This window comes from Anabrus simplex, chromosome 4 (assembly GCF_040414725.1).
Source record: "Anabrus simplex isolate iqAnaSimp1 chromosome 4, ASM4041472v1, whole genome shotgun sequence".
Classification (NCBI taxonomy): domain Eukaryota; kingdom Metazoa; phylum Arthropoda; class Insecta; order Orthoptera; family Tettigoniidae; genus Anabrus; species Anabrus simplex.
The window spans coordinates 320,865,995-321,154,352 of record NC_090268.1 but is presented as its reverse complement, the minus strand read 5'-3'; the positions used below and the strand labels follow the sequence as shown (position 1 = coordinate 321,154,352).

The window sequence follows — 288,358 nt, the reverse complement described above, 5'->3', positions numbered from 1 at the left end:
CAAATGACTGGCCTTGGAGTTATTTTGTATCAATATTGCATAATATAATACAATGCTCTTATCCCTTTTCTCTATGAGGTCGAATGTGAAGTGAGATGAATCTTCGTAGAGAGTCTTTACGACCATATGCCCTTCCTCACGTCGACCTCATCGGAGGAATTAACGAGATGAAATGAGTGACGTGATATGAGTAACTAAAATTAATTATATTTACTTTATATGTAGGCCTAAAAGTCGTGTTCACCAGTTACTGACTTTTTACATTTAGAAATACTGCCTTCCAACGGAAATAGCCAGTATAACTCAAATACATTCATAAGTTTGTTAAAGAGAATGTTTACATGTACAATTTATAGCCTGAAGTCATGTATTCACTGCACGAAATTTGAGGTTATTACATGTTGGAGCCCCCTTTACTTTTTTGGCAAAAAAATGGGGGGAAAAGGGGTCTAATACACAAGTAAATATGGGATGTTTCTAAACTGATACACAACATGAGAATGCAGAAAGTCTTCTAAATTTCCTTGAATTCAGACCTTTTAATACAGATTCGAATGCCTATGTCCATGGTATTTATTTATAAAAACTTCCCTTCACATACTTGAAGGATGCCAAAATGGTCGAAGCATAATGAGACTGTAATTTTTAATTTTGGCTTACAATTATAATCTTGTCGATTACATTATTCTTATAACTCTTATTATTATAACATACAGCAATGATTTCTATGCAATGAAACTAGAAACAATTTAAATAATCCATGCTGCTCTGCAGCATTCGTTATAAATAGGTCAGATAACTCGTCTTGATATGCCTGTCGCAGTCATATTGTTTTGCCTGCTCATTTCAATGGTTTTATGAAGATTAAAGAAGCATGTTATGGTTTGCTGCAATTCGTAGTCAGAATTCATGCATTCTGACATCATCATACCATCTGAATGGAAAATTCTAACTTCCCATGGAGGGAATTAGATATTTTTCACCAATAGAGCATGTCAAAAACATATCAGATGTAAGGCTTTTCAGGTTAATAGAGCAAACGCCTGAAAAGCCTTACATCTGATATGTTTTATCATACCATCTGTTTGGTAAAATTCTATCCATATATTTGCTTTTTTATTCTGCAGTTCTTGATGGAAAGCTTGGTACTGTGTTGTATAAGGCAATGGTATTTTAATCGCAGTTCTTCTATATAGAACGGTTGTCTTGTGAACTCATAGGTTAGTCTCAAAGGAGCGCTTTTAGCCATGCAGAGAACATTTTAAAAATACATGTTCGTTACTCTTTCTAGTTTAGCTAGATTATCCTTTGATAGGTGTTCCCAGATAACGTCTAAAGCGAATGCCATGATGGGATCTGTTTGTACGTAGACTTTTTTCTCTTAGCAGCATGTAAGATATTAGAAACACTCTGCTATCTTGTGTTGAATATACAGTAAAACCTCATTAATTCAAAGTTGTTGGGACTCAAAAATCGGACTTCGAATTACGTGATTTCAAATTAACCGCCAATTCGCAATTCAGAAGTACCAACCCTTGCTGCGTACAAAATATTCTAAGGCCCGTTACTGCATGCAGTTAACCTTGATTCACAGTTTATACCTTTCAAATGCCATGAAAAAAGAACTGTTTCCAAAATGTATCCAAGAAGGTGCATTTACAGTATTCAAATAATGAACTCGGATATCTCACTGGTAAACATAACCTCACGCAACGAAAGAAAGAAAAAAAAGCATGATTCAAAGACGAGGAGAAATCTATGCTGGCTCCCATGTGCAAGTGCTTTATTAATTGGATTACTATACTGTATGCATTTTAGATGCCTTGTATTTACACAGAAAGTACCCAATACCCTTAAAATCGAACTTTCCTTGTACGATTTCCTGCCATGGCACATCTCTTGTACTTCAGAAATGTAAACACTTGCCACGTCAGAAAGTATTCTAAGACCCATTAATATATGCAATCACCTCGATTCACAGTTCAAACCTTTCAAATGCCATGGAAAAATTATTTCCGAAATGTATCCAACAAGGTGCATTTACAATGTTCAAATAATGCACTTTGGATAAATCACTAACAAACATAACCTCACGCAACGAAAGAAAAAAATCGCACAATTCAAAGACAAGGATAAATTATGCCGGTTCCCCTGTGCAAATGCATTATTTTTTGGATTTCTTTACTGTTTGAATTTTTATTATAGATGCTTTGTACTGGCATGCAAAGTGCCCGACGCTCTTAAAACATTGTGGCTTATCAAACTTTCCTATGACGAGGGGATAAAGTATCTCGCTTCCATGTGCATTGCAATGCACTACTATGACCCCCATCCCTCACACTTGTACGATTTCCCGGCTGGCAATTTCTCCTTTAAAACCATAAGACCGTTTGGACTCGCATTAAAATAAAGCAATGCAGTTTCACCGGCAATGACAATATTGTTTGGTGCCTACGAATTTATTATATGAGCCACGTTTTTTCATCAACTGTAGGCATCGCCAGCATTCGCGGATTCTGTTTTCCCGCACACTGCATGTTGCATGATATTGCGGCGTTCCTTAAAAGGTCGAATACAAAAGAATTCCGATTTCATTCAACTTAGCAATCATGAAGCGCACTGTAGACCCACCGAAGTGAGTGTAAGTGCGGAAAGCTACCCCTCCACGTTCCGGAACTTGCGTTCTATTATGACGTGGAGCGGATAAATTTTGAGTTGAAATTACTCTGTAACATACTATTGTTTTAAAATATAACGGCAGTTTCGAATTAAAAGTCTGAATTTCGGTAATGGGGCCGACATTGTACTTCGAATTACGAATTATCCATATTTCCAATTAAACAATTGAAATAACATGCAAAACTGTATCTCATGTTTCCGGGAACGAGAGCTTCTTCGAATTAGGCGGGATTTTGAATTAACCGATTTCGAATTATCGAGGTCTACTGTTTTTGGAAGCTGGGAAAGGTTAGAGAATCAGACAGTATCTAGCAGGGAATAGTATTCTTCCGTGATCACAAGAAGTATATATACTCTCTGGCTTCACAGGCTGCATGCATTGACATTACTAAGGATGAAAATCACATATATCAGTGTATTAATGAAAGTGTTAGTCACTTAGCAACCTGCTAAGTAAAGAATGTATTGCGAGTTAGGATAAGCCTTCGACTACAATTATGGGAGTGATCATTTAATGATTTTATTTTACGATTACTCAAAGTTGCCTGAACTTAGAGACCTATCAACGTCTCATGATTTACCGGCGGGTAATTCCGGAGAGAATAAAACAAAAATGAAGCAAACAGGTCCAGTAGAAAGGATGGACGGATTTACCAAAGCTGTTTCTAGTAAACTCTTTTAATATACAGATGACACTATATAAATATATGATATTCCAATATTTTTTCTTCCTCGTCAGTTCCGGCTTTCAGTTCTCTCCCGAGTTGGGTTATGAATCAAGGATCTTGGTCATTACCTGTCTTTCCACCATTCTTTTCCTGCTTCCAATATTTCTTCTATGTTTCCCCTTCTCTAGAGTCTCCTCCACTGAATCCATACACCTCTCTTGAGGTCTTCTTTGTGTTCTCTTGCCTGTTGTTTTCTCATGGGAGGAGGACAATATGTTGGTGAAATTATGCTTGAGAAAGCAGAAAGGATGGTAAATAAACTCCACTGTCATAAAGCTGCAGGAATAGATTATATTTGACCTGAAATGGTGAAATACAGTGGGAAGGCATAGATAAAATGGATTCATAGAGTAATAAGATTAGTATGGAATGTTAGTAAGGTACCTTCTGATTGAACAAAAGTAATAATTGCACCTATCTATAAGCAAGGTAATAGGAAGGATTGTAACAACCATAGAGGTATTTTATTCAACAGTATACCAGAGGTATTTTATTCAACAGTATACCAGAGGTATTTTATTCAACAGTATACCATGCAAGATGTTCACTGGCGTTTTGGAAGAGAGGGTGCGATTAGTGGTTGAGGGTATATTGGACAAAAACCAGTGTGGTTTCAGACCACATAGAGGCTGTCAGGATCAGATTTTCAGTATGCGCCAATTAATTGAAAAATGCTACAAGAGGAATAGACTATTATGATTCGTACATCTACAGAAGGCATACAAGAGTCATCATCATCATCATCGGTTTGCCCTCCCAGCAAGCCGGGTAGGGTGCATACGATAGAGTACCGCGGGAAAAGATATTCACTCTACTGGTAGACTGCAGGTTTATGGGTAAATTATTAAAAGCAATCAACAGCATTTATGTTCACAATTAGGCTGCAGTGAGAATGAATGGTAGAATGAGTTCTTGTTTCAAGGTACTTACAGGGGTTAGACAAGGCTGTAATATTTTACCTTTGTTGCTCATAGTTTACATGGATCATCTACTGAAAGGTATAAAATTGCAGGGAGAGATTCAGTTAGGTGGAAATGAAATAAGCAATTTGGCCTATGGCAATGATTGGTCCAAGGGCAGATTGTATCCAAAGCCTGTAGTCTAATATCTTGTATCTTGAAAATAGGTGCAATAAGTATGATATAAGTATTTGCCTTTTGAAGACTAAAGTCAGGGTACAAGTATTTAGTATGTGTATTTTCCCAGGATTCGACCCTATATTGCTCAACAGGAGTTTAAGGAATTAAGTCAAAGTAAGTTATTCTCTCAGGAAGATACTATAGTAAGTGAGATTGAATCAAGGTGCAGCAAAGCTAATTCAGTGAATTCGCAGTTGCAATCAACAGTATTCTGTAAGAAGTAAGTCAGCTCCCAGATAAAACTATCTTTAATAATAACGTTACAGTTTTTACGTCCCACTAACTACTTTTACGTTTTTAGAGAAGCCGAGGTGCCAGATTTTTGTCCTGCAGGAGTATACATGGAGCTAACATATTTGAGCACCTCCAAATACCACCGGACTGGGTCAGGATCGAACCTGCCAACTTCTGCTCAGAAAGCCAGTGCCTTAACCGTCTGAGCCAGGCCGGTGGAACTATCTTCACACAAGTCCGTTTTCAGACCAACTTTGCTTTCCTGGAATGGACTCAAGATATCTTATTTATAAGTTAGAAGTAACAGACATGAAAGTAGCAAGAATGATCACTGGTAAAAATAGGAGGGAACAATAACAAGAGGGTACTCGGAATGAGCAGATAAAGACTAATTTAGGATTAAATCCAATTGATAAAGCTGTACGGTGGTGGGGTCAGTTGAGACAAATGTAGGAGGATAGGTTACCTAGGAGAATAACGGACTCGGTCATGGAGAGTAGGAGAAGTAGAAGGAGACCAAGACGACGATGGTTAGACTTAGTTTGTAACAAATTAAAGATAAGAGGTACAGAACTAAATGAGGTCACAGAGCTAGTTACAAATACGAGGATTGTGGCAGTCTTTTAGTTAATTCACACAGGTTTGCAGACTGAATGCTGAAAGGCATAACGGTCTATAACGAGATGTGCAGTATGCATGTATGTTTCTATTCCACTCTGCAGTCTTGGAACTCCAATTCTGTTTCTAATCTATCTTTTCTAGTCTTCCCTACTATACCTCGTAGGAATTTCATCTCAGTTGCCTGAACTCTACTCTCATCTCATGTTGTGTCCAATATGTATATTAAAGTTTATACAGAATAGAAATGTAGAGAAGTTCAAATAATTTTAAAATGATCATATAATCTATTCATTAAAAAAGGAGGAGAAAACAAACCTTCTCTTGAATGACATAGTTCCTGGTAGCACTGCCTCAGTTTTGAAGCCAGAGTACACCTAGTAGCTTCAATGTCAGGATGTGGATGAGGGAGAATGGAGGGTGGTCTTTCATATATCACCACATTGGTTGTAATTTCAAGATCCCAAGGTCCTCTGTAAAGTCATCAAAATAATTTGTAATTCACTGAAATACAATTTAACAGTGGCAAACTTATTTCAATGTATCACACACTTCAGGAAACACAGGTTAAAATAAAGCAAGCACAAATAACCATGTACCTTTACAATAATACTATCAAAATCTGTCAATATCTTCATTTATACGAGGTGATTCAAAAATTACTGGCATGCACTTGATTAGTGTGGCCAGGAATCGCACACCTTGGTAAACAAGTTTCTTTTATGCTTCAAGTTGTGAAGTTTCAAAAAGCTAGACGGAAGTTAATAATGTACTTAAAACCGACCGACCGCTACTGATCTGCATTTAGGGCAGTCGCAAAAGTAGCAGATTCCCTTACTTATATAGTGCAAGATAATTCAACATACAAATATTAGTGAGTCAATGGTGTGACCTGGAATGGTAAACTAAAAGGTAAGTAATCTTTTAGCATTTGTTATACCCGGAAGATCCATACTCACTAGCAAGTACAACGAATAATAAGTTCAATATAGATTCCTCTTTATTAATTAGACAGCGATATTGAAATGAACATTTCACTAGTCATTGTTATACATAGTGTGTACAGAAATAACATGAACCGGTATGTGAGCATTACAGGGTTGGTCATACTGATAATTTGAAAGAGGAATTTGATATCTCATGCCATAGTAATTTTATCAGCTGCTGAAGACAGCCAATCAGATAATTTCACGGGCAAATTCAAAGGGCTTTGTGGGGCGGTGTTGCTAAATCTGCACCCATCTGCTTCAGAGAACCCATCAAAGAACCAACATCGGAAGGCGACATCAACGCTGACTATGCTTACGTTGTAATGTGAGTCCAAGTCTACTGTACGCATGCCACCTGGCTGCTTAACAAACATTTCTATAAATGAACCAAATGCCTAGCAGCTACTGATGCCAAGAAATCATCATCAAACACAAACACAGCAGGGGTTTCAGTCGGTATCACTGTAGCGTACTTGCTATGGTGTGATCCTGTCAGCTAGGAGGTCTGTGTTCAAATCCCTCTCTTGGCAAAATTAATTTATTTGTAGACATGATATTGTATAGGCTTCTGGGCTTGTGCCATGTCAAGAAAATAAGGTGAAATTCTTAACGTTTCGCAGAAAACTGTGCTCTGCATCCTCAGAAGAATTCTCGACTGTCCACGAGAAAGGCTTCTTAAACAATGACACTTTTGAATTTGGAACATCATAATAGAAGTAGAAGTGGAAATGGTACGTTCATTCACCACCAGATGGCCCCTAGGACGTGGCACAACGCTAGCATTCGAAGCGGAAGCTGACCGAACCATCACAATCAGACTAAGCAGATCATTTAACGTATTTGTGTAACGTATGACAGATGTAAGACATAGACATAAGCCTGGAATGAAACATCTGGTGACAAGGAAGGTACAAATTTGGAAAACACAGAGATGAAATAACAATAGTGAAGGGGCAGGGAAGGGAACCACCTACGTAAATTCTTAATGGCTGGCAACCAGGTATTACTTAATTGACAGCCGGTGTCCCTGTTGAAATTGTTAGGATTACTATGTGTTTCCACAGCTTCCTGTATAATCGTGGACCTGTAATGTCTAGTGTGGGTAAGAGCTCGAGCATCTTGGAACATGACATCACGACCCGACGATAGAGCGTGCTCAGCTATCGCCGATTTGTCAGGTTGGTTGACATGAATATTACGTTCACGTTCTTTGATACGGGTACCAATGGACCGGCAAGTATGGCCAACGTATACTTTACCGCACGTACAGGGAATTTCGTATACCCCAAGATATAAAAGTGGGGACAATTTGTCCTTGGTTTTACTCAGACTGTGAGCAATTTTAGTGGCGGTGCCAAACACGGTTTGGAGATAGAGTCGGACGGATGCCTTCCTTTCTTGGATGTTCTAGTAAGAAAGAAACCGGACGGCTCCCTAGAACATACCGTCTATCGTAAGCCTACCCACACAAATCGCTATCTTCATGCAGATTTTCACCACCATCCAGCACAAAAACAAGGCATCCTCACGACACTCGCCAAGAGGGCGAGACAAATTTGTGAGCCATCACATATCCAGATGGAGATGGACACGGTCATAGTCGCGTTTAAGGGTAATGATTTGCAGATTCATAGAGCCCTACATCCCAGAGAAACGACCAAGCAAATCTCACAGAAGGAAGAAGCAAAGGGAACTGCCTACTTGCCTTACATTCACAACACCATAGATCGAATTGCCAAGGTCCTCCGCAAACACAATATAAAAACTGTGTTTGGCACCGCCACTAAAATTGCTCACAGTCTGAGTAAAACCAAGGACAAATTGTCCCCACTTTTACATCCTGGGGTATACGAAATTTCCTGTACGCGCGGTAAAGTATACATCGGCCAAACATGCCGATCCATTGGTACCCATATCAAAGAACATGAACGTAATATTCGTCCCAACCAACCTGACAAATCAGCAATAGCTGAGCACACTCTATCGTCGGGTCATGATGTCATGTTCCAAGATGCTCGAGCTCTTACCCACACTAGACATTACAGGTCCACGATTATACAGGAAGCTGTGAAAATACGTTGTAATCCTAACAATTTCAACAGGGACACCGGCTATCAATTAAGTAATACCTGGTTGCTAGCCATTAAGAATTTACGTAGGTAGTTCCCTTCCCTGCCCCTTCACTATTGTTATTTCATCTCTGCGTTTTCCAAATTCGTACGTTCCTTGTCGCCAGATGTTTCATTCCAGGCTTATGTCTATGTCTTACACCTGTCATATGTTACGCAAACACGTTATGTGAACCGCTTAGTCCGATTGTGATGGTTCGGTCAGCTTCCGCTTCGAACGCTAGCGTTGTGCCACGTTCTAGGAGCTGGTGGTGAATGAATGTACCATTTCCACTTCTACTTCTATTATAACGTTCCAAATTCAAAAGTGTCATTGTTTACGAATCCTTTCTCGTGGACAGTCGAGAATTCTTCTGAGGACGCAGAGCACAGTTTTCTGCGAAACGTTAAGAATTTCACCTTATTTTCTTAACACGGTACAAGCCCAAAAGCCTATACAATATCATGTCTAAAAGTATGGGCCATGAAAGCATTAATGGCAACATTAATTTATTTGTATCTAACAAATTGTTTTCAAGAGACATGTATATAGAATTTGGAGTCAGCAAATCTAGGATTCGGTGCACTGAAGGGGGGAGACTGACTCAGGGGCTACGAAACTAATAGGAATTAAATAATCAGTTCTCTAGAGAATGGTGAAATGAGGCCTTTTTTGACAGAGCCTTCTATATGTCTCTCAGGCATGGTCATCCATCAATATTTCACATCACAGTCAGCAAGATCACATCGACTATCCGTATTCTAATGCCCACCTTTGATAATACATCTCTCAGTCAATGCCATCTATCAATACATCACATCACAGTCTGCATGGCAGCTAGGTAACATAGCATCACACATTCTGTATCACCAATTTTGTGATGCAAATTTTCAGATGACCCCTACCATAAGACATATCTATGTCAAAATAACAAATGGATCATATGTAAAATGTAACTGTATACTATGATGCATTTCTGCATATTTAAAGCAATCTTTAATTCAATGAGTGGTGTTCGTGCTCCCTAATAATATTTACTACGTCGGTGTTCTACCTTAGCTTCTGCCTACTTCGTCGGCCTGCTACTATGTTTATTGCAACTTCTAACTCATCCTATACCGTCTGCTCCGTCTGCTTACCCGGTTGACTAGCAATTGTACTGCTGCTCCTGCTTCTTGGCCTCCCTTCTACCATGTCACGCTTACGTCATGCTCTGTTATTGTATGTTCTCGGCTCTGCTACTCTCGCCTGTAAAAGTCGCCGCTGCCTTGTAACCTGCAGTCAGGCATTGTGTGTTAAATTGTGTGGAGGTAGTAGAAACTGTTTTCATACATTGCTAGACCGTTGCGATCTTTGATTTTAAACTTCAACGTAACTTCTTTAACTGCCATCGTCATGTTGGGTGAACAAAGGTCATTATGCTGTTCTTGATACTTTGATTTAAATTTCCTTTAATTTTGCCCTTCAGGCATCGTCTGCAAATTGGACCTTAGCCCTCTAGTAGGGCAGTTTTCTGTGCTTAATATTATGAGCTACCTTCTTCTGGACTTAATTCAAAATCTTACATGCTTGCACCGCAAAGACTCTTAGCGTGGGCGAAAGTTTTGAGGTTGATTAAGTGAAAGACGGACAGATACGGAACTGTTTAATATGAATTATGTGCGTTTGTTGGAATAACTTTTAAAATTGAAGCGGCCTGATTTTCGCCTTTTCTCAACCTCACCAATTCTGTACGCTTTCTTTTTTCCCATGTCTTTATTAACACTGCTTCCCGTTCCCATTCATTTCCTTTCCTATCCCTCTAATCTTTTGTGATAATTCTTGTGATTTCAATCTTGTAAATGTGGCCTTCGGATTTCATTGCCATGATTACTGGTATTTATCTATTATCCATATTTTTCTGAAAATGAAAATGAAAACCTAAAACCCGTTTTCCAGTCTTAGACCGGGTCAGGAATGTAATGAATGAAACATATATAGCCTAGTATTACAATGGGGTCGCCACTCCCAAGGTGATTATTAATCACTGATAGATGCAATGAAATGATAATGGAGAGTGTTTCTGGAATGAAAGATGACAGGGAAAACCGGAGTACCCGGAGAAAAACCTGTCCCGCCTACGCTTTGTCCAGCACAAATCTCACACGGAGTGACCAGGATTTGAACCACGGTATCCAGTGGTGAGAGGCCGACGCGCTGCTGTCTGAGCCACGGAGGCTCTCCATATTTCTCTAAAGTGTTAAATTGTTATCATTGACCACTTTCTGTGGGTCGATTAAATCTTGTACTATCAAAGAGTCTAGTCATGACCTAATGATTAGATCTCTTATAATCTTGCTATTTATTACCTATGTAAAATAGAAAAGTCTAGTCATGATCAAATGGTCAAGTCTCATAGTCTTCCTTTTGTATTACTGAAGTGATACTGTAAACTCTAGTCATGATCTAAATGATCAAGTTTCTTAAAGATCTCCTTATGTACTTGAAATTCTATTTTTATGTTTGAAACAAAAGTATCGCAAAAACCTGGTGTCAATATTTGTGAGTCTTACGTACTGTAACATTTTTCTTTCTCTTAATCGTCTTACAAATACCTTTTGCATTTTAACTCTGTTGTTATGGACTTTCCTGACCGTCCTAACTCTACCCATTTTTTCCCTTCGTTTACTTTATACGTACCACGCGATACCTTCTGGAAATGGCCCAGCAAAGCTCTGCGCTAACTCTGCCAACTTGTTGAGGTTCAATCTTTAATTATATGCCTCTTACTGTTCCCATTTTTGCCTTGGATGAGTGCTTTACAATACTTATTCTTTTTCGGTTGTAACGTGCTACCGCCATAACCTCTCGATCAATGTTCTACGAGTTTCTGCAAACTTCGTCGCATGTACATCTCCACATACTCTACAATTTTATGCTTCTACAGGACTATACGCTATTATTATTATCTGCTCTGGTTATCAATACTTCTTCCTATCATCAGAATTACCTTACTTTTTGGTCACCTGTCGTTACCCTCCGACATTTCTCGACACACTGACTGCTGTCTTTCTGTCTGCCTCGCACCTACTACGTCATCTGCCACGTCACATGATCTTTCTCGAATGAACTCGTCTTCGCTTCCGGGCGTGTATATATTGGACTGCTTGGCCCGTCTTGGGCAGACTGGCATCATCTTCTGTAAATAGTGTGTGTGTGTGTGTGAGTGTGTGTGTGGAGGGGGCTACCGACTTCGAACGGCTTGCCGTGTGCTGCCATTTTCTTCCCTACCAGCTGATGGAGTTGACTTGAAAAGGGCTTTGGTGAGCTAAACATTTCTTTAAGTAAACTTGTTTAAAAATTCTAACTTGGCCTCTTTTGGCATTCCCGTGATGGCATGCTATGAAAATTTTCAAGGCCTTGTTTCGAGCCTGGCTCCTTGCCACCTTCAAACTTATTGAGATTATTTGTTTTTTAAGTGCTGTAATATTGGTGATGTGGACTGAGCCTGAACATCGTCAAACAGAACTTTCTCAAGCTTAGATGATTCCGGAAAAACATAAATTGGCAGGTTGAACTTTCTCAAACATTACGCAGTCGGAGTTTCCATTCTTTTCTTCCTCACTTATCCTTATTGTGCTGATCTTTCTTTTTACCCTACCCTTTTTTCCTTTATTCGGTGTATATGGTTTTTATATTAGAGCGCCCTGGAGGCGTCTTTGTTTGTTTTTTTAATGTGGCCAAATAATTTTTTGATCTTCATAGTAAAAGTATACTTGTTCCTTCCAAAGTTGATCGGATAATAATAATAATAATTATTATTATAATTATTTGAGGTGATTGTGTGTGTGTGACACCTCCCTTTTCAAAAAAGAAAAATTGAGAAAACTTGTTTTGTGATCTAGTCTCCTTATATGGTTATCACTCACGCTAGGTGGAGTTATCTGAGATAGTGCTCAAAGTAACGATTTTGTAAATATTTTGTCAAACTTTTGTTGGGTTACTCCTTTTTCCAATACTTTTCCTCTTAACGGCGATCCGAGGTATTTGCCTTTGTGATGAATGTCCAGGGGTTTTGCTCGAGCTTATTCTCCTTGTTTAACAAGGTGTGTACTGTGATAAAACTTTTTACCCCAATTCTATTCACACAAAAAAAGGGAGTCTTTATTTTAAAGAGTTTAGAAAATTCTAGTCAAGAAATGTATTATCTGATATATTTATCTGTATAACTATTGGAAAACAAAAAAAAAAGATAGGTCCTGCATGGCAGTTCCTTTTTAATCTCTTTGTGTATTGGTCAATTCAATTCTGCAAAAAAGGGTTAGCTTAATTATCTCTCTTGTACTTTTTTGAGGATCCGTATTCTCCAAGTATGTCAGTGCGTACTGTATTCTCGTAATGGTTGCTGTTCCAATACACTTGGTCACTAAGAATTTCTTTGAAAAGGTGTTGTTCTTTTTTTTTTTTGGGATGTTGGTACCTACTACGGTAAACCTCTCCTATTATCCCCCCCACCTCGCCCCAGTACTGCTTCCAGCCACTCTGCTTTTTCTTGTTTTAGCGTGACCGACTTTGCACTGTTGCCTATGCATAGATATCGTTTTGGCATTTTTTATTTTTTTATTTCTTACAACCGTGATGGAAAGATTTGTTGTGGAGAAAGCTCTCAAGATATCTTAACTATATTGCACAACCTACGTTACATATGGTAGCAGACATTCCTTTCTTCCTCATTCTCATCATATTCTCTTCTTTAAATTGATACAATTTTTTTGTTTCTCCTTAGATCTTTTCGCATTTTGTTTTGGTTGTTCTCGTAACACTATGGCTTGCTTTTCGGATAATTTTCGCTTGGGCGAAGATAGCGATTTATCTCCACCCCCACCCCCATCCAAGATGGCGGTAACTGGGAACGGGCGTGTTTTTGTACCTCCGACATATTACTTTCTTTTCTTAGTCTTTCTTGTGTATAGAAGTGTGTCGTATTGTGATTTCATATCTACAACCATCCCTGAAGCAAGTGAAGTGTCGTGTGATTCAGTACTGCAATGGTGCTTCGCTGAACGGCATTATATTTTCTCTGCTTTGTCCGTCTCTGATCTCTCTGTGCTTCGGCATGCCCCTGTCTCTTCCAGCGAAAGGACGAAAGGTTGCCATGCTTCCTCACGTGCTGTGTTCGCCATCTTACTACTTCTTTCCGGTGACGTTCATTTAAATCCAGGACCGCTTAATGTTTATTATCAGAATACCCAGAGTCTGAAAAACAAATTAACTGACTGTGTACTCAGTGAACCTGAATTTAGTGAGTTTGATATCTTATGTTTCACTGAAACTTGGTTACCTGATTTTGTCTCGGACAGTGAACTTCCATTCTCGTCTAACTTTTCAGTGTTCCGTAAAAACAGGGGTACCGGTAAGCGTGGGGGTGGTGTAATGACTGCAGTAAGTAATAAACTTAAAGCCCGTCACAGGCCCGACCTAGAAACTGAATGCGAGATAACCTGGGTTGAAATTACGATCCCCAGAAGTAATAACTTGTTAGTTGGCTGCTTCTACCGCCCACCCTCCGGTGATATCACAGCATTAGAAAATTGCTTTAATTCAAAGGTTTTGGCTCTAAATAAATCCAACGATATTGTGCTAATCGGTGATTTCAATTCGCACATATCCTGGCAATCTACAACCACTGGAACAGTAACCGACCCTGTGGACTCATTTATTTTGTCTAATTTCATAAACGGTCTCCATCTACATCAGTTCTGCTTAAAACCCACTAGAAATTTGGCAACATTGGACCTCCTCTTCTCTACAGTAACTAGTGTTAGTGTATCTGTTGGCAGAAACATTCTTAGCGCTGACCACGACTCAATCGAGGCTACCCTCAGCCTACCTGCTTGTCAACATAAAGACTTCCCACCCGCTGCGAGGCGAACATTTCCGCTCTGGAGTAAAGTGGACTCGCTAGTCGTCAACCAGGACTTGTCATCCCTCCCTTGGTGCTGGTTATCAGCTGAGCGTGACGTCAATAGTGCGGTTTCCCTGTTTGAGGATTTAATATTTACCACCATTAAACAGCATGTACCTTTCTCCAAACCCAGACCGCACAAATACCCCCCCTGGCTGAGTGCCGAAACTAAATTGCTACTAAAGAACAAAACCCGTGCGTGGTCACTCTGGAAGTCTATCCCCAATTCACACACGTATAATACTTTTAAACACCTCAGGAAAATCTCAAAATCGCATCTTAAAAGTGACTACAATCGGCACATCACTTCTATAGCTGGAAACCTTAAAAACAACCCTAAAAAGTTCTGGACCCTAATTTCGTCACGCAGAAAGTCACCCCGGATACCACTGAATCTTAAACTACATAGTGATGATGTCCCAACTGAATTAAGGTCTCAAAAATTCAATGAGTACTTTCACTCTACCTTTAGCCCTCCTGCACCTATCACAGAACTAGCACAGATCAATAGTGTTTGCAGTTACTCACTGTCACAAATATCAACGACCCCTAACGAAGTACAAAATATTCTCAATAGTCTCCCAACAAACCGCTCCACCGGGCCCAATGATATTAGCCCTATATTCCTCAAAAATACTTCTGCATCTCTCTGTGCACCGTTATCTACAATTTTAAACCTGTGTATGGCTACTGGTACATTCCCCGACAGCTGGAAACAAGCTGATATCACACCTATTTTCAAATCTGGCAACAAATATGATATCTCATCATACCGCCCAATATCTATCGTTCCAATACTATCCTCTGTCCTCGAAAGAATAATCCACTGCCGACTCCTCTTTTTCACACAGCCGTACATATCTGAAGAACAACACGGATTCACTCCCGGAAAATCATGCCTCACTAACCTCACTGTTCTCAATCACCACATCATTTCAGCAATGGAAAATAAATCTCAGTTAGATGCAATCTATATAGATCTGGCCAAGGCATTCGACTCAGTGGATCATGCACTTCTTCTTCATAAGCTCGCTACCAGATTTAATATCCATGGCCCCGTCTTGTCATTGATCACAAGTTTCCTCTCCGGCAGAAAACAAAGAGTGGTACTCCCTGAATCTGCCTCATCATGGTTATCTGTGTTATCAGGAGTATCTCAGGGCAGTATTCTGGGACCCCTACTCTTTGTTCTCTATATTGATGACATAATTTTTTGCACCCGAAATAGTCAGTGTTCCCTCCTCTTGTACGCCGACGACTTGAAAATCCTAAGAGAAGTGTCTACGCCTGATGACTGTGACGAATTACAGACTGTTCTCAATTCGTGTGGTGACTGGTTTAAGAAATGGAATCTTTCTCCCAATTTTAAGAAGTGCAATACAATCTCCTTTTCATTGCTAAAGCAGGGAATGAACACTGCATATACCATCCACGGAAATAAATTGCAATCGGCTTCTCTGGTAAGAGACCTAGGTGTTATAATAGACTGTAAACTAACCTTCTCTGCTCACATTCACTCCATAAAATCCTGTGCTATGCGTACTCTAGGCATTCTTTACAGGTTTACTGAAATTAATGATATTAACGCCTTAAAATTATACTTTGTCTCGTATGTTCTCCCCATTATTGACTTTTGTTCCCCTATTTGGTCCTCATCTGCTATCACAAACATATCTCAACTAAATAGTATTTTTAACTTTTTCACTTTCATTGTTAAGACTCGTAATCCTGTTTTTAAGAACAAAACTAAATCTGACATTATGAACTACCTGGGTATACTTGACCTGAGAAGCCGTTTACAGTTCTCTGATCTATGTTACCTGCACAAAATAATCAATGGCTACACCAAATGTAATTCTCTTCCAGCGTACTTCCCTATACACGTTCCTCCCCGCCCTACACGCAACCGGCGCACCCATCATGTGTCCCATCCGCGCCTAACCTTACAACAACGCTCTATCTTCCACCGTCTCATTACTCTTGGTAATTCACCACCCGATATCGACATATTCACACCTTTCGCATCCTTCAAACAAAAAATTAAAAGATTCCTTTGAAGTCCTCTCCAGGTTTTCACTTTCTTCCGTCCCTCCAACCCTTGACCTTTCTTCTTCCTAATTTCTGAAACCGACACGTGCCAGTTACCGTTGTCATTGTTGTTACATTGTTACTGTTAAAATTTTTAATTATTGTTGCTACTTAATATTGTTGTTTATACCTTTGTTATCTTTTATACTCATTTAAACTTATTATTATTATTAGTGTAAAATGGCCCTCCATAGGCTGCATCTAATAAATAAAATAAATAAATAAATAAATAAATAAATAAATAAATAAATAAATATTATACTCGGTCTTTACCTAAGGTTTCCACTAGTAACTTAATCTCCTTTTCTGATACCCCAACATTATCTTCCCGTGATCATTCTCCCGATTTGCTCACTGATTCATTACCTCAACTTCATTCTATGCCTCCCGATCCACATCTTTACCCCCCTCCCCCTTTATTACCTCAGTACACGTCTGCTGATACCTCTCTCAATGTACAGATCATAAAACAATCTCTCAATCAAGTCCCTAAATTACAATCTCCTGATCCTCGTAGTTTGACCTTGTGGCTCTTTTCTGCACGAAAATTTCTAAATATTGGTTTAGCTTCTTTTCCTCAGTTAATGGGATTACTGTCCCCTAAAACTACCAGTTTTTTTTACTAAATTTTGGGTTGATAATATGTTAAGTTTTTCCAATTGGTACCAACTTCGGAATGCCATACACAACTATTTCTTACCTTACGAAATACGTTGCAAGCTGAGCCTTGAATTTATTCGTAGTCATCAACTTCCCACCGAACCTGCTCACGACTATCTTGATTCGATTACGACCTAGTGATATTTTAAACATTGCTCACTCTGTCAATGACTTAATTTCTATCGTCCAATTCTACGCTACTCCTTCCTTTCGGCAGCTTTTCGATGCCTTAAATCGTCCTACGTCCATGCTTCAGCTTTTTAATTTAGCTCAATCTCATGCCATTCATTCTCTGGGAGATATTTCTTATTGCTCATCTATCCCACCTCCTCTCGATTCTCGTCCTTTACCTTCTACATCCGTTTCTTCTGGTAATACTCCTTCTCCTATTATTTCCTTCCGTTGTAAAGGAAAGGGTCATATATCTTGGAATTGTGCTACTCCCTATTCGGGAAACGTGGCTTACCCGCGTCATTAGACAGTAAGCATAATAATGGTCTTCTGTTGTTCAGTCCCCGTCTACTCTTGTTTCAAATGTTCACTCTTTGCCGTCCGAATTTTCCTCTCAACTTTTTTTGACGGAAAGTTCGTCATTTGTACCTCCTACTTCTCATATTGTCTTGACTATTAATAATGTCCCCTCAGTCGCTCTTCTTGATTCAGGGGCTGCTGTTTCTTTAATCAGTTTATCTTTCTTTGAATCCCTGAAGAAGGTATTTTCTCACCTTCATTTTCTTCCTTCTATTGTCGGTTGTGTTTCGGCTTCTAATCACCCTATTGATGTTCTTGGTCATATTTCTCTCACGGTTAAAATTCAACATTTTTCTTGGCCGTTTACCTTTCTTGTCGTTTCGGAATTATCTTCTCCTCTTATTTTAGGCTATGATTTTTTTTCCCACACTGGTCTTATTTTTGATTCCATAAACTCTACGGTTTCTTTTCATTTTTCTTCAACGGTTATTCCATTAATTAATATTGTTGATTATCCTTCTTCAACTTCATCCATGTCTCACAGTATCAATTCTATTCATTCTGATCAAATTGATTCTTTATTAACTGAATTTTCTGATGTCATTACTCCTGTTCTTGGTACGGTCAAAAATTTCAAGGCTCATATTGACTTAATTGATTCTACTCCTGTTCGTTCATCCTCCTATTTTCTCAGCCCTCCTCACATGAAGATTTTAAATCAATTAATTGATAAATTGCTTCAGAACATAACTATAATTCCTTCTTCTTCTAATTATGCTTCCCCTGCCTTTATTGTCGATAAACCCGATGGATCTTCGAGATTCACCGTAGATTATTGTAAATTAAATGGTCGTATACTCTACGATTCCTATCCTATGCCCAAATTGCAGTCCGCTTTTCAACATTTTTCCAACGCCAAATATTACTCCATTTTTGATCTTAATTCTGCATACAATCAAATTCCCCTAGACGAAATTAGCTCCCGTTACAATGCCTTTATTACTCCTAATGGTCTTTTTCAGTTTCAAAAAGTTCCTTTCGGACTTAATTTAGGTTCTCAAATTATGCAACGCTTTGTTGATTCACTTTTTTCTGACATAAAATATCAATATTTGTTCCCATTTATTGACGATATTTTGATCTATTTCCCTGATCTTTCCACTCACCTACAGCATGTTCGTGAAGTCTTAACGCGTCTTCGTTCCGTGGGTTTAAGAGTTAATCCTTTTAAAGTCTTAATTGCTCAAACTTCGATTAAGTTTTTAGGCAATATTCTCAGTTCTAACGGTGTTGCTGTTGATCCGGATAGGGTTTCTGCCTAGGGTTGCCAGATTTCCGGATGGCAAATAAGGAACAGTCGCTCGATTCCAGATGGCAAATAAGGAACACTTCCATTTACTTGCCATATAGTGCTAAATTAAGACACCATAGCGATAATTAAGAGAAAATGCCAGGGATATATTAACAAGTAAATACCGTTAATAATATAACAGCGTCAACATGAAATATGTAGGTACTTATTTAAAACTAATAGTGCGTTAGTCTTTACATTGAAATTAACATTTCACAAGTACTTGTCGTTTGAAGAAGCAATTTGTAACAGTTTCTTATTCAACAAAACTTTCTTGAGAAATTCCTTACAATTTTCATCATACTTGAAGTACACAAGAAGTTCATTTTTTATTATATCTACTGAGCATCTGTTTCTGCCATCTCTCCATTTTATTGCCATTACTGAAAATACTCTTTCAGTATATGCATTCGATGGAGATTTACTTAAGACAAACGTAAGTACCATCAAAATGTTCTTCAGTTTTTCTGGGCCAATTAAACCACTGATATATATAATGGAGGAGACTACATGCCCGCTAGTACCGCTAGAACACTGCCAGAAGCGCTGTTCTCAACTGTGATCATTGGTCAGGTCAGAATACAGAATATTTTTATCATAACCGCGCACTTTTTTGATACTATACTATTGTCTAAACCATGATATTTTAAAAAAAGGAACATTGGGCGTACGGTTTAAATAGTGCACCGTACGCGGAACAAAATGAGATAAAACCGTATTGTTCCGGGCAAAACCGTACATCTCGCAACCCTATTTCTGCCATCCATAAAGTCCCACCTCCAAAGAACTTAAAGCAGTTACGTTCCTTTCTTGGTATGGTTGGATTTTATGGAAAATATATACCTAATTTTTCCCATATTTCCAAACCTCTTAACTTATTGAAGCGCAAAGGCGTAAAGTTTCACTGGGGTGACTTACAGCAAAATGCCTTTTCCTGTTTAAAAACTAAACTATCACACGCTCCTCTTTTACAAATTCCTGATTTTAACATTATATTTGAGCTTTCTACTGATGCTTCCGATGTCGCCATTGGCGCTGTCTTGCAACAAACTATACAGGGCGAAACCCGCCCTATTGCCTATTATAGTCATTTCCTATCACCTGTGGAACGTAAATATTCCGTTCATGAACGGGAAGCACTTGCTTTAATCCTTTCAATTGAACATTTTTCCGACTATCTCGATCATCGAGAGTTTATCGTGAGCACTGATAACCAAGCACTTTCCTGGTTACTTAATAATGCTCCGAAAATTGGACGTACTGGTCGCTGGTTGCTTCGTTTGTCACGTTTCAAATTCTCTCTGAAATTTATTTCTGGTTTTCAAAATTCGGTCGCTGATGCATTGTCTCGCCTATTTGACGATCATCATCTTGCTGATTCTGAAATACACCACCTTCCACTTGCTATGGTAAATTCTATTTCTTCTCTTACTGATTTTCCTTTGTCCTTTCATTCCTGCCAAGACCATCAAAATCTCGATCCATACTGCCAACAATTGAAAAACGATATTTCTTCTAATGATTATTCTGGGCTTTTTCGCATTGTAAATCAACTCCTTGTCTTTAAACCTACTCCTCGTCTGGTTCTCCCATCCACATTACGCCCCATGATATTTCAATATTTTCATGGGGCCCCTACTGGTGGACATTTTGGAATGGCGAAATCTTATTCTCGCATTGCCTCTCAGTTTTATTGGCCCCAAATGCAAAAGGATGTTTTCTCTTGAGTCCGATCTTGCGACCTGTGCCAAAAGCATAAGCCCCAAAATCATCAACCTTTTGGGACATATGCAGCCTCTCCCTCTACTTACCCGGCCGAGAAATTCTATAGACATTGTCGGTCCTTTGGTCAAATCTTCCAAATCTAACTCCTACATCTTTACTTTATTGGATGGTTTTTCCAAATTTCTTGTTGTACGCCCATTATGTAACATTTCTTCCCATATTATCATTAATTTACTAACTAATCACGTTTTTCCTCTTATAGGTATTCCTAAAATTCTGGTCTCTGATAACGCGTCAATTTTTACTTTCAAAGTTTTTTATAATTCCTGTTTTTCTTATGGTATCAAAAAGGTTTGTACCTCACCCTATCACCCTCAGGCAAATGTTGTTGAACGTTACCACCGGAATCTTAAATCTTTTCTTTCCATTTTTCATTCCCAAGATCAAAAGTCATGGGATACTGAACTCCCTCACTTTTGTTTAGCTTTAAACGCTGCTGTTAATGATTCTACCTCCTTTTCTCCCGCCAAACTCATCTTGGGAAGAGATCTTCATACTCCTTTATCTTTAAACTGGAACTTGCCCTCTTTATTGCTTACCCCTCCTCATTTACTCACTGACTCTCAACTACGGGAAGCTCTTGGTAATTTAAATCACGCCAGGGACCTTTACCGTAAAACATGTAATTCCCATCTTCGTCCGCCTAAGCTCAAGCTTTTTGATCAGGTTTTGTTAAAAAACCATCCCATTAGTTCTACCCAACATCATATTTCGGCTAAGCTTTCCCCTTTATGGATTGGCCCATACCGAATTCTTTCTTTCCCCTCTTTGGTTACTGCTCAGTTGCAGTCTCTCTCCAAACCTCAGGATATTCGGCAGGCCCATTTTTCCGAACTTAAGAAATTTTCCTTCTGAACCTTCTTGCGTATGGAGGGAAAGTTCTTTCATGTTTATTGTCTGATATTTGGATTTACTCTCTGCTTGCTTTGTTTGTTCTGGTCCACATCTCTGAAAATTTATTTTACTGTTTTTGGCTCACCCAGTCCTTTCTTCCCTCCACCCACACACACTTTTGATGTCAGACTCTCCCATGCCCCGTTTTTGTATTGTACTTGCTTTTTATTTTCATGGGAAACTTTCCTGTAATTTTTATATTTGGCCACTTTAAGTCTATTATGCATTGGTCTGGAACGCTTTCCATTGTTCCTACTTCCATTTTCTTTCTTTTTCCCTTTCCCTTCCCCTTTCTTTTCTCTTTCTCTGTTTTCCTTGTTTTGCTTGCTTCTTTGTTTTCCATACTTCTGGTGTTCTTTTTTTTTCTTTCTTCCGGTACTGCGTATCTTCTGGTCGCCGATCATCGATTCCAGTGGAGGAGCTGCTCTTGGACATTGCTGCTGCTACGCCTACATGCTTTCGCCCATCCTTCGGATTCCGCCCGGTGGCAGGAATATGTAACATGCTACTGCCATAACCTCTCGATCGACGTTCTACGAGTTTCTGCAAACTTCGTCGCATGTACATCTCCACATACTCTACAATTTTATGTTTCTACAGGACTATACGCTATTATTATTATCTGCTCTGGTTATCAATATTTCTTCCTATCATCGGAATTACCTTACTTTTTGCTCACCTGTCGTTACCCTCCGACATTTCTCCACACACTGACTGCTGTCTTTCTGTCTGCCTCGCACCTACTACGTCATCTGCCACGTCACATGATCTTTTTCGAATGAACTCGTCTTCGCTTCTGGGCGTGTATATATTGGACTGCTTGGCCCGTCTTGGGCAGACTGGCATCATCTTCTGTAAATAGTGTGTGTGTGTGTGTGTGTGTGTGTGTGTGTGTGTGCGTGCGTGCGTGCGTGCGTGCGTGCGTGCGTGCGTGTGTGTGTGTGTGTGTGTGTGTGTGTGTGTGTGTGTGTGTAGGGGGCTACCGACTTCGAACGGCTTGCCGTGTGCTGCCATTTTCTTCCCTACCAGCTGATGGAGTTGACTTGAAAAGGGCTTTGGTGAGCTAAACATTTCTTTAAGTAAACTTGAAAAATTCTAACTTGGCCTCTTTTGGCATTCCCGTGATGGCATGCTATGAAAATTTTCAAGGCCTTGTTTCGAGCCTGGCTCCTTGCCACCTTCAAACTTATTGAGATTATTTGTTTTTTAAGTGCTGTAATATTGGTGATGTGGACTGAGCCTGAACATCGTCAAACAGAACTTTCTCAAGCTTAGATGATTCCGGAAAAACATAAATTGGCAGGCTGAACTTTCTCAAACATTACGCAGTCGGAGTTTCCATTCTTTTCTTCCTCACTTATCCTTATTGTGCTGATCCTTCTTTTTACCCTACCCTTTTTTCCTTTATTCGGTGTATATGGTTTTTATATTAGAGCGCCCTGGAGGCGTCTTTGTTTGTTTTTTTAATGTGGCCAAATAATTTTTTGATCTTCATAGTAAAAGTATACTTGTTCCTTCCAAAGTTGATCAGATAATAATAATAATAATTATAATTATTTGAGGTGATTGTGTGTGTGTGACACCTCCCTTTTCAAAAAAAAATTGAGAAAACTTGTTTTGTGATCTAGTCCCCTTATATGGTTATCACTCACGCTAGGTGGAGTTATCTGAGATAGTGCTCAAAGTAACGATTTTGTAAATATTTTGTCAAACTTTTGTTGGGTTACTCCTTTTTCCAATACTTTTCCTCTTAACGACGATCCGAGCTATTTGCCTTTGTATCAATGTCCAGGGGTTTTGCTCGGGCTTATTCTCCTTGTTTAACAAGGTGTGTCCTGTGATAAAACTTTTTACCCCAATTCTATTCACACAAAAAAAGGGAGTCTTTCTTTTAAAGAGTTTAGAAAATTCTAGTCAAGAAATGTATTATCTGATATATTTATCTGTATAACTATTGGAAAACAAAAAAAGATAGGTCCTGCATGGCTGTTCCTTTTTAATCTCTTTGTGTATTGGTCAATTCAATTCTGCAAAAAAGGGTTAGCTTAATTATCTTTCTTGTACTTTTTTGAGGATCCGTATTCTCCAAGTATGTCAGTGCGTACTGTATTCTCGTAATGGTTGCTATTCCAATACACTTGGTCACTCTAAGAATTTCTTTGAAAAGGTGTTGTTCTTTTTTTTTTTTTTTTTTGGTTGTTGGTACCTACTACAGTAAACCTCTCCTATTATCCCCCCCTCGCCCCAGTACTGCTTCCAGCCACTCTGCTTTTCCTTGTTTTGGCGTGACCGACTTCGCACTGTTGCCTATGCATAGATATTGTTTTTGCATTTTTTTTTTTTTTGTATATCTTACAACCGTGATGGAAAGATTTGTTGTGGAGAAAGCTCTCAAGATATCTTAATTATATTGCACAACCTACGTTATACGGTAATAATTTACTTTGTGGCCTTTACCATATACGTCTTTAGGTCTAGTAAAGTAAGGATTATTCTGCCCGAAGGCAGGTCCGAACCTCCGCAGAGGTGTTCGTGAGCCGGAGTTTACGTGCGGTAGGGTGGCCAGTTCCTTTCCGCTCCTCCATTCCCTTACCCCCACCAACAGCGCGTGGCAACCCATCCAACTCCTGACCATGCCCAATGTTGCTTAACTTTGGAGATCTCACAGGATTCGGTGTTTCAACACGGCTACAGCCGTTGGCTTTAGGTCTAGTCATTGAACTTTTATTCAATGGATAGTTAGATCCATAATTAATTTAGCATACATATATCATTATCCAAATTGTTAACTATATCGCCATTGTCCAAGTGCATTACCTAGCATACTACCTACCAGAACCCGTTATTCCTCCCCCCCACCACCACCACCACCATTACAAATGGTAGCAGAGCTTGGTTACGATCAGGGGACATCTGGGTTATGGCCCAGCATGCTTCCACTGCACAACTCTGCTAATGTAATTTGCAATACTGCAATGTTGAAATACAAACCAAAATCACGTACACTCGAGTGCACAAAAACTGGCCATCAAGAAAGAGAGTTTTCTTTCAAAAGTTTCATCTCTGAAATGGGATGAACATATTCTGCTGCTGGCAGGATTCCAAGTATCATTTCTTCAGCCAGCAGCTACCCACTGTTATGAATATTCTCATGTTTCAAGAATGTATACAGTTTAATATTTTGTTGATGGCCAATTTTTGTGCACTTGAATGTACATGTACAAACAAGCTATGTGCAGTTAAAGAACAAAATCTTTCACTTCATTTGGTAAACAGTGTCTTAAAAGTGAAAGGCATGCTACACATTGTGTGAAAACTTTCACACTAGGCAACTGTACTTATGTTACAAAGAGCCTCCAGTGTCTTCTCCATCAGTAAATCTTGATGTAATTCCAATTTACAGCACAAATTTTGTAAACACTTAAAACACTAAAAGTTTAATAATCACATTAAATTAAAACACTCAAAGGCTACTACAAAACTATTTCTGGAGCTCCAACAGTCAGTTATCTTCACCTGCTTGGTGTTGCGCTGGAATAAACTTTTCTCGACGGATTCTTTAACCTGGCATAAATATTCGTAGAGTTCAGGCAAATTTTGTTTAGCAGCAAATTTTTGTAGACCCCTTACGTGTGCGAGAGCTTTACTAACGTTAGAGATTTCTGGAGAGTCGTCATCAACTTCTGTCTCCTCTTCCTTGTTACTTTTATCATCATTTTGCCCTGTATTTTCCTCGAGTCTCTCACCAATGATTTCTGTTGCAAAATCAGTGGTTTGATATGGCGACACATCACAATCGTCATTGATGTATTGGGCAGCATCCAAGTCAAAGTTTCCAGGTGAACACATGGATGATATGGACTGCACATTGTCTTCCACTTCGTCCAAGAGTTCATTATCTCCAGTGCTGGGAAGAATATTAGCCTTCTTGAAGCATTTTGTGACAGTTTCTTGCTTTATTTCCTGTACTGCTATGTGGATCCAGTTCACAGCATCCAGCACAGAAATAGATTTTGCCATGTCACTGGCACTAGCTGCCCCCTCTATCTTCGCAGCTACTTCCTGCAGAACTAGTCTCCTGTAGTGACTTTTAAAGGTGTAGATAACACCTTGGTCCATGAGCTGAGTGATACTTGTAGTGTTCGGTGGAAACCATGCCAGTGTTACATTGGATAATTTAATGTGTTAATAGCATGTAGCATTGTCAAGGAACAGCAACACATTACGATTTTCTCTCTTCATTTTGCCATTGAAACTAGTGAGCCATTCCTCCATCAGTGCAGCAGTAATCCACGCCTTTTTGTTTGGTCTCCATATGACTGGAAGATTACGCAGATCTAGGTATATGAAGCACCGTGGCTTAGCTGATTTTCCTATCACCAAAGGTTTTTCAAGTTGTCCTGCCATATACCCGCAAAGAAAAACAGTCAACCGTTCTTTAGAAATTTTGCCGCCTACACATTTTCCCCGCGCAACGAGAGCGACTTTGAAGGAAGTGCTCTATAGAACAAACCCGTTTCATCTCCATTGTAAACTCACAACTAAGTATTTTTTACTTTCCACCTTGTCAATACATTAATTGCTTAAGGCAACTTATTGGTTAAAAGTGGTACATGTTTCGCATATTATTAGCATCTTCAGCCAAATAACATTGTTTAGATGAAAAATTCATATATTGACAAAGGAGCAATGCTTTGAGAGAAAGTGTCCTTAAAATTAGCATAAGAAGATAAAATGACAACATCAAAAACAAAATATTCAAGAGAAAATATATAAAATCTTTCTACAATTGAAAGCAGCAGTCAAGGAAACACTTGTACAATAGTCCATTGAGAATATGTCCTGATGAATATTTTTTTCTTAAAAGTTCATGTAAAATTAAAATAAATAAAAAAAAGAAAGAAACCCATCCAATAATGTTGTCAGATTTTCCTGCCACTCACTAACAACACTAAGGTTAACATCACTTGCTTCCCCACACACCTGATTCCAAACAATATTATGCCTATTTCGAGCCAACCATTGGAAGCCTTGAATTCTGGCTTATTCAATTTTTTGGCAAGTTCAACGGCTTCACTTTGAAGAATAGGTCCAGAAATAGGAATTTTCTTTGAATGCACATTAACAAACCACTCCCACAACAGCTCATTCATTTCTTCATCCCTTGTTAGTTTCTGCTTTCCTTTCATGTCACCATTATTAACCCCCAGCCACTCGCTTATTATGCGATCTTTGTTTTTCAAAGTGTCATAAACCTGTGTTTTACCACAGTGAAACTGTAACATTATATCCCAAACACTTCTTTGTTCTTTTTCCTTCAATTCTATCACTTTGACTTTGTCGCGTTATGACAGCACCATATTTTTATGAGACATTGTGCACAAGAATAACCATATTCACTCAACCACATAGAGGGACTGGAAAACCAGACTGCTCCCCTGTAAACAATGCAATAAAATGGAGATTCTTGCCGCAATTGTCACCCTCAAACAAAGGAAGGTTGTGTTTACCTTCGCGGTCTACTGTTGCGAATTGCTTAAAACTGCACACTGTTTTAACATAAAATTAACTTCAGCGTAGCCTGTTAAAAATGTGAATTCTGTTTTGAAACATAATTTACTTCAGAATAGTCTGTTAAAAATGTGAATTCTGTTTTGAAAACTCATAAACAATTTCCGTTTCCGCACTGACCAGTTTCCGTTTTGTTCAGAAAAAATACCATGTAATACATGATTTTCGTCAGGATCAGGAAAATATTTCGTAATAGACAGGATTCCGTGTTATCCAGTGTCTGATTTGGACAGGTTTCACTGTATTAGTCACCTACAACAACATAATAATAATAACATTATTTCGTGTGGCTATTTCTAGCCGGGTGCAGCCCTTGTAAGGCAAATCCTCCAGTGAGGGTGGGTGACATCTGCCGATAATAGTAATATGGTGGATTTGGCATCAGCATAAATGAGACAGAGGCAAAGTATTTTAAATGTTGTAAGCTTACTTCTTTTTGTGGCTGTTTAACATCGCAGTGTAATAGATATGTATTTGGTGATGCTGGCACTGGAAAGAGTAAGTACCTTAAAGGTAGTGGTCATGCCTCCCTTTAAGTGTAGCCTCCATATTTTCCTGAGTAAAAAATCGAAAACCATAAAAAAATGTAAGTTCTTGAACACTGCTCATCCCAGGAGATAAAATGGCATAAGTTCACAGCAGCAAAATACATAAAGAAAATACATATTTAAAAATGGAAAAATGGAAAATAAAACAATTATACTGAGCGTTTGTAAGAAATTTTAAAAAAAGTTCCAAAATGCTGCATAATTGTGTACAACAAACTAACATATTTTCAATTAAATTATTGTATTTGTATTTAGCCGATTTTTTCAGTATTTCCTATGATCTCAACTGTCACTAATGTATTTCTAGAAATCATATTCCAATTTATAATACAAAATGATAATTAGACATATTTATAATAAACTTCTCTCCATTTTTATAATTTTTAAAAACCAATACGGACATATCAACTACACTACATTCACAGCTTTCAACAAAACTACCAAGAGCTAGAGGGGGACAGAGTGTGCATCTCATTTTACATTTTCCACCACCACTATTTCTCGTTGATCTTATGAATAAAATTAATTAACCTTTAACATTTTTTTCAAAACATATATTTCAACTTACGCTAATATGAACTTCTTAGTAACAGGACTTCCAACCCCATCCTCTGATGCTCTTCTCTTCATTGCAACTGGCCCAGGAGGAGGTCCATTCGGAACAGGAGGTGGACTACAGATCCCTAACGGATCTGTTATTGGATCAAACTGAAAGGGCAAAAACAAAGAGCTGAAACAAATACACAAGCAAATACCATCCAATCAACTGTTTACCAATTGTCTTTGAAATTAACGGTATAGTTCAATGATTTTGGGACATTAAAGATATGTATGTCTCTTCCTATCACATTAAGATGGTTTTACATGACAGATTTTTCATAAGCTCAGTTTCAATTAAGGCTCAATACAGAAATCCTACAATCTCAAAACTAATTACTGATATCTTCTTATCTTATTACTAATTCTTTACAGAGATAAATTTTCAAGATTAATGAAAGGACTGAAATACATGGCGCGGTGGGAGGGAGGCTTAATGTCTGGATCAGAAGATACGAGAGTTGGGGCATAAGTCATGGCAACTATTTTCTTCCTCATATCTGTATGGTGCTATCATACAATGGTCATATATCTTGGAAAGCATGACACTCGTACTACATGGACACAGAACGAAGACAGGTACCATGCACAGAGCAATGGAACTGCAGTAGTGAGTTAGGCTCCAAGCAGAAGGGATGGGACGAGGGAAGAACAGCATGTGTACATCTATCTTAAAGTTCACCAGGGACACAATGCCAAAGAATGTCATAGAGAGCCTGTGGAAACTGTGGAGAATAATGCCCTTCCATTGAGAGATGGACAGCAAAATTTCAGTACGAACGTGAAACAAGCAGTGATGTGTAACGGTCCAGAAAACCTGCTAGTATTCAGACTCATGTCATGCAGTAATTACCCACTGCATGGATGTGGACAGAAGCATTACCTGAATTACAAGCCGAAACAGGGATTGAAAAATGAACCATCCACAGAATTTTATGGAAATATCTTCCGTCTGCTATTTAATCTGTACTCTGAGCAGATCTTCCAAGCTGCTCTTCAAGAAGTGGAAGATGGAGTAAACGTTATCGGTAGGCTGATCAACAATCTGAGGTATGCAGGTGACACTGTCATCTTGGCTGACAGTGCTGAAGGTCTTCAGCATCTGGTAGACTGAACCGTAACAGAAGGGGATAAACTTAGTCTCAAAATGAACACCGACAAGGCCAACGTGATGGCCGTTTCCAGAACATGTAACATGCACATTCGTATGACCATTTATGGGGAACCAGTTGAACAAGTGCAGAAGTTTAAGTGCCTTGGCAGCTGGATTACTGAGGACTTAGACCCATATTTAGAGATCCATGTACAAAGAGAAATGGCTCGTATTAGCTTTCTGAAAATGAGGAATCTATTGTGTGACAGAAGCCCCAGCTTGGAAACACGTCACAACTTCGTAAGATGCTATATATATTCAGTGCTTCTGTACGGCGCGCTGAAACATGAACTCTGACAAGTAACACCATTAAGAGAATAAATGCCTTTGAGATGTGGGTGTTCCAAAGGATGTTACGGATCTCATGGACTGACCACGTCTCCAATGCTACTGTACTCCAACGCATGAGGAGGGAACAAATGTTGATGTGTACAATCAAGAAAAGAAAGACAGCCTACCTTGGGCATATTATGAGGAATGAAAATTACAACCTACTTAAATTGATCATGCAGAGTAAAATTGACTCTTGGCTAAGGAACTTACGGAATTGGACAGGACTAGATTCTAGTAGACTGATGAGGACAGCCAAACATCGTACAGACTTCGCTGTGATTGCGGCCAACTTTCAATAATGGAGAAGGCATTACAAGAAGAAGCAGCGTAAAATTTCATCATGGTGGTTGCCATGTGCACTCCCTGTATGCAGAAGTGGACACATGGTATGCTACGAGCAGGAAGGCAAGCAAATGCTGGAGAGAATATTCGTAGTGACCGTGGATAAATTTTGGGCCAGGGCATATGAACCAGAGCTCAAAGATCAGTCTGCCGAATAACAACATGCAGGATCACCATGAAGACAGAAGTTCCAGCAAAACCTTTCCTCTGTGAAGCTGATGGTCATCGTGGCTTATGTCAGAGGTGTGATTGTGAACAAATTCATTTTAAACGGCACAACAGTGACAGCAACGTACTACAGAACCTTACTTCAAAGCAGAAGAAGAATAAGAAGGTTGCAGTAACAAAGAAGTGTATAAAATATGGATCAGGATTTCAGATACCATACGCAAATGAAGGGTTCAATTCTTTTGACATATTTCTTTCACAATTTGCTTTATGTCGCACCAACACAGATAGGTCTTATGGGAACAACAGGATAGGAAAGGGCTAGGAGTGGGAATGAAGCAGCCATGGACTTCATTAAAATGTACAGCCCCAGCATTTCCCTGGTGTGAAAATAGGAAACTACGGAGAGGTTCAAGCCCACTATCTCCCGGATGCAAGCTCACAGCTGTGCGCCCCAGCATTTCCCTGATGTGAAAATAGGAAACTACGGAGAGGTTCAAGCCCACTATCTCCCGGATGCAAGCTCACAGCTGCGCGCCCCTAACCGCATGACCGGACATATTTCAAGAATGCCCGATGACACACTCGCTAAGAAAAGTTTTAACCACTTCAACAGGCCGTGCCAGAAACAGCAACCAAGAAGAAAGATTGGATGGCTGAAAAGAAAGAAGCTGTAAGCATGAGAATGACGGAATACTGGCGCTAAAGAAAACTGAAATCATGAAGAGTTATTTGTGTGTTCCATAGTTGGCCAAAATCAATTATGATTAACAATAATGTTATTGGCTTTACATCCCACTCTACTTTTACGGTTTTCGGAATTTAGTCCTGCAGGGGTTTTTTTACGTGCCAATAAATTTACCGACACAAGGCCGACGTATTTGAGCACCTTCAAATACCAATGGACCGAACCAGGATAGAACCTGCCAAGTTGCGGCCAGAAGGCCAGCGCCTCAACCGTCTGAGCCAATCAGCCTGGCAAAACAGTTACGCCGTGACATTAGGGATGAACGCCCAAATCTCCTCAATAATGTCATCCTTCTCCACAACAACATACGACCACATGCAGCAGAGGCTCACTGGAGCTGTCTCTATGCAATTTTAACCTCATCCCCAAAGAGAAAGAACTACTGCGTGGGAGATGGTCTGGGACATAAAACAAATTGCCAATGCAGTGATATATGAGATTGTAAAATTCACTAATGGTGAGGCAACTGGTATTCAACATCTTCTGCATTGTTGGCAGCATGTTGGAGTCAATCTAGGGAACTACTCTGAGGGTTTACTTTAAAGATTACTGCACAATCTGAGAATAAACGTTATGAGCACAAGGATATTATAGCTGTCTGTTTTCTTGCTTTATATCCTACACCTGGTAAACCTATTCGGCATTGTTCATACATTCCACAGCACTTTATGCTGCCCACTCCCATCTGAATATTTCCATTTATCTGGTTGTCCCCACATTCGTGTGGGAAAAACCTTGCCCTGACTTATGCCCCATCCCTCATATTCTCTTTAAGTCCCCCAAAGATGATGACAACATTTGCTGTTTAAGAGGAAAATATTGAGGTCATTATCCCTTTCCTAAGAGTTGCATACATGTAACAGCAAAGAAACAACAATGCATGGGTTTTTCTTTTGTTCCTATATTCTGATCAGTCTCAGCTATTAAGTTGCAGAAATATCTTCTAGAAATAATAAGTCATAGTTCATTGATCTTTTTCTTTTCCTACTGCTTTTTCCCCACATCTGTGGGGCCGCGCATGCGAACTGTGTCGCACACGTGGATTTGGCCATGTTTTACGGCCGGACGCCCTTCCTGACGCCAACCCTATGTGGAGGGATGTAATCACTATCACGTGTTTCTGTGGTGGTTGGTAGTGTGGTATGCTGTCTGAATATGAAGAGGAGAGTGTTGGGATGGACACAAACACCCAGTCCCCGAGCCAGAATAATTAATCAGAAGCGATTAAAATCCCCAACCCGGCCGGGAATCGAACCCGGGACCCTCTGAACCGAAGGTCAGTATGCTGACCATTCAGCCAATGAGTCGGACCACAGTTCATTGACATATCTAAGAATTTTACAGCGTTAAAGATATTATAACTACAAATACAGAGGAGTCCAAAAAATGTATACACTTTTCCATACCAGTCATGTATGTAAGCTTTTAAAATCTTAATTGAGTTATGGCAGCAAAATGTAATATTATGGTGTCTCTAAAGAGGGCGACAGTTACTAAGCCATCAGGTGACCATCAAGAGAATCAAACAAAATGATGCATGCACGATCTCAAAACAATGTAAGATAATTTTGAAGAGAGATTTCCAAGTGGAGAACATGTGTGAAATATAATGACGATGGTGATTACTGACAGAGCCACCTACACTCACTCACCACAGAAGTCTGTCAACCACTGTGCATGTGAAATGGGAGTTAGTTGATTAAGTGTATGATGAATTCTGAGAGTGAAATAGAGAGAGTTCAAAAAGTTCACCCTGCGATTGTTACATGCTGTGAGTAAAGATGATCCTGATCAACAAATGTAGTACTGCGAGTATTTTTAAGATATTATATATGAGGACATGGAGTTCATAGAAACAATTGTGTGGTCTGATGAAGCTCGATTTGAATTCAATCAGAAATCATCATTGAGTTTATTGGCCTCAAGAAAATCTGTACATTCATGTGACAATTTATAACAGTCAGACTCTTCAGTCTGCCAAAATTAACCATGATAAAATAAATTAATACACTACCTGAAAGAAAAGAAATATGGTAACAGTATTACACCTGAAAAAATCAATCTAATTAAAATAGAATGACATGTTTGTGACAACTGATGAAGCTCAATTTGAATTAAATCAAAAATCATCATTCTTTTTGAGGGTAGTGTCACTGACTTCAATACGCTCCGTATATCTATTTTACTGGCCATCTGTACACTTCATGCAAATGAGATATTTACTTCCAGCACAAAGTTGGGTCCACGCCAATGACAGGGCAACAGTTTTTCAGACATCTCACAGTATACGCTCGAGTAGAAGACAAAGGAAGACTTCTTTAAAATAAGTTCCAGATTTCAAATTCCTTGAGCACTTAAACAAATAAACATACACACAAGATGTGTTTTTTAAGTAAGGGCCATTTAAAAATAACTACACAACGATAGACGATTTTCAAACACATTTATTCTACACACTTTACTCTATTTTTCAACATATCTGTCTAGTTTTTTCAACACTTATCATACCTTACAACTAAGTTTTGAATACCCTCTTCACAGAAACTTGCCGCCTGCTTCGATAACGTCAGGAAAGGCATTTGAAAGAGTTGTTATTGTGAAGTGTATGTCCTCACGAATTTTCGCTTCATCTGAAGCCACCAAATCGTCTGTGATCAGAGATGGGCGACCGGAGCAGGCCTCATCGTGGACGTCACGTTGTCACGGCCATCTTTGAAGTCTTGTACCCACTTACGTACTTTGCCTTCACTCATAGCATTAGCACTGTACACTTCACAAATCTATCGGTGAATGCCTGCAGTGGACAGGTTCCTTGCCAACAAAAACCGTATCACTGACCGAACCTCGCATTGGGTGGGCGAGTCGATAATCTTAAAACATTTGAGCAGGCACAGAATCGTACAGGTTGGCAACAGAGCTGCAACTGAGCACTATTGTTCCCGAGGCATGCAGGCACACAATTCACGTGCTCGTTGCGATGCACGCGTGAACTACAAGTGTCTACAACAAAATGGCCCTTACTTAAAAAACACGCCTCGTATTTATTTCTAAATATTTAAATATTTAAGTGTGATTTGATATAATCTGATTATGTTTTTATCAGGAACGAAACATGTTATTCTATTTTAATTTTAATGTTTCTTTCTTCAGGTGTAATACTGTTACCATATGTTTTCTCTTTCAGGTAATATATTAATGTATTTACTTAAAATTAGTTTCAGCAGAATGAAGAGCCTAACAGTTATAAATTAACTGAGTTGAAACTGAAAAGAGATGGCTTCAGATACTACAAAAATGAAAAAAATATCATATGACAAAGCGGCCAACTTACCGGGCTTTAAAGCCTGGTGTGAAGTGTCATCGAGGTGATTAATTAGACCATTCCTTTTGGAGGTAGTGTCACTAGCTTCACATATCAATTTTACTCGCCATCTGTGCACTTTATGCAAATGAGACATTTTACTTCCAGCACAAGGGTGTACTATTACATTACCACTGTGAAATGAGAACCTACAGTATATTGATGACAGGTTACCAGAACAGAATGAAGAGGTGATATTGAATTACTACCACATTCAACTAACTTAACATCCTTCGATTACAACCTGTGGGGAAACACTGAAGGATGTGGTGAATTGTCAAAAACCAGCTATGCTGCCTGCACTACAAGAAGAAAACAGTCTATAGAGCAATCCCTATGAAATTTGAAGTGTCTGGATACTAATGGTGGAAATTTTGAGTGCCTAAAGTGATTGCAGCAGTCAAACAAACCTTGAATATCTTGTAAAACAAACTTCATACCGTTATTGTGCATAATGTTGAAGGGTGTACACAATACTTTTTTTTTTGCTAGTTGCTTTACGTCGCACCAACACAGATAGGTCTTATGGCGACGATGGGTCAGGGAAGGGCTAGGAGTGGGAAGGAAGCGGCCGTGGCCTTAATTAAGCTCCAGCCCCAGCATTTGCCTGGTGTGAAAATGGGAAACCACGGAAAACCATTTTCAGGGCTGCCAACAGTGGGGTTCGAACCTACTATCTCCCGAATACTAGATACTGGCCGCACTTAAGCGACTGCAGCTATCGAGCTCGGTGTACACATTACACTGGTCAACAAAGTTTTACTTTATGTTTGTGACTCAGTTCTCTCTATGCATAATTGGTTCCTTTTACCCTAAAATGAAAGAAAATCAATGATACTATATTCCTGATTTTTTATTTTTTTATTTTTACGGTCAGAGCATTGATCATTTAAAATTTTATGCATTTTTCTCGATTGTTTACCATAATTTTATTCTGAATGATCACTAAAATTTCTCTCCAATATAGGATGCCGGATGGATTCCCCCTAAACTAGAAAAGGTGATGTAAAGAATAAATGTTTATAACCATTTTCTTTAATTATGGTTTTTGTAAATGATGTTAATTTTTCCATGAAACCAAGACTTTTACACTATCTTAAAATGTGAATATTACATATTAATTGATTACTACTAATGTACTGTAAACTAGAGGATATTGGACATTTCAAATAATGATCATAGAGTGATAGATCTAACATCTTTTAGTAAAATTCTACACATATTGTACCAGGAAGGCATAGGCCCTGGCACAAACGAGTTATAAATCTTTATTCATGAGCGAACGGCTAAGTTACGACATACGAACAGCTGTGCGAGAGAAGATTCCCGTTCTCACTGCACTGCATGAGGAAGACAGTATGAGTGGAGCATGGTCAAATGACATCAGCACTGCCTGTAGCTTACCTCCCCGTAGAATTCTCTCGAAATCATTTTTAAGCTTCTCAACAACTGTATCAATAAATATGAGACCAACATTAAATTGCAGCCCACATTTTAAAACTATAACCCTGCAAATTTGAGATTAATCCATCCAGTGGTTTTCAAGATATAACAAGTTGAAGTTTGGGAAGTATTATCACCCCTTCGTCACCTGACTCGGGGTGCTGCTCACAGCCGGATATAAATAGGTCAACGAACCGACAGTATAGCCAGTGTACTTTAAACTCTATGATCATGACAGAACAACAGTATGCTCCGTCGCACTCCGTGAAGACGTAGAAGTTACACTTGAACACTTTGAGATTGTGTGAAGACGTCGCAAGTTAAGTTCTACCGCGTCGTGGTGAATGAAATGTTATAAAATTTTCTCCGACTAAATCGTCATTGTATAATATTTAGGAGTGTGTTAACCGAGTGAAGTTACAATAGAAATTGTGAATTGAAGTGTGACTGGGAATTCAAGTGTTTCATTTACCAGTTGACGGTATTGTATACTTTATCATTTTCTCATAATTTCGAACTTTGTCATTGACTGTGACAGTATTCTAAGACATTGTGTGTGATAAACTGAACTTCCAATTTATAACAATTTAAATTATTCTGAGACGCATTTCTCGTATACTAGCACAATTGTGAACTGTGTGCGATACTATTCCACTAACATTCAACAAATAACAGGGCTAAATGTGACTATTTTTTCGCATATTTTCTCGAAATTTCGATTACTACCACGAGAAACTAACTGAATGTTAAGGAATATTAGGTCGTACGGACTCGTGTTATACAAATTCAGTCATAAAATCTTCTTAATCTATGAACATTATTGTTCCAGAGAGTGTTGTAAGAGTGTTATTAATGACATTCTTTTCGAGTGTTTCATGGACTGTGATGATTACTCTACGGTTAAACCTAGGAAATAATCAGTGACTATTATGAACTGTGAGAGTGTTCGATTTTTACCTGATAAACTGTGTGTGTGAAAAACTGTGTTTTCCAGTTTGAAAATGACAGTAGGTCATTACTTCATTAACTTGACTTACGAATCATACTACAGCCTAGACTGTGATATTCTAAGTCACGTATTCAACATTGTAAGACAAAAGTGAGAATACGAACTGGGCATTAAGACTTGTGTCAGTGTATAATACCAATCTTAATGATAATTGAGAGCTCTATAGTCCATTATTTTGTGCCAATTGAACTTTCCGTGTTCCGACATTATCTTTAAAAGAACATCGGACATCTTGGCAAAGTGTTGTGAGATTGTACTGTGTAGAACGTCATTTCCAGCGTGGGATTAACGTGGTTTCTTCGATCATGGTACCCAGCGAGGAACGTCGACGAGGGATAATAACGTGGTGTCTTCATTGAACGGACTTGTCACGCTGCTGGTGCTGAGTTCGAGTCTTGGCTGCACACTGCAGAAAGTTCCAGTCACCAAGCTGCAGGACAGTACTTCTCCAAATCCTTATAAGCAGATTACAGGTGATATAAGTGTTTTTCTTATATTCTGAGTAAGTAATTCCACTTAGACACTAACTGACTTTTAACAAAGCACTCAGTTAATCATAGTGCTCCATCCAACAACCGAAAAGTGCCTCGTGTGAATTTCAGCTTGCTATTTTCCTAATAATTAAGAAGACTTCATGTCTTGCTTTTGAACTGTAAATTCCTCTTTAAAATATTTTATAACTTGAAGTAATGCCACATAGATGAACTATAGGGTTTGCCATAAAGCAAGTGCACTATATTATTTTCTTATAACATCAACTTACAAGGGGGCATTCCCTACTCATCACCACCGATTGCGCTCAAATTTATAGAACATGCGAGCTTGGCTGGAAATGAAAGTACCCAAAGTGGGAACTCCAGATGGCCAAGCGTATAGAAAATAAAAATAAAAATGAAAATGTTGACGCAGCTCTCGCACCGTATAATTCGATGGTTGTGGGCTCAACTTCCCGTGTGGAGAATATTTTTCTCAATTTTTATATTATTCATTTATTTTTATTTATTTTATTTATTTATTTATGTATATGGAAAAGGCATATATGATGTCATTTGTTTAATGCGCACACAATTGTAGAAAATTTGGAGTTGCGAACTTTCCCGTGTTCAAACAGAAATTCTTATTTTTTTCTCCTTTATTGGCTATCTCCCCTCCTTGGGGAATGTGCCATAAACGTGAATAGTCGTTTCGCGGTAGGATTCGTTTCCACCTGACAAGTGAAGGTTCCTCCTGGCAGCTGTACACAAACAATTGATTCCTGGCGCAGATAGAAAAAAGTCTGACAATGAAATCCCAATTTTTTACATTTTCTATGCCTTTTGTGCATAAATAAATAAAATGAATTATTAACCTCATTGCTTAATTGAAAAATTAATAACATAAAAGTTGACAACAAAATCCAGTCTCCACACGGAGAGTCGAACCGCCGACCATCGAATTACCAGGCCCAGCTCTTACCGCTACGCCAACTACTGTTCGGCGTGCGCACAAACGTAAGTGACTTATAAGGTGCGAGAGCCGCGTCAACATTTCCATTTTTATTTTTATTTTCTATACGCTTGGCCATCTGGAGTTCCTACTTTGGGTACTTTCATTTCTAGCCAAGCCCTGCATGTTCTATAAATCTGAGTGAAATCGGTGGTGGCGAGTAGGGAATGCCCCCTTGTTAGATGAAATGTAGGAGTATACAGCAAGTGATCAAATACTTTTTTTTTTTAACTATCAACTTATTCATGGAAGTGTGTGTGTAAATATTTTTTAAAATCTTAGAAAAACTGTAGGTTTGCATCACAAGTAATGGACTTGATTTTCACGCAACCTAGAAATTTGGTTAAATGAAATTCTATGTGCAAAGTGTTATTCTGGTATTTAGATCCATCTAAGAGATCTTAGATGAACTGTAGGGTGTTTACAATCTCATAAAAGTGATATTTATTTTGGACATTTTTTATCAAGTGGATGTCTCAGAATACAACAGCTCCGATATTTTATTTTTGCATTTGGAAAATACTGACTGAAAATTTAATTTTGAGGACTCAACTGCAGGGTGATTTACATCAATATTTTTAATAAATATTGTCAAAAAGATTTTACTATCTCTTATTCGCCCTGCGAAACCATCCATCTCTGTCCCTGCTCCAATAAGTAACCGCACACTACCTGAGATCCTTCTCATGCTCTGGCCCCATAATCATTTCCTGATACAACATGTACTCAAAATATTTAACAACCTTTATCTACAACCTGTGGGAAACCTTGAAGGATGTGGTGGATTGTCAAAAACCAGTAAGGTAGTATTGCAAAAAGAGGAAGATAGAAAAAAATGAGCAAATCCATCAGATCATTTATTTGGAAGATGATCCATTGCTGCTTTGGGCTGAAAAGTAAACGGATTTACATGGCTTCAACTTTTGTTTGCATTCCAGTGGACTCTCATGAAAAAGTCCCCAATTGTAATCTACTATCATACTCTTCAACAACGATCCTTCATAGCGGCACTCCATGTCCATAATTTCTTGCTGGAAGCTTTCTCCTTGTTCCTCCAAGAAATCGCCCACATTGTCCTTAAATGTCTCAAGAATCCAACATGTGCATTTACTCCTTGACCAGGACCTGACAGTCTTGAGCCTCATGGTTCTCAAGAAAGGCTTCTGTCGCGGCAATAAATCTTCTCCAGAATCCTCCTGCTTCATGATCTTTTTTATCTGTGGCCCCACAAAGATATCTGCTTTAACTTTAGCTTCCAACAACTTAGAGAATTTATCTCAAAGTATCTGAAATGGCTCGGATTCTATGTCCAGTCCTTTTACAAATTGTTTCATAAGGCCGAACTTATATGCAGTGGCGGCATTAAAATTTTGGTTGGATCGACCAAAAGCTGCCACTTAACATTCTTGTTGCCGACAGGCCAAATCATTTTCTTGTAATGCTCGTGGTCGGGCTGGCTATCCCGTAAACAAAGATACCATGGATTCTTCATATTGCCTCCTTGCAAACCCATTAGAAACAATATCATCTTAACACACTGACGCGGCCCCAGAGATCTCCGTAGTACTGTGGCCAGCGGTTGTTGACGGCCATTGTTTGTGGCTTGTTGTGCTATCTGTTGGCTATAATTTTATGTCATGGAGTGTAGGGACCGTAGATTTTAGTGCTGATGTAATTTTTTTATTGTACGGTTTTTGTAGCCATGGAAACTTTGTATATATAAGGGTATTCTTACTCGCCGAGAATCATTGTACAAGATGGAGCGCACATTGTTGTATCCACAATGACGCACACAAAATGCTTTCAACTTGTGTACACGGATTTATTTATAATTATTTACAAATTAAATGCACATAACCTTAATCACTCTATCACAAAGAAAACACCTCACTCCGAGAACATCAACAAGCCGCCATTTTAACAATTGCCTATCACAGCACCTGGAGGCTGCAACCTAAAAACACAGTTGAAACAGTTGACTACCGACTGCCTACATCAGCATGTCAGCCAAACCACAACACATGTTCACTAGTGAAACTCCTACTAAACAATAACTCATCCCTACCATTAAGACCACCTATTTATACAGGTGCCTGGGCCAGACTTCTAGAAAGATATGTTACAAAAATACCTTCTCATGAATACTCAAGTGCCTAACAACATGGTTATAATGTACAGAATATTCTCCCATCATCTCATCTGATTTAGAGCCATTCTGGATGTTACAGTGTGTTTCACAATTCTGTAGTGGATTACACATCATATACAGGTAATAATAAATTATATAATATTAATTTACACATATTTACATTAACTGAACTCATATAAATGTCTATATACAGTGCATGTTTCATGACATAACCTCACAAACACAGTGATCATTCGACTATGTAAATAATAATAATAATAATAATAATAATAATAATAATAATAATAATAATAATAATAATAATAATAATAAATGATATAAACACTTCATAGCCACACATTACAAGTATAAAAAAAAATAATTGGAGTAAATGCCATCCCTAGCTGGACATCAGGCTCTCTCCAAGACTTACAACCTTGGCAGTAACTTGGTCGATGTGCAATACAATCGACCCCAAACTACAAGTTTTCAACTGTAAAGCATGGAGGAAAATTCAACTGGAAATAGTACCCCAGGTGGTAACCAATCCACTGTCGCCTTGAGTGAAGCATGCAGGCCTTCGGATTTTGGGGAGCCTGGACCGACATGCTTGGAGGTATCGGAGACTCCTAGAAAAAAGATCAGCCACAAACACCGAAACTTCTTTGCAACCTTCAATACCAACTCCCTCTTGAAGGTTGGTAAACTCACAGACATCCTCTCCCATTATGAAATCATAATCTCAGCAATTCAAGAAACAAGGTTTAGTGATGAACATGCCTTTGAGTCACAAGGTTATAGAATCTTCAAAGGAAAAATTGGCAAACGTGTGATGAAAACTGTTCCACACCCCGGCACAGGATTTATTGCCAGCAAGAAGATTCTAGACTCGGTCATCGACTTCAGCTCTCCAAACAGCCGAGTATCAATGCTTAGCTTTCGAAGCACGAACAAAGTATACACGCTTGTGAACCTACATGTGCCAATCAACCAGGCAAACAAGAAAGACCCAGATGGAACAGATAAATTCTGGGAGGAGCTGGAAGATATCTCAAAAATTTCCGATAAACACACAATCATTTTGCTTGGAGACTTCAATGCTCAAATTGGCAAAGAAAGGAAATTCCAAAACATCATTGGAAACTACCCAGCCCATCGCCGAACCAATCGCAATGGAGAAAGACTTGTAGAACTCTGTAAGGCTTTCAATCTAGTTCTAAAATCGACAGCCTTCAAACATCTGCCAAGGAAGCAAAGACATGGACATCCCCAAATCCAAACCTGGGTGAGTTTCAAATTGATCATGTCGCCATTGCATGGAAAGCAACACAAAAGATTCAAAATGTGAAAGTCCTGAGGAGCGCTAACCTTGATTCGGACCACTATCTCCCCAAGAAAATCAAGCTTCTTCCAAGAAACAACAGAAGAGTCCGGACAAAGAAAAACACTAGATTTGACACCGAAAAGCTGAAAACTGACAGAGAGTTCGCTCATAAACTTGAGTCCTTGGATCCAGAGAACTGGGATCAACTGAAAAACGCCATTGTTAAAACGGCTGAGGAGACGGTCTTTCTAACAAAACTAAAGAAACACCTGTGGTGGACTCATGAATGTGATGAAGCAATAGCCTGGCAAAGATGGAACTCACAGAAGAATCAAGATAGGTATGAGGATTTCCTGGCAGCGAGAAAATATGTAGCAAAGGTCATCTGTGGGGCAAAGCGCTCATTTGACAAGAACCAACTGACACAGATCGAACAGGATTTCAATAAGAACAACACCACGGATTTCTATAGAACGTTCGAACGCAACCTCACAAAATACACCCCTCCAAGTCTACATTTCAGAGACCACAAAGGTAAACTTGCCTACGACGACAAGAACAACTGTCAGATCTTGGCAAAATATTTTGAATCTCTTCTCTTCTCTGTAGGGGTAGCGTGCCTGCCTCTCACCCGGAGGCCCCGGGTTCGATTCCCGGCCAGGTTAGGGATTTTTTTACCTGGACCTGAGGGCTGGTTCGAGGTCCAAACAGCCTACGTGATTAGAATTGAGGAGCTATCTGATGGTGAGATAGCGGCGCAGGTCTAGAAAGCCAAAAATAATGGCCGAGAGGATTCGTCGTACTGACCACACGACACCTCGTAATCTGCAGGCCTTCGGGCTGAGCAGCGGTCGCTTGGTAGGCCAAAGCCCTTCAAGGTTGCAGTGCCATGGGGTTTGGTTTGGTTTCTCAACTGTGAAGAACCAGAATCACAATTTGCCTTTGAAAAAACCACGTGTCCCAACCCAGACTCTTCTCCACCCACAAAAGAGGAAATCAACCAGATCATCAAGTAATTTAAGAACAACAAAGCACCTGGCGAAGATGCAATAATTTCTGAACTCTGGAAAGTTGCAGGTGACAAGGTGATCAACAAACTAACAGAGATCATTCATGAGATCTGGGAAACAGAGAAAATTCCAGGTGACTGGACAACAGCCCTGATAAATCCCTTTCATAAGAAAGGTGACAAAGGAGATGTAAACAACTACCGTGGCATCTCCCTCCTTTCGATAACGTACAAAATTCTTTCGAAAGCTCTTCAGACTCGGGCAGAAGACCAGCTCGATTCACAGTTGGGTGAAAATCAAGGAGGGTTTAGAAAAATTTGACCATGCGCAGAGCAGATCATGAATCTTAAGTCTGTTCTTTCCTATCTGAATCTCAGAAATAAGAAGTTTGTGGTTACCTTCGTTGACTTCAAAAAAGCCTATGATTTTATAGATCGACATACACTCCTCCAAATTCTAAAGGAGATGGGTTTAGACAACAAAACGAGAGCAATTATCCAACAGACTCTAACCAACACAACCTCTAGAGTGAAATTCAGGGGAGAGATTTCGGACATCTTCGAAATCAAGACAGGTGTAAGGCAGGGAGACAGATTATCGCCTCTACTCTTCAACTGTGTAGAGAAAATAATTTGCGAATGGCACAAAGAGATGTCCAAGGAAGAGGTCGGGATAGGACTTCAGATAGGATACAAGAGAACTGGTCTAACGATAGATTGCCTAGCTTTTGCAGATGATCTTGGGATATTCACTGATTCCCTACATACCCTGCAAAACAAATCAACCTACTTAAAACCCAAGCAGCAAAGACTGGCCTCCAGATCTCCATTGAAAAAAAACAGAGTTTATAACGAATATCAAGCCAGCTCCTAGAGAGTTAATTTTAGAACAGGGAAAAATAAAACGAGCAGAAAAGTTTAAATACTTAGGCGAGTGGATAGCACCTAACAACTCTGAGAAACTAGCAATCACATCTAGAATCAACAAGATGGAAGTGGCATACCAACTAACTAGAAAATCTACAACAAAAGATCAGTGTCCATCAAGGCCAAGTTTAGGCATTATTGTTCAGTCATTCGTCCAGAGGCCCTCTATGCAGCAGAATGCCTTGTACTGAACAGTAAGGGTTTAATTGAAAAGTTAGAAGCCAAAGAAAGAAAAATCCTGAGAAAGATCCTAGGACCAATCAGAGAAAATGGCGAGTACAGGAGACGGCTTAACAACGAACTGTACCTGCATGTGGAAAGGATAATGGACACCATTTGGAAACGGAAGATTAATTTTTATGGCCACATTACACGTATGAACTCGCGGAGATTGACCAAACGGATCTTATCCTATTTTGCAAACAAGAAAACCAAGGGACCCTGGTTCACCGAAGTTGAAAAAGACCTTCAAGAAATAGAGATCACACATGAAGACATCCAGGAACGTGTCCCTCTCCAGAAGAAAGTTTGAGCATACCAGTGATTCCAAGAAAAGCCGAAGTTGAAAACAGGCAAGAAGTGGACTGATGAAAGAAAGGAGCCTCACAGAAAGCGAATGCTGGAATACTGGCAAAGAATTAAAGCTCAATCATGCAAACGGTTGAAATAACGTGGCCCACAGCCGGCCGAAACAAATAATAATAATAATAATAATAATAATAATAATAATAATAATAATAATAATAATAATAATAATAATAATAAATCGAGCTCGATACTATTATTATTTACCCATGGGTGAGAGAATATTGTTTTCAAGTTATATCAATTTATCACACTTGCATCAATATCCCCCCCTATAACTTGAAACAATTTCCACACTCAGTCACACTCGTCGACTTTGCCTTGGTTGTAAATTGTATCTTCTTTCTTCCTCGATGTCGCTGGATGTGCTCTCCTCCTCTTGACCAGGTTGTGCCGTGTCGGGGGTCGGGGTTGCCTTGCTGCCAGCCCCTTCCTCGATTATAGTCGATGCGTTCTCCTCCCGATGACCAGAAGATGCTGCGTCATTAGTCGCCTCTCTTCCAGGCTTACTCTGTATGCGCAGCGGTTGAGTGACTCACCGCAACTCTGATGCGTGGACCTTGACAGGAGGGTTGGTCTTTAATAAGTGGACACCATGGTCCAGCTGTTTATCCACCTCAATGGGACCAACCCACTTAGGTGCGAGACCTGCGTGAAATCCTCCAATCTTATTACTGACTGGGTGGTTACGTCACAGTACTTGTTGGCCTGGAACAAAGATCTGGTTCCCTTCGACATCTTGAGCCTTGGCCTGGGTAAGGGATCTCTTCATGGCCAAAGCTTGCATCTCATTGAGGTTCTGCTGCTGCTGCTGCTGCTGCTACCACTCTGCTAGGGAAACGGCTGCATCATCTTGACCAGGAGTGGGTGGGGACGAATCTCCCAATCCCCGGTGCCGTATACCTGTCGACCAAGGAACAGCTCCACTGGGAAATAGCCAGTGACACGGTTGATGCGTCATCGCAGGGCAAAGAGTGACTACGGTATCTGACGGTCCCACAGTCGATGTTCTTTGTCTAGTAGGTGGACCAGTAGCATCCTTTTCAGCTCCTGGTTCCGTCGTTCCGTTGGATTGGCCCTTGGGTTGTTGATAGGGGTGGTCCAGTGCTCCACACTCCATTCTGTCATCATTTGCTGCCACTTCCTCGACGTGAACTGACTCTCATTGTCTGACAGAATGCACGGTGGATAACATAGCGGCTGAATACCTCATCTTGTAGCAAGCTGGTGATGCGTCCCGTCGTGACTTCAGGTATTGAAAAGGCCTCAATCCATCTTGTGAAGAAGTTGGTGATTACTAGGAGTCCTGTTTTACTCTGTGGTGTTCTAGGGTAAGGACCCACCAAGTCCAGGGCTATGACCTCCCACGAGCGTTGTGGCTGTCTTCCACATTGGCTGGAATCTGACTTCCTGTTGCTTGCCTTGGTGTCTTGAGGCGCCTTCCTGTTCCCGGTCCCATCACCCCTTAATCCAGAATGGGCCAACCTAGGTTCTTCGACATCAAGGCTGGGCACTTGTTCTTCAGGTGCCCCACTCTTCCACACTGATAGCACTTCCTAACTGCACTGGTCTCTTCCGTAGCTTTGCTCTTGTGTTCTTCCTTCAGCTGGGCGACAATTCTGCGTAGATCATCAAAGGATACAGATCTGTACGATCTGATGACCAGGCAGGCATCAATTTTTGAAAATGAGACAAAGTCTCTCATAGTGCATTGGCACTGCCGGTGGCACCAAGTAGCATACGCAGTAACCTCCACAGTATGCACTAGCCATGCGTCTTGGTATGCGTGCTATTTACTAACTCATGAGCCCAACTTAACACACTGAGGCGAAACGCTGACAACCAGAAATGAGTTCGCTGGAAAATTTATAATGTCCAATAACGGACCAACTATATCGGTATCTTCTCCTTTTTCAGTGAGATCTTCCCGTAACCGCATTTGGAACGATTTCTTCTTCCCGTTCGTCGGGAGGTTTCTCTTGGCGACTTCGTCTTTGAGCTGTTTCACCAACATATTTTCTAGGATCACTTTCATTTTGAACATTGCGCACTTACTCTCGTATTTATTCATAAATTTTTACGTCCTGTCCCGCGGTCGCCAATGTTGTATCCACAATGACGCACACAAAATGCTGTCAACTTGTGTACACAGATTTATTTACAATTATTTACAAATTAAATGCACATAACCTTAATCACTCTATCACAAAGAAAATACTTCACTCCGAGAACATCAACAAGCCGCCAACTTAACAATTGCCTATCACAGCACCTGGAGGTTGTAACCAAAAAATACAGTTGAAACAGTTTACTACAGACTGCCAACATCGGCATGTCAGTCTAATCACAACACGTGTTCACCAGTGAAACTCCTATTAAACAATAATTCGTCCCTACCATCAAGACCACCTCTCTATATAGGTGCCTGGCCAGGCTTCTACAAAGATACGTTACAAAAATACCTTCTCATAAACTCTTGAGTACAGAATATTCTACTATCATCTCGTCTGATCTAGAGCCAGTCTGGATGTTCCAGTGTGTTTCACAATTCTGTAACGGATTACACAATATATATAGGTAATAGTAAATTATATAATATTAATTTACAGGTATTTACATTAACTGAACTCATATAAATGTCTATAAACAGTGCATATTTCATGACATAACCTCACAAATACTGCGATTATTCGACTACATAAATAATAATAATAATAATAATAATAATAATAATAATAATAATAATAATAATAATAATAATTCAAGCTCGATACTTGCAATTTATTTACCAATGGGTGAGAGAATATTGTTTTCAAGTTATATCAGTTTATCACACTTGCGTCAACATGGCAACATGTGACGACAAAGTATTTCAACACTTATATACAGATTCATTGTTTGATGTGCCACATAGGTGATGAGCCCAGAGAATTTTCTTAGTTTCTCAGCTGACAATAGGTGCCAGGGTAAGAGAATTCTCACTTTTACGCACCCTGTATTCCCTTGATTATTAATGAAAATGTTTGAGAGATTAGGAGTTCCAAACAGTGTAGTCATGGAATATAAATTATTACTGCATCTTTCTTTCTTTAAACCTTCATGTGTTTGACAAAATAAGGTCGGATATTTAGAGCTATTCTCTGCAGCTCTGGTGTAGATGTCAACATGGCGCGGCATATTGAGTTGCTGACGGCTACCGATAACTGTGATTAATTACGTACAGACCAGTTATAATAGGTACCAAGTGACAGTGAATTAGATATTTCTAATGAATAATGACTAACACTAAATGGGGAGTAATTGTAGAGAGAAATCCTTGTATACTTGAATATAATAAGTACACAAAACGCACTAAGAGGGCATTCATACTAACTACACAGTGCTTAGAAAGACTATTAAATGGAGCCACAAACAGTATTGCTATGAAAGGTATCACCCTGTACAGACTACTAAGCAACATAATGTGTATATGTTCCAAGTTTGAGGTCGATATCTTGAATAACTTTCGAGTTACAGTAGATTGAGTGCAGCGGTGTAATTTCTTTCTTGGAGGGTTGAACTATCCGGTCTACATGGGGTAGCAGCCTCCGTTCGGGGCCCGTTGTCAATGTGTTAAAATCGCCGATAACCTCTCGCTTGTGGTTTTTGTACATTAGTTTTTCCAGCAATATCTTTACACTGCCATTCCTTGAGATGAATGGAATATGCAATAGGGCCTGAGGGGTCTCCATTATGCAGTTTAAGTTGCGGGAGGAACCGTCTATGGACAGACACCATAAGGTTGGCTCGTATTCCATTTCTATTTCTTTGAATGACCTTTTCACGTCATGACAGAAACACAAGACTTCTTCTTCGCTGTAGAAGCTCACAAAAGTTGGATCTGCTTCCTCTGCTCAAATGCACACATGGTTTCACCCACCAAATTCAACTCCTTCAGCCTCAAAAACAAAAGTCCTGCGCTTTCAACTTTGATAGATCTAGACATCGCACCAAATCATTTATATCTGTAGATTGAGGAAGTACGGTGTCTTTTCTATTTCCATCAGCCGAAAAATATCTTGTATGCTTACGAGTGTTTCCTGCCTGCTAGAAGTTTCACTTGTTACTGACGTACTGGCATGGCATAACATTGCAATGGGGCACAGGTGCAGACGAAGAAGGCAAACCTGGATAATCTATCCCAGGTTTATGTTTGGTTTTCTTTCCTGCTTTCAGCTTTACCACACAGAAGTAGCAGTCATCGTCATGGCTGCTCAGCTCAATTGAAATCCTAGGAATTCCAAGTATCATAGCTCTCTCCCTGTTCTGTACCACACTAAAACATGCCAAAAGAGATGAAAAAGACAAAATCCTCACTTGTATGACCTCATTCAAAATGCAATATTTTATTTTTTATTTATTCATTTATTGTTTCTTTCATTCATTCATGCATTCATTTATTCAATGGACAAAAACCAAAGGTACTTACTATCCACAGTTGTTTTGCACAAGCCGCAGCAGTAATTTGGAACCCACTGTTTGTCTAAATTCCTCACAGGCATGTTAAAATATAATTGGTAGCTTCACATAAATCATTGTTCGTTTTTTTGTCATGTTTCTTCACCCTCATCTTAATGAATTCACCACAGACAATGCAAGAAGGGTCCAGTGAATGGACGTAATGATCTGCGGGGCATCGTAACAATTCAATGTTCCCCGGATGCCAGACAAATGCGCACTGATCACAAACAACGTGATGTGTAGCTTCTTCCCCCACTAATCAAACTCATGTGATCCCTTTCTTTCTGTCTCCCTCATTCCTTCCACCACTATCTGCCACCTAGCCCAACTACAAAGACCCCTCCCCTGTTGTTCTTGCTGAAACAAAGCTCATGTGATCTAAGAGACTGAAAAATCCAATGCCTTGACCAAAAAAACAAATCAGGACCATTATACCAGTCATTTTATTTAATTTCAAGGTACAAGGAACCAGTAACACATAGAGAGAAACGAGTTACAAAAATCGTGTTGACCAGTGTTGTTTATGTACTTCTCTGTATCTGAATTTGTATGTCATTTAGTTAGTCATTCAAATAAAGAAAAGAAAGAGTTCCACCTACTCGGTACAATTTTATTAATAATGTAAATGCCTAAGACATTATGGTACTAGTTTTGCCCTCAATTGAGGTCATCTTCAGCTCTGAGAAACTATAAAATTGACTAGTCAAAGACATGAATACCCAGTCTAGCCTTAAATACTGTTACAACTTAAAAAGTGAAAAATACAAATATTATGAGAAGTATTTTAATTTGCTGTTAGTATGTTGTTCTTACAGGCATTCTTTATACAAATCACTAATCACTTTTTGAAATGGTCAACTTTGGCAGTCTTTGTGGCCACTCGTCTATGGCGGAACGGAGGACATACAGGGGGAAATCCGCCACTGCTGACAATAAGGAACGCTTTAAACTTCCAATGGTAGGGTGTCTCTTCTTACAGACGATGCCCTCAAGCACTGACCACAGTCGGTAGTACAAAGGATTCAGGTCCGGACTGCTACTGGGCCAATCTTCAGCTGAAATAAAGTCAGGGACATGACGCTAAAGCCACCCTTGAGTTGACCTAGCCTTGTGGGCTGGAGCAGAATCCTGCTGGAAAGTCCAGGGTTAGTTTTGAAACAATGTGCCACTTAAGTTCTTCACAATAGGCTCCAAAACTGTGCTTTCGTACACTCTGGCACTGGTTTTAACACCTTTCTAGCAGAAATGCAGCTGGGTGGTGCCAGAATAACTCACCCCCATCAAACCATCACAGAGGAGAGATGATGGACCCTCTGAACGTTTGGAACCTTTTTATTGGCTTCCCGAGATGATGATGCATAAACCCTGTCGTTTTGCACAATGAAAGATTCTTCGATAGTGAATAAGTTTTCATTGGTGAAGAAGATGTTTCGATGACCATTTTGTGTGTAACGCTGCAGGAGACGTTGATATTGAAGCACTCTCGGCTTCTTTAGGCGCGCATCAGGGTAATGTCCTGTTCGTCGACGATAAGCCTGTAGTCCAAGGTCCTCTGACAGAAGCCTTGACATTGACCTTTTTGAAATGTTCATTACACGGGCTGTGATAACCTGCTTCCGCACTGCATTACTCCGAATATGAGCTGCTACTGCCTTTTTTGCTCCTGGAGTCCTGACAATGCGTGGGCGACCCTCCCTCGGACGATCCTTTACAGTCCCGGTTGCAGTGAATCGCTCAGTGGTCCGGTACACAAACATACGACCGATTTTCAGCTTTTGTAGTGGCTTGAAATTTGTCACTTGGAGATTTTCCAACTTTACGTAATGCTATTACTGCAACACGATTTTCATAATCACCTCATTCCATGTTAAAACCTGGAGCTAGATGCTTCATTTTTCACAGACATTTTAACAATGATTCAAGGTTAATGTGCACACACTGGTAGTTCTTTACCTGCTAAACTGGCTGTACAGTGTGTGTCAAAAGTTTGTAACAGTATTTATGCCTAGACTAGGTATATACAGTAAACGAGTGTTGAAAAGTATGTTCTGCACTAAAAAGACTGAACATTAAAATAAACATTCTTGATTATTATGCAACATCATTTTGAGAAATGTCAAAATTCTGTTCTAGAAACACAAAATATAGGTGTTTTTTTAATACAATCTTGGCTTGTGAATGAAAATAGTTGGCGCAGATTATTATTAAAAAAACTTCCCCCATGAGGAGGCTGCCCCACAAGGACAAAGTATGTCAACTACACAGTATTCTGTCTTCTGGTTACTGGTGAGTTTGCTAGTGTGCCATATAGAAATAACCACCACATACAGTTGAAAAGTACTGTCATAACACAATTTATGGTATTCGACAGTTTTGTGTTTGGTTGAAGTCAAACAACAGGATTAACTATCCACTGGGAATGTCTTGATATAGTTCATTGGAGTACATAAGAAGTGCTGGAGTTGTTTCCAGTGCGGATCAAGTTAAGAAAAGTGTCTGAAAGAAACGACAATGGAGAACAAAATTAGCTACGTTGTTAAAAAATATTGAAAGTTTATGACATAATGTTGATCTGAGACTCACCCCTAATTCTCGAGTCCAATGTGTATTGTCAATTTGGTGACAGAAACCAAAATAACATGTTGTTGAACAGAGGTGGATGAAGGGAAGGAGGGGAGGGCTGGAGGGGTAAGGATTGATTACTGCTAAGGTGGAGCTGAGGGGTGCAGAATGTTAGGAGGTGCTGGAAGGGTAATTGAAATGTATTACAAGAGAGGGGGGTTATGCCTTATAGCTAATCTTTGTTTAACATGGATCGGATAATAATGTCATATAAGATATTAGGTTTCTCGGATCTCATTGAGATTGAAATTAGGATTAGAATATTACTCTAAAGCGATGAAGCAATTTTCCATTATGTTAAGTATCATTCACATGTAGTTCATTCCAGGTGTTGTGAAATGCAAGGCAATACTACAATGCCTAAAGTACAAGCAGCAAGTCATCATTTGCAGAAATATGTTGCAGAATTTAAGGATAATTTTAGTTCTGCTAACTACCTAGGTGAGAAAGTTACACAACACCTAGAGCGCAAGAAGCATATTGCTGCAGTTTTATGCATGATGAAGAAACCACCTCTAATTAGTGATGCATTTCCAGGTTCTTCTGCAGGACCTTTTAAATTTCCAGTTTATTGTCAAGATTTATGCAAGGCATTTGTGTCAGACGACATACCCATGCCTGAGGTAAATAAGGATGTTTCTCTCCAAGTATTCAAATCCTGATACTCCTGGAAGAGTCAACGTTGAGCAAAAAGGTATGTTCAAAAGTATTACCAACAAACTCTACAACAAATTCCCTCAATTTGTGAAAATGAAAAATTCTGGGTTATCTTAGACAAAAATTCAGACTCTACTGGCATGAAAGTTGTAATATTAAAAATCGATGAAGTGACTTTGAAGAAATACAGGGTTATTACAAATTATTGAAGCAATTTCATAAATTCACTGTATCTTCATGAATTGACATATGATCACAAAACTCAAGTCATGTAGAAAAACTCAAAGTTTTGGTCTGCTGAGTCGCACTTCAGATTTCTGCCACGAGAGCATAGCAGCAGTGAGCAGTGCGCAGTGAGACAAGATGGCGACAGAAGCTGAGAAAGCATTTGTTGTGCTTGAAATGCACTCACATCACTCTGTCATAACAGTGCAACGACACTTCAGGATGAAGTACCACAAAGATCCACCAACTGCTAACTCCATTTGGCGACGATATGTGCAATTTAAAGCTTCAGGATGCTTCTGTAAGGGGAAATCAACGGGTCGGCCTGCAGTGACTGAAGAAACAGTTGATCATGTGGGGCAAGTTTCACACGTAGCTCACAGAAGTCGACGGAGAGAGCAAGCAGAGAGCTGAACATACCACAGCCAACCGTTTGGAAAATCTTACAGAAACGACTAAAGCAGGAGCCTTACCGCTTACAATTGCTACAAGCCCTGACTCCCGATGACAAAGTGAAGCGCCCTGAATTTTCGGCGCAGTTGCAACAGTGTATGGAAGAGGATGAGTTTAGTACAAAACTAGTCTTCAGTGATGAAGCAACATTTTTTGTTAAAGGTGCAGTGAACAGACACAATGTGCGAATCTGGGGGGATAGAAAATCTTCACACTATCATGCAGCACATTCAAAATTCACTAAAAGTTAATGTGTTTTGTGCAGTCTCACAGTTTAAAGTGTACAGCCCCTTTTTCTTCTGTGAAAAATCCGTTACAGGACATGCGTATCTGGACATGCTGGAAAATTGGCTCATGCCGCAACTAGAAGACAGCGCGGATTTCATCTTCCAACAGGATGGTGCTCCACCCTATTTCCATGATGATGTTCGTCAATTCTTAAGCAGGAGATTGCCAAACCGATGGATCTGTTGTGGTGGAGCTGATGATCAGCAATTCATGTCATGGCCTGCACGCTCTCCTGACATAACCCCATGCGATTTCTTTGTGTGGAGTTACATGAAAGACTCAGTGTTTACTCCTCCTCTCCCAACAAACCTGCCAGAAATGCGACCTTGCATCAACCGGGCTTTCGATCCATTGATGGGGACATGCTGCGCCGAGTGTGGGACGAACTTGATTATAGGCTTGATATCTGTAGAATAACTGAAGGGGCACATATCGAACATTTTTAAATGTCAACACAAAAAAAACTTTTTGAGTTTTTCTATGTGTGTGCAAAGCCTTGTGACAATATGTCAAATAATGAAGTTATTGTAGCACTTTGGAATCGCTCAAATCATTTGTAATAACCCTGTATTTTCTGCTAACAAGCCAAGAAATGACTACTGTGGACCATGTTAAAGTTGCAAGATTATTTAATGAAGCAATGCAAATTTTTTGTGGCCAGGTAGAAGTTCAACAATTTTTTACAGTTATTGACAGATGCTGCAGCATATATGAAGAAAACAGCTGCAGGTCTTGTTGTTAGTTATCCTAAAATGATCCATATTACATGCATTGTGCATGGTTTACACAAACTATGTGAGGAAATTAGAGTCATATATCCTAATGTGGGGAAAAACATGTTCATTAAATTGCCAAGAAGAATTTACGTGTTCAAGCTAAAAATCCCAATGTACCAATGCCACCCAGCCCAGTAATAATGTGGTGGGGAACTTGGCTCGCTACAGTCCAGTATTATGCAGAAAATGTTGATGGTTTTGCCTCAGTAGCTAATAAAATGGACAGAAACGATGCTACTTCAAAGAAGAATAACAATATTTATTTACCTCTAACCATTTATATGAAGTATGTTTTGTCGTTCAATATTACAGTATTATTTCTATTATTGTCTATATACAGTTATTAAAAGTCAACATTAACTATTTTCATTTCCAAGAATTCCTTTACATCATAAAATGGATTTTCCAACATCCAGTTATACAGTTTTCTTTTAAAATTGTTGATGGACACATCCTGCACAGAAGATGGTAATTTACTAAAACACATTATATTTTACTTTATGTGAGTTATCTGTTTTCATGCGTCTATGTCTTGGGACATCAGTATAACCCTTATTTTGAGTATTGTGTTGATGGATGTTATCCCTGAAGGTACGTTCATTTGGATGTTTTTTTAACATACAATAATGAGATAAAAATACATAGATTGTTACGAATTAGTAGTGTAGAAGAAATCAGTTTTGATATACAACAATTCGTAGAGGACAAGCAATGACGTAGTAATTGATAAAAATTCATTGACAGGCTATCCAAAGAGAAAAAGGCGGGGACCAAAGGGTTGTCAATGGAAGGAATAAGAAGAACAAATATAAAAGCTTAATCAAGACAGTGTATTTTTTCTAGTTGAAAGTTAACATCAAATCACAACTTAGAATTTTGTAATATGATACATTAATGAAACAATCATCATGAATAATGTATATCACAAGAAAATCCCTAGACCAATTACAAACCATAACGTAATTCAAGGTTAGAAACTTCATTATTGGTTTTGTATTGAATTAAGATTACATATAAAATAAAAACAAAGTTTAATCCACCTACTCAACTTTACATAAATTGCGATGTTTACAAAAACATTACAATAAGTTACAAGGTACTAGTTTCGACCCTGTATGGGTCATCATCAGCCTAGCCAAGATACACATGTATATGTCAAAGTCTTAAAACAGAATTACACGGTGGAATTAAATATAAAAGAATGAAATGAATATGTGATGGAATGGTGCACATAAAATGGTGAATCTATGAACTGTTAAAGATGTAATAATGTTAGGTTTATCAGTGACAAATAAAATCTTAGGAATTATGTCACGTATAATTAAAGTATATGAATATTTATCATTCAACTATTGTCAAACTGAATAAAATTAGCTCTGTTGACGAATATTCTAAAATTGCACACTTAAAATCGTAATATGCCGTTGTTAAAGTGAAATCCAAATGCTTGTATTGTGTTCTAGAAGATATAAAGTTCAACATTGGCACAGAGGGAATCTTTCTTACATGATGTCCAATAAATCCACAACAGAGGTTAAATGTTGATAGAACTGTTCGACATTCTTGTAATATAATAAAATCTTGCTATGCTATAAGGAATACTCCCAATTCAAGTCGGAACCAGTAAAAGCCGATGAAGAAAAAATTAGAATTAACGCGAGAAATATTGTGAAAAAATGAGAATGGCGAAGAAAGAAATTAACGAGTACTCACCTTGCGCGCAATGTAAAACAACCTTACTGGTGGAGTGCAACTGACAGAATGAGAGTGGCGTAGAGTAGGAAGGGAGGAGGTTAGTGAAGGGAGGAGCAACCAGAGAATGACGTGCAAAGGGAGGGGCGGGGAAATGGGAAGTGGCTTAAGGCGGGGTCGACGGGAGGGTAAATGACGGTGTTTGTATTGGCGGAAGACCTTTAATTGACTTAAAGAAAGAATTTTGGTCTGCTAACTTGCTTTTTCTGAAATAAGTAATGAATAGATCAAATAAAATATTAGACGTTAGCGTTAAAGTACTGGTCCAAATGTACATCAAAATTCTCGATTATATTAAGTAGGGGGCCGTTATTAGCTATTTCAAGGATATCCATGTCTAGGTCGATGTTCGTAAATTTATGATTTTAATCGACCATTTATTATATTTAACTGCATTGATATGTTCCAAGTGTCTTATATTAAAGCTTCTAACAGTTTGCCCTACATAAGAAATATTAGTGCAGGAGTTGCATTTAAGCCTGTAAATACCTGATTTTGCGTACTTGTTGACTTTATTAATGTGTGATGTGTTATGTAGAATGTGTGTACTGTTGTTATTGGTTTTGAATACTATTTTTATGCCTTTTTTTCTTGAAAATATTAGTGATCTTAAGAATTTCGTTATTGAAAGTGAAATTAGAAAAGGATTCGTATTTAGGTAGTTCTTTTTTACATGTTGTTCTGGGGCGGAATTTATGTTTATTGATAATACTTTCTATGAAGTGGCTACTGAAGCCATTGAATCTTGCTATGCTACGAATAGTATTCAATTCAATGGAGAGATCTTTCTTAGTCATGGGTATATTGAATGCTCGGTGAACTAAGCTGTTATATGTTGCTCTTTTGTGAGGTTGAGGGTGAGCTGAATCTTGACGAATAGTAATTGCGCATTGGGTGGGTTTTCTATAGATTTTATAGGTTAAAGAATCCGGATGTCTAATAATGGTAAGGTCTAGGAAGTTGATCTTTTGATCTGTTTCTGACCCCAGGGTAAATTTGATATGAGAGTCAATGTTATTTAGGCTTGAAGGGTGGTATGGGCATCATCTAATTTCTCATTTATAATTACTAAAACATCATCAACAGACGTAGCCCAGAAAAGAATATTATCAAAATTGTTGTTGATTTTAGTGTTTACAAGGAAGTCCAGATAAATTTCTGCAAGAATACCTGAGGCCGGTGAACCCATTGCCAGACCATTCTGTTGGTAGATAATGCCATTGAACATGAAAAAGTTATTATTTACGACCAATTTAAGTAGCGTAATAAAGTCTTGAATTTCTAGTTTACTCAAATGACTATTTTTGTTCAGGTTATCTTCAATGATGGGAATTAACTTGGAAATTTGGATGCTGGGATACATGTTTATAATGTCAAAAGAATGAAGTGAATAATCAGGTTGCATGCTGAACTTGTTTAGTTTGTCTATTAATTTATATGTGTTTTTAATAGACTTCTTAGATAGAAATTGGTAGTTATTCCTTAAGAACCTTTGGATAAATTGCGATGTTTTGTACAATGGACTCTGTCTAAAATTAAAGATTGGTCGAATGGGAACACCGGGCTTATGTATCTTAGGGAGAGCTCTGGCAGTAGGAAGACCCAGATTCATACTCATAAGCTGACTTTTTTCTTTTTCGGTAAGCAGAAAGGATGTATTTTTTAAAATTTGTTTGAGGAGTCTTTGAACTTTTTGCATAGGGTCATTTTTAGTTATGGAACAAGAACCATCTGTAAAGAAATCCGAAGTTTTACTAATGTATTCCTTTTTATCTATAATTACTGTTGTATTGCCTTTGTCGGTTTTAGTCACAATTAAATCGTTGTCTTTTATTTTCTTATTTAGGACATTTAGAAGTTTCTGATTGGCTAATACTTTCTTCTTACTAGTGTTGTCAGGAAGGTTGGGTGAATTATTATGAGAAAGGATGTTGTTGAGCTTCTTTTTTACCTCAAATCTTAATTCATCTTGTGTATCTGATGGCATTTTTGAGATAGCTAGTTCTGATTCTGTAATCATTTTGACAGTTGAACTAATTGTATTCAAATTGGGCCAGTTGTGTTTGGGTCCCTTGGCTAAAATTACTTGTTCATTTTCACTTAGGGGTGTCTTGGATAAACTGATGATAGGTGGATGGAATTGCTTGCAATCATCCAGCGGTCTGCTAATGTATCTGATTTGATTGTGATACAGTTTAGAGCTCTTTAATTTATTCAGGTTTTTCTCTAAATTATGATGTTTTTTGGCTAAATCTTTAAATAGTTTTTCTTCAGCTAGTTGATAGAAAAGTGTCCAATGCACATTAGATAATAGTTTTGTTGCTGCAAGGCGAGTCTCGTATAATTTGTGATTTAGGAATGATTTTTTCCTCTACAAAAATCTGATTTCGTCTTTCAACCAAATTTTATGTCTTATGTTGAGTTTTGATAGTTTGTGACATAATTCGGTGTTTCTTTTTGTTGTTTCTTAGAAAGTTTGGCGTTAAATCAAACAAAATGCACTGCTTAAGGAAATCAATATCTTTACATATCTTGGCTATTTTTAGTTTAATGCCTACGTGTTGAAAGGCTTTTTGTTTTGCTTGGTTAGCATCATCATTCAAGGTTATAAACTTCATTATTGGTTCCGCATTGAATTCAGATTACATATAAAATAAAAACAAAGTTTAATCCACCTACTCAATACTTTACATAAATTGCGATGTTTACAAAAACATTACTTAAGTTACGAGGAACTAGTTTCGACCCTGAATGGCTCTCCCAAAGATACATAAGGCCGGTGTTCCCATTCGACCAATCTTTAATTTTAGACCGAGTCCATTGTACAAAACATCGCAATTTATCCAAAGGTTCTTAAGGAATAACTACCAATTCCTATCTAAGAAGTCCATTAAAAACACATATAAATTAATAGACAAACTAAACAAGTTCAGCATGAAACCCGATTATTCACTTCATTCTTTTGATATTATAAACATGTACCCCAGCATCCAAATTTCCAAGTTAATTCCCATCATTGAAAACTACCTGAACAAAAATAGTCATTTGAGTAAACTAGAAATTCAAGACTTTATTATGCTACTTAAATTGGTCGTAAATAATAACTTTTTCATGTTCAATAGCATTATCTACCAACAGAACGGTCTGGCAATGGGTTCACCGGCCTCAGGTATTCTTGCAGAAATTTATCTTGACTTCCTTGTAAACACTAAAATCAACAACAATTTTGATAATATTCTTTTCTGGGCTAGGTATGTTGATGATGTTTTAGTAATTATAAATGAGAAATTAGATGACGCCCATACCACCCTTCAAGCCTAAATAACATTGACTCTCATATCAAATTTACCCTGGAATCAGAAACAGATCAAAAGATCAACTTCCTAGACCTTACCATTATTAGACATCCGGATTCTTTAACTTATAAAATCTATAGAAAACCCACCCAATCCGCAGTTACTATTCGTAGAGATTCAGCTCACCCTCAACCTCACAAAAGAGCAACATATAACAGCTTAGTTCACCGAGCATTCAATATACCCATGACTAAGAAAGATCTCTCCATTGAATTGAATACTATTCGTAGCATAGCAAGATTCAATGGCTTCAGTAGCCACTTCATACAAAGTATTATCAATAAACATAAATTCCGTCCCAGAACAACATTTAAAAAAGAACTACCTAAATACGAATCCTCTTCTACTTTCACTTTCAATAACAAAATTCATAAGATCACTAACATTTTCAAGAAAAAAAGGCATAAAAATAGCATTCAAAACCAATAACAACAGTACATACATTCTACATAACACATCACACATTAATAAAGTCAACAAGTACGCAAAATCAGGTATTTACAGGCTTAAATGCAACTCCTGCACTAATATTTCTTATGTAGGGCAAACTGTTAGAAGCTTTAATATAAGACACTTGGAACATATCGATGCAGTTAAATATAATAAATTTTCGGCTATCGGCCAACACATGGTCGATTAAAATCATAAATTTACGAACATCGACCTAGACATGGATATCCTTGAAATAGCTAATAAAGGCCCTCTACTTAATATAATCGAGAATTTTTATATACATTTGGACCAGTACTTTAACGCTAACTACAACTTTAATGAAATAATGGAAAAGTCTAATTTTATTCATCTATTCATTACTTATTTCAGAAAAAGCAAGTTAGCAGACTAAAATTCTTTCTTTAAGTCAATTAAAGGTCCTCCGCCAATACAAACACCGTCATTTACCCTCCCGCCGACCCCGCCTTAAGCCACTTCCCATTTCCCTGCCCCTCCTTTTGCACGTCATTCTCTGGTTGCTCCTCCCTTCCTACTCTACGCCACTCTCATTCTGTCAGTTGCACTCCACCGGTAAGGTTGTTTTACAATGCACGCAAAGTGAGTACTTGTTAATTTCTTTCTTCGCCATTCTCGTTTTTTCACAATATTTCTCGCGTTAATTCTAACTTTTTCTTCATCAGCTTCTACTGGTTTCTACTTGAATTGGGAGTATTCCTTATAGCATAGCAAGATTTTATTATATTACAAGAATGTCGAACAGTTCTATCAACATTTAACCTCTGTTGTGGATTTATTGGACATCATGCAAGAAAGATTCCCTCTGTGCCAATGTTGAACTTTATATCTTCTAGAACACAATACAAGCATTTGGATTTCACTTTAACCCCAGCATTACGATTTTAAGTGTGCAATTTTAGAATATTCGTCAACAGAGCTAATTTTATTCAATTTTACAATAGTTGTATGACAAATATTCATACAGTTTAATTATACGTGACATAATTCCTAAGATGTTATTTGTCACTGATAAACATAACATTGTTACATCTATAACAGTTCATAGATTCACCATTTTATGTGCACCGTTCCATTACATATTCATTTCATTCTTTTATATTTAATTCCACCATGTAATTCTGTTTTAAGACTTTGTCATATACATGTGTATCTTGGCTAGGCTGATGATGATCCATACAGGGTTGAAACTAGTACCTTGTAACTTATTGTAATGTTTTTGTAAACACTGCAATTTATGCAAAGTATTGAGTACGTGGATTAAACTTTGTTTTTATTTTATATGTAACCATAATGTAAGGCAATTCAAACAGACATGGCAAACTGCAAGCCTTGGAGTAACTTAACACAGTTTTTTTTTTAAATGAACAAAAGGAGAAGGAAGGCAGTAGGAAGGGGCCAGCACGGGATCACAACAGTGGGAGTCGCCTGAGCACTTTGAGTTGCGGCGTGCAGGACCTGTTCATGTTAAAAGTTGTTGAGTCCAGGCCACATGTTCAATCATTCACAAACTCTTGAAATTACGATTAACTGAAGTTCATATTTTGAGGGAAGATAACACTCATATCAAACTAAAAAAGAACGGCCATAGCAACGAAGGTAAGTTCAAAATCCATTAGATAAACAATGATGGTGATGATAATAAATAAAGTACTCTGTTGCTCACCCAATGTAAATGAAAATAAATGGAGTTTCCCAGCAAAATACTGGGAACCCCTTAGACAACCCTCCAACCTCACTTGGTATCAGGGCTGGACTCAAGATCGAGTGAGTGGGCCAGGTATTTATACCACCACAAAAAGTTTGAGAAAGAAGCACACAAAACATCGAGAAGCATCAAACAGTGATGCAGCGGGTGACGCAATCCAGTGGTGAGCCAGTATGCAGAGAGCTGTTCAACAGGACGGGCGCAAGGCGAGACGGCAGCGAAGGTACAAGGCCAGTTAGATGAGTGTTAATAGTGGCTAGTAGAGGAAGACAAGTGGAGTTTATGTTGACGGCAGCTGTAACTATGTGAGTGACCGTTACAAGATATATAATTTTTAATATTTTAATCCTGTTAAAAAGGGGACGACAGTGCTCAAAAGAACAAGCTTTACATATTACACGAACAAGCTTCTTCTGTATTAGTAATACATTATGGACATAAGATCAATGTCCCCACAATAGCAGTCCATATGAAATATGGGGCTGGAAGAGTCCGAAATATGCCATTCTCAAATAGTCTGCTGTTACTAATTCCCTCAAGTTCCACATAAGATATGAGACCCGTGATATCTTTTTACAGACATGACTGACATGTACTTCCCAGCTTAATTTGGTATCAATATACTTTCATTGACCTGTCTCAGTCTCATCCTTGGCTTTGAATATTAAAGTGACTGAGGTATGAGCAATGCTAGTAATACCATTCCTTATGCAGCCAGTCCCTGTTATGAATGGTGTGAAAATATTGCTCATAGGGTCGGTTGGTGCTTGCATTTCAGTGGGCTTGGCAGACTGATATGTTAGCAACTTCTAGCTCGGTGAGGAAAGCAACGGGAAACTACATCACTCCTCATTTCCCTAGTGCGCCTCTTCAGTGATGCCTAGGCCATCTATGACAGCTGTTGGCATAACTGTGGAGGATCAAACCAGCCTTCGGGCTGAATACCCAACATACAACATACACATGAATACCCAGTAGCTTAGTGAATGAATTTCTGTATTATTGGACAAGCCTCATAGATGATATTGAGTTTTATTCTCATTGCAGTGTAGTTTATTAGATAAAAACCATTTCATTGCAGTCCTAAGACCTTCTTGTGTAATTTCTTGCAGACTTAATATGTCCTGATTCATGTTAATTAGTGTTGTGTCATCATCTGCATTTGATATAACTGATTGTGATACAACATTTTGTGGTAAGTCATTAACAGCAACATTAAAGAGAGATCCTTGTGAAACACCTGTGATAACATGTCTATTTCTAACTGCTACAAACTGGCATCTGTTACTTAAACATATCTCAATTACATCCGAAGTGGGACTATTTATGCCATAATACTGAAGTTTTCCCAACAAAATGTCATGATTAATAGAGTCTAACGCTTTACCCAAATCACATAAAACTGGAGAAACCATTTTCCTATTGTCAAAGCCTGTTAAAGTTTGAATGACAATTTCCACAACAGCGGAGGTAGTACTTTTACCCTGTTGGAATCCATATTGATTACTAGACAACAGGGCATGAGTTTCAAAGTAGTTACTAAGTTGACTGTAAATAACTGATTCAACTATTTTAGACAATATGGGAACAACTGAGACTGCACGGTAATTTTGGGGAAGATTTCTGTCACCACTTTTGAAGACCGGAATAACTTTAAAAATTTTAAGCATATTTGGGAAAAAAACCAATCTTTAAACACTTACTGATTCTAAACGCTAGTTCACAGATCAACCAATAACAGTCCATACTTTTAGAATTTGATAATTTTGAAGCCGTCTTTATGATTTCATTTGTAATGTCAGCCCAATGGAACGTATGTCCCACTAATTGGTGTGGACCAGGCCCAATGATTGCAGATGTACCTCTTAGATTAACTTTATCGCCTATTTCTTTCACTGTGTTCAAAAGTAATCATTCATAGTATCTGGATCCAGTAATATATCATGTGTATGATTAGGAATATTCTCTTGTGCATTAATATCCCACGCTACATTACATTTGTTGGATGCACTTTCAATGTATGTTTCACAAGTAATTTTTTTTTCAAGTGCAAGTTTAGCTCTGTAAAACTTTTTTTCACCTGAGATATACTTCATACGCATCTTTCTGCACATTCCCTTGCACCAAAGAATTTTTATAAACTCTATACAGAGTCAATATCCTTTCTCTTATTTGGGTCAATTCGTCAGAATACCAGTGAAGTTTCTTATTCCTAACTGTACGCACATTATTGATCTTTGCTATGGAGGAGCAAGAATGCCACAATTCAACATAAGTTTTAAAGAAATTTTCAATAGCAATTTCAGTCTTTGTTTTGTCAGTTTGATTTTCATATAAAAAAATCCAGTTTACTTTCTTCAATCCTTCCCTGAATAAGTTAATGTAATCATCTTTCTGAGTTCTTATCCATGAACTGTCAGGATACCTACTGGTCCTTTTGTCTGTGTAAGGCAAATTCTTCTGGGAAAAAGAAAGTACCAATGGTTCATGATCAGCAAAAGGCCCACCAACGAGCCTGACATTATACAAATTTCTTGAGAAACTGACAATAATGTTATCAATGCACGCATTATTGCGTGTGGGTGTTTTGTTTGTACAGGTTAAATTTAACGATATTAAAAGTTTCAAAAATGTTCTTGACGCCTGTACGTCTGACTTTGCCATTTCTATAATAAAATCACAACAGACAGAATCCTTCAGGAAATGTTAAGTGACACAGTGTTAAATAATGACTTGGCATATTCAGCCCTTATGAAAGTGCTCATTTTATTAAGTCTTGGTAACTTGGAGTGACCAGAGCTTATATTTCACAATTTGACAGGAACTTTGGTGCCGGTGGTCTATTGTCTGCAAGCTAAATTAAGGAAGAAGGGTTGTTACCTGACACGCGCACGACCTTCACGTCCATGCTTCAGAATAGGGGAAAAACAGCAGACAATGGAGTAGGCCAACAGACTACATTTCAGAAGCCCAACACAAAGCTAGAATGTCATACGACATGAGTTTAAAGTAAGCATAGGTGACGCGATGATTTGAACCAATGGAAAGATAGCATAATTTCAATATTGGCAAGACAATGGCAAAACGAGAGATGTGCCCTGAACGAGCATAGGCCAATGGCTGTGGGGGCGAATTAATAAAAGTGACCAGCGTGAGGGTTAACTGTCAATTTTTGTGGGGTTCTTTGAGGAGTGAAGTTGTCTATTCGCAAGGAAAGGAGAAAAGTTTATCCGCTTACCGCATGTGCACAGAGACGAAAAATATGGTATTTGAAAATTATGTTGTGTGCTAGGACAACTTAAGATTCAACTCAAGTGCTCAGACTGAAATACTTCAGTGTATATATATGGAAAAAAAGGATTCCACCTGATCAATACAATTTATTATACTAGTAGTTCTACAGTACCAGTTTCGGCCTATTTGGCCATCATCAGCTGGCTAATGTTGATGTTTTGCATAAGTTACATTACAATATCTGAAGGAGGTTCACATCTTTGATTGGCATATCCAGATATATCTAATGGGACATATAAATTATTATTTATTGCTTGTGTTGCGGTACGTAAATATGAATGACATTGAGGTTTCAGTTGTGATTGTAAAGAACTTAACCTAAACTTAAGAGCTAATCAGGTTGTACAAACACGTAAAACACAATAAAATGTATTTAAAAAATATGTAAAGCACTGATTAATGTTTGTCTTGCATATACCTTCTTCTTTCTTAGTAAAATCTTGTGACTGTGAAATATATCAGTTGATACTAGAGTTCATGAATGATGATATGATATAATGAAGTCTAAAACTTGGCGAGTTTAAATGTACATATCTTGCGTGTGCTTTCTTCTTGTAGTTGTCGTACTGTTAATCGTAGATTTGCGTCGGTTGATACTATGTCTGTAAGCAATGATGAGTTTCTATGATTATTGTAATAAAACACTTGTTGTTAAAAAGTCCACTTTTGCTTCATGGTAGGTAAAATCTTGTTTGTTTAAGTTAGATGCATAAGATGAAGACGTAGTCTTGTTTGGTTAAAATTTTTGACGGCAGTGGTGGTTCCTTTCTTGTCGATATTGTGTCTGGTAATATAGTTATCGGTAAAAGATAAATATGCATGATGAATTGTGGACTGAAGGAATGCCTGAAGACGTGTGTGAATAGAAAGTGTACAGTACTTACTGCTGTTGTTGTGGTTGGGTAGTGCTCTGTTCCAGACCTCATTGCATACTGCTGCGGGTTTGTCTTGGGCTTATGCCGGCTGTGAGCAGGGGTGTGGATGGAGGGGTAGGGGGATTGTTTGTTGTGGAGGCAGAGACGGGGTTGGGAGTGTCACTTGGTGAGTTTTGTGGCACGTGTTGTGCTCTGCTTATTGATTGTTTTGAGGTAGTAGTTTTTTAGGGCAGGAATGACTTTGATGAAAATAATATTTGTCTTTTCTGCAATATAATTTATACTGAAATTGGGATTAGCGTATTGATCCAGAGAAGTTTAAAACTCTTCTGTTATATTGAGCCTTTGGGATTTATGTTTAATATTTTCATCATGTTTTCGATGTTCGTAAAACTGTGTTTATATTCCTCAATGTGTTGGCCTGTTGTTGAGAAATGGTTATGCTTTACTGCGTTTAGATGTTCGTTATACCGGATTATAAAATTTCTGCCTGTACGTCCATTGTGCTTGTTTTACAATCATTGCACTTGATGCGGTAAACTCCTGATTGGTTGTATTTGTTGTTGTTGTTGTTGTTGTTGTTAACAGTTCTAACATTGTGTATGATATTGGAGCTGTTGTGTGTGGTTTTGAATGCTATTCTTAGGTTGAACTTTTGAAAAACATCAGTTACGGGGTATATGTGTGCGTTGTTGAAAGTGAAAGATATGTAATCTTTCTTGGGTTTGTCTATTTTGTTAATTTGGTTTTGGGTTGAGATTTCATTTTGTGTATAATTTTATTGACCATTTCTTTACTGTACCCATTGTGTTTAGCTATGTCGTAGATAAGTTGATTTCATTGTTTAAGTTTAAGTAACAAAATGGTCAATAAAATTATACACAAAATTAAATACCAACCCAAAACCAAATTAACAAAAATACCCATTGTGTTTGGCTATGTCGTATATAAGTTGTATTTCATTGTTTAAATTTAAGTGGAGGCATTGAAATAATTTCGAACATTAGTGATCACTGCTGATCATTGCCTTGAAACCAACCAAGACAACTGCTAAAACAGTCAGTAACAATACAAACAACTGGCCCGGGTACATTCTGTTAGTACTGTAACGTGCATAAGAGAAACACTACTTCTTGGAGCATATTTAACCTGTGTATCGGGATATTATTTCCGTTTAATTATCCATTGTTTGGTATGCCTGTTTACTTGGTGTAATTCTACCATTTCTAATTATTTAAAATGTGTGATATGTAATTGTTGTGTTCTTGATGAGAGCTAGGATTGGCCTCTCAGAAAACTCAATACTGGCGCGCATGCACGGAATGCTCCTTCCTCCACAAGCAAGCTTGACCAGGTGCACACGGCTTGTGTCTGCCATTCAAGATGGATGTGCGTATGTGTGTGTCTATTGGGACATATGCTGTGGTTGGCGAAATGGAGTTTGAAACTCCAGGATAGACTAATGTAGTCAAATGTATTAATATGTTCTCTCTACCCTTTCTTTTTAAATATCTGCGATTCTGGGATCGTGATGTGGCGTTTTTAAAGTTTAAAATTGGCAGTGTGCCGAGCTGGTGAGAATGGAATCATAAATTTGATTAATGTCTTAATTTTCATCCTGGCTGATGTAAGTAATTTCAATTGCTTATATAAACTCTTCTGTTCTACTACCCAGTGGATTAATTTACAAACGTTTTACCTCAAGCTTAACTTGGGCCGTTGCAAGTATGGAATAAAAGGATTTGATGCAGAGTTATTTATGTTCATACAATTCATTTTCATCCATGTTCATTGCAATTATCTATAAAATGGCACACTTTATGAACTGCAAAATAAATATAATATATACATAAATATAATATATACATTCTCCAGACTTTGTAGAGAACTTATCGTTCAAATACTTGCAAATCTGTTCACACCCTGTTTTTTCATACTCAGTGTGGCACATCTGTACAATATCATCAGTTGGATAATTTTTTTTTTTTTTTGCTATTTGCTTTACGTCGCACCGACACAGATAGGTCTTATGGCGACGAAGGCCTAGGAAGTGGAAGGAAGCGGCCGTGGCCTTAAGGTACAGCCCCGGTATTTGCCTGGTGTGAAAATGGGAAACCACGGAAAACCATCTTCAGGGCTGCCGACAGTGAGGCTCGAACCCACTATCTCCCGATTACTGGATACTGGCCGCACTTAAGCGACTGCAGCTATCGAGCTCGGTTGGATATTATTCTTAAATGGGTTTCTCATTTTCAAGATGCAGCAGAACTCCATTTATCCTAACTCCAGTCGACCGGATCACCAAATTTCTGGACTGTTATCAGGAAATTTACCACACTACGAATTACATTACAGTATTTCACATTTTTCTTTAAAAGTGTGTCAATTTCTAATCGATATATATTGCTCACGAAAAACGTATCAAACTTTTGGTCGGCTGTAATATTTTGTGTGCCTTTAGTTTGCAGACGTAGATTATACAGAACCAAAACATGTTAATTTATTTGTACGGAAACCAAAAATGAACAAAAAAATACACATACGTTTACGATTGATTGTCCCAAACGGACACAGTGGTCCAAAACCGAATGTCACTGCACCTGAATGCAACTAAAAACAAACTGAAGCTTACAGTTAACACTTTTCAGTACTCTGTGTTCCCGCCTCTGGCTCGTAGCACAACAGTACACTGGCGTGGTATGCTTCTGATAAGCCTCTGGATTCCATCCTGGGGGATGGCTCCCCATCTTCCAATAATGCTGCCATCAGCCCCTAAAGTGTGCGGGGTTGCTGTGGGCGTTTCTGGATACGCCTACCAAGTTGATCCCACAGATGCTCGATACAATTCAGGTCGGGGATACATGCGGGCTAGTCCATTACTTGAATTCCAGCAACTGCAAAGAAGTCCCTGGTGGCCCACGCAGAATCGGCAGTGGCTCCATCATGCACTAATCTGAAATGTTGCCCAATATTGTATGCGATCGGTAGTACATGGTTCTCCAGAACCTCCTCAATGTAGCGTACAGCTGTCAATCGCCAGGTCACTTTCATGGTTCAAAGAAATTCCTCCCCAAACCATTACTGATCCACCACTGTAAGCGACTGTTTCCTGCACGTTAGAAGGCAAATTTAGTTCTCCTTGACGTCGCCACACGCGAATATGACCATCGGGCCCAGAAAGCTGGAATCTGGATTCATTGGCAAAGAATTCTGGAGTACAGTGTCTGAGCTGACAGCTGACATTCTGTTGTGCAAACTGCAGATGGCATCTTCGGTGATGAGGGGTCAACTACTTTTTAAGGTCTTCGGATACGCCGAGGTGCCGGAATTTAGTCCCACAGGAGTTCTTTTACATGCCAGTAAATCTACCGACACGGGGCTGTCGTATTTGAGCACCTTCAAATACCACCGGACTGAGCCAGGATCGAACCTGCCAAGTTGGGGTTAGAAGGCCAGCGCCTTAACCGTCTGAGCCACTCAGCCCGGCACTGGGCCACTTTAAGCGGTCTCCGGGAAGTGAGCTGATCTTCACCTAGTCTATTGCGGACTGTCTGTGTACTGACAACAGTCCCATGTGCATTAATTAGCTCACCTCGAAGGATCCTGGCTGTAATGCAGCGATTTCGGAGGGCCTGTAAACAAAGAAATCAGTCCTCAGCTGACATTTTTTTTTCAGTTTTCTCCCTGAATCAGGTCACCGTTTGACATTGTGTAGCTCTTGATATTGCTGCCACAACATGCAGAACGCGGCGTTCATCCTTCCTGCAAGAGAGTTACTGCATGCATGACTTTTCTGATGATAAATGCTTTCCCATGTCTTGTGCTCTATCCTGCCTGTGCTGCTTACCAATATGACAGCTTACACAGCAGTGACAGATCATGTCGTACGTCATGAACCCCTCCTGTTTGGGATGCGGTCACAAAAATAACTGCTATGACTGGAGGGTTATCTACTTGGCTTCAATGTTCCACCACATTAACGTTACCAAGAGATAAACAAAACAACCAAGCAGAGTACCATAGATGTGAAACAGCATGTGTGTGCGCTAGTTCATACCAAAGTTGTAATACATTCCTCTTTTTTTTTTTTTTCTTTGTGAGCAGTGTATTTTTATTTAAATTTAAGAATTTCATCTTATATCCGTATTGAACTGAGAACGTAAGAGAGGTAACTTAAAGGGTCCACCTTTTCAATACAAATAAATGTTATAATGGTTAAGTTACAACATGTTTACTACAAATTCAAATCTTTTGACTACCAAGTTCATTGCAGGTTATAAACATTTTCCTTGTCCGTATTGAAGATCTACTTGTGATACAATTCCTTTAGGTTTGCCAATTGCCACCTTTTCAATACAACAAAAATATATTACAAACTTACATATTTATTATGATGTTTACATGGTACATGTTTCACTCCTTTTCGTGAGCATCATCAGCCAAACTATCATTAATCTAAGATTGTGTAAGATTATAAAACAATTCTATTGGTTCAAGATTACTCTTATAAAACTAATTAACAATCTTATAACATTTTAAAAATCATACAACAATAAAATTTCTATCAGACCTTTAAGAATAACCTGAAAGGTTATCAATCCCGGAGTATTTGCTTCAGAGATGCAAATGGTAATATTGGCCTTAACAATGCCGAGAATTGTGGGATTCTGGCAAAACACTTCGAAGACCTGCTGAACTGCCCTGAGCCAAATCATAAATTAGAATTTTCAGAAATTCAGGAAAATCTAGAAGCTGATTCACCTCCAACAGCAGAAGAAATAAAGGAAGCAATAAAAAAATCTTAAAAATAACAAAGCTAGTGGGGAAGACTCCATAACAGCTGAACTTTTAAAATGGGCTGAACCAAAAATTATAGAAGATCTGCAAATAATCTTTGAAGAAATTTGGGAAACAGAAAAGATCCCAGAGGATTGGAAAGTGGCTCTAATACCCCCATAACACAAGAAGGGTAACAAGCAAGATGTCAACAACTACAGAGGTATATCTCTCTTGCCAGTTGCTTACAAGATATTCTCAACAATACTACTAAATAGAGTAAAATCGACACTGGACAGTCAATTGGGTGAATATCAAGGTGGATTTAGAGAAGGAAGATCTTGCTCCGAACAGATTTTCAACCTGAAATTTATAATTCGACACAGATTAATAAACTCCAAAGACATAGTTGTAACATTTATTGACTTTAAAAAAGCTTTTGACTCATCCATGAATTTGGAGTTAAAACTAAATTGGCAAACCTAATTCATGAAACACTTACAGACACTATCTCAAAAGTAAAATTTATGGGTGAAGTATCTCGACCTTTCAAAATAAATACAGGTGTCAGGCAGGGCGATGGTCTATCTCCACTCCTTTTCAATTGTGTCATGGAGAAAATTGTAAGAATTTGGAATGAAAAACTGAGAGAATCTAAAATATTGCCACTCATGCTGGGGAAGAATAACAAAGGTGTTGCAATAAATTGCCTAGCATTTGCAGATGACTTTGCCATACTTTCAGAAAACCTTACAGATGCAGCAATGCAAGTCAATCTCCTTGAAAAGACAGCCAACATGACAGGCTTGAGAATCTCTGCCGAGAAAACAAAATTTTTGACGCATATAAAGAGTGCCCCAAAGTTTTTAGTAACGGATATTGGTAAAATAGAAAAGGTAAAGAAATTCAAATATTTGGGCGAGACAATTCAAGAAAATGGTTTAGAAAAATCTGCTATAGAGGAGAGGATACAAAAGATGGAAAGAGCATACGGTATAACTAAGAATACTTACAACAAAAAGTGCTTATCAAGAAAACTTAAAATAAAGCACTACAACACAGTAGTGAAACCAGAATGCCTTTATGTCTAGCACTGAACTACAAGCTTGATAAATTAGAAATATCAGAAAGAAGAATTATAAGGAAAATATTAGGTCCTCTAAGAATTGCAGAGTTTTGGAAATTAAGAAGTAACAATGAAATTTACCAGAAGGTAGAAAACATATCAGAAACAATAAAAAGGAGGTTGCTATTTCTTGGACACATTTACAGAATGGATGACAATAGACTAACTAAACGAATCTTCAAGTACCTTTGGGAAAAGAAATCAACTACCACCTGGATTCAAGAAGTCAAGAAAGACCTGGAAAGGAACAACATACGAGAAGAAGAATTATTGGAAAGAAAGATTTTTAGGAAGAAAGTCTTACAAATGGAAGGATTCTAAGGGAGGAAGGAAAGGAAAACAGGCACAAAGTGGACTGAAGACAGGAAAAAAGAAACACAGTGAAACAATGAAAGAATACTGGAAGAAAAGGAAAGAACAAGTAAGGAGGAACAATTGAAATTGTAACGTGGTCCTTAGAAGGCCGGAATGCAAGAAAAAGAAAAGAAAGAAAATTATGTCTTAAGTTAACACTTTTTGTTTAAAATCTTCAGTCAAAACATTTTATCGCCGAAACTCATCCGGTGAACATCTTTTAGAATTGTTTAAAAAATAAGAATATAGTAAAAAACTTCGAAATCTGGCTAGTTGTGTTGGTTCCCGTTGCTTAACTTGTATAATTATCATTAAAACTTCATAAGAGTATTGAATATTTTCTGCAGTTGATAATTGTCGTTATGGTCGATAGATTTGTTCTCGTTTCTGGAGTAACGTTTATAAAATGTATTGATATTAATTTATATTATCAATGGGGTAAAATTGTTCGTGAACGAACTTGTTGATAAAACACTTTTTGATATGTGATATTGGATTTTAAATGTTCTCAAACGTTCCATAATGGCTCGTTGGTGTATTTTCCTTTCTGCTTCGTAATTGTTTGGTGTTACTCCTAGCCTCTTGAGAACTACTTATTATCCTGTTTGCACTTCTTGGTGTTCTTAAAATGTATTATTTCTTCATTTATTTAATTAATACTTGTAAATCAGTTGTAATCGTGCAAGCGAAGAGGAAGGTTGTTGAGTGAGTGAGTGCTGACATGGGGATTTCAATAGAATTGTACCGGGCGACGATAGGTTGTTGGCATGGTAGAGTCAGGAATACGAGGCGCAATATGAATGGCAGAACCGGACAGCAGGTGAGTTTGGTTTCAATTTTGATGGCTGCATCAGTGATGGCAGTGTTGTTGGTTATTGGAGGGGTCGAGATGAACCACGGACCTGATCATGAGAATGTGGTTGGTTGGGAAGACATGGAGAAGATAAGGGAATTTAGTAAGGCCCAAACTGAACAAATGAGAGAGCTATTACGTGAGCAATCTAGTGATATACGAGAAATGGTGAAAGAGGAGATAGGAAAAGTGACTGAAAGGGCGGTCCAAAATAATAAAGAAATATCAAGTTTGAGGGATAAGGTGAGGAGAATGGAGGAAGAGGTAAAAGAGTTGAGATGGCAGGAGAAAAAAAGACAAGAGGAAACCCGAAAGAAAAATATTTTTATATATGGGCTACCAGAGAACACTAAAGAAGACCTGGTATTCAAAGTGCTGGAGCTAATTAACGAGAAGATGAAGAGCTGCAGAGAGGCCGATATAGAAGAACTACAGAGAATGGGGAAAACAAAAGGCAAGAGACCAGTGAGAGTGAGATTTGTATCAAACTTACTAGTGAGAAAGATTCTGCATAGTACAAGTCGGTTGAAAGGTGAGAACATATGGGTCAAACAGGAGATGGAAAAAGAAGCCTTCAGGAACCAGAAAATGCTACAGTTTCACCTAGGGAAAGCTAGACGTGAAGGATTAAGGGCCTACATAAGGCGCAATAAATTAGTGGTGGGGGACAGTAACTGGACGAGGACCTGGGGAGTAGAGCAGTTAAAGAATATGTACAATACAGCGAGTACATTGGCCAAGGAGGAAGGTGAACGTATGAGGCAGCTGAGACCAGCAGAATGTGGAGCAGCGAGGGACAATCAGCCAGCGATGCAACAAGGACAGAGAGAGGAAGTAACAGATGCTGAAACAACGATTAGCGAAGGCAGTCCAGGCGACCTTCAGAGGCAGCTGAGTGCAGACTCTCTGAAAGAAGCAACACCGAAACGCAGACGTGTGAGTATCAAGGACTTCTTGCTCAGAAAAGGTAATGCAAATGAGGGTAGCCTTGATAGAGAAGGTGTTAACACTCTAGATGAGAACCCTGAAGATCTAGGTGTAACAAGGATTACGAGGTCCAAGAAGATCAGCCAGAGTGAGGGACAAGGGAGAAAGACATAACTAGAGATAAGAGTAGGGTGTATCAATATTGAAGGCCTTAGGAGTAAGTTACAGAATGAAGCTTTTAAAGAGTTATTACATAGCTTGCATATTCTCGCATGTGTGGAAACCTGGATTCCACCGAAAACTATTATAGAAATAGGAGAGTTCACAGTCTATTATAAGTCAAAAGAGAGACGAACTGAAAGGGGCAGATACCCGGGTGGGATAATGGTGATGGTTAGGGAGGATTTGCAAGCTAGAATAATTCAGATAGAATCAGAAATGGAGGAAATGATGTGGGTCAGAATAAAGATGTATGATGAAAATGAGACAGACTTATGTATTGGTTTTGTCTACAACCCTCCTGAAACCTCGCCATTTGCGAAAAGGGTTTTCTTTGATGAGTTGGCATTAGAAATCCATAGAGTACAAAATATTTTTGAGGATACAGGCATTCTTATAATGGGGGATTTCAATGCGAGGGTTGCAGACCAGAAGCCGGTATACGACAAGGAGACAGAAGCTGTTTATGTAAAAAAGAGAGTGAGCCAGGATAAGGGTTGTAATAAAAAGAGTGAGGGACAAGGGAGAAAGACATAACTAGAGATAAGAGTAGGGTGTATCAATATTGAAGGCCTTAGGAGTAAGTTACAGAATGAAGCTTTTAAAGAGTTATTACATAGCTTGCATATTCTCGCACGTGTGGAAACCTGGATTCCACCGAAAACTATTATAGAAATATCAATATTGAAGGCCTTAGGAGTAAGTTACAGAATGAAGCTAGAGCTATGTGGTACGATAGAATTATATATTTTGAATGGATGGTGGCATGGCGACGAATTAGGGAACCTGGCATACATTATGGAAACAGGGGGTAGTAGCATAGATTTGGCGTTATGCTCCAGGAATGCGTTGCCTGTGATTAAAAGTATGGAGGTTAAGGAAGGGGGTGAGTCACATCATCTCCCAATTATTGTCAGAATAAAAGTTAGAGAGGGTAAGACACCAACAAGCAATATGATAAAATACAAAGAAACGATAGTCACTAAATATAGGTGGAGAGAGGAGCTAAAAAACGAGTTTATGAATTATTATGATGGAGAAATAGGACAGATAGTGAAAGCTGGAATAGATTCAATGATCGAGAGTAACCAAACGAATACAGCAGTTAAAATAATTGAAAATTCTGTAAAGATGGCAGGGAGAAGATGAAGATAAAGGAGGGGCAGAATATAATAGGAAAAGGCTGGTACAATGACGAATGCAGGCATAAAAAAAGTGATGAAAGTATTGAAGGAGTTTCGGAAGCATGGGGGAGAAAACCATAGGATGGGATTCTGTAACGTGAGAAGAGAATATAGGGAATTACTGTATGCAACTAAGTCTGAATGGCAGGAGCAGAGAGTTGTCGAATTAAATAGCAATGCAAAACAGAATGATAGTAGAAAAGTATGGAGTACAATTAAGGGGGTTTGTGGAATACGGAAGCTGCCGCGGCAGACGGTAATAAGTCAGGCTATCTGGGTGGAGCACTATAAGAAACTTTTAGAGACTGAAGATAGGTGGAGACCGAGAGTAAACGATACCGGTATATCGGTAGGGCTAGGGTGTACTGTGCCGGCATTAGATAAGGAAATATCGAAAGAAGAAATAAGGGAGGTACTAGGGAAAGCCAGGAAAGGCAAATCAGGAGCGATTTCGGGTATCACTAACGAATTTTGGAAGCAGCTGGCGCAAAATAAGGATATCCTAGAAAGTATGGCGAAACTATTTAACAAAATATTTGAAGGAGGTGAGTTTCCAAAATCTTGGCAAGAGGGAGTGATCTGCCCAATCTATAAGAAGAAGGGAGATAAAAATAACCCTAACAACTACAGGGGTATAACGTTGCTAGATACATTAAGTAAAATATATACAGGTGTGTTAGCAAAAAGGATAATGAAGTGGGCAGAGGGGGAATCGATTCTGGAGAGGCTGCAAGCAGGTTTTAGAGAAAGGATGAGGACAACAGATAATATTTTTGTAGTGAAAACAATAATAGATAAGTATGTAAAAAAGAAAGGAGGAAAAGTATACATTACTACTATTGATTTGGAGAAAGCATTTGATTCTGTGAGCAGAGGGGCGGTCGTGGCCAAGATGAGAGGGATAGGGGTGTCCCAGAAGATGATAACAGCGGTTGAAAATATATATGCAGAAGTAAGGTGCGCAATAAAAACTAAGGAGGGCGTAGTATTTGGAGAAATATTCTCTAATGTAGGATTAAAACAGGGTTGTAAATTGTCACCAGTACTGTTTCTACTCTTTATAAATGATATCTTTCAATCGAAAGGCTTCGAGGCAGGGGTTATCCAAGTCTTGAGAACCGGGATATTCCGGGCCTCATTTTTGCTGACGACATCCTTCTGCTCACTTTGACACCCAATAGTATGCAAGGTAGTATAAATGTGGTGGTAAATTACTGTCAAGAATGGAACTTAAAAATCAATGTACAGAAAACCAAGGTAATGGTGTGTAAAAAAGGACATAAATTATCAAAGAATGAAAAATGGTGGATGGGCGAGACAAGGTTAGAAGTTGTCAATAAAGTAGAATACTTGGGTATGATTTTAAGTGGAAACAGAAAGTGGTCAGAGCAAATAAAAAGATCAAAGCTAAAAGGCATGAGTGCACTGTCAGCCATTAGCATACTGGAGAAGAAGATGCCCAACACAGACTACAGAGTGCATAAAAATGTTTTTAATGCAGTAGTTAAATCTAGAGTGTTGTACGGAGCGGAAATTTGGGGAGTTGAAGAAAGGGTTGACTCACTTGATACAATTACGAGTAGATTTGGAAAAATAATTATGGGTCTACCCAGCTGTACAGCTAATTGTGGAGTGAGAATGATGTGCAAAGATATAAGTCTGCGAGTGGACATTATTAAAAGGATAATAAAGTATTGGTTGAGAATGAAGTTGCGAGAAGGGGGCGAAATTTTACAGATAGCATATCAACACCAAATGAAACATCAGAACCAAGGATACTGGGTGGATGGGGTACGGAATATTTTAGAAACGATTGGAATGGGATGTTACTGGGAAAAAGAATGTATAGAGAAGTGGAAAATATGTAAAAAAAAATAGTTCTAAGAATTAAGGATATTGAAAAACAAGACATTGATGCACAATGTAGAAGTAAGAGGTCATTAGAAGAATTTTGTAATATATATGGGAGAATGAGAATAAATGTAGAGTTTATAACAAAAAAGAGAATGAGGGGTATAATATGGTGGTTAATGGAGATACATAAAAATTAAGAATATAGAAGGAACAGGGATGAAAATAAATGTTTAATATGCTCTTAAGAGATGGGATGGGCACACCTTATAAAAGATTGCCCTATGACAAAGGAAATACGAGAAAAATTCATAGACGATGAGGATGTAAAGAAAATTGAGAACGAAAATCAGTTGTATACAATTGTAAAGTTATTGAACAGAGAATGGATGCACCCGGATAGAATTGCAAAATTATTTAACATTATTAGGGGAAGGTGGAGCAGGAAATTGAAGGAAGGAAAGGATGTGATACATGTCAGCCAGGAACCGAATTGTGCCTAAGGTAACCTAGACAATATAACTCCGTTGAAGTCTAGAGCCATTAGGTACATAGGCTTAAGGGATAGCATGGAACTACCTCGTTACAGTAGTTCTACTAGTTTTATGTATTGTCGAGTAATAATTTCCGTTTTCTCTTTTTTTCTTAACAGCCTGCAAAGGCAATATTAGCTTTGATAATCTGAAAAGATATCACTATAAATAGATGTTTTGGTTTTTTTTTCTGCCATAATACCATATATGAATGGAAGTCCAACATTCAGTTTATAGTATTCTTTCTCTGTTCAATTTCTATGCACCTGTTTTATATGAACATTCATCGCATGTACCAATTATTAACACTATTCACAATAGTTATTTAAGTTACTCCTTCTAATTTTGTATACGGCATGTATCACAAATTATGAAATTATGAAACGATTACAATAAATAATACCCTCTCCCTAATCTATGATTTTCGAGATTAAGGGAGACGGGTATCTTGAATCTTGAATCTTAATACTTGTAAACACTTGTTCCTTAGCTTTCATCATAATTATTTTTATGTTCAAACCTTGCTTTAAATTTAACAGCATAATTTTTTATTTCTTAGCAAGTTTCCTCTTTAAGACATATTTTTGGTCCCCACAAAAATGCCCTAACCAGTTTTTTCTGTAGAATAATTCAAAGTCTCTAATAAAAATATGCAATACTGTTGAAACCGAGATCTGAGAAGTATAAATGATGATGAAGGATGACAAGAGAGACCGTAAGGACACTGATCTTTTCCAACATACTGTATTGGATCTGCATGCTCTTAATGGTGTCCATCGCACATTTTGTCACACAGCCTCTGCTTCCTACTATCAGTCCCCTCACTGACTCATGAATGACCTTATATTTTCTCACTAAAATAAGTGATGCATGGCTCATAGATGCTCCTTTTATCCTCATCAACCTCTCTAGCCTGCTTTACATGTCCAAAGGTGAATGATGACAATCACTGGAAGCAAAGCAAAACACTTCTTCGAACACTTCCCACTTGAGTTCTCTTAGAGCTTACTCTGTAAAGGTGTAAGTTTTGGAATAATGTCCACTTGTAACAAAAGCCCAGCATTCTCACAGAATAGTCTTATATGAGAATATAACTGACTAACTAACCAAACTAACCCCATGACACGACAGCCCTGATTTAAATTTTCCTATAGTCACAACATTAGTGTTACATCAATATCACTGTAAATCAATTATCAAAAATTGAATTCAGAAGAAGAAACTAGGAAACTAACATTTCTTTCACACTGATTAAGAATATCATTATAAAGATTACAGGCTTCTTCAGTCTGAAAATCCAGTGTTGATGCTCAATAGTCCATCGTTGCGTTACCACTACTTGAACCTTGGGAAGATGTTTCATTCCAACTGATGAGCACACTGGGGCAAAATGTAGGAATTTCATATTGAGAAGCCTGTATTCTTCAACAGATAGCAACATTTGATAGATCTATATATACTGATTTCATTTATCAATCATTTACCTGTGGTTTAAGGAAAGGCATCTCCCACAGTGATTCTCCAGTCAATTTATTCCAAAAATATGGCCTATGTTCTCGTTTACTCCAAAACTTACGCCATCCTTGCTGCAATAATTCTGGTGGCAGATCATGTTCCATAAATCCTCCAGCTGGTATTCCCTAAAAGATTCACCACGGACCATTAAGTTGCAATATCCAAACATATATACGTGCTCCAGAGGTTGAGGGCACTATATGACAAATGCTCAATTTTACAGGAGAGTAAAATAATGTTTTTCAGTCTTTGTTTCACTTGTCAATTTTTGAATGAAAAGACTTCTTTTACATAATAAAATTATTTTTTGGCTTTTTTAACATCCACTTCTCAAATGTTGATTATTTCTTTTATACATTTTAGAAGTTTACTGGACTTTGTGCCTTTTACATCAAATTGCTTAGCACACTTATTATTGCACATAGGGGATAGTATTTTGCACCCCAGAAAAAAAAAGTGCAGAAAATACTATAAATGTATGTCAAAATCGAAATTTTGTAAAAAATGACATAGTGCCATTTACCCACAATGCACAAATATTGAAAACATACATTATGAAAAAATGGATAAGATACAACTCTCAGAATGATTTTAAAAAGTCAAATGAAATTAAATGAAATAGGAAATACAAACTCAACAAATAAATCCCTTTCAGCAATCAAATATACAGATTTTGTCTGATTTTAAATGTGGATACTACTTCAGTTAACTCAATATGCCAGAATATAAGGTATTTTATTTAAAGAGACTGAGTTCTTCAAGTTTCAAGCTCCTATCATTCATAAGAATTATTGCAGATACTTTTACACAGTATTAATGCCCGCTGAACAACATCTCCACTGATAGCCGATTAATACATCAAGACCTTAATAACATAATTGCATACAATTCCAGTACTGATGAACTGTTCACAATGTAGCACTTGTAAAATGCAGTCCAGTTTCTTTACAGAAATAGTTTAGCAGACATGACACGATTAGGGCTATGAGTAGTTCCAGCCTTGGTAGCATTACTTTCTTCACGGATGCTAGTCTGTACTTACTGCAGACAAGGGTGACTGTAACAATGTCTCCAACGGTTGATAGTACGGGGAAGGCTGCTCCATAAGCCCTTTAGAGGCATCACAAAACATATATATATATATATATATATATATATCTCTCTCTCTCTCTCTCTCTCCCCCCCCCCTGACCCCCTGACGGTGATAGGCCAACCCATCTTGGAATTCAGACACATGACAGGCAATGAAAATCTGCGATCCCAGCTTTCGATGTCATCTGAGATCTAATGGAAGAATCTCTTCCCACTGCAAAAGCTAGGTGCCATAAATCTTGAAACAGAACCTTAGAAATAATTGGGACTATTGCAAATAGGCCTAACGGATCATAGATTCTCACGGTAGCCTGCAAGAGCTGTTTTGTTTCAGAGAGTCTTGCAATTCGCAGGTTATATCTCCAGGACTGATGAACAAGCAATCCACTTTGGAGTTCCAATCAATTCCAAGTATTTTGATTTCCAGTTTATTTTCTCTACCTCCTTGTCACCAAATAATGTTTAGCACCTCTAAATTAGTTATCTACTTATACAAGGACATTTTTATAACTCACAGAAGAGAGGTAAGTTCATATTAGATGGTTATAACCATATTATCATATTCTATGCTAGCTGCAAAAGTCATTCATTAAAAGGTAAAGGTGTCAAGAACTGATGCTGCAGTTGGATACTGTTCACAGTGTAGTGTCGCAAGTTCTCAAGCGTAAATGACAAAAGAAACGGGCTATAAGTAAGCCCGAATGGCAGGCGCATAAATCTATAAACTGTAATATCTTTTGTAGGTTACCATCCTAAGTACTCTCCAACCGGACACCATTAATGTTGTATAATTAATGTTGTTTTATTGTATGCCATACAATTAGTAATAATACCAAAGAAATTGTGTCAAATCCACATCAATTTTGTTTAGAGTTAGTAGTAGAAAATGCTTGATGATCGTCATGTCTACTGACTTCTAATACGTACATACAGAACCAAAGCAATATCATGAATATTTCTGGTAACAAGTTGTGACCCATTTCAAAGGCATCATTTAGAGCTGGGCATCCTCGCTCATGAGATAAGGCATTGAATACAATTCTCTATTTAGACAAGTCTCTCATCTGCTTCTTCGCTGCATGGTGGGGCAGGTTAAATACATTTCCGGTAGTTGCATCGTATGGTACTAGTTCTACATTATTCTTGACTATGTAACTAAGCATATGAGTGTGGTATATTTCTCCACAGATTTCATATTCAGTCATCCATCTCTGAAGTGTAGTAAACCATTGCTGTGCTATCAAGAGATTATCAGAAATGACAATGTCCATCTTCCTTGTTCGTGTCGCAATCTGTTCCCTCCTTGCATTCGGTTAGGACTCATGAAACTCTTGTAGGATAGAAGTATCCTTTCCAGTAAGACTTCTAGCTTCGATGTCTCGAATACCATCATTTCCAGATCCCAGAAACGCCACATGGATTTGTCTGATAGGTTGATGTCACTGGTTGAAATATGGTGCGACAATATCTGGTTGACCATTGTTCCTGATCGACTGCCAGCTAAACCCACCTGATGGTGGTGGTGGTGGTGGTGGTGATTTTTGTTTTAAGGGGAAGTACAACTAGGCAATACAACTAGGTAATCATCCTCTCTGAACAAATTAATTGGAAAAGAAATTCAAAATAAAACAAAATTATTTATTCAATGAAGGAATTTGCAAATGAATTGCAAAACAAAAATTACTGTATTAAGCCGAAAAGGTCACTAACGAATCAAAAGGGAACCTAAGTTCCCTACATTCCGTAAGTAACAAAACACTTGAAATTTGCATACCCCTGATTAATCCACTCTCATACATAAAGCCAATCACGAGATCAGCAGTAGTCCTCCAGGGTGGATTTTTATCACAGTCAGAGAGCTTCAGTATGGTGTGTATCCTCCACGAGCATTTATCGCAGCTTGGCACATACGTGACATGCTTCGTATAAGTCGATGGAGGTGGGAGATCCCAGGTGGTAACAGAGGAAATTTGCGAGGATGGTTTGTATTTCCATCATTCGGTTGGAGATGAAAGTCCAGCCTAGAGCAACCATGGAATCACTCCACAGTCTACATTTAGTGATATCAAAATCTCTTGCTTAACAGAAATGCTTCAGAAGACCGATACCCATTACGACGGCCAGTAGTTCTAGTCATTGAAGCACTGCTTTCTTGATTGGAGACAGATTATTCTTGGTGTTGACCAGGAATGTCAGTGGACAATATGATGTACAACGCGGTTCAGTAGGTGCACTCTGAGGCACTGCAGAACATGTGAACATGCAACTGTCTTAGGTGTTCAGCTTGAAAATGGCTACAAGTGATGGAGCTACCATCTCAATGCAATATCATGGGTAGGTATCTCATCCCATTCTATGCCTGTACAACGGATGTCTTGGAAGATAATTTTTCAACCGATAAATGCTGGTGAAAGTAACCTGAGTAGCTAAGGTCTCGAGGTATGCTGTACGACCATTGGAACTCCATCAACCAAATTAACATTCACATACCAGACGTTACAAAACATGTTCCACTGATTTTTTTTAACTGTATATTTGGAGGTATGTGCAGTTCGACATATTAATGTCTACCTTCCCCACGGATACAGATACTATAGTCCAAATGCTTTGTAAGCATCCTTCAGAGTGACCGGCACGGCGTGGTCATATAGGTAGGGTGGGTGCTCTTTTACTTCCTGGTTTGCTATCTCTTAACTCGCTTGTTGACACGTTGCGTTCAGCCATTGCGTACACATCTCATATGCAAAGATTCAGCTGACATTGTCTATGGTCCTGTTACACCGAATAACTATAATATTTTAAGGTCTGCAAGCAGAATATTTTAACTGATCAGGATGCGCACTCAGTTTTGTAAGGTATGAACGCACACTGGGTAAATTTTACCTGACCACTACATCGGTGTAAAACTCCATGTCTACTTCCTCTTAAATGGGATAAGAAAAATGTCACGTCTATTTGTACCTAATCTAATACGTAATACATCATTGGCGGTTCTCCACTATGTTTCACAACAGAGTTGAACAACTAACAAGTCTAATAGCAGAACAACGTACAATTTAAAGTCTATATCATAACAAAATATAAGTTTACATCATTGGCAAAACAAATTAAAGAACTAAAAATGCATATTGAAACTGCCTGAGGAACTAAGAACTTGACCTAGGAACAAGCAAGGAGCCTGTCAATCATTCACCGTAACACACTCTAAAGTAAGCTTAGCATGACAGTAGAGGAAGACTGGGCAGCAGGAGGAATGGGGCAACACGGCTGCCCCCAGGGTTACCACCCAGAAAGTCAAACTAATTTCCCAACATTTCCTGACCAAAATATTGTATTTCTCTGACACAAATTTGGCATTTGCACAATTTTTGACAGCCTTCTCCACCCCCATTAGCTATCCAACACACACCTGTACACAATATTTATTTTACTCAAATAGGAAATACAGCATTTTGAACAGTAAAGTACATACAATTTCATAATGATCTGCCAGATAATAATAAATGTTAATACATTTTATTTTTACATGAATAATAAAAGTATTACTATTAAAATCACTAATGAATACACAATGTTGGTAATAATGTAAAAAAAATGCAGCACAACAAAATTACACACAATTTTTTCTGGTTTCAAGTAGGGGTATTTTATCTTCAATTCTGGCTTCACATTTCTGTGACTGCATTCTTTTAACTTTTTTTTCGTCTTGCAACTTTCTTATTTCATCACTTATTCTTCGTTTGTCAGCTTTTATTTCTGTCCTCTTCTTTGACCTTCAGGTAATCCTGGTATATCTTATGAGCATATCTCACCGATAACAACATTCTATGATTAATTGGTACGCATCTGACACCTCCATAGTACAAAATGGAATCATACACTTGTCTCCGTGCAATAACTGACTCCTCATGCATGTTTTCTACCAACATTGATTTATTTATAGAAAAGCCACTCTCCACTGCAGCATTTCCATGAGACAGTATAAGACAAAACATTATTACTTGCCAAAGTTCAATATACTGTTTGTTTTTTGCTAAAACGTCACCAAAGGAAATGTCCAAACACATACTATCATCAGATATTGAGGTATATTCTTTGAATTTAGTTTCCAACGCTTCCTTTCAATCAATCAATCAATACTGATCTGCATTTAGGGCAGTCGCCCAGGTGGCAGATTCCCTATCTGTTGCTTTCCTAGCCTTTTCCGAAATGATTTCAAAGAAATTGGAAATTTATTGAACATCTCCCTTGGTAAGTTATTCCAATCCCTAACATCCCTTCCTATAAATGAATATTTGCCCCAGTTTGTCCTCTTGAATTCCAACTTTATCTTCATATTGTGATCTTTCCTACTTTTATAAACGCCATTCAAACTTATTCGTCTACTAATGTCATTCCACGCCATCTCTCCGCTGACAGCTCGGAACATACCACTTAGTCGAGCAGCTCTTCTTCTTTCTCTCAATTCTTCCCAACCCAAACATTGCAACATTTTTGTAACGCTACTCTTTTGTCGGAAATCACTCAGAACAAATAGAGCTGCTTTTCTTTGGATTTTTTCCAGTTCTTGAATCAGGTAATCCTGGTGAGGGTCCCATACACTGGAACCATACTCTAGTTGGGGTCTTACCAGAGACTTGTATGCCCTCTCCTTTACATCCTTACTACAACCCCTAAACACCCTCATAACCATGTGCAGAGATCGGTACCCTTTATTTACAATCCCATTTATGTGATTACCCCAATGAAGATCTTTCCTTATATTAACACCTAGATACTTACAATGATCCCCAAAAGGAACTTTCACCCCATCAACGCAGTAATTAAAACTGAGAGGACTTTTCCTATTTGTGAAACTCACAACCTGACTTTTAACCCCGTTTATCAACATACCATTGCCTGCTGTCCATCTCACAACATTTTCGAGGTCACGTTGCAGTTGCTCACAATCCTGTAACTTATTTATCACTCTATAGAGAATAACATCATCCGCAAAAAGCCTTACCTCCGATAACACTGCCCTGAGGAACTCCCCTCTCAACTATTACAGGGTCAGACAAAACTTCACCTACTCTAACTCTCTGAGATCTATTTTCTAGAAATATAGCAACCCATTCAGTCACTCTTTTGTCTAGTCCAATTGCACTCATTTTTGCCAGTAGTCTCCCATGATCCACCCTATCAAATGCTTTAGACAGGTCAATCGTGATACAGTCCATTTGACCTCCAGAATCCAAGATATCTGCTATATCTTGCTGGAATCCTAAAGTTGAGCTTCAGTGGAATAATCCTTCCTAAAACCGAATTGCCTTCTATCGAACCAGTTATTAATTTCACAAACATGTCTAATATAATCAGAAAGAATGCCTTCCCAAAGCTACATACAATGCATGTCAAACTTACTGGCCTGTAATTTTCAGCTTTATGTCTATCACCCTTTCCTTTGTACACAGGGGCTACTATAGCAACTCTCCATTCATCTGGTATAGCTCCTCCGACCAAACAATAATCAAATTAGTACTTCAGATATGGTACTATATCCCAACCCATTGTCTTTAGTATATCCCCAGAAATCTGATCAATTCCAGCCGCTTTTCTAGTTTTCAACTTTTGTATCTTATTGTAAATGTCATTGTTATCATATGTAAATTTTATTACTTCTTTGGCCTTAGTCTCCTCCTCTATCTCGACATTATCCTTGAAACCAACAATCTTTACATACTGCTGACTGAATACTTCTGCCTTTTGAAGATCTTCACATACACACTCCCCTTGTTCATTAATTATTCCTGGAATGTCCTTCTTGGAACCTGTTTCTACCTTAAAATACCTATACATATCCTTCCATTTTTCACTAAAATTTGTATGACTGCCAATTATGCTTGCCATCATGTTATCCTTAGCTGCCTTCTTTGCTAGATTCAATTTTCTAGTAAGTTTCTTCAATTTCTCCTTACTTCCACAGCCATTTCTAACTCTATTTCTTTCCAGTCTGCACCTCCTTCTTAGTCTCTTTATTTCTCTATTATAATAAGGTGGGTCTTTACCATTCCTTACCACCCTTAAAGGTACAAACCTGTTTTCGCATTCTTCAACAATTTCTTTAAACCCATCCCAGAGTCTGTTTACATTTTTATTTACCGTTTTCCACTGATCATAGTTACTTTTTAGAAACTGCCTCATGCCCGCTTTATCAGCCATATGGTACTGCCTAACAGTCCTACTTTTAAGACCTTCCTTTCTATCACATTTATTTTTAACTACCACAAAAACAGCTTCATGATCACTAATACCATCTATTACTTCAGTTTCCCTATAGAGCTCATCTGGTTTTATCAGCACCACATCCAGGATATTTTTCACTCTGGTTGGTTCCATTACTTTCTGAATCAGCTGTCCTTCCCATATTAACTTATTTGCCATTTGTTGGTCATGCTTCCTGTCGTTCGCATTTCCTTCCCAATTTGCATCTGGCAAATTCAGATCTCCCGCTACAATCACATTTCTTTCCATGTCGTTTTCCACATAGCTGACTATCCTATCAAATAATTCTGAATCCGCGTCAGTACTACCCTTTCCCGATCTGTACACTGTTACGCTCTTTGTACTTGATAGTGTCTTTGCTTACTATCAACTTGCTAAAAATAGCGTTGTAATTGAGATTTGCTTTTAAGAGAGTGCCCTTGATCGGGATACTAGACAACAAGATATCAAAGTACTCAGAACTGACAGTACACAACCGCGCAGAGTGCCGAGGAGCGTGCAACATGAGAATATAACACTTCAATACATCGTGTCAACATTACCGTAAACAGTGCAATTTAGAGCTCCATACATGTGCATAAACAAGTTAAAGGGCCGCTACCCAAGAGAATTGCCATGGTAGGTACACGTGAAAACAGAAGTAATAGGGGTAAGGAACTCGTGAAAGAGAATTTTGGAAAACAAGTTTGAAAATAACAAATATATTATACCAATCTCAAAGGGGTAACAAATTATATTTACATCAGAACAAATAGTATGAACCAGCATATGGCGTAATAAAAGCGTTAAGTTTGATTTTAAGACACGTAGGTGATACAAATTTTAATTACATCGTCATAATCGAATTCCTAAGCACCAATCACTACAATCTTTGGACATATGTTCCGACACTTCAATTAGGGGAAAAAGAAAAAGAATGGGGGGAAACCCATAGATTCTGAAATCAGTTTCTTTGCATTATATTACACAATACGCTAGAAGGGAGGTACATCAAATAAAGTTTCAGGCTTGTGCCAGTAGAATACAAAGTTGGTAGTGTCATACACTTGCAAGATAAGCTCACAAATTGATACAATGTTTACAATAGGACATTGTAATGTAACCTCATGCCAAACAATTCTAGAGATTCAGAACTGAAATAAACCAATCTCCAGTTTCAGGGAGTGATCCTTTTGGTAGATTAGAAAAAAAAAAATACAAATTTTAACAAATGATCCCAGAAGGGATTAAAACACACACGGATCGCAGAAGCGATAATAAATTAGAAGCTAACCGATGAACATGCAAATTAAATTAGCAGACCACATCTTTTGAGCAAGCACCATTTTTACGCTAAATTAACAGATAGATGGGATAAGAAAAGAAATAAAGATAGGTAGAAGATAAAGGATAGAATAAGGAAATAAGAAGCGGAGGAATGGAATAGGATAAGGATCAAGCCGCCAAGTCCCCAGCACTAACAGACGCAATGGAAAAGTTCATCTCAGAAGGTAGGAATGTTTATGGACTAGAATTTTAGATCAGCTGTCCAGTACACCATTTTCACCACATTTTAGGAATATAAATGTCCAAAAGGCAGAACACTTGCGCTGCATGAATACTCAGATGTGTCCTGAAGGGACCAAAGTTCAATTTTCGTTACTACGGCGAAGCCCAAGTATAGCAAGGTAGGGCACGTTAAATGATAGAAAGAAACAGTGTCTGCTCACCCTTGACAGAAGTCCAGCACGAAGTTTACAAGTAAAATGGACACGGTCCAGCCGTGTGTAGAGTTCCAGCTCCCACTGTCTTTAACAAGGTTATACCACAACTGACCTGCCGAAAGAACGACACAAGGCCATATATATATGCCAGCGGGGTAGATCGAGAACATACTATAGGCGTGACGTCAGAGTGGATGCGCCATACAGGCGAGCAGTGACAGCAGTAGTACAAGCAGCCGGGAAGCCGACAGTTCGTAACAGCAGACGGAGAAAAGAGCACCAATTCGGAGGGGAGAATTTTTTTACGTAAGGTAAGCACAAACAGCTCGCAACAACACTCCAAATATATCAAGTTGCCTATTATCTTTAGAAATGAGCCTTACACCTAGAATTTCATGTGACTCATCTTTAACTTTTTCGTAGCTTACAAATTCTTCTTTCACCAGAATGAACACTCCCCCTCCCACCATTCCTATCCTATCTCTACCATACACACTCCAGTGCCGTGAGAAAATTTCTGCATCCATTATATCATTTCTCAGCCATGATTCAACTCCTATTACAATATCTGGTAAATATATATCTATTAAATTACTTAATTCTATTCCTTTTTTTACAATACTTCTACAGTTCAACACTAACAATTTTATGTCATCCCTACTTGATTTCCAGTTCCCTGTTCCCTTATCACCACTCCCTAGGCCATCCCGTTTCCCTGAATGTACCTCCCTTCCAAACGAATTTCCTAACTTATATGTACCACTGCGGTTTAAATGAAGGCCATCTGAGCGCAGATCCCTATCTCCTACCCACCCATTAGGATCTAGAAATTTCACTCCCAGTTTCCCACATACCCACTCCATAGTCTCATTTAAATCCCCAATCACCCTCCAGTCAGTATCCCTCCTACACAGTATTCCACTAATAACAATCTCCGCTTTCTTAAACTTCACCCGTGCTGCATTTACCAGATCCCACACATCTCCAACCATGTTGATTCACAACACACAGAAATGTATTGTGCTTTAGCCCTATCGACCACATTTTCAGTTATTCTGTTAGCTTCATGCAACACTTCCAAGACATATTCCATTCGGGTCTGACAAAGACTTGGTTGCTGATATCTGTAGGTTCAAACTCTTAAGACTTTTCACTAATCTATACTTTAAAAGGACTCGTATCCAACAGTTCTGTCACAACTGCCACTAATTTTTTCTGACATTCGTGTTTAAAACCAAGAATTTTTCTCTCTGATAATTTTAGTTTTTTAAGTACCTTTTTCATACTAAATCCAACATCAACTTTACCTACCTCAATTTTGTTGGGTCCTGTAGATCAAGCAAAATCACACTCCTAATATCAATGGCATTTGCCATTTTACTACGCTTGACAAAGCAATTCATCAAACTTCTTAATAGTTCATTCAGATGGGAGTACAAAAGTGAAGCAAGTGGTTTGTTACTTTGAAATCACCTGAGAAAAGGCTCACATTCCAAAGAAATGGTTTTGAAAAATGCTAGTTTGCATTTTATTACAGGATCTTCGATTTGTTCTTGAATATTTTTACAGGACTTACTTTCTGGCAACTTAGCATTTGCAACATATGCCTTGATATAGTGAAATACTTCTACAGCTCGTTCCAGACAATGAACATTTTCAAGCCATCGTACTGTACAATACTTCAGTGGGAACACTGTACTACCAGTCACTGCATTGAGCTGGGCCCGGCGAGCTGGTGAGTCTTTGAATAAATAATACAAGTTACACAGGAATGAGTAAAGCTCCCAATTTACAGTCATTAAACCTGTTTTAAAAACTCTATTGATGACATGCAAATCACACACTCCCAGGTTCAATAACTTTTTCCCATCAGGATTTTCTGTCTCCATTCCACTTCAAGCTTTCTGAGAAAGCTCAAGTTCATGTTGGGCCCATCTATTGAGACCTGCAACAAGTTTTTTTTCTTTGAAAAGGTTGCAGTTCAGGATTAAATTTCTGCAGCAGATCTTGGGCAGTAGCACGACCCAGAAAAACACTGTTCCAATATCTAGAAACCACTTTATGAGTGTTGATATCAAAAATTCTGACAATGAGATCCATTTGTCCTTGTTGTGTTACCTTATTGAGTGACCCATTGAAAGAAACTACACAATCCGCACAAGTTTTCAAATTGTTTGTGAATAACTCACTGAAATATGATGCAATACCATGATTAGTCATATAGGAACACTTACTTTCACCAAAGGTGAATTTTGATGCAACTCCACTATCTGGGAATATAAGTTTGAATGTATTACGTATATCTCCACACGAACCCCTCTTGTATTTACTAGCAACAACTTTTAATGCCCAAAAAATTTCTGCTTCGGCTACTTCATCTTTATTAAAATAAGAAGTAGCACAGTGTGCCAACTCTCCACTTTCTATCCCTGCCTCAATCTTTACTGTTTCTGTTGAACTAACACATGGTTTGACAGTGGCACTATCAAGAGATCCATGTCCAATGTCTACACTTCTTGTTTCTGTTGAACTAGTAGCTACGCTTCTTAATACTGTTGAACTAGCGCTAGGTTTGACAAAAAATTATGACAATCACGGCCGTCTTTACTTAATATTCTGAAGCTGAGTGTGTTTTGGTCCAGTTCTATGTGAATGAATTGCCTGGTGCTCCATACTGCTGAGTTTAAACTTCCTTCTGCATACATTACAGTAGGCTTCAAGTTTATTGTCCTCTACATAACTGAGCCAATCTACAAACTCTGGATTAAGGGTTGAATCCAGCCACTGATAGTTGAACGTTGTTTTTCTTGCCATCTTATCTAATGCATAGGCCTATCTGAAACAAAAGAAAGGCATGTTAACTGTACACAAAAACTTTATCAAAGCACAAATACATTTATCTCAGCAATGTAAAGATATTTTGTTGAGATAAAAATATACTTGTACAGCTTAGAAGGGTGACAGCCACCAAACACTGTTCAGCATTTCAACAAACTCATCTTATTTTAATGCTGCCATAGCCCAAAACATGCACAGTTTTAATTTTTTAAAATAAATTTCAACTTACCTCAACAATTGATCACTTTTCCTTGCTTCAAAGGATTCACAGGTTGCAGTTTGTCATCAGTATGAATTATCTGACACATGTCCGACTCGTTGGCTGAATGGTCAGCATACTGGCCTTCAGTTCAGAGGATCCTGGGTTTGATTCCCGGCCGGGTCAGGGATTTTAACCTTAACTGGTTAATTCCAATGACTCGGGGGCTGGGTGTGTGTGGCGTATTCACCATTAGAATTCATCCTAGGTAGGGCCCTTATCTTCACAGACATGCAGGTCACCTAACAGGCCATATGCCATTATTATTATTATTATTATTATTATTATTATTATTATTATTACCTAACACATAACAAATTTGAGTCAACTTCCCTGGCTTTCCCTGAAAAGTTTGAAATTCCCTGACAATCTCTGACTTCCCCTGACTTTCCATGTTACTGGGAACCCTGAGGCCCCTCTGCTTGCCCCTCAACACATGCAAGGATGATTCCTGTATAGGACACTTACTAAGTATTTAGACTATAACTGTTCTACATTGCAGTTCGAAATGTGATCAGATTTTTTGTATTTCATGCATGACACCATATTCTTCTTTCTGCAGACCTTGACACTGACCTCTACTGAGGCATAAAAACAGTGGTTGGTTGATTTTAGCTTCTCTATTCACTCAGCTATATCACTGACCTTAATACATCTCAAATCGACTACTGGTTTCTCAAGCAAAATGATATCAAGTTAGTGATGAATGCCAAGATAATTTTACCCAGCAGCATTGTTCCTCTACACCGCTTGCTCATTCTAGACCTCACACTTGATCTCTTTCAAAAGAAGAGCTGCTGCATGTCTGGTACTGAACACAATAAGTGGTGGAAGCTTCCTGGATGTAAAAGCAAGTTGGTAAAGGTCCTTGGGATACTTTTTTTTTTTTTTTTTTGGGCTATCTATTCGGGGCGCCGAAAGAAGATCTTTTGCCCCTTCTTTGCACCATATGTTGTAAACCTACGTGTATTTGGAAATGGCGGGAGTGGTTTTCGTTCTACAATGCGATTTTATTTTACGTAAATAAATATCACACGAGAACACGCTCACTTCCTTGTATAAATTACTTTATTTACACTGTACGTCACAACACACAATTATACACAGTAGCAAATGACACAACAACACTCAATAGCGGAGTACCCTGAAGTTGATTCTGACAAGTACAGATATCAACACTGACTCGCGCACTATAACACGCACTCTCTTGAATTCACCGACTCCGCCTCGGAGCCGAACAGTTACTCGCAGTCCATCACTTGCCTGAGTCCTAAGAACTGACTTCACTGACTGACAGCTCGATATATATACTATTCGATCAACCATCTAGAATGATCGACTTCTGGAAGAGTTCTTACAACACTCTAATGGAACACACTCGAAACATCGATCGACCAGCTAGTCGAATGGGTACACGAACCTTCGTTACTATTTACAAATGCACATGGAAATATCTACAACATTCGTAATGTCTCTACATGTATCTGGAGAATAAAACCTTACAGTAAGTTTCCAGAACCATTCATATATACCAAATTATAGTACAATAAGTCTAACATACGAACATTATGGAATTTTCTACCGCTTTCGACTATATGGATTTTGAGGTTAAACTTATACACAATACGTATTTGAGGTTATACAATTTTATACTACATATTTACAGGGAAATCATATATTAATCATATTTAACATTTAATAAAACATAATTTAGCATTTAATAAAATATAATTAAAATATACTGAACATAATAATTGAAGGTTTTACACCAGTTACAATGTCGTACGTACGACATGTTAGGTATTGAATATGAGGAAAGGAACATTAAGGACGACACAAACACCCAGTACCCAAGCCAGGTATATTAATCATTTACAATTAAAAACAACTGACCCAGCCAGGAATCGAACCCGAGGCCGCCAGGTGACAGGCGGACGCGTTGCCCCCTACACCGTGGGGCTGGACCCTTGGGATACTTACCATAGATCTTAAGCAAGATGTAGAGAATATCTCGACTGGCATTGTTGACTATCCATGGTGCTGAAACAGTGGGGAAAACAAACTCTGGGAGGCAATTTATTGAAGAACAAGTCTGGTGGTGGAATGAGGATGTGCACAATGCAATCAAAGCAAAGAAGTAATACAAGACCCTCAAGTCTGCAGCAAAACAAGCAGTTGCAATAGCCAAGACCCAGCACTATGAGGATCTGTAAGAGCAACTGGTGAAGCCAAGGGGAATGAACAAGATATTCCATCTTGCTACACACAGCATCGTTCATACCAAAACATTGGACATGTCATGAATATCAAGGATGCAGGCCACCAAGTCCTCCAAGGTTCCACTACAATTCTTAGTTGATGGAACGGATATTTCTCAAAGAGCAGCAATGAAAAGTTCCTTCACCCACCAGTTCAAAGGTCGGAATGTCCCCCTGGACTGGCTCCAATGATCAGTATGGCAAAGGTGCAACCGGCTACCTGCAAAGTGAAGACCAGCTGCAAAATCCAGAATGTACACAAGTAATTTTCCTAAAATGAATCAGAGAACAGTTTATAACTGGAGGCTACCTAATTGACTGAGTAGTTTAACCCCCTACCAGGGTGGTGTGCAGTAGGTCAAAGTATTACCATTCGACGACAGATGGCAACACCAGTCGAACACTTGCGTGTGACGCACCCTACAGGCAGCAGTAGGTACCACACAATCACACATACTCTTGAGGTTATTTAATTACTACTGTGCATTTGGATAATTCAAAATTCCATTTCAACCATCTGAACATTCATTATTACCATGCCACAGTAAGTGAATAACTGCAGCATATTTCTGAAGAGTTATAAAATATTATCAATACTCATCCGTCGTGATGAGAGCAATCGTTGGCGTTTAATTACGTGTCCTTGTAGGTTTGTGAAAGCAGCTCTTCATTTTATATCCTATTTCTTCCATCAACCTTGATACCTGTGTGATACACAACAATCACGGTACTTTAAACTATGCACGTACTCTCACTCACAGGAATTCCAGGTATCAGCACCAATGTTGGGGCCATGATTTTTTTTTCTTTTGCAAGTTGCTTTACATCGCACCGACACAGATCGGTCTTGTGGCGACGATGGGACAGGAAAGGGCTAGGAGTGGGAAGGAAGCGGCCGTGGCCTTAATTAAGGTACAGCCCCAGCATTTGCCTGGCATGAAAATGGAAAACCACAGAAAACCATCTTCAGGGCTGCCGACAGTGGGATTTGAACCTACTATCTCCCGAATACTGGATACTGGCCGCACTTAAGCGACTGCAGCTATCGAGCTCGGTAGGGAGTGCGATTTAATGCAAGTATGAAGGTAACACCATCTTAAAGTGCAGCCATCTTTTTTATTTATTTTGACCTTTTAACTCTTCACAAAGAGAAATAAAATTAAAGAGAAAAGAAATATATATAGAAAAAAATATATTACAGATGCTCAGCTTCTCTCAGTTCTCCATTAAGCCAATTAAAAATACATTCATAACTAAACTATTCAAGTCACTAAACATGCAAGTTAGATACGTTCAGAACTTACTATAAACTCATAAAAAGAATGATCTTACTACAGCGTATGAGAAGAGAAAAAAAAATCATCTTGAACCAGCTCGAGTTTCCTGGTTGCGGTGAATGAGCGCTCCCCATTTACTTCTGTCGATGGGGATGTCTTCTTCCATACTCTACTGCAAATCCCGGCCTCGTCCAGCTAGATCATTTCCAATGTGATTGATCCATCTCTTCCTTGGCTGACCTCTTGATCTTTTGCTTTCGAGTTCCTTCTCAAACCACACTCCAGCTGTTCTTTGTGGGTCCATTCTTTTGAGATGACCAAACCATTTCAGCCTGGCTTCGACACATTTCGCTAAGGGGTTCTTTCATTTGGACAAGGTGGCTTATCTCGCTATTTCTTATTTGGCCCTCCTTGCTTTCTGAATCATGGTTCTTCCGTACTTCATTTTCACTGCTTGTAGTTTCCTTATATTTCTGTTAATTTCTAGACAGTATGTGGTAAATGGTACAAAGAAGCTTGTGTAAAGTATTAATTTTGATCTTAATGAAACTTGCTTATCCCAAAGAAGTTTTCTCACAACATGATAAAACTGCAGTGGCATGCGGTGAACACATTCGTTACTCCAGCTACTCTCTTTAAAGCCAACATAACTATTTTATAAACTCACTTGATAACTAAGTGGAATATAATAAGCAAACAGATCAGACAATGAATAAGATAATTTAGGTATTAAAGAACTTATGAAATTATAACTCACTTGAATAATATTTTCAATCACATACTCACATGTACTTCCAAATTGGTAATCACGACAGTGAGGACCTATCATAACATAAGCTACAGCAAATTTTAAACATTTTACTTACAGTTTCAGCCGCTGATGCTTCGTAATAGTACAGTCATTGTTTTCACAGAAATATAATGGGACTAAATGATTGTTTTTTAACTTAAAAAACATAACCTAAACTGAATGAGCAAAATTTAGCAGGTATTTTACCATCGCCAAAGTTTTAGTTTCACCTGCTTACTGAGTGTAGGTACAGCAACGACAAACAAGATCAAACGTTCCTCACGACCTATACCACTGTTATATTCATTGAAGAATAACACAGAATTGCAAAAATTTCACCTATAATCCAAGAGAAATGCTACAAACGTTCACAATATACCATCATTACAGGCAAACCCACTTGTACAGAGCAACCAAATATAAACTTTTTGGTTCTTCAAGCTTAGCTCTGTGTTTATGCTGGGCAACCTAATTATTTTTCCTCATGTATCAAAAAAAAATCCTCTACACATGCCATCAATGAATTGGTCCCAAAAAATTCATACATGCCAAAATCCATAAATAAAACAAATACATTTATTACAATTGATTTAATAAAACTTTATTAGCAAGGATATATGCAAGTGGCTACACTATTTTTTCTTGTAGCCTTGGGTTTGTGGCACTGAACAACTTCGAGTGTTAGCTATTACAACTAGCTTATACCCAAGCAGGCTGCTCCCCCCCACCGTAAGGCGCTGTGAATCTCGAGCGACGCCAACAGCTACCATGCCGCCTCCCCAAGAACAGGAGGCTTAAAGCATATACTTCAACCACGTGACTTGAATTTTGCTGGGGTAGCTCTCTCTCACGCAGGCAAAGAAACCCAACTCAATGGAGAGACCTGAACTGCGATAGAATGAACAAATGAGTTATTAAGACAGCTATACTTGCCTTGACTAAGCTGTTTGCAGGTTTTTTAACTTGATAAAAAAACATTCCAAGAAATAAGAAAATGTAAATACAAAATTTTTTGCCCCAGATGCAGTGAGGTAGCTCGTGTTCAGTGCATGCCACTGTAAAACTGTGCTCCATTCTGTACTCTGCTAATGATTTCTGCAGATGGTCAGCTATCTGTTGTTACTACACTGCCAAGATACCAGAACTGATGTTTGATCCATCTAAAGCAGGCTGTTCCAGCCAAACTGCGTACTTGCCGCCTTGCGTTAGTAAGCCTGCAACATACAATACAGCTCTGCTCTGGGGTAAGCTGTGGTCACGGCGCGGTAGATACTGGCGGAGACCTGTGACGGAGAATACTATACAATGGGATTGCATGACTGTGGAGGTGGGAATGTACGAGATATTCATAAAACAAGTTCAAGATACAGAACACAATATGTTAATAGAGTATCAGAGGGTGCACAGTACACTGCGAACACAAGTGCCGATATATCGAGAGTCACTGTATTTGCTGACATGATGCGCATGTTGATTCTCCGAGAATTTTATTTGGTCATGGCCGAGAAAAGTTACTCGCAACAGTATGTGAACCCAAACATAAACATGAACTGTGCTGCATTTTTGTGAAGCCTGGGAAACATTGCTTTGTGCAGTGAACGATACCATCATGACAGATCCAGAGTGTTCTAATATCTGTCTTTTAGTAAGGTAGAACTCTGTAAATCTATTATTTCCAACTGCATTGACGGCGGGTAATCCTCAGAGACAACCGAGAAAGGAGTGCTGAATAATCGCATTTCTTTTTCACAATCATCGAGCTCTTGGAACCTCATTTCAAAATAATGGAGAAGCCTCATGATCTTCCTTAGGTACTTGTCCAAAGAGGTCTCAGAAAGCATGTTTAAAGAACCGAGGTGAGTAAAAAACGATAAATCTCTATTTGAAACCTGCCGCTCAAACAAACTAAGCTTTTTTGTGAACGCTTTGACTTTATCATACATATCTTCGATTAATAGAGATCATTATTTTAAAAACCCCATTGAACTTGAGATAAGATATTTAACACCGAGACACGAAACAAAATTTACACACGTCACTACAACTTTCATAACAGATTCCAGAGTCCAGTTCACTGCGTCTTGGTGAAAAAACAGTAAAGTCACCACGTCCTTCCTGAATTCACATTTAACTTAATTTTTTAACCGAGAGACAGAGGCCTGCTCTCGCCCAAACATTTGCGGTGCGCCATCTCAAGCCACCGAATGGAGTTTTTCCCAAGGTAAGCTTATGTTGTCCACAGATTCACAAACGACCTCAATTATATCTTGACCAATAGCAACGTAATCCAGTGGTACCACATCTAAGAGTTCCTCCATAACTTGCAGTCCCATGTCGACACTGCGCACGAATATAGTTAGCTGACCATAATCAACTACATCCATACGTTCATCAAGTGCAAGCGAGAAGGCCACCATGTTTAGAATTCTACTCTTGAGCTGTTTCTCCAAATCCCCTCCCATGGTGCAAATGAGACAAGAGACTGTATGTTTTGGGAGATAGACCAATTCAAATTTCTGCCTCTCTCCTAGAGTTAAACATTCCTCAACAGCGAGCAAACACAATTTCACAACAGGCCCCACTTGCCATTCATCGTTATGAAGTGAGCGACTTTGTAACTTGCTCGAATTGCTGCCTCATTGGTAGTTTCATTAAATAATTCACCTGGAAAAGAACGTATGAATAATCTGTAACGGTTTATGTCAAACAAGTCTACAGTGATATTTCTTTTTTTAAACGTACCGTTCGTCTTTCTGTATGTCGGCTTTCAGTCTAGCTATGAGCTCCTGCTGTGCATCACCTTCCATCTGTTCATACAGAACTGAACAAAGTGTTGTGAAATAATGCTCTACGTTCCAATTCCTCATTGAATGTAGCATTTTTTGACACATCAGACACTGCGGGAGTCTGTCCTTGTCAGTAAGAGGAACTGTTCTTCCCACGAACTAGGCAACAGGCCTCCCCGGATTGACATACTGACAGAATGTTATGTTGTGATGGGAAACAACACAAAATCATGACTGACAAGAAGCACATGGACTTAGACTATGAACTTCACCCAGTGACGTACTGGGTATCATCCTCCGTCCCCAATCCCCCTCCAGCTGTGCTCCGAACAACACTGCTGTGTACTCGCGTGTACGCATACTCAAGCTCGTGGATTTGGAGCAGCCAGATCTAGAGTGATGTTAGTACGGATGTTCTGACAACTAACAGGCAACACTGCCATTTTGGACTTGCTTATCTCGAGACCAAATTGCTTGAAAATATCATTCCAGTCATTCAGCTTCTATTGTACTTCAGCCTCACTATCAACCCATATCACCACATCATCTGCAAAGTTAAGAGCTTTAAACTCAGAGTTGTTGTTGAGTGTTTAACTCTTTCCATAATTTCATCCATTACAAAAAGTTGTGATAGTATGCTGCCTTGTACACCCTGGCTAGTCTCAAACAACTCCGAATATCCATCCCCTATTTGGACACAACTCTGGCAATGTTCATACAGCATTTTGACTTTATTAATTACAGCACATGATATAGATTATTCTCAAAGCATTCCCAGACTCTTTGTCTCTGTAGACTGTTGTAAACCTTCCCCAATATCTAGGCAAATAAAGATGACATATGTTCCTTTTTCCCAGTCCTTCTCCACGATCATCTTTACAGAAAATATCAAAATGTTCAATTTCAAATTATGAGCCCGACTTACATAAGAGACATAAAAACCTCAATAGAATCAAACATTTTTAAGCTCCGATAAAAGCATGTAAGAATTACTGATACAATCAAAAGTAGCTCTTAATGATGCAAAATATTAGTTTGAGGTAAATGGTTTCCTCCTCAATGAAGACAAAAACTCATACCATAACATTCAGCCCAAAAAATCCAAGTAGATATAGAAAAAATGCTAACCTATTTTTTTATAATGTGCTTTGCGGAGCACCGACACAGATAGGTCTTATGGTGACGATGGGATTGGGAAGACCTAGGAGTAGGAAGGATGTGGCTGTAGTCTCAATTAAGGTACAGCCCCAGCATCTGCCTGGTGTAAAAATGAGAAACCATGGAAAACCATCATCATGGCTGCCGACAATGGGGTTCTAACCCACTATCTCCCGGATGCAAGTTCACAACTGCGCGCCCCTAACTGCTCGGCCAACTCGCCCAGTGCTAACCTACTTAAGCCTAGATGTAAATCTAGATCCAAGATTGACATGGGAGTCCCATATCGAAAACCAGTATGGTACATTATCTAGGGTGTTATATTTGCTCTTTAATTTGAAAACTGCCGTTTTAAACCCATATGCTCATAAAACATACTATGCATTTTTCCTAAGTTCCTTCAGTTAATGTCTAGTGTTATACAGTGTTTGTCTGTCCAACCCTTGTCCTGTTTCTCTATGGGTTAGGGTATTATGTGAGATGAATTTGTTGCAGCAGGTTTTTATGACCGGATGCCCTTCCTGATGTCAACCTCATCAGAGGAGTTAATGAGATGAAATGAATTATGTGATATATGATAGTAGGAAGGGAGAGGGTGAAACCTGGTGCCAGCACATAGCCTACTCCTGTCAAATAGCACCGCCGAGTCACCTCAATGCTTAACGCCCCATCCAACGGACGAATCACCATCAACAGCATCATATGCCCTCACTACATATGAGCAATGTGGAGAGGTTTGAATTTAATCCAGGCTTTTGGTACACAATCTAGTGATTAGAAATAAATTGTATACCACCATGTCCACTTCTTTCTTCGTTATGCCCATTTACAGAACGTATTGAAAGTTGTTAGCTTGATCATGATTTTCCTTTCGTCTTCTCCTCCTAAAATCTCTTCATGAACTCACTATGCAGTTTCTTGCGTTTTTCCGTCCATTGTTTCTCTGTGGTTCTTTTAGCCTTTTCCAAGAATGTGTGCCTTGCAAGCAGAGTACCAAAAGCCTTGCAATTCCTGATGGTGTTTTCTGTGATGTTCATTTCTTTAAGCCAATATTCGATGGTGAAATTTTTTTCGACCAACAGGACTCGAACCAGCTAACTACAGTGTCAGACCTTTTTGACTTCAACGCCTTAACGATCATGGCCACCAGGCGGGCTCTATCTAATGTTGTACAGTAAAAGTTTGCATATCATCAGTGTTTTAAATATCCAAAGGAAGGCTATTTGTATAACGGCAAATGTTCCTCCCAAGACCCATTGTAAATATCTCTCCTTATAGGACTTTCCATTCAAACTATAAATCAATTTATTAACATATAAATTACAGAACTCAAAGTCTCATACCATCTGAGGAATAACTTTTTAATAAAATGTGATGAGAATTTCAAAATCTGCCACTAGAAGCTTTTAAGGAGGCCCTTTGCAAATAGTTGTTGGTCTCCCCATAGTATTCCATTAATGTATGCTTCAAGTCATATTATAATTCATAAATTAGTCCAAAAATATTTGAAAAAGGGGGAGTATTCAAGATAAGAAGCAAAGATAATGATGTACAGATCTCATAGAGGAAGTTCTTGATGAGATTGTGTGCACTGTCAAGAAAATAACTTCTGTGTCTTTCTCAGCAATTTGCTATAGCTCTGTACAAAAGGCCACAAAGTTACTTAAGCTCAAAACCCTGCAAGAGTGCAAGAACTTAGACCTGGTGATGTCTGATGTAGGATCAGATATTTGAATGGATTACACAACATCCATGATGGAGTTATTGAATCCTATCACATTTTGTTTTGTGATGAAGCATATATTTGAAAAGGGGGGATATAAGAATATTTTAATAAGAACAACTATCAACACTGGAGTTCCGAGAAAGCTAATAGGCCTATGCTGCATTAGGAACTTCTTCATGATCAAAAAACTAGGTCTGTGGTTCGCAGTTACTAGTGAAAGAATAATAGGTTCAAGCAGTTGCAGCCATGAAAGCCATGTACGACATCAACAATCTACAGCAGTTATCCTTAAAAACAGCTATGCACCTATTCGACACAAAGATCCTACTAATACTCACCTATGGAATCCACTTGATATGGGAAAGACTAACAAAGAAAGACCTGGCCACCATAGAAGGAGTTAAAGCAAAATTCCTAAAGACCACAATGTGCATCTCAAAATACACGCGTTCCCGCCTAACATACGAACTAGCACAGGAACTCTTCCTTATTGAAGAACTGAGGATAAAACTACCATTGCCATCCACAAAGAATGTAGAAGCACACCTAGTGGAGAGGCGGAAAAGAGAGAAGAAATTCCGCTAGAGTTCTACAGCACAGATGCCATGTTGGATCGAAATTGGCTGAACGCCAACCAGAAGTTAAGACATGTGATAATAAAATAATAAAACTAGCAGTGCACAGGTACCACCATAAAATAAAATAAAAAATGTGAGTGTTCGTTGTGTGATCAGTTCTGTGACATATACAAGATGTAAAAACAATGACAAATCTCTATGCGATTATAACAAAGACTAAAACGGTCAATAAATTTTGTAATGCACATTAGTGCGCTTTTCTAATAATAATTATTTTTGAAGGTACAATTGATGATGATGATACTCGTTGTTTTAAGGGGCCTAACATCGAGGTCATCGGCCCCTGATGGTACGAAATGGGATGAAATGCAATGACAAAATAAAAATATAAATCCTCCACTGACCAGAATTCAAAAAGTGAGGACGAAAAATGAACGGATGAAGTTAAAACAAACAGTGGAGCCGACCCGCAACGCGTCAGTCTCAGGAACTGACGGCGAACAATAGTAATACTGACCAACGGACTGCTTCTAGAGGTCAATACTGAATTGATGATGCTTGCAAGCTAAGGGGGTCATCGGCCTCTCATAATGGTACTTATTGCTTGGAAAGAAGAACCATGGTATTGGACATGGTGCGGTACTAATCAACAGTATCGTAGACTCACGGTATTCCACACATTATGGTACTACTCACAGGTAATGAAATTCGCACAGGTAATACAGACCTATGGTGTTTCACACGTAGCGGCGCCATTTATAGGCAACGCAAACCTATGGTTTTCATCACATACGTGTACTAACCACAGGGACTCGCACTATCCCGTGGTGTTCCTTATGTAGTGGGTACTAATCATAGGCAAGCCAGAACCCTGGTGTCGCTCATATAGTGCTACTAATCACAGGTACCGTAAAAGCCTGACCGCACGGTGCTCCTGATTGCTACTAATCACAAACCTATTTGGTACCTAACATAGTGGTACTACGTGCAAGTAATAACGACCCATGGTGTTCCCCGCGTGGTAGTACTAATCACAAGTAGTTTCATGGTTCTAATCCAATCATCCCTTGGTCGCCCCTTTTAGTCGCCTCTCACGACAGGCAGGGGATACCGTGGGTGTATTATTCGTCTGCCTCCCCCACCCACAGGGGGTGTTTGGTCCGCGAGAGGTATTTTACGCCTGAGTAGCAGGTTCATGGGAAGGTACAATTAATAGTGATAGATAGGTGCCAATAATTTTGCAACCTTTCTTTGAAGAATTTACTACGAGGGAGCAAAGTGACATTTTTCTAGCAGGACTCATGCAGCTGAAGTAATGCTTAACTGCAAGCAACTGACGAAGTATTTGACAGGCAATTAACAGTAACAAAGTCTGGTACACTTGCTCTTCTGATCCAACTGTGACTTATCTCTGGGGTGCCCAGCTCCTTGGCTCAATGGTCAGCGTAGTCACCTTCAGTTCAGAGGGCCCCGGGTTCAATTCCCAGCCAGGTCAGAGATGTTAGCCTTAAGTGGTTAATTCACCTAGCTCGGAGGCTGCACGTTTATACTGTCCCCAACAACCCTGCAACTCACACACCACACCATCCACCATCCACTACAACAACGTGCATTTTACCACAAACGGCAGATGCCCCCCACCCTTTGCGGGGTCTGTCATACAAGGACTGCACCAGGCTAGAAATAGCCACACAAAATTATTATATTATCTCTGGGGTTCATTAAAAGATAACATGTACAGAATAAATCCACACACCTTCGAGGAAATGAAGAAGAGTCATGTATAATTTCATTAGCCAAAGCCCAAAATGCTTGGAACTCGAACAAAAGCAATTCCCAACATCTCCTTGCATGACACAGATGACTACATGTCTTTTTGTGGTATTCAGAAGAAATTAAATTTGCTGCCAACAAAAATATATTGTCATTCAAATGGCCTAGCACTTGCATAATGGATATATTTACTACTTTCACAAAACTAATTTTAAATACAAAACAAATACAATTCTACCATTTATAAAAAACGTATTGGGAAGGCCAACACACCAGTAAGAAATGGGAAGAGATGAAGAGGATAAGATGGGAATGCAAGGGATCGCAACTACATTGTTAAGAAATAAAACAACATAATTTAACTCCCACTTACATGAGGTGTCTGAGGCATCTGAGGGCCCGGAGAAGGATGTGGTATCGTTCCTTCAAGTCCAACTGCAGGAGGCAGTTTAATAGGTGTTGGGACGAGCACAGTCACATTGTCATGATGATGAGAATGGGACAATGGTGCAACTTGGGAAACTGAGTCCCATGCAGATGTTCCTGCAAGATCTTGTGATCCACTAATGTCATTCATCTTGACTTAATTTTAATTTCTGCAGCCAGTCTTGAAATTAATTTATAGCTAAAAGAAGAAACCCTTTGATGCAGCAACAGTCACACTTTAATACAACGTTCAAGCACTACTCTAGATCTAAAACACATTTTACAAAATAGACCTTCTTCACCATGGTAAAAAAAAAAAGTGGTAACTACCTTAAGAAATTTTGACAGACAGGTATGAGGAGATTTAACAGGTATTTGTTCCGAAAAAAATAATATACTGAAGAATTTAAAAGTAAACTAAAAAACCTAATTAATTAAATCCAACCTCATTTTCCACACGCAACACGAACATGTTTCTGTATCTAAGAAGTATTCGTGCTGACCTGTCAACTAGACAGTTTGTTTACAAACTTTCATCACACGCGCACACTTTATATTAAGTTTCTGCTTAAAACACAGATCAAGCATACCTTTATTTTATTTAATATCAGACATAATACTTACTTAAATCTTTCTAATAAATAAAACTTCATTCGAAAACCATACAAAAGGAATTCATTCATGATTTTATGAATTCGACAAAACGCTCCTCACTCCTGACGACGCCATTTGCTCTCAGCTGAAGTAAGTCACGTGACCTTAAATTGTTTGCGGCGTTGGTAAAGTATATAAATATATGTAGAGGCGTATGTCACATAGCTGTAGCCTCGGGTCATTTTAGAATGGGAAAGTGAATAATATATAGGGTATATATATATATATGTGTGTGTGTGTGTGTGTGTGTGTGTGTGTGTGTGTGTGTGTGTATAAGAAATATCTGCCTTAATTTTATAATCACTGAAAAATGAAATTGAAAAAGAATGATATGCAGGTGTTATTGTTAGTGTTTATTTTAAAATTCCATATAAATGCTGATTGCTGGTGTTATTAAGGTAAACACGCACCCAATAGAAAATTTTCCGCTGAGCACGGACGTATTCAGTATTATGCAATGTCCAATATTACAATTGACGGCATTTAAAAATAAACGCGCGACTAGGTGAAGAATAACCAAGAGAATCTTAACTGATGTCCACGGAAGATTGCGATGAACTTCCGCATTAATACCGAAACAATAATTAGAGAATTCTTCCTACAACAGATGCGGCTTCTCAGAAGGTCCAATAGTTCACTGAAATCCCTGGCTCTCAGAAGCCACTTATTTTCATGATTATTATTTTCCTAAGGGTAAAATGAGGAATGGTAATGCTGGTTGTCCGCGTTCTTGACTTAGAGCAGGCACGTCAAGGTCAAGCGCACGCCAGGCGAGCTGCGTGCAGGGTGTCTTTATTCCCGTGCGGGTTCAGTTGGCACACGCTGACTCGAGCGGAGAAATTCGAAGGAGATGCGTTAGGGACACAGAGTATTCCTTCCTCCATTACGAACAAAATGCGCTACCATCACCGATATCATTAATAAGGCATCACAAAATGTTAATTTACCTGAAATAATAAGCACATTATTGATATATACAAAGACAATACCCGTAGGATTGTAGGATATTTAAATACTACAAACATTAAAAGAAGAATCAGATTCTGACATGTTCAAGGTACATATAATTAATAAATTAAGAGTATTCTCTTGACAAAACGAAAGTGATTCAATAACTTTAAAAGCATTCCGGTGGGCACTTGTCTACATAGTACAGTCATTAGGTTCTGAGCCCTGACGCCTGGAGGATAGGCAACCGCCCGACTCTGAGTGTTGCACACGATGCCGCATTACACGGCGTACACCTACACAGAACCATATCCACCCTCAAAATAGTCGCCGTTGGCCGTTATGCACGATTGCAAACGTAAGTATAGCTGCTGGAAGAACCGCTGAAAGGAAACACGTTGGTTCGTCTCCAGTTATTATCCGGTTGAGAAACATCGGATCATCGTTAGCACTACTGATGAGGTCACCACAAATAGTCATGCGATCATCACGTTGGTCTTGCGACAGGATTCGTGGCAAACTTTGCTGGGTAACACGAGGCATTTTGAGGCCATCCGTCAGAATTCCGTGGCAGGTACCATGACTGATTCCTATTGCTGCTGCGACATCGTCTACCGATTGGGAGCGGTTAGCACGCACCAACGTTGCAACTTCTTGGATCTTGCGTTCCGTTCGAACTGTTTGTGGCCGACAATTACGCACATACCGGTCGTCTTCCAAATTGTCCCGTCCTTGCACAAATCGTCGGTAACACCTAAACACAACACTGCGACTCAATGCGTCCTCACCGTAAAATTGCTGCATCCTTTCAAACGTTTCGGCAGCGGTTTTACCTAATTTCTGGCAGAAATTTATGTTTCCTCGTTGCTCAAATTGTGACATGTCAAGGTCCGACGGGCCCATTCAAATCACCGTCACAATAACGACCGTACGTCTGCTTCCAATGCATGCATTCAACTGTCTCTCGCAGGGACGAGAGACTGACTGACATGGTACCATACTACGATGCCACCTATGCGCTATAGTGCACCACAGCGCCATCATGCGGTCAGTCTGGACACCGTAATTTTACTTCTTCTGAAAAAAATTGCTTAAAAGCGACACATTTATGTTCAACGATATCCTGAGCCCTGCTAACGTTTGCTGACAATAAATCGGTCATTGTTAGGCTTGATGGTGCTGACAGACATTATTTTCATTACTGCATTGAGATGTATGCCTGTTAGTCGAGATCGGAATAGAGATCTGTTGATCTTCATCCTGAAAAAAAATTGTTCACGTCTTCAAGTACTTCCAAAGATTGACAGGATTTCTGCCGCAGACTTTCGTAGTTGTGAGAAGCATAATGGGACAGGTGTTCGGTAAAAGTTAATAAATCTCCCTTTCTTTGTACTCTTGATTACGCCGCTCGTCACATATTAACACTATAGTTTCCAGTTGTAAATTCTGGAGTGCGTCTTCTGGTTGAACACTTTTTTTACAAGTTGCTTTACGTTGCACCCACACATATAGGTCTTATGGCGACGATGGGATAGAGAGGGCCTGGGAGTGGAAAGGAAGCGGCCATGGCTTTAATTAAGATACAGCCTCAGCATTTTTCTGGTGTTAAAAAGGGAAACCACGGAAAATCATCTTCAGGGTTACCGACAATGGGATTCGAGCCCTCTATCTCCCGGATGCTAGCTCACAGCTGCGCGCCCCTAACCGCACGGCCAACTCGCCCGGTAGGTTGACAACTAAACGGTACGGAAAAGAGTCACAACTTTCCTTTCACAACATCGAGGTCCTGAAACCGCGAATCCTGTACTGATGTATATGGTATTGCTCATAGTGATACCTAGCATTAAGCTTTTTGCAGACGAATGCCTCTTACATACTAAGCAATGAGCTTCTACTTCATGTTCGCGACTTAGAAAACAGTGCGACCTTTCCGGATCAAATATACCGTAACTTTTCCTCTTTTCACTCACGTATTCCATCATCCTTTTATTTCACGTGGCATGGAGACATCTGGTTTACTCATCACTGCTGTGAGCAAGCATACTGTCAGTTCAACTCACCTCCCTCCGCCTAAAAAGGAGAAGTTCTGCCCGCACGCGTGCGAGATCAATTCTAGGTCGTGCGATGTTTCACCACGGGCATTGTTTAGCACGCCTGGCTTAGAGCATTAAGGAGTGTGCACAACCCGGTTTTTCAATCCAAGGATCGTTTACGGTTCAAACTACCGAGAAAACCAGCAAACACCCTGAAGTAAACCTAAGTTCTAGTACTAAGAGATATAGCGGAGGGGGAATATTTTAAAGAACTCAGAAATCATGGGAGAAATTAGTGCCTAAAATAGTTTCTATATGCTATATCTGTTACAATACTACACCTTCTCACTCTCAAACTATACTCCACTCTATAAACCTACCTGGAAGAAACGGAACTAAAGAGGCGGGCTTCGTCTCTATTTTGTTAAAACTCAAAGGGGAAAGGTGGGGAACGGAGGATGGTGCAGAAATGGTCGACAGATTTCTAACAAAGGAAGCAGACACAGAATTTTCTTCAAATTTCAGTGACATCACCGATATGCTACGAGAAGACCTCGTGCAAATAAAGAAACATTAAAAAACGCCCTTCACTGAAAGCCCTGAAATAAAACCCTGACATCCGCAAATAAGCAATAGGAACGAGATAATAGTTGCTAGAGCTCATCCGGGATGTCGTAATATTTGAGCACCGCCTTGGTTTCGGTCTGCGGAATAGACTGGCCTGTCACAGACAACCCAAGATACCTACGCTGTCTAGCTGGTATCTTCACTGTAGAATACCGAGTTTGCTATTAAAAAATTAAAAACGTTCACCGTGAAAAGTCTGGAGTAGTGTGGTTACTCACTAATTTAATTTAGAATGCAACAATAATCATTCGTCGGACTATGTACTCACACTTAGTACTTACCTAATTACATACACATGCAATTATTGATGACCGCCAGCTACAAATAAATGTAACGATAACAGAATGAGAATCTTGAATATCTCTAGAGTGTGAGGTAATAACCTTACTTTGACAACATGATATATAGATTCTAGGAAAAGGACATTGAATTTTTGTATCCCCAATAAAATTTGAGGTTATCTGATCTACTATTGAAATGAAACAATTAATTGTATTTGATACTAAACAAAATATACTCTTTAAAATTATAATTGAAATTGCAAAACTTGTTGCGATAATATAGATGATAATATAAAATTCTGAAATTACAACTGAAAGAAACTCTAGGCAGTGAATTTGAAATCCTCTTGACCGGACATTTAAAAGTTGTACAAGAAATTTATCCCTCACTGATTCACTTCACAGTACGGTACCTTCAAAAATTTGAAGCTAGTACGACATAATCCTTTGAATTGGTATCAGCTGTAGGTATCTCAAGCTTAATTTGGCGATGTACCCTTTAGTTCCACACACGAGAAAGAGCATGGCTTGAAATTATATTCACACTTCACACACACTCAACATTACAAGTAATTCGCTGATAACTGTTAGTCTGCATTACGATGACTCAATATTCGGCTGTCACCGAACTGACACAAAAGCTCGACCGAACAGATACACGAAACACACACCGAACATATAATCCATTTGGTCACTAACGATTACGTATCCATATCACTGCTCTATCTTCAACTGATGGACTGACCATTTGTGGCTTCACTCTCCATACGACTGACTATCTCACTGTTCGCCATCTGTCTCCTTCCAGTCGACCCCAATGGACCAGCTGCTATAAGATAGAGCACTTTATATAGACATTAGTTGTCACATGGCATAATACCCACGTCAGAATTAAAAACAACAACAAAACAGATATGATGTCACTCCCACCCAGCTACCAAGCGTTACATATAGTGATGAAATAACCTCAGGCAAAGTAGAAACTCCACAATCTAAATGTATACAATGGCAGGACGATGACTCGACAGTTACCGTAACAGTATTGCACTATATGTTGCAATGTTTAAAAGGTAGATTCAAAAATAATAGATCCATATCCGATATTAGGCAGTAATTCTCACTCTACATTATTTTAATGCTAACACACACATATATACACAATAAATTAAATACAATAAAGCAAGCTATAATTAATTAATGCATATCAGTTCAGCCTAAGCCACTGGCGAGTGCAGACGTATTGAGCGGAGGCTCCCTGGAGTGGGAGAAGGGAGTGTAGGTGCTGAGTGCAAGAAGGTAGCGAGGAGCTGACGAACAATGATTGGTGTGGACCAATACAGGGCAATCATAGGAAGATGGCAGGGAAGAAAGAAGAAAGAAGAAGTGAAGACAAAAGGGTGTAAAATAGAAATGGAAACGAAAAGTGAATTACTGCTGTCAGTGGCGGTGATTATGATAATGTTATGGATTGGGGGGGGGGGGCAGAACTGAACCCAGGTCCGACTTCCAGTGAGAATATGAGCCGGGAAGACATGGAAGAAATCAGAAAAGTTGTAAAAGAGGTGGTTGTAGAAGTCTGCCCCTTTGGGCAACTCAAAAATATGATTCAAGAGCAAACGAGGGAGTTTGAAAAAATGAAGAGATGGTTCCGAGAAAGGGCAGAAGACACTGCATCGCAAGTAAGGAAAAATGCCGAAGAAGTTGCAGCATTAAGAGAAAAAATAGGACGATTAGAAGAGGAGATGCTGAAATTGAAAGCAAAAGTGGAACCCAACACTCTAAATCGTAGAAAGAAATGCCTATTTATATATGGCGTGTCTGTGGAGAAGAGGGAGGATAAACTGCTTACAATTTATAAAGTAGTGGATCTAATTCAGGGGAAAATGAAAATCAATTTTAATGAAGTGGGCATAGATGATGTGCAGAGAGTGGGAAGAATTAGAGGCAATGGGTCTATCAAAGTACAACTATTTTCTACGTTGATGGCTGATATTGTGGTCGGCAATGCGGGTAACATACAGAATGAAAAAATATGGATCAAGAGGGACATGGGAACTGAAGCGGTTAGGAACCAAAAAGTTCTTAGAAAACATATGACACGAGTTAGACATCATGGGCTGAGAGCATTCATCAGAGGACAGGGACTAGTGGTGTCAAGCAACAACTGGAGTAGAATCTGGTCTGTGAATGGACTGATGGATCTAGAAATGAAGATAAAACAAGACGAAGAGTCAGAGAGAAGTGTAGCGATCAGCGGGAAAGATAAGCAAGTGAAAAATAGTGATATGGGAGAAGAGGGGGTGGTGGTGGTGATTATTGTTTTAAGAGGAAGTACAACTAAGCAACCATCCTCTATATAACACTAATCAGAGGAAAAAATGGAAGGGATCCAATACTTCGATAAATGAAGATATCGGCCATAGGAAGACAAGGGCCACGAAGGGCGTGGAGATGAAAGACTCCCTAGCCCTCGCAAACCTAATAGCATCGGGTTCGGAAAAGAACAAGAGTTGACTAAGGGAGGTCGGATAGGATAGATGAAAGTGAGGAGCCTGGCACAAGTAAGTGAAAGCAATGCCAGGGCTCAGCTGAGGGTCTCGTGGTCGCTAACCCACGCTCAAAAGTTCAGAGCCCCCGAGGCCCCTTTTAGTCGCCTCTTACGACAGGCAGGGGATACCGTGGGTGTTTCTACCGCCCCCACGCACAGGGGGAGAGAAGAGGGGGAAGGCAGTAATGTTAATACCAAAAGTAACAGTGCACTGTGTGAAGAGAGTCAGGGATAGGTGCCAAGTGAAAATGTGACCATAAACAGTGAGGAGGAAAGGCAGGGAAGTGAAAGCAGTAAAGTAAGGGAAGCGCGGGGTAAAAAAGTAAGGTCAGAGGCAACCTGAGAGAGTCTCGATCTGAGTAGGAGCAAATGGAGAAACAGAAACTTTAGGGATATGTGGGGAGGTAAAAAAGTGATGAGAGTATTGTAACAAGAAGCAAAAACTATAATAAAGACAGTAAGTAAGTTATTAAGGGCATGGTTATCGAGACGCGTGTTTATGAAGTGGAATTGGAGGTAGGTGTCGGTATAGGAAATTTGACGATGATGGTGGTAGTTTTTTTGGTAGGGAGTGAAGTGTGCTTATTTATTAATGAAATGTGTTTATTTATTGCTGAATTGTGGAGATGGAGAAGTGGTGGTATATGTAATGGCAGATTGTAAGTGTTGAGAGGGATGAGAATAGAGAAGTGGTGTTCGTTTGTAAATTTTGGTTTGGCGGTCGTGATGGCAAATTTAATGTGGAATATGGCTTGGTATTGAAATTGGTTAAGCATGGTTGAATATGTATGTAATGAAGGGTGTTTATTTATTGCTGAAATTTGGAGATGGAGAAGGGGTGGTACATGTAATAGCAGAATTCAAGTGTTGAAAGGGATGAGAACTGAGAAGTGGTGTTTGTTTGAGGTGTTGTATGAGGTGGAGTTGAAGTTGTAATTGGTGTGTCTGTATGTGTTTATTTATTGATGAAATTTGGAGATGGAGAACTGGTGGTACATGTAATAGCAGAATTTTAAGTGTGGAAAGGGATGAGCATTGAGAAATGGTGTTTGTTTGAATAATTGTCTTGAGGTGTTTTATGAGGTGGAGTTGAAGTTGTAATTGGTGTGTCCGTATAGTGAACTTGACGGTGATGGTGGTATGTGTTGGTATAATAGGTATAGTGTAATGATGGAAAAGTTGATGTTATTTGCATGTGAATCTGTGTTAGTATGATATAGGAACAAAAGGCGAATGTAAGGTACAAAGAAAATTGGTAAAGTAACTAGTGTATTGTTTGTTGGATTCAGGAGTGAAGCATGGTAATTTTATGTAAATATGTGTTTGGTATGAATTGTGAATTGAATGCTGAGAAAAGTGAATATTTGGTGCAATCTTATGTTATTCGTTGGCGATACATGTTTGGAATGAGCATTGAAATTTAGAATATGAGGCTATAAGGTTGAGAAAAGCGATTAGTTGGTGTAATGATGACGAAATCATGAAAGAAATTGATGGTGGAGGATTGAATAATTAGCGTAATGATAGATGTACATGTTAGATTATATTTGGTGCGTGACATATGTTTGGTATATTATTAGAACAGATATACAATATATAAGAGTATGGTATTAGAGTAAATAGAAGAGTAAGTGTGGTATTAAGTAGAGGTGGATGGAGAAAATTATACAGGCTAATATACCGTGATTTAAGGCAGACTTTGAGACTGATAAAATTCGTTTGTGATGTTATATGGTGGTTGTTATTGAAGAAGTTAGGGGTGTAAGGTGATTGGGGGACATATGAGTGAGCGATTATAGTAAGTAGGGGTATGCGTTTATTGAATTTACTTAGAGTTGCTATTAACTGCAGTATGGAACGCCAAACAGTGTAGTACTTCTGTGCTAATAGTGATAGTACAGCGTAACTGATTAAGCAAGTGGATCAATGTCATTAAGAAAGTTAAATGTTAGAGGACTGTCATGTGTAAACATAAGTCAGCACACTTAGCAGTAACGTGATCTTGCCTGGGTTTGCTAAGAGTGGAATTCTGTTACAGACTAGCATACTCAGGCAGACAAATATGGGGCATGGTTAATGTTGCGTAACCCCATCGGCTGCGCAACATGCTCAAGTCAACCGATTACCAGCATTCGCCACTCATTTTAATTTAATTTAGCACATCTCAGTGGCGCATTTCATTCCATTTTAAATTGTTCTGTTGTATTTATGCCTTTTTTATTTACTATTTTAATTTGCCTGTTTGTACGTTAAGGCCATTGGATCTCCGGTAAGGAGTTAAGCATGGCCAGTTATCAGTATCTGTTGCTCATATTATTGTAGTTTAATCCTGGCTATAGGCTGGACATTATTATTTTTCTCATTCATCAGATCAAATGGGTATTGTATACTGTAGGTCTGGAGAAAATAATAAATATGTACTATATTAATACCTCCCAGAGGTGACGTGTAGGGTATTTTATGGTTAATTAATGCATAGCGAAATCAGATTATAGAATTGAATCAAACAATAACAGTAGTTATAACAACAACAACAACAACAATAATAATAATAATAATAATAATAATAATAATAATAATAATAATAATAATAATACAGATTAATATTTGTAACGGAATTTGAACCGTTACAATTCGCCTCCCTCATAAATAAATCGTAGAACAAAGAATCGATTGATTCATGAACAACTTAATATATAACACTGAAATTAACACTTACAAACACTTTTAAATGAGTATGCAACATTTCTTTAACACATCAATACATTTTATAAAATATGACTTATATGAGAACTTTTCTCGCACATTGTCAAAATAGATGACCGCTAAGTGTCCCGCTCTCTCCTCACAACAGTATAACACTTACTTTTCCATGTACTGGAGTTCAGTGCACCCGTACGACACTCGATTCACACGCAAATTCACAGAAGTTACAGTTTTTTATGCCAATCATCTTACTATTATCTCAACAACTCTCACGTGACGTACTTCTTTAAATTTCTGATGTTAAAAGTACCGGCAATATTCCCTACCTGATCTAGTGAGGAATATGCACAATTCCCGCTACGGTTCACAATCGTGAAGTACCCCTGATACAAAAGAAAGTATTTAGACATACTTCCAGCCTCGGCTGATGAAAGAAATGGAACCCTGGGTACCACCTTGTCGTCCAATTTTGTCCTTCTTGACTTACGTATCTTAATAGATCACTCCTTCCGTCTTCCTTACTACTACCATTAATTACTTTATTAACTTTCTATTTTGCGAACCGGCGAAATTTAGGACCACACCAAAACCACTTCCCTTCCTTCTTATCATCCCTTCTTCCTTCCTGTTTCTCCACAGTGCCACAATCTTTCAGAATGTTGCGCTCTTTTCTATTCAGCCCATCTACACCCTCTGCGCTCTATATTTTCTTCCACAAGAACTTTTATGTTGGAAAGACTTTTCTTGAATTGGTCTCTATCACGACATTCTTCATCTGCAAATCCTAACCTCGTGAGATCTACCGTCATCTGCTTGGCATATCCACCTTGCTCTTCATGCAGTATATTTCAATAAAAATTTGTTTACTAACCTTGCTGGACCCATTTTGACCCAATGTCCATAGAATCGCAACCATATTTTCCTTATTGTTGGTTCCAGGTCTTCTGTTCTTTTGTATATCTCCTTATTTGATTGTAATAGGTAGTTTCCCTCTACCACCCTTGGGCTGTAAATCCTCCTTAATATTCTCCTTTCAATCTTTAGTAGTTTTTCCAGGTTCGTTTGTGCTGCTGTTTCAACCCAAAAAAGATTAACTGGTTTTCCACAGCATCATAATGTCTAAGTTTGTCATTAATGGAAAGATTATTTTTGTTGTAAATGGATCTGGTGGCAGTGTTTAGCCTTTCGAACTTGTCTCTCCTATTTTCCATGGCCTCTTTATCCATCCCGTTGCTGCTGATAATCTCTCTCAGGTCTCCATTGTTCTCTTCACATAATTTCTGTCCATGCCCGTCATCCTGTTTCTGTGAAGAATACTTTTAAACCTGTTTTCTCGTCTATCTCCTGTAGTTCATTTATCTGAGTTATTGCCTCCTGTTCTGTCCCATCGAAGTGCCAAATCGTCAGAAAAGGCCAAAGACTTGAGTTTGACATGTTTATTTCAATACCTATTATAGCACGTGAGTCATTATATTCCACAGTGTTTTCATGACCTTATCAAGAACCACGATGAACAGTGTTGGTGATAAGATGTCACCCTGTCTCGGACCCGTTTTTATCTGGAAGTATTTGCTGATCTCTTCTCGAAATTTCACTTTGGTTATGGTGTTTGTTAGTGTTAACTTAAGTAAGTTGAGTGTTTTTTTATCGATGTCGTATTCTCTCAAAATGTCCATCAATGTGTCTCTATCTATTGAATCGTATGCTTTTTGAAAGTCAGCGAAAGAGTTGAAGATGTTCTTTGGCCGCTCATTGTAATATTTGATTATCATTTTTAGACTCAAGATTTGTTCCTGTCAAGAGCGCCCTCTCCTGGAGCCAACCTGATACTCTCCCAACTTTTGGTCAATTTGCGGTGTCAGTCTGTTCAATAGAAGTTCAGAAAAAATCTTATACGTGAAAGATAAAAGTGATATTTCTCGTTGGTTGTTGACGTCTGTTTTCGGTTCCTTTTTATGTAATGGGTGTATTATACCCTACAAGGCAGAAAACAACAGTGTATTACAGAACTTACCTGTTACCTGTCCGTAAATAACTGCACCAGCCTTGCTGCAACCGGCAGATGAGCATTTTGGGTTCTTGTGACGAGAGTATAATTGGACAAGGATACTACACTATTAATTTTAATTACGAAAATGAGGAACTCAATTGTATTTAACTATTTAATTGACAAGGCATAGTCGATTAAAAAATTTGTCATCACAATACCCTTTGACCATGGATCGCACCCGTAGTGCAAAGATAATTACCGTAAAAGCTTACATTTGTAACTTACAAAGATAAAAATGAGATGACGTTACTGTAATTTACAAAGATAAAATTATGATGATTCGGTGCAGTGGAGAAATTCCGTGAACCAAACCTGTTTCCCTCTTTAGGGAACAACACCATTGGACCTACAAAAATAAAAACATGATGCCAGGATTAGGGACGTTTCGCAGAAATAAAACTAACACTAATGTTCCCTCACATTTTGGGGGAAATATTTACTTATAAACAGCAACTCCGCCTGTTACTAACTCCATGGGGAGTAATATATTTTGGAAACGGAGAATTCACTTCTCCTTTAGCAGCTTACCAATCCCTATTTGCTAACACGGCGGGACCATGCGCTTGGTCTGCCACAGCTAAGCAGTGTCCTGGAGGGGCGTGCCAATCCAGCTGATGAGCCCAAATGGCACGTCTGGGCGAAACTCTGCAAAATGCACACGGCCTAACCACCCAAAAGCTGGTTCTATTCATGTGATTGTAAGATCTGCGGCCGTGAAAGCCATTTTTGATAAAAAAAAAAAGGAATCGTCGTCACAAATTATTCTCGGCCTGAAAAAAAAGAATCCCATACAACACTTGGCTTTCAAAAATGGCCGCGACTTCCCGGAGTGCAGGGTTGGGCCATTGACCTGTAAATCCTCCCCCATCCCACAAAAAATCGTAAACAAGCTGCCAATTACCTGGTGTCTCTGCATTCTGGATACAACATCACAACAGGGCTTTCAATTTCGTCTTCTCTAGACAAACCTATACTTACTTACTTACTTACTTACTTACTTACTTACTTACTTACTTACTTACTTACTTACTTACTTACTTACTTACTTACTCCATGGCTCTACGGTCCTTTAAGGACCTTGGCCTCCTTGACCACAGCTCTCCAGTCGTCCCGGTCTTCAGCACGCCTACGCCACCTCCTGACTCCAAAGGTCCTCAGATCACTCTTCACATCCTCCAGCCATCTCATCCGGGGCGACCTCTCCTTCTCGTGCCCGCAGGGTGTCCTGTTAGTGATTTCCTTGGAAGTCTTCCCTCCTCCATCCGTTGTACATGCCCCAGCCACCCAATTCGTCTCATTTTGACTTATGTCACGAAGTCCGGCTCCTTAAACGATAACCTTATTTCTTCATTTGTTCTGATCCTCCATAAATATCCCTCCCTCAACGGTCCAAATATCTTCCTCAGTATGTTCCTTTCTCACACATTTAATCTCCTCTCTGTGGCCCCAGTCAATACCCATGCCTCACTCCCATATATAAGCACTGGTTTAATTATTGTTTTGTGGAGTCAGTTTTAATTTCCTGCTTAAGTTTTTACTTCTCAGAAGGAGATACAGTGCCCTGTAGGATCTGTTGGCAGCCTTAATTCGATTTACAATATCTGTCTCAACTTTATTTTCTGATGTTATTACTGAGCCAAGATATGTGAAGCTATCTACTGCTTCAAAGGTGTAACCATCCATTTTGAGTTTTTCAGTGTTTCTTCGATTTCTCTCCGTTACCATATATTTAGATTTAGCTCACTTATCTCCAAGCCCAAGGACCCAGCCGCATCTTTCAGCTCCCTCAAGGCAGTGGTAAGTGCCTCGTTACTTCTAGCAGATATCACCACCATCATCTGCATAAACCAAAATTTGGTTCAGTCTATTGTAAATATTACCACCCGGATTAGTAGTTACTGATCTTACAACTTTCTCCAACACTAGATTAAATAACACTGGTGATAAGGGGTCTCCCTGCTTTAGGCCTTCTTCGGTTCTGAAAGATCTTGACAGACTTCCCTGCACTTTTACCTGACTTCTGCTGTTCTCCAGGGTCATCTTAGTCAATTTTATTAACTTCTGTGGGAATTTAAACTCCTTCATTGTTTCCCACAATGTTGATCTCTTAACTTTGTCATATGCTTTTTAAAATCTATAAAAAGATGTCCTAGTCGAACGTTGTATTCATATGCCTTTACCAGAGTCATTATCATGGTGAAAATATGGTCCATTGTCGATCTTCCAGGTCTGAAACCAGCTTGGTACTCCCCTATAATTCTTTCTGCTCTACTACTAACTCTCTTTGTTATGGCTGTAGAGAGGATTTTGTGTACTATACTCAGTAAGGATAATTCTTGCATTGCATGCGTGACCCCTTGTTATGTATAGGACATATATTTGCTAGTGTCCAGTCCTCCGGCATTGTCCCTGTTTCCCATAACTTTTTAATTATCTCATGTATTTTCTTCACCAACACTTCTCCTTCATATTTGACCATTTCTGCCATTATGAGGTCATTCCCTGGGGCTTTACTGCTCTTCAGTTGTTTTATAATTTCTCTTATTTCTTCAATCGATGGTGATCCCGTATCGTCTTCATCCTCATCTCCATTCTCCTAATACCTCTCTTCCCCCTCACACTCATCTCCATATTCACCCTCCTCATCTCTCTATGAAGTTTCCATACGGTCTGATCCTTCTCCTTCTTCATTTATTGGTCTGACAGAAAGTAATGTTTCAAAATGTTTTGCCCATTTTTCTAGAATTCGTTCTTTCCCAACAATGAGTCCATCAGTCTCACCCTTAAGCATATTCACTCTAGGTTGATATCCCTTCTTTACTTGCCCAAACCCATGGACGAATTTTCTACCTTGTTTGTTTCCAAAATTCTTCTGCATTTCATCCACTCTCTCCCTTTCTTCTGTTCTTTTCTTGTTCCTTATCAATGTCTTTGCTATTCTCCGTTTCTCTTTAAAGACTGACATATTATTTCGAGTGGGTCTCTGTAGCATTCTTTGTCGGGCAAGATTTCTCTCTTCCATAACCTTATCCACTTCTTCGTCATACCATTTATTTCTACTCTGTTTCCTTCTCTCTCTCCAAGTACTGCTTGCGCCGTTGTATTTATTGCTAGCTTGGTTTCCTCCCACATTGTGTTGATGTCCACATCTCCGTTTCTGCCCATTTTTAGCTTTCTTTGCAACCGGTCCCTATAATATTCCTCCTCCTTCTCATCCCTTAACAGTTCTACATTATAGATCTTGCTCTGCTCAGCTCTGTCCCTGGGTTTAATTGCCAGTCTTTCTCGGAACTTGATCCTCACCAGTATGTGATCCGAATCACTGTCTGCGCCACGTATGCTTCTCACGTCCATTAATATTGGAGGCATGTCGCGCATCTATCAGCACATGATCTATCTGGTTCTTTGTCAGACCATCCGGTGATATCCATGTCTCTTTATGGATCTTCTTATGGGGAAAACATGTGCTCTTTATCACCAGCTCCTTGCTAAAGGCAAAGTCAACCAATTTCCACCCGTTTTCATTGGATTCTTGGTGTTTTCTGTGATATCCTGCCACTGGGCGGTTTTCTTTCTCTCTGCCTACTTTGGCATTATAATCCCCTAGGACAACTTTAACATCATACTTGGGCAACTTGTCATATACTTGCTGAATGTTTTATAGAACTGTTCTTTCTCTTCCTCTTCGGCATCCTCTGTTGGGGCATGGACACTAATTAGTGATGTGTTGGCAAATCTCCCTCTCAATCTTAACCGACATAGTCTGGGGCTTATTGCTTCATATTCAATCACATTATGAATGACCGATTTCTTGACCATAAACCCTGTTCCTATTCTATTTCCTTCCTCCCCACTATTGAACAAAATATAGTGCTATAGATCTGTCACCTCGATTGTCTTCCATCTTATCTCTTGTAATGCTGCCACATCTATCTGATATTATGTAATTCCTCCTCCAATTTTCTACTAGCTCCGGCCTGAAAGATACTTCTCACATTCCATGTTCCAGTATATGCGTGTCGTTGCCATTTAGCACGCTTTAGTCGTCGTAAGTTTGGGACCGTCCGGTTATCTTGGTTTGGTTTTTGAACAATATGTAGTTTTGTGGTAGTGGAGCTGTTAGCCCCACGTACCAACCCCCAACCTGGAGGACCAGGGTATCACTCTTAGTCTGGACCATCACTTTAGACCTGTCCGGCTTGTGTGGCCCTACCAGGAGCTTATGCTCCTGCCGGCATAGCTCTAAGGATCATTCGAACACGCAAAACACCCGGCAAAATGTATTTTCCTTCGTCAAGGTGGTGATACCATCGGGAGGTGACAAACATATAAGCCATAACATAACTTCTTAGAACAAATAAGGAGCCAATTCTCATTCTACATATCTGGCTCTAATAACTGACCACCTTGGGCCTAATTCATTTCATACAAAGTACTATACCGTACTATTTCTGACAAAATCACGACCGTCTATACTTATGACGTGCCTGGTACTCTCTAGGTCCAAGGCTCAAGTCCATGTTTGGCAGAGTGAAACGGAGTCAAAGATTTTAATGACACTGCATACAACGCGGTTTTATTCCACCAAAATTCAATCAAATAGATACGTGCATATAAATCATACTCAGGCAGCATGCAAACACTACGTTACGCAGATCTATCTATCCTTCCAAATAGAGATAATGATGAACTAATCCAAATGATACTTACTTACAAGAAAATTTTATCCGACAACAGATACTAAACAACCTTAAGTAACACTTGGCACTCTTCTTCCCACCACGTAACAAACCTCACGTCACTACTCGCTACATTAAAAAAATTAAACCTTATAATTTTAGTGATTATAAAACCATCTTAATAAATAGCCTGATGGGCTATTTACATACTTAATTACTACATCTCTGCGTAACGACCGCCAATCCTAACACATGCCTACAAGTATGGTTCACTTATCTGACATTTGGTAACCTCCTTATCCCTCCTTCAGGGTTAGACTGTGCCTTCTTAGCCCATCATTGTAGCGATGTGGTCCTGGGTCGATCCTCTTGCTCCAGACCCCATGGACAGTTCGTTCACGAGGCCGTCTTCTTGAGGGATGGCTAAGTCATGAGGCCGTCTTCTTGAGGTTGTGGTCGGAAGGTCCCGTATTACACGTCTCTTGAAATAGCACAGGTCTTCACTGAAATGAAATGCCTAATTTTTAATAGCACGGCACTGACGGTATTTTTATTTAATTTCAGAGGCATAAATCAGTACTAGCGATCTGCAATGTTAAAAATCATTGTTCCCCTTCAGCTGGTTAACCGCGCACGAATGTATATAGGCAATACACCTGCGATCTGAAATCAGCAACCTAAACGGTCGAACAAATTGTCATTATCTCATGCTCGACTGATTCAGACTCGTAAGTCTAGCGGAAATAACACAGATGGCTTTAGTTTATACTTGCACTTCTTCACTTCGCAATCTATTTGCGTGGTTACCAGTACCGCTTCGTGATGAAGTCTCTGTACGGCTTTGTCTACAGTCGGATAATTAGGCACTCGCGACCGCAATGTAAAGCGTCTAAATACAATCATACGATTGAACAATTACTGCAAAGTTTATGGATCACCGATACGCTGAATATATCTTAGCGCAACTGCATTAAAGTAATCACAGTCTTTGTCCTAAGCAAAGGTTTCTGGCGCAAATACAGACAGACACTCGACACGCACTAGCAGCAATCTCACCGTCGAATGAACAACCTCCCTTCACGTCTCTCTGCTCTTATAGGGAGCAAAAAGCGAAGCGACGCCAGGGAAATGCCCTCGAAACACTCTTGAGTTTGGTATGCAGCCACTAAAGAGTTTCCCACGGTGGTCCGATTATTACGAAGTTATTAATCTTCTTGTTAACGGCGTTAAACATATCATTGGCTTCTTACTATTCTGGAGATAATTTGAGTCATTTTATTATTCTGGAAATCCTTCAGATAGAGAAGATATCATTCGATTCCCGTGATGTGGTGAACCTGAATACTCCCGCTTAAATATTGTTAGGGTGGTACGGTACTTTCCAAAACAAAATTATTATCTACCTTTCCTTCTTCAACATATCTTCAGTTTCACTCATGCATAGCCATACCCTGCGTAGGGAATCACCTCCTAAGTTCCGGCGTTCTATACGGTATCACACCCTTACATTTGGCGTCATGTTGCGCAATATTTCCTCTGCGTTAGATATCGCTTATTAATGAACAGAATGGTTCAGTATTAATGCCACTAGCCAGTTTCCTGGCATTTTTCATTCCTCCAAAAATTCCGGAAAAGTTCTGTCGCATCAGTGATAAAGGCGTCATTGGCAACCTTCTACAGTTCTGCTATTACTCCATCTTCACCAGATGATTTGTTGTGCTTTAGGGAGTTTATTGCTTCCCTTACCTCTTCCTCGTTCGGTGGTTCGGAATCTGGGTTATTGATTGTGCCCTTTTCAATCTCCATTTTTTCCCGTGCCAATTCACAATTAAGAAGGTCTTCAAAGTACTTTGCAAGGATCTCACAGTTATCTTTATTTTTCAAGGCAAGAGTTCCGTCCGTTTTCTTGAAATGCAGGCTCGGTACTATATAGAATTTGATTCAATATTTAAGGCCCTACGGAATAATCTGGTATTGTTTTTCTTGAAATTCTCATCCATTTCTGTGACTTCTGTCCTACGGTGTTCTCTTCTGACACTTCTCAGTGTTTGGTGTGTTTGTATCCTTATGCTTCGTGATTTTTCCAAATTTGTCACAGTTTTATTCTCGTTCCATGTTTTCTACGCCTCAAAAATGTCCTCAATTGCATTTTCGTAATTAGAATATCTTACTTAACATTACTTAGGCCACAATCACACTGTTCTCTTAAATCTACTTTCACTACACAATTATTTATACTACTTGCCTGTTCAAATTCTACCTTCGGACTGTCCACGTGACCTACTTTATCCGATCTGGGAGTTTGAAATACTCTGTCACGATAACGAATCCTGGATACCATTCGTGTTCGGCCTATCGTTATCTCTCTGATAACTCAAACTGACACGCCTCCCATCTTCCGATTGTCTATGGTAACTCTGCAGACCCCTATCACTAATAACAATACTATTAATCCTCTGCTGATCATAATGACTACCCCTCCTCTGATAATTATCGAACATGTTTCCCCTCCCTCTACTCTTCTACTTTTACCAAAGATAATAACTTCTCTCTCACGAACTTGTACACATTCATCCCAAAACTTTTCAACGAACTTCTCTTTAAATTCTCCTAAATTAGACATATTATTCCGATACAATTGAAACCATGTTTTACTTTTATCGATAACAACATTCGACAAGATCTCCGACACGTAATACCATTCAATACTATTATTCCTCTACTTGAATGCAAATCTTTTACAAATTCCATAGGATTGAACTATTTTCCAGAAAACATAGGTAAATATTGGTCGCTACTAAACATCCACTCGCTACTACTATTCCTCTTGCCGTCCAACCTCTAAATTCTTGCCCTAGCAGTCTCTGGCAATTTAAAATTTCTTCCTCCGCTACTCTCTCAGCATTCTATTTCACTATTTCCACTTCTTCTTGTAATATTTCTTCTTTCTCTGTCGCCTCCTGTGATAGCGTTTCCTGTTTGTTCCGTATTTTACTCCCCCCCCCCCCCCAAATTGCTTTCTATCTGTTCGATTCAACTAACATGTTCCCTCGTCTCTTGCCCAACTGCATTGTAAATCTTGACCAATCTTTTCTCGATCACCTCACGAATTTCTTCCCGATTACCAGAAATCCTATTACTTAACGGTACGATATTGTTAATATTCTCTGTACATGTTCCTGTGACTTGTTCAATCTGAGTATGAAGATTTCTCCGATTCAACTTCATTCCACATCCAATTTCAAAGCACTCTTTATTTGACTTATTTACTAACTGAGATGATTGATACGTTACCTGTAATATCTTGGCATCTATTTTACTAATGATCGCACTGTTACTACTACCAATCCGTTATTCCATTTTGCTACTTAACTGTTTACTACTATTTTCGCTACTACTACTATTAATTAATTGTTCCATCTGTTTCTTATTATTTTAATTACTAGTATCCGTCTGTTTCTTATTATTTTCGCTACAAGAATCAGTCTTTTCGCTGATCTCTGTCATTCTGGACATCAGCAAGTCAAGAAGTTCGTTCATCCCCCTGAGACTTGCTTTTGAGTTTCAACGTGCTTCTCAACTTTTGCACTTTCCTGAGTTACCTCAGAACTTTCCATCGTGTCCATCTGCTCCCTATCTCAACCTCACCTTGGATGTCCGTAGAAGTAGTAGCTTCCTCGTCACGTGACATGCTTTTGCCTTCCTTGTCCATCTTTGGTCCAGTAGTAATAGTACGGGATCTCAAATTAATTACCCTCATCAACTCCCTTGTCATGCCTCCAAAATACAAATATGCAACAGAAAATTACACTCCTCACATTTACCGGTTATAATTCCGTTAGCTCAGATGTGCATATTCTTCCCAAAATCAACCTATTGTATGCTATCATTCAGAACAAGTTCTGAATTATTCGAGTCCCTTGTTGCGGTGACACTTTGTGGCTGGGTCACAAATCAATGTAATTATATGTGGATGAGAATCTTCAATATCTGTAGGATGTGAGGTAATAAGCTTACTTTCACAGCATAACATATAGGTTCTAGGAAAACGATACTAAAGTTTGGTTTCCCCATTAAAATTGGAGGCTATCTGATCTACTATTGAAATAGAACAATTAATTGTATTTGGTACTAAACAAAATATATTCTTTAAAATTATAATTGAAATGGCAAGACCTGTTGCGATAATATATATGATAATATAAAATTCTGAAATTACAACTGAAAGAAACTCTAAGCATTAAATTTGAAATCCTTTTTACACATATGCATCAATAACACAATGCTACAACCACATTGACCGCGAAGCCTGTGCGTCTATGACTGCACTATTGCGTCTTCATCATAATTTCATCCTCATCAGGTCGCCTACGGGTGTCAAATCAAAAAGACAAGCACCTGGAGAGCTGAACATGTCCCCGGACAATCCCGGCACTAAAAGCCATAAGCCATTTAATTTCATTTTACGGCGAATGAAGAAATACTGGTATTCACTCCTTCCTTAATTAAACTACTGTAGTGGGCTGGAGCAGGCAGTATAAGAGGATCGAGGTGGCGGTGGGTAAGAACAATAATCACATGAAATGGAAATCGGCAACGTTAAAACATGGACCTGCAGAATCTTAATGTTAGCAACGACTGGAAGTTTTGGAAAACGATCTTTGAAGACTATCTGGTAGCTACTAGAAGTGATCAGTGCAGACAAAGTAAAATTGTCTTTACTAAGGAATATAATCGGCTCTGAAAGTAATTGTTATGTAAAGGTTAAAGAGATGATATAAAATTTGGTAAATGCTTGAATGGTTTAGAGATATCTGATTTTCTGCATCAGCCACCACTGGTGAGCAGTCGTTTGTCCTTAGCGTTTATAATGTCTTCAGTAACCTTCAAAAGTGCTGTCGCGGTACTGTTACCCTTCTTAAATCCAAATTGCAAAGGGTCGAAAAAGAACATTTTGATTTAGGTATTCCTGAACTTGCTCGTATACTAAACGTTCAAGGGCTTTAGAAGGCGCGGGTAGTATGTACACAGGACGACAGTCAGATGGTGGTTGCGGGTCTAAACACTTAGGTACCGGTATAAAATTGGCTGTTTTGCAGACAATAGGGAAAGTTCCGTTTAGTAAACAGTAGTTCAGTACGTGTGTCAGTATAGGCAGGTCAGCTCCTATAATGTTATGTATAAAAGAAATGGGATTATCATCTATACCTGCAGCCTTTGATTTAATCGTGTACAAAGCGTTTTACCCTGATTTTCTGTGACACTATGAAATGTGAATTGTGAAATGGCTGGAGGGGAGGACGGTGAGTAGGTGCAATTAATTGGGGTAGTTGAGTATTTACTTTACTAAAGTAATCGTTCAGTTCGTCAAGTGGAATGTCGGGAGTTGTCTGTCTCTGTTGAAGTTTTCCTATTCCCACAGCTCTAAGTTGGTCCCATGCGCGATTATTTAAGTTCTTAGCTAAATTCCGGAAATATATACATTTTTTAAATTTCTGATTAACTTCTTTGTACGATTTCTTAAGATGCGGTAAGATTCGAAGTCTATGTCATCTAGGGTTTGTTTATAATGTCGAAATAACGAGTGACGGTGGGCCATCATTCTCTTGTCTTCATCATATGTGTATTTCTTTGCTGCATTATTTCTATAAAATGCCACTTCTTTATTGTTTATCACATTACCATTATTATAATACCGGTAACATTACCATATTTTTTCTAAACCAGAATATAACATCTTTACTCAAACTGTTTATTCTTGCATTCATTTCACTTGTTCTCGGAATATATGAAATGTTGCAGTTATGTTGGTCAGGTATTAACAGAGGTAGCCGGGGGGGGGGAGAATTTGTGGTCCAAGGAGTCCAGACACCCAAGGCGTTTTAAAGAATGTTCTTATATTAAGCATTTTATATATAATGTATATTAATATTAGATTCCGGATTTCGACTCATTGGCTGAATGATCAGTGTTGATGCCTTCAGTTCAGATGGTCCCGGGTTCGATTCCCGGCCGGGTCGGGGATTTTAATCGCGTCTGATTAATTCTTCTGGTTCGGGAACTGGGTGTTTTCCCACCACCTTTCCCTTCATATTCAGACAACATTCTACACTACCAACATTTAAAAATTTCAAACTGTACGCTAATACGAGGTGCCGTATGGTCGCTAACTTCGCGCCGTCCAGAAAGCGCCAGTTTAACAACTGCCTCTCACACAAAACTATTCTTTTTAAAATGAACTCACAGTGTTATGCGATATTCCAAATACATATTCATGAGGCATATATGATATGTCTCATTATGCCAAATACTTTAATAAACGAATAACGCACAGCATGCTGTTTTCAGCAAGAAAGTGGATAGTGCTGCCACATACATGGGTTGGTGTGACCAAATCTTCAAAAACATATTGCTATCTGTATGATTCTTGGTGCACTAGCGTGTTGTTTATAATGTATAAGTGTTTGTCACTAAATAATCTTACATTGCAGTTATATTCCAAGAAAAGTCTTATGCGCTGAACAGATTACCCAGCAAGATAATGGCATAAAAACTGATAAGGACGCAAGTGTTAAAAAAGTCATGACTTCGCATCTGTGTTGAGGTTACATTCTATTTCCCTTATATTAAAAATCAATCAAATACTCTACTGAAATGTTAATGAAACGTAAAACTTACACATTACACAGCTCTGGTGAATCCTTCTCCTCATTATTTTTGATTCAGCCGGATGACGTCACAACTTTACCATCGCACCCAGACGACCCAACAAGCATATCGGCCAGACGCCTAGTTGGAAGTCGGCTATAGACAATGTTCACCTGTATTATCCTGGACGTCCACCATTCCATCTCGGAAGAAACCATCCTCTCCGACCTCCGCAAGACGGGAGTGTACAGCGCAACCAGACTCTACGAAGGCTCCGCTCCAGCACCAGAGGTCCTTCTATTTCTCACCTCTCCGACCGACCGTGACCATCTTCTCGCCACTGGTGCCCATATTCGCAGCCGTCTTCATCGCGTGGAACCAACTCCTAGCCAAGTTCTTGAACAATTACCGGACTACTCATCTGATCTTCCTGCATCTGATGCTTCTACATCATCTCCCTACCCCACCCCGCCACAACCATTGTCCTCTCTCTGCATCACTTCTACCGCCACGATCACCACCACCACCACTATTACCACCACCACCACTATTACCACCACCATCTCCTCTGTTCACAACCCCATCACAAACTCTCTCACCACTTCGGTTACTACCCATCCCACCCCTATACTGATAACTACTGTCACCTCCCCTCCCAACCTTATCCCATCAAGCCAACAAGCAGCATCTGAAACTGCCACCGACACGACGCCATCATTATCGCCAGCTTACACCTGCGTCATTCGAGGAGTGGACCCGCACTTATCCACGGATACCATCGTCCAAGCCCTTCGCCAGACCGGAACACCAGTGCGCCGAGCAACCCGGATCTTCAATGCCTCAGGACCTACGCACCTTGTTCGACTTCATCTACCGACTCCGGACACCGCCCAACACCTCATCGACAACGGAATTCATCTCCACGGCCGCCTTCATCAGATTGAACCCTCTCGTTCTTCTCCCCAAACTTCCACCCGACCTCCCACACCTCGTCGCCGTCCCCGGCCAGCTCCACCTTTCCTTCCTCCGAGTCCACACATCTGTTTTACCCGCCTCCACCCGATCTCTCTCCCCCACCACTACCCCTATCAAACCCCCTCCATATCTTACTCACTTCACTGCATCATTTCTCTTGTATCTTCCACAACCTAGCCCATACTTTCACCCCTCTCACACACCCCTCACTAATCCCACAGCCTCTACATTATTCCTTCACCCCACCAAGCTTCCCTACATGTTTATAATGCAGTGCATAATCTTTGAAACATGCCACAACCGAAATTGTAAATCCGTAATACCACTGTTGAAAAAATTTATGTACTTCCTATTGTAAACCCCTTGATATAATACAGCACCTCGCCATCTCCTACACATTCACATCCTTTACCCACCTCCTTCTTCCGTCCCATCTCCCCAACCTGCCCCATCTCTTGGCCAGAGAGAGGGCGACACCCTCTAGGTGGCCAGCCCCACCCCTTCAGGGTGGGGAATGAAAGCATTTGATAGATAGATAGTAAAACCTATAACATTAACAAATATGGAACTCTCAAACTTGAGTGTACACATGATTAAATCGTACCAAAAATATCACAATTGAAAACTTGTGGGCCTGTAGTGTAATGGTTATCGCGGTGGTCTTGACATTGAAAATTGAAAGCCACGAGTTTCGAATACGGTCAGCTTTTTTAACTGTAAAAAATAATAATACTTTTCCTTACTTCCCACTAGCTACTTTTACGTTTTCGGAGACGCCGCGGTACCGGAATTTAGTCCCGCAGGAATTATTTTACGTGCCAGTAAATCTACCTACACGAGGCAGACGTATATTTTTTGCTATTGGCTTTACGTCGCACCGACACAAATAGGTCTTATCGCGACGATGGTATAGGAAAGGCCTAGGAGTTGGAAGGAAGCGGCCGTGGGATTAATTAAGGTACAGCCCTAGCATTTTCCTGGAGTGAAAATGGTAAACCACGGAAAATCATCTTCAGGGCTGCCGACAGTGGGATTCGAACCCACTACCTACCGGATGCAAGCTCAGAGCCATGCGCTGCTAACGGCACGGCCAAATCGCCCGGTCTGCTGATATATTTGAGCACTTCCAAATAACACCGGGCTGATCCATGATCGAACCTGCCAAATTCGGTTCAGAATGCCAGCGCCTCAACCGTCTGAGCCACTCAGCTCGGCCAAGAAAATTATTTTAGTGTATTATTGGCATAGGCTTGAGTACCAGTCCAACTAATTTAATACGTATGTATGGTAATATATTCCTCATGCACAAATATTTGGAAGAGACTTTAGGAAATTCCTTGTCAGAAGCATCGTAGTTCACTCAGGTAACTGCAATATGTATCGTATATACACAGATTATTCATTTCCGTACTCAGAGGTAAAACAGAAAATTCAAAGTACACCAAAAGTGAGTTAGCAGAGTGAGGCGAGTTCCTCTGTAGAGTTCGGGAAGATCGACCGAACCGAAGAAAAGAAGAAGAAGGAGACAAAACAATGAACCAAAACTCACGTTCTTTAATTACAGCTTCTCCTTCCCGAAATCTCAATAAATCATGGTTGTTAAGTTATTTGCCCCCTCTGGCGCTTTGGCTGAATGGTTAGCGCTTCGTGGCCCTTCTCTTTCTTTTGATGGTACCTCCACCCTTCGGAGTGTTGGACCCCTTCAATTTCCCTTTTGATTAGTGTTAATAGAAGATGGTTACCCAGTTGAACTTCCTCCTAAAACAAAAATCACCACCACGGGATTGACAGCGTATTGGCTTTCGGTTCAGAGGGACCTGGTACGATTCTCAACTGAGTCGGAGATTTGAATCGCTTCCGTAATTCCTGTATATCGGGGGCTAAGTTTTGTGTTCGTATTCATACACATCTTCAATTATATACAACACATCACAGGAGAAACAACCGCAGAAACACGCAGTATTGAATATGTATCCCTCCACATAGAGTTGGTGTTACGAAAGGCATCCCGACGCAAAACTAGACTACCGAGCTCGATAGCTGCAGTCGTTTAAGTGCGGCCAGTATCCAGTATTCGGGAGATAGTAGGTTCGAACCCCACTGTCGGCAGCTGTGAAAATGGTTTTCCGTGGTTTCCCATTTTCACACCAGGCAAAAGCTGGGGCTGTACCTTAATTAAGGCCACGACTGCTTCCTACTCCTAGCCCTTTCCTGTCCCATCGTCGCCGTAAGACCTATCTGTGTCGGTGCGACGTAAAACAACTAGCAGTAGCAGCAAAACTAGACTAAGTCCATACAAATTCATTTGACAACTAATTGGGTAAAGGCTAGAAAGTAGAGGAGAGAATAGTTGTTAAATATTCCTCCCAGACGCTGGGTGGATCCTCAAACAAATCCTGCTTTTAATTTTAAAACATAGCGAAATGCACGGCTAACTTATTTCTGGTTTGGAGGTTTATGAAGGAGGCATTTCATACTTTAAAATTTAATTCTTAATTATAGCTGCCTCTGTGGATCAGCAGTAGAGTGTCGGCCTTCGGATCCCAAGATAGCGGGTTCAAACCCGGCAGAGGTAGTCGGATTTTCGAAGGGCGGAAAATAGTTCATTCGAAACTCCATGTCGTACGATGTCGGAATGTTAAAGATCTCTGGTGACACATTTGGTGTTTATCCGACAAAATTCATTAAATCTCAGCCATAGACGCCCAAGAGAGTTTCGGTGTACTTGGTCTGCCATCTAGTGGGGGCCTAGAGTAAAACGGAACGTCGAAATTGACGAGCAGACAGCCAGATGGCGTCAAATTGAAATGTCTGCACACGGTAGCTGAGGCCATACGATTATTAAAAAAACTCTTAATTATTATGATTGTTCAATAATTTTAACAAAATATTTCCAATGGTTGTAGATCAGAGCCATCTACAGTTAAAGCCGGAAGGTACGCTTGGCAACGCTGTATCTATCTGTCAAGCGGTGGCCGAGAGGAAAGGAGGCGTGTCGGATTTTGAATGAGTTCACCCATATTCACTACATTTAGACAAATACTATAGAGACAATACGCGACCCTCGACGAGATATCGAGGGACAGCTATTAGAGCTCTCTCTAGCGGACTGACCTGAGAACTACTGATTCTGTCATAAGAGCACGTGTATTTGTATGTGAAGTTTTTTGTGTCATTTATGCGTTTTCAGTGAGTTGACATAATTAAATAGTAGCGTGTGTCATTCCTTGATATCTCCTCTCAATATGAGGGGAAAGGTATGTGCTGTGTTTGGCTACAGTAACTATGAAGTAGAGAAGAATGCGCGGGCTTTCATCCGTTTCCCTCGGGCCAAGAACATGTGAGTAATATTGTGTTTACATATAATTATATTCTTCATGAATTTGTAGTTCCGTTCTCCCTCCGAAATACATATCTGGTAACATACTTGATCATGAACTTACGTAGAAACAGCATATAACGAGATTCGGCATGAAGCGGACGGGCACATTAATTTCCTGCAGACAGTTACGCGTAGAAGCTTGGGGTCAGATCCATTACCGGCCTTGTTCCTTTACCGTGCTACGGAGCGTTCTATATTGAATTATTGTGTTTTTACAGATATGGCTGCACGTTCCACTTGAGCTCATTTAAATAACATTCAATATCAAGCGCTACGAGTCCTTATAGCAGCACTAAAACTTCTTCCACGAATGCTTTACTGGTGGAAACGGGTGAATTTCCACCGAAGATACGAAGAAGATCTCTTGCTTGTAAGTACCTCCTAAATTTGCTCTGGCACGGTTACTCTTAATTCCAATATTGCAGCTCCTACACGAGTACTACAAACATAATCCTCCGCGAGGTGAACGAACTCCTGGCACGGTCCCTCTTAATTCCAAAATTGCAGCTCCTACACGAGTACTACACACATAATCCTCCGCGAGGTGAACGAAATCCTACCATATATCAAGCATACAAAAATGTTGCGCACACAGAGCGATACGATTTTACGTTTGCCTAAACTTCCCATGTGTTCTGTTCCTTATAATAGCCTACATTTCCAAACCAATATCATATTATCCACTGTGGCAAATATTTTGCCATCAGCACAAAATTCTTTTTGTCGCCCATTTGAGTCAAAGAGGGTAACATTTTCTTTCTCTGATGGAGAGGTAAGCATTTATACTGACGGATCTACGTCCGGGCATGGTGTCGGAGCGGCATTCTTTATTTCCAACTTCAATACCATTGAAACGTTTCATTTACCAAGCAATTTTTCCATACTTTATGCGGAATTGTATGCAATTAGATAAGCTCGATTTAACGTCAAGCAAAATTCTTACAGGCTAGTAACTATATACACGGATGCTAAGAGTGTACTACAAACCTTAACCTTTCAGAAGACCTCTTACAATTGATATCTAAATAAAGTGAAATATTTGTTGTATCAACTTGAACAAACTGGAGTGAACATAACATTAGTGTAAATCCCCGGTCATTCTGGTATTCATGTCAAGGAGCGAGCTGATTCTGCGACTAAGGTAGCGAGTACTCAACTCACTAAACCAATCCTAGTAGCACTTGCTCCCTTTGAATTCCTGTAATCTACGAAAGGCAACGTTTTTTTATCAAATTCAGTGGACAATTCCTCATAAAAGCTGTTATTTTTATGGTTCATGTAGTCGCCAGCATATCACGAATATAATACGTCTCCGTTTCAATCATGCGCTTACTCCGCAGTATAAGTACCGCTTCCATTTTTCTAACCTCCCTTCATGTGTGCGCAGACACTCCACAGGAAAGAGTAAACACATTTTGTTTCAGTGTCCAGAATTTACTTCTTCTCGTTGTCAATTTATGACTCGTTTAGTGAATTTGTCTATTCTTCTTCCTACTAGTGTCTCAGTTTATTATCAGCACTCACTCCTACCTTAATCGATATATTAAAGAAGGTTATTGACGACTCAAAATTACAGTTGTAACGAAAACCTGTTCTTAGATTTGTCTCTATACTATGATACTTATTTCCACTGTGAACTGTGTTCGGTTATACACGTGTGAATAAGTTCAAGAACTATAACTGCGTGTGTGGTACTTATATTATTCAGCACTATTGGATGTTCTACATATCTCCCATTGTAAATACAAGGTAAAAAAGGACTTTCGTTTTAAAGACACGTATTTTTATACACAGATATTAGTGACTGGGGATATTCATAGAACCCAACCCCCTCAATAATAATAATAATAATAATAATAATAATAATAATAATAATAATAATAATAATAAGAGGCGGTCGGTATTGGTATATTGTAAATCCAGTGGCTAAAGTACATTGGTGGGATAACAAATGCCATCATTGATTGTAGTAAGGAAATAACTTTTTAGAATATATCGATGTGATCTTAAGCCAAAAAAGATTTTAATCTTAAAAAGCATACTGCCAAAATGAGGAAAATATTTTAATAATGAACGCAGAGAAGCCTAAAATCTTTTATCTCATCATTAATTATAGCATCCAATTCCAAAGTTATATGTACAGCCATCCGATCATTGACAAACATTAATCATAACTACGGTGCTAAAATTGTTGATACAGACACACTCCAGAAGTTTTATAATCACGTAACACCAGATATGGTATACACAGATTACCAATTAAATAGTCAGGAATGCAGCATTCAATATGGAACATCAATGCAGCCCATCCATTTAAGTGAACTAGATGCTTGCATTAACAAGAAAAAATCCACATAACCTGGACCAGCCTACATAACATATTAAATGATACTTTTATTGTCCTATCCAGCTAAAAAATACTAGTATACTTCTTTAATAGTATACTACTTTCAACCCATCCACATTCTGACTGGAATGATTTTTCTTAATACCCATACAGAGAAATAACAATGATCCTATGAACTACCTACATTATAGAGGAATTGTTCTAGGATCTTGTATTAGAATATTTTTAAACCGAGTTCGATAGCTGCAGTCTCTTAAGTGCGGCCAGTATCTAGTAATCGGGAGATAGTGGATTCGAGCCCCACTGTCGGCAGCCCTGAAGATGGTTATCCGTGGTTTCCCATTTTCACACCAGGCAAATACCGGGGCTGTACCTTAATTAAGGCCACGGCCGCTTCCTTCCAATTTTTTGGCCTTTCCTATCCCATCATTGCCGTAAGACATATCTGTGACGGTGCGACTTAAAGCAAATAGCAAAAAAAAGTATTTTTAAAATTCACTTAATTCATCCCATCTGGTGTCTGGAATACTATGATCTTTTCCCCGAGCACCAATATGCATTCACCAAGGACGAAGTACTTATGATGCTCATAATATTTTTATAACAGATATCCTGCTAGCTAAGTTAAAGAAGCATATAAAGAAGGATATAAAAGGAGCCTATGATAATGTCAATATTGATCTTCTTTTAAGGAAACTCCGTTATAACAAACTTCCCAATACCTTTCTAAACCCAGTGAAACATTTATTAACATATAGAAAATTGATCATCAAAGCGCCATGCCAAACAATTCCTACTAGATTTACTTCTGTAGGTCTCCCTCAGGGCGCCATAGTAAGTGGTTTACTTTTTGCCTTATACTGTATATGCACGACTTAGAACTTATTTTAAGATCAGCTAGTATTATAGAATTTGCTGATGATATCTTTATAAATACTAGCCATGCAAACATAGATGTATGTAGACAAAACATAACGTAGACTTTGCAGGAAGTTAACTCCTGGCTATTGGACAATGGAATCCATCTGTCCACCAATAAATGCTCAGCGATGATTTTTACCCATCACAGAAGCTATAATGAAACTCTTGTTACGATAGACTCCCTCGAAATTCCTATTCGTAACGTACATATTTATTTAGGCTTATTTCTTGATAATAAATTACACTGGAAAAGCGATTACCATAAATTTAAACAAAAACAGTAACTATATCAATATCATTAAATCAGTTGTAATGAGGCAATGGGGAGCTGATCCCATAGTCTCATTATCCTTATATAATGTTACAGTTGGAGGGAGATTAACTACGGAGCGCATAAATTTGACACTTCTTCTAGGACCAGCCTACGACAATTAGATATCCTCACATCCAGTGCCCTCCGCCCTTGTATTGGTGCCCTCAAAACAACAACAAATGCATTATTAGTTGAAGCCGGCAAGCAACCATTAAATACACGGAAATTACTGTTAGCAAAAGCACCTTTAAAAATGTCTATAATACGAAGTGCGATTCTACCCAAACTCCAGCTATTATATGAATATTTGCAAAGACATAACGCGTGTAATATATCATGGCCTGCTCTAGTTACTGCATATGCGCACTTTTTGCAATAACGTAACTCTTATTCAAAGTATAGCACTTCCCCACTTGGCCACTCCCCTTCCCATATCATATTATAAACCAAAGATACCTCCAATATGTTCGTTTAATAATATTCTCAATAAAAATCCTTCTGTCACAGTACCTAATAAACATGTTCGTTTGTCTAGTCTGGGTATTTGTATTGACATTTATACAGGTGGATCAAAAATAGGACTGGGGTAGGGTCGGCCTTTTATATTCCCAATTTCAGCATTTCACAAAATTTCCATTACCCTCGTCTTTGTCAATTTTTACGGAAAATATTTTCGCCATTCGGCAAGCACTTTTGTATATTAAAGTTGCCCACCATTAAAAGGTCACGATCTATACTGACTCGCTAAGCGCACTGCAGTCGCTCATTTCTATCAACACACCCATTAATTGGTATGTTTATAACGTCAAAAAATTATTATATGAGTTAAAACAGAAAGTTCATTATATTACCCTAGATTGGATTTCTGGTCTTACCGGTATTTTAGACAATAAAAAAGCAGACCAACTGGCGGAGTAAGCGGCTTCACGTACAGAAATCGTAATGAATATTGTAACCCCCTTTAAAGGTTTTCTACCCTTAATTAAGCAACACTGCCATCAGCAGTGGAATGATGTTTAGCAATTATCATCCAGAAGAAAAGGAAGATACTGTTATAATGTATAATCCTATATATGCCCTAAACCATGGTATTTCACAGGTGATTAAACAAGAAGACATATAAGAAATATTATACGCTTAAGATTTAATCACGTATTAACTCCACAACATGAACAACGATTTCATCTTCAAGATTCCTCTGCGTGTATATGTGGTGATATTGAGAGAGGCGCAAATAATTTTTAAATGTAAATTATACGAAGTTACCAGTCAAAAATTTATTCATAAATTAATGAAGTTACATATTCATTTACCATCAAGTACCGGTACCGTCAAACGGGGCTACTTGGGACAGTTTTATTTTTTAAATTCCTCTACAACCTAGAAATTAAATGTCACTTTTTCATTTAACATAAACCCCAGTGATTCTATGTTAATGTCCATTTTTATCAATTAATTAATATACGGCTTTTGATTTTACCCAAAACGTACAATTTTCTTACTGTCCCAAGTTACCTTCGAGATGGTGTCGCTAGGGACAGTAAATTAAACTTCATAATACTCTTCTGTTTTGATGCCTCTGTCCCATGTTAAACAATACCTAGGTTATGTGAGACACTACAGTGATAAAGTAAAAGGGATATAATTAATTAATTGTCAAAATAAATGCATTTATCTTCTAATTTATTTATTTATTTCCTAGGATCTTACAGTATATAAACCAAGCAATCCTACAAGGAACACATATTGGTAAAATTAACAAAAAATTAAATTATATCAAAAATTTTGTAAGCGAACTAAAAAAATAGAATAAATTAGGGTAATTAATCATCACCGCGGCAAGGTGACCCCTGACCAGCTCCTATTGGAGATCTGATCGCCATGGCAATACGTTACCAACCAACATATCAAAACAAAATTTAAAGTACAAAATTACAAGACAACTAAAATAAAAACAGTAATTAAGCAATGGCAAAGCAAACAAAATTGAGCTCTGATTTACCAGTAGCTGGCAACTCGGCATAAGTATAAAATTACTTCCGGCAGAAACAGAACAAAACGAATAATATAAGAATCGCACACCGGCATACCATGGAAGGCCAATGGCCTTCCTCATCCTGTGATGTCAGCAAAACCCAGCTGACTGCTTCCTCACTAACCCAGCCTAGCTGACACCAACTCACCTACTGCTCAAACTGCTGAGCAGTGCCTACCTATTCATCAGCATATGCACTGTTCTACTTTAAGTTACCTCTCGTTATTCTTCTTGACCTCAACCTGCAATGTCTTACCAATTAACTACATTTTTACTCTTAGCAAACCGGAGACATTTCCAGGCCGTAATGACCCAAACTCTACATTAAATTACATACTAAATAACTTACTCACATTTACTCAAATACAATTAACAAACACACCCCACTACCTACCTAATTTGGCTTCTTAACGCTACCTCTAACCACTCACAGACAAAATTCCAACCACCTTGTAGCTGCCCTCAAATCCCAATCACCTTGTAGCTGCCCTTCATTCTAACACCAAACTTTATACGTAATCTCATTCATAAACCACCAAATCGTCCCTTTACGAATAACAATACATTTCCAGCATTAACTTGCTTTCTCTTGTACAATTCACAAATACAACTCTAATCACTCCTAGCCCAAACTCCTCTTATCATTTAAATACATCTATCACTCTTAGCAAACCGGAAACTCTTCCAACCCGCAGTGACTCAAACTTCACATTAAATTACACCTTAAATCACTTAATAATAGTCACTGTTACTCACTATGTCCTCATTATCAAACACTCTACCACTTACCCTATTCAGTCTCACATATCACCAAATCAACCCGTTTGAATAGCAATCCAAATACACCAAGTCAATTTACACAAATTACCTAGCTTACTTACTAATACTACTTAACTTTTTACTTCTCGTTACAATGCCGCCATCGCGTTTTCCTTTCTTACCCCATAGTTCCTTTAAACTCATACTTCTCCCTTTATTCAAAGTTCCTCTCACTTCTGCTTCTTCCCTCAAACTATTATTTTGATGATGATGATGGTATTTATTTCAATAATTAATTCCAACGAGCTAAAGGCTCATACAGAGGAACTGTACAATGAATAATATATTCAATGGCGGATCTACAAACTCTGAATACATACAATGATATAATCAGGTGACTTAAACAGTAAAATTAGAGACATCAATACAGAAAATGTAAAAAATAAAAATAAAAATACCATTCTATAGTTACTTAATTATACTAAGATACATAAACTATTTAGTACTACAAGTGAGTAACAATGCAACAGGATTGACAAAGCAGGGCGAGTGTTTTTTTAACATTACATATTTATATTTCACCTATGAAGTATCTGTTCCATAGATTTTCCTTTGCCTTTCGTCTGAAAGTTATTACAGTAGGGGCAGTTTTTTACGTCAGCAGGAAGTTTGTTATATGATTGAATTGCTGAGAATTTACAACTGTTCTTCCCATATTTTGAAGAGTGGATGTGATACAAGTCCAAGTCATCTGCATGTCTAGTTTGATACCTGTGGTTGTCTGAATTGGTTATTAAAGTAGTGTTGTGAAATATTATGTTTTATTTTATTTTATACATTAGTTAGACAGAATTAAGCTCTGTAATTATGCTGAGAGGTGGAATTTTGGTCTGAGTGTATAGGTCTTTTACTGGGGTATATAATGGTAAGTTAAATATGTTCCTTATTTCCCTGTTCTGTATCACCATTAGTTCATTCAGGGAAGACTTTATACAATATGACCAAATTACACATAAGTACTGCAAGTGGCTATGTCCTGGTGAATAATAAATTTGTAGGAGGAGGTGGTTAGGGATTAAATATCTAAGTCTTTTTAGTAATCCAGCAACTGGGGCGGTTTTCTTAGTTATGTGTTCAAGATGGTCATTCCAGGCAGGTTCTCATCAATAATTAATCCAAGATATTTCACTTTATTTACTTTTTATATTTCCGTATCATTTAGGAGTAATTTATCACTATTTGAGTAAAGGATGTTTTTGTTTTGAAATAAGTATGTATTTAGTTTTCTGCAGATTCATTGTCAATTTGTTACACTGGTACCAGTGTAAGAGAGTGAGTAAGTCCTGCTGCATGTTTTCTAAAACTGTGTCCTTACTTTTTCCCGTATAGAAGATATTGGTGTCATCAGCGTATAATGTGATATAGCCATGTAGATGACATGAAGAATTACCATTTCAATAAATGAGAAATAAAATAGGACCTAGTATGGAACCGTGTGGGACACCATAGATTACATTCTTGGCAGAGCTCGGGTAATTATTCACGGTAACAAGTTGTTTTCGTCCTGTTAAGTAATTTCGAAACCAATTCAGCGCAAGGCCACGAATTCCAGCCTTTTCTAATTTTCTTAAAAGAATACTATGATCAACATTATCAAAAGCTTTGGTAAGATCAATGAATAAGCCTGCTGCAATGTTGTTGTGGTTTACGGTGGATTGTAACATTGTAATGAGATCAACAGTAGCTACTTCGGTAATAGACCTCTCCCTGAACCCATATTGCCCCTTATAGAAGAAATTCTTTTTGTTTAGAAAAGCCAAATGTCTTTTCTTCACAACAGTTTCCATAATTTTGGAAACAATTAATAAAATCGAGATTGGCCTATAATCACTTGGATTTAGTCTATTCCCTCCCTTAAACACAGGGATCAATTAAGCTATCGTTAGTTTATTGGGTATTATACATGTAGTCAGGGACTCGTTAATGATCTCTACGAGTAATCCTATTATAGGGTCCTTTGCTTTTTTAATAGTGAGGTAGTAATGTCATCTATTCCGCAGCTATTCATATTTTTAAGGTTAGCTATGATTGACTTTACTTCTGCTACATCCGTTGGGTACAGGTAAAGGTATTCAAGGCTAGTAAATTCACTGAAAGCCACAGTATTATGTTCAGGAATACTTAGAGCTAGTTTTTTTTATTATGAATGATTTCGTTCATTAATTTCCATGTCTGTTTTGGATTGTTATTATGAGATTTGAAAAGGTTTGAGTAGTAGTCATGTTTGAGTCTTCTTGTTAAGTTAGTTATTGTATTTCTACACCTGCGGTATTCTTGTCTCAGAAGCACGTTATTGTTGTGAGTAGGATGTTTGAGTTTTGCATGCAAGCAGTCTCGTCTCTTTATAAGAGTAAGAAGATCATTATTAACCCAAGGTATTTTCCTAGGTTTGTTTATGCCCTTTAATATTGTATTGTATTTATTAGGACAGTTTGTATAATTGTCCTTTTGTCGTATTTGGTTAATGAATGAATCATATAATATATCTATTTGGCAACTGTTCGCTTGATATGTATCTGGCATGTGTAGGTCTACACCATTATTCATGTAGGTATTGCTCGATTCATTCTCCTTACACCTACTAGGTATTGCAGAAATATTAGAGTGAGGAGATGTTAGGTGAGTGTTTTGGTTTGGCCATAGCATGTCAAAAACTAAAATATTTTGGTCACTTAATTCATTATTAATATCTGATACTGTATAGCATAATTCAGAATTATTCACAGATATGTGGCCAATTAAGGTGCTAGCAGAGTCACTTATTCGGGTTGTATATGTTCTATTTCACAGAGCAAAACCATAGCAAGTTAGAAGATTGAGATAATTCCTTTTTAATTGGTCACTGGTTAAAACATCAATATTGAAACCACCTAGGAACAAACACAGCTTGTTAGGACTCTTAGGCTGACTGAGAAATTGTTCGAGAGAACTCAGGAATGGAGTGGCATTATTCCGGTTAAGATTGTATCCAGCAATAATGCTAATGTGATTGCAGCCTTTCCTTTTGAACTGATATCTGTAAATCTCAATTCACAACAAGCTATGATTCAACTCACATTTTGATATCAAGTTTACTTTCCAACTATGCGATATCTAAATACCCACTCCACCTTCCTCTCTACCATCTCTGTGAGCAAATACACAATCATAATTCCTTAGATTATAGAATTTAGCTTCATTGCTAGTTATCCAAACTCCAGACACAACCACAATATCCCACTTCACCAATGAGGTATAACAACAACACAATATCGTCAAGCTTATTTCCGATACTTCTGGTGTTAAGGTACAAAATCCTAACCTCACTAAGTAAATTAACTGAAAATGAACTATGACACGAGTTCACGGTAATATCCAAGGGTTTCTGCTGAATGAAATCGTCCAAACAGTTGAATTTGACTTCATAGCAACCTAGAGGAAGTTTTGAGTATCCTAAGATAATTTAAAGTAGTCCTGTCACTGGTCATTTTGAGGTTGAATAAAGGGGCTGGATGGCATAGACTTGGTAATGTCTTCCCTTTGAAGGCGTTTAATGTCCTCGGTGTTTTGAATGCGGATTGATCGGTGATTCTCCGATTTCCTTACGTAAATTTTGCAATCTTTAGTCCACACAAATTTATAACCATGCCCCTTCAGGTCCCTCGCCAGTTTATGTAGGTATTTATTGGTCGGTGTCAGGTGTTCGTTTATGTAAACAGTTCTAGGGGCAGCCTGAATGCCTACCTCACTTGACGTGATGTTTTCATCTTCTTGGCCGAAAGAACTTGTTTCTTGAGGCGGCTACAACATTTCACAAGGAGAGGTTGTGAGAATTCAGGCTTTCTGGAGGGTAGTCTACGACACGCATCGATATCACGATCGGCCACTTCGACACCGAGTGCTTTACCGAGGCATTTCACTATTGAAAGTGGATTTTCATTCTGAACTTGTGGTAGGCCGTGGATTTCCAAATTATATCTTCGAACATATTGTTGCAATTCTTGGTTTTCTGTCTTTAGTTTTACTACATCTGCTTGTGTTATTTCACGTTCTTTCTCAAGATCATTTACCTTGAATTTTAACATTGCGATTTCAGACATGGCCATCTTGAAATCTTCTGTAATTTTTCGAAGAGAATCTTTTACCTCTTCAAAAGAGTCCGCAGAAAATGGCACAGACTTTTGAATCTCTCCCTGCTCCGTTTCTATTGCCTCAAGTTATGAAAGTTTTTATGAATATCTCTAATCACGTGATCTATTTTACTAACATTAGATACACACTCAGTCTCATTACTAAGACATGCCGTATCGTCACACCTACCAGAGTACCACTTTTTCGACTTATCATCAGTAAGTTTCCTGAAATCTTTCTTATTGATTTTTACACACACTCTATGATGCCTTCTACGACACTTCCCGTCACACATTATGTAGTCATCGTCTGATTTTATGCTAGAGTTGCACAAGACTGAATTGGATCCGCCATCTTACAGTATTTCCACTATGCGTTTGTCCGTTTGCCATTTCTTGCGCTTTTCTCTTCCTCAGCACTTCATAAATTTCTTTTGCAATCGACTCTCTGATCTCTGCCGATCTTGACGCCATTCTAAGATCACACAGCTCACTTCTTCCATTTGATCTTTCCTTTTCACCATGTCCGTCTTCTCCAGCGCTGCTTTCTATTGCCTATCCTTCCTCCACTCTCTACCCTATCACTGATTCCTGCCTCAGTCCATCCTCTAATGTCCGTAGTTTCGCCACATTCCAAAACCTGACCCATATGCCATTAGTTACCACTAATTGTTGCCAGCTAATGTGCTCTCCTAATCCTTGAAGTTTGGCCCTTAATAAATGTTTTTTTAGGATTTTCAGATTCTTGTTCCCTTCTCTGGCATTGTCTCTCTTAATCCATATTTTTTCACTCCGTAGGTTCCCCGCGTTTCTTATCACTATTTCAGCCATCAGAGTGGATATTATCTTCATATTTATAGGCCTGTTTCCATGCGCTGAACCTATCCTTTCAACGTCATCTATATCTACTTCGCTGAAGTTAATTTTCATCTTGTTCTGGATGACGTCCACAACTTTGTAAATTGTCGCCACTTTGTCCTCTCCCTTTTCTTCCGGTACCCCATATATACGTAAGCATTTCTTTTTCTGTTCCTGATTACTGCGTTCTATTTCTGTCTTCAACTTCAACATCTCCTCTTCCATATTTCTTATTTTCTCCCTGAGTAACACAATTTCTTCCTCGTTGTTCCCTACTTTGGTCATTGTTTCGTCTGCGTTTTTGTGGGTCCATTGTCTCATATTTTTGAACTCCTTCACTTGCTCCTGTAGCATAGTTTTAATCTGTTCAAACGGGCAAACTTCTTCCACAACTTCCCTTACCACTCTCTTTATGACTTCCACATCTTCCCAGCTCAAGTTGCCACTGGAAATCCACCCGGGGTTAACTTCTACGCCTCCTATGACAAACATAACCATAACTACCGCTGCCACCAACACCCAGTCACCCTTCATTCCTAGTTCCACTTTACCTTTTTCTTTTCCGGCTGTATTCTTCTTCCATCTTTCCTGTCATATTCCAATAATTACCCGATACTGCTCCACACCAATCATCTTCATCTTCACTTTCCACTTCCTTCTTGCACTTACCGCTCACACTCAACTCCCGTTCTATCGGCACGCTCGACTCAGCACAGCCGCACTCGTTACTGGCTTAGGTTAGACTGACGTTATCTTCTAATTATTACATAATTTCTTAATACAGATATAGCTACCTTAGCCTACTTGATTCAAAGAAGGTTAGGTACATAGAAAACGTATCTACCTCTACTGATTATCTTAACTGGCACAATAACCTTCAAGATTTGCTTTTTCTTGACATTGTCTATCTCATCAACTGTAGGAAACACAAATATTTTGTTTTTCTTTCCTTCGTAGCTTCACAGGAATTTGCACTGGTTTGTTCCATCATTTCTATTGAAAGAACTTGCCCTACAAACAACTTTTCCTTCTGTTTCTTAGTGCCTTCTTCGTACACGAGTTTAATGATCACAAAATCATTAACATTTACCTGGGTGCGTCCAAAGGGTTCCTTATAACCCACATCATTACCATTTATCTTGGTTTCCCAAAACTCTGTTTCACTAGATTAATTAGATGCACCATTAAGCACTCACCTCTGCACGAAGATGATCGAAATCTAGTTCATCCCTGGTATCGTGAATTGAAAATGGATCACTCTCTTATTTACTGTCTGAGTCCTAATTTTTATGTCGCTTTTGTTTTTGTTTCTTAGAGAGAACTGCACCATAGGTAGCGGTACTCTCATGACTGGGGTGAGAATCTGTAGGCTGAACAGAATGGATACCCTTCCTCCTGTTTTTCTCTAATGCAAGCATTTGAAGTGAAATGAATTTTCTGGCGTTTCTTCTGTGTTTGAGATTCTGATGTCCGTGTTTCTTTTAAAAATTCTTCCAACGATGCTTTCCACTGACAGCCTTCTATAGTTTTCTGTGGTAGCCGTCTTAGAACTTGCTGAGAGTCAAGAAGATTTAATTCACTTGCCCGGAAACCACTAATTATGTTGTCTCTTGCTCGCTCAGCTAGGTGATCCAAACACTTCTTCAGCAGACGTGAGAATGTGTCTTTGGGAAGTGTTCCACGATGCTTGCTTTTCCACTCTTCCAGCACCTTCATCCACTCGTTCTTCAAGGATCGAAAGAATGCTAGGTCCAATGGCTGGCAAAGTTGCGTCGTGTTGGATGGCAGTAAAACAAAATTGACATTGTTTTTCTCGCATTCTTCAATCACCTTTATATGGTTGCGACTTGGGAGATTATCGCCTATATTAGCCTTTGGTCCCTCTCCCAAAGTTTTGAGGTAAGGTAAATCCGAAGTAATGAACCAATCTTCAAAAATTGGGCCTTCAATCCACCCAGATTTTGATCTATAATACCTTGCTCCATAAGGACCTCGTTCCACCCAGGTTTGGTACAGATTATCTGACTTATAAACAATATAAGGGGGCAGCGAATGTCCACTAACTGTTCCAGCAAACATTGCTGAAACGCTACACTTGGAGGAGTCCACCAAACGTTCCGGATGATTGCAGGTTCGGCGAACAATAACTTTCTGCCTTCTGGGATCGTCGCACAACCTGGTCTCGTCTTAGTTATCGCCTCAGGGGCTACACCATCAAGTGACACCTCTAGCTCTGCAAAGTAGTCTTTTATTGATTATTGATCCACATCAGCTCTGGCTTGCTTGATGTTCTCACTCAATCTCACTTTCAGTTGATGAAATTGTCTCTTTAGATATTACTTCACCCAGTAAATACCAGGCATGTTGTTTTTAAATCTTGGTTCTTGCACACCAACCTTGTCAAGGAGTCTTACATCAAACTCAGACATTGGAAAACCCAGTTCGTGGTCCGCAATCAGGAGTAAAGTATGTGCCAAAACTGTTTCATCATTCGGTGATAGTACACACGGACGTCCATTTTTATTTTTTGTTTTGCCTGATATTTCGCTAGCAATTGTGCTCTTTGGCACACCGTGCAACCTCAGCAGCTTTCCTCAATGGCATTTTTTCTTTTTAACAGCATCCAAAGCTCGTTGCAGATTTTCCTCCAAAAATCATGGTATTTTCAGTCTCCGAACTGCTACCGATACCGATGCACCATGATATTTAATCTGAAATACAATAATGAAACCAGTTCTAAATTAATTTTTAGCACATTCTAAAACTAGTGTAACTTGGGACATTGTCCCAAGTAATCCCAAAATTGCAATTCATGACTTCAATAAATTTTACTTGCTTAGGTTGGCAACAAAACGAAATTCAATCAAATACAGTAGAGACAATACGCGACACTTAGAGATTTAGCCTTGTTAAAGTGGGAGACAATTCGACGGTGGTGCTCCTAGTGACTTGACCTAAAAAGTCGCGCTAAATTCAAATATCAATGGAAATGCATATACGACAATGGATAAATAAATCACGTCTAGAAATAAAGTATTAATGAGATATTAACTTTGAAGTTTCTAAAGCCATTCCGGATAAATGAATGAAGAATTAGTTAAAAGGTTATTATTTAAAGACTGAAATTAAACATATAAACAAGATGTGAAATGGACTGCTGTGAAATGGGTTGATCTTTCATTTATGCATTCCTTTTTTGCTTTAGCACTCCTGCCTGAACTTTTACGGTTAGAGTTATCTTTTTCTTCATTTTGAAAACATTGTATTATCATATTAAGACACTTGTCAATAAAATATCAGTGCATTCCTTACACACATGATGCATCGAATTAACATTTAAAAGCTGAACAGTTTTGCTCTTAACATGAAGCCTACTAACAGAACGATTATCTATAATATCCCGTCTTTAATCTGAGAATAGGATAAAAGAAATAAAAGTATGAAAATGTTGTCGACAGTGATGCTTTGAAGAATATTTGCGTACAATTAGAGTAAAAATATAACATACCCTTGGCTGTATAGTCGAGGTTTTTTAAAGTCGCTGGCCTGGAAATGTTCTGAACAGATCTAATAATTCTTATATAAGCGTAACATCCTTTCTTTCTTGTACACCTTATATCAAATCACTTCTGTGACATTTCAAAACCCACATATCACACCTACAACAACACATCGGTATTGAAGGTTAACTGCTGCACTATACAATAAAACTACACTTTGGAGATTAAATAATAATATACAATAAAATATGCGTATTATATTTTAAGCCAGTTAAAATATGGGTCGAGCAGGTCAGAAGATTATGAAGTGCTACAAAACTATCTTTGTCACTGGAAGAATATATATGCAAACACAATATTACTTACATTTTCTTGTCACGAGGGTAGCGAAAGAAAGACCGCGCATTCTTCTCTATTTCATAGTTACTGCAGCCAAACACAGCACATACCTTTCCCCTCATGTTGAGAGGAGATATCAAGGAATCGCACACGCTACTATCTAATTATGTCAACTCATTGAAAACGCATCAATAACACCAAAAACTTCACACACAAGTACACGTGCTCTTATGGCAGAATCAGTAGTTCTCAGGTTTACACGCTAGAGAGAGCTCTAATAGCTGTCCCTCGATATCTCACTGAGTATCGCGTATTGTCTCTACTGTATTGGATACAATGCATGTGGGATGTTGATTAGTGCAGTGAACAACGATATGTATAATTCTCTAATTTCAATGTCTCAGCTCATACACACAAAGTTTTTATGGTTATTTTCTTTGAAAATGATCTACAATATATAAATTCAACCCCAGTAATACCCCTACCTTAATATTGCCTCGAAATATATATAGCTTGTAAACGTTGTGGTTCATTCATCTGTCGTATTTTGGTGCGTACACACGGAAGCAAGTGTCGGCAAAGCGCTCCCCATATATTGGTTCAAACTGTTCTAGGTTGGACTGCAGTCCCAAGTAACCCCGTTTGACGGTATCTCTTATTCATTATATCAACCGACTACTGCAATAAATAATGTAATCAACATTTTTCTTGATCAAGCTAATCTTATAATTTAGCATTATATCTTCTGCAAATGTGAAGCAGAAAGAACAGGTCACCTTCGGTAAAAGCTTTATTTCATATCCGTGTATATTTACCGTTGCCTACGCTATAATACAAGGCCTTAAAATGCACTCATGGAAACGTGTGGCATCCTAGTTCACCATTCAGCCGCTAGTATCGCGTTCTTGCCCTCTTGTATTCGCATGGCCGTATATGTCAATAAGTAAATTATATCCTAAATAAAAAGAATTGCATGTTTTTACTAGTATTGACAGTACTTTACTTATAGAGCGGTGCTGCATTGGCTTGGATATGTCATTGAAGTTTCGAAACTTTCCTTTTGAGTGGCTTCTTATCAAGTTTCAAAACTTTCTCTCTTCTACTTGTGTGGCTCGAAGCAATATTGTCTAATACAGGTCTCAGAAATTTTCATAGTAGAAAAAAGAGGTGGTTTGTCGTCTTTACACTTTCTATACTTAATTTCACTGTTGAACATGTCTTTCGAAAAAAAACTCGTACAACTTTTAGTAACTCTCTTCGGGGCAAGTACTGCGTAGCGGAGGTGACAAATTCCGTCGTTCACTGCAGAAGTGCCACAGACGATGATTTTCGGCATCTGAGGGCTCCTCGATCTTGAAATCGACACAATGTTGGACTTTGAGTAGCTGAAGAGTAGATATGTTTTAAACGGCCTTTACAGTCTGTTTGCTCTTTAGTCACACGAACCATAATGTCATTTTATTCCGCTTGGCGTGTAAGGTAGCTGAAGAATAGCTCGATATAATCACTTCTTAGTTTCCTCGTCAATGAATAGTGCAAATGAATACTTATGAGGAGGTATTTTACGCAGGCCACAATTATTTGGGTAGTCAAGATCTGTGCCTGATACTTTTCGCGCATGATTTTGTTTTACTTTCTCTGAATGCATTTGAATTTTCTTAATATATGACAGGAAATAATTAATTAACCAATTGAGGCGTTCATCTTCAGTACTAAAAGATGCTCATTCCTGGAATATGTCCCACGTGAGTTGTTGGAGAAGTCATACGCATCGAACAATTTCATTAAATGCTCCATAAAACAAATGGTTTATTTTAAACTGTATTTAATGCTCTAGGGACAAACCACCTCCATACTTTTCAAACACCAGAGATTGCTTCAGGAGAAAATATAATATTTTTAGCTCTTGCTACATGCATTTTCTTCAAATTTGTTGGGCAAATTACTTTTCTGGTTGGTTTCCTAATGTAAGATTTCTGAGTTTGAAGACGCCTCTCAAATGATCGCCCGTCATGGTAGCATTGTTTACAAAAAAAAGTCAGCGGCAAATTTTGGGATCGTCCAAATCTTATGACGGAACTCGGATCAAAACTTAGGATCAGTGGCCTAATTTCATCAGCTGGAAGTCGTATCTCATGCGTAATACATCCTCTGTATAATGTTTCGAACATTGAAACTTGTGAAACGAAATTCCACTACCTTTAATTTCTCGTGAATAAACCATGACTGGAACTACGAATGATTAACATCAGACGAATACATAATACATTCACAACCAACTCCGTTAATAAACACGTTTAAATGGGGAACCTCTTTGGAAGTGGGGCAGGAAAGCGATCCTAGCGGTCCGGCTTTGAACTTCAATGTGACCACTTCGATAGCGTTTTACGGGCTCTATTTCCAGGCCTTGTATTATAACGTAGGCAACTGTATTTACTATGAGAAGAATGTAATTATTCTAGTGTGTATTTTATTTATGTTTAGAAACGTAAATTAAAATATACCGCTATATAAAAGCGACCCTGATGGGCGAAATATGTATCGAGCCCACTTGATATCATCGAGGAGAAGGAGAAGAAGAATGTTCATACTTTTTAGCGCTGTTAACGGAGCGGAGGCTCCGGGCGCTTTCAATCGGCGCCTCCGGAGAACCTCCGATTTAATTACAAGCGCGTAGTTTAAACTTGGTACGGGAGAAATGAACGAGCATTTGTACAGGAATTTATAACTTGTCGCTGTTAATGTGAGAAACTACGCCCTTCCGTTAATACTTTAGTTATTTGGCGATATAACAGATAGCATTCTTACGTACAAACATAATAATTATGTAACAGAACCTCCGATTGAATTACAAGCGCGTAGTGTGAACTTGGTACGGGAGAAATGAACTAGCATTTTCTCAGGAACTTATAACTTGTCTCTGTTAATGTGCGAAACTAGGCCCCTCAGTTAGTGCCTTAATTATTTGGCGATATTACAGATAGCATTCTTACGTACAAACGTAATTATGCGCCAGAACCTCCGATTGAATGTCAAGCACGTAGTGTGAACTTGGTACGGGAGAAATGAACGAGCATTTTCAGAGGAATTTATAACTTGTCACTATTATCGTGAGAAACTAGGCCCCTCAGTTTATACCGGTACCCTTATTATTGGACGATATTACAGATAGCATTCTTACGTACAAGCATTGAATGACCGAGCTCGATAGCTGCAGTCGCTTAAGTGGGGCCAGTGTCCAATAGTCGGGAGATAGTAGGTTCGAACCCCACTGTCGGCAGCCCTGAAAATGGTTTTCCGTGGTTTCCCATTTTCACACCAGGCAAAGGCTGGGGCTGTACCTTAATTAAGGCCACGGCCGCTTCCTTCCCACTCCTAGCCCTTCCCTGTCCCATCGTCGCCATAAGACCTATCTGTGTCGGTGCGACGTAAAACAACTAGCAAGAAACCTGCGTGTATTATGCAAATGGCGGTAGTGTAAAGTGTTGAATGTGAGGAAAGGAGCGTTAAGGATAACACAAACACCCAGTCCCCAGACCAGGGATATTAATAATTTAAATAAAAAACCTGACCCGGCCGGGAATCGAACCTGGTCCCACCGGGTGACATGCGGACGCGTTGCCACCTACACCGCGAGGCCGGTGTTTACGAGTCATTTGTGCCATGTTTTACTGCGCAGCACTTACAGACTTGAACCGCTTGAACTCCTCCCTCCGCTCGTAAATAATCATCCCTTACTTCTGCACGTCTTTCGCGTTTTTTACATATGTCCAGAAATCAAAAGCGAATTCAAATTTAACTTGAAACTACTGTATTCTAGCGCCAATATAATGCGAATATTTCCATAATAATGATAATAATAATAATGAACAAAGTATACTGTGTAAGTTCTGCACAGGTAGGGCCTGCACTTTTCCGAGAAACAACTGAACCTATTTAGATATATTGTTTGTTGTATCTACAGGGTTTATACCTACAGGTATCTGGGATACGTATTATATGTCGATGTAATTGCATTTTCTTGATAATAAATTAGAGGATGCATTAATTATTCTGAATGACTATACGTTCTTTCTTAAGGGGTATTGTATGGAATATCGGTGATATAGATCAATTTTTGTGTATGTAGGTAACGATTTTTATAGGGCGCCTACATTCATGGACGTAAGTTTGAAATTACAGCCCACTACGTCCTTACACTCGGAGCTACTATTGCGAGTCCAGTTAACCTCCGGAGCTCCGTAACTGCTTTGCCTCCGTCGGTAGTACCGGAGATGACCGGAGGAGCGCTGTACTCGTATTATCCGATTCAATCAACAGGAGGTCCGCCTCCTCTTCACAGCGCTAATACTTTTCACATTCACCATAACTAAATGTTTCTGAGTGTTCGACAGTGTTTCATTTACAAAGTATTGGAACTGGGTGTTAGTTAAATACAGAGCCCAACCAAATACCAAGAAGAAAGAAAGGCTTTTCACATTCTCTGTGATACTCTTTGGGACAGTAGTTTGCGATTATTTACCTTTCTTGAGATTTAGGTTAGGTCTATGTTATTTTGTGCTTTTGTGTTTAACTCTCTCTTTGAAGCTGGATTCAGAAATAGAGAGCGCTGAAAATCAGGATGGCACTGAGAGCTGCTGGTTTTGTCATATTCAGGCGAATATCTAATGAAATAGAATATCTCTTATTACAGACTTCTTACGGCGAGCACCATTGGACACCGCCGAAAGGTATTTTGATAATAATGGACTTAATGACAGAGAATTGATTGCTGAACCTGTACCTTTAGCAATAAATTTCTCAAATTTCTCCGTTAATATATTTTTATTTTCAGTATTCATTCTGACCTATTCCGATAACATTATAAACACATTGCTGTCACAAAACCGCTGATGATTAACACTTACTTAACATTTTACAAAGCAATTCTCTAACCACTGCAAATTTACACACATTTTATTTGATCACAACATTCAGAACTTAAGTCAAAATTTATGAAATCGTCATAACTTGATCTTCACGATCCAGAAAGTTCACTGGAACATTTCAGCTTTACATTCACTGCACACAAGTACGGAGTGTTCAAGACCCATTAACTTTCTGCACAAACAGCACCAGTAGTGGGTCTTTCTGTCTCTACAGTATGCGGGACGTCCTCTTTTATTTGCTGTGTTTTCACGTCCTGCTTCTGCCATCAACCCAGATATCCTCTTTGCAGTACCGGTATCGCGAATGCTCTTAGGAAGGTATCTTTAGACAGCTTTTTCTCTTATTTGTTCTTCAGTTAGAAGAAACAAGAGTTTCTTCAATAAATTTATTCTGTTCCTTGCGTCTGGAGAGAGGGTTTTTGGCACTGAATATTAAATATGCATTAAACCCTGCAATATTCAGCAACGCATAGAAGACGAGCTTTGTCCAATGTCTGGTGTTTCGAGCCATTCTTTCGTCTACACATTCTACACTGCCCGTAGCTGAATTACAGAATGTGACTATTTTAGGCTTCCTCTTTCCTACTATACTTCCCTCAGTTTTATCATCGCTGTACATTGACGACAGGAAAACAACAGTTCTTCCTTTATTTGGAACATGTCCTCTTGGTAGCCAAATAAACTCATGTGAAGTTTTCGTTTTGCAGCTACAACAAAGCTTGTGGGCAACTCGAACAGTACCGACCATTGTAATATTATGTTTATGTTTCATTTTTTTGACAATAGGGTACGAGGTAAACCAGTTGTCAACTGTCAAATCACGTACACTTCCAGACACAGGGATGCACATTCTCTCTACAACCACAGTAAATTTCATCATCTGATAATGGTTCCTCCAATAATGCGGCAACTTGTTCCATATCACGTGGATTGCTGACATCATGACATCATTTCTTAGACCTACGAAGAAACAAACTCATTAGCCCAGGTCAAGCCCATTTTTTGTTTCACCTCTGTACTAAAAACCCAAGGAACTAAGGTGAAAGACAGCCAGGCTAGCTAAGCTACGTATTTAGACAAGACGCTTAGATATAATCACCCTATAATCTTCTTTATATACACGGTTAAAATTAAAAGACTAAAACGCTTATGATAAAAGAACTTGCACGACTGCACGGGTTGGGTCTCACAGGCCCACAGAGCACTATAACTTATCACTGCTCACGTACTAAAGCAATCACTTCCATGTTCGTCTGCAGGAATACTACACCGGTGAAAACAGGAAGGTAGCAGAGGCCACAAGTATGCAGCTATCACTGTCTATCAGAAAATGTTGGAAATACCAGCGCATGGGTCTCGCAGACCCAACCCGTGCATTGGCAGGTTAAAGGTGCTCAGATACTTCAGCCTCGTGTCGGTAGATTTATTGGCACGTAAAAGAACTCGTGCGGGACAAAATTCCGGCACGTCGTCGTCTCCGAAAACCGTCAAGATTAGTTAGTGGGACGGAAATACAGTTCACATTATTATCTACCTGACGGGACAGAAATCAGGTTTCCTTTTTTCCCTCAAATAGATTTGACAGCAATTCAATTTATGATTCCTGTAAAGAGCTCACTTTTGATACATGTGTGGTAATCACATGACCAAGAGAATCTGGTATACCTAGTACATGTTTGTTTCAGGCTTGTCACTTATAGGTTTTCTGTATGGCTTCACGTGATCAACTCGTGTTATTTTCTGGCCATACCATCAGCATATCAGATTTATGAGTCCTGGGGAATCCTAAATTCCTATTCTTCGTGGATATTTTTCTTCTTTTGCTGATATCCTTTTTCTCTGAGGGGTTGGAACTGCTTATTTTATGCTCTGATGTTTTTTGTGGGTTTTTTTTGTTGCAATTGCTTTACGTCGCACCGACACAGATAGGTCTTATGGCGACGATGGGTCAGGAAACTGCTAGGAGTGGGAAGGAAGCGGCTGTGGCCTTAATTAAGGTACAGCCCCAGCATTTGCCTGGTGTGAAAATGGGAAACCACGGAAAACCATCTTCAGGGCTGCCGACAGTGCGGTTCGAACCCACTATCTCCCAAATACTGGATACTGGTCGCGATTAAGCGGCTGCAGCTATCGAGCTCGGTCTGATGTTTTTTATAATTCCCCATGACATACTAATGACCATTATTGGAATCATAAATGATCCAACCTTCTTTGGGATCGGTTTATTATTCAACCTGATAATTGCTTTTTAAAAAATTTCCCCATATTCTGTAATCAACCATTTGATATTGCCTAATAGTTCTACTTTTATGACATTCATTTCTATCAGATTTATTCTTAACTACATCAAGGATTCCTTCATGATCACTTATACCATTTATTACTTCAGTTTCTCTATAGAGCTCATCTGGTTTTATCAGCACGATGTCTAGAATATTTTTCCCTCTAGTTGGTTCCATCACTTCCTGATTCAGCTGTCCTTCCCATATTAACTTATTCACCATATTTTGATCATGCTTTCTGTTGTTAAGCATTCCCTTCCCAGTAATCATTTGGTAAGTTCAGATCATATCACATCATCAATCAATCTATACTGATCTGCATTTAGGACAATCGCCCAGGTGCAGATTCCGTATCTGTTGTTTTCCTAACCTATTCTTAAATGATTTCAAAGAAATTGGATATTTATTGAAGATCTCCCTTGGTAAGTTGTTCCAATCCCTAACTCCCCTTCATCTTCATCATCATCATCATCATCATTTCCCAACTCCAGTTTCCTGGGTGTGATGTACAAGCGCTTGCCATCTCCTTCTGTCTTCATAAATCTTCTGTTCCAATACATCCTCCCATTTGTGTCCTCTCTCCTCCACATCTGATCTTACAGTCTTTTTTCAAGCGTTTTCTTGGTCTTCCCTGTGGTCTTCTTCCTATGAGATTTAGGTCAAAATATTTTCTGGCAGGTCTATCCCTGTTCATTCTCATTATGTGCCCATACCACTGAAGTCTGTCTTTCTTTATGACACTGGTAATAGGAACCTCGATAGCAGCTACTTTTCTATTCACTTCATTTCTGATCTTTTCCTCTCTGGTAGTTTGGTTCATTCATGGTTCTAATGAATCTCATTTCAGTTACTTGGATTCCACTGAGGTCTTTGTTTAGTAGGGTACAAGTCTCTAAACCGTACATGAGGATTGGTACGAAGTAAGTGTGGTACATTGTTGTTTTAGTTTTTTGTGGTATTTTCCAGTCCCAGAGAAGATTTCTGATTTGACTGTAGAAGTTTGATGCTTTCTGTGTCCTGCTGAGTATTTCCTACCTAACAGAGTTGTCTTTCGAGATTGTGCTGCCGAGGTACTTGAAGTGGGAAGCTGATTTGATTTTTGCTCCTTCCAGAAATATATTTGAGCTTGTTCCTTCCCTGTTGATGGTCCACTGTGTTTTGCTCATCTTTAGTCCAAAATTTTTGAGTGTATTGTTCCATTTGTTAAGTTTCTTCTGAAATTCAGCTGCAGTCTCTCCCCATAAAAGCACATCATCAGCAAATACCAGGGCGTTTTGTTCACTGTCCATTTTCTTGATATATTTTATGACCTTGTCCATTACTATTACGAACAGGAGTGGTGACAATCGCCCAGGTGCAGATTCCCTATCTGTTGTTTTCCTAACCTATTCTTAAATGATTTCAAAGAAATTGGATATTTATTGAAGATCTCCCTTGGTAAGTTGTTCCAATCCCTAACTCCCCTTCCTCATCATCATCATCATCATCATCATCATCATTTCCCAACTCCAGTTTCCTGGGTGTGATGTACAAGCGCTTGCCATTTCCTTCTGTCTTCATAAATCTTCTATTCCAATACATCCTCCCATTTGTTGGACACTTCTCTTTGTTTCAAACCATTTTGATCGTCCGTTGCCTATCTGGACACAGCTGTAGCATTTCTGGTATAGCATATTGACTTTGTCAGTTAAGTACTTTGGCACCTTTAGGTCTTCCAGACATTCCCTTATCTTGTTTCGAGGAACACTATCACATGTTTTTTCAATGTCCACAAATACATTCACAAGATTTCTTCCATATTTACAGTACTTTTCTGTCAGCATTTTTACTGCAAAGATCCACAGTACTTCGACCTTTCCTCAATCCGTGTTGTTCTTCCTCAAGCAAAGGTTCCACTATCTACCTAAGTCTCATTTCTGTGATCTTTTCCAGCAGCTTCAGTGTGTATGACAGCAGCGTGATGCCTCTGTAATTTACACATTTCCGTTGGTTGCCCTTTTTGAACAGTGGGATGATGACTCCTTTACTCCAATCATCTGGAATTTTGTTACTTTCCCAAATCACTGATAACACTCTATATAGCCAATTCAAGCCTGGTATTCCAGCTGCCTTTATTATGTCGGTGCTGAGGTCATCAAAGCCTGGGGACTTCACATTTCACATGCTCTTTAGTGCTGTTTCTACCTCAAGCCATGTTAATGGGCATTTGTTGTTTTTGGCTTCATCTACCCTACAGTCATTGGTGGTGGTGTTGTCCCCAATTCAATTTAACAGCATGTTGAAGTACTTCTTAATTTCATCCCTGATCCTTTCCTCTGTTCGTATTAAGCTACCATCATCTGTTTTCAGTGCAAGGATGTTTATATATTCATTTCTTTTACTGGGGGAGGGGAGGGGGATCTCCCTTCAGTAAGTGTGTATTGCTAAACCATGGTTCATCCGAAGATGACACAATACCATTGCTTCTCTCCGGGAGATCCGAAGGGATGTCTTTTATATCTTCATTGTTCCTTTATTTATTCTCAGCTTATTGTAAAGAGGGGTCGCCTACCATTCCTTCTCCCAGTGGGACATTAATAAATATCTCAGCTGAGAATATATATCCCTGGCTGGAACTTGGACTGCTTCCTTGGCAGCCTGATCAGCTAACTCATTTCCTGCTACACCAATGTGGATTGGAAGCCACACAAATGTAATACGGGTGCTTACTTTTCACAGCACATCTAGTAGATTGTGGATGCTTTGCAGCGGGTGGCGGTAAGGGGGTGTAATTGCAGGAATAATGTATCGACATACTGCAATAATGCTGATGCCTATTGCACACCGCATACCTCAAACTCCTAAGACGGGATAAAGTTCTGCTGTATACACATTGCACATTTCAGGTAGAGAAAAGAGAAACCATTATCTTTCACAATAAATGAACAGCCCATCTTCCCTGTACAACACACTTGATCCTGGATACCGGCTTAAAACTAACTTGAAAAGCCTGTGATGAATGGAGACATCCCTGTTATCTTTTGGGCCGGTGTACAATTCCAGGATGTCAGGTTGACGTACTGTCCATGGAGGCACCTTACTAGGTACTCTGATAAAACAAGGAACCGAAGGTACTTCAAACATTGTGTAAATGCTATCCAAGCGTATTATAACCAGCTGCATTGCTTGCAGGTAAGCAGCATACAGCAAGCGATTCTGGTTATGGAATACGTAGGGGTAGCTTGGATGAAGTGGCATCTGCTATAGATGATGATAGTGCTGTTGTTGTTTAAAGGGGCCTAACATCTAGGTCATCGGGCCCTTATATTTGCTGTATATGATAACAGTACTTGCTCACTTCTCAGGTGTAAAGGAGGTACACCAAACTTGGTGAGCAGACCGACTATGGAACTTGTACGAAAAGCTCCTGTTACCACTATGGTGGATGCTACTCAATGTATTGAGATCAGTTTTACGTGCTGATCCATATGCTGCACTGCCATAGTCTAATCTGGATAAAATATGTACTCTATAAAAGCTTAGGAGCACCGTGCTATTGCCCCCCCCCCGTTCGCTAAGCGCATTTGGTTTATAACATATTCAGTTCGATGGTGAACAACCATTGGGTTTCCAAAATTCCAACCGCATACTGTCCTTTTATAAAACCTGATGTGCGCCACAATGTGGTTTGAGGTACATCTTGCTTTATATGGCCATCGGCATTTTAGCAAAGAAATAGGGGAATACTTCGGCTTTATTAGGATTGTATTCCTAGTGTACCACTGGTGGTACATGATATAACAGAAATTGGTGCACAAAAAACTTGTAAATCATCATCATCTACTACCAAGGCAATGCCTTGTTGCTGTAGCCACATCTGATGATCTTCTGCTAGCCTCTTCATGTTATGTGAACCACATTCCAGTTCACCAACGGAGTCCCTGATGTATAACATCCTTGGTTGTCCCCTGGGTCTCTTTCCCAGTACTTTACCTTCAGTGATAGTTTGGAGAAGAGAGTCATATCTCAGTACTTGTCCAATGAACTTTGTTTTCCTCTTCTTTATCGTAGATGAGGGACGCAGATGAAGAATACGCCCACAGTATCCCCTACCTGTTGTAAGAGGTGATTAAAAGGGGCTCTCCAACTTGTGAGTGTGGGTTGGCGACCATGGGGCCCCTAGCTGAGTCCTGGCATTGCTTCTACTTACTTGTGCCAGGCTCCTCACTTTAATGTATCTTGTCCAACCTCCCTTGGTCAACTCTTGTTCTTTTCTGACCCCGATGGTATTAGAGCATATTCACAACTAAGCATTTTTTATTTTCCACCTTGTCGATACATTAAATTGCTTAAGGCAACCTATTAGTTAAATATATATGTATAAAATATATGATTTTTTCATCTTAACAGTGTCAAGCGGCTGAAAATGTTAATAATATACGAAACATGTACCACTTTTACCAATAGGTTGCATTAAGCAATTTTATGTATCAACAAGGTGGAAAATAAAAAATCCTTAGTTGTGAATCTGTTAAAGTGCGATACGGACCATGAAGCTGATTTTAGGTATTAGAGCATGTGAGGTCTAGGGAGTCTTTCATTTCCACGCCCTTTATGGCCCTTTGTCCATGTGGATTGCGGATTCGAATTCACCCACAGTAACTTCTGTCTGTCATAGAAGGCGACTAAACAGGAAAACTGAGTGACTCCCGGGATGAGGAGTCCTTCTCCACCATGCCGACGGCATCTTAGGAGGGCAGATGAGCAGGTGAAGGTTGAGGGCAATCTCTTGCCCTTGGGATGGAAAACCGTCCCTAAAGGCGGAATAACCTATAGGTCAATGGCATGAGGATGAGAAAGCAACAGCAAACTAATACATTAAAGATCGTAAGAATATCCCACGTATAGTAGCCATGTTGAGTTTTGCCAACTTATAAACAACCTCATTTAATTACAGAAACATAGCATTATATCTGTGTAAACATGAAATTGCATATAGTTATAAAAATGGTTTTTTTAAATTCCAATACAAATTGACTTTGATAGTGTTTGATTTTTGCTAGGCATGGTTCAACAATGGTTAGTTTCGATAGGGCATCAAATCGGTCCCTTGTCATAGTTTTCTTTCTATTTTTATTTCCATACATAGGATTGTTAGACCAATACATTTTTCATTCGGGAAAGAGGACAAGTGCCCACGATGAAAAGAACTCCAAGAAACTTCATTTCTTCATTTGTACAGTCCTTCCATTTAGCCATTGGGGAATGTGTGTTTACTCATCTAGAGGCAGTGTATTGCCTTACATATCAGTTCATTTCTAAAGCAATAACATGCAAGATTTCATCATCTAAAAATTGCTTATATACTGTAAAAAAAGGTCTGTTACCTCCAAATTATACTGCAGCCGTAGTTGTACAGGAAAAGGAAATTCCCCACACGTGGCTTTCAAGTCAGTCCACTCCAAAATATTGTTTACATGATCATTATGAATAGCATTTACTACCGTTTGTACTGGATCATTGTCACTCCTTTCTGCATCACTTCGTACTTTCTCACTTTCTTCTATCACACTTAAGTTTGTAAGGTCACTGTCACTTTCAGTATTTGATGGTCAATATTCGTTTCCGGACACTGATATGTCACTAAGTTCAGACACAGATGTGCTTTCATTTAGGACTTCTTTAATCTTATTATGATCCACAATATTGTTGTTATTATTATTACTTATATATTTAGGCCTACCACAAATTAATATAAGAATGTGGTTTTACTCTTTCTAAAACAGCACCAGCAAAAAGTACCGTTTTATGCTATATGCCTACGAAAACGATGCATACGGTAAACAATGAATTCTAAATCATTTCAGTATTTTTCAAAAGTGAGAGGTTCACAGATACACTGAAAGAGCACTCTACTGATTGCATACGGGAGATGCTGCAATCATACAAGCAGTTTTGGAAACCATAAAGCTTCAAAATCGACTTCAGTGACCATGAAATTGCATGTACCACCGGTGGCACACGTCGGCATGAGATTGCCGTGTAATTACCAAATGGTGTTGTGCGCCACCAGTGGTACACAAAATAAAGTGCTTAAAATTAATCTAAAAGTTATAACACGCAAACTGACGATTGATCAAGGGGTTTCATGTGGAAAACAACGTTGTTTGTATAAGTCCAGTGTCATCTTTTAAGGAATGCAATGCTAAATGCAAAGCAATTTTTGAGAGGTAGGCCTACATTTTTTTAAATCATGTACTACTGGTGTCACACGTCGGGATGAACATGTTAATTGGCACACTATTTCTCCCACAATAATTTACTATTGAAAAGGAGCCCAAGGAATATACATATGTGCACTACTGGAAGAGTGATATCCCCCAAATAAAGCTCAGGAATGGGGGTTGAGAGTGCGCTTCCAGCAAAAATGGGACAACAGAGGTCACGTCCATCGAGAACCAGATGCCATGTTCCAACGTCCACTGTTCCACTGTCCCAATAGCTTGCTGTAATTGTCGCTCTGCAACTATCATGTTATTCGAGCTACAGTGTAGTGCAGAATCGTCTACATTATAGCAACGGTATTACTGCTGAACCCCCAGCTGTAACAGTATGGTTTATGGCAGTCTTAAAGAGAATGACATTCAGAACCGATCGTTGAGTGACTCCATATTGCTGAGCATAGTATTGCGAATATGCCCTCCGTGTTTGGACATGGGACAACAAAATTTGCAATAAAAACTGACAAATTCACCTAGGAATTTCCATTGATGTGGGTTGAAAAGATGCCATATCGCCATGTGTCATAGGCTTTATCCAAATTGAAATGCTGTATTCAGAGAAAAATGTCCTGGATTGAACTCTCCAGGCATACCAGCGGGCCTGTTCCACGAACAAACTTTGCACTTTTCAAATCTTGCAAAGTGCAAAGTCTTTCTGTTCCACCATGATCTAGGTTGTACTTTTCAATTTCTTCGCAAAGTGAAAAGTCTTTGCAAGTGAGTGATCCGATCGAGTTTATTCCATGAGCAAACTCTATAGGCCTAATACTCTATGATTTTAATGCTTTACTTTTCGCGGCAAACTTAACAGTATAATTGTGGTACAGTTTAAGTTTTTATCATGGGAAAGAAGCTGGCTGTGCTGGAAGTTGTTAAGGAGAAACATGACGTCTTTTTGACAACTTTAAAGATAACCTCCCAAATGATGACGCACATCAATATTAATGAGAGTACCGTTAACACATCCACACAGGAGGAAATTCACCCTTCAATAGACATCCCGTTGCTATATTATGTGGATTATCAGGCCAACGTACTGTTAGGAAATATTACATTTTCTATAACATCTACAACTTTGGTAACAGTTCTGCAAATAATTGATTTTGATGTCCCATGCATTGCCGCTACACCGTGCAGCTGGGCGTCATTTCCTAAGCAATGTAAGCATATAAGAATTTGTTCTTTTCCGGAAAGGGATTGACTTTTTCTTGTTGCATGTTTCAATAAATGGCCGATCATTTCAAGAATATAGTCAGCCTGTGTTGGGGTAATACGAAATCACTCGCGAAAGTCCATCAAAGTGAGTTTATGAAAATTAATCTCGTCTTTGTACGTTCTCTTATTGGATTCTTTATCACCATCCTCACATGATGCTAACAAAAGCTCACGTCGTAACGTGTTTATATCACTAAACAAAATTCACGCAGAGAAACTAGTGTACATACTTGTTAATTAACAGATGAAAAGGGAATCATCTCTTTGCAAGATTTATGAAAACTTTTCAGTTCATTTCTTTGCACTTTGCATTTCTATACCAATAGAGGAACATAACAGGCTTGAAAAGTGAAAAGATTCCTAACTTTTCACTTTGCAAGCTAAATCTGAAAAGTGATGGTGGAACAAAATCTGAACTCAAAAGTGCAAAGTGAAAAGTTGCAAAGTTCGTTCGTGGAACAGGCCCCCAGGTGGTCAGCTGTGGATCGAGTAGCTTGAAAGCTGCTCTGGTACTCGGACAGTAGTCTTTCTTTTCCCAGATAGAACATGAATCGTCAGTTCACCATCCTCTCAAACAGCTTACGCAGACAATTTGTCAGTTGGTCTGTACAGTGTTCTCCCTAGGACTTTTCTAATGGGTGAACCACCCAGCCGTTTTCACTGACCGTCCGGCTATCATAACCTAGATATGTGCTAGTTACATAATATTTCAAGTGGCTTTACATCGCACCGACACATATAGGCAGTAACGTAGCCAGGATCGGCAGGAAGGTGCATGCATGAGTTGTCATTCAATTCAGTTCAGTTCATTTTAGTTACTACCCCCTGTGGGTGGGGGACGGAGGTGAAGAATTCACCCACGGTATCCTCTGCCTGTCGTAAGAGGCGACTGCAACCAAGGTATGATCAAATTAGAACCATGAAACTACTTGTGATTAGTACCATCAAGCGGGGAACATCATGGATCGCGTTTACTTGCGTGTAGTACCACTATGTTGGGTACCAAATAGGTTTGTGATTAGTAGCAAACGAGGGCTCGATGGCTTTTACAGTACCTGTGATTAGTAGCACTATATGGGTGACACCATGGGATGAAGGAACCCATGGTTCTGGCTTGCCTATGATTAGTACCCACTATATGAGGAACACCACGGGATAGTACGGATCTCTGTGGTTAGTACAGTTTGGTGATGAACATCATAGGTTTGCGTTGCCTGTCAAGGGCGCTGCAATGTGCGAAACACATTAGGTCTGTAATACATGTGCGAATTTCATTACCTGTGAGTAGTACCATGATGTGTGGATACCCGCGAGTCTACGCTACTCTTGATTAGTACCGCAGCATGACAAATGCCATGGTTCTATTTATCTAGTGATAAGTACCATTACGAATGGCCATTGACTTGGATTTTGGACTACTTTCGAATATAAGCATCATTGTTTCAGTATTGTGCTATAGAGGCAGTTCCATGATCAGTTACGCTATTGTTCTACGCCAGCTTCTGTGCATGTGAGGCACTGTGGGTCGGTTCCACTGATCGTTTTAAATTCATATCCATCCATCCTTTCATTCTTCATCCTCACGTTTTGAATTGTGGTCAGTGGAGGATTTTGGGTTTTTAATTTGTTGTTTCATTTCTTATCATTAGGGGCTGACGACCTAGATGTTAGGCCTCTTTAAACAACAAGCATCAATCAGTCAATTCAGTTACTGATCTGTTGGTTCTACAATTATGTCTCTGAATGTTTATTTAGTTTGTCGGTTCCTGTTTATTTTCCATTTGTAAAAACTCCATGAAGTGGGGGTGTTCTAACCCCTCCCTGCCTACGCCCCTGCATATAGGTCTTATGGCGATGATCGGATAGGAAAGAGCTAGGAATGGGAAGGAATTGGCCGTGGCCTTAATGAAGGTACAGCCCCAATATTTACCTGGCTTGGAAATGGGAAAACCATCTTCAGGGCTACTGACAGTGAGGTTCGAACCCACTATTCCCCGAATGCAAGCTCACAGCTGTGTACCCCTAACCGCACGGCCAACTTGCTCATTTTATGCAATATTAATACACATTTGTGTCGCCTTGTGTTCCAATTTAAAATGTAAATACTGTACATTATTTAAATGAAAAATCTTCATTATTGTCAGCTTAATTGCACGAGTTACATCGAAGTTTAAATGTTTAGCTTATCACGTAGTGTCGTGCTGGAGCAGTGTCTGGATTAGCATGGAATCGCATGCGAGCACTCGATTCCGTGGGACGTAACAAACACGTCTGGCACTCCACAGCAACCGAGCGATTATGAACGAGCAGTAGAACACTAGAAGTTCAAAATACTCTGTTATGTCTTATTCGTGGTAACACTAAAATAGTTCAGTTTTGTAGTTAATGTTTACCTGTCTAATGTTGCTGTTAATGCCCTGAGGGGAATAAATTGAAATTTTATCATATTCATTTTTTACATAGTATTCCCTGCCTGGCTACTCACACCTGCCACCCAGCTGACGAAAACTTCTGGGGAGAACACAGCTGTAGCTTCCTGCATACTTAGGATCTTTGTCAGGCTTGAGCAGAGGAATTATTATTCCCTTTTGTAGGTATGTATATATGTATGTATGCCAATGAGACAGATACACCCTCTAACCAGATTTGACTGAACAATCCTACAAGATAGCGTAGGCTGTCTTTGCTGAGGTATTTCAACATTTGGTTATGGATATTATCTGGCCTGGGAGCTGTGTCCTTGTAAAGCACCAAATGGCTCCGAAGTTCCTACTATGTAAAGGGTACTCTACTCTGAAGCATGAGTAGCAAAACAGATGGCACTCTGGTTCACACTTCCGAATAAGGAATTCAGGATGGTAATTCCCATAACCAGAAACATCCACAAAGTTACTTGGAAGATGATTCGTAAGGATTGGAAGGTCATGCCCGAAAAACTTTATAAATATATATGCATTTATGCCCTAACATGTACAAAAATATGCATCAATTTGAGCTTATTTCCATAAAATAAAATTATTATCTGTAACTTACATCATTATTCCATGGATTTTCAAGTGCCAGCCTCATCATCGGTGAATTTTTCACTGTTGCAGTTAACAATTAGGGAGTGACAAATGTTTTCCATGGTCAGTCATCTGTTGTCCCTCAGCAAAGCTTTGTAGCACAGAAAATTCCATTCTACCTCGCACAAAGTGGACATCCACAAATGCTGCTAACTATTCTGTAAATAATGATTGTTCTATTGGTGAGGGTGATTTGCCTTCTAGAATATCTACAATTTCAAGTTTTACATTATACCCAGAATTTTGAAGAGAACGTTTATTTTCTGTTTCACTGTTTCTCCTACAAGCCCTGGAACTGATTTTAAAGTGGACACGGTTTTGTCAAATATTGCAAATGGCTAGTGTAAAGGAATCCAAACTGCTTCCAATGATGTAATAGCTTTAAAAATGCAATGCAAATGAGTTGTTACAAAGACAAGGATACTTTCTAATTCTTTGCTTGACAATGTTTGCTGAGCCAGCTCATCAATAGATGCTGCTTCATTAGGATCTAATGTTTTACAATTTCTCTAATTTTCGGTAAATGTTCAGAATAATAAAGTGCAGCCTCAAGCCATTATCTCCAGCGCATTAAAATCGGTTGTGATGATAAGGGAGTATCAGGTGCTGTTTTTCTGAATATTTCAACCCGTGATGGAGATTTTACAAATATTTTCTTAACAGACAACACTGACTTGTTCAGTAATGCATAGCATGAATAGTCTCTGCTATGTGATGGTATCCATGTGGGAGGAAAAATACCTTTTAACGTTGTCCCCAATTTAATCATGTAACTAGCTGCATCCTTTACCATGAGGAGTACATTGTTGTATCTAATACTATCAGGCCACAACAATTTCTTTGAATCAATGACAAACTGAGTTACTAACATAAAGAAATAAATGAACTGGGTTAAAGCCACTATATATATATTTATTTAATAAAAAAGCCGAGCTTTCAGCCAAATTGCATTGGTCTTCATCAGGGCATGTGAAGTTTTGCCTCTGACAGTGAGCAAAGAAATTCTCCAAAGGAACGTGGAAGTCATGCCTGTAATATCCACGGCCTACCCCACTAACTGGACTCAAGGATCATGGCGCCGTGCTGTGGTGGTTGGGAGGGAAGTTACTGATTCACCGCCCTCTGTCGACAGTTTGAGTGCGTCCCGCTGTGCCATGGTGGTGTTATGCATGTATTTCTGCAGTACAGGTCTTCATGTATTTGATAACTTGAAGCCGTCTTCCCTGTTGATGTTATTTGGGCGCAGCTCTATCTCTATGGCTTCCCTCACAAGACGAGCATAGAAGTCTTTTACAGGCGCGATGACCTTCGCCGGGTCAAAGAGCATTTCATGGTCTGTACTGTAGAAATGTTCTGCTATGGCAGACTGGCTTATAGCGTTCTCCGTGGAGGATGAAAAAGCGAGATTCTTTACCGACCTGATGTGCTCTTTCACCCTGGTGCTAACAAGCCTTTTCGTCATGCCAACATATGAACAACCACAACCATATGGAATTTCATATACGCGCACATGTGTAAATTTTAGCCTTGTAGCCTCGTTATAGCAACAGTCGGGCTTTGAGACAATAAGTGTTATAAATATATCATAGTATTGTATTGCGCAAGACATTTAGAATAAGCAGTTTTGACCAATTGTATCTCCTGATTTTTCCTGATTTGCATATCAAAATCTCCTGATTTTTGGTTTTGTACGGTTGGCAGGTGTGCTGTAGGCACATCATATCTTCGATGTGTCTGCTAAAAGGAATTGATGTAACCAGCTTGAAATATTGCCCATAGGTTCTGGTAGTGACCAGTAACCTATGGAAGCTGGATCCCATGTTTTCATGCTGCGCATGTTCCCACAGGGTTGTGTTCCTGTATGGAACAAATGTTAAAGACTTCGGTGGCAGACCACCCTGAACAGGATTAGGTTGTTTCAAAGCCATGTCCTACAGTATCTTCCCCAAATGCCACCAACTCCGATCATGAGGAGACTCCGTAGCCGGCATGCAGCCAAAGCAATACTCGCCTGGCTTGGAAGGTATTGCTTGGGTGCCCGATGTTAAACAATGCTGTATACGCATATGCCCCATAGGGTATTATACAGAGGGTTTCCTGCTCAAGCATTCATCTGCGTGGTGACCTTTGTTTTCAGGTACTGCAGGGACAATTTACCACACGATGAATTAAGAACAGGCCAAGAAGAATGGAGCAGATTTAAAAAAATAATTGTTGGCACTATAATCAATATGGCTGGAAAAACAAAACTATTGTATGGAAGGAGGGAGGGCATGTAAAAAGGGGAAATATTTTGCTCAGTTATGTGATTATTTATTTATTAATACATCCATAACAGGGTATATCCCCAATTACATTGGATGGTACAAAGTACATTCAATATATAAATGGTACCTATATGTACAAAATAATATATAACAATTAAAAAACCAAGATTGCCATGACTAAACTAAGAATAATTTAAACATATTTTCAATAAAACATACAAACATATAAAATATCAAAGCTTAAGAAGATCAAACAAATTAGAAGAGAAAAAAGAAAAATATTCATAAGAATAGGAAATACACAAACACATATACATTGAAAAAATAATAGTGGCATTACATGCATCATATTTCAGTGCTGAATAATTTTCTTTGATAAATTATTCATTATAATGTGAATATTGTTTAACATTCTTGAAATGTTTTGGTTCATGTTTGTGGCTTACTGCAGTCACGTCCTAGTTCGTGAACCATGGGCCTAGTGGCCTAGTAAGTGGTTCTGAGAGTCGGGATACCAGTTGCTCTGGAATGGGAGTGGGCATCTTGGACATATTCTGAGTCATGGCGCTCCTTGTGCTCAGGCCGCTAGGACTATACAATTCACCGGTGGTCCATAACCCGCTAGAGGAGAGATCCTCACTTGGACTATGTGAAAGTAGGGTAGCACCCTGCTTCATGAATATACCGAGCTCAGAACATTTTAAGCAAGCCTCGGACCTATGGGAGTAATGGAGTTCCACTCCCATTTGACAAGCGAGGGACTCTTTGGAAACAACTTGGCAAACGAAATGGAATTCGATGGGGAGCTATCAATATCAATGGGGCTTATGGAAGAAAGAAGGTAGAACTGGCTGAGTCAGCAAAGAGGATGCATTGGGATGTGCTAGGAGTAAGTGATATTCGGGTAAGGGGAGATAACGAGGAAGAGATAGGAGATTATAAAGTGTACTTGACGGGTGTTAGAAAGGGAAGGGTAGAGTCTGGGGTAGGGCTCTTTCTCAGGAATACCATTGCAAGCAACATAGTTTCTGTTAGGCACGTAAATGAGCGAATGATGTGGGTAGATTTGTCAGTTGGAGGAATTAGGACAAGAATTGTGTCCGTGTATTCACCATGTGAGGGTGCAGATGAGGATGAAGTTGATAAGTTTAATGAAGCATTGAGTGACATCATGGTCAGGGTCAACAGCAAGGATAGAATAGTGCTAATGGGCGATTTCAATGCGAGAGTTGGGAATAGAACTGAAAGATACAAAAGGCTGATTGGTAAATGTGGGGAAGATATGGATGCTAATGGGAATGGGAAGCGTTTGCTGGACTTCTGTGCTAGTATGGGTTTAGCTGTTACGAATACATTCTTCGAGCATAAGGCTATTCACTGCTACACATGGGAGGCTAGGGGTACCAGATCCATAATAGACTATAATTTAACAGACTTTGAATTCAGGAAATCTGTTAGGAATGTACGAGTTTTTCACAGATTTTTCGATGGTACAGACCACTATCTGATCTTTAGTGAACTAAGTATCTCTAGGCCTAGGGTAGAGAAAGTGAAATCTGTCTGCAAACGAATAAAGGTAGAAAATCTCCAGGGTGAGGAAATTAGACAGAAGTACATGGATATGATTAGTGAGAACTTTCGAACAGTAGACAGTAAGCAGGTTCAGGATATAGAAAGTGAATGGGTGGCGTACAGGGATGCTGTAGTAGAAACAGCAAGGGAATGCCTAGGAACAACTGTGTGTAAAGATGAGAAAAGGCGAACATCTTGGTGGAATGATGAAGTGAGAGCAGCCTATAAACATAAAAAGAAGGCTTATCAGAAATGGCTCCAAACAAGGGCCGAGGCAGACGGGGATTTGTACGTAGATGAAAGAAACAGAGCGAAACAAATAGTTGTTGAATCCAAAAAGAAGTCGTGGGAAGATTTTGGTAATAATCTGGAAAGGCTAGGTCAAGCAGCAGAGAAACCTTTCTGGACAGTAATAAAGAATCTTAGGAAGGGAGGGAAAAAGGAATTGAACAGTGTTTTGAGTAATTCAGGTGAACTCATAATAGTTCCCAGGGAATCACTGGAGGGGTGGAGGGTATATTTTGAACATCTTCTCAATGTAAAAGGAAATCATCCTGGTGGTGTTGCAAACAGTCAAGCTCATGGGGAGGGGGAAAGTGCTGTTGATGAAATTATGCTTGAGGAAGTGGAAAGGATGGTAAATAAACTCCATTGTCATAAGGCAGCAGGAATAGATGAAATTAGACCTGAAATGGTGAAGTATAGTGGGAAGGCATGGATGAAATGGCTTCATAGAGTAGTAAAATTAGCGTGGAGTGTTGGTAAAGTACCTTCAGATTGGACAAAAGCAGTAATTGCACCTATCTATAAGCAAGGGAACAGGAAGGATTGCAACAACTATCTAGGTATCTCATTGATTAGTATACCAGGCAAAGAATTCACTAGCATCGTGGATGGTAGGGTGCGATCAGTCGTTGAGAGGAAGTTGGATGAAAACCAGTGTGGTTTCAGACCACAGAGAGGCTGTCAGGATCAGATTTTCAGTATGCGCCAGGTAATTGAAAAATGCTACGAGAGGAATAGGCAGTTGTGTTTATGTTTTGTAGATCTAGAGAAAGCTTATGACAGGGTACCGAGCGAAAAGATGTTCGCCATACTGGGGGACTATGGAATTAAAGGCAGATTATTAAAAGCAATCGAAGGCATTTATGCTGACAATTGGGCTTCAGTGAGAATTGATGGTAGAATGAGTTCTTGGTTCAGGGTACTTACAGGGGTTAGACAAGGCTGTAATCTTTCACCTTTGCTGTTCGTAGTTTACATGGATCATCTGCTGAAAGTTATAAAATGGCAGGGAGGGATTCAATTAGGTTGAAATGTATTAAGCAGTCTGGCCTATGCTGACGATTTGGTCCTAATGGCAGATTGTGCCAAAAGCCCACAGTCTAATATCTGGGAACTTGAAAATAGGTGCAGTGAGTATGGTGTGAAAATTAGCCTCTCGAGGACTAAATTGATGTCAGTAGGTAAGAAATTCAACAGAACTGAATGTCAGATTGGTGATACAAAGCTAGAACAGGTCGATAATTTCAAGTATTTAGGTTGTGTGTTCTCCCAGGATGGTAATATAGTAAGTGAGATTGATTCAAGGTGTAGTAAAGCTAATGCAGTGAGCTCGCATTTGCGATCAGCAGTATTCTGTAAGAAGGAAGTCAGCTCCCAGACGAAACTATCTTTACATCGGCCTGTTTTCAGACAAACTTTGTTTTACGGGAGCGAAAGCTGGGTGGACTCAGGATATCTTATTCATAAGTTAGAAGTAACAGACATGAAAGTAGCAAGAATGATTGCTGGTACACACAGGTGGGAACAATGGCAGGAGGGTACTCGGAATGAGGAGATAGAGGTTAATTTAGGAATGAACTCGATGGATGAAGCTGTACGCATAAACCGGCTTCTGTGTTGGGGTCATGTGAGGCGAATGGAAGAGGATAGGTTACCTAGGAGAATAATGGACTCTGCTATGGAGGGTAAGAGAAGTAGAGGGAGACCAAGACGACGACAGTTAGACTTGGTTTCCAACGATTTAAAGATAAGAGGTAAATGTGGCCCAACACTAGTTGCAAATCGAGGATTGTGGCGATGTTTAGTAAATGCACAGAGGCTTGCAGACTGAACGCTGAAAGGCATAACAGTCTATAATGATAATGAATGTATGTATGTATGAAAATAAAGGAAGTGGTAAAGCAAAATCTATTTGTCTACTGTCTGAAGATATTCTGTTATATACTTCACACATTTTTACAACAGGTGAATTTTTATGATGTGAGGTTCTTGAGGAGGGGCAGTAAAATGTTTGTCTCAAACGTAGAGTTACCCTCTTGGTATTGAAGTTGATTCTTTTAAGAAACTCTTGGTTATCTAATATTCCATTAACTGTCTTGTAAAGAAATATCTGTTGAGGTAATATTCTACATGTACTGAGCTGCATTAAACCAAATTCATTTAATAGAGTTCTATAAGAAACTCTTTGATGATACGATGATCGGTTATATTTTTAAAAATATAAATATCGCAAAAATTTGTTTTGTATTTTTTCTATTTCGTTAATTGTACACATGTACTGAGGAGCCCACATTACACATGCATATTTAAGTTTACTTCTAACAAGATGACTGAGTAAGATTTTTACAGTATATTCATCCCTAAGTTCCCGAGTATTTCTAATAATAAAGCCTAATTGTTTAAATCCATCATTTGTAATTTTGTGGATATGACTGTTGAATGGAAGTTTTGAATCAAGCATAACACCCAGATCATTTACTAAATTACACCTCTGCAAGATCTCACCATTTATACTGTAGTTATGTACAGTCACATTCTCATAACGAGAAAATGTGAACACAAAACATTTTTTAATATTGAAAAAAGGCGTTTGCAACACACCATTTGTAACAGTTGTTCAGATCGGCTTGCAGTTCCATAGCATCATCATGGCCGGTAATTTGCTCATAAATCTTTAGGTCGTCAGCAAAGAGTAAGCATTTTGAATATTTTATTACTTTCGGTAAGTCATTTATAAATAATAAAAAATAACAATGGACCAAGGTTTGAGCCCTGAGGGACTCCCAGAATTAACTTTGAATTGTAATAAAGTATTTTGTGCATAAGATACAAACTGTTTCCTGTCTAACAGATATCAAGAAATTAATTTCAGAAACTCATAAGATAAACCAAATAATGATAATTTACTCAAAAGTATACCATGATCAGTTTTATCAAAAGCTTTTGCAAAATCAGTATAAACTGCATCGATAGAAAGCCTTTCATTCATTGAATCAGAAATATCCTGAATAAAGTTCATAAGATTAGTCGTAGTAGAATGCTTGGGATAAAACCCATGCTGAAATTCTGATACGTATGGTTTGATATGATTAAATATTTAACATAGAGTATTTATTCAAATAGCTTTGCTGGAGCACATATTATTGAGATAGCTCTGTAGTTCTGAATTTTCGAACTATCACCAGATTTAAGGATCGGAGTTATTTTACTTATTTTCCAAATCTCAGGAAATATTTGCGTCTTTAAAATTAAATTATATATGGCACATAGTGGAACCATTAGCACCTCTGCACATCCTTTAATAATGTAAGGAGGTGTGTGATCAATTCCCGCCAATTTAGATGCCTTAAGTTTTGTTAATGCATCTTCATACTCATCTTCGCGTATAGGACCCATCTACAAACTGTGTGCAGTAATCATTGATACTGACTCAGAGGCTATATATAAAGAAGGCTGGGGTGCATAAACAATTTGAAAATAACATGCAAATGCGTTGGCTATTCCTTGCACAGTTACCAAATGGTTTCCACCATATGTCATACACTGTTTGAACAAACTATCATTTCGTTTACTTTTTATCAAACCCCAAAACGTTTTCGGATCATTTTTTATATTATTCTGTGACTGTAATATATACAATTTACATGCCCTTGCAATGGACTGTTTTCTTAATGGTTTGTACATGTGAGCACTGTATTCAGAATACTTCATGTGCTTCCTGTGAGTAATCTTTAATTTCAACATTCTAATTATATCTAATGTAAACCAACAAGGGTACATTCTTTTCTTATTCACTGTTTTTTTAGGAACATATTTTGTGAAAAGGTTATTAAGGACTTCATAAAAATAGCTTACTGCATTATTAGGGTCTTCACTCAATAGTAACTGATTCCAGTCATATTTTTGTAATGATCCATACAATTCATAAAAATCGGCCTTCTGGAAATTGTAGATGCTGACAGGTAATATTTTGACTCGCTCAGTGTAAGCAACCAGTTCAAAATATACCGGGCAAGTTGGCCGTGCGCGTAGAGGCGCGCGGCTGTGAGCTTGCATCCGGGAGATAGTAGGTTCGAATCCCACTATCGGCAGCCCTGAAAATGGTTTTCCCGTGGTTTCCCATTTTCACACCAGGCAAATGCTGGGGCTGTACCTTAATTAAGGCCACGGTCGCTTCCTTCCAACTCCTAAGCCTTTCCTATCCCATCGTCGCCATAAGACCTATCTGTGTCGGTGCGACGTAAAGCCTCTAGCAAAGTTCAAAATATAAAGCAGGATGATTGGAATCCTCAGGCACAAGGGGGTAATCTCTTCTGAATACATTAATATTTCCTACATAGTTGGACAGGACTAAATCAAGTGTTTTACCACTGGCATTTTTTACATTAATAATTTCGTGTGGCTATTTCTAGCCGAGTGCAGCCCTTGTAAGGCAGACCCTCCGATGAGGGTGGGCGGCATCTGCCATTTGTAGGTAACTGCGTGTTATTGTGGTGGAGGATAGTGTTATGTGTGGTGTGTGAGTTGCAGGGATGTTGGGGACAGCACAAACACCCAGCCCCCGGGCCATTGGAATTAACCAATTAAGGTTAAAATCCCCGACCCGGCCGGGAATCGAACCCGGGACCCTCTGAACCGAAGGCCAGTACGCTGACCATTCAGCCAACGAGTCGGACATTTTTTACATTATTAAACAAATTCAGATTGAATAAAGCAATAAAATTAGCCAGAGCAAGGTATTTTGGTCCACAGTTATGTAAATTACAGTTACTATCATTGATCAAAGGTAAGTTAAAATCACCTGTTAAAATAACATTATAATGTTGTATGAATTCAGTGTTTTCAAGTACTGCAAAAAAAATATAAGTTTCTAAATCAGAGTTTGGTGGAAAGTAAACAGTTACCACGAGATATACCTTTTCACCTAAAATAAATTTAACACAAACACATTCGATGTTCTCTACATCAAGTTCTACAAGAACAGATTTAAAAGTATTGGCAACAGCTATCAAAACACCACCACCCTTCTTATGAACACGATTCTGCCAAAAAACATATCATGTATCAAATATTTGTCCATCATATACGCTCTTCATCAACCATGACTCTGTCACCATGATCACATCATAATTACTAGCAAGGACACTTATGTATGTCATTTATTTTGGTGTTCAACCCTCTAACATTCTGATAGTAAAATGATAACAATTTATCCCTTACAGCCATCTGTATCATGCCAAATTCTTAACATTATCAATTGTTCTAAGAGTATATACATAAGTGTCACTTGCTTTCTTCCTAAGTTTAATATTTCCTGCATTATCCACTCACAAATATGCAAAATATCTCTCCCTTTTTACCTTTCTTGCTTCACTGAAAATAATCCTTCTATTTAAAGTGAGATTTTGGTTGACATAGATAGGCCCCCCAGAGGTAAGTCCAATGTCAATGTCCAATTATGTGTGGCTATTACTAGCCTGGTGTAGCCCTTGGAAGGCAGACCTTCCGACGAGGGTAGACAGCATCTGCCATGTATGGGAACTGTGTGTTATTGTAGTGGAGGATAGTGTTGTGTGTCATATGAGAGTTACAGGGATGTTGGAGACAATATAAATATCCAGTCCCCGAGTCAGGGCAAATAACCATTCAAGGTTAAAATCTCCGACCTGGCTGGGAATCAAACCCAGGGCCCTCTGAACCGAAGGCAACTACACTGACCATTCAGCCAAAGAGCCAGATGCTCAGGAGTTGAGAATAATAGCCTCCTTTAACCTGATTTGAAGTTGAAAACACCTTGAAGAGTATGCGTAATGGTAAGTCACCTGGCATGGATGAAGTGAGTGTTGAAATGTTAAAGGCTGCAGGAATCCATGGACTTCATTGGCTATTCAGAGTTATGAATACCATCTGGAAGGAGGAAAAGATTCCAGAAGATTAGACAAGGGGCATTATAGTTCCCCCCTTCAAAAATGGAAGCAAGCGTAAATATGGCAACTACAGAGGAATTGCACTCCTGTCTCGTGGATTAAAGCTGATGGAGAAAATCGTCGACAAACAGTTGAGAAAATCATTGAACCTTGGCTAGAACAACAACAATATGGATTCAAGGGTAATAGAACAACCATAGAACTCATCTTTGTTTCCCTGGATATAGGAAAGGCTTATGACAGTTTGCCTAGGGAAAAGATCTGGGAATGTTGTATAACAAAAAGAAAAGTATCACAAACTCTTACAAGGAAAGTAAAAATGCTCCATAGGGTCTCCCGTATAAAGTAAGACTGCCCATGCAGCATTTTTACTCTCCTATACGTAAGCTACAGTATTGGAGGCGCACGCATAGTTCTTGACCTTGCAAACGGCGTGCATGGGTTCGACCTTGCAAGCATCAGTCGCCAGTCTGAATCTCAGTTGTTAACATGGTGAGACAGTTATCATTGCAACACCGTATTTTTGTGTGTAAAAGTTATTTTAAGTACAAGTCGGCTCACCGGGTACGCAATACATTTGTTCAGCAATTTTCTGGTGAAGTGCCACCTTCATGAGCTCCGATTCACATAATTTTAAATAAATTTGAAACTACTGGCTCAGTGTTCAATAAAAAATGTACATACACGAACAGTTTTAACAGAGGAAAATTTAGTTGACATTGGTGCAAATCGTGAATGATCACCGAATAAATCATTCATAAAATTAGCACATCAAACCATATAGGTTTACACAGGCCCATTGTTTAAAACCTGCTAATCCAGCCACAAGAGTGAGATATTGTGAGTGGTATCTTGCATGATTGAATGCTTGTTTATTCGACCCACAGCTTGTGTACTTTCTGGATGAGGCCTGGTTTCATCTTAATAATCGTGTGAACAGTCATAACTCTCGCTATTGGTGTGCAGAAAATCCTAATGGTGTTTATGAAGTGTCTCATTATGATGGAAGATGGGTGTTTAGTGTGCTGTTAGTGCAAGACAGATAACTGGGCCTATTTTTTTCAAGACGATAGTAAATGCAGAAAGGTACCAAGATGACATTTTGACACTGTTCTTCCATCAGTTAACAACAGAAGAAAAATCACGTGGGGGTTTCAACATGGTTTAGTACCTGCTTATACACCAGAAGATTCCCTTCTGACAATCTCGGACGTGTTTGCAGACGGAGTGATCAGTGCTAGTCTATTTCCCCCTCGTTCTCTAGATCTAACAGTGTGTGATTTTTACTTGTGGGGTAAACTGAAAGAAAAAGTGTATTGAACAAATCCTCGCACATTGGAGGAACTGAAAGAAAATATCACGAATAAAATCAGAAACATAACTGTGGCAGAACTTACTTGCGTCAGCCAGGATGTGGTTACCAGATACAATGCTTGTATATCCCAGGAAGGACAACACTTCCAGCATCTTTTATAAGGTAAGATTTCGTATAAGATTGTATACACGCTTAAGCACGGTGGCCTCGCACAGCGTAAGTTTGGCTGAGGCATCTGCCATAGCGCAGAGTACAAATCCCATGCGTTCGATCTTAGTTTATATGGGAGACCCTGTATAACCATTGTCAGATCTGTGTCTAAATAGGGAGAGGATATTTGGATAAGGTTTGTCACAACTAAGGGAGTGAAACAAGGCAGTGCATTGTCACCAATATTACTATAGCTGCCTCTGTGGATCAGCGGTAGAGTGTCGGCCTCCGGATCCCAAGATAGCGGGTTCAAACCCGGCAGAGGTAGTCGGATTTTTGAAGGGCGGAAAAAAGTCCATTCGACACTCCATGTCGTACGATGTTGGCATGTAAAAGATCTCTGGTGACACATTTGGTGTTTACCCGACAAAATTCATTAAATCTCAGCCATAGACGCCCAAGAGAGTTTCGGTTAACTCGGTCTGCCATTTAGTGGGGGCCTAGAGTAAAACAGAACGTCGAAATTGACGAGCAGACAGCCAGATGGTGTCAAATTGAAATGTCTGCACACGGTAGCTGAGGCCATATGATTATTATTTTATTCATCACTATAATGGATGAAATCATAAAGAGGGTGAAATAACAATTCCAGAAATTATTTTAAGACATCTGCTTTTGTGGATGACGTAGTGGTATGGGGTTGCACAGATGATGAAGCACAGCAGAAACTTAATGCCTGGAACTACCAGTTTAAGGAGTTTGGCCTCAAAATCAGTTCTACAGAAATAGTAGCCATGAAAGTGAGCAGGCAAGGAGGATATACAAACTTTATGCTAAATGGATAGGAATTAGAAGAAGTCGATCATTTCCTATACCTTAGCAGCATTGTAACTCAAAGCTCTGTAGAAATCACCAACAGATTTCAGAAAGGAACTGATTTTTACCACCAAGTCAGGAACATCCTTTGGGACAGTCATGTGCCTTTGATATCTAAAAAGACTTAGTATCAGGCCTACTTTGCACCAATAGCAAATGTACCACATAACCGGCTACCTAATAGCAGAAATAATATGGCCGCGATCATTGGTTCGGAACAGACTGAAATACTTTCTGGATCCAGGCTCTTAGGACCTATACTAGACATCAACACACACATACTGTACATTCCTGCTCCCACATTTATCTCTCTCCAACTTCCTCAACATCACTCCTCACCACCGCTACTAACAACCTCGCCAGTCACAACACGGCAATTGAGAAAAAGACTCCTCAACCAACCAACAGATCCTGGACAGATAACAGATATATGTAACTCCTGAGATGTTTTAACACTTTCAACACTACCATATTTTAGCATGGACCCTGGCAGTGAACTGGGTCTTTTTCCTGAATTTAACACATTATTACACAACAGTGAAACATGGTACATACCTCAATTTTGTATCATATGAAGGTATCAGCCATCCAAAATGAAGATGTTAATCAGGAAGTACATATCAAAAGTAATTTAATTATACAGTAAAGTCTCGCTCAACCGACCTTCGCTTATCCGACACTCCGTGTTATCCGACACTGGTAGTCTTAATTTGAACTTTAGGTGGATGCAATTCTGGGACACGGGGTGTGGAGGGTGCGACTGTGGGACAAGCACTGGCAGTCACGCGGTAGGATTGTTCAATGTAGTATTGGTTGGGTGCGGATGTTATAGTTTTCATATCCTCTGTGAGTATGGCGAGTAAACGTAAGAAAGTGATTTTTTCTGTGGAAGACAAGTAGAGTGGGTTAAAGAGACTGGACAAAAGGGAAACTCTCCAAAAAAATGGCTTCAGATTATGGTGTTGGACGTGTTACAGTGGGAGACTGGAAACATACGAGGGAATAAATTGAAAAGTGGTGCTCTACGAGAGCAACAAGTGATGCACTGAAAATTAGAAAAAGACAATGAAAAATGTGAGTACGAAAAAGTAAGTGAAGCACTATTTCTTTGGTTCACTAAAAACCAGGAAAAGGGCTTGTCAATATCTGGCCCCATTCTGCAAGAAATGGCGGTGTATGTCCAGAAGGAGTTTACTGAAGGGACCCTAATTTTACTGCTAGTGCTGGGTGGCTTGATCGGTGGAAAAAACGGTACGATATTGGGCAGCTTAATATCTGTGGAGAAAAACTGTCAGTTAAACCCGATGAGGTTGTGAAATTTAAAAGACAATTTCAAGAAATAATTCTTCTGAAGGATTAACCGGTGATCAGATTTTTAATTGTGTTGAGACTGGGCTGAATTTCAAGATGCTGACATCAAAACTCTTGCAGCCCAAGCCAAGACGTCTGCACCTGGTTACAGGCGTAGTAAGAAAAGTACTGCATCTACTGTACAATTGAATTAATAAGTCAATAAATAGAGTCCCATAAAACATAGTACATAATACAGTGTAGCCTTCCTGTTTGTTTTAGTTCATTTTCAAAGTTATTCCGTATTATCTGACATTTTCGGTGATCCGACGTACTCCAGGTCCCGTTTAAGTCGGATAATCGAGACTCTACTGTACTAGTCTTAAGAAAAACATCTTTAAAAAATGTCCAGGGAAGAAACTTAACATTCAAGTTACACCATAAGCCTGCTCAAACAAAAATGAATCATTTCATGTGGCTACTTAAGCTATGAATAACCATAGTTACATTTGAAATACAAAATTTACCTATTTAGGAATAGCTTGTTTTGGTGTAGTAGCCCTGAAAACATTTGGCTATGCACAGTCCAACCTTGCACCCTTAGCACTACCATCTACTTTCTTTTTGCGGTACAAGTGAATCATCAGCCTGCATCTCTTCATCTAAATGAAAAAATGAGTCCTAATTTCTGGAGAGGTGAAGTATTTCTATCGTTTGTATGTGGAATAAAATAATGCAACTCAAAACTTGCATTTGAAAGGGACGTAACAAATAAAAATCTTGCTCGAACTATCACTTGGTATGTTGGCTGGTTCGTAAGCAGAGTCTTCATCACTTGTTATCTATTTATGAACTCGCTCCTCCTTATAAAATATCCAAGGTATCTCTCTCATTGAGGACATGTTTGTACATAACACAGCTGATAGCACCCAGCACATCGAATGCTTTGGTAGAGGTCGCAGAGCAAGGAGAAACTTCCCTTTTAATCATTTCAGTTTGAACTTTCCTATAATTGCTACATTCTAGTGGACACTAGATAAACCACTACCTCCAAGCACAGGACGGGAACTGTATGGGATACGTGCAGCTGCCTAAATACATGCGAAAATCACGCCTGTATAGTATACGGGCGCCATCCACAACTAGCAAAAGCAGTGCGCCCATATCATGAACATTTTCTATTTCAGAACAGAACATTACAAATACTTGTGAACCTTTCAGAAATATACTTTCATTAACTTCAGAATATAGGAAATTTTAGAAATGGGATTATTTAAAAAAAAGATTGTGATGAAACATACAGTAATCAGGTGTATCAAAGCTGTCACCTTCGTGGCTATGTCAGACTAGTTGTGAAATAAGATTTTAAAAAGAAAACATTGTTATTATACATAATCAGATATATCTTCATGGTCATGTCAGAATATTTAAGAAATACCGTACAAATAAAATAACCGGGTGAGTTGGCCGTGCGCGTAGAGGCGCGCGGCTGTGAGCTTGCATCCGGGAGATAGTAGGTTCGAATCCCACTATCAGCAGCCCTGAAGATGGTTTTCCGTGGTTTCCCATTTTCACACCAGGCAAATGCTGGGGCTGTACCTTAATTAAGGCCACGGCCGCTTCCTTCCAACTCCTAGGCCTTTCCCATCCCATCGTCACCATAAGACCTATCTGTGTCGGTGCGACGTAAAGCCAATAGCAAAAAAAAAAGAAAAAAAAAAGAAATAAAATATACATAATCAGCTAAATCAAAGCCATCATCTTCGCGATCATGTCCTTCCTGATCAGCATCAGAAGTGAAACGATTGAAGATAGCATGATGTATGGGTGGCACGTATTTTAGCAGTTCTTTGATATCTTTCAGTTTACTGGCATTGATTGCCCTTGGAGTTTTGTGCTGTACAGGGAGCTTAATAGTAGTAAGATCAAAAGTGTGTTTCTTTCTGTGTATTTTCTCCTTGGTAACATTTACTAACCACACCCGGGCGACTGGAGTAGGACATTGATGATGGTAAGATTTACTGAACTGTAAACTTCTAGTTGTGACTGTAAAGGTTTAAGAAAGTATTTCCATGGTTGATCCTTAGTAAGTTTCAAACAAGAAATATTAACAACTGCAGCTTTATCTTGTTCAGAAAACTTCCTATTACACATTTTATCTAGTGGTTGTGCTGGAACAAAGTTATGCTGTTTTATTTCTTTTACCTTGAATGGATGTTTAAGTCTTGATTGCAAGTTTACACTAAACAATTCTGAAGGAGTAAGTATATATATATGTACCTTTTTTGCTTTTCAGTAAGACCAAAGTCTCTGTCACAGGGTAAATAGCTGTGGCCAGAGACAAGATATTTGTGTTTCACAGTTTCAACCAAACATTTGTGAATAATATGTAGCCATAATGCAACAACAGTAATGTTCTTGACCAAAACTATGGCTTCCAATTGAGATAGCTAAATAAAATTCAGGAAACTCATCATCAAAAATAACCAGTGTTTCGCCCCAGTGCGGCATGGGCTCATCAGTTGGATACCGCACCTTCCCAAGACACTGGCTGGCTACCACACCGGTAGCAACACCACTGGGACATCTCCACTTGCTATATATGCCCTCCCGGGCTAGCTAGTACGTCGGCACTGCATTGTGCTTATCAGATGTATACTTGCAGTGGTGTCGCTACCGGCGTGCTAGCCAGCCAGTGTCTTGGGAAGGTGCAGTATCCAACTGATGAGCCCATGCCTCACTGGGGCGAAGTACTGGTAATTTTTGACAACTGATTTTCCTGAATTTTATTTAACAGTAACGTTCTTGTTCTGAACAAAGCAGTTGTTGAATATGCAACTAAAGTTTTAATACATTGCAGGTGTTCATCCCAAAATTGACTCAAACATGTAGTAATTATCTCATATGCACCCCTTTCTGCATAATTTTCAGGCCATAAATACATATAAACTTCATTACTTGTGCAGTCATGCATACAAAAGTTATATGTCCATAACTGACGCTTATGTAATAGGCCTAATCTTCGTGTCATTGACTTCTTTTGACTTTTTAATGTCATCAAGATTTTTATAGGCCTGTGCTGCCTTTTGGTGCAGTTCTAAATCTGTTTTTAATGTCATTCTACCTTACTCCTAGTCTGCACACTTTAGCTTTGCATTTAACACATCACATATTTTACAAGTGTCACTTGCAGGCTTTTGGAAAGAAAGATTAAATTTGGTATTGAATATATGTCTATACATATTCACTCACAACAGGTTTGTTCTTATGTTCAGTTTTCATCCATTCAACATATAACAAATAGTCGAGATACATTTATCCCCTCTGGAAGATATCTTCTGTGAGGAATTATGTTCACTGAATAATGAGTTGCACGTGTAGGGATGGCCTCAATAGGGTGTTACTGAACGTATTTTTCTTGGTTTTCAATAGCTTTATTAGGCCTACTGTTGTGTTTTCCCCTACCATCATGTTTGGGAGTTCCTTCCACTTGTCTTGTGAAAACATGACTACTCAATCTACCGTTACTTATTCCCGCTAAAGAAATGAAGGCTTCTTTATAAATTTTGCTATCACAACCCTGAACACAAACAAAATATTCTCGAGAAAATTCATGTTTGCTGTTTCGTTTATCTCCACCGTAATCAGGGGCGGCCCTACCTTATGTGCTGAAGTGCTGCAGCACATTGCGTATTTGAAAAATAAATTACTTGAAAAATATTATCTGCAATCAAATAGGAAATTATTCAACTCGTCTCACAACCAGGTAACTAATATAGTCGTGTGCTCCACGCCGGGTGGCTGTGCGATCACAGCTCAGGGAGAATTTCTAACCTTTTTGCCAGAAAGCACGAACTCTGCCTTTTGCGCATGCGTGCCCAACTTTTCCGATAGGCTGTGGAAACAACAGCTAAGACCGGCGAGACATCACTTCACAGCGATTCTTCGTTCGACCACAGAGAAGCAGCACTAGTCACACTTCATTACGACCGATATGAGAACGTGGCAGGTGGCACCCTCTTGACTTAGCGGTAGTATTTAAGAGGGGCATCGCTCAAAGCGAACGGGAAAACAAAATACTATAAAGCTGTTCCCGCCAGGTCTTTTAATACCAAAGAGGATAGAATACTCCCAACTTGCCTATGCCATAGCCACCTTTGTAAATCGAAGAACTATAAACATTTTACATTTTATGTTGTCAAAATAAGGACATGATATTGTGATTTTCTTTAATAAAAAATGTCTTGTTTATAAATGACACTATAAAACATGACATGTAATTTTGCATTACGACGTTGCTGGTTTTATTTCAATGATTTTGGTAACATTGGGATGTTCTGTTTTTGAGAGCTCACACCAAGTGTTTAAGTTCGTGAATATTTTGCCATTGCAAGTGTTATTGTGTCTTTAATTATAAAGTTTTATTATGAGGAATGTGTATATGTGTTGAGGTTGTTTGCGTGTTTGTTCAGTATAGAAAACTCAGTGAAGAGCCTCTTGAAAACCGCGTACCGGTATGTTTCTCAGTATTTTTAATTTTTGGAGGGGGATAGGTTACAGCACACAACTGATTTTCTGCACCAGCCGCCACTGACTGTAATGCTTGTTTACATTACTCACTTTTACACAACCACTTATTAATACATTTTGTAGAGCAAAATCTCCTAGACTCCAAAATCTTTAAAAAATTCTGTTTCTGTTTCTCACTGATCCCTTCATAGCACTTATTTACACAGTTGCATGGTGGGCCTTGTTGTCTTTTGGCAACTACCTTTCCTGTACGACAGACATATTGTTCTCCGGTGTTTCTCTTTTTCTTCCTCATATTTCTGTCCCTTATCTCTTCATTTTTTGTTCCCTTTCAACCTTTTTTACTGCCCTTTTCCATTGAATTTTTGTCAGAACTATCACCTACATCACATATAATACTAACAACCTCAGCCATTTTGTTTGTTTTTGCACGTGATCTCATAAGCCAATTCTGATAGGCAGAAATGGCTTAGACCATTGTTGCACTAAATATTTGTTGCTTTATTTCGAGGGAAAAAGATAACATAGTTGCCAACACATGAAAAAAAATTTATTCAGCATAGGCCTCTACTAAGCTCGCCTGGTGGCCATGATCGTTAAGGCATTGAAGTCAAAACGGTCTGACACCATGGTTAACCGGTTCAAGTCCCGTTGGTCGAAAACATTTTCACCATCAGAATGTTGGCTGGCAGGGTAGGGGAGGTGGTGGTATACAATTTCTAATCACTAGATTGCGTGCCAAAAGCCTGGATTAAATTCCAAACCTTTCCGCAGTGCTCACATGGTGAGGGCATATGATGCTGTTGATTGTAATTCATCCTTGCAAGAGACTATTCATCCATCAGATGGAAATGTTAAGCCTTGAGCAGACCCCTTGGTGCTATTCGACAGGAGTGTAGGTTATGTGCTGGCACCAGGTTTCACCCTCTCCCTTCCTACTGTCAGTTATCACGCCATTCATTTCATCTCATTAACTCCTCTGATGAGGTTGACGTCAGGAAGGACATCCGGTCATAAAAACCCGCCATGACAGATTCATCTCATCTCATACCCAACCCCGCAGAGAATCGGGACAAGGATTGGACAAACAGTGTTGATTCTATTATGTAGTTCAAGGCTAATAATAACAGACGGTGCAATTAACTCATTTTCGACATTGGGGAAGGTTGGACCACTGTTGTACTCAGCCTTTTAATTTTTGACAATTACTATTCTATGCAGAGTACACAGAGGCAGAGGGATTGGTTGTTATCTTGTGTTCAACTGATTCCAGTTAAAAGGAGAAGAACCAAGGAAGAAGTAAGTAGGAGACTGCATACTCTACAATACAGCATTATTGTTAGTGGGGAAAAGAAGAAAGTGTGTCAGTGGTCTCTTCAAGACTTTGGACATTCTCAGATGAGCATCCGGTATACACTGAAAAATAGCTTGTACACTGGTACCGCCAAGGAAGATCAGCATGGGCGCCACAAACCTGCTAATAAGACTCCAGACGACGAAGAAAACAAAGTCCGGGATTTTGTTGTCAAATTCCCTGTTCTTCCTTTACGTTACTGCCATCAAAAAATGAGCAAGCTATATCTGTCAGCTGAAATATGGGATATAACCAATGTTAATAGGATTTACAAAAGTGACTGCAAGTCAGAAAAAAAAGATACCAGTGTCTTTCAAAGTTTTTCATCACAATTATATCAATTTAATCTGGGATTCCATGTCCCCAAGAAAGAAAAGTGTGACAGATGTGAAAACAATGCATTGAAGAGGAAAGACTTACCATTGATGAAAAATTGGAGTACCAAGACCATCAGCAACAAAAAGAAGAATGCAAAATTAGTTCCTTGAAACACCAACATATCAAAAGAGAGTTTTCTGTGTGTTTCATTTGATTTGCAAAAAGTTCTGAACACACCATATGGTGAGAGTATGCTATTATACTATAATCGTAAAATTGCTGTATTCAACTTTACAGTATACAAAAGCAACACGAGGGATGGATATTGCTATAACTCGAATGAACCGTAACAAGCAGATGTTGGCTATGATCTAAACTTTCCTTCAAGAGTCTTAGAATGTGGAAACTGTGAAATTAAGATATTTAGGAACCACTGCCTTGTGGAGAAGAGGGATCTTCAAACGCTAAGGGAGTAAATCCCAAAAGAAAATTCTCAGATGCGTTAGGCTTAGCAGGTCAGCAGATGAGTAAATTCGTACCTGCTTTCAACTATAATACAAGCCTCGGATGGAAGTTTAAAGGAGTGGAGGAGGCTTGTTGACCACACCCTGGCAACTGGAGTGGGAAATTGATGATGATGATGATGATGATGATGATTACCAGGCTATACCTATAGACTCCATATGCTCAGCCATGGGCAACAGTGGTTTCCTTGGCAAGGAGTAATATTCGTCTCTACATCCTTCAAGAACTCCACCATCCATATTTTGAGGACTGGAAGGTGTCATCATTGATCCCTAATGTAACAGAAGGTAACAAAGCTCCAAGGGTCTCAGACATAAAATCATGATTTTTTCCTAAGGGATCTCACAGCATATCTGTACAGTACGACTACAAAGGAGAATACAGCACATCATTGGTCAGCCTAACTACAGCAATCCACCGAAAAGGACAATATGCCACATCAACAATACAACCAAACCAAGTGAGAGAGAAGACGATCATCCTATTACAGTTTCAGAAAAGAAGTGTCAAGATCTGGCTAGACTTTGCACTAAAAAAAAGTAATACCTACATTGTTCCACAAAGAGTATCTAAACCTTAATTACACCGAGCTCAATAGCTGCAGTCGCTTAAGTGTGGCAAGTATTCGGGAGATAGTGGGTTCGAACCCCACTGTCAGCAGTCACTGTCAGTTTTCCATGGTTTCCCATTTTCACGCTATCATATTCACAAAGATACTCGCATGAGATGCTGTCAATTGTGTACACTGTTTTATTTACAAATTATAGACCCATTAATAGTTTCACATCAAATGAACCACCATCTTGAACTCAATCGACTGCTGCATTAGCATGTCAACCAACTTCAGAACACTTGGTACCAACATAACGTAACCACTTCAACGGCAAAACCACAACATGAGTTCACATACTTAACTAGACTAACGTCTCTCACTAACAACTCAACTCAACTACCCAAGAACATCCTTTATATACCTTGCCTGGCCAGGCTTCCAGAAAAGTATGACACAACATGCATTTTCTCATACCTTCTCAAGTCTCCAATAACCTATGTACAAATGAATAATACATTCTGTAAAACTCGAGTGACAAAGGTGTGTTGTTCTAGACTCTTACCCTGTGTTGCACAACATTACATTGGATTTATACAACATATTTACAGGTAATAAATTATATACTATTAATTACGTGTTCTTGCATTAAATTAAGTTGTATTAATAAACATACAGCAGAAGTATTGTGACACAACTTCACATGTTCTGTTGCACAAGACAGATCATACAACACACAAATAATAAATGATACGACCACGATTTACACCAAATAAAGTCCATACTGACAACTTGTCGTACATAACTACATAGATAATAATAATAGATGTAAACAGCTTCATAGCCACACCTCACAAGTCATAATAATAATAATAATAATAATAATAATAATAATAATAATAATAATAATAACAACACCTAATCAAGCTCAATATTTTCACTATTTACCCATGGGTTTACAGAATTGTTTCCAAGTTATACTAGTCCATTACACACTTTCATCAATATCCCCTCTGTAACTTGAAACAATTTCAACAGTCTATCACACTCATCGACTTTGCCTTGGTCGTAGGTTATATTTTCTCTCTTCCTCGACGTCACTGGATGGGCTTTCCTCCTCTTAACCGAATCGTGCCATGTCGGGGGTTGGTGTTGTCTCGCTGCCACCCTCCTCCGCAGTGGTAGTTTGATGCATTTTCATCCTCATGACCAGATTGTACCGTGTAATCACTAGCCTCTCCTCCAGGTGGACCCATGGCAGTACCAGACTTTCTCTGAATGCCCAGTGGTTGGGTGACTCGCCGCAATTCTGATGCGTGGACCTTAACAGGAGGGTTGGTCTTCAGTAAGTGGATACCGTGGCCCAGCTGCTTATCAACCTTGACTGGACCAACCCACTTAGGTGCATTACCTGCGTAAAACTCTCCAATTTTATTACTGACTGGGTGGTTATGTTGCAGTATTTCTTGGCCTGGTAGGAAGATCTGAGTCTCTTTGACATCTTGAGCCTTGGCCTGGGCAAGGGATCTCTTCTCGGCCAATGCTTGCTTTTCCTTGATATCCTGCTGCTGCTTATGCTGCCACTCTGCTAGGGAAACAGCTGCATCATCTTGACCAGAAGTGGGTGTGGACGAATCTCCCAATCCCCGGCTGTCGAACAAGGAACAGCTCCACGTGGAAATAGCCATTGACACGGTTGATGCATCTTCGCAGGGGAAAGAGTAACTACGGTATCCGACGGCCCCACAGTCGATGTTCCTTGTCTATTAGGTGGACCCATAGTATCCTTTTTAGTTCCTGGTTTGGCCCTTGTGTTGTAGATAGGGGTGGTCCAGTGTTCCACACCCCATTCATTCATCATTTGCTGCCACTTCCTTGACGTGAACTGACTCCCGTTGTCTGATAGAATGTACTCTGGATAACTGTAGTGGCTGAATACCTCATCTTGTAGAAGACAGGTGATGCGTCCCGTTGTGGCTTCTGGTACTGGAGTGACTTCAATCCATCTTGTGAAGAGGTCGGTGATTATTAGGAGTCCTGTTTTACCCCTTGGTGTTCTAGGGTAAGGACCCATTAAGTCCAGGTCTATGACCTCCAAAGGGTGTTGCGGCCATCTTTCTCGCTGACTGGAATCTGCCTTCCTGTTGCTCGCCTTGGTGCAAGCGCATAGTCAAGGATGTCTTTCCGCATGTTGACCCAGAAGAATCTTTGTCAAATATACTGATATGTCTCTTTACCTCCTAGATGTCCAGCTTCAGTGCTGACGTGGAACTTCTCGAGGATGTCCGTTGTGTGCTATCTACGGATCACCCCTACTGCAGGCATGTCGGAGAGGTGAGATCTGTATATTAAGAGTCCTCCGTCAACACGGAAGTTCTTGTAGCACATCTTGAATTCCCTTGGGTAGGTCAACTATCGCTGTTCTGTTTCCTAATGCACTGTGTCATAGTCCTACAGGGTTTGTCTTGTTCTTGCCATTGCTTGATTATTCCCAGATCAGGTTCTTTCTTGAGTCTCATAAAAACAGGTTAATTGGGTACGCTCTCGACAGTGGTGTTCCTTGCTTCAGGTTCCATTGCCGGTTGCCTAGATAAACTGTCTGCTCCTATGTTTGTCAGTCCTGGGATGTTGGCACACATCAAAATCAAAATCTGCGATTAACAGAGCCCATACCATCAGTTAACATTTTGAGCCAGAGACCAAGTTCAACCATTTGAGAGTTGCATTATCAGTGTACAGCTGGAACTTCCTTCCCTCCAAGTAGCCCCTGAATTTGCCCATGGCCCATACCCTGGCTAAGGCTTTCTTCTCGGGAGTGCAGCAGTGTTGTTCGGTAGGAGATGGCTTTTGGCTGGCATGGTCTAAGATGTCCCTTCTGCCATCACTCCTCTCCTGGAATAACACTGCTTCTAAGCCGGAGTCGCTGGCATCCGTCTGCAGACACATCTTCCGTTGAGGATCGGGATGGGCTAGACTGGCAGTGTTACATAACGCAGTCTTAATGCCTTGGAATGCTGCCTCTTCTTGCTGGTTCATCGGAACGTGTGGTTGTTATGGAGTAAATCAGTGAGTGGTATTGTTATCTCTTCATTGTGGCACGAAGCTGCTATACCATCCACACAAGCCAAGTGACTGACATATTTGTCGCTTGGTCCGCGGGCGTTCAGCTTCTTCGATAGCTCGATTCTTCTCCAGTTGCCTTTCTAAACCTTCAAATGTTAGAACATGGCCAAGGAATTCTACAGGGACTGGGCAAAGAGACAGTTCTCCTGTTGGCAAGTCCGTCCATGAATTTTCAGTCGTTCCAGCACTTTCCTCAGATGTACAAGGTGTTCTTGAAAATTGTTGCAGTAGATTAAGATGTCGTTGATATACACATGGCAGAAATCTCCAATATATCCTGACAATATCTTATTGATCAATCGCATGAAGGTTGCAGGAGCATTCTTCAGTCCAAAAGGCATTACTGCAAACTGGTACAATCCTCTCTCGGTGTCATGAAGGTGGTTAGTGGCCTAGAACGTTCCTTGACCTCCACTTGCCAGTACCCGGAGTTGAGATCCAGTGTGCTGAAAATTTTAGATCCACGTACTTGTTTCAGTGAGTCGTTCAGGTCAGGCATGGGTTAGGCGTCGCTAACAGTCTTCTCGTTCAACATGCGGAAGTCCACACTGATGTATTCACAAAGACACACACAAAATGCTGTCAGTTGTGCACACTAGTTTATTTACAAATTGTATTCATATCTTCCATATGCACGCACTAATAAGCTGCCATCATAAAACAAAACACTCCTCTGAATAATAAGGAGAGACTACAACAGAAACACGTCAACTACCACCATAACAAAACCAATTCACATACTTGAATTCAACCACATGGCAAATACGACTTCCACACAAGTCTCATCAAAACAACTCCACTCTCACTCACAAAACTGCCTCTTTTTATATATATTGCCTGGCCATGCTTCTAGAAGGATACGACGTAACATGTTTTTCTCATAAAGTCGAGAGTCTCTAATTGCCTAATTACAATGTAAAGAAGTCTCTACAACTATCTACTGCCAAAGATACATTATTCTGGATATTACAGTGTGTTGCACAATGTTACCTTGAATTATACATCATATATACAGGTAATAATAAGTTATATACTATTAATTACATGTTCTTACATTAAATAAACTCGTATTAATTATATATATATAGCAGATGCTTCATGACATAACCTCACTAATAATACAATCGTCCATACATAACTACGTAAATAATAATAATATTAATAAATGGATGTAAACACTTCACAAGTAATAACAATCATAATAATAATAATAATAATAATAATAATAATCAATATTTGCATTATTTACCCATGGGTTATATTATATATTATATAAGTTATATTAGTCTATTACACCTGTGTCATTATCCTCACTATAACTTGAAACAATTTCAACAGTCTATCACACTCGCTGACTTTGCCTTGGTCGTAGATTGCATCTTGTCTCTTCCTCAATGTCGCTGGAAGTGCCCTCCTCCTCTTGACCGGATCGTGCCATGTTGGGGGTCGGTGTTGCCTCGCTCCAGCCCCTTCCTCGATGATAGTCGATGTATTCTCCTCATGACCAGATTGTGCTGTGTCATTAGTAGCCTCTCCTCCAGGTGGACTTTAGTACCAGGCCTACTCTGTATAGGTTGGGTGACTCGCTGCAACTCCGATGCATGGATCTTGACAGGATGGTTGGTTTTTAGTAAGTAGACCCCATGGCCCAGCTGCTTATCCACCTTGACGGGACCAACACACTTAGGTGCAAGACCTGCGTGAACACACAGTCGATACTTCCCATTCTTCTTCGATAGGACGATAGGCAAAGCCCAACAGGATATAGAGGGTTCGATGATACCTTGCCCTTCCATCTCTTGAATCTTCTGAATTACGAAGTTGCGCTTATCTGGGTTGATTGGATATGCGCGTTGCTTGATGGGTGAGGAAGTGCTGCACTCAATGGTGTGCATTACAGTGGTAGTCTGTCCTGTTTTATTGGCGATGACTTGCGGAAAGTCCTTTAAGGTGTGTATAAATATATCTTTATTTTCTCCAAATCTACATTTTTTCAACATTAATCCGTACGGAGAAAATAGCAAGAACTCAAAACCGAATAAAGGAATAATATAAAACAAATCTTTGAATAGTTGCAACTAAACCCTAATAAACAAGCCTCCTTGGCAAAATGGCAAAATGTACAACTTTTGTGAAGTTATACACAATGAAACAAGAAAACAAAGAACAATAACCTGCCTCTCCAATCCTGGTTGAATCAGCAAGTCTTAATCTACTTCCATTCTACACTCTCTCACCACGAGCTAGAGCACAGCAACCTAGTCCTTGAATCATATTTGATTGCTTCTTGACAAGGCTGCTTGCTCCATGTCGCGACCTACCTCACTGTACTAAGATCTTGCTGATTCACCCTTTTCATTCCTTTAATCTGCTGAGTCTCATGCCTTCATTCCTCTTTACTTTTAACTTACTACCTAGTTACCCAATATAGAGTCCAATTGTCTCAACACGTAATTTCTTATTAGCCCACTTACACGACCACTTCTTTTAATTTTTTAACACAATTTTTTACAGCACTTAAATACCAATTACGATTCCCTATTTTTTTAATTACCCACTCAATCATTTTCTGCTCTTACTCTGTTTTATTAGCTCTTGCTAACTTATGCTCAGAATTTCCACTCACCTTTTCTGTTTCTTTACATCAACCTAGCATGTGCAGGTCTTCATTCACTTCTCCACACAATATACATAATGAATTATCCTTATCTGTAATTCACCCCTTATTTTTATATCAGCCCATAATCCACCACAGTAAACCTCCCCTCACAACTCTTATCCACATTACCCATATTTATCCTTGATACTTGGCTTACCTTATTAAATATACACTGAAGAAAATGGAAATTGCAACACCCAGAAGGAGTGGTGCTACATTGCTGCAATTGAACATGCAGGACGAGTGTTCGGTTGTGATTTGATGATTACACTTTCAGGTCCCTCTGACTGCAAGTTTGGACAACAATCAATACAGAATGTGCCCACCATAAGCTGCAATACATTGATGAATTCGTCGAGGCATGGAGTCAATAAGGCCCTGGATCGCTTCCTGAGGAAGTGTGGCCCATGCTTGCTGCACTGCGCGGGTCAGTTGTTCCAGAGTTGTGGGTGGCTGAGGACAGTTGGCCAGTTGTCGACCCATCATGTCCCATACATGCTCAATAGGACTGAGGTCTGGGGATCTGGCAGGCCATTGTAAGGTTGTGATGTCGTGGAGAGCTTCTCTGGAGATGAGTGCAGTGTGAACCCCGGCATTGTCCTGCTGAAACATCCCATTAGCAATGTTCGCCATCATAGGGACAACAACTGGATTGAGTACCCTATCAACATACTGTCGAGCAGTCATAGTGCCCTCAACAAGCACTAATTGTGATTTCACATTAAAGCCAATAGCTTCCCAGACCATAATGCTTAGTGTTGGCCCTGTGTGCCTCTCGACAATAAGATCTGGGCGACCCCTCTCCCCGGTACGTCGGCGCACACGATTCCGGCGATCACTGCGGGCAAGATAGAAGTGCAATTCATCACTAAAGACGACCCTATGCCATTCGTCGACCCATGCCGATCTTTCTCGACACCAGGCCAGCCTTACACGTTGCTGTTGTGGGGTCAGTGGAACACCTGCAGGGACACGGGCTCGTAAACCAGCTGCACGCAGGCGATTACCAACTGTTTGTTGTGTAACGTGAGGTGCCACATCTGCTTGAATTTGCGCTGCTTTTGCATGGGGTTCCATCCGGGCCATCCGAATGATGCGGCAATCCTCTCTCACAGTTGTCTGTCGCGCTGGGCCTGTGCCAGGTCTACAGGTGTGGGTACCTTCATTTGATCACTGCTGCCATACACGTTGTACCGTAGGTGCCTGTCGGCCAACACGTGCAGCGACAGTCCTTAGCGATAATCCAGCCTCACACAGCCCAATTATCCAAGCCCTCTCAAACGGCGACAGTTGTTGATAGCGTGCTCTTCTCTGTCATCGAGGCATGTTTGACGGGGAAAACTTCACTGCACAGACTGCAAGTCAACTACGTTACACCAGAGTCCGTATACTAGAGTTGATTCCTCCACGACCAATCACGTGGGGAGACCTGTAGCAACAATCCAATGGGTTCGATCGTTTACATACCTACATGGCATCTATCCATATCTTGAAAATCAACACAAACAACCAATGCCTTCATGGTGTTGCAGTTTCCATTTTCTTAAGTGTATTTATGGATGCTCTCTTCCTACATTCCTCCATTCCTCCATCTGTGGTTGCACTTGAATATCTTTAACCCTCATTAAAATCGTTCTCCGACTTCTGCTACCCCTTCTATTCCTAACCACATGCCATATTTATCCCATACCCAACCTTTCCACTTCCATTTTAATCTTCACCAGTCAGCTCCCTGCATACATACTTTTCAGCTGTTGCTGGTAATCCGATTGTAACACTATACCCCCTCCCCTCTATTTAATCTCATCCAAAATTAAGTACCCTCATCACACATTCAGCTTCTATATATTCCCCACAAATTACTAACGCCCCCGCTTTTGCTGTACATTACGGGAGTTGCATCAGCGTCTTACTAAATTTACAAGTAATCAGGTTTTGCCTATCTCTTCCTTCCTCTAGACCCCATAGTTCAGCTCCATACAGTAATCTGTTCAACACTAGTGTCTTTAACACCATCCTTTGAATACTATACTTTATACGCAGGTACTTTGTCCCGAAAATCTTAACAACTGAAAGCGACCCCTTCCATTTCGCTCTCTTAATTTGATCCTCCCATCCCCCTCTTTTGTTTATAAGCACTCCTATATATTCCAACTTTTCTACCTCTTCTTTCATCTCACCCTGGACCACCCATTTCCTCTCCTTTCTCAACCTATTCTTTCGAACTACCAACACCTTTGATTTATTACAGTTGATTTTCAGGGACCACTTCCTTGCATATTCGAGAACTGCATTTAAACTTTTCTGTAAACCCCACCCTGTTAGGGTCATTAATATCACATCATCAGCAAAAATCAATCCTGGGATCTCTACCTTGTTTACAACCGGAGATGCCCAGTTATTCTCTGTGACCTTGAAAATGTCAATTATGAATAATAGAAATAAAATCAGCGATAGCTTACAGCCCTGTTTTAATCCCATCTTACATTCAATAAGATTGCTTATTAAATTTTCTTCCAATTTAATACAACAATAGACTTTATCGTATATAGCCTCAATCGCTCGAATAATCTTTCTTGAAACCCCCACCCTTCCTAGTTTTTGTATTAACTCGCTTCTACTCATTGTATCAAAAGTTTTTTCAAAATCAATGGCAGCTAGATATACTTTACCTCCATCCTTATTCAGATATTTCTCCAGGATCATCTCGACTCTCATTATATTATCTGTCGTCCTTCTCTTTCTAAAACCACCCTGTAAAATTGTCAGTATCGACTGCTCTTTCGCCCAGTCCTTTCTGTTTGCTAGTAATCCCACATAAATCTTACTCAAGGAGTCCAGTAAGGTTATACCTCTATAATTACTCGGGAGATTCTTCTCACCTTCCCTTTTATAGATTGGGCATATGATCCCTGTTTGCCACTCTTTTGGAAACCTATCACCCTCGAAAATCTTGTTGAATAGTTTTACTATGCCCTCTATCATCTTATTATATTTACCTATTTCTTTCGTAAACAAGTTATTGATACCATTGCTTCTACCAGCCGACCTACCCTTAAGTTAACAAGTTCATATATCTGTGTATCCACTCCCCTCCGCATGACCTCCCCCCCCTGAATCTTTCCATCTATTCTTCCCTCCTAATAATTCTGGGAAGTAGTCCACCCATGAATCGTAGTCGATACTCGGTTTATCAACCATTGTCCCCCCCTTATTAATTTAATTTACTCTGTCCCACACCCTTTCAGGTTGCTTCATCCTACACTTTCTGTTTATTGCCTCTGCTTGTTCTCTCATCCATACTTTCTTCCTCTCAGCAATTTTAAGCTTGTATTCTTTTCTTAAATTACAAAAAACTTCTCTTTTTGCATTCCCCCTTTGCTTTTTATATTATTTTGGAGACTTTATGGCTCATTTCTTTACACTCTTTATTGTACCATCCTTCTTCCCCTCATTTCTTTCTTTTCTTACTTCTAGCTATCTGAGCTACGCTCTTAATTGGGTATTCAATTAATTCCAGCGCTCTGTCAACATTGTCTTCTCTTAATGCTACCTCTCATCCACAGTTAATTGCAGCTCATTTCTATAAGAGCATCTAAATACCACTTTACATTTTCTGACCATTTATATTTAATATATCTTCTAACCTTCTCAACACTCTCTTTCTCTCCTTCCTTCTCTCTCACTTCTTTCCATCATCACCCTAACCAGGGCATGATGGGATTCAACCCAGTCCCCTATTACTATCCTCTTAATTCTCCCTAACATATCTTCTGAGCTAATTACTAAATCTATAACACTTCCACCCTGTGATGTATTATATGTCAGCTTCCCTTTCCTATCCCCTTCCCACCAGTCATTCAAAATATAAAATTTGCCTGCAGCACATAATTCTCGGAATTTTAACCCATAACTATTCCTTTCCTTATCTTTGTTCCATCTTCTTCCCCTCATCATCACCTTATCCTCTTTGCTGTATGTTGGACAAAGATCATCTATCCTAGCGTTCCAATCACCAAATAACAACATTCCATCTTCCTATGCCCCCTTATGACACTTGTTTCCATTAATAAACCCTCAAAAAAAATTTCATAAGCGTATGTGGACCCCTTGGGGTGACAGTATAGAATAGCCAAGCATACCTTCTTTTCTCTCTCTCATTCACCATATTGAACCTGACCCAGACCACCTCTTCCATCTCATTATCGATGTCTTCAATTAACTCACTAATTCCTTCCTTTATTAAAAAAATAATACCCCTCTTGGCCCACTGTTTTCTTTTTAATTTGTTGACCACAAACCCCCTCCACATTAACACCTTTCCTATTTCTAACCACGTTTCTAGGAGCACCACAATATCATAGCTTTCTACTAATTTTATTACTTCTTCATTACCCATCTTACTTTTCTTCAATATTTACAAATCCTATCTTCCAGCCTAATTATAACCTAACCTCCCGTGCATCTCCACTTCCTCCCTTATTTTTATTCCCCTCTGCCACATTACTTGATTTACTTCTCGTTATTATGGCCCTCTTGCTTTCCACTTCCATCCCATCTTTGTTGGACATTTTCAGATGCTCTTTGTCTGCCTTATCCTCTATACTTTTAAGTTTTCTTTCCCCACAGGTCCCTTAAACTCAGATTTCTCCCTTTGCTCAGGGCCTCTCTCCCTTTTGTTTCTTCTTGCACACCTTCACCTTTACCATGCACATGCACACTGTTGACAGTATTTGCAGATTCTTCAGTTTCTCCCTCCACCAACACCTGCTGAATTCTCATTTCCGTTCTGAGCTGCACTGGACACTGACCTCTGCCATGAGCCCGCCCTTTGCCTTGTCAAATCCCTCCGATCGCTCGGTGACCCATCTGTCATCTTGCCTCTTCACCATGCACTCTTCCTGATTGAGCTTCTCATCCATTTCTTGAAGCTTAGCCACTGTCCACATTCTCACCCATCTACCATTGTCACAACCAGCTGTTGCCCCTGTTGTACGCTCTCAGTCCTTGGTGCCTGGCTTTCACTAGATGTCTCCTTAAAATTTTCAAGCTCTTGCTACCTTCACTCCCCAATTCTCTTTTCACCCATACTTTCTCTCCTAGTAAATTCCCAGCATTTCTCACTACAATATCGGCCAAAATGTATATAACAACCTGACCTTGATTGGCCCATGACCTCTCACTTTGCCTACCCATTCTTCTTCGTCAATGTCAACTTCACTGAAGTTAATCTTCATTTTGTTCTGTATCACCTCCACCACTTTGTATACTATGTCCACTTTATTTTCCTTTGCACCCTCCTGGACACCATGTATAAATATACATTTCCTCGTACATTCCTGACTACTAATTGCATCCTCTTTCTTCAATTTAACCACCTCCTCTTCCAGATTTTTTATCTTCTTCCTCAATAGCACAATTTCTTCCTCAATACTTCCCACCTTGGATATTGTCTCACCCATTTTTTCTTCAATCCACATCCTCATGTCATCAACTCTTTTGATTGATCCTGTATCATTTCCTTGATTTGGTCCATTTGACACGCTTCTTTAACCACCTCCTTAATGGCTTTGATGTCATCCCAACTGATATTTCCACTTGTATCTGGGCAGTGATTCAATTCCATGCCCCCAGTAACTAGTAACACTGTCACCACAGCTGCCACCAACACCACCTCACTCACACTTCCCAAATCACCCGTGCACTCCATTCTCCTTGTTGTTTTTCTCTTCAAACACCTTTGCCATCTTCCAATTGGGGCTCGATATTTTTCCACTGCAATCATGTCTTGACACTCGCCACTCAGCACGTTCACTTTCGCTGCTTGCTTAGGCTAGACTGTGCTTTAAGGCGTGTCTCAGCTCCTCTTCTTCACTTGATTGAAGATACGTTAAATGGATACCTCCCAGGTCTACGCCAACTTCCACATCATTGTGAGTCCAGAGATTTCCATCGTACCAGGCGACCCTCGGACGTCTGTCTTTTCCCAGAAAGACTTTATGAGCTGCATAGTCTAGGATCACCTTGTATTCTACCAAAAAGTCATAACCTAATATATTGTCAGGTATTACATTCTGAATCACTGCAACGTTAACTACAATAGGTAGGTCCATGCATTTAGCGGTTAGGTCGGTCTATCATTGGATGAAATAGGTTACCCCGTCCACTGCTCCCACTACCCTTTCGAGATGGTGAGACTTCATAGGCGGTAGTAATCTGGCAACAGTCCCATTTACGAATGAGTGGCTTGCTTGGTTGTCGAGTATGGCTGAAAAATCCTCATTCCCTATCCTCGAGATGATAGCTGGGCGAGGTTGGCCTGTTCTGCTCACAATCTGACCAATCCCTTTCCTACTTGTCCAGGGTTGCTTGTCTGTCGGATCCTGAGGCGCATTCCTGTTCCCGGTCCCATCCCCTCAATCCAGAATGGGCCAGACCTAGTTTTCCAATGCCAAAGTTAGGCATTTGTTCTTCAGGTGTCTCGTTCTTCCACACTGGTAGCATTTCCTAACCGAGCTGGTCACTTCCATGACTTTACTCTTGTGTTGTTCTTCCAGCTGGGCAGTGATTCTATGCAGATCATCAAAGGATGCCGGTTGCGATACGCTCACTTGGGTTCTAATCTTGTCGTAGAGTAGCTCTGCGATATCTGGTAGGATCTTGTTCTCATTTCCTTCAGAATGCAGCCGCTTGAAGAGCTGGTACTTCTGGAGGACTAATGTGCTAGCTCTCATGCTGGTGGGTTGTGCATCAGTTAGTAGCTTCCTTTTCACAGAGCTCTTCACCCCTTCGGATTTAAACCTAGCAAGGAATTCCCTCTTGAAGTCAGTCCAGTTTAAGTCCAAGCTTTTCAAGTTATTCCACTAAGTAACGGTTTGCCCCGATGTGATGAGTCGAACGAAGATGTCCTCGGGTATATTAGTCCTTCCTAGTGGACTGACTGATCCCTCGATGAAGCTAGTCGGGTTCTCTTCCAGTCTCCCGTGGAATTCTGGAAGGCTCTCTTTAATCACCTTCCGGTCTAGGTGTCTTGTATTGCCGGTTAGATTTTAGGGGTTTGAAGATATGGTGATAGGTCCTGCTCGAATTTATCTTCTACCATGTGAAGGATGGTCTCTCTCATATTCTGAACATCTCCCTTGATGTTTGAAATCCGGTTTTCTAACGTTCCTCCAATGGTAGAAATATGGCTCCCAAAATTCCCCTCAACGGCAGAGATACAGCTTACAAGTGACTAATTAAGAGATACAGCTTTCAAAATTTCCCTCGACGGCAGAAATTCTCCCCTCAACCCAGTGTTTGATGTCTGAAACCTGGATTTCCACCTCCTCTCTGAGGTTCGAGATGTTCCCTTCCAGCTGGCTTACCATACTATCAATATGATCAACCTGCCCTAGTTTTGACCTGATGTCCGATATCTGCTTCGTTAATTGGTTGGTGACATTGCTAATTTGTCATAGGTACGACATCGTAACTGGTGTAAAACCTTCAAATATTATGTTTAATATATTTTATTAAATGTTAAATTATCTTATATTAAATGTAAATTATGACTAATACATGGTTCCCCTGTAAATATGTATTATAAATTTGTATAACCTCAAATACATATCGTGTATAAGTTCAACCTCAAAAACTATATAGTCGAAAGCGGTAGAAAATTCTATAATGTTCGTATATTAGACTTATTGTACTATACTTTGGTATATATGAAGGGTTCTGGAAACTTACTGTAAGGTTTATTATCCAGATACATGTAGAGACGTTAGGAATGTTGTAGAGATTTTTGGTAAACAGTAAACGAAAGTTTGAGTACCCATTTGACTAGCTGGTCGATCGATGTTTCGAGTGTGTTCCATTAGAGTGTTGTAAAAAATCTTCCAGAAATCGATAATTCTAGATGGTTGATCGAATAGTGTATATGGAGCTGTCAGTCAGTGAGACAGTCAAGTAAAGTCAGGACTGAGCCAAGTGTTGGACTCAGAGTCAGGGTTGGACTCGAAGGCAAATGATGGACTGCGAGTAGAGGATTCGATCTCGGGATCCCGACCGCTTTTCAATCCCGTAGTTTTCGGGATTAAGTTTTCTGGATCTCAGGATTTTCGGGATTGACATCATTTTTAAAAATTTGCAAAATAGACTGCGTGAAGCGAAACTCACAGTGCGTTATTTATGCGTCTTTTTGGTGTGTTATTGACTGTTCTCGTTTAGCGCATGACTGTTTTTCATCCCCTATCTGCATGTAAGTCAGACCACAGTGCATGAATTAGTACATTTCCTCTCCCGTGTGAGTAAGATGAGTGTTCTTGATGCATAAGTGAAGGGTTTCTCCTCTATGTGCAACTTTTTGCTGGATACGCTGGTAGTGCTACAGTCAAGTTGCTTCACTGTTCAAGAGACCGGCATGTAACTCTAGCGTGCTACGTACCTTACTGAGCTTTGTTTTACTAGCTAATTTTAGTAGCGTTTGCGCCAGCAGAATGACAGGTTGTTTGTGAAAACCTGCGCTTCTTATTACGTGAGTTGTTTATTGTTTTTTAGTTAACTTGTAATTAGTAGGTACTTGAATTTATAGATATCAATAACAAAAGAATATAATTCCTGCAGTTCTGAGAAGTTATGTTTATATTGCACTAATGTACTTTTTTTCTCTTTAAAGGTATTTATGACCGACTATAGTGATTATGTCTCTATCTAAAGAAGGTTTTTACGTCAAACATAAAAAGACGGAGATTCAACGTCGGTGTGGAGCCATTTTTTTTGGTCGCTAAAGAGAGCAAAACAGCGCAGTGTAAATAGTGCCCGGCTATATTAAAAACCTTACAACGGTCTACCAAAGAACTACACACTCATTTTTCAACCAAACATGGCAAAAAAAGTTATTACTGCAAGGCCGTCCTCATCAACTAGCCAAAGTGGCGAAGAACCACCGGCATTGGAGAGAAAACATAGTTCACTTGAGGACATTTTTGTTAAAACTGTTACTTTAGACGATGTTTTAGCATGAATAGTGGACTTAGATGGCTTTCCTTTTAGTGTCTTTGAAAGATTTGAGAGCGTTATTATTATCAAAACGATATTCAGATTTACCGAAAGCTGCTTCAACAGTTCGTAACCGTGTTGTCAATTACAGCTACAGAATTGAAAAGCATATAAAAGCTGAATTAACTGTTTAAAAAACTGAAGGCCAGCGCTTTTGTTTGAGCTTTGATGAAAGGACACGACTTCTAACAAAAGGTACATGAACGTAAATATTCATTCCAAGAAAAGTTTTGGAATTTAGGCCTTATTCGTATTGGTGCATCTTTGAAGGCGGTATTGATGTTTTAAAAGAGCGCCTTTCTCAATTCTATATTTCACTGGACAGCAAAATCATGGCAATCGTAACCGATGGTCCAAATGTCATGCTCAAAGTCGGAAAACTTGTCAATGCAGAGCACCAAGTTTGTTTTGCTCATGGCATTCACTTAGCCGTTTGCAATTTACTTTATAAAGAAAGTATACCCTGTATACCGGCTTCAGAAAATGAGTCCACTGAGCACCACGATGTAGACTCAGATGATAAGTCTCTGGTAAGACCCCAACTAGAGTATGTTTCTAGTGTATGGGACCCTCACCAGCATTACCTGATTCAAGAACTGGAAAAAATCCAAAGAAAAGCAGCTCGATATGTTCGGGGTGATTTCCGAAAAAAGAGTAGCGTTACAAAAATGTTGCAAAGTTTGGGTTGGGAAGAATTGAGAGAAAGAAGAGGAGCTGCTCGACTAAGTGGTATGTATAATACCAATATAATGGTCCGTTATTGGACATTATAATTAAGTGGTATGTTCCGAGCTGTCAGTGGAAAGATGGCGTGGAATGACATTAGTAGACGAATAAGTTTGAGTGGCGTTTATAAAAGTAGGAAAGATCACAATATGAAGATAAAGTTGGAATTCAAGAGGACAAACTGGGGCAAATATTCATTTATCAGAAGGGGAGTTAGGGATTGGAATAACTTACCAAGGGAGACGTTCAATAAATTTCCTATTTCTTTGAAATCATTTACGAAAAGGCTAGGAAAACAACAGATAGGGAATCTGCCACCTGGGCAACTGCCCTAAATGCAGATCAGTATTGATTGATTCATAGTGACAGTGTGGTGGTGGCATTCGATGACGAAATGAAGCATACATTTACAAGTCCGAGCAAAGTGCTGATAAAAAACCAGATTGTTTCTTTAATTGAGAGCTTAAATGGTAAAAAAAAAATGACAAAGTGGAAGAACAAAATATGCAAGTCGAGCCTACAAATACAGAAAAGAGTGATTTGACGCTCAAAGAAAAGCTTCAGCTGGAAATAGAAAACAGCATGAAATTTTGTCTCCTGAAGCATTAAATGAAAATGAATTTTCCAGAATTGTTAAGAAGGAAATTAACTTATACGAGTCTTCAAATTCTACTCGGAGCTATAACCTAGAGCAGGCTTATAAGTATTTACTAACGTTTCCTCCAACTTCCATCGAACCAGAACGCGCTTTCGCAGCAGCTGCATATATGTGTAACAAATTGAGAAGCAGGCTTGGTGATGAGACACTGGACGCGTTGTTATTTCTCAGATCATATTTTCGCAATTCAAATTAGAATGTTCCTATTAAATTAGTTTTCTTTCTATTTAGGAGAAATGTGAAATGTGATTAATAAATGTTATTTTTAAATACTTTCTGCTAAGAAACCTTTTACCTATTTATTATGTTGTTACATGAAAGTCGTCTATTTAATCTATATTCAGAGAGATTGTTGTTAATTTCCAAAGTTTATTTGCATAGTTTATTACATAAGTGTTTTTTTTTTAAATTTATGTAAGTTTAAAGATATCTCACCGATTCTTGGGAAAGAATAATTTTAACATAGAGACTGAATGATTTTAAAACTGATTAGTCTGACTCTATGTCTGATTAGTTAGAGGGATTAGATTAGCTAGGTGTATACCATAAATATTATACCCTATAGGGCATAAACAATACTGCATAAGTCAATCTTACCTTCTTACCTGTCATTTGATGAATGTGCCAGCCCAACTGCAGTCGGCAGGAAAAGGTTGTTTACAGGGTTCTTGTGAACGAGAGTAGGGAGATAAAAAAAAAAAAAAATTGTTCTATACATATACTTACGAAATGAGGAACACAAACGCATTTACCAACATTTTGAGCCAAAGTTGTGTATTCTTAAACCAATATTTACTTTTCTTTTATTTTACAATTGATTGCACTAATAGTGCTAAAATGGATGCCCCAAAGGCTCACATTATAAATCCAAAGATAAATATCGAAAAATATAAAATAGCTGGTTGATGTCGTGCAGGAGACGATAAGTGAACCAAAGAAACAAATGTGTCCTTACACGGAACAGCTTCACTGTACCTACAAATAGAGTATATGATGCCAGGGTGAGAAATTGTCCTGCAGAAATAAAGCCACAAAAAAAGGTCCCCACTCATATTTGGGAAAATGCACACAACAAAATAGTAAGTTTGAACCTACAACTACAGGCATATCCTTTCTAATCTCGCATGAAATATATTTTATGGATATGAACCAAGGTCCATTAAAACAAACGTTATATTTACAAAATGTACTGATTAAGCTAGTTTCCTTAGTGCCCAGTTACTACCTAACACACACAATTAACAAACAAAATAAAGAAAGTAAGAGAGAAAGAAAGAATGAATGAATGAAACCGCCGTCGCATGCCTGTCTCGCCTGCGAGAAAGAATTCCTCACACCACCGTCCTTTTAAAAATGGCGGCGAGGCTCCCTGCTGTGCGGGCAGGGGAAACGACCTCCAAGACTCGGCCGTGAAACACACCCTCACAACAACAAAAAAATAAAAACATAGCCTAGTTTCCAAGCATGCAGAGCTCTTTGCCCCTGCTCCTACCCTCTTCTACACATGACGAAAAATAGCCATATAAATGAGTGAGGAATCATCTACTTTCTTCTAACTGTCCAACACCCGTGGCAGACCGCCCTGGGTCTCAATTATAACATATGAAGTATAACATTCCGTTATTCACATCAACCTCGCCGTCGACCCATGCGACGAGTTCCAGCTACCCTCAAGTCTAGGGTTCAATCCCTTACTTGGCAGAGTATGAGGAGTCGCAAATATACGTGATATAGCCTACGGTGTAGTTTCATTACAATCAAACTCAATACAAACACGAAGTAAACAATTAAATCCAGGCCGCATGCGTGCTCTACATTATGCAGACAGATTCCCTTCCCAACATAATGGTACTCTATCATTAATAACCCATAATTACAAGCAGATATCGTCAGATGCCGGGCACTGAGAAACATTGATCTAAGCTCGTAATTAAGCTTCCCTACGACTATGGGTACAGCAACACTATCATTTAAACTACCTTAATCTTTGCTTTCTATAAAAATAAAATAAAAATGTATATGCCTTACCCTAAAATATATAAAGAAAATACCTCAATAAATGGCCTAATGGGCCGTAATCATATTCCGTACTATATTTACAAATTAATCACCGTATTTCTGCATAACAACCCCCCCCCCCCCGACCCTACATAGATATATTAATTATAGTTCACTTATCTATCATCTTGGAGACCTCTTCCTCACCGTCCGGGTTGACTGTGAATGCTTAAGCAGTCATGGCGGCAGCGTTGTCCCAGATTGATCCCTTAGGTCCAGTCTTCCAGTGTTCCATGTTCATGACGTCTTCTTCCGCCTGGGTGGCCCGTTGGTCGTCTTCTTGGGGTCGTGAACGGCAGTTCGTAACACCAGTCTCCTGCACACCTCACCGCTCTTCACTAAAATGAAAGACTCAGTTTATTCACAGTACACCACCTCCCGATCTATTTATTCCCTTTGACATGGGAATCAGTCCTGGATATCTGGAATCTCGAAACTGACTTTACTACTCCTGCTCCACTAATCTAGTCTTCTACATCTGACCAGAATAATACCAACTATCCTAGCTTATTGTTATTGGCGTTCCTTCGCCCGTCGCCAGTCCTCTCTCATCGCCTCATAATGAAAGTCTACACAGGTAACACTCTTTGCGTCAAATACTAAAACACTCGCGGTCTCACTGCACACGTCTACATATTGTCATTTACTTAAATTGCTACCGGGAATTTTACAAATCTCGAAGCTACTGAATCAAACAGTATCGCCACAACACTTATTAGTCACAATCTTTGTCTTAGACAAAGGTTTCTGGCGCGAATATCAGCAGAGACGCGACGCGCACGGACAGCGATCTTATCATGGACTGAATACCTCCTTCCACCTTTCTCTGCTCTTATAGAATCCAGGAACCCATGCGACGCGCTGGGAAGTCCCGGGAAACAACTTGAGATTGGCATGTGGCCTCGAAATATTTTCTCACGGTAGTTGGCCTCCCACGTAGTTATTTATTCGATTATATATTAATAGACTTTGATGTACCTCTGGCTTCGTAAAATTCTGGCACTGATTTCCCTTCTTTTACTTTCCTGGGAAACCTTCAAATATAGGAATTACGACTCAATTTCCGTAATGTGGTGAGCCTGTCTGTTCCCGCTGAAAATCTCTGTTAAGATGGCAGGTCTCTCCCCCAAACAAAATCCCATCTCTCTTTCTTTCTTCCTTACATATTCTTTCTTCGTCACACATGACCACGCCTTGCCTCGGGAATCCCCTTCAGTTCCCGCGCTTGGTATAGCATCACGCCTTTGCGGTTAGCGTCCTGCTGCGCATTATTTTATCAGCGTTAAATATCCATTCTTATAACTAACAGAATGGTACAATATGTTGATTTTGTCTAAATTTCGATTTGTTGATTAAACAGCTGGTTTCTGTAAGATTTCCTTATTTTTTTATTTGTGACCTTCAATCCCGAGATAATTCCGGGATTAGAAATAAGGGCCGAGATAGAATTCCCTAACTGCGAGTGACTGGTGGGCTCCGAGGTGGAGTCGGTGAGTTCAAGAGAGTGTATGTTATAGTGCGCGAGTCAGTGTTGTTGATATCTGTACTTGTCAGAATCGACTTCAGGGTACTCCGCTATTAAGAGTTGCAGTGTCACTTGCTATTATGTATAATTGTGTGTTCTGACTTACCGTGTAAATAAAGTAATTTATCAAGGAAGTGAACGTGTTCTCGTGTGATATTTATTTACGTAAAATAAAATCGCATTGCAGAACGATAAAAATGGCGACCGTGACAGGACAGGACACTTCAAGACTCAGCAATGAAGATTGAACAAATGACCGTGGTGATGTTATGGAAAGCGCTGGCATCCCGAGGTTTGCTGACGGCTGGAAGCAAAGCGGACCTACAGGAAAGGCTGTGCCAGGAGTTGATAGACAATGAGGAGGACCCAGGCAGTTTCGACTTCGAAGTCACCTCGGAGGAAGAAACCAACGACTGGGTAAGCATTATGTTTGCACAACTAACTGTGTTGATCGAGGCTCAATCCGAAAAACTTGAGTGTAAAATTGAGGCCCCGTCTCAAGAAATAAAGGGCCAAATCAATTCTTTCGTCAAAGATCTGAAAGAAGACATTTCAAAAATTAATGATAAAATCAGCAGCTTAGAATTATACATAGATAAAGTAGTAAGTGATATGTACACCTTGGAAAACAAAGTCGAGGAGAAGATTGGAGAAATTGAGTGGGAATCCAACGATCTTAAAACTGAAGTAGGCCAGAAATTTACGAAGTTTGAATCCAAGGTTAATAGAAAAATGTTATCCCTGGGGAAAAACATTTCTATAGGCAGTAGTCAACGTGGCAGAAGTATGGACCTCCCCCTTCGGATACCGGTTGATCCCAGAGTTATCAAAGACAGCCTGCTGGAATTTCATGGGAGGCTCAAGGAGTGTCCTAAAACATTTCTAAAGACATCGGAGTCTCTACTGAGTAGGACAAATATACCTACGGAAATATACATACAAATTGTCAGCCAGCAACTAAAAGCGTCAGCAGGGGCTTGGTGGCAGAACATTAAGGGGCTCATCCTCGATTGGGAGGAATTCAAGAAAGAAATCGTCCAGAGATTTGACTCGGAGGCTGTCCAATTTTCAGTACAAAAAAAGTTCCTAACTGAAGCACAACCCAGTGGAATGAAAGCAGGAGCTTTTGTAATTCAAAAACTCCAGCTCTTTAAGAGAGTCCGCAAGGGGGACACGAGCGTCCGTTGTATAACTGAGCTGCTATATGATAAGGTTTGATCACTTGTTAAGGTGGCACAACCAAAAACATTTGAAGAGCTCCATCACATCGTAGCAAAATTAGACGAAGAAACAAGTTACCTTGCCTCAAAAACGAAAACCTCAACAGCGGAAGAACCCCTGAAATGCTACCGATGTGGACGGACCGGGCATCTAAAAGACCGCAGCCCGGAAAAGTAGATCAGGACTGTTCAAGTCGTGGCAAGGATGGTTCCTGAAGAATGAAGAAACCCCAGAGACATTACACCTGGCTATTAACTTGACGATTAATGACAGGCCTTCCATCGCTATCCTGGATACTCAAGCGTCACACTCGTTTGTGAACATGAATGTAGCGATGGTGGAGTCCATAGTTCAAGGCCCAGCGGAAAAAGCGAGTGCGCTGTGTGAAAGTACGACAGCTCTGGAGACACGGGTGAAGCCTGCAAGCAGTGACGGCGGCTCCGGTGTCGTGAAGATGGCATCTCCACGGGACGACGGGATCATTGTAGCGATGGTGGAGTCTGTATTTCAAGGCCCAGTGGAAAACCGAGTGCCCTGTGTGAAAGCTTGACAGCTCCGGAGACACGGTGAAGCCTGCAAGCAGTGATGGCGGCTCCGGTGTCATGAAAATGGCAATTCCACGGGACTCCATCACCGTTTGGTCTGGATCGTCGTATGATTCTACGTGGGTGAGCCGTTCGTTGAAGTGATGCTGTTGTATGGAGAGATCCTTAACCAATTGTCGTATTTCCTGAAGTCGTTGAAGGACTGTGAGATCAGACGAGCCTGTTGCCATGTGGAGTTGTAGAGCTGGGTCGGCGGATTCTTGTTGGCGATCTGCTGAGGTATCACGACTCTTCGATATTCCCCGGCCCGTTCTGGCCTGTGGAGTTGTAGAGCTGGGTCGGCGGATTCTTGTTGGCGATCTGCTGAGGTATCACGACTCTTCGATATTCCCCGGCCCGTTCTGGTCTTACCGGGAGTCTGTTTGGTCTCAGGGAATGGATGGCTGTCTAGACATGCCCTGCTCCGATGATGACCTGGCTAGCGTCCGGGAGAAGTGGTCCGGAATCCTAGCCCGGGACTTGTTGCTGCCGTTGATTGCTGTTTCCTCCCTCGGCTCACGACTGTAGCGACGACAACCAACAAACAAGGGTGCCACCCGACCAGGACACTAGTCCCGGCACAAAACCATATGCCGGTAGGAACATTGAATTAAGCACCCCGGAAAAAGAGGAGACTCAACAGGGCCAAGTCCACGACGTGCAAGCCTCTCCCGTGTATCACACTGGTGGACTCTGAAGACGCGTGGAACCTGACAGAACACAAAGGTACGAGCGAGGGGAAAGTCAGTGGAGTGTCGACTGCCACACGAGGACCTGCGGATCATTGCTACCAAGAACAGGGTCACCGGCAGCCAGACCCAGCAGATACCCCATGGAAAGGTGATGGCCACCGATCGAACTATCTGGCTGCGAAATGTGTACTGCAACATCACCAACGAGAAGACAGTGTGATTGAGATAGTCTAACAAGGGAACATCGACAATGGTCAAGTCGCCGATCGCAAAGAAACTTGGAAAAAACATTGAGGTACACGTAAAAACGATGTCGGCATCAATTTTGGGTGCCAACATTCATTAGGGCATTAACTACAGGGCCTAAAAGTTGCGACATTTCAAATTGCGCGCGACCAGCGATGAATACCTGCTGGCCAATGCTAAGCCTGCACACTGCGTGCTTGGAGACACGCCTCTGCACCTCCTCCCCTCCATGCTCCAATTGGTTCGCCACCGCACGTTTACCTTTTCCCCGCGCTAGCCGGCTGCTTAGCTGTTCAACGGGACCGGCTCTATACTTTGCTTCTTTTCGTACTATAATTATTGAAATCCTTTAAATAATGTTCCGTTTCACACATAATGATAATAAATAACCTACACGAATATACCCGTATTTTATTCAAATGTCACATTATCATTCCTGCTAATTCCGGTGAGTTGTCACATTCGTGGGTACAACTCTGAGTTAAGTAGGCCTACCACCAGGCGTGGTCAAACGTGGGATGGGGAACTGCGTCCTACGTACGCTTAAATTATTATTTACTTCTAAAACGCCTTAAAGCTGTCAGTAGTGTCCTTTAGATTTTACATACATATGGAATTAATTAAATTAAATCGCCCACCACTAAATAAATCTCCCGCCTTTAAACAACGTTAAATACCTTTGTATGTAAAGAAATTACGTGCCCGGGTAGAGGATCTCATTGAATGTAATGAGATTCGGTACCTCGGGATATCAAAACCTGGTTATAGGTCCAGATCTTTATTTTATGTCCTCTTCCCCTCACCCATTTTGTGTACGCTACCAGTTGTGTCATAACGAAACGACATCGCGGACTACAACAACAACAATTATAAACTCCGAGTTTGAAACTACTGGTATTTTCCGTATTGCGTACTCTGGTATAAGGAATAGGCCTTTAGGTAGAATGTTTTTATTTGTGCTTGTACTGAACGATTTATTTATGTTTTGCAGTGACAGGCACAACACATTTCAATTGCAGCAATGGTTGTCGAATATAAATACATTTAATGCATAGGCAACTTTGATATGAGTATGACATAGAATGTAGTAAAGTTTGACGTAATAAGAAAAGCCTTGAAAAATAAAAAAGATGTGCATTTATATATGCAGTAGATATACAGTAATCACAGGCAGGCCTGTAGTCTTCCTGTACCGGTACTTTTGCGTTATAGCTGATGAAGGTCTATGTATTCAACAAGTACCGATATTAAAGTATCACACTACAGTCTTCTGGGTATAATGGCAGTTATATATGCAAAAAGTTAAATGGCTATTGTACGAACTGGTACAACAACAAACAATTACAGGGCAACACAATAAATTACTCCGTATAGGCCTACATTACATCGGGCAAACTCCCCACCAGTAACTGATAGTAAACAAAAACAATCTTTGGTCTATTCGAAACATTAAAAAATAGTGAAAAGAAAACTGAAACAAAACACAATTAACAACAGGCTCCATTTTTTTGCTAATTGCTTTACGTCGCACCGACACAGATAGGTTTTATGGTGGCGATGGGATAGGAATGGCCTAGGAGTCGGAAGGAAGCAGCCGTGGCCTTAATTAAGGTACAACCCCAGCATTTGCCTGGTGTGAAAATGGGAAACCACGCAAAACCATCTTCAAGGCTGCCGACAGTGGGATTCGAACCCACAATCTCCCGGATGCAATCTCACAGTCGTGCGCCTCTAACCGCACGGCCAACTCACCAGGTGCAAACGTTTTCATGAACATTTCAGAAAACGTAAACTGACTAATACAATGTGGAAATTACAAAGGAGAGATATGAGGAAGGCTGAAAGATTACCCAAAGTTTAGCACCGGTTCTCTTCGACAGCTAAGAAAACGGGCTGGCAAGAGGGATGGGAAACGTGCGGTGGCGAACCAATTGGAGCGTGGAGGGGAGGAGGTGCAGAGGCGTGTCTCCAAGCATGCAGTGTGCAGGCTTAGCATTGGCCAGCAGGTATTCATCGCTGATCGCGCGGAATTTGAAATGTCGCAAATTTTAGGCCCCGTAGTTAATGCCCTAATGAATGTTGGCACCCAAAATTGATGCCGACATCGTTTTTACGTGTACCTCAATGTGTTTTCCAAGTTTCATCCCGATCGACGATTTAACCATTGCCGATGTTTCCTTGTAAGTGTCATTAAATAGTGAGGACTAAGAGAGATGGAAATAGATGTAAAGACACCTAGATATAATTTAAGACCTAGATTAAGGAATGTACAGGGTAGATATTGAAGGTTTTAGGGGGGATAATTGTTGTAGGTACGACATCGTAACTGGTGTAAAACCTTCAATTATTATGTTTAATGTATTTTAATTACATTTTATTAAATGTTAAATTATCTTTTATTAAATGTAAATTATGACTAATACATGGTTCCCCTGTAAATATGTATTATAAATTTGTATAACCTCAAAATCTATATAGTTGAAAGCGGTAGAAAATTCTATGATGTTCGTATATTAGACTTATTGTACTATAATTTGGTATATATGAAGGGTTCTGGAAGCTTACTGTAAGGTTTATCATCCAGATACATGTAGAGACATTAGGAATGTTGTAGAGATTTCCATGTGTATTGGTAAACAGTAAACGAAAGTTCGAGTACCCATTTGACTAGCTGGTCAATCGATGTTTCGAGTGTGTTCCATTAGTGTGTTGTAAGAACTCTTCCAGAAATCGATAATTCTAGATGGTTGATCGAATAGTATATACTGTATATCGAGCTGTCAATCAGTGAAGTCGAGTCAGGACTCGGTCAGTGTTGGACTAGCAGTCAGTTTGGACTCGAAGGCAAGTGGTGCTGGGCTCCGAGGTGGAGTCGGTGAGTTCAAAAGGGAGCATGTTATAGTGCGCGAGACAGTGTTGTTGATATCTGTACTTGTCAGAATCAACATCAGGGTACTTCGCTATTAAGAGTTGCAGTGTCACTTGCTAGTATGTATAAATGTGTGTTGTGACTTACCGTGTAAATAAAGTAATTTATACAAGGAATTGAACGTGTTCTTGTGTGATATTTATTTACATAAAATAAAATTGCATCACAGAATGATAAATTTGGGAATTGATCGGCAAAGTTTTACATCTACGGTTAAAATTTTGTGATTCTAGGTACTGTTCTACTTTGTAAACCTGTGTGTACACCTGAGATATTTGTCCGGTTAAAATTGTATTAGCCTTGGAATTAACTTGTTATAACGTATCTTGATATACAGAACATATTTTTAATTTCGGCACTGGTTGTTTTGTCGCATACTGTATATGTATTTGAAACTAATTCACAATATGAATGCTTTAGAGATTGTTGTTCAGATAAAAAGTTTCCATTGTGATTATTCTGTCTGCAGGCCATGTCGATCCTGGAGAATCTGACATTGAGACAGCATGGAGAGAGACTGAAGAAGAGGCTGGCTTGAAGAAAGAACATCTGCATCTAATAGACGGATTTTCTAGTACTTTAAAGGTAATTAATATGCAGGGTAATGAAAGACTACCTGATGAAATTTGAGTGACAGGAGATGGGACCAGTTTAGGTATGCTTTGGCGATGATTGATTATGACTAGGGTATAGATAGTTATGCATGTATATTTATTAACTCTTAGATGTTATATTTGTAGTTGTAGGTGTTTCATGCATAACGCTGCATAAAAACATTAGTTTTAAAGTACATATATTTAAATATTTTACTCATAAGTATATATTGCAGACCTGCCAACTATTATGGATTTTCCATAATTATGGAAAATCAATAACTTTTATTACTTTCCTGCTGAAAATTGACATATGTTTAATCCTAAATGAAGTGTCGGGTGATATCGTGACATCGCAAAGTGCATATGCACATTCCCATCGTGCCTCGCTCTGGTCATCTGATTGGTCATTGTTCTTGCCTCTCGAGGCTTCACATTATGGCACCATATTAATTTAATCAGTGATCACACATGGTTCTTGTCCTGGCTTTCTTATTCCTAAATTATTATGGTAAATATATAGAAGAATGTCCATGTATAATGGCTATGAAAATTAGTGTAAACCACGTGTTCTGTAGCGTGTTTTAATTTTTCTGTGGACGACTGGGTTAGAGATGTTTTTAAAAGGGACAGTGAATATATGAAAAATGAGAAAAATAAGGCTAATATACCAATAAAAAACTAGTGGCCTGTGCAGCAATTACAGCAAACAAAGACAAAAAATGAAACTGATGATACAGGAAGTGTGAGAAAAATAACGGAAAATATACTGAACTCCCAAAGACCATTTGTTTGCCTTTAAACTTACACTTCTGTTGTGATTATACATATGGAATTTTTGAACCTTGGCAATTTATAGAATTTTCATAACAAATTCTGTTTGCAAGAATTGAATCTATCATATAAAGCTGGCCATATAATTCTCTGCAATTTTCAGTAGACGGTAAATCTGAAATGTACCTATGAATCATCCCGTGATTCTTAAAAGAGTAAGGACCTAATCCTGGAATGTGGTTACGGTTAGCAGAGAAGGTTGCAAAAGACATTGTACTATTATACTGCCTTACATGGTTCATGAAATCATTATCATGTAGCATCATACGTTTAAGTACGTCGTTTATTTGAGGTTGTGGAAAATAAACCAAACCATTGTGGCAACATGAATTACAATGTCCATTTACCATTTTTGCAGTGAAATGCTATGCTTGGCAGTGCATACAGATTTCATTTAATAACCCTTTGCTCAATAATACAAAGTAAGTTTCATATTAAAGAACTTTTTTCAATATTAGAATATCCTGAGATGGATTTCTGTCTGTTTCTCACTTATTAGAACCAACATAGAGCAACAGCTAACATTCTGGGGATAACTTGATTTCACAGAGCTATCTCTTGGGCTAACAGAAAGATCTGCATAGACAATTTTCACAGAGCCCTCTATCGGGCTAGCATAGAAAGATCAGTGGAGACAACTTTCATAGAACCATCTACCGGCAAATACAGTTGACTTCAATGACCTAAGCTTGTTTTAAACATAGGAATTTCATTTTGTCCGTATTGAACTGAGAAAGGATGTTAGGAAAAACTTAAAACGGTTCACCTTTTCAATACAAAAATGTTATATTTATTTATAACATGTATTTGCACTTGGAACTAGTTTCGATGCTATGTTTGTGTCATCATCAGCCAAAATGTGGGAAATAGGCAAGATGTAGGCATTTATATTACACAAGGCGTTACATTAAACAATACACATCTTATAAGGAGATAAAAACAGGGACGAATATAGAAACAAATGAATCGTTGAGAAAACAAAAGTTATACATATTAAAAATAACCTTAACCACATATCTTGCAGTGCGAAAGTGTTCTTCTTGAATGATTCCTGAATGTAAAAAAAAAAAACAAAAAAAAAAACAAAAAAAAAAAAAAAAAAAAAAAAACCACACGCGCACACATTTCTGGAGAGCCAGCAGGCAGGACAAAGTAAAGTGAAACCTTAAGAGTTCTTCTGAGAAGAGTTCCTCATTTTTTCTATGTTCCGACTAACTAATGAAGTCTCCCTTGAGTTCCTGATAAACATACACAACAGGAAATTCTCCTTCACTCTCAACAATAGCTCTAAAGACCAACGGTAAAATTTTTATTTTAAATATTGTGCAGAGACGTGAAAGCATGATTTTGAACATGATATAACTCCTTCATATAACCCAGTTTTTTAATACAAGGTGTTGCATTAAATAATACACATCTTACGAGGAGATAAAAACAGGGACGAATGTAGAAACACATGCATCGTTGAGAAGGCAAGTTATACATATTAAAAATAAGCTTAACCACATAACTTGCAGTGCAAAAATATTTGCCTTGAATGATTCCTGAATACAAAATGCGCGCGCACACACTTCTAAAGAGCCAGCAGGCAGGAAAAAGTAAGGTGAAACCTTAAGAGTTCTTCTGAGAAGAGATCATCATTCTTTCTATGATCTGACTAACTAATGAAGTCTCCCTTGAGTTCCTGATAAACATACACAACAGGAAATTAAACAATACACATCTTACAAGGAGATGAAAACAGGGAAAGTTATACATATTAAAAATAACCTTAACCACACATCTTGTAGTGCGAAAATATTCATCTTGAATGATTCATGAATACAAAACACACGCGCATACATTTCTGAAGAGCCAGCAGGCAGGAAAAAGTAATGTGAAACCTTAAGAGTTCTTCTGAGAAGAGTTCATCATTCTTTCTATGTTCCGACTAATTAATGAAGTCTCCCTTGAGTTCCTGATAAACATACACAACAGGAAATTCTCCTTAACTCTCAACAATAGCTATAAAAGACCAACGGTAAATTGTATTTTAAATACTGTGCAGAGATGTGGAAGCATGATCTTGAACATGATATAACTTCTTCATTTAACCACCTTTGAAAGTTTCTCTCTATATTACATAGCTTCATTAACACACCATTCAGTAGATGCACAAAATAATCTTGTAATCTTCACAGGTCCGGTATTCAGCTCGACAAGAATATAAAATAGGTATTAAGGAATCTTTGTTGAGAGTGTGGAGGTTGACTGTGCCAGTATTTGTGGTCTATTGTTGCAGCGTTACGTGTAGGGTGGGGGCAGGTTTCTATGATGTTTATTGCGGGACATGAGGCGGTAAAGCTATGGCGCGAGATGAAGAGGAACAGAGCGTGTTGGATAGTTTAGGTCTGGGCAGCGGCCGTTGTTGGATTAGGAGGGGAGAGGGGAGGAGCGGTAGGGGAGGAGGAGTGGAAGGGGGGGAAGTATGGAGTGTCATCATCATCATCATCATCATCCTAAACCATCTCCAGTTTCCCGGGTGTGGTATATGAGCCTCCTCCATCTCATCCTGTCCTTGTACCATTCTTCCTCCACCAACTTGTCCCAATCATGACCTCTCAGCATTACATCGCTCTTAACTAAATCTATCCATTTCCTTCGTGGCCTTCCCACGGGTCGTCTTCCTTCTACCTTTCTGTCAAATTCCTTCCTTGCAGTTCTGTTTACTGGCATCCTCTTCATGTGACCAAACCACTTCAGTCTTGATATCTGAATCTTATTTAGGAGAGAATTGTCTATTCCTACTTCTTCTCTAATTTTCTCATTCCTAATCTTGTCTTTCCTGATTTTCTGGATCATAGTGCGTAGGAATTTCATTTCAGCTGCCTGAAGTTTGGAATTATCTCTATTGGTCAGTGTTGTGGTTTCGAGACTGTATGTAAGAATTGGTGTATAATAGGACTTGTACAATGTCATTTTTGTTTTCATGGGTATTTGCTCATCCCACAGCAGGTGTCTTACCTGGTGGTAAAATTGTGCTGCCTTATTGATTCGATTGTTCACCTCATGTTTTGCTAGGTTGTCATTTGATATAACGCTACCCAAGTATTTGAAAACTGGAACGTTGTCCAGTTGAGCTTCATTTAACATGACTATTGGTTCTGCTCCTTCCCCATACACTTTCATCACCACCGTCTTGGTCTTGCTGATGTTTAAACCTTATTTCTTAAACTCCTCATTCCAGCTTTGTATTCTCTCTCCCAATTCCTCTTCTGAGTCACTCCAGATCGCAACATCATCTGCAAATGTGAAGGCTTTGATATCTCCATGTTCTTTCCTTTTAATAGATTTCATTACTACATCCATTACAATAATAAATAGAAGTGGTGACAATGAGCTGCCCTGTTGCACTCCTCTCTTTGTTTCAAACCAGTCCAACAAACCACATCCTACTTGAATACAGCTTCTGTTCCCACTATACAACATTTTCACTTTGTCTATGAGGCTGTCTCGCACTTGAAGTTCTTTCATGCATTGCCAAATTCTTTCCCTTGGTACACTATCGTATGCTTTCTTAATGTCCAAAAATATTAGGAATAAAGGCTTGTTCTTCTCCCAGTATTTTTCCATTAGCATCCTAATTGCAAATATAAGGTCTGTAGTTGACCTTCCTGGTCTGAAACCATACTGCTCTTCTTCCAAAATTGGTTCAACAATATCTCTGATTCTGGTCTCTATTATTTTTTCCAATATTTTCAGGACATGAGACAGTAGTGTGATACCACGGTAATTAGTACATTTTCGTCGGCTTCCTTTCTTGAACAGAGGTACAATGATGCCCATCTTCCAGTCCTCAGGAACAGTATTTTCCTCCCATATCTTGTTGAGCAGTCTATAGAGCCATTGGATTCCTGGAACTCCCGCTGCTTTCAGCATATCTGCACTTAGTTCATCTACGCCCACTGCCTTTCCTTTCTTCATGCTCTTGAGCGCATTTTCAACCTCAAGCCATGTAATTGGTGGTTCAGTTGTGGTTCCTCGACTTGGCTCTCCTCTATCCGTTGTTATGTTGTCTGTATCTCCATTCAGCAGCTTTTCGAAATAGATCTTGAGTTCTTGTTTAATTTCTCCCTCTTCTTGTGCCAGAGTTCCATCATCACGTTCTATTGCTTTTATGGAGTGTGATGTGGTGAAAGTGTGTGGCGTGACAAAGTATTATGCATAATCTGAAAGACAGATCTGTTTTTCGGGATATTCATGTTTTTGAAAAATTCAATGAGAAAGTCGAATAGGATCTTTGGTTTCTCTGAGATATCATTTAAGTTTAGGCGAAAAACTGATCTGTCTTTCAGATTATGCATAATACTTTGTCACGCCACACACTTTCGCCACATCACACTCCATACTTCCCCCCCTTCCACTCCTCCACCCTACCGCTCCTCCCCTCTCCCCTCCTAATCCAACAACGGCCGCTGCCCAGACCTAAACTATCCAACACGCTCTGTTCCTCTTCATCTCGCGCCATAGCTTTACCGCCTCATGTCCCACAATAAACATCATAGAAACCTGCCCCCACCCTACACGTAACGCTGCAACAATAGACCACAAATACTGGCACAGTCAACCTCCACACTCTCAACAAAGATTCCTTAATACCTATTTTATATTCTTGTTGAGCTGAATACCGGACCTGTGAAGATTACAAGATTATTTTGTGCATCTACAGAATGGTGTGTTAATGAAGCTATGTAATATAGAGAGAAACTTTCAAAGGTGGTTAAATGAAGAAGTTATATCATGTTCAAGATCATGCTTCCACATCTCTGCACAGTATTTAAAATACAATTTACCGTTGGTCTTTTATAGCTATTGTTGAGAGTTAAGGAGAATTTCCTGTTGTGTATGTTTATCAGGAACTCAAGGGAGACTTCATTAATTAGTCGGAACATAGAAAGAATGATGAACTCTTCTCAGAAGAACTCTTAAGGTTTCACCTTACTTTTTCCTACCTGCTGGCTCTTTAGAAATATGTGCGCGTGCGTCTTGTATTCAGGAATCATTCAAGGCAAATATTTTCGCACTGCAAGTTGTGTGGTTAAACTTATTTTTAATATGTATAATTTTGGCTTTCTCAACGATGCATTTGTTTCTACATTCGTCCCTGCTTTTATCTCCTCGTAAGATGTGCATTGTTTAATGTAACACCTTGTGTAAAAAATTGGGTTAAATGAAGGAGTTATATTATATTCAAGATCATGCTTTCACGTCTCTGTACAATATTTAAAAATGAAATTTACCGTGGTCTTTATAGCTATTGTTGGAAGTGAAGGAGGATTTCCTGTTGTGCATGTTTATCAAGAACTCAAGGGAGACTTCATTAGTTAGTCGGAACATAAAAAATGATGAACTCTTCTCAGAAGAACTCTTAAGGTTTCACCTTACTTTTTCCTGCCTGCTGGCTCTTTAGAAGTGTGTGCGCGCGCGTTTTGTATTCAGGAATCATTCAAGGCAAATATTTTCGCACTGCAAGTTATGTGGTTAAGCTTATTTTTAATATGTATAACTTGCCTTCTCAACGATGCATGTGTTTCTACATTCGTCCCTGTTTTTATCTCCTCGTAAGATGTGTATTATTTAATGCAACACCTTGTATTAAAAAACTGGGTTATATGAAGGAGTTATATCATGTTCAAAATCATGCTTTCACGTCTCTGCATAATATTTAAAATAAAAATTTTACCGTTGGTCTTTAGAGCTATTGTTGAGAGTGAAGGAGAATTTCCTGTTGTGTATGTTTATCAGGAACTCAAGAGAGACTTCATTAGTTAGTCGGAACATAGAAAAAATGAGGAACTCTTCTCAGAAGAACTCTTAAGGTTTCACTTTACTTTGTCCTGCCTGCTGGCTCTCCAGAAATGTGTGCGCGTGTGTTTTTTTTTTTTTTTACATTCAGGAATCATTCAAGAAGAACACTTTTGCACTGCAAGATATGTGGTTAAGGTTATTTTTAATATGTATAACTTTTGTTTTCTCAACGATTCATTTGTTTCTATATTCGTCCCTGTTTTTATCTCCTTATAAGATGTGTATTGTTTAATGTAACGCCTTGTGTAATATAAATGCCTACATCTTGCCTATTTCCCACATTTTGGCTGATGATGACACAAACACAGCGTCGAAACTAGTTCCAAGTGCAAATACATGTTATAAATAAATATAACATTTTTGTATTGAAAAGGTGGACCGTTTTAAGTTTTTCCTAACGACCTAAGCTTGTATTATTTAAATAAATGACTTCTTCTTCCTGATACGTTTCTGCTTATACCGGTCGTTCACAAATGACTATTCTATGCAAAATAAAGGACTTAATGAAATATGTAATACTTTCTAGTAATCCTAAGATGGAGACCTTTCTGTTGTTGTATAATACATAGGTTTTATATAGATTTCATTGTCAGTAGTGGGGAAAATATAGTTGCAAATGCAGAGCTTTTTTTTTTTTTTGCTAGTTGTTTTACGTCACACCGACACAGATAGGTCTTACGGCGACGATGGGACAGGAAAGGGCTAGGAGTGGGAAGGAAGCGGCCGTGGCCTTAATTAAAGTACAGCCCCAGCATTTGCCTGGTGTGAAAATGGGAAACCACGGAAAACCATTTTCAGGTCTGCCGACAGTGGGGTTCGAACCTACTATCTCCCGAATACTGGATAATACTAGATACTGGCCGCACTTAAGCGACTGCAGCTATCGAGCTCGGTGGAAATGCAGAGCTGCTATTTATGTCATTCCTTGTAGAACATAATGTTCTAATTGCTGTTTCTGACCATGCAGGGAATTTGTTTGAATCAATGTTTCTGGATTCAAAAACTGTGCAGAAGTATGGCTGTGGCAGAACAAAAAATTTCTGCACTAGTGAATCTTATGACTAGTAACATAAAACAATACATAATCTGATATTTTCAGAGCATGCCATTTTCCTTAGCTACTGATTCTAGTAATGATGCCAATAATGTCAAGCTTTATACTTCAGTTGTTTTTGTTTGTTTATGATGATTTCAACGATACTCCTTCAGTCAACCAATTTTTGTTCAACCCAGGACTTATTTCTAGTCAAATCAGCATTAATTTAATCACAGCAAGAGTGGAGAAATAAATATTTTAAGCAAAATTGAGTTTTTATTGTATACTGCTAATTTTTTCTCTTATTAGCTTTATTCTTACGTACTACTTTTTTATATGTATGTTTATTTCTTGTACATCAAGGTGAAGATGACCTTAAGGGGGCTGATAAGTTACCCTAAATATATGAATTTTTTTCATTTTTGGTTTTTGATTTCGAATGAAAGAATACACATTTCTTTACCTAAATTTGAAGTTTTATAGCGAAATTTCCATTTTTGACTGAGATATTTCTATTTAAATTCATGCATGTACTGAACTACAGTATCAGCTGTGTTGGCATGGAATTGTATGTTCCACCAATTTTCACCGTTTTGGGAATATTGGTTTGGAACAAAAATGGTCAAGGCATCAAGACCATTTAATAATTATCCTTTGAACTGGAAATAATAGTTTGGGCTTGTCTTGCTTTGTTATTCTGTGCCTGTAGCCTAACCACAAGGTTTTGTTTTGAATCGTGTTAAGTTTATAAGTCTCGGACAAAAGAAAAAGAAGATGGGTGGCATAAAATTAGAAGATGGTAAGGGTGTTGCTGGTGCGGCTCCTCTCACTGATGCTATCATCAACAAGTTGCAGTGTTATTATGGCAATGCCATAAGGGAAAATAAAGTCAACTTGGAAGACATGAGGAAGGTTATATGGGCTATATGGTATCATGAAGTCTACTGACATTGACCCTCTACATTATTGTTGTCCAAAAAGTTCAGGATCATGGTGTGGGTGGCATCAAGCTCAGCCAAATCGAACTGAGGAATATAAGCACCCTCACCCAATTCCAATGGCTGTAATGAAGGCAATTAAGCCATTATTCCACAACCTTGCAGCTTCTGACCTCCTAAGGAGATGTCTGAAAGGTCGGACACAAAATGCTAATGAGTCCTTTAACAACAAAGTATGGACAGTTTGCCCTAAAATCTCAATTTCAGGGAGGATAGTTGTGAAAATTGTAGCTGCTGAAGCTGTGTCTTCTTTTAATGATGGTAATAAAAGCAAACTTAAAGTGCTAGAATGTTTAGGCATCAAAGTTGGGAAATATTCAACATCTGCTCTGTCTGAACGTGATGTACTTCTGGTCAAATTTGCTGAAAGATGGCTTCGAGAGTTTTCAAAGGAGGAACAAAGAACAAGAAGAAGGCTGAGGATGGAAGGACATGGCAAGAACATGGGGATTGAGGGTAATAAATATGCAACAGGTGCCTTCTAATGTTATGTGCAAGTGGAAATGTTTAGAGCCATTTTCCCAAAAGTTTAATTTTTTCACACAAAAAATGCAATAACTCAAGAACTAAGGTCCAAAATGCATGAAATTTGGAATTACCTTTCTTGGAACAAAGTTATAGAAGATGAACCTCAGTTATTGAATTCCTTTGAAAAATATGCTCAGTGCATCTACAACATCATGTGAAATTCTTAACCTTTTTAAATATTCAAATTAAATACCGATAAAAGGGTAAATTATTCTTCCACTAAGTTCATAGAGGTCTATCCTTGGTAATTTAGTGTTGTCTTTAAGGAAAAAATAGTTTATGCCGATCACATTGATAGTTTTTAAGAAATGTTTTTTGTAACATTCAAGAAATGCTTTTTAAATATTTTAATCTGCATATGTTATTACACTTGTGTATACTGAATTTAAAAACTTTATACATCTAATGAAAGCCCAGCATTTGTACTATAAGTGTACAAAGTTTAATTCAAATCCCTATTATGGTTCCATAGATTTTGTGAAAGAAAAATATATAGCCATACTTGGACTGTGTGAGACCAAAAAGAGGGGTACAGGAGAAGTTCCTCTGAAAGAAGGATACAGGCTGTATTACAGCGGAGGACCTGAGGCAAAAAGTGGAGTGGCCATCATACTTACAAAAGAAATCCAAAAATATGTGGAATATACAAAATGGGTCAGCGATAGGATGATGGTGATGAGACTCCAGTTTGAAAATGGCATGAAAGATCTATTTCAGTTGTATGTCCCACAAACGGGTTACATAGATGAACATCTAGAGGACTTCTTAGAGGAAGTGGACAGACAAATAGAAGATAAGGAAGTGCTATTGATGGGAGATCTAAATGCACAAGTTGGAATGGAAAGACAAGGAAAGGAAGATGTTGTAGGGCATTTTGGATATGGAAATGTAAATCCAGAAGGCAAGTTGTTGGATTTTTGCAGGAGGAACCAAATGATTATTGGAAACACTCGGTTTAGGAAGAACGGTCAGAAGATTACAAGGTATGGTTGGGGAGGCAGATGAAAAAAGACAATGATTGATTATATAATCATGGAGAAAGAACACCAGAAGAACCTCTTAGATGTTACAGCCATGCCTGAAGAAGACTTCGGTAGAGATCATAGAGTTGTGATAGGAAAATTGAAAGTGGGAAAGATTGAAAAAGCCCCATTAAGAAGAGAGAAAAGAATTAATCAGTCAGTCAATCAATCACTCAATCACTACTGATCTGCATTTAGGGCAGTCGCCCAGGGGGCACATTCCCTATCTGTTGCTTTCCTAGCCTTTGATTTCAAAGAAATTGGAAATATATTGAACATCTCCCTTGGTAAGTTATTCCAATCCCTAACTCTCCTTCCTATAAACGAATATTTGCCCCGATTTGTCCTCTTGAATTCCAACTTTATCTTCATATTGTGATCTTTCCTACTTTTAAAGACACCATCCAAACTTATTCGTCTACTGATGTCCTCCCACGCCATCTCTCCACTGACAGCTCGGAACATACCACTTACTAAATTATACACTATTGAGATTCTTCCACCGTTTTGATACTTTATTTTGCCTTTTGGCAAATTTTTTATTTATATGTCAACAGTACATGTTTCGTTCCTTATTTAGGAACATCCTCAGCTGTTATAGTGGCTTAGGTGAATGGTTAAGATTTTAAATACATAGATTTACAAATACATTGATTCTCTTAAAAACTAAATACGAATTAAGATAGATGATATTAAAAACAATGTGGGTTTAGTGTGTTACTAGTATGAGAGCAAATGATTACATGGTTGATTGACTTAAAACTATGTCTATTCATTAGAATAGTTGTTCAAAAAATTTTTCACTTTGTTACATAAAAAGTCTGTATGCAATTAACATTTTTTTATAAAAAATGTTTAACTTCATAACATTGTTCGAATTGTTGAAAGTTTTTCTTCCTTTCCTTCCAAGTTGTTGTATGTTGTGTGCTTGCTTATAGTGCTTTTGATTGAGTCTAATGTGGAAACTTTGGAGTTGATTGCTGATCTATTAATGTGAAGGGAGCCTCGTTTCAAATTTCTGAAATGAAATAAAATACGGTAGTGGGAATTTGTTCGAAAGCATGTGTCGTTGCGTAATAATAGAATGTATAAAAAAGTTCCTTTACCTTGCTATAGCTGAATTCCGATTCTACTGTGACCCTGGAGCGACGTTTGATGCTGCTTTGCGTCTGGTGAAGTAATGGTGTGTGTATTCCGTTGTATGCTCCTCCCTACGGGGAGGTGGGGCTGCGGAGAGGGGAGGGGGCGTGTCGGTTACAGTCACGGCATCAACTTTGGGAGGGCTGGGTAGAGGGGATGTACAAAATGGCGGAGGCTCTGTCTTGTTTATCCTTCTACTATTTGTATTGTGTTTTTTGCCTAATGCTTCAAGACTTGATAATGTCCCTTCAAATAAAGGGTTTCTATTATCAATAGTTTCATTGAGGTTATTGTCTTGATGATTACTTTTTTGTTCTAAATAAATATATAGATTTTCTAAAGTATTAAGGAGAGCTCCTTTGTTTATTTTATGTAATATAGTTAAGTCCTGCTCTATGGTTGTAAATTGATGCCCTGTTAAACTCACGTGCTGGCCCATTGCGGAATTTTTTTTATGTCTTTCGGCATTGACATGTTCTTGGTATCTTACAGTAAAACTGCACCCAGTTTGTCCGACATAACTTTTTTTACATTGATGGCATTTTAATCTATAAACCCCTGATTCAGAGTGTTTGTTTTTACCTAGGGAATTGACACTGTTGTGATTTAAAAAATTTTGCTTCGTGTTGTTGCTGGTTGAAAATGCGATCTTATAATTTTTTCTGAATAAATTGGTTACTGTGTATAGGTTGGGGTTGTTGAATGTGAACTTAGCGTATTTGTCTTTCTTTTTTGTTTCGGGTGTTAGATTGGTTTGTAATTTTTGTTTGAATTTACCGATTATTTTGTTTATTATCTTTGGTTTGAAACCGTTATATTGGGCTTGCTTGCGAATAAAGAGCAGTTCTTTTTCTCTTTCTGTGTGTGTAAGGGGTATGTTAAACGCTCTGTATATGTAACTGTAATAAGTTGACCTTTTTTGCGATTCTGGGTGCAATGAGTAGTTTTTTATTGTGATGGGAGTGATAGTAGGTTTTCTATGTATCTTGTAGATGAACTCTTCCTTTTTTCGTGTTACATTTATGTCTAAAAATTTATTGAGTTTTCTTTTTCTAGTGTGAACTTTATTCTGGAATCAAGTGTATTTAATTTATTGAGGATATCGTCACTGTTATTCTCTTTTTGATCTATTACGGCAAAAATGTTGTCTGCGAAGCGTATCCATAAATTAAGACCTTCTATTTGTCCTATTAATTTGGTATGTTCTAGGTAGTCGAGATAAATATTGGCTAAAATGCCCGAAGCAGGAGCACCCATTGGGAGGCCTTCTTGTTTATATATTTTGTTATTGAAAGTGAAGCAGTTGTGTTTCGTAATGAATTTGAGTATGTTAATGAAATCCTCTACTTCTGGAATGCCGAGTTGATTATGTTCTATAAGATTCTTTCTGATAATTTTTATAGTTTCGTCCACTGGAATGTTTGTGTACATGTCCTTGATATCGAAGGAACATGTTACTTGATGTGGTGTTAACTTAAAGTTTTTGAGTACTTTGCAAAAATCTATGGAATTTTTTATTGGTGTCTTGTTGTGAAAAACGTAATGTTTGGTTAGGAAAGTGTGTACGTATTGCGATGTTTTATAAGTAGGACTGTTGCGGAAGTTTATTATTGGTCTTATGGGAATTCCTTCTTTATGTAACTAGGGTAAAGCTTTTGCTGTTGGAAGGCCGGGATTCATGTTTATCAATTTTTGGACGTCCTGTTCATTCAAAATAAAAGTTGCGTTTCTTAATAGTGTTTTTAACTCTTTCTGAGTTTTAGTTGTAGGGTCTCATTCTATTTCCAAAAAAGTGCTATTGTTGAAGAAAGTTTCTATTTTTTTGATGTATTCCTCTTTATCTAAAACTACTATTTTCCCTCCCTTGTCCGCTTTGGTAATTATTATTTCTTCTTGTTTTATTTTATGTGACAAGCTTGAAGTAGATTTATTTCTATTATGAGAAACTTTTAAACCTTTTATTAAGTTCGGAATTTTCTTTTTTACCTTGTGTCTGACGTCATTCTGAATTTCGTTAGGGAGTTTTTGTATTACCGTTTCTACTTCTGCAATGGTGGTTATTAGCTCTTTTTCTTTATTCCTACTTGTCCAATTGAAATTAGGCCTTGACTTAGGGTTTTCATTTCCTCCTCAGTAAGATTAACCTTGGAAATGTTCTTAACTGGCAAAGGGTAATCTTCCAATTCGATTACTGAATTTGAAGAGTAAGCTTTGCTGTTTTCATTTTTGGACTTAGCATTTTTTAAAGATGTTAATTTGTTGTTAAGGGTTTCCTGTTTTCTACTTAAAATGATATCCATTTTTTCGTGGATGTATCTTTGAAACGAATCCCACTCTAAGGGTAACAGTAGTGTTGGACTTTGGAGATGTGCTAAATACATTTTACCATTGAGAAATGCTTTCTTTCTGTAAAGGTATTTTATTTCATTTTTTAGCCATATTTGATTGACTCTTTTTTGTGTTTCAAAGTGGTGTCTGGATGGTACGTGGTTCTTTCTCTCCACAGCCCCACCTCCCCATAGGGAGGAGCATACAACGGAATACACACACCATTACTTCACCAGACGCAAAGCAGCATCAAACGTCCCTCCAGGGTCACAGTAGAATCGGAATTCAGCTATAGCAAGGTAAAGGAACTTTTTTATACATTCTATTATTACGCAAAGACACATGCTTTCGAACAAATCTCCACTACCGTATTTTATTTCATTTCAGAAATTTGAAACGAGGCTCCCTTCACATTAATAGATCAGCAATCAGCTCCAAAGTTTCCACATTAGACTCAATCAAAAGCACTATAAGCAAGCACACAACATACAACAACTTACCTGGAAAGAAAGGAAGAAAAACTTTCAACAATTCGAACAATGTTATGAAGTTAAACATTTTTTATAAAAAATTTTAATTGCATACAGACTTTTTATGTAACAAAGTGAAAATTTTTTTGAACAACTATTCTAATGAATAGACATAGTTTTAAGTCAATCAACCATGTAATCATTTGCTCTCATACCAGTAACACACTAACCCCACATTGTTTTTAATATCATCTATCTTAATTCATATTTAGTTTTTAAGTGAATCAATGTATTTGTAAATCTATGTATTTAAAATCTTAACCATTCACCTAAGCCACTATAACAGCTGAGGATGTTCCTAAATAAGGAACGAAATATGTACTGTTGACGTATAAATAAAAAATTTGCCAAAAGGCAAAATAAAGTATCAAAACGGTGGAAGAATCTCAATAGTGTAAAATTTAGTGATTAGATTTTGATACGGAAAATGAAGCTGATTACTTGCAAAACATACCACTTAGTCGAGCTGTTTGTCTCCATTCTCCCAAGTCTTCCCAGCCCAAACTTTGCAACATTTTTGTAACACTACTCTTTTGTCGGAAATCGCCCAGAACAAATCGAGCTGCTTTTCTTTGGATTTTTTCCAGTTCCTGAATTAAGTAATCCTGGTAAGGGTCCCATACACTGGAACCATACTCTAGTTGGGGTCTCACCAGAGACAAATATGCTGTCTCCTTTACATCCTTACTACAACCCCTAAATACTCTCATAACCATGTGCAGAGATCTGTACCCTTTATTTACAATCCCATTTATGTGATTACCCCAATGAAGATCTTTCCTTATATTAATACCTAGGTGTTTACAATGATCCCCAAAGGGAACTTTCACCCCATGGAAGTTGAAGGAGAAAAGCATACAAGAAGAATTTCAAAGGGAAATAATACCCTGGGTACCCAGGACGGAGATAGGGAATATTGAGGATGAATGGAAAAGATTTAAGGAAGCACTGGTTGGATGTGCAGAATATTATTATTATTATTATTATTATTAAGAAAAGAGCGCACAAACGTGCATAAAATTAGTATACATTGAACAAATAGATACAAAAATACACTATTCTTTGCTGTATTCCTTTAGAGTCTTGTGTCTCTGTGTACAAACTGTAAAATGGTAACGCTCACACACTTTGTTGCATAGTTTGCATAAGCAGCCTTCATCTGGGTCATGGAAGTATGTTTTCATGCACAATTTATGGTGAAATCCATGTACGGCTAGTCTAGTAATGGCACTACGCAAAACCTGGTTTGGTCCAGTCCATCTTCGGTCTAGCATGGCTTCTGTCGTGAAAAATTCCGGCCATATTTCTTCTTGTTTTTCCTTTCTTTTCCTAAGGACTGCTTCTGCTTGTGGTGTAGATGGTAGCTGCAGGATGTACCTCATATCCTCTATGAAAAAGCGTTCTTTTGCAAGCATATACGCTAGTCTTGACGGCGCTGTTTTTGCTATCCCCAGTATTCTTTTCAGGAATCTGGCTTTTACTCTTTCCAGGGTTTCTATGTCGGTCTTAGTAAGGTGGTCCCAAATGAGTTGAATACCATAGGTGAGAGTAGGGAGAATTTTGCTGCGGAAGAGAAACATTGCTGTTTCTAGTGAGATCATGGTGGGGTTTTCAATGTCGTAGATCCCTCGTATGGCTGCTGCCGTTCTTTCTCTTATGTGTATTCTGTAAGAGGTACCATTAGATTGAAGAGTGATGCCGAGGTATCGGAAATTACCTACTCTTTTCAAGGTCTGTCCTGAAAACGTGATTGTGTCTTGTGCCGCAACTCTTCCTCCTTTTCGAAATGTCATGTAAACGGTTTTGTCTTTATTTAATTGTAGGTCATTTTCGTCGGCCCAGATCTGTAACTTGTCCATTGCTTCCTGGAGGACCTCCCTGTTTCTTGAGCCTAGTATCATATCATCAGCATAGGCGTATAGCACGACTGGAGAATTCTGTATTATCTTCGTTACATCTGCTGTGGCGATATTGAATAAGATTGGGCTTAATGGATCACCCTGGAGGACCCCATTGGTTTGTGTGATGGGGGACGAGGTTGATACACCGTCTTCGATTTCAACGAAGTTGAATGCTAGCAAATTATTTATTGCAGTGACCAGAGGGTTTTGTCCAATCATATGTTCTAGCTTCTTTATTAACTTGGCTCTGTTCAGGAAATCGAAGGCTTTCGTATAATCAATGAAGACAACGTGAAATTTTCCTCCTCTGTGCCTTAGTGCCTCATGTATGTCGTTTAGTAGATTTGCAATTGCGTGCAGGGTCCCTCTCCCTTTCCTGAATCCAAATTGCTCCTCCGGAATGTGGATTTCAATTTCCCTCTCAAGTCGCCGGGCGAGAATTCTTGTGTAAATCTTGAAGGAGTTGTTCTCTAACGCTATTCCTCTGTATGAGTTTTCATCATTGGCTTCTCCTTTTCCTTTATAGAGGATTTTCATTCATGATTGCCTCCAGCTATCTGGAATAACTCCGCTTTCAAGACTTCTATTGAAGAGTTTTGTCCATACGGGACCTAGTATTTCCAGGGAGTCTTGTAGATTTTCAGTATATATCCCGTCTGGCCCTGCAGCCTTCCGCTTTTTCATGGAAAATACTATCTCTTTTACTTCTGTAAGGGTTATTGCAGATATTGTTGTATTGTTCTGTTTTCTGATGTCGAGAGCCCGGGTTCTGTTTCCTTTGTTGAGAATTGTTGAGAAGTGGGTTTTCCAAGATTCAATGGATATATGATTAGACTGATGATGTACTCTTTTCTTCAAGGCTATGTAGGGGTCTTTAAGAGCTTCCTTAGCTTGTATCTTTGCATGATCTTCCATATATGCTGATTTCTTGAGAGCTAACAGATGCTTATAGAGTTTTCTTTGACGAGCGTACATTTGAAGGTTTGATTTATTCGATTGTTGTCTGGCTTGGCGCAGTAGTTGAAGTGTTTTCCTTCGTTCTTCATAACACTCATGATCAAACCAAATTTTTGAGGTCCGTTCTGTTTTGGGTATCATGGCGTTTTTAATGTAGTGGTTGATAATTTCTAGAGCAGAATCTGCTTGGTCTGCTTCAACGAGCTGTGATGCTAATTCTACCTTTGTTTGGTTTGCCTGTAGATTATCGATGTCTAGTTTCCTTGATCCTGCTTGTGTCAGTTTTACTTTGTCTTGGCAGTTCTTTCTTACTCTGAAAGTCGCATAGATTGGTAAATGTTTCTTGAGTACTGCGATGTTTTGTCGCTTTGCTATTTGGTGATCTATAAAGGTGATCCCTCTGCCTCGGAAGAAGATGAGGTCGATAGTGCTAGTTCCATTCGGTGCAGTGTATGTAACTTCCTCTTTTTTATTGATCAGAGTGTATCCTTCAGCTGCTAAGATTTCCAAGAAGAGATCCGTCTTGCTGTTCGGTTTGTCGAGCCTGCAGTTCAGGTCGCCGGTAATTATAACATTTTCTTCCTTTGCTACATATGTTATTGCCCTAATGACTTGTTCCATCGCGTCATCCATAGTTTTTGCAGGGCTGATATAAATTCCTACAAAAGATATGTAGGCTGTTTTCACAACAATTGTATTTTCTTCAATATTGATTTCTTTGATGACTCCTATTTTATCATTATAGAAGCAGGATTGTCTGGGAGAATAAGGAGGTTCCTGATGATTGGCAAAAAGGAATAATCATCCCAATTTTCAAGAAAGACGATAAGAAAGTATTGAAGAACTGCAGGGGAATTACTCTAATATCCCATGTTGCTAAGATAATGGAAAGGATACTGGAAAGTAGGATAAGGTTGAGGGTTTAGAATCAGATACAGAAAAATCAGTTTGATTTCAAAAGTGGAAGGTCAACAATAGAGCCCATTTTCATTATGGGACAACTAATGGAAAAGAAATGGGAGTATGGGAATGATACAGTGATGACATTCATTGACATTGAAAAGGCATGTGACAGTGTCCCCAGGACTAAAGTTTGGGACTGTCTGGTGCAAAAAGGAATTGCACAGGGGTTAATAAAAATGATCATGGCATTGTACAAAAAATGTTGTAGTTGCATGCAAACACAAGTTGGCAGGACAAGTTGGTTCAAAATCACTACTAGGCTGAGACAGGGAAGTGTTCTATCACCAATCCTGTTTACAATAGTAATGGATGACATCATGAGAACAGCAAAAACAACATATGGAGGAAGAGAAATGAACATCATGTTGTTTGCAGATGATATTGTGATTTGGGGAGAAGAGGACATGAAGGTTCAAGAACAGTTGGATGTGGTGAATGGTAAGATCGAAGAATGTGGATTGAAAATAAGCATAGATAAGAGTAAAACTCTTATTATGACTAGAGGGGAGAAAGAAGGGAAAGGTCAGATTAGACTTGCAGACAAGCCCCTGGAAGTACTGGAGACGTTCAAATACCTGGGGAGTGAATTAATGGAGAATGCTCGACTGAATGCTGAGATTAGTAAGAGGATTCAAGCTGGAAACTGCTTCTATCATAGTGTAAGAAACACGTTATGGGACAAAGATGTGCCAATGGAAGCAAAGGAAACTATGTACACCGGACGAGTTGGCTGTGCAGTTAGGAGCGCGCAGCTCTGAGCTTGCATCCAGGAGATAGTGGGTTTGAATCCCACTGTCGGCAGCCCTGAAGATGGTTTTGTGTGGTTTCCCATTTTCACACTAGGCAAATGCTGGGGCTGTACCTTAATTGAGGCCACGGCCGCTTCCTTCCCATTCCTAGGCCTTTCCTATCCCATCGTTGCCATAAGACCTATCTGTGTCGGTGCGATGTAAAGCAAAATAGCACGCACAAAAAAAAAAACTATGTACAAGATGTATTATTTACCCATAACAACTTACGGAGCAGAAACTTTGGACAATGACAAAGAAGGATGAGAGTCAAATACAGGCAGCCGAAATGAAGTCATGAAGGTCATCGCGCCTGTAAAAGACTTCTATGCTCGACTGGTAAGAGAAGCCTAAGATAGAGCTGTGCCCAAATAACATCAGCAGGGAAGACGGCTTCAAGTTATCAAATACATGGACACCTGTACTGCAGAAATACATGCATAACACCACCATCGAACAGCGGGACGCGCTGACGAAACCGTCGACAGAGGGCGATGAATTACAGCACAAAGATCCTTGAGACCTATTAGTGAGGTAGGCCGTGGATAGTATGGCCATGACTTCCACGTTTCCTGAATTTCCTTGTTCACTGTTGGAAGCAGATTTTAACTTGCCCTGATGAAGGCCGATGCAATTTGGCTGAAACCTTGGGTTCATTAAATAAACAGTGGCTTTAATCTAGTAATCATTTATTTATTTACGTTAAGTTCTTGAGGAGTATGGTACAGAAGAGTAGGAGAGACAAAATAAGGAATGAGAAAATCCGGGAAAAAATTGGAGTGGAAAAAATGAATGATAGAATAGAGAAGAGCTGACTAAGATGGTTTGGGCACGTAAAGCGAATGAGTGATGAAAGAATGCCCAAAAAGGTGATGGAAATACAAATGCAAGGAAGGAGAGACCGTGGACAACCATGATTGAGATGGAAGGACACAATCCAACGCAGTATTATAGAAAGAAACCTGGACTGGGACACAGTGTTGGAGGAGGAGTGGTGGAAAGACCGAAGAAAGTGGAGAGGAACCATATTTGCCCCTACGTGGCTACAGCTGGATAAAGGGAGATGATGATGATGATGATGATGATGATGAGATATAGAGTAATTTAGAAAATGCATGCATTCCAGGTGTATCAGTCCCCTTAACACAGGTCGAAATGTGTCCTTAGATATAATGTTCAGGCAGGCCATTTGATTTAAGTGATAACATTTTATTGTAATGAACAGGTGAACAATATGTACTTAAATTATGAAGAATTTTTAAAATATAAAATATACCTTGGAGTCATATGATCAGATGGCATTTGTGGGCTACTGTTACAACTCTGTTAATTTTACAGTGATCAAGATTGGACCTTTTAATCTTCCAACATCCACTTTACTCCATTCTGTATGAACTCATTCTAGCCTGTCCCTCCATAAAGCTACTTAGTGAAGGGAGATCTAGTAGTGTTACAAGTTTCTGTCAGCATAGTTTTGATAGCCCCAATTAAAAGGCTATATATGTCACTCTGCAGGCTATTTAGTTAACTATTGACTTTTCCTTGAGTGACCTCCTTCCACATAAGTGATCAGCAGTCTAATGATCATTATGTAAATCCACATTATCATTACCGGGTTTGGACCCCACATAGTCCCGACCGCTCTCCTAATGCATACATTAGGTTCTTGGCCAGGGCTATGTTTCTTTCTATATATTGATTACAGGTTAGATTTTTGTTGAACACAACACCTAAGGGTAATGCCTGTTCTTCCATATGGATTTCTTTCCCGAAGAGATTCAGTGTGCTGGAACTGTACATTAATCAAGGCCATGGCCGCTTCCTTCCCACTCCTAGGCCTTTCCTATCCCATCGTCGCAGTAAGACCTATCTGTGTCTTTGCAGCGTAAAGCAAATTGAAAAAAAATAGTTCGGTGTTCTTTCCATGTAATTTCTTCCTCTTTGTGAAAGGGACTCTTGCTTGGCTTAACTGAAATTTGTTCTTTCCAACACCAGTTTTTCACAAATTTGAATGATCTTTGCTCATCACTTTACCTCTAACTACAACTACTAGATCATCGGCATACTCTTGTGTATAATATCCCTCTCCATTGAGTACGTCTGTGAATTTGTTAACCACAAGGTTCCACAAGAAGGAGAAAGGACTCCTCCCTGGGCCCAGTCTCGAGTAGCTCTGACCATTGGAGTCTCTCCAAACAGAGTTGCTGTCATTTTGTTCCCACCAAGTATGGACCTAATCTATTTCATTATGGTTTTAATCGCATTACTCGCCTCAGTAGCCTTGGTCATTGAGTTGTAGGACATGTTGTTGAAGGCCCATTCTATGTCTAGAAATGCCGCCAAAGCTATTTCTTCATACTCTAGGCTTTCCCCAGTTTGCAAACCAGTTGGTGGAGTGCAGCCTCAGTGGATCTGCCAGATCTGTATGCAAACTGATTTTCATGTAAAGTTGAGCTCATTTGCACCCTTTTCCATCAGTATTTTCTCCATTTCCTTCAGTGTAAAGGAGTTCAAACATAATGATCTGTAAGCTTTGACTTGAGCATTGTTCATTCATCCTAGCTTTGTTATGAATACCGTCTTGGCCTCAGACAAAGATTCCGGCACATACCTCAGGCTTACTCAAAGTATTTCTTTTGCCTTTGTATCGCTCTCTTCCTCTTCTTATAGTTGGGACTGTCGTGAGGTAGTCTGTCTGTGCATTCTCTTGATTTTTGACTTTCTTATTTTGCTTGATCCAGCAGCCGGCTCTTGTGGAGCTTCTGTGGTTCTTTCCTGTCCAGTATTGGAGACAGCTTGTCCTACTGGGATTTCTGTCTCCATTTGCTCATCTTGGGCCTGCTCTCAGGTCTGCTTTATTGGGGCTTCCGTAGCTTCCCTAGATGTTGTTGAATATGGTTCTTCTACAGTTTCCAAATTTCACTTCATGTAGGGTTTTTGCCCCTCCTAGAGTCCTGGAGTGGGCCGATGGCCTTCGATGTTAGGCCCCTTTAAACAACAAGCATCATCTTCAGAGTTCTGGAGCAACGTTCTCACCATCCGTGCTGAGACATCAGCCAGATGTTTGTCCTCTCGCAACTCAGACTCTCCGTAGCAAGAACCATGCCCCTCAGTCATCCATCCAGCAATCCCCCTATGGCCCGAATCTAGCCAGGTTTGTTCCACCGTCAGTAGGCCTACTTATGTGGTTCCCACTTGGCATTCCCATGGCTGAGTTCACCACTGTGAGATTCCCCCTAGGTTAGGATCACACTGTTCCCAACCCATGGCTCGTCCAGAGTACATAGGGTAGAGTGATGTGTTGGTTCCGGCACCCCACTGGGGGACTTTAACTCAGTCTACTAGCACCTATTTCACCTGAACCATCGTATCACCCATACGGAGAAACCCTGGGTGCCTCTCTAGCATATGTGGTTGAGGCTTCCACTTCCAAGCTTTGGCTTGGGCTTCGTATGATATAAATTTGATATTGATCTGTATTGACAGTTGTATACTGAATAGAGTGAAATGGGTCCACCTATTCAGTACAAGGCTAATGCTAATGTGACTATATTTTCACAGTAGTCAGTTTCATTATCATTTCAAACTTAGATGTGGAGAATGTGAGGCAATGTATGTGAGCCAAGACAGGCAGAAATTCATCACTATTATTTGGAGCATGCCAATGCCAAGAAATTTAACCGTTTTTCTGACATGAGTCAACACGTCTGATTTAAACCACCATTTCACATCTATTGATCGAGACTTGTACATTTTAAAGGTGTTAAAGACACTCTTCTCAACATCTACAAAAACTGCTACATCCACCTGGATCAATAGTTTAACTCTAACCATAACTTAAATGAAATAAAAAACCTAATACAGTGGAACCTCGATTATCCGTTCCCGGAAAATACGTTTTCCCGGAATATGCGTTCAAATTACGTGGTCCCGCGAGCATCGTAATTAAATCACGTTGTAAAAGTCCTGCATTATCCGTTCCTCGAAGATACGATTTCCCGGATCACCCGTCCAGAAATTCCAGTCCCATCAACGCTAAATCCTCGATCAATCGTTTTTTAATAAACTGTGTCTCTCGAAAGGACGGCTATGGCATACCGGTATTTATAGATCTTGGCGTTAACGCCCCGTGTTTGCAATAATTAAAGCAAGTACCGGTACTGTACCGGTACCTATTGGAAAAGCGATCGGCGGGGAACTTGCATAAGGGACCATCTTAGCATCGCATTCGGGTGGTATTGTTTAGAGAATGTCGGAAAATCATAAAGCAGAGACTGGCCACAACAATTGCAAGGAGACACGGCGCATTTCGATAGCTCTGTTTGAAGACGGAACTAGTTTCGTCAAATATTCGCACTTATAAAACGTCCATATTATGTCCAGGGTTAGATGTTTATATGTTTACATTTTCTTCGATCGTACTGCCGAACAGGTTTTCGGCACTTTGCTCAGGGCACTGTAGAGTAACTGGGCTTTCAGGCAGGAATCGAAACTGCTCCTTCTTAACACAAATCCTGTATTTTTGGTATTATCGTACATGATTATGGTAGCGAGACCAGAACAGATGCTGCACCTTACATTTAAAAAAAATTAAAAAAAGCCATGGGCGGTCTTGGGATTGCCTTTTACTGTTTAGGTCCTGATGTAAGACTGAGAATTCTACGTTTTCGTGTTAAAATACCAAAAACCGCAGTCGTTTTATTTGCGCACGTTACATTTTAAATGGTTGGTATCGTTTCCAACTCGTACTGACACGTGCAGCGAGCGCGCTTACCAAGGTCACGAATAACCATAATTTCTAAAGTTTTGATGATATTTCTTTTATCTTTCCAATTTGACTGGATTCTTGACGCGCAGAACTGAATATAATGCATTCCAGAACTTTTAAGAATCGATACTTACATTCGAAACCATGTTTTCGAGCTCAACATAACCTTTAAAAGTCGATGTAGGCCTAATATGCGCGGTACGAGATTTCCAGAAACTGACTACGAACTGCATACCGGAGACCAAATTACAATGAAAGATTAAGAAATGAAGGGATTTCGCCATCATTTAGGGAGCTTTTGTATCTATTGTGCTTTATTTTATTAGATGAGAGAATTAAAAAGCTACTTGTGGTCGATTGTCGTTTGGCTTGGCGTTATTAGATTTTTCGAAGACTTTGGCTAGTCTAATCAAAGTTGCTGAACTGAAAGAAGTTTTCACGGGAAACTGACGAAGATTCCCCTGTAAAATTGAATATAAAGTATCGAGATTTTGAACTCTCGTACCGGTAATTAATGCGGTTTCGCGGTCTAACATGCCTGCCTCTCATCCAGAGGGCCCGGGTTCGATTGCGACCAGGTCAGGCAATTTTATCTGGATATACGTCTGGTTCCAGGTCCACTCAGCCTACGTGATTACCTTTAGTTGTTGTTGTTGTTTATTAATGAACAAAACAGGCGTTCAGCCCCGAGTACATGTTCACAATAATAATAAATAAATAAATACTAAATACTGCTACTGTATACCTTGGCCGTGCCATGAAGCCTGTCAGATACTCCAGAAACGTGACCTCAAAAGTTAGGTCACCACGGTAGTCATCTTCCGTCTCTTCATGCCACGTCCAGCTACTCCCCTGTCTAATTCTAAATTCACACTTAAAACATCAATAACTAATAAAATTAATAAATGTAGTCCAACCTAAGCCACCCCTCTCCACCATATACAAAATAAAATGAACAATAAAACAAAAAGACCTAACGCTACAGTTATAGACCAGACCTCCTCAGCCGGGCCTATATTTACATTCTATTGCTGGTGTTGCAACTCTCTGCTTGTTATTATTCACACGTACCCACTCATCACGCAAACCTTCATGCTTCAGCATTTTCATCACCTTTATTGTTCCCTGACCTACTCCAAAATAAGCTACAACAGCAACATTACACGATTGCATACCAAACCAGCCATCTTTCAGATTTTGCTTACTCTCACACATACACATAGACCGCTATGCCAACTTCTCTAATTACAATCTAGTTAACAGACATACTTCTACTCTCACCACATTCTAACAATGAATACCCCATCATCACAACATTTCAGCCTCCACAAATAAATACCCTAATAATAATAATAATAATAATAATAATAATAATAATAATAATAATAATAATAATAATAATAATAATATTAATAATAATAATAATAAACCACTCAGATCACCAAAAAAAAAAAAAAGAAGAAAAAAATTATTGTATCCCCTGGGCATGTCATAAGGCTCGTTTGGACACTCCGGAAACGTGAAACCCCTAAAGTAGAGCCACCACAGCAGTCATCCTCAGAGCCTCGTGTCATGCCCCTCATTCCGTAGAATTAACCCCCCAGAATCCATAGAGTAGAACTTAAAAAAAAGAGAATCATAGTAATAATAATAATGAAAGTAATAATAATAATAATAATAATAATAATAATAATAATAATAATAATAATAATTAAATACTCAAATACAATAATAATAATAATAATAATAATAATAATAAAAAACCACTCAGTTCACCAAAAAAAAAAAAGAAGCGAAAATTATCGTAGAGTAAAACTAAAAAAGAGAAACATAGTAATAATAATAATGAAAGTAATAATAATAGTAATAATAATAATCTATGTATGAGAGTATTATTCGTAACAGTCATTTGCTGTAGCAGTCTCTTACTCAATATTCAAGCATGCTCATCAAGTGTCCTTATTTCGTTCTGCGCTTTCGTCACTTTATTGTTGCTGACCTACACCTAACCAATACTGCAAACAACACAAATACCAATCACGCATATACCAACACCTCTCCAACCTCATATTTCTTTCTCCTCTCCATACAACAAACCAAAATTTACAAAATGATGATAAACTCACCTCTCTCACACTATCACGTCAAATAAATAATTAGATGAATAAATAAATAAATAACTAAATAACTAAATATACAATACCCCCTACCCACATATAAAATAATAATAGTGATATCAATAATAATAATAATAATAATAATAATAATAATAATAATAATAATAATAATAATCAACTGGCCAACGGTAGATTTCCCCTATGAACCGTTTGCCTTACTTACAGTAAATAATAAACTTAAAATATCCATATGCGATCCCGGAGCACCCCATAATACCTATTCCACTCTCACATATACATATAGGTCCCTATGCACTACTTCTCTGAAATACACTATAATTAAAAGACATCTTACCCTACACAAGTACTCTATATACCAATGTCCAAACCTTACCAACCATTCTCGCTTCTCATCTCTACTTTCAGTAACCAAACCACCTACTACTGTTTTTTACTTCTAGTAACTACCCCCCTCTCATATCCACTTGTACCCCACATTTCTGTCAGATCTCTGTTCCTGTATCTGGCCCTACTCTGGTCGAGGCTCCCCAAGTTTAACCTTGCCGTTACCTTTTTACCTTGCGCTTCTCTTACTTCACTGCATACACTTCCCTTACTTCCCTCTTCACTGCAAATAGCCATATTCTCACTTCGCCTCTCTACCAGCACTTCTTCACTCCGAACACTGTTATTGGTCACTTTAGCACTTGGCACTTCTCCCTGCCTCTCTTCACACGGTACACTGATACTTCTGGTATTTTGCCTATCATCTCCACTAATCGCTGCACTACTCTCTTTTTCTTCGGCCTGCTTTGACTTCATCCCTACGTCCATCCTCAGCACACTGTTATTTGTATTTCTCCTCATTTGCCTACAGTTTATTGCACTACTCTCCTTTTCCTCATCTTGTTTTAACTTCAATTCTAAATCCATCAATCTATCCACAGACCAGATCCTCTTCCAGCTTCTGTCTGACACCACTAGATTTTGACCTCTAATAGTTGCCTTCAGCCCCTGTTTTACAGCCAGTATCCTGTGTTTTCTGAGTATTCTCTCGTTTTTGATTGCGTCACTTCCCACGTCTCTCTTTATCCATATTTTCTCCCTCTGTACGTTTCCCGCATTTGTTAACACAACATCCGCCATCAACGTTGAAAACAATTGTAACTTTATAGGCCTGTTGCCTCTAGTTCTCCCCACTCTCTGCACATCATCAATATCTACTTCACTAAAGTTTATTTTCATTTTTCCCTGTATTAGATCCACTACTTTATAGGTTGTAAGTACTTTGCTTTCTCTCGACTCCTCAGGCACTCCATAAATAAACAAGCACTTCTTCCTTCTGTATAAAGTATTTGCTTCCACTTCTGCTTTCAGCCTGCAATTCTCCTCTTCAAGTCGTCCTACTTTTTCCCTTAATGCTACCACTTCCTCGGTGTTATTTCTCGCCTGTGCATCCATGTCGTCCGTTTTTTCTCTTATCCATACTTCCATTTTTTCAATCTTACTGGTTTGTTCTTCAATCATCTCTTTTATTTGCCCGAAAGGGCAAACTTCTGTCAACACCTCTCTTACAGCTCTTTTGATAGCGCCCATATTTTCCCTTTCCTCATTTCTACTAGATGACGGGCCTGGGTTCAACTCGACCCCCCCAATACATAGTAAAATTATAATCACTGCTGCCGATAACAATAGTTCTCCTTTCCTCTCCATATCCATTTTACACCCACCTGGCTTCTTTTCTTCTTTCTTCATTTTCCTCTGCCATCTTCCTATCGTCACTCTGTACTGTTCTATACCAATCATTGTCGGCCCACTTCTCGGCGACCTTCCAACACTCCACACTCTCGAACTCCACTCCCCTCCCGGGACCCACAACTCACTGCGACCTCCTTCGTCCGTGGCTTAGGCAAGACTGTGATTACCTTTAGTTGTGGAGCTATCTAACGGTGAGATGGCGACCCCGATCTACAGAGCCAGGAATATCGGCCGAGAGGATTCGTCGCACTGACCATGCGCCCTCGTAATCTGCAGGCCTTCGGGCTGAGCAGCGGTCGCTTGGCAGGCAAAATCCCAATGGGGCTGTAGTTTGGTTTGGTTTAGGAGTTTTTGTAAAATTATACATATTTCATTTTTGTGATGTTTAGCCAAATTGTTGATGGTTTTCATTCAATCCCGGATATTCCGTTTTCCCGTGTTGTACGTTTTATTTTCATGGTCCCTCGAAAAACGGAGAATCGAGGTTTCACTGTACCTGATTCGATATAATTACCCCTATTTATAGAAAGTATAAATCTAACATGAGCAGAAGCTTCAGTGCCCCTATCAGTTCCCCACCTCCCCTACTTCCCTCCACTGCCTCCCCCTCCTACACTCCCTCCACAACCCAAACTCCCACCACCAGCTTCCACCTCAATTCAACCTTCAGTGTGGCACACTCCGCCACTGACAAAGGACTCACTTGAGGCTGGGTGAAAGGAGAGAACATACATATTTATTAAGGCATTCTGTCCCATTATAGTAAGTTCTTCCCCTCCCCCCATTTTTATTTCCAGACGTTTATTCTTCACTGATCTGTATCGACAGAATCAGTACCTTCTGGGCCACATGTCTCACAGTTAACATCCACAGATGTTCTCCTCAACTCGGTCTGAGAAGTTTGTCTAATACACAGTTTATTATAAAGCTAAACAAGATTAAGAATATATTTTACAATTCAACTTTTTGCTATTCTACATTTCTGCCATACTACATTATGCAACGTATGAATTTCGTGTCATCAAACCTTTTACTACAGACTCATTTTAATGTTTTCTTCATTTTTAGATGTTTTTGTTTATTTTAATGTGTATTGTGCCTATTTTTAATGTGTATAGCTTATGGTGGCCCAAAAGCTGAAACTAGTACTATTGTAATGTTGATATTGGAATGATAATGTAACTGACTATTGTGGGAATATATTCACATTAGCATTAGCCTTGTAAAGAATAGATTGACCCATTTCACTCTATTACATATTGGCGTAGGCTAATAACAAATATTTTGCCTCAAGATGTTTTCTGGCTATACCTATTTTTGGTCTGTGAGAGGTATTTCATTCCCCGCAAACCCTCTGGACAAGTCTGGCAAGCCTCCCTATCTGCTGCCTGGGGCGTGCCTGATGGGGGAGCATTTAAACTCCCATGGGACCACATTTCTTTAAAAAAACGTTTTAAATTTGAAAAAGTTTCTCATGCTGCATCAAATATACTTGATATTTCATGTATTTGTTTATGATTATATTATACTCCATCCTTCTTGTAAATGCAAAAATTAACTTTTAAAAATATGTTAATGAATTACCCATTAAAAACTAGACCATGATTGAAATGTGTAATACTATGAACATACCATGTACCGAGCTCGATAGCTGCAGTCGCTTAAGTGCGGCCAGTATCCAGTATTGCAAGTAATCAGCTTCATTTTCCGTATCAAAATCTAATCTCAGAGAGTTACAATAATTGAAAATCTACCACCTTTTTGGTACTTTTTATTTAAGCTGTTTTTTTATTTAAGCAAATAAAAAGTATCAAAAAGGTGAAAGATTTTCAATTATTGTAACTCTCAGTATCCAGTATTCGGGAGATAGTAGGTTCGAACCCCACTGTCGGCAGCCCTGAAGATGGTTTTCCGTGGTTTTCCATTTTCACACCAGGCAAATTAATTAAGGCCACGGCCGCTTCCTTCCCACTCCTAGCGCTTCCCTGTCCCATCATTGCCGTAAGACCTATCTGTGTCGGTGCGACGTAAAGCAACTAGCAAAAAAAGAAAAAGAACATACCATGTGTCCGCCAACTACCTTCATATGTCTCTGCGTCATTTTTTCATCATTCTCAACAATGACATTTGAACTGCATTCCTCGCCGGCAGCATTTCAACTGAACACAGGACTCTGTACTTCGGCTTCCTGCTGACATCATCTACAAACTTCTCTGGAAGCCTCAAGAGTACGTGGGTGTGCTTGATCAGCTGTCTATTGATTTGGTAGTAGTGTGTTGTTATCACCCATTTTCTCTCTCTCCCTACAACTTGTCTATATAAACTAGGCCATACAAACTCATATTTGAGATTCATTTCAACTGCTGGAGAGAGATGAGTTGTTCCTGGTGTAATTCTTCACCCAAGTTCTGGACTTCCCTGCACCATGAGGTATGCAGATTCATAATTGAATTCTTGATAAATCACTTTTACTACAATTACTACTAAACATTTTCATCCCACCCCTGAAGGGGGAGGTGGACGTCCTAGATGGTGATGCCATCTCTCAGGCAAGAAGATTTGTATCGGAGAAGGAGATGTGTGGAGATAGTGGGAGGGTTGGCGGCTGTAACCTATAATAGGAACTGTCTGTCTCAGAATTTGCCTTAGTGCAGGAGAATGGAAAACCACAGAAAACTATTCTCAGGACAGCTGACGGTGGGGACCAGCCCCTCTCCATCTCTCAAATACAGAGGTGTAGAACCACGGTAGACCCGTGGCCACTCCTTCTCTGCTCATTTGGCCGGTCGGAATGCAGAACGGTCAGACTACAGCCCAGTCGTGGCCACTTGTGGATCGAGACCCACTTTACGTCCGCTGACCAATCGCTACTACTACTAAAACAACACTTTCATTCCTCCCCCGGAGGGGAAGGCAGGCCTCTTAGATGGTAACGCCGTCTCGCTGGCCAGGAGATTTGTTACAGTGAAGGGGATGCACGGAGAAGGTGAGGGAGTTGACGGCTGTGGCCTATACTGGGAACTGTTCCGGCATTCGCCTTAGCGCAGGAGAATGGAAAACCACAGAAAACCATTCTGAAGACAGCCAATGGTTGGGGCCAGCTATGAGGTCCAGCCCTGTCTTGTCTCCCGAATGCAGAGACATAGAGCCGTGGCCACTTCTGCTCTGCTCGGTAGGCCGGTCGGAGTGCAGAGCTGTTGGACCATGGACCAGACGTGGCCACTTGCGGAATCACTTTCCCCCCCCCCCCCCCAAGTTTTCATTCCCCTCCCTGAGGGGGTGGGGCAGGCTACCTTGAAGGTTATGCCTTCACACTGGCCAGGAGTTTCAGTAGGTTGGGGAAGGAGCAGTAGTGTTAGAAAGAGGGGAATTTGAAGTGAGGAAGAGGGAGGTGTGCAGAGGAATTTCTGTTTTTTCCTGTTTTATATTTTGTTTTGTTTTTGCATGTGTTTTTCTTTTTTTGTACAAGTAAAGAATAATAATAGATTTATAATAGAGTGATGCATAACCTTTTTAATACAACTGAGGAATCAAAAAATAGTATAATAATAATAATAATAATAATAATAATAATAATAATAATAATAATAATAATAATAATAATTATAATTATATGGTTTACAATACGTAAACATTCTTATTAATAGGTTCATATAACTTTTGATTATTATAAGTACACTATTATATAATAATAAAAGAGAGATAATAAACCAGAATAAGTTAGTAATATGATTATTCTGAATGAATGATTCTCCAGTATGTACTGAAATAATGGATCATAATAAGCAGATTACATATTCAGATTGGAGAACGATGTAGAATGTATACTGTGAAGAGAAGGATAGTGTAGACATAGAATAGACCTATAAATGAAATGACTTATTTAAGTGCATAGTGTGATATTATGGAAGGTGAACGGGGAGGATGATATCCTAGACCCCAACGCTTGTTGGAACTGTCTGAAGAGACCATGAGTGTAAGTGCTATCTGTAGGGGCGGTCAGGAATCTGTTTTAGGGTGTCCGTCACAGTCTCTGCATGGTCAGCACCCTAGGGTGGGGGGAGGGAACGAAATAGGTGATAGTGGGTCTAGATGAAGTACGGGGAGGGAAGGGGTGGACCGCAGAGGAGGTGGGTCAGGAAGAGATGATCTCGTGCGAGTGCTATGTTGGAAATGGGTGAGGATGTAGGTATCAAGTTTTGGGAAGGGGAAAGTGTGGTAGGTGAACAGAAGGCGGAGGGCATGGTGGACAGTACAACATTCTATGGAAAGGAGCAGGCAGAAGAGGTACGGGTGCGAATAGGCGATGGCTGCCCAGGCGGTGAGGCCATAAATGACAGGGGGTCGAACAAAGGTCTTGTGGGTGAGGATGAGGAGAGAGGAATTCAGACCCCACCGGGTGCCGGCCAAGCGACGCACCAGGCGAGCACGGGTCGCAATCTTGGTTTTGAGGTGAAGGAAATATGGATGGAAGGTGAGGTGTTGGTCGAAATGTATGCCAAGTTACTTAAGCGTGGGTTGAATTCGGATGGGGGTGTTGCGGATACGGAGTTGAAGTTGGTTAGGGTCACGAGTACTGCTGGACATGCCACGACAGCAATGGAAGAGAATAGCGTGGGTTTTGGTAGCATTAAGCTTGAGGTGCCATCGATCACACCAGGATATGAAGGAATTTAGGTAGGGTTGGACTTCGTGGTTAATTGACTGAACGGAATAGAAAGGAGCAAGGATGACAGTGTCATCAGCAAATTGGAACAGCTGAAGTGGTTTGGGGGGTTGGGGAATGTTGGAAATGAGCAATTTGAAGAGGAAGGAGGAGAGCCTTGGGGAACACCCAGGGTGAGGGGATAGGATGAGGAGGGCTGGTGGTTGATGGAGATCTGGGTGGCTCAATTGGAAAGGTAGGATGAAATGAGTCAGACATAGGAAATTGGGATAGCAAAGAATCGGAGTTTAAACAGGAGTGCAGGGTGTCAGATGAAGTGAAAAGAAAGGTGGAAGTCAAAAGTGATGAGGAGTGTAGGACAGGCGCGGTGGAAATTATTTGAAGTGATCTGGACAAAGCGTAGGTGTTGGTCGGTTGTGGAGAGTTCAGGACGGAAACCGAATTGGGAAAGTGGGGGCAAATGATTACTTTGGAGGTGGGGGTGGAGACGACGGACTAGGATTTTGGCAAGGACTGTGATGAGAATGATGGGGTGATAGGAGTCAAGTGTGGAAAGTGGTTTGCCTGGTTTTAGAAAGAGGAGCATGGTGGTGTGTTTCCAGGAAGTGGGATACAAGCCATTTCTGAGGATGAAGGTATAGGGCAATTCAAAATGATGGACCTGATTTCATAAATTTATTCCATGAATTCTAATGAACATATACTGTGAGATATGCGCAAAGAAAGACAAACTCTCAAAGTTTAGTTGAGTTTAGATTTCATCCCACTTGGTTTCATTTTTGGCTATTACGAGCGCGCAGGATGCGAGTAAAGAAAATGGTAAGCGAAAGTCGACTGGCTGTCCATCGACCAGGGAAGAGACAGTGGAACGTGTTCGCGCCAGTTTCGAGCGGAGTCTGCAGAAGTCCACCTACCGGGCAGCGAGGCAACTTAAACTTCCACAGGCAACTGTTTGGCGCATTCTGCGGAAACGTTTACGAATGAAACCCTATCGCTTGCAACTGGTGCAGGCCTTAAAAGACACTGATTATGCTGCTCGAGCGTCCTTCTGTGCTGATTTTCTCGCATTAATGGAAGAGGATGTGTTCTCCGAAAGGGTAATTTTCAGTGATGAAGCAACTTTTCACCTTTCCGGAACGATGAATAGACACAACATAAGGATCCGGGGAACTTCTAATCCCCATCAAGTGGAGGAAATGCCACTGGAATCCATAATGACGGAGGGCAGCAGCTTCGCCATTAGTGCACGTTGGCGTCAGCCAAGGTATCGGCTGATACGGTGATGTGACACACATTTGGGAGCGTAACCATAGTGGTGTAAGCGGTCTCAAAACTGCGCGAGGAAGGCCACGGGAAACCACCTCGTATTTAATCCCCAGGAAAATCTTTAGCATGACTGGAAAACATGAAACCAAGGCCCCCAGTCCCCGGCAACCCTTCAGTGGGCAGGGGGTGCTAAGAATCTCCGGGCCAATCATGAGAAGGATAGCAACGTGGAATACTTGCAGCTTGTTTCAAAGTGGAAAGACGCATAACGCCATCAGAGAGATGGAGAGACTCAAGATCGACGTTCTTGGCATTAGCGAAATGCGTTGGCCTCATTCAGGAAAGAGTGTGGTCAGTGGTTATCAAGTATACTATTCTGGTAATGACAATCCTCGCTACCTTAATGGCGTGGGTTTCTTTGTACATCGAGATATTAGTAAGTCTGTGAAAAATTTTATACCAGTATCAGATAGGGTATGTTTATTACAGCTTAATGCACAACCAATTTTAGTGAATATTATCCAAGTATATGCTCCAACATGTGATGCGTCAAACGTTGATGTCGAAGATTTTTGCACGAAAATCGAAGCAGCCCTTTCATACACCAAACCATCTGAGATAAACATTGTGATGGGCGATTTCAATGCTAAAGTCGGCCATGGTCGACGAGCTGATGTAGTCGGTGACTACGGATTAGGAACAAGCAATACTCGAGGAGGGCCTTATTATAGCAAACACGTATTTCCAGTTACCTCCACGTCGCCTCTGTACATGGACCTCTAATGCTGACAGCAGTATTAGGAACCAGATTGATTACATCACAATTAACAAGCGGTTCAGAAATTCCATCAGATGTGTAAAAACATACCCTGGTGCTGATATCAACTCAGACCATAGCCTACTGTTTGCTTCCATGAAACTCAGGCTGAAGAAATGCCATTTGAAGGGGAGTGTTAGTCGCATTGAGATTCAGAAGCTTCAAGATCAAGCACTGAAGGATGAAGTTTAGTCAGCCCTACGTGTAAAACTTGCGGAAGTTCAAAACAGCGTTAATATAAATTATGTTGAAGGCACTTGGAATCACATCAAATGTGGAATTAACGACGTAAGTCTAATAAAATTAATGAATGCTGGAAGAAGGAAAAACAAGCAGTGGATGACAGACGAAATCCTGAAGCTGATGGACCAGAGAAGGTCTTTTAAAATCAAAGATCCTGTAAAGTACAAAAGTTTGCAGAATTTAATACGACGAAGAATAAGGAATGCAAAAGAACAACAACTCTCTGAGGAATGCAACGAAATAGAATTAATGAATTCAAAACATGATTTTTTCAACATGTACAAGAAGGTGAAACAAGTAACCGGTGCATATAACAAGAAGGGTAGTGGAGTCCTCCTTAATGAGAATGGTGACATCTTAGTGAGCACAGAAGAGAAACTGAAGGAATGGATGGAATATGTACAGAATCTCTTCTTGGATCGCAGAAATGTGGATCATGGTGCTTGTGCTGAGATGCTGAAACTCCTTGAGAAAGAAAAATCCCTTTCATTATTAGTTGACCTATTCATTAGTATTCACCGCAGTGGAACAATTCCTCGAGACTGGCTCAAATCGACTTTCGTAATATTGCCTAAGAGAGCCAATGCAAAATTCTGCAATGAATATAGAACAATTAGTTTGATGAGTCACGTTCTAAAAGTCTTGCATGCGAGAATTTATCATAAATGTGAGGAGAATATCGGAACCTCGCAGTTTGGCTTCAGACATGGTTTTGGTACTAGAGAGGCATTATTCAGTCTGCAGGTATTAGTCCAACGGTGTCGAGATGTCAATGTCGATGTTTTTGCTTGTTTCATCGATTACGAAAAGGCCTTCGATACAGTCCGCCATGATGAACTTATGAACATTCTTCGAGAATTAGGACTTGATGGACGGTACATTCGTATTATTGGTAATCTCTACTGGAACCAGTGTGCTGGCATAAGAGTTGATGGTCGTGTCTCGGAAGAAGTTTCAATTATGAAAGGAGTTCGCCAAGGCTGTATTCTTTCCCCCATGCTTTTCAACATCTATTCAGAAAAGATTTTTCAAGATGCTCTTTACGGAAAGACTCAAGGAATTGCGGTTAATGGTTTCATCATAAATAACATCAGGTACGCCGATGACACTGTGCTACTTGCAACCAATCTCCAGGATCTACAGGAACTACTTAATGCTGTCACTGAAGCCAGCAGCGCAATGGGCTTGAGGCTTAATGTAAAGAAGACCAAGTGGATGGTTATAAGTAAGAAAGAAGAGGGCATTTGAGGTAATCTCAAAACAGCGAAGGAACAGATCGGGAGAGTGGCAACATTTAAATACCTGGGATGTCACATCAGTGATGACTGGGACCTTACTCATGAGATCCGATGCAGAATTGAGCAGGCCAGAACTTCTTTTCAGAAACTTAGAAAACTTTTGACAAGCCGTGACCTTTCCATTTCACTACGGCCACATGTTTTCAGTATTCTGTTATACGGCGTTGAGGCATGGACACTAACTGAGATCATGTGCAAGAGATTGCAAGCATTTGAAATGTGGATGTACCGAAGGATGCTGAAGATACCTTGGACAGCTAAAATGACCAATATAGACGTTTTGCACCGTATGAACAAAGAACCAGAAATTCTCACTACCATCAAGAGAAGGAAGCTAGAATACTTTGGTCATATGATGCGAAACTCTAAATACCACCTTCTGCAAGTAATACTCCAAGAGAAAATTAATGGAAAACGTGGTCCAGGGAGAAGGAGGACGTCATGGCTCGGCAACTTGAGTCAGTGGTTTGGGGTGACAACGCTTACTCTGTTCAGAACAGCTATGAACAAACAACAGATAATGCTACTTATCGCCAACGTTCTGCGAGGACATGGCACATGAAGAAGAAGAACGAGATTCTCCCAAGGTGAATGTGTTTTGTGCCATTTCCTATGAGATTTTATGGATCCTTTTTCTTCATTGAACCTACTGTGACAGGAAATGTTTTTCTTGATATAGTGCAACAATGGCTCCTGCCACAGCTCGAAGAGGATAGTGCATATTTCATCCTTCAACTGGATGGTGCCCCTCCGCATTACCATGGCAATGTTCGGAGCCATCTCAACAAGACATTGGCAAACGCAGGATAGGTCGTACATCTCACGACGATCGAACTCTCGTTCGTTGGCCACCGCGTTCCCCCGACTTAACCTCATGGGATTTCTTATTGTGGGTTTTCGTACCACCTCTTCCACTAACATTGGACGACCTTCGTGCCCGCATCACAGCAGCCATCGCAGAGATTGACCAAGACACACTACACAAGGTTTGGCAGGAGATAGTCTATCGGCTTGAAGTATGTCGTGTTACGCGAGGTGCTCACATAGAACACTTGTGATATGACTGAAAAAAACTTTGAGAGTTTACCGTTCTTAGCACATGTTTCACATTACGATATGTTTATTAGATTTCACAGAATAAATTTATGAAATCGGGTCTATCATTTTGAATTACCCAGGATGGTCAGAAGGGTGATGGGTCTTAACGGATATGAAGGTAACGGGTTTTATCAGGTCCTGGGGCGGTGTTCCAGGATTTAGAGAGGACAGATTGAATTTCCATCGGTGCGATGGTCTTGTCGAGGGAGTGATTGGAAAGGATATGGGACGTGGAGGAAATGAGTGGCAGGGAGGAGGCTAAGATAAGGTAGAGTTGTGAGTCAGAATAGTCGAAATCGGAGTCAGCATGAGGTTGTTGCGGATGGATCAGAGTGTTTGGCGGTGAAGGCAAAGGAAATATGCATCACGGGAGGATGTGAATTCTCGGAGATAGGACTGGGTGAGCTTCTGTAGGTGGACAAAGCATGGTGGAATGGTGGAAGTCTGGGCTGGGAGGGGGATCTGAAAGTGGTTGGGATACTGGAATCAGAAGCAGAGGAAATAGCAGAAAGGAGGAATGTGTTGACGTTGTTGATCAGAGAGAGGAAGAGGAAGATTTTCTAGTACTTGAGACGGATGGGTTCAGTAGGGATAGCCAGCCTTCTTTTGAAAAGGTAACGATGGGGATTGGTAGTGGAAGAGGGCGGTTGTTGGTGGAAGGAATGTGGAGGAGGACGGGAAGGTGATCACTGCCGATGCTGGGTAAGAGTTGGACTTAACAGGATGTGAACGAGGGAGTTGTGGGTTATGATGGCATCCGGTGTGGTGTTGGAGGCGGGGCATGTATGGGCCTGGGATGGGGACGAGGGAACAGTCCTATCACTAAGAAGGGATTGTTGGTCATCAAGTTTGTGGCGGAATCGGTAGGCGAGGTTGAGGTCAGCAAGGAGCAGGAAGTGGGGGAAGGTATCGGAGAGTTAGGTGAGGTAGTCTAGAGATAAGGGGATGTGTGGCCGGTGGTATATGGTAGCTGGAGGGATAATCAAAGATAAAGGTTTAAATCCCTGCCATTGGGGAAAGAGTGAAGGTTCACTGAAATGAGGGAATACAGGGTTGGAACCACAGATTTACAAAGCACTAACAGTTTATTAATAGTTTAGAAATACATTGACTTGAAAAGAAAGTTTTATAAATATTCTTGCTCTTGAGCTGAAGGCTACTGATCAGCATTTCAGAAAAACAAAACTGGATTGCAAAGATTAACATTAAATGTAAGCCACAAGTTGGCTATTAAATATCGAAACAGACTTTCAACGTTTTAGGTCGTGTTACGTACATGTAGTACGTGTTGAAGAGATGTTAAGTACAGAACAAAAATGGCCAGCCGGACACCAGTGGGATCCGAACCCACAACCTCCCGATTTCGCGTCGGTTCAATATTCATTGGCTATTAAATAGTTACAAAGGAGACAGTTAAAAAGCAATCAAATGAATTAAGACATGTCGTAAATAATTGACGTGAAAAGAGCAGATAAATGCAGGTAAATTTTACATGAATCCATAAAAGGCCATTAATGAAAATCTACAGCCTGTTTGCAGTCATTCGACCGGGTCAGGAATGGAATGAATGATACCCCCATGTAGCGGCGAGGATAGGGATTGTGCCGGCTGCCGAAGCCTGTCGCACTCCTCTGGGGCAATGGTTAATGAATGACAGATGAAATGAAATGATTTTGGAGAGTGTTGTCAGAATGAAAGATGACAGGGAAAACCGGAGTACCCGGAGAAAAGCCTCTGCTTTGTCCAGCACAAATCTCACATAGAAAAAGGCCATTAATAAACAGTTGAATAAACGGACTAAGTCTTGAAATTGTAAAGCAGTTGAGACTGTGTTAAATCTTACAAAAATACCATAAAAGACAATTAAACAGCATTCAAATGAATTAGGCTCAGCGAAAATGTAGCAAAGTTGCATGAAGAAGATTTAGTGTCACTAGTGACCACAAAGTTTGAACTGAGAACGGCTTACAATAATTTTAGCTTAAAAAGCTAAAGCAGGATAAAAGGTGCTGGTCCAGGAAGCAAATTCACAAGGATTTTGAAGTCGGCTGCATGACACGTGGCTGAGCTATATGGACAGATTCATGCACAGCTGTTCAATGCGAAAGAGCGAGCAAAGTTTGACCATCTCTAAGTAGAAGCATACTGCTCGATAGTGTGAGCTAACTCAGCCTGAGTTGTCCTTCTTGCTGAGTCCTGACATTGGCTTAGTCAGCCCCGTAGCTGTTTGTTGAGTGGCTTAGAGTTGCAGCTTTCTGGCGAGGGCTGGATCAGCCCAGTTGTCCTGCTCAGGTCAGGTGCAGTCCATATATTGAGAGTAATGCCCGGCGAATAACACAGTAAAACATAACACTGAAAGAAATTCTTTTTAAATCGCAGACCAATAATAAACAGATAACGGGAAAAAAATCTTGTGTAAGCCTTAAGAGAACAGAAACTCAATAATAAATAATAGAAAAATTAAATAACACTGCGAAACAAGAAATAATAATTGCAGAGGGTTACATTACATCACTCACAGCCAATAACAAGGCAAGTTGCTGCTGATGTCCTAATGACGTGGACAGAAAGACCTCAGACAGAGGGTAGACATACTGAGCTAGCAACTTGTGCTGCAGTCAAGTGAATCACTGAAGGAGTAGGATAGCAGAGGGCGACCCTAAAGAGATGGTTAAAGCATAAGATAAAAAAGGTCTGAAACTAAAATTTAAGTAAGTGATGTGATGTAATTAGAGCAATCATCATAATCACGATTTAAATGAATAGCTACAATATATTCGTGGAAACTCGAACATACTGGGGAAAGGTGTACACATACCTGCCAACCCTTCCGATTTACCCGGAAACTTTCCGGTTTTTAACTCGTCTTCCGATTTTCCGATTTATTTTAAATTCTTCCTATTTTCGACCAATATAACTTCTAGTACGGCCAATACTCTTCCCCTAGAATAAATTCTTATGTGCTTGTGTAATTTACAAAATCTCATTTTCAAGCATATTTATTTGATGCTTTATTTCGTGAGTGTTTCGTCCGGCGCCTTCGTGTATCGTGTTTCCCGCTTACCACAGCAGCGTGTGCGCTTTAATACAGCTGGGGATTCGGGGCTGCAATCGTCCTGCAAGGAAGACAGGCTGGCGCGCGCTAGCGACTCAGTCAATCGGGATGAAAGAATGAGTTGGTTATTGTTGCTCGCGCGCTGTTAACATCGTTTCTGTGCGTAGTTTCGTTGGACTTGTAGGCCACTTGTTTTTTCTTACATTTCTATGCTTTCCCCCACTGCCAAAGTCGTATGTCAATAACGTATGGGATATATTGAATTGTTTTTGTATGTGGTAGCTTTCGCGTATTTAAGTACATAATTTTAATGAGTTGAATATTTTTAAGGGGGTTGTGTCGGTGACAGATACTTTATTTTCTCTTATGGCCAAAAAATACAACAAACCTTATCTCCAAGTGATCAGAGAAACCTATAAATTTCCGTTAATTTTACCGTGTGATAAAGAAAGTACCGTATTCTCTCGCGTAATTAACGCCCTTGCATAATATACGCATCCCAGTATTTTTGGGTCCAAAGTGGAGAAAAAGAAATGTTCACGTATTTGACGTACCCACAACTTCAAACATCCATCACGCAAAAAGATGTCAACTACTCAAGTAGCAGGCTTCCTATTTCGAAAACAGGCATTCTAAATACAGGGCAACGTACTGTTATTAGCCGGCAGGAAATCCCACTGCACTAGTTTTACAAGTGTTTCGGGTACGGTACATTCTGTGATCTCAGAATTGTTTGTCAGTTCACAGTATTCGAGTAATACTGCATCCTACTAACTTGTGGTGATCAGTTACGCCGAAACATACGGGAATAGGGCAGCGGGCAGCAAGTATTCAATGCCCAAATGAAAAACTTGCGCTTCTGCGGTAACAGACGTGCACTTCAAGCGGCCAACATGTCTCGCAAAGCATTTCGCGGACCAAAAAGCGGCAAGTTTCCGCAAGTAGAGGAGGATCTGCTTAAATATATGATTTCGTTATGCAACGTTGGATAAGCCATTTCTCACGAAATGCATTATTTTAAAGAATGTGAAATAACCGCTGCACATGGAATCAGTGTCTCGGATTTGAAGGTTAGCCGAGGCTTGATTAATTTTATGAAGAGAAATGGACTTCCTCTTCGGCGAAGAACATCATCATGCCAAAAAATTACGAATCATTTAAACCATTTTCATTGCTTTGTGATTGAGAAGCGTAAAGAGAAGGAATATTTGATCTCCCTTATAGGAACCGCAGGTCAGACGCCAGTCAGTTTTCATATGCCACAAAGTCGAACAATCGATAAGAAAGGAACATACAGTGTTATCGTACATGCTACTGGAAGCAAAAAACGACGATGTACTGCAAGGCTTGCTGTAACAGCTGATGGCAGAAAGCTTGCACCTTACATTGTTCTAAAACGAAAAAATGCCTAAAGCAAAATTTCCGCAAGTGATCCACGTTCGTATTCAAGTAAAAGGGTGGATTGACACGTCACTCGTACAAGATTGGTTACGAACGGTTTGGAGTAATGTAGCATGGTCCCTCCTTCGATGCCCAGCTCTTTTCATGTTGGACAGTTTTCTTTTTTTTGATGATTATTTATTTATTTATTTATCGTATGGCAAGTATACAAAAGAAAAAGAAAATTTACACTATATACAAGGATAAGAATGTTGGTAGCGTTCACATTTACAAATCATTGTCCAGTTGCTGTAGCCATTCTAAGAAGGGGGGTGTTGCACTGATGACATCTTTGGCTGGTCCACCATACTTCCTCAGAGGGCACTCCTCAATAATGTGCTTGTTTAAAGGTGCCTAACATCTAAGGTCATCGGCCCGTTTTCTTTTTTCTTTTTTTTTTTTTTTTGCCGGTATGTCATTGTTATGATATTACATGAATTGTACTTTTATTAGTTCGTCTTTATTTCACTTCAGGTCGTATTGTCAGCTCGTAATGGGAAGAATATTTTTCAGTGTCGGTACTTCAATCCCACGTGTCTAACTTACCTGATGTGCCCTATTTGAATTTTCAGAAAAAATCTCACGCCGGAATTTTACGCCAAATGACGATAACCGCAAACGAGTTGAACGAATTGTGTTTATATTATATTTGATGTATCTTTTAAATGTAAATGAATTGTAAATATTTGAATTCCTTGAATAATTTATGCATCCGAAGTTTTCGCCTGTATTTTTCGTCAAAAACGTGCGTTAATTACGCGAGAAAATACGGTATTATGCATTTTGTTGCGTGTGTCAGTGTGACATAAATATTATTATTCCTATAAGTGTCATAAATGAGAATGATTAGGTACATTTTCTTGTAACCATTTTTATGTTTTGGTAGCTTATGATTTTAAATTTAATGGTCAATTCGTATTTTAACTGTAGATTTGTATGCCTTTTATCTTGACCTTTTTTCACCTAGACCGTGGAGGAATATACGTGCTGAAATCCAGGAATTAAAAAATCTTCCTATTTTTGGTTTCTAAAAGTTGTCAGGTATGTGCACAAGAAAAAAAATCAAATTCTGATAAGGCTTACAGTACAAACTTATGAGTCTATAGGTAATAGACAAACAGAAGTAATTGGACGAGTGAAAATTTCATTTCCAGTGCAAACGTTTATCACCCTAATCTGCTTATCTCATCCCGGAAATGTCTGCACAACTCTACCGAGTTGCCACACAAGAGGAGGACTGGGGTCTTGCAAGAGAACCAAATTACCCTCATTTATATTAGGTCTTTCACCTTTCCACCTGCCCTTAGTCTGGAGCAATCCCAAATACTCCTACCGCCAACAGTGCCAAAATTAATGCTTTACCGATTCTATTCTCTTCCACAAAATTTGAAGAGATGAACAGGAGTAAGGGGAAGCAAATCTCGAGAGTCTTGAGAAATGGGAGTTAAAGGTAGGCCTTCAGTGTTAATAAGTAAGGAATTAAATTCTTCATAAGAAGGAGTGAAAGAGCAAAGACTCTTTATAAGTGTCCTTTGGTAAGCTTAACACAAGATTACCAATGGCCACCGTGATGAGGACCGTAAGGAGGAATAGTGTGCCATTTAAAGCCTTTTAAAGAGGCAAAATTAGAAATACATTCCGTAGGTACAGAAGTAAGAGATAGTTTTAATTCTTCAGAAGCTTCATAAAATATCTTGGAGTTTTCGGAGAAAACGTCAGATGGAAGACCTCGATGTGAACAAAAACGAGAAAAGGTGGCTAAAAAGTATGAAGTGGAGGCGGTAGTAATGAGCTCCAAGTGGAGAGTTCCAGTGACCATGCAAACAAATAATACAATATAAGCTTTACCTAAGGGTTATGATTTAGATTTACAAGATACAAGACAAAAATGAAGAGGTCCAGCGTAATCAATGCCAGTTAAAGCAAAAGGGCGAATAGGTTGGGATTTAAATAAAGGAAGATCTTCCATAATTTGAGAAGAGAAGACCGGTTTAGCGCGAAAACATGGAATACATTTCCTTACAACCGAGTTTATTTCATGTACTCTATTAATGGGACGATAATGTTCCCTGATGAAATACAATAAGGTTCGATTACCAACATGAAGATTCTGGTAATGGAATTGTCGTATAATTAATTTTGTCACATGATGTTTTGAGGGCAAAATAAATGGATGTTTTTTACCTTCCGACAAGGAAGCAGAAGTTTACAAAGGAAAAAATTAAATGTATCCTCCTATTCAATACATAACATAATTCCATCATTAGATGGTGTAATAAAATTCAAACACGTTTCGACTTGTTTAAGCCATTTGCGTGGTTGGTCAATAACTAAATATTTCCACCTAAGAAGGTATGCTATTACTCTCATTAATTTATAAAAGGTACAAAATTGATGAAGTATAGGGTAAGCAACTGATACAACCAAAGCAGTAACAGGTTGTGTCTCATCAGTTGAGAGGGAAGCAAAAGATGACCAAGAAACAGAAGACTGTATTAGCCAAGAAGGCCCATGCCAATATAATGAATGATCGGCTAAGTAATGCGGTGAACAACCTCTGGATACAAGATGAGCAAGGTTTTCAGATGAAGAAACATGATGCTACTGTGAGATAGTAGTATGATCTTGAATTTTTGCAACCCTATTGGCTACAAAAGTTTGCCAGTGAGAAGCTGGCTTCGCTATCTGGGATAATACTATCACAAAATCAGTCCAATAAAAAACTTAAGATATGGAAATCTTCATATTTGGCTCCAATTTGTAGCTAAGCCTACAGCAAGTAAGACAGCAAAAATTTATAATAATAATAATAATAATAATAATAATAATAATAATAATAACGTTATTTGCTTTACGTCCCACTAACTTCTTTTACGGTTTTTGGAGACGCTGAGGTGCCGGAATTTAGTCTTGCAGGACAGTGGCGTGCGGTGGTTTAGAAAATTGGGTATGCTGTCCAAAATAGGACGTACTAATTACCGGAAGTAGGAAGTACAATTTAACGTGCATCATTATATAAAAGAATGTAACCAAGCTCTAACCATATAAACTTAAGTGTAATTGAAGGACTTCTAACCAGAGCGTACAAGATCAAGTCATATCCTTGGCTTTTCAGGAATACAAAACAATTAGTGACATCACATCATTAGATTTAAAAATCGATGTAATTTTTAAAACTGCAATTAACTTATTGAGATATATATAAATAGTTTATTTATTCCCAACTAGCTGATGTACCCGTGCTTCGCTACGGGATTCTCAGAAAGACTGACTTTGTGGTTTTCCTAACTGAAATCAACATAGGTCATCACAAAAACGTACGTATGAATGTAGTGATTAAAAGCAATGCTATCATATAAAATCCTCGATCAAATGGAAAGCCGCACGTTTTATTACTTTTAACGAACAGTGCTGTGGTTAGATTGCAGTGCCAATCTAATAGTCCAAAGTTCCAGAGCTGGGATGACCAGGCCGCAGATTGCCATGAACACTCATCTGCCATTATTCCGCTAAATATGCACACTGTTCATTCCAATCAGTGCCTCAGAGTAGGGATTGAATAGCCCGAATGCTATGATGATCCAGTGTGTTACGTGCCAGTAGTATCAGAAAATTTATAAACCAGGGGAATGGCATGCTAAAGAAGAAGGTTTTCTAACTCCCCAGCTACTTCCCATCAATATTCAGGCAGGCTGTTACACTCTGTACGACTGGGGGAGTTGACCGTGTGGTTAGCAGTGCGCAGCTATGAGCTTGCATCCGAGAGAAAGTGGATTCGAACCCCATTGTCGGCAGCGCTGAAGATGGTATTCCGTGGTTTCCCACTTTCACAACAGTCAAATGCTGGGCCTGTACCTTAATTAAGGCCTAAGGCACTCCTAGCCCTTTCCTATCCCATCGTCGCCCATAAAACCTATCTATGTCGGTGCGACGTAAATCAAATAAAAAATACTCTGTATGCAGCAGTAGTCCTATCTGCCGGAGATGAGGGACAACAGAAGACACAAAGCACATCACGACAAACAATGGTCAATGTAATGTTATTGTTGATCAATATTATGAGCTGTCCATATTGTAGGCCTTCACATTTAGTTTTCTTTCGACTCTGTGATTTGTAAAATATTTTATGCGGTAAACTGTAGTTTCTTATTCTCCGACTTGACATACCGATTTTCATTAAATACTGTTTACCCATATTCTCCTTACTCGGCGCTGATGTGGACTTAGTAACAAAAATCCAAATTCATGAATATCTTTGTGATCATAGCCAGTACGGTAACAATGTATAAGATATGAATAACAGGAAATTTAATACTATATAACCTTAGTTATGTAGCATTCATCGATTACACCTCTAATAAGAAATATTTGAGAATTACATTTTAGGCCTTCCCCTAAACTACCATTTTTCTCAGCGTGAATACAATTATTGATAGCCTAGATTGTAGCAATTTATTCCCCAACTTTGCATACCCATTTTCTTCAAAATGCGACCACTAACATAAATAGTTGAGAATTTAATTTTAGGCTTCCCCTAAACTACCATTTCACTCAGCGTGAGTAAAATGATTTATAGCCTAGATTGTAGAGGCTCATCCCCCGACTTCACATACTGATTTTCGTTAGACCACTAATAACATAAATAGTTGAGAATTCAATTTTAGGCCTTCCCCTAAACTTCCATCTCACTCAGTGCGAGTAAAATGATTTATAGCCTAGATTGTAGAGGCTCATCCCCCGACTTCACATACCGATTTTCATTAAATTCTCTTCAACCGTTTTCTCATGATGCGTGTACATACATACATACATACAGACAGACAGACAGACAGACAGACAGAAATTATGGAAAAGTAAAAAGTGCACTTTCTTGTTACTATGGACATGACCGATACAGAAATACCATTATTTTCAAATTCTGAGCAATGTACAGACAAAACTCTTATTATATATATATATATATATATATATATATATATATATATAGATGACAGTGCATAATCCATAAGAAAAAGGAAGACAAGCGTGTCATTGTTGCGTTTTTGTCTGAAAATTGTTATTTTACTCAGTTTCCTACTTCAAAATTCATAGATTAATAGAAATCAAGCCGGTCCCGTGGTGTAGGGGTAGCATGTCTGCCTCTCTTCCGGAGACCCCGGGTTCGATTCCGGGCCAGGTCGGGGATTTTTCTCACAACCTGAGGGCTGGTTCGAGGTTCACTCAGCCTACGTGCTTAGAATTGAGGAGCTATCTGACGGTGAGATAGCGGCCCCGGTTTCGAAAGCCCAGAATAACAACCGAGAGGATGCGTCGTGCTGATCACCCGTCCCCCGTAATCCGCAGGCCCCCGGGCTGAGCAGCGGTTGCTGGGCAGCCCAAAGTCCTTTCAAGGGCATTAAGTGCTGTGGGGTTTTAATAGAAATCAAGTCTATTTCATGAATTACCTATCACTATTCTGTTAAAAACTCCTTGATCTCTTATGTATGTACCAGAAAACTCTCTGTCCTGTTACACTTTTCACCCTTCAGCCTCGAAGCCGACTTGAAATACCTCTGACACTGATGCAACAGCATCGTGCATATTACATTGTACACGTAGGCCTATCTCAAAATTATTAGTAACTTATGTGCTACGTTTTTTCAGATGTTCTTCTATTGTCCACTGTATTCTCCACTACTAACAAAACTATGCATTAAGTCCCTCCACAAGATTTTTGTTGCTTTGAGTCTACTTGAAGGTGAAATCTAGTCGTCTCTCTTTCTTTGTGAATGTTGTGATCACATCAAAAAATGTGCCTGTGCTTTTTGTTTGGTGCGGAACTTCCTTTTCTATGGACAGAACTGCCAAGCCTCAAAGTCGCCCTTGACTCTGTATTGAACTCTTAATCCTCCTGAGAGCTGAAAACGATCTTTCAACTGACGCTGTTGTGCTTGGAACAGTTAGTATAAGTACACCCAAATTGTACACTTCAGACAGAGCTGCATCTAATTGTTTGCTTTTCAGAGAACACACTAACTGATGAGGGTGTTCACCATAAAATTCGTCAAACGAATACAGCTTTGTAAGTTTCAGTCGGATAGAATCAAACAAGTATTTATAGGATAGTTCAAGATTTTCAAAAGCAGAATGAGGAAAAGTAGCTTTGCACGCTTCATACTAGGATGTAAGTTGTAGTTCGTTTAATGATCCTAAACGTTTGTCTAATTCTGGAATAATGTTGTCAAAAATAGAGTGGTAAAGGCATTTCCTTGAAGTTATTGGATCTTCTTCCCGGCATTGTCGTTTAGTTGGTGGAGAGTCTTCGACACCATGATAGGGCCAAAGTCCCAGCCCAAGTTACGCCGCACTTATTCCTGAGGTTTAGTATCTCCCTTTTGAATTCCTGAACTATCTGGGAGCAATATAGGACATCTAAATGCTTGGACTGATGGATATTGAAAAGTATATCAGTGGAGGTAAAAATGATGCTAAAAATCAGTAACGAAAAGAAAGTTTTAAAACTTGTTAGAAATTTCATGAAAACTTGTGCCGCTACTACTGTTCACTGTCCCAGTTTGAGCTTTCATATAACACACTCCAAAAGAATTTAAGGAATGAAGTGCGATGTTCTTTCACTGTGTGAACAATATGAGATGAAAAATCCCACCGTATTGGAGCATTTCTAGGCTTCCTCTTAGCTGTAAATTCTTTCAGTTCATGAGATCATTTAGAGGACTTGTCCTAATGCCGTTAAGGCCTGGAGAAATATTCTACATTCCTTGATACAGGAAACTGACTGTGACAAAATCAGATTAAGCTTGTGACTAAAGCAATGGATAAATATGGCCTTCAGAAAGAGTTCTTGTACTTTGGTTCTTAGTCCATTTGTGTGGCCGGCCATCATAGCTGTTTCGTCGAACGTTTGTACAACTAACCTGTAGTTTAAGTCAAACTTGGTAACAATGTTTTTACATGTTCAAGCAAACCACTGACTGTTCGATCTGCGCTGACATCAGTGAAAGAAATGAAACTTTCGTGAGCTTTACCACTTTCAGAATCCACTCAGAGTGGTTGATAGTTGAGACAAATTCATAATGTCTGAACTCTCGTCAAGTAGAAGGGCAACAAAAATAGCGTGTTTTATTTCTGACTTCACTTTTTCCAAAACTATATAACTGACAGCCCTTACTATGTCATTTTGCGTCCTGTTTGAAGTTCTGTGAAACACGGTCGATGTTTCTAGGTATGTACTTAACGTCGCATCGTAAGTGGCGAGTAAGTTGAATGCACCCAAATAAACACCCCTGTCAAAGAATCTTCACCCTCAAAATGTCCACGGAATGGTAATTCGTGAGAGGCTAAAAACACACAACACCAGTCAAACGCTTGAGCACCTCTCTGTTTTTCCGAACGGTCTCATTATATTGTACAGCACTTTGCATGCAATTGAGCATTAAGCTGAATATCAATTTTAGATTTTCCAAACGTTCTCAGCTCTAACGGTGCAGAAATATGTTATTAAGGGTTATAAATTTCATGTTGTTGGTTCGTATTGAACTGAGAATAACATATGAGTAACAACACAGTAAAGGTTTCCACCTGTTCAATACAAAATATATTCACAATATTTTAAAATTACATGGAACTAGTTTCTACCCATCTAGGGGTCATCATCAGCCACATCAAAGCAAAGATCACTCTTGACGAAATCCTAAGAACATGTTAATTTTAACAGTAAGATTATTATGGAATAACAAGTGAATGGGGTAAATGAAAAGAGATGTTAGTATGGGACAGGTGAGTAATAGCTAATAAATATACAAGGAATATACATAAGAGGTTTGGAACAAAGTCTAAAAGGGGGCTTAGTGTTGTAAAAATTATATAATCATGGAAAACAGTAAGTCCTTATAATGAAGAATGCAATGTGAAATGACATATATAAAATTATATATGGCTTAGGAAGAGTGGAGGTGGTTTAGGAGGGGAAGAGGGCTTAAGGTGGGGTTGAAGGGTGCGGGAGAAAGGGTAATTGTCTCGGAAAAGTACCTTTGATTAAATTTAGGATTGAGTTTTGGTTGGCTGCATTATTGTTTCTGAGGAAAGTGATAAACAGATCGAAGAGTATGTTGGGTTTCTCTGAGATTTCATTGAGTTTGTGACTGGCATTAAAGTATTGGTCTAGGTGTATGTAGTAATTTTCCATTATGTCGAATAAAGGGCCCTTGTTTGCTAATATGAGGATGTTCATGTCTTGTTCGATATTGGTGAAATTATGGTTATAATCTTGCATGTGTTGGCCGATGGCTGAAAACTTGTATTTTATTGCGTTAGTGTGCTCGTGGTATCTGATATTGAAGTTTCTACCGGTTTGCCCGATGTAGGTTTTTCCACAGGTGTTACATTTGATCTTATAAACTCCTGATTTTAAAAAACTGCTGGTCCTGTTGATGTGTGAAGTATTGTGTAAAACGTTCATGTTCTTATAGTTGGTTTTGAAGGCTATTTTAACGCCTTATTTTTTAAAGATATTGGTTAACTTGTAGATATCATTGTTGAACGTGAAGGTGGAAAATGTTAGAGGTTTAGTTGTTTCTTTTTTTAGGGTAGTTTTTGGGCGATATTTATGTTTATTGATTATCCTCGCTTCAGCAACCATTTTATAGAATCCGGTAGAAACTTCAATATCAGATACCATGAGCACAACGCAATAAAATACAACAAGTTTTCAGCCATCGGCCAACACATGCAAGGTTATAACCATAATTTCACCAATATCGAACAAGACATGGACATCCTCATATTAGCAAACAAGGGCCCTTTACTCGACACAATGGAAAATTACTACATACACCTAGACCAATACTTTAATGCCAGTCACAATCTCAATGAAATCTCAGAGAAACCCAACATACTCTTCGATCTGTTTATCACTTTCCTCAGAAACAATAATGCAGCCAACCAAAACTCAATCCTAAATTTAATCAAAGGTACTTTTCCGAGACAATTACCCTTTCTCCCGCACCCTTCAACCCCACCTTAAGCCCTCTTCCCCTCCTAAACCACCTCCACTCTTCCTAAGCCATATATAATTTTATATATGTCATTTCACATTGCATTCTTCATTATAAGGACTTACTGTTTTCCATGATTATATAATTTTTACAACACTAAGCCCCCTTTTAGACTTTGTTCCAAACCTCTTATGTATATTCCTTGTATATTTATTAGCTATTACTCACCTGTCCCATACTAACATCTCTTTTCATTTACCCCATTCACTTGTTATTCCATAATAATCTTACTGTTAAAATTAACGTGTTCTTAGGATTTCGTCAAGAGTGATCTTTGCTTTGATGGATCGAAACTAGTTCCATGTAATTTTAAAATATTGTGAATATATTTTGTATTGAATAGGTGGAAACCTTTACTGTGTTGTTACTCATATGCAGAAATATGTGACTGCGATTGCTCATGCAACCTTTTAGGAAAGGTTATTCCACTGAAGCTCAACTTGTAGGATTCCAGCAAGATATAGCAGATATCTTGGATTCAGGAGGTCAAATGGACTGTATCGCGATTGACCTGTCTAAAGCATTTGATAGGGTGGATCATGGAAGACTACTGACAAAAATGAGTGCAATTGGACTAGACAAAAGAGTGACTGAATGGGTTGCTGTATTTCTAGAAAATAGATCTCAGAGAATTAGAGTAGGTGAAGCTTTATCTGACCCTGTAATAATTAAGAAGGGAATTCCTCAAGGCAGTATTATCGGACCTTTATGTTTTCTTATATATATAAATGATATATGTAAAGGAGTGGAAGCGGAGGTAAGGCTTTTTGTGGATGATGTTATTCTCTACAGAGTGATAAATAAGTTACAAGATTGTGAGCAACTGCAACATGACCTCGAAAATGTTGTGAGATGGACAGCAGGCAATGGTATGTTGATAAACGGGGTTAAAAGTCAGGTTGTGAGTTTCACAAATAGGAAAAGTCCTCTCAGTTTTAATTACTGCGTTGATGGGGTGAAAGTTCCTTTTGGGGATCATTGTAGGTATCTGGGTGTTAATATACGGAAAGATCTTCATTGGGGTAATCACATAAATGGGATTGTAAATAAAGGGTACAGATCTCTGCACATGGTTATGAGGGTGTTTAGGGGTTGTAGTAAGGATGTAAAGGAGAGGGCATATAAGTCTCTGGTAAGACCGCAACTAGAGTATGGTTCCAGTGTATGGGACCCTCACCAGGATTACCTGATTCAAGAACTGGAAAAAATCCAAAGAAAAGCAGCTCGATTTGTTCTGGGTGATTCCGACAAAAGAGTAGCGTTACAAAAATGTTGCAAAGTTTGGGTTGGTAAGAATTGAGAGAAAGAAGAAGAGCTGTTCGACTAAGTGGTATGTTACAAGTAACTATTCTCATTTTGGTTCCGTATTGAAGATGACGTATGTCTCGAGACATAAGTGGTATGTTCCGAGCTGTCAGCGGAGAGATGGCGTGGAATGACGTTAGTAGACGAATAAGTCTGAGTGGCGTTTATAAAAGTAGGAAAGATCACAATATGAAGATAAAGTTGGAGTTCAAGAGGACAAACTGGGAAAATATTCATTTATAGGAAGGGGCTTTAGGGATTGGAATAACTTACCAAGGGAGACGTTCAATAAATTTCCAATTTCTTTGAAATCGTTTAGGAAAAGGCTAGGATAGCAACAGGTAGGGAATCTACCACCTGGGCGACTGCTCTAAATGCAGATCAGTATTCATTCATTCATGCTTTTGAATAGCATTTTGCAAGTTACTCAGATTATCCAAACCAGTGTCGGACCAAACACTTCGTTCTTTTGCAAAGAGTAAACATAGCCAGCAAAACAGTTTATTAAATTTAGAATGTCCAGCAGTCCAATCCGTTTTACTGTACTGTGAAGTTTGAAATGACGAACGTAATCTCGATTTTTGTTTTTATGTGTCTCTTTAAGGGTGGACAAGTCTGAAGAATGTTTTCCAGATTGGAAAATTTCTAGTTTCTCACACAAGCTCTAAAACGAAATGGTTTGTCCAATTGTTGTTCAATCACACAAATTGAGTCTGCCATCGCAAATATTACGATAATTGAAACTAAGAAGAAATTACATTTCACTAAATACTTCTACATAAATACACAATTACGAACTCACGACACAGGCTAATTATAAGCACTGTCCACATTACATGTTATTATTATGAAAATCATTACAACGTACGCTCCTACAAACACGCCACATGGTTCACTACAACGCTGGTACCTACTAGTAGGCAAGTTTTTCTCAAACTTACATTTAAGAAAAAATCTAATTTTCAGTTCTAGAAGGAACTAGATACTCGTATTTTTTAAAAGATTTTCACTGCTGTCAGTTGTCACTGGCAAGAGCTGTTTCAGCAATAAGCCAAATCACAGTAAATAAACGTATCATAAACTCAAACAAAGGTGCTTCACACTGCTACACAGTGCGATCAAGCCGGGCAGCATTGAGTTTTCAGCTTACCAAGCTCGTTTACTGGCGCGGTTACTACGCATGCGTCACCTTGAATTCTAAGCTGGGCGAGAGAAAGCGGTAGGTGTGTCGCGTACCCTCGCTACTGCAGAAATTCGCACTGCAGAATTTGTTTCTACATACTGCAGTAAACCACACTGCAGCAAATATGTTACTTAAAAAATAGTATTGCCAACTGACAAGATAAAATGAATTGTTGCACTTACAGTTGCATTAGTGCTTACTTTGCTTCTTAAGTCCAATGGGTAAGCCTGGCTTAGCCTGCATACCCACAATGCACGCTACTGTTGCAGGAGTTCTTTTATGTGCCAGTAAATTTACAGACACGAGGCTGACGTATTTGAGCAGCTTCAAATACCAGAGCCAGGATCGAACCTGCCAAGTTGGGGTCAGAAGGCCAGCGCCTCAACCGTCTGAGCCACTCAGCCCGGAGCAGAAATTTCTAACCTTGGTAGAGTTTTTAAGGGAGCAACTTTTGATTTTGGCACAAATAAAAATTGAAGAGGAACTATCTCATGAATCATCTCTACAAATAATATAAGCACAACAGCCACATGCTTTCTCAGAGCTATCAGAAAATAAATGAAGTTCCAAGTTGTTGTTATTTTTTTTTTTTTTTCAGGAAATTATTCAATTAGTATTCTAGGAATAGAAATCTCAGAGATTTGTAAAAGACTATCTCTATAACTTATCCACTTGTCTAGAAAGTCAGAGAGAACTGATTCATCCCAGTCAAAGGAATCTGTTTGAGGACACCAATTTAAGCCTAAAGTTTTTACGGTGGTGTCATCCATAAAAATCTCTATCAATTCTAAGGCTTGATCTTTAGAAGAAAAGACAACAATTCTTTAGAGTTTGAGCACCATTTATGTAATGGAAACCCACCTCATTTTAACAATTCCATCAGCATTTTTTTCTGAAAGAAAAGAAGATAAAAAATCAACATAAAAAGAAGAACAAAGAGCTTGCTTGGCTTCAGAATGCAACAAACGACCATCTTCAGCTAGGTGTCGTCAAGTTCTTATAGCTAGAAAAGCAGAGGGTTTTAACCGGGAAGTAATAGTCTTAAGGGGGAAAACCTTGACTGTTTTTTTATTATCGCGCCAGCAGAATTCTCTGTAAATCACTCTGTGCAGTATCTACCAGAATCTGACGGTATATTTTTTCAATGTCAGCAATGACACCAACAGAAAACGAACTAAAATTAATAACGATGAATAAATTAGTTTGAATAGCGGGACCAGATAGTAAGATGTCATTTAAAGAAAGACCCTGAGAATCTAAAGCCGAACCATTAAAGACGACTTTTATCTTATCTCGTACTACCTCATCCTTCAAAACAGGATGGTGATTAAGATAACTGGATTTTGAGGTATGGAAGAAAATAGATCCTCAGTTTTTGAAACCACTTCCATGTGATTTAATGCCTCATATTCTTCCATGAACTCTAAATATGGAGTTGCAAGGTGATGATCAGAAAAAAGGGCTTGCAAAGCCCGATTTTTTTTGTTCCAAACAACAAAGGGAGGTTCAGCTACAGGAGGAAGCTGGACTATAAATCTACCTTCTGAATTACGTAAAGTAGTTTCTTGAAATAAACTTTCATAAAATTGTTCCTCTTGGGAATAATGACTGGTTTTAGAATTATAATTTTTTAAAGTCCAGAATCGTTCTAGATCGAACTGGGTATTAGCCTGTACTAAGTGACATTGGGAATTGGATTGCATCCTATTTTTTGGAAGATGTCCTGTAAGGATTCAACCAAATTTAGTCTGACAGGCAAACATGCCAGACAAAATAAAGACCTTTTTTGCTAAAAGTGCTTTTCAGAATATGTCAGCACCTGGTAAAAGATCGATCGCAGGACTTCTGAAAACAGAAGGATTTGCCAACTTAACATGATCAGGAATAACCCGTTCCTCTATGTTGAATGAAGTAGAAGGGGTATTACTACCTATTGCTCCAATGGCCAGACGATTGACATTGAAGGAAAAATGTTCTTCTAAAGAGTCCTTAATAGAAAGTCTCACAAAACTAGAAGACTGATCAACACTCTTATGAATGCCGGTGACCTCTGTAGTTGTTGGAATTTTCTCTACCCCCAACCGATTGATTAAAGTTTCACTTATAAAATGATGCGTTGCAGCATTATCGAGCAGACATCTAGCAGTTATCTAGTGTCCCTGAGCATCTTGCACCTTCACAATAGTGGTAGACAATAATACTTGAGGAGCTCTCATAGAAGTCTCATTTTGAGTAAAAGTTTGTGCACTTGTAGATGGAGTACTATTCTGAACTGGAGTGCTGGAAGACTTTTTAGGATTAGATCTGTGTATTAGAGAGTGATTTTTTGCTCCACAATGAGCACAGAGGCGTGAAGAGCCACACTCATTTAATAGGTGGTTAGCAGATAAACAATTAAAACAGCACTTGTATTCTTGAAGAACTTTGCGTCTGTCATTTATAGTCATTGCCTTAAAGTTTGAACTGAAATACAAAGGTGCTTCTCTGGACACAAAGGACATTTAAGGGCTGAAGATTGAATGGTGAAAGCTTGAGTTTTGGGGAACACTTTAGAACTAAATTTGGCAGATTTATGAACATCTTGCAATTTAGTAGTTGAGCTACTATTACTAGTGCTTGATTGGACATTAACGGCAGGTAGAATCTGACATCGGGGTTGTTTTTTTTTTGAGAAATTGAATAATGTCCTTGTTGGTGACTATTCTCTGGGTGGAAGTTTCCGACTCCTAAGCTTTAACTGTATTGATATCAAACATGGAAGATACGAAGGTTGGTACTTAAATAGTGCTAACTATTTATTTACGACAGATACAAAAGAGTTACATGTTGGCAACCTTTACTGTCCTTCAATGTAGTCACCATTGTTGTGTATAACCCGTTGCCAACGATGTGGACATCGTAGTATAACTTTAGCAGAGCCTGTTCTGTTGATGGTGCGAATGGAGCGGTCTACTGCCTGTTGAATCTCTGCAACAGTTCTGAGCTCACGAATCATCTGGTTTCGATCATTGTCCAGTAACGCGGCACTTCTTCTTCACTGACACTCGTAGGATGACCTGCCCGATGAATGTCCACCATAGTTTGCCAACCATCGTTGAAGGCTTTTACCTAACGTGCCACTGTTCTGTAAGGCAATGCAGATTCCCTGCAAGCCTCTTGAAGACCTTGATGACACTGTCGTGCTGTACGACCTCTGGCACATTCAGTCTTGATCCAACTCCATTGTTCCTGTTTGGAAAACATAGTGACAACGCTACGTTAGACCACTAGCTCACAAGTGACTGTGTTTCTCTCGTTTGTGCACATGCAGGTGATGTGGGAAGGGCGAGTCCATTTGCTCTGTAGTAAGGTAGGTATGTAACCAATGTGTGCTATCAGCGACAACTTTAGATTCCGTTGCATAGCGTCTCCACAGCAGTTTTGCCACTATTTAAGTTCCAACACTCGTATTAAATGACATAAGAAGGTATCCCAGTATTGAACTGCCTCATTTAAGTTACATAATGCTCTCACCTGCAACTCTGCTGCATTTAATAGAGTTCTAAGGGTGGACAAATTCTCTGTTTTGGAGCAGGCAGATTAAACAAGACCTGCATATGACATTGAAACCTTAAGCGAGGATTTTCATACCTCTCCTTTAAAAGTTCAATGGCTGTAGTATAGTTACTACTAATTAGGGTTGAAGTTTTAATAATTTCAGCAGCAGGGCCACAAAGACCGTAAGTAATGGAATTTTTGTATGTCGGGTACGATATCATTTTGATGGACTAAGGATTGGAAAAATTCATAGAAAGGTTCCCACTTATCCTCGCTCCCTTCAAATCATGGCATGACAGAAACTACAATCCCCATACTTTTGACTCAGGAAAGGTTGCATTGTGAAAAACAGAATGCAGGCGAATCATTTTCTGTTCTTTGGAGAAGGAAAAGAAGAAGAGACAACCTTCCAGAGTTACCAGTATTCATACAGAAGCTGCTAAGAAAGGAAAAACATACAGTTCTGGTTACTTTTAGGTAATGAGTAATGAATCAGGAAGAAAACGTCACTTGAACTTTGTTTTAATTTTTACAGTTAAATCCCATTTTTCTCCCATATTCAGCCAATTGTAACAAAATTTGTATGGTATATGTATCACAGTTATATTAAGAAACCTGCGTATGAAATTTTTGATTGCAGAATTTTTTCAATTAGTAGAGATTTTTAAGTCCAAAATTTTAGAATGTAAAAATTACACAAAGTTTAGTACAATATATCTCCTTATATAAATAATATACAGAAAAATCGACATGTGGTGCTTTTAAAAGATATATTATCTACCCAATTACAAATTTACATTAACATGTTAATTAAATTTCATGAAAAAAAATGGAATTAATTTTTTTTAATTCAATTGTTTTTTGGAAAAACTATTAATTGTATATGAATGAAATTTTTGTAATATCTCTACTTTTACAAAGGGCACTAGGAAAGTTTTGCAGTGTGAGTGATCGCTTTAGACTTTTTCAAAATAATTTCCATCACACTCAAAACACTTCTCCATACAACGAAACCAGTCACTGAACCAACTCTGCCACTTTTCTTCAGTTACATTTTCACACTTTTGACCCCATGCTGCCAGAAGCTCCTCGTCGGATGCAAAACCTTGCCCTTTCAGCTTCATCTTCACTTCTGGGAAGAGTGCGAAGTCACATGGGGCAAGATCAGGACTGTATGGAGGGTGATCAAGAACAGTCAACGCTGATCTGGCAAGAAAATCCATTGTTACATTAGCACGATGTGCTGGAGCATTGTCGTGATGCAAGAGCCAAGTGTTGAGTCGTGACCTTGGATGGAGCTGCTTGAGAGCCTGGATGACCTGAGGCAGGCAAGTCTCACTGTATCACTTCGCAGTAACTGTCCTTTGTGTTTCTAGCACAACCCGCGTCAGGATGCCCCGTTTAATGAAGAATACTGCAATCATCCTTTTCTTCACTGACCTTGACTTTCGCACAGTCACAGGAGTACCCTCATCTTTAAACAGCCACACCTTGTTCTGGGATTTTGTTGGGATATCGTAATAATAAAGCCTAGTTATCTCACCTGTAATGATGCTATTGATGTTACGCAAAGTCCCATTTTCAAACTGTTTTAGCATTTTTTGCACCATTTCACTCTACGTGCCCTTTGTTCCTCTGAAATTGAATGGGACACTCAAAGGGGACAAACCTTTCTAACATGAAGATGGTCATGTAGAATTGAATCAATAGCTGGTGCAGGGATGTGGAGGGTCTCTTCTACCTGCCGATATGTCAACTGCCTCTCTTGCTGCAACATTTTCCTTGCAGCTTCAATGTTTTCCTCAGTCACTGATTTAGATGGTTGCCCAGAACGAGGATCGTCTTCAACCCCTAAATTTCCCCTCTGGAACTCTTTGTACCAGTGGAAAATTGTTGTCCGATGTGGACAGTCTTTCCCCAGCACAGGAGTCATTTCCTCCAGGCACTGGTCAATAGTTAATCCACAAGCAAAATTGTAGCGGATAATTGCGTGATATACACCTTTAGACCACACTAGCATCTTAACTTTCTTTCAATCCAACTGGTATGAAGGAGTAGAGGATGATGGAATGGATGGATATTGAGGAGGGAAATGGTGATAATGCGGATGATATCTTCTGAGGTTGGAGGTGGGAAGAGGGAGCATGTAGGTTGGGTGGGGGTGTGAATGATACAGATAGGGTCAACCATGTCCAGGGCAATTCTCAGGAGGGGTGGGGCGTGATTTACATTGGTGGGAGTAACTTGGATGGAATTCCCTGCAGGTGTTACATTTGGGGAAGCGTTTGACATTGGGACAATGGGAGGTGGGATGCGGCTCAGAGCAGTGACCACACACCGGATGTTCAACGGTGCAGTGTGCACTATTGTACTGGTTGTAGACCAGGCACCGTTCACATCTGATGGACTGAGGGGCCAGGGCACATGAGGGTTCCACTCTATGATGGTGACGGTAGATAAACACACTACTGCTGAGAACCTGGTCAACATCCCCAGTGGTGGGGATGAAGATCCTCACCATAAAGATGGGTCCACTTGTGTTCTTGATGCAGTAGGCTTTCCTAGCCGGAACGCCCTCTGCATTCAGTTCAGCGATGATGGCTTCCTCGGGGATAATAGATAAGTAAAATTAAAAATACACCTCTTCAATACTAATATTAAACCTACCGGGCGAGTTGGCCGTGCGCGTAGAGGCACGCGGCTGTGAGCTTGCATCCGGGAGATAGTAGGTTCGAATCCCACTATCGGCAGCCCTGAAGATGGTTTTCCGTGGTTTCCCATTTTCACACCAGGCAAATGCTGGGGCTGTACCTTAATTAAGGCCACGGCCGCTTCCTTCCAACTCCTAGGCCTTTCCTATCCCATCGTCGCCATAAGACCTATCTGTGTCGGTGCGACGTAAAGCCCCTAGCAAAAAAAAAAAAAATTAAACCTAATAAGTTATAACATTTACTTGGAATTAGTTTTGACACTGGTGAGCGTCATCTTCAGCCAAATATGAGAACACACAATCCTAAATATATATATCATCATTAAATCAATGCGCATATAAACATTAAAATTAAAATTAATTGTCCAAGGAAAAGTTTCTGGTTCAAGGACACGAGGACGGGTCGCAAAAAGATGGGTTGATCAAGTAAGAGAGATCATGGGCTTACCATGGAGAGTTACTGTCCAGAAAATGCAAGTACGTACAGAATGGTATCAGCTTATAAAAGAAACAATAAAGTCCTTGGGTCGCGATACTCAGTCATGAGTGGAACGACTGGAGAGAGGATATGGGACTTATGATGTCCCTAAAAGTATCTAGAGAATAAAACTTCAAATAATCAAAATTTCAAAATCTTGAAGTCACGAATAGAACAGCACTTAACACAATATAATTCATTTCAATCAAGTTAGAACTTTGAAAATATTGAGTTCGACTTAGAACTGTAAGATTCTCATATAAATAAAAAGTATTGTCATAAATGAAATATTATACTAAGGTCGAACCACATATAGAGTTTCTCTGTAAATATGACAGTCACAATTAGAACGACAATTATTTTACTCAGGATGGAATCTTGAAAGTCCTGAGTTCTACTTAGATTAGGAAGATTCTCAATTTAAATAAAAGGTCTTGTCACAATTGATCAGAAGCAGAAATGATGAAATATGTATCAGGTTTCACTTCTTCGGGTCCAGGTTCAGCGACCCCCAGCGTTACTGGTCTTGTCCAAAAGCTAACCAAAGTCTAACAACGTAAAGACACTCATCAGTGCTTTACAACTAGTATATAAACCAGAAACTCATTGTCATTGTTTGTGCTCTGTGTTCACAATGTCACTCACCACCACCACCACCACCACCACCACCACCACCACCACTGCAGCATCTCTTTCACAGTCCAGCAACATGTTCACCACTCCAGCTTATTATAGGAGTGTCTTCTGCCCCAGCATGGACATTTCACCCACTCATCACATGATACCACCGGTGCCTCAACGTTCATCTACGCCCAGGACTGCTGTTAAATGTCAGAACTCCACCCCAGGCGATTTTGTCTCCTCTGGGGTGAAACCCCTCGTGAGCACCTCAGTCCAATTTAACAGAACACTTTTTTTTTAAACAACTATAAATTGATGTCCCAGATTCTGGCATATGCAGGATGTCTACTGATACTGGAAATATACTGGAAAAATTATAAAATATACCAGAATAAATAATCTACCCTGAATATTTGCACTCCAAAAGTCCAGGTAATAAGAAGAATTGTTTAGGTTGGCATTATAACTTAAAGTGATTTTATTGAAAAGTAATACTTACGTACTACAGCAGTAACAGTACAGTTACTAGAATAATAACTTGTGATTTTCTTTAATAACCAAGCGTCGAGACGTGACGCCCTCCTCGTCCAGCATTTCTCTTGGTGTTGTAGACAGTCAGTAACTTCGCCTCTTCTACTAATACTGTTTTCAGTTTCTGTTCCCTTTTCCTTCATTCTTCTTTTTTTGCAATACTTCAAAAATAATAACAATGGATGCATTATATTTTATGCTATACTTCATGCATATAAAGCATACATTGTTATGTATTAATTTATTTTATTTATTTATTTACTTACTACCCAGCTCAATAGCTGCAGTCGCTTAAGTGCGACCAGTATCCAGTATTCGGAAGTTAGTGGGTTCGAACCCCACAGTCGGCAGTCCTGAAGACAGTTTTGCATCATATGCTGGGGCTGTACCTTAATTAAGGCCACGGCCACTTCCTTCCCACTCCTAGCCCCTTCCTGTCCCGTCGTCGCCATAAGATCTATCTGTGTCGGTACGACATAAAGCAACTTATATCGTATGGCTTTACAAATACACAAAATATCTAATATCAAATGGAAATGTCCAAATTTGACAACCAGTCCAGAGCAACTTATTAAATAAAAACTTACTTACTTACTTACTTACTTACTTACTTACTTACTTACTTACTTACTTACTTACATTGATGTTGCAGAGACAGTGAATAAAATAAGAGGAAAGACTTCTTTCAAAGATGACTGGTTGGATAGAACAATAAATTCAGATTGAAATTGGCTTCAGAGAGTGGAAAGTGATAACTTTGTATAGGACTAGTTTTGATATTAGCAACATGGGGGTGTCTTCAGTTTGATCTCATGCCAAAGACAAAAGGCACATTGAAAGAGTAAACGCTTCGAGTTTCAGTAAAAAACTGTTTCACATGATACCTGCCAAGGAAGCAACTACAGACTCTGTTCCAGTGAAAGCTGAACTTTGTGAAGTGCTAACTTGAGTGGTTAATGATAAGCATACTTGTGTTGTGCCTAAGAAGCACTCTTAACAATTTTATCATCAAGGACGAAGCTACCGGGCGAGTTGGCCGTACGGTTAGGGGCGCGTGGTTGAGGGCTTGCATCCAGGAGATAGTGGGTTCGAATTCCACTGTCAGCAGCCCTGGAGATGGTTTTCCATGGTTTCCCATTTTCACACCAGGCAAATGCAGGGGCTGTACGTTAATTAAGGCCACGGCTGCTTCCTTGCAACTCTTATGCTATTGCTCACGGTAAAATGTTTCGTTAAATTTGTTGTACAATTAATTTTATAAAAATTTGGTGAAAACAAGTTATATTGCTCCCAGTAAAATTATTTTATAAAATCTGTGGAAGCATCAGGATTGCCATCTATGAACTCACTTCTGAATGAAGATGTGTATGTGCTGCCATCTATCGATAAACTTCTAAACCAAGAATCAGCTGTTCAACTTAGTGTGTTTGAGAGTATAGCTCCAACAAACAAAGCAAAACTTGCTGCTTTAGCTGCAATTATATGTTGTACAGTGGTAAAAAGGAAGAAAAGAAATGCCAGGAAATGCTAGACTCGGGATTGGATCAAAAGAAGAGAAGAAGGTAGAGGATTGCTGTCCTTGGTCGAAAATTAGTTGAGGTTAGAAGACCAGCATTCATATAGGAATTCGGCGATTGTGTTTTCTGTCTCCCTTCTTGCATTTCTGTTGTGGTAAAGTGGCGTTTTAACGTAGTACAAATAAGGATATTTCTGGTATTCATCCAGTAAAACCCTAACAGCTTCCTTAGTCCACCCGGATCCTGCCATTTTAGAAAGAAGTGTTCGTTTACAATCGAGCTTCACAATCTTCTCACGACGTAGAGCCAGCATCATCGTGACGTCAACTTCGCTGATTGGTTCGTTTCGTAAAATTAATTTTACGGAATAGAACATGTCCTATTTTATGAAAAGTTTTATCAAAGGTTTTATAAAACTTGAATTTGACCGTGAGCAATAGAAATTTTATAAAATTAAATTTGACAGAAAGTTTTACCGTGAGCAACAGGCATTAGGCCTTTCCTCTCCCAATGTCGCCATAAGACCTGTCTGTGTCGGTGCGACGTAAAGCCACTAGCAAAAAAAGAAAGATGAAGCTATTACTGCAGAAATATTGTGGGCTATTACTCAAGTTGTGACGCATTCTTCTACTAGAAATTTTGGCATTTGTAGTTATCTTTTTAAAATCATGTTTCCTGGCAGCAAAATTGTGAAGAAGTTCAAGTTGCACAAGGATAAACTTGGATACCTAGTTACATATGAACTGGGTCCATACTTCCAAAAGGAATTGACAAACTTGATTAGAGTGTCCTTGCTTTTGTATTGGTCAGGAATGGAATGAATGAAGCCCCCATCTAGCAGCGAGGATAGGAATTGTGCCGACTGCCAAACCCTGTTGCGCTCCTCTGGGACAATTATTAATGAATTACAGATGAAATGTTACTGGAGAGTGTTGCTGGAATTTAAAATGATCGGGAAAACCGGAGTACCCGGAGAAAAACCTGTCCTGCTTCTGCTTTGTCCAGCACAAATCTTACATGGAGTGATGGGATTTGAACCATGGAACCCAGCAGTGAGAGGCCGGTGCGCTGCCACCTGAACCACGGAGGCTACCTGTATTTCTTTTTACGGAAGTTTAAATTCTGTTGCTCAGAAGGGTCAAATGGATATGGCTGTTAGGTTTTGAGATGGATACATAGTTCAAACATAGTATTTACATCTGCATTTATAGGTCATGTACTGCTGAGGACATTCTGATGACATTTTTGCAAAACTTGAAAGACACTGGTTTGGATGCAAAAAAAGATGCCGAATGGACGGGCCGAATGTAAACCTGAAGTTTTTGAAAGATCTAAAGAAGTACTTACGTGATTCACCTTCAGATGCGGAGCTGTTGGATTTTGGTACCTGCTCCTTGCATATTATTCATGGTGTATATAAAATGGCACCCAACAACTCTGAATGGAACATTCAGAGATTTTTGCGCTTTCTATATTATTTCTTCTAGAACTTTCCAAGTAGATGTGCAGATTACAAACGCATAACAGGATCACAACTCTTTCCTCTGAAGTTCTGCACTATCAGATGGGTCGAAAACTCAAAAGTTATTGAAAGAGCTGTGGAAATACTGCCACATATTCAGAAGTATATTGATGCTTTTGAGGAAAAATCTCCTGCATCAGAAAACTTTGGAATTATAAAAAGTTTTGTAAGAAATGATAGCACAGTTAGGATTCATGCATTCTGTTTCCCTTGAACTGGAACAGTATCTCTCTTAAGTATCAGAGTAATGATCTTCTTTTGCCTTGTTTGTTCTCTGATCTGAGTATTATGCTTGAACACCTGTTGGAAGAAGTGTAAAGAACCAGATTTTAGAGACAGCAAATACTAGTAAGAAACTTCTCTCGATTGATTTGAAGAAAACAGAATACTTGCAGCCCTTCCATGCTGTTGACATTGGATTTGCAGCCTCAGCAGCTTTAAAAGGTTATAGTATAAAAGATGTGAAAGTTGTTCAGTTCTATGGAGGCTGCAGAAAATTTCTTGTTGATATTTAGATTTTTGTCAAAAGCCCTCTTGCTTTCAAGTTTGTTAGAGCTACCAGCTGCTTCACTCCTGCAGTTATGACCAATTCCTCTATTAGTACCTGCAGTGTAACTGTTGTATTAGAAGTTCTTGTTGAGACAAAACAATTATCTCCTATTGAAGCTGATATTGCAAAACGAGACTACTTAGATTTCTCATCAAAGGAAGAAGTAGTGAAGTATCTCAAGAAGTTTGATTCCAAAACCGATCGATTGGAAGATTTTCTTAGCACCACCTATTTTCAACACAATGTTTCAAAACAACTGATCCACTTCACACAAAAAGTGCTTGTTTTGTTTCACGTCAACGCTACTGTAGAAAGAGGTTTTTCAATAAACAAAAAATGCCTAGTAGAGAATCTTCATGAAAATAGCTTGATTGTACAGTGTCTGGTGTATGATGCAGTATCTGCACCTGGTGGAGTTTTAGCTGTCAGGGTTTCAAAAAAGATGCACCCTGCAGTCAAATATGCATCAACATTGATAAATGAAGCTTTAGAAAAGTATAAAAAGAGTACAGATTACATTGCAGCCAAAAGAAAGTTGGCAGCAGAAGAAATAAAACATATTGAATTGAAGAAACAATGTATTACTAATTCATAGCGCTAAGAAAGACAGAAGAACTGAAGAAAGAGGTGAAAAGACTGAAAAAATTACAGTCTTAAGTGTATGTGTGTGTCTGTCTCTCTCTCTTTTGAGCATAAGTTATAGTCATTGTGGATTGATAATTAAATACATTTGATAATAATTCACAAATTTGTTATAAAATGTATAAACTATATAGCATAGCACACAGCATTTTGTACATTACATATATTATAAAGCATAAAAACTACTGTATATATGTGCGTGCGCAAGAAAAGGGACCACATCTCGGTCAACAGTTCACCATTGAAGGGAGTAAAATGTCGAATTTTCATTTTTGAAACCTATGTATTTCTTAGACAGTCATCTACTCACTGCGTGAATTTAAAAGCCCTCTAAGAAAAGGGACCACTTTTCGCATCGTAAGCGAGGGTCCACACACTTACTCGCTCGCACTCATAGCTGTGCGAGCATAAGATGACTCGGATATCTTATGATAAATAACCCCTAGCTGGGCACTTTAAATAAAGGTAATAGGTTTCATAAACATCCTCTCTGCTCCAAACATTTCCGATACCGATGCAGTCTTCTTAATGAGATACCTCATGTGGAGAGTTATGACAGGAAAGAACAACAGTTGTAAAATTTCATTTTTGCCAGGTGGGACACATGAAATTTCAACCTGATTTGTATTTTGGTTGTTTCAAGAGAGCGTTCCAGAAAAATGAAAGTGAAGTTATTGAAGATGTAATTAATGTCGCCCGGGAAAGTTGTCAGGTGTCTAGCTCTATCATTGCTGTCGCTGTTGGCACAGAATCCAGAAATGTAACAATTCCTACTTATGACTGGAAAAACAAGTTCCGTGCTGGAATGAAAAACATTCCACAAGTAGCCTGATACATCACTTTGTGTATATGAAAGAGCACCCTGGTTTAGTGTTGACCAAAAAATCCATAGTTTCTGGCGGAAGTACCCTACACCAGCCTTCCAGAAGATCCACCGCCTGACTTCAGTGACCATCCGCAAGTCATCAAACCTCAAGGACTTAGCATCGATAGACAGATGTATCTCCGTGAAAACATTAGACCCTTCGTATCAGAAGATAAGAAAGATGTACTATGTCCTGCTTTAACATCTTTCCCTGCTCCAGCAACGCCGCCACCAACTACCTCAAGTGAAAATCTTATGGAGCCGGCTTCTGTTTCTCCTCCTCTGCCAATAATTACATCATCATCTTCTTCAAAACGTGTAATGCCTAAAAAAATAAGTAAGGCTCAGAAGAAAAAAACACCTACTCTAAGAAAATTCTCCCCAAAGAAGAGGTCTCGACCCACCTGCAGCTACTGTGGAAAGGTAGGACGTCAGGGCCAAATGGTGAAAGGGCATATAATATGCCCAAAATGCAGGCTTCAGGATGAATAACTGATATCCCTGTCTTATGCTGGCTGTGATTAACGTTCGTTAAGGTATGTGATAATTTTTGTAAAGTGCAGTAGTGTTGCAGTTGTCTTCAGTGACCTTCTGCAAGTCATGAAACCTCAGAGACTTAGCATCGATAGATCTCCACGAAAAAATTAGACCGTAAATAATATCTGTTGGTAATTTTTGTTTAAAAAAATTCTATGTCAGAATACCGGTGAACGTGAAAATGTAAACGCCAGCATAACTTCCAAATAGTTTAGTAGTTACTTGTGTCACAAAGTAACCAGATTTTTAAACAGCTCTACTGAAAAGTTATGAAATCTTATGTTGTAACATTACATGCTAATTTAAGGCCTTAATTTCTTTCAGAGGCATTAAATTCAATTATATGATATTAGTTACATATTATGGAACACGATAGTACCTTTATCTCAATACCCGACATGTGGTCCCTTTTCATATGCACGCACACATATAGAGTAACATATTTTATGTTTTTTTCTGTGATGCATATAAAAGTGTTCAATTTAATGTATATGTCCTCCTTGTGACTTATTATCTAGAACAAGTTTTTATTTAGAATAAGCCTGGTAAAGAATATATTCTAGAAAGGTTGATGATGATGATGATGATGATGATGCTTGTTGTTTTAAGGGGCCTAACATCAAAGGTCATCGGCCCCTAATGGTACGAAATGAAAGAACAAAAATTGCAAAGGCATCCACTGACCAAAATAAAAATAAAATATGGCATGAAGAATGAATGGATGGACAGGAACTCAACAAAACACAAAACAAAAAATCAAACAAAAACCAGTGGATCGGACTCAATACAGATCGACAATAACATTATTACCGACCAAGGAACCACTTATAAAGCACAATGATGCTTGGTGTCTAAAGGGGGTGCAAAATCCACGTCTAAGGCCCCACAGAATGGTACATGTCGCGAGTAAAATAGAACCATGGTATGTGTCATGTTGGGGTATTAATCAGAAGTAGCGAAGACTCACGGTGTTCCACAAAAGATGGTATTACTCACAAGTATTGCAATACGTACAAGTAACGCAGACCTATGGAGTGTCTCACACAATGGCCCAACTCAGAGTCAACGCAAACCGAGAAGGTTCCCCACCGAGGTGTACTAAACACGGGCGCCGGTATTCCCGTGGTGTTCCTCACATAGTGGGTACTAATCACAGGCAACGCAGACCCACGGTGCTGCTCATATAGTGGTACAACTCACAGGCTACGCCCAGACCCGCGGTGTTGCACACATGGGTACGATGCACGGGTACTGGAATCCACCAGGCCAGGCTTTAACTGCTACTAATCACAAACCTATTTCGTACCGAATTTAGTGGTACTACTCGCAAGTACAGGCAACCTATGGTGTTCCCCGCGTGATGGTACGATTCAAAATTAGTTTCATGGTTCTAATTCAGTCAGCCCTTGGTCGCCCCTTTTAGTCGCCTCTTACGACAGGCAGGGGATACCGCGGGTGTATTCTACATGTGCGTCCCCCACCCGCAGGGGGTAGTGTGTTTGGTCCGCGAGAGGTATTTTATTTCCCTCAAGTCCGCCGGCAAGCCGGTTAGGACCCCCCTATCCGCCACCTGGGACGCGCCACGTGGGAGTATCACCTCTCCCCCTGCTACGCCTGCATAGCAGGTTCGTGGATTCTAGAAAGGTTTACTTCCACAGTATATGTTAAGTGATACTCTTTCTTTGGATGTGTTTATTGGATGTAAGTGTTAACGAAGTGATCCAAACAGACAAAAGTTCATTATCACTTATAAACAATGATGTTAGATAAGACTTTTCAAGTATTTTGTGTGGGCGTGATATATATATATATATATATATATATATAGCATTGTAAATTGAAAACTAACAGTTATCTAGTATGAAACTATAAATTCAACGATATTTTTCATTTATATAAAACTGGCAATTTGTCAACTTTTTGTCTTGTAATTATTTTAATAGTCTTAACAAACAATTTTGTATTCATTGGAATTGTAATTTTTTTCCAAAACAAGAGTTGTATAAATTTTATCTAATTAAAGAGATTTAAAAGCAATGGGTGGAGTGGAGAGCTGTGAGGGGAGTAGGGGGTCCTGCAAAATATGTTAAAAAATAGTTTGTATTAAAAAATGAAGGCTAACTGAATTTACTAAAAACAAAATATGCATTTGTTGGCCAAAAATTACAAACCTGAAATCATCAAGGGTGTAATTCTTCCTAAAGAACTTCAAAAAAATTCATAACATTAGGTAGTGTAATGTTGTTGATAGTTATACTGAATATACTGGAAATATACTGGAATTTTGAAAATGGAACTCAGTAGACACCCTGGTATGGCTCTGCTGGACTTCTGGAAATCGCTTAACAGACTGTGGTAACTGCATTCTGTTACAAGAAGCGATATCCACGGCAGGTTGTGTAACCAATCACTAAAAAATTCAATCAGAATGGTTATTTCATTCCCACACCTCTATTGCATACAGAATTCTATTGTACGCGTTGTGAGCAAGATTGTATTAAATTGCATAGCTCTTAACGTTACCCTAGAAACGCGACGGAGAAATCACCAAACATCTTTTCTCATATGAAGACTGAGTTAGGGAATTTTCATTGTAATGGTAGACCCACTTGCCTACTATCAGTCACAATCAGGTTGGGGAGTTTTCATTATAATTGTACTCACTCACTCTCCACCTGCCTTTTTACATCCTCAGAAAGACTGTCTTAGTGGTTTTCCCAACTGAAATGAACATACATTACAATGACATAAGTAGGAATGGCGTGACTAAAAGCAAAGCTTTCATATGAAATACTCGATCAAATGAAACACCACACATTTTCTCACTTTTAACGAACGGGACTACACTGCCGATCTAACAGTCCACAGTTCCAGAGCTGGAATGACCAAGCCACAGACAGCCGTGCTTAGTGAACACTCTTCGTCTTTTTTCGGCAGGGAGAGGGTCGAATAGTGGAGAATCGGAAGAACATAACTTATACATTTTTCACTGTGACACTTGCAAAACATAAAACATTCTATGCCGTGAGAAAATAACTCTGTTATTGTGTCACATATCTTGTTTCACAAAAATACTTCAACAATCAATCACTGGAGCACACGGCAAAAATATAAATATATAAAGCACACGGCAAAAATATAAATATATAAAGTAATAAATAAACGTATCTGTGTCACATGACATTAGAAAAAAACATAAACAGATAGTTGTTGGCCTTGAACGTGCTGTGCCCGAGTAAACAAGTTTGTAGTCCTGAGATAAGCACGTTACATACACTTGAGGTCAATGTCCAAACTGCACAGATATAATCAGAAAGTTCCGATAAAATAATTAAAATTACATAATGGCCGAAGGAATCGGAAGAACTATAAAATTAAAGGAAAAAGTGCATTGAGAAGTCTTAATGTAAAAGTAATAAAAATAACTGAAACTAAAGTAATAATACTCATAATAATAAGAAGAAGAAGAATTACAAAAACAATAGCAATATCGGTAAATAATAATAGTAGTAATGTCATAATGATCATGTATAAAAATAAAAGAGATATTCATAGAGAAAAAAGAACAAATTACCGAACAAGTCAAGGAGCGTAGAGATTGTGATTTTTATAATAATAGGAAGAGAATAAAAGTAATAAGAATATAGATAAAAACAAACAGAAAAATAATAAATACAAAAGAAGGGAAAAATAAAGTGATTAGGGTAGGGAAAATAGCAGTAAGGAAAAAGGATATAATAATATATGAGGGATCATACAAATAATAATAAACTAAAGCAATAAAAATCATGCAGTACGGCAAGTGTGGTGTGCACCACTGTACCCAGGAGCAAAAACAAGTTGATTGAAGACAAACTGTATATAAATGTAACGTGACAGTAGTGGGTAATGATTGAAGCGAAGTGAGGGAGGGAGGGAGGGAGGAAGTGGCAAGGATACGGGCATTATTCAAGATAATGAATATTGAATTTTCACGACCGCATTGTAATCGAAACAGACTTTCAATGTATTAGGTCGTGTTACGTACATGTAGTACGTGTTGAAGAGATGTTAAGTACAGAACAAAAATGGCCAGCCGGACACCAGTGGGAGGTTGTGGGTTCGGATCCCACTGGTGTCCGGCTGGCCATTTTTGTTCTGTATTTAACATCTCTTCAACACGTACTACATGTATGTAACACGACCTAATACGTTGAAAGTCTGTTTCGATTATTCAAGATAGTTGTGGCTAAAGGGGAAAGGGTTAATTTTTCGGTGACAAGGGGATTGAGGTTACCTTTGGTTAGGTATTTCAGACCGAAGGAGTAGATATGCTCAAGAATAGTTGGAAAGGAGTAAAGAGGAGTAAAATTTGTGGAAAGAGTATCAAGTGGAAGGTGATGGGCAATGTGTAGGGCATGTCGGTCAAGTTTGAGTAGTTGCATGTATTGTCTAAGGTCAGCTGTTATCCATGTAAGTGATGATAGGATAAATGAAGTATTTGTATATATTAAGAATTTGGGAGGGTTTGAGACCCCAGGTATGCCCAGTAAGCACACGAAGGGGTCCGAAGTGGGAGTAGGCTTTCTTATAGGCTGAGGTAAGGTGGTGGTTCTGAAATATGTTAGCGTGTTAGTCTCAAGTAAGCGGTTTTTATATAATGTGAGTGGGATGGGATGATGAGGACGGCAGAGATGGGATTTTTTTACGGAATACTATGAATTGAGTTTTAACGGGATTAACAGAAATATGACAGGTATTGAACCAGGATTCAAGGACGTCAAGGCATTGTTGGAGTTTGTTGGTAAGGGAGACAGTTCTGTTACATAGAGCAAGGATCGCGAGGTCATCTGCTTATTGATATAGGTGGAGGGGAGGATCAGGATGTGGAATATTATGGGTAAATAGGAGATATAATATTGGAGACAACGGGCTACCTTGTGGAACACCTGGGGTTACAAGGAAGGAATAGGATGGGGTATGATGTATAATGATGCGTGCAGTGTGGAAGTGAAGGAAATTATAAATAAAACGTATAAGCGTATTAGGGAGAGGGAGTAAGCAAAGTTAGAAAAGCAGACCGGGATGCAAAACGGTATCAAAGGCTCGTTTTACATCCAGACATACTAAAGCAGCAGTTTTACATGGGTGGAGGAAAGAGTTAAGAGATGATGTGATATGAAATAGATGGTCATGAGTGGAGAAGTGAGACCTAAAACTGGCTTGGGAAGGTGGAAAGAGGTTTAACTCTTTCCCGCGGATTGCGTAGTAAAGCGTACTGGAGTCGCACATTGTCTCCTGCGGGTTGCGTAGTAAAGTGTACTCAACTTTCAAACCGACTTCCTCTGCCATCTGTCTAATAAACATATAACTTTTTGGAACCAGTGAATTCCTTATGCTTTCTAGATACTACTGGCATGCATGGAATTCTAAAATAAAGTGTTCTTTTATACGTTTTCTTAGATAGAACAGACAGCTGACTGAATGTAAACACATTGCAGCAACATAGCTGCTCATAACCAGTTGAATGCGGAGGATATTTGTTACAAATTAGTTCAATATGTTGACAAATGCAGTGGTAGTGAGTTGAAGTAAGTAGGTATAATATTAAAAATGGTATAGGAAGCATTTGGGACATGATATGTGTCTGAGAGAAATCTAAATAAGGCGCAGGGCAGGAAATGTTCATTCAAGTACCGTCTCCTTTTAAAATATTAGGCCTACTTTTAAAAAACATAATTATCAGTTTTAATTCTTCAGTTAATTCTGTTTCGGACTATGAGCCTCTACTTAATTACATAATGGCCTATTTCAGCTAATGTCAATTTATCTTCCAATCCCATTCAGTCAAAAATTGTTTATAGTTTGTATGTCAGAGAGGAAGCACGATTTGCTATCTAAATATCTTCACCCGGCTGATCTCAAAAATGAAATAAATTGGGAGATTCAGGGTGAATTCCTGCGTTCTCTGCATTACCAAGAAAATAAGAGCCCCATCATGTCCAGCAATTTAGACTGACTTCAAGAACAAGCAATTTAACATTATGCACCATATTGGAATCCCGTGAAATCTCCAAAGTTAAGCAACATTGGGCATGGTCAGGAGTTGGATGGGTTGCACGCACTGTTGGTGGGGTGTAAGGGAATGGAGGAGCGGAAAGGAACTGGCCACCCTACCACACGTAAACTCCGGCTCAGGAATACCTCTGCGGAGGTTCGGACCTGCCTTCGGACGGAATAACTCTTACCTTACCATATTGGATGCTTCCTGATGTATCATTCTGAACGGGGGGGGGGGAGTCTTGCGTGTAATTAGGTGATCTCATTCTTTCATTTTAGAACAACTATAGTGTATTTTCCATTGTTACAAAATTTGAAAGTGATATCTTAAGTGGTTTTTACAGAATGAATTATTTAGTGAAGCTACTCCACAACTATACCTGACAAGCAAATTATTACTCTAGGTTTCGCCCGACAGTGAGTCAAAGACATTCCGTGGGAAAGGGTTAAGGAGGTGAGGTAGTGGAAAATTCTTCATGCAAGTTGGTATTCTAGTAGTTTTTAAGAGAATCAATGTACTTGCAAATAATGTGTTTAAAAACTTAGCGATTCACCTAAGCTTTAACAACAGCTGAAGATGTTCCCAAGTGAGAACGAAACATGTACTGTTTACAAATAAAAATTTGCTAAAAGGCAAATAAAAAGTATCAAAAAGGTGGAAGATTTTCAATATTGTAACTCTCTGTGATTAGATTTTGATACGGAAAATGAAGCTGATTACTTGCAATAAGTGGTATGTTCCGAGCTGTCAGCGGAGAGATGGCATGGAATGACATTAGTAGACGAATAAGTTTGAGTGGCGTTTATAAAAGTAGGAAAGATCGCAATATGAAGATAAAGTTGGAATTCAAGAGGACAAACTGGGGCAAATATTCATTTTTAGGAAGGGGAGTTAGGGATTGGAATAACTTACCAAGGGAGATGTTCAATAAATTTCCAATTTCTTTGAAATAATTTAGGAAAAGGTTAAGAAAACAACAGATAGGGAATCTGCCACCTGGGCGACTGCCCTAAATGCAGATCAGTATTGATTGATTGATTGATGTCCAAGCTCGCCACCAATTACCATCACGAATTATCAAGCACCGTCTTCAAATGTACGCCTTGAGTCCTGAATTTCATGCTCTTCGTAACTGTAAATTCTCTTCTCCATGAAGGTTTCTTTGTCCGTGTCCCTTTTCACCCATATTTTTCCCCCTTTTAAATTTCTGGTGTTCCTTAAAACTTTATTTGCCATCAAAGCCCTTCACTCTTTTCACTCCTTGTCCATGTCATCTATATATCTACTTCACTGCAGTAGCTTCATTCAGTTTTAAATAACATCCAACACCTCATTCACTGTATCATTTAAATTTTCATTTTCACTCTCAGGTACACCGTAGATAAAAATAATTTTCCTCCTGGTTTCCTGGTTGACCATTTTTCTTGCCGTTTTACATGTCGTAACTCCTCCTCGAAACTATTTACTTTGGTCTTTAGTATTTCTAACTTATCAGTTCTGTTCTCTGTTATTGTTCTCAGTTGCTACTGTGCACACTCTTTTATCTCCTTTTCGTTATATTGTTCCTGAATAAGGTATCTAGCTTGTTCCAGCTGACAGGCCTCTCTGACTATTTCTTTGATCTTCTCCATTTTCTAGCTTGATTACAACTCGAGTTGAGTGAAGAAATCAAGTAGAAGAAAATGATGATGGAGGTAGTATTGCTCAGCAGGGGTTTGTGACAGAGGCTTATTTAATCTTGCACTGCCACTAGCGCATTGTATCTTTACTGTTGATAACAAATGATCAAAATAAATCCTGGACAAACTCAAGAGATATCTGATTAAATATATTTTGTGAAGACTGTTCCAATAACAACAACGAAAAGTTTTGGCATAAATACAACAGTCAATAGTTTCTTCTGAGGAAGTGAAGAAAGATCTTTCTGAACCAACAAGTTGTTCTATTAGTTTGTCTCATTTTACTCAGCATTCACCCAAGAAACTATCACATCTCATTGCTGCAGGTTTGTATATATAAGGATGGTTCAGTTGAAACAAAGATAGAGCGGAGTATTTCATTTTTATCACCACATTGTTCTTGAAATAGATTTTCAGTTTATTAGGTCATTTTGAGTACATATAGTACATAACAGAGAGTTATGCCAAACCTGAAGTATTTAATCTCTTATGTATGTATGTATGTATGGCTACCCCTTAATCCCGTTTATTGATACGGGATTGGGGATGAGGTGAGATGAATTTACATGGCATGTTTTTATACAGCCGGATGCCCTTCCTGAAGCCAGCCTCAGTTGAGTTAATGAAATTTAGTAAGGAGGTGGAGGGAATTGACTGTGGCCTATGAATAGGAACTGCCTTGGCAATTGCCTGGGAGTGAAAATGGGAAACCATTCTCAGGACAGCGACATTGGGATTCGAACCCACGCATCTCCCAAATGCTGAGCTTGGCTCCATAACCATAGCGCATTAACATGCATGGCCACTCCAGTTGGTATTTCATCTCTTTCCTATACATGTGGTAAAAACTTTTGTTTTAGAACTCCCCTTCCCAGTGTCTGTGAAGATGACTGGTTACAATATTGGTATGTTAAATATAGTAGAAACTGTACTAACTTGCAGCTGATGTGGATTGGCTATTTTCTTAAATTGGTTTTTGAGGATGGTTATGGACTCTACATCCTGAGTGTCAAGTATTTTTTTTTGTTGTTTTAAGATGACTTCAGAGGGGTTTCTCTTATTTGCCGTCTAATATTTCTTGTGTAGTACTGTTTGTGCTATTACTTCCAACCCTAAAAAGTCCTGTCAGTACTATGCAGGTGAACTTCCTTGAAAACAGCATCCTTCCCTGTTAAGAGATATGCAGGATTCTATGCTTATAATTTTTTTAAATTTGTTTCAGTATGATGTTAATGGCCGCCCAAAATCAGTAATATACTGGTTAGCTGAACTGAAGAAGCAAGATACAGATATTAAACTGTCAGATGAACATCAAGACTTCAAGTGGCTTTCTCTTGACAAGGCTTGCTCATTAGCTGGCTTTCCTGAAATGCAACGACTGTTTCGAGACTGTCAAGCATTTATAGAAGGGAAAAAACAGAAATGCTAACTTGGGTTGTATGGTATTGCATTTTGGGAGAATATTTTGGTAGGTGGACATTTCCTGAGGTTTTTTCCTTCAGAATAAAATGTAAAATATATCTTCTTTGAAAATATTAAAGTACAGTGCTCACAGTGTTTGATCATCAAACTCCTTAGCAATATGAAAAGTAATTATTCTGATTTTTATATGGAAAATTATCTTATTCCAGCCAGGAATAAGGGTGAATCTTATGCAAATTGTTTATAAACAATATAATTATGGTGATGCTTCTTGTTTAAAGGGGCCTAACATCTAGTTCATCAGCCCCTAATGGTACGAGATGAAACTGAATCTAATAATAATTACATTACATTACATACATTTACCCACTGACTAGAATTTAAAAGATAATGAGGGCCGATGACCTCGATGTTAGGCCCCTTTAAACAACAAGCAACAACAAAAGATAATGATGAAGAAAATGATCATGAATTTAAAATAATCAGTGTATCTAATTTGCATTGCCTTATTTTCTTATAAAATGATTAAAATATAGACTAAAATGTATTAAAATGGAATGAGGCATTGTCTTTGAAATGAAATCACATATTTCATTCAGATTAGAAGTTTAAAAAAGATAGTAAAAATACACAAAGACAGACTAAAATAAAACCAATAGAATAAAAAGTACTTAACAATAAAATAAAAATTTAAAACAAATAGAAAATAAACTTTTAAACACAATAAAATTGGGCACTATCTGTCATAAAACAAATGACAAGGTCTACTGACTGCTCAGCATATCGTAGAACGAGGGAGATGGTACTTGGCCAGAAAGTCGGTCATTGTTGCCACACCACTGTTGAAAAGTGTGTCTTGGGTTTTTTAGATGTTTCCGACTGTTTTGATACGATCTCTGGAAAGCCCAGTTAATTGCTAATGGAAGAACTGTGTTAATGGAGGGAGGGAAAAAATCATGCAAAATATGAAGTGGAAATAACAAAAATGTTTTCAAGCAAATACATAGTAAATCTTACTGATGAAGATTTTAATGAAAAAGAAAATCTGGAAATAAATTCTACACCCTGCAATCATAAAAATCCTTGTTCCCATAATGCAAGCCACTACGGTTTAGAATATGAAATTTCATATTATGCCTCTCTCAACTTCGATTGACGTTGTGTGGCCTCTGGAGAGGTATGGTGCAGGTCTTTCTAGTTGACGACCTGTCTGTGTGTTTGTGCGGTGTGTGTGTGTGTGTGTGTGAGAGAGAGAGAGAGAGAGAGAGAGAGAGTGTGTCTTCGTGTACTCTACTCCTGTCGAATAACATCGTGCTCAAGGTTTATGTCCTTTTCCGATGTTTGAATCACCATCAACAGCATCATGTACCTGCACTCCAAATAATGTTTGGCTCCATGGCTAAATGGTTAGCATGCTGGCCTTTAGTCCAAGGGGTCTCTGGTTTGATTCCAAGCCAGGTTGGGGATTTTAACTTTCATTAGTTAATTCCTGTAGCTTGGTGACTCGGTGTTTGTGCATTAGAATTCATCTCAGGTAGGACCCCATCCTCACAGACACACAGGTCGCCTAT

The 288,358-nt window shown here is 39.2% G+C and overlaps 2 protein-coding genes across 2 annotated transcripts in view; one reads left to right on the top strand and one right to left on the bottom strand.

Moving 5' to 3' along the window:
* The window catches only part of Pcif1 (Phosphorylated CTD-interacting factor 1), a 381,962-nt gene extending 277,570 nt beyond the window's left edge, over positions 1–104,392 (bottom strand). Inside the window, exons 1-5 of the mRNA XM_067145685.2 lie at positions 104,285–104,392; positions 103,608–103,859; positions 78,702–78,857; positions 28,377–28,516; positions 5,717–5,871 (exon numbers count right to left, since the gene is read on the bottom strand). Coding sequence (XP_067001786.2) covers positions 5,717–5,871; positions 28,377–28,516; positions 78,702–78,857; positions 103,608–103,811 — 655 coding nt within the window. The 5' untranslated portion in view covers positions 103,812–103,859; positions 104,285–104,392. The remainder of the gene's footprint in view (positions 1–5,716; positions 5,872–28,376; positions 28,517–78,701; positions 78,858–103,607; positions 103,860–104,284) is intronic.
* Positions 104,393–150,909: 46,517 nt separating this feature from the next.
* Datp (purine phosphoribosyltransferase family protein Apf) lies at positions 150,910–287,789 on the top strand. The gene is made up of 3 exons (XM_067145684.2): positions 150,910–151,162; positions 211,074–211,189; positions 286,588–287,789. Exons 1-3 carry the CDS (start codon positions 151,054–151,056, stop codon positions 286,792–286,794), a joined length of 432 nt encoding a protein of 143 aa, XP_067001785.1. The 5' UTR covers positions 150,910–151,053; the 3' UTR covers positions 286,795–287,789.
* Positions 287,790–288,358: the final 569 nt, after the last annotated feature.

What these genes read in the sequence shown, in the direction of transcription:
- Datp (XM_067145684.2), top strand. Translation starts at nt 151,054, where the DNA reads ATGGCACTGAGAGCTGCTGGTTTTGTCATATTCAGGCGAATATCTAAT. An exon ending in CCATTGGACACCGCCGAAAG is followed by an intron (nt 151,163 to 211,073) that starts GTATTTTGATAA and finishes TTCTGTCTGCAG; the next exon opens with GCCATGTCGATCCTGGAGAA. An exon ending in GATTTTCTAGTACTTTAAAG is followed by an intron (nt 211,190 to 286,587) that starts GTAATTAATATG and finishes AATTTGTTTCAG; the next exon opens with TATGATGTTAATGGCCGCCC.